General features: G+C 41.5%; 9 protein-coding genes across 20 annotated transcripts in view; 6 read left to right on the forward strand and 3 right to left on the reverse strand.

Annotated features, from left to right (window-relative positions):
* mtif3 (mitochondrial translational initiation factor 3) overlaps positions 1-3,773 on the reverse strand; it is a 6,942-nt gene extending 3,169 nt beyond the window's left edge. The window contains exons 1-3 of the mRNA XM_035781064.2: positions 3,584-3,773; positions 2,874-3,334; positions 2,567-2,718 (exon numbers count right to left, since the gene is read on the reverse strand). Of these exons, the coding sequence (XP_035636957.1) occupies positions 2,567-2,718; positions 2,874-3,333 (612 nt within the window). The 5' untranslated portion in view covers position 3,334; positions 3,584-3,773. The remainder of the gene's footprint in view (positions 1-2,566; positions 2,719-2,873; positions 3,335-3,583) is intronic.
* Positions 3,774-20,315: 16,542 nt separating this feature from the next.
* On the forward strand, positions 20,316-22,062 carry gsx1 (GS homeobox 1). Its single transcript, XM_035781480.2, has 2 exons — positions 20,316-21,069; positions 21,181-22,062. The coding sequence occupies exons 1-2, from the start codon at positions 20,694-20,696 to the stop codon at positions 21,531-21,533; spliced, it is 729 nt and encodes a 242-aa protein (XP_035637373.1). The 5' UTR covers positions 20,316-20,693; the 3' UTR covers positions 21,534-22,062.
* Positions 22,063-39,171: 17,109 nt separating this feature from the next.
* LOC118390468 (palmitoyl-protein thioesterase ABHD10, mitochondrial-like) lies at positions 39,172-51,569 on the forward strand. The gene is made up of 5 exons (XM_035781066.2): positions 39,172-39,403; positions 48,733-48,919; positions 49,117-49,228; positions 49,560-49,697; positions 50,009-51,569. Exons 1-5 carry the CDS (start codon positions 39,322-39,324, stop codon positions 50,348-50,350), a joined length of 861 nt encoding a protein of 286 aa, XP_035636959.1. The 5' UTR covers positions 39,172-39,321; the 3' UTR covers positions 50,351-51,569.
* Positions 51,570-59,206: 7,637 nt separating this feature from the next.
* LOC118390774 (transgelin-3-like) lies at positions 59,207-63,900 on the forward strand. Its single transcript, XM_035781481.2, has 5 exons — positions 59,207-59,374; positions 60,108-60,321; positions 60,579-60,753; positions 62,639-62,741; positions 63,002-63,900. The coding sequence occupies exons 1-5, from the start codon at positions 59,259-59,261 to the stop codon at positions 63,141-63,143; spliced, it is 750 nt and encodes a 249-aa protein (XP_035637374.1). The 5' UTR covers positions 59,207-59,258; the 3' UTR covers positions 63,144-63,900.
* A 6,645-nt stretch (positions 63,901-70,545) lies between these two features.
* LOC118390469 (matrin-3-like) lies at positions 70,546-109,662 on the reverse strand. Of its 9 annotated transcripts, none has more exons than XM_052457390.1 (21): positions 109,495-109,662; positions 107,889-108,457; positions 107,708-107,769; positions 107,545-107,583; positions 107,340-107,440; positions 107,187-107,230; positions 106,942-107,058; positions 106,374-106,499; positions 106,126-106,290; positions 105,801-105,919; positions 105,179-105,689; positions 73,511-73,604; positions 73,345-73,364; positions 72,930-73,058; positions 72,585-72,707; positions 72,311-72,439; positions 72,101-72,228; positions 71,723-71,837; positions 71,321-71,459; positions 71,067-71,188; positions 70,546-70,798 (listed from the first exon to the last, which is right to left on the reverse strand). In XM_052457390.1, exons 2-21 carry the CDS (start codon positions 108,423-108,425, stop codon positions 70,772-70,774), a joined length of 2,847 nt encoding a protein of 948 aa, XP_052313350.1. In that variant the 5' UTR covers positions 108,426-108,457; positions 109,495-109,662; the 3' UTR covers positions 70,546-70,771. The 9 variants fall into 9 exon arrangements, with proteins under 9 accessions (XP_052313350.1, XP_052313352.1, XP_052313351.1 ...); XM_052457392.1 differs by lacking the exon at positions 73,511-73,604 and adding an exon at positions 100,933-101,026; XM_052457391.1 differs by lacking the exons at positions 73,345-73,364; positions 73,511-73,604 and adding exons at positions 100,782-100,801; positions 100,933-101,026.
* Positions 109,663-131,893: 22,231 nt separating this feature from the next.
* On the reverse strand, positions 131,894-146,136 carry LOC118390471 (matrin-3-like). The gene is made up of 21 exons (XM_035781071.2): positions 145,991-146,136; positions 144,234-144,790; positions 144,049-144,110; positions 143,882-143,920; positions 143,696-143,774; positions 143,468-143,584; positions 140,102-140,227; positions 139,854-140,018; positions 139,571-139,689; positions 138,950-139,460; positions 136,436-136,529; positions 136,285-136,304; positions 136,065-136,193; positions 135,691-135,813; positions 133,945-134,073; positions 133,741-133,868; positions 133,361-133,475; positions 132,909-133,139; positions 132,713-132,857; positions 132,459-132,580; positions 131,894-132,142 (listed from the first exon to the last, which is right to left on the reverse strand). The coding sequence occupies exons 2-21, from the start codon at positions 144,756-144,758 to the stop codon at positions 132,110-132,112; spliced, it is 3,012 nt and encodes a 1,003-aa protein (XP_035636964.2). The 5' UTR covers positions 144,759-144,790; positions 145,991-146,136; the 3' UTR covers positions 131,894-132,109.
* Positions 146,137-163,072: 16,936 nt separating this feature from the next.
* Positions 163,073-171,184, forward strand: LOC118390473 (beta-1,4-galactosyltransferase 4-like). Of its 3 annotated transcripts, none has more exons than XM_035781074.2 (7): positions 163,073-163,166; positions 165,384-165,803; positions 166,420-166,652; positions 166,792-166,979; positions 167,207-167,329; positions 169,596-169,700; positions 169,804-171,184. In XM_035781074.2, the coding sequence occupies exons 2-7, from the start codon at positions 165,521-165,523 to the stop codon at positions 169,937-169,939; spliced, it is 1,068 nt and encodes a 355-aa protein (XP_035636967.1). In that variant the 5' UTR covers positions 163,073-163,166; positions 165,384-165,520; the 3' UTR covers positions 169,940-171,184. The 3 variants fall into 3 exon arrangements, with proteins under 3 accessions (XP_035636967.1, XP_052313353.1, XP_035636966.1); XM_052457393.1 differs by lacking the exon at positions 163,073-163,166 and adding an exon at positions 163,623-164,061; XM_035781073.2 differs by lacking the exon at positions 163,073-163,166 and adding an exon at positions 163,624-164,065.
* A 2,142-nt stretch (positions 171,185-173,326) lies between these two features.
* On the forward strand, positions 173,327-190,319 carry LOC118390474 (rho GTPase-activating protein 31-like). Of its 2 annotated transcripts, XM_035781077.2 has the most exons (13): positions 173,327-173,882; positions 174,003-174,102; positions 177,865-177,967; positions 178,247-178,391; positions 180,678-180,760; positions 180,861-180,968; positions 181,179-181,318; positions 181,475-181,682; positions 182,047-182,171; positions 183,874-183,930; positions 184,099-184,809; positions 184,996-185,165; positions 185,279-190,319. In XM_035781077.2, exons 2-13 carry the CDS (start codon positions 174,003-174,005, stop codon positions 187,397-187,399), a joined length of 4,071 nt encoding a protein of 1,356 aa, XP_035636970.1. In that variant the 5' UTR covers positions 173,327-173,882; the 3' UTR covers positions 187,400-190,319. The 2 variants fall into 2 exon arrangements, with proteins under 2 accessions (XP_035636970.1, XP_035636971.1); XM_035781078.2 differs by having other exon boundaries at positions 173,327-174,102; positions 182,050-182,171.
* A 17,997-nt stretch (positions 190,320-208,316) lies between these two features.
* Positions 208,317-254,944, forward strand: LOC118390475 (zinc finger and BTB domain-containing protein 20-like). The gene is made up of 5 exons (XM_035781079.2): positions 208,317-208,627; positions 211,293-211,399; positions 246,959-247,134; positions 249,211-250,755; positions 252,019-254,944. Exons 4-5 carry the CDS (start codon positions 249,231-249,233, stop codon positions 252,546-252,548), a joined length of 2,055 nt encoding a protein of 684 aa, XP_035636972.2. The 5' UTR covers positions 208,317-208,627; positions 211,293-211,399; positions 246,959-247,134; positions 249,211-249,230; the 3' UTR covers positions 252,549-254,944.
* Positions 254,945-283,504: the final 28,560 nt, after the last annotated feature.

Here is a 283,504-nt window from a genome sequence, read left to right on the forward strand (position 1 = left end):
TAACACGCAATGATTACATCAACCTTGTGATTCTACAAACTTGTTGGATGCATTTGCGGTTTGTTTCGGTTGCAATTCAGATTATTTTGTGCCCAATATAAATTAATCGTAAATAATGTACTTTAGCATTTTGGAGTCAGAATATAATGTTTTAAACACTTCTACATGAATGTAGATACTCCTATGATTATGGATAGTCCTGAATTAATTGTGAATAATTATGAGTGAGAAAGTTACAGGCCTCCAAATATCCTTCCCTCTCAAAAACTCTAACCTCCCCTGTTATTCTAATGGTGAGAGGTTAGCTTGTCTTGGGGGTATAGTACTCGTGCATCTGTAACTTTCTCACTCATCATTATTCACCTTTCATTCAGGACTAGCTGTAATGCATCCAACACGTTTGTAGAGTCACAAGCTTGATGTAGTCATTGCGTGCTAGGAATATGGGACCAAATACTAAACGTTTGCATACCTTAATACACAAATAAGTGAATTTGTCCGAATATTTTAGGGGACTATGTAAAAGAAAAAAAGTACTGCAATTTCCGATTCGGATTAAAATACCCTCAAATTTAAGCTGACAGTCTACTACTTAACCTCATAGTCATTGTATCATTTCAAATCCAAAGTGCTGGAGTACAGAACCAAAACAACAAAAAATGTCACTATCCCAATAATTATGGAGGGCACTGTATAATTCACCATGTCTGAGCCCGGTTTATATTTGTTGCTAATGAATCTCTGCTCTGCCAAAGGAAGGTTTTTGTGTACATATACAGAATTGAGTGTATATTTTTGCATAAAAAAATAGAGTTCTTAATTAAAAAACCAACTGTCTACTATTTTCCTGGTTTCAACTACAGAATAGTGAAGAGGTATCTGGTGTGTTCAGGCTGACACATTTAGGTTTAATATAGGTTTACTGTTTGCAATACTAATGGATATACAGTTGAAGTCAGAAGTTTACATACACCTTAGCCAAATACATTTCAAATCAAGTTTTCACAATTCCTGACATTTAATCCTAGTAAACATTTATTTAAATTGCCTTTAAATTGTTTAACTTGTGCCAAACATTTGGAGTAGCCTTCCACAAGCTTCCCACAATAAGTTGGGTGAATTTTGACCCATTCCTCCTGACAGAGCTGGTGTAACTGGTCTCGTTGCTTGCATCTGCTTTTTCAGTTCTGCCCACACATTTTCTATAGGATTGAGGTCAGGGCTTTGTGATGGCCACTCCAATACCTTGACTTTGTTGTTCTTAAGCCATTTTGCCACAACTTTGGAAGTATGCTTGGGGTCATTAACCATTTGGAAGACCTATTTGCGACCAAGCTTTAACTTCCTGACTGATGTCTTGAGATGTTGCTTCAATATATCCACAATTGTCCTGCCTCCATGATGCCATCTAATTTGTGAAGTACACCAGTCCCTCCTGCAGCAAAGCACCCCTGTGCTTCACGGTTGAGATGGTTTTCTTCGGCTTGCAAGCCTCCCCCTTTTTCCTCCAAACATAACGATGGTCATTATGACCAGTTCTATTTTTGTTTCATCAGACCAGGGGACATCTTTGTCCCCATCTGCAGTTGCAAACCGTAGTCTGGCTTTTTTATGGCGGTTTTGGAGCAGTGGCTTCTTCTTTGCCGAGCGGCCTTTCAGGTTATATCGATATAGGACTTGATTTACTGTGGATATAGATACTTTTGTACCTGTTTCCTCCAGCATCTTCACAAGGTCCTTTGCTGTTGTTCTGGGATTGATTTGCACTTTTTTGCACCAAAGTACGTTCATCTCAAGGAGACAGAACGTGTCTCCTTCCTAGGAGGTATTTTATATTTGCGTACTATTGTTTGTACAGATGAACGTGGTACCTTCAGGCATTTGGAAATTTCTCCCAAGGATGAACCAGACTTGTGGAGGTCTACAATTTTTTTCTGAGGTCTTGGCTGATTTCTTTTGATTTTCCCATGATGTCAAGTAAAGAGGCATTGAGTTTGAAGGTAGGCCTTGAAATACATCCACAGGTACACCCCCAATTGACTCAAATGATGTCAATTAGCCTATCAGAAGTTTCTAAAGCCATGACATAATTTTCTGGAATTTTCCAAGCTGTTTAAAGGCACAGTCAACTTAGTGTATGTAAACTTCTGACCTTACTGGAATTGTGATACAGTGAATTTATAAGTGAAATAATATGTCTGTAAACAATTGTTGGAAAAATTATTTGTGTGATGCAAACAGTAGATGTCCTAAACGACTTGCCAAAACTATAGTTTGTTAACAAGAAATTTGTGGAGGGGTTGAAAAACAAGTTTTAATGACTCCAACCTAAGTGTATGTAAACTTCCGACTTCAACTGTTCAGTATCTGTTCTGTCTAGTTCCATGAGCTTGTTAGGGAGATGAAATACAGGAATATGGTAGTAGTCATTATACATACCCAAAAAATCATCTCTAAAGCATCTTAGAAACTACAGAAGTGTGAATAGAACCTGTATAAGGGACGTGGTTTTAGGTGATGTGCATCAGACAGGTCAAAATAAAAAAAAGAGAGAGATATTTCTCACCAGTGGCTGTGTATGTTCCACACGCCCTGTTCTCAGAGTGATTCTGACATGGTGCTTCTTGTCCAGCCAGCTCTGGACCTGCCTCAGCTTGGTTAGAAGATCATGGTTACCAATGTCAGAGGAAACGGTAAGCTCCTTTACCTGCACAGGGCCTGTGGAGAGACCGAAGGTATGGTTTTGGCTTTCAGAGATCAGACAGGAGGGGATTCCTTTTAGAGAATTCTGATATTACCACTGTATGCAATGCAGAGATGTGCATGTGTGTGATGTAAAGGCAGTAGTTGTGTATGTGCTAAATATTACACACCTGTCTTGGCTTTCTGTTTCTCACGCAGTTTGAGCTGCTCCTCGTGGATCTGTTTGCCAGTCATTAGACGGTAGACGGGTGGATCTTTGTTTTCGTTGAGAGGGACCAGTTTAAGCCCATTCTCGTCCATTAGTCTGAGGACATCAGCTCGATGCATGGTGCCCATGTTCTCGTCATTCTCATTGATCACCTGCAGGTGGCGCTGGTGGATCTTCCGGCCAATACTGCCAATGGTGGCACGAGCTCGGGGATCCTGCTTCTTCTTAGGCACCTGCCCCTCTTCAGTTTCATCCACTGTGGTGGACAGTGGACACCATCCCCAAGACAACGATGCACTCACACATCTCCCATTGTATGATAGGAGCCCAGCCCCAGAGGCTGTTCTCCATGAGTTGAGGGTTCCACCACAGACACCTCTAGATGCATGGCTCAGGGCCCACCTCAGACAAGCACTAGACATTCTGAGCAGAACACAGAGAGAGCAGGAGAGAGTGAGAGAGGTAAACAAACGTGAAACTATGTATTATTATTCCCAAAAGTAAGTCACTTTTGTCTAGCAATTACGTTTAAAAGTCAGAAAATGCAAGTGAAAGACCATCAAAAACATACTGTTGACAAGCATGGAAACATGGTTAGCTAAGAAAACAAGAATTGACAGGGAGAAGTAGCCGCCTCTACAGAACGTATTGTACAGGGCTAGGAATACATACAGATCAGGCACGCGACAGTCAGCTTGCAGGCCGAAACACAGGAACAAAGAATAAGTAAGGACGCACGAAGAATTGTAAACTTAGCTTTATATTGTACAATATTTCAACGCATACGTATCGCCCTAAAACGGGAGGTGTTTGTTTCCATACAACATGAAAACGGGGTCCTGTCTCCTTAACAGTTCTTAGCGCAGCATGATGACGTAGTCGCAGAATAATGATCTGAATTTGTAGTTTTAGATGTCGTTCGAACTAGTACCTTTCTTATATATAACGTAGGCTATAATTAATCATGTGTAGGCCCCTACGCTACTAATAGTAAGCTAGGCTACAGGCTGCTGTTGATTATAATAGCCTGATCATGGTCTAGAATAATTGTCATCAAACTATGTTCTTAGCAAACCTTGTGATTAAATATCTAAGTTAGATTTCGAAAAATAGTCAAGAGGCAATTGGTCTTTCAAACGAAAAAAAACAAATCTCATAGACATGGCATACATTTGAAATAATTGTAATTAATTTGGCTGACAATCGGAGATAATGACATAAGGGACGGGGTCTTAGACCAGTGCAGGCGTATTGCGCGCGCGGGTCAGCTTCTGAGCGCTCATCTGAGCGTAACTCGGGTTGACACAGTTTGACTCGTCAATACTCTACTCTGCTCGTCTTTGTTTTGCACCTTCTTCTCTGGGCACTGCATTTAGCTTATATATTAAGCCAATTCGATGTATTTGTTCATATTATCAATACCCTATGTTCCATCTATATTAGGTCACATCCTGCATGTGTTCTTGATTGAAAAATAACAATTATAGTAACTTGCGATATGTTCAAAGGCAGTGCGGCCTTTATTTAGTGTCCCTTTATGTGTTTAGTGTACTTTGAGAGATCTTAGTGAGGGAAAAAATCTGATTGATAGACAAAGGTGCTTTTCTATAGCTCTCAGGGGAGAGCTCTTTCAAAGGAGTAGGCAGGAATGTTTTTTGTTGTTGCTTTGGATGTTTGCAAACATTGTAGGCCTATATGCTCAATTATATTATCTTCATTATTAAAATCCCACTCGGTAGCCCTAATGATCTGGATTGTAATTTCTGACACATAGGCTACTTGAAGAAATCTGCAGTGATAGCCTAATTGTCAATAAAGTTTTAGAGATGTTCAGTGGTCTCTGCGTTGTGGGGTTATCCCCTGCCCAGGCCTTAGTCTATAGAAACAGTAAATAGATAGATTTTATAATCAGATGAACTGCAGTTAATTTAATGAACAGCAAGATAAGTTCCTTGTGTGTGTGTGTGTGTGTGTGTGTGTGTGTGTGTGTGTGTGTGTGTGTGTGTGTGTGTGTGTGTGTGTGTGTGTGTGTGTGTGTGTGTGTGTGTGTGTGTGTGTGTGTGTGTGTGTGTGTGTGTGTGTGTGTGTGTGTGTGTGTGTGTGTGTGTTCACCTCTAATCCAGGACTGATTTAGACATGAGGTGCTATTAGTTATCAGGTAGAACAGAAAACCAGCAGGCTCAGGACCTCGTAGGGTCAGAGTTGAATACCCCTGGCTAGGGTAAGGGGTGTTGAAAATAAGCTGCATTGCACTTTTTGTATAGTTAGGAGTTTTAGTCTTGAAGGCATGTATCTGTATGTGGATAAAAACTCAATTTAAACACAGGATATAGTGAGGATTCTCCGTTTTGAATGATCTGTTTTACAATGACAATTTGAGGCCTCAATTAATCTGAAGTTTTATATCCGTTCAGTTTCTACAAACCAAACCATTCGTTTGTATAGGTTTCATAGGCTGCGTTTACACAGGCATCCCAATTCGGATCATTTGCTGGCAAAAGATCAGGGCCCGGTTTCCCAAAAGCATCTTAAGGCTAAATTAATTTTAGAACCATGGGTTTATAAAATGAATTTGACTTTAATCTGATTGGTCAAAAGACCAACAACTGCCTGTGTTATTGCAGCCTAAGTCTAGTAACAGTGTGGAACTTATTAGTAAGCATTTTATGATGAGGAACATAATAGGAGGCAAATTGCATAGGCTGTTTGCAGTGATGTGGTGTCCGGACACCTAAACGACATAATGATTAAACTCAACCATTCAGCAAGCCGGGCAATTGTCAAAATGTAGAGAGATGTGAGGGTAGGCCTACTAACTGCCAAAGTTAAACAGAAGTATATTTAAATAAGAAAGATGCGCTCGCGGAAAGAGCATTCATGGTGGAGAATGTGAGCTTATTTATTAATTAGCGCAGAAATTCTGCTTCCTCGTGCTGGCAGCCCGCTTTGAAGCGAAACCCCAACAAAAAGGTAAGTTACCACACGAAAACGTTCCTGTAACCTCTCAAACTATAACATAGTTTAAATGTGTCGTTTGGTCTTCATCCCAATGGTGGGACTTCTATGTGTGAGGCTCGTTTTCCCAAGGATAACGAACATGTTTCGGCAAATACACATATGCAGGTTATGTGGCGCTGACTAACACCTGAATGAGCTGATGATTAACTGAAACGTAGCTTAACGCCCTCCTCCCTCTCTCTCTCTACATTGCCAAACCATTTTAGGCCTATAGCTTAGAGCCAATGGTAATAATTGTTATGTCCTTCTTGATTGAAAACGTGAATAAAAAAATGCCAATTTGCTCATTTTCTGTCGCCGTATTAATCCCCCATTCAACTGATTCGTTTAGTAGTCTTAGAATTAGACTATTCTCACTTGCATCTGTCAATCATTTCCATTGTTTTGTAAGTTTGGTGATCTGACGTTGAGAAAGTTTGAAGCCACATGAAACATGTTAACAACGACTTAAACAACATTTTAAAGAATACATTTCAGTATAAAACATATATTAGCCTATTCTTATTAATGTGGAATTATAATTCTTAATAATATAATGATTTAATGATGATAATATAATGATGCTTGATATTATTCTACATGGTCACTCTTGTCCGACAGTGCTGCTCTGCTGTAAACTATATATACTGCTGTATCTACAGGTACATCACACTGAAAGGAAACTCCAAATAACATTTACAGTTTACAATGTTGTTATTAGGCTACTCCTGTAAGTACATTGTAACAATTATTGTCATTATATGCGTAGTTACATTGTACTTAACCAACATTACATTGTACTTAACCAACATTACATTGTACTTAACCCTCATTAGACAATGCACTTGTAGGCTACTTGGTTGGGTTAAATGCGGAAGACACATTACAGTTGAATACATTCAGTTGGACAACTGACTAGGTATCCCCCTTTCCCTTTCCCTTTCAAAAATAATAATTACAGTAACACTTTAAGTGTGTTCTAAATGTTGTCCAAATTCTGTATCTACTGTGTATTTATACAGGTAGTTTAGTTACGCAAGAAACTTACATTCCAACTATGATGCATCCTATGTTCAGAAATGATTTGTAATTATTTTCATGTTCACAGTTGGTACAAATGTTTTAATCCACTAGCCTGTCCTATGTATTAATGTAAAACAGTCAACTCTGACAAAGTGTCATGGAAAATGTCCTCATATACCACTTGATTTAATGTGTATGATGATTTACAGCATATCTCAACATATTCAGATGATTGCGTAGTGTGACTTACCTGAACTATCAATTACAAATTAAAGTGACAGTCACTTCGTAACCAAATATACATAAGCTAGAAACTATTTTTGTTGAGACAAATTGTCATGAAAAATGTTTAAAATCATCAAATACCCCTCTCTCTTGAAATAGTACAAATTAATTGAGCACCTCAATGTGTTGTAGAGAACTGGCAAAACAATTTGTCCAGATGAAATTTTAAAAGCCATAAAATGAACCAATTTTAGAATCTATCATTTTTTATAATCAAATGATCAATTATGTGTTTGCCTTTAAGGTGACTGAAATAGTCATTTTAAAATAGCACGACGGCAAAATAGCAAGATATCTGAATTTGTATTTACAGTTTATCACCTGCTCATCTTAATAAAGATGAGCAAAAAAGATAGTATAAAATAAATAGTACAAATACTGAACTAAATTGTATGCCCAAAAAAATCTGACCCTATATAGCACCGCCTGGAGTTTGGTAAAAAGGCATTGGCACTTGGATTGGAACTGGTGCTATAGTCAGAGGACATGAAAATAGAGTTGTTTGGCCACACACACCAGTGGTGGATTTGGTGTTGAAAAACAGAAGCATATGTAGAAAAGTACCTCATAAAATATAGGGGTGTATCTTTGATGTTATGGGGCTATTTTGCTTCCACTGGTCCTGGAGCCCTTGTTAAGCATTTTCTCCAATCTCATAAAACATTTTAGAAAAAGGCTAATTGTCGTTATCCTCACAAGGGGGGTGCTGGAGTATTGAAAACAGGAGTGTTAATCATTTAGACCCCTATCTTCGTTTATTTTTACTTTTGAAACAAAATTTTAAAAAATTCTAAGCAATTGTATTAAGAAATATATACATTTTCGTTGTTGTTATTGCATGCATTATAGCTTAGTATTTTTAGTATTTATTTTATAGTATGGTTTGCTCATCTTTAGCAAGGGTGCCAATAATTATGGACCTCGCTGTATATATCGGTTACCACTAGTTTAAGAGGATGACATTTGTCTCAGCAAAACTCCTGGACTGTTTAAAACCCCTAGTTGTTGTTTTTTTTTTTTTTACTTTATTCTCCTGACATTGTCTCTGCGCACTCTCACTTCTCTGTGTTTCTAGCGATTTTTAATCCAGATAAAATCAAGGCTAATGCTTCATTAGCAGGTATTTTTACATAATGATCCTCATGATGCGCTGTTAATTTTTTTTGTTAACGCAATTACCAGGCTCTCAGTGGACGGGGTCTGAAAGGTCTAATTACCCTGTGGCATGCTGGGAAATAGTTGTTGGTGTCTTTGGGCAGGTGGCCCGGGAGGTGGGAGTCAGGAACAGGGCATGCCGAGGCGGGCAATTACTGGATGAATTTCACTTTAATAAATGTTGAGCTACATTTGGAAATGCAGATAACAGAGCTTTCTGCCTAATGGGTGCCGCACTGAAGCCACTTGAGCAAGGGAATGATCTGAAAGAGGGTTTAATTAACACAAGCTACATGATCCAGAGAGAGACAGACTGAATGTTAGAGTGAGGGGGAGAACGCTACAGGGATAATGTGGAAATTAGAGGAGGAGAGGAAGGGAGCTAGCGATATGGAGGGGGTGCCACCTGTGTTTTCACTCGTTTATAATCTCAGACACTCATATATTGACATAGACTGACACATCAATGACACACACACGCACACACACACACACACACACACACACACACACACACACACACACACACACACACACACACACACACACACACACACACACACACACACACACACACACACACACACACACACACACACACACACACACACACACACACATACATATACACACACACACACATTTCTATGTACTAGCTAATATGTGTCTAGAGGGATGTATGTATGACCTCTGAATATACAATCATATTATATAGTCTTCTCATACAAAGTTGTGTGTAGACAAGTTGTATTTATTTTCCGTAGTGTACCATGTGTCTTTGTGTGTATACCATGTGTTCTTGCATGTGGGTACTGTAGAGCCTACAATGTATTGTGTGTGTTGATGGTGCGTGTGATTGTGTCAGTAGTGTAAATGTGTGGTTTTGTGTGTGTAGGGTGCTCCTGGCTGTGAGCGGCCTGGTCTCCCTCCACTCTGCTGGAGCTAAAAGCCCTGAAACGGGACGGTAATTGCCCAATTAGGCCCCTCGCTCTGTGGGCCGCAGAGCACTACGCGCCTCCACACGCTCACAGAGTCACATAATTGAGCTGAAAGCAAACGAACGGACGGCAGACAAACAAGCTACTAGAAAATAATTACTTGGAGTGTTTCTTTTCAGTACCTGTACAGCGGATTTCATTATCGTCAATAGCCTCTAAAGCTGCTCGAAACGCTGGTAGTTGTCATTTTCATAGAGACTTGATAATGACATTAATTTGTCTTAATGGGTAGTTCTATTGTTATAAATAGTGAAATGAGCTGAAATTGTCTTGCCATGGCAGGCAGAGAGGACTTCATCGCGCTCCCGGCAGACATGAGGAGATAATTTAGTGTGCTTGTCAAATTTCCAATAATTTGTTATATGGAACATGAGTAATGCTAGTGCCATTAATGTTCATTTTCCTGTAAATTCATTACTACCCTTTTCCCTTTTATGTTTTTAATTCCTCTGCCCATTTTTCTCTGCCTCAAGTGGTTACACAAGGACTTACTAAAAACACGGACCCAGACCCCTACCACACACACACACACACACACACACACACACACACACACACACACACACACACACACACACACACACACACACACACACACACACACACACACACACACACACACACACACACGCACACACGCACGCACACTGAAGACGTGTATACACAAACACGTAAATACTTCTGCACAGTGAACTCAAACACATATATGTAAACACAGAATACTCACACTTGTCTACATGCAAACTTTATAGATTCATTTAAATGACAAAAATACACGTTTGTTAGATATTTTCAGACCTTAAAGGACGACTGGACATCCTGATTTCCTGATTTGTCCTTGTTTTTCATTCTGGCTCATCAAGAAATGCTTGCTGCCATGACTGAAGGAAAACGACAGTTGTCTTGGGGATGTGGTTTGATGTGGGTGTTTCTTAGCCATTCAATCACAACAAACAAGGGCAGTAGTGAGTACAGTTAGGTCAGTTAGGTCAGCTAGCTAGCTTTGCTATGGAGAGAACAACGCCATCTCAAGATGGTGATAGGATAGCCAGCTGCAGCAATCTAGCTGATGTTTCTCTGTCAAATCCGTTTTGGACTAGACTGACTTTATGACCAAAAGTATTCTATTTACACTTTGTAGTCCATTTGTACTCTAGATGTAATGTTTTTGACTCATATCGATGCGACATAGGCCATTTAAAACCAGAGAAGTTAGTTCTAAGGAGAAGTTGACCTTTAAAAGTTGTCTATTGGGAGAGACCAGTTTATTTTCCATCTACCATCATCAATTTTAACCATGAAGCTGTGTAAGCACCATAGCGGGAACAAACCTTGAAGAATGGAAAGCCAGGAAGATAAGATACCATTAATGTCCTTCTGACTAAGTTTGCATACTCATTGACATTTAAAAAAAGAGAAATGGATAGAGCTACTTTCAATTTCATGTTCACATTTTCATTGTGTCACAACATATAGTGTAGTGTCCTTCTGGACTGACAGGTACAGGGTCGTAAGTTCAGGTCAACATCAGGCTAACTCCTGAATTTCCTACATTGGTGTCAGAAATGAAATGGGACTACTAAGGCACCAGCAGTGTTGTATAAAGATGCAGGTTTGTGTCCCGGCAGATTACCCCCCAAATTTGCCACAATCACACTGCTACTTATAGTAACATCATATCACTGAATCTACCTTTAAGGTAGTATTTTATACCTTTAATTTAACTAGGCAAGTCAGTTAAGAACACCTTCTTATTTTCAATGACGTCCTAGGAACAGTGGGTTAACTGCCTTGCTCAGGGGCAGAACGACAGATCTTTACCTTGTCAACTCGGGGATTCAATTTTGCAACCTTTCGGTTACTAGTCCAACGCTCTAACCACAACGCTACCTTCGTCCCCACTGGCTGTATAATGTACAACATATCTAATATCTAAGCGTTAAAACGTACCAACCGTCCATTGTATTACATTGTGTTTTTGACACTGTCTTGTGTCTTTTTTTAAGTAATGAGGGAATCTTTGTAGAGTTGATGATTGGTCTCATTCCACCGAGATGAACAGTATCTAACAGACATCTTCAAGTTCCCAATGAGCAATGAGCTTTGGGATGCTTTTTCCTCCATTGCTGCTGTTGACAAACCCTAATATCAACTTCATTATTTGAAATACCAACATGATTTATCGTTAAATATTGTCATTCATTTGGCTTTAACTTTGTGCTTCCTTACATTGATTGATAGATGCATTTTCTATTATCTAGGTGTGCCTGTGTGGGTGTGTGGTTACATGTATTTACCTGTGTCTCACTGCAAATGTCTGTATGTGTGGGTGTGTCTGAGTCCTTTGAGAGTGCGTGTAATATAATTTAGAAGTGAGATGAGAGGGTCCATAGAGGAAGGGCGCAGTGACTCAGGAGCCGATTGGTGACTCAGGAGCTGATTGATGACTCGGGGATGAAGCCGCACTCCTGATGGTGACTTCTTGTGTAATGCTATCTAATAATAGTTTTTAAACAGCCCTGTTTTACCTTTTCATCAAGCCAGTGGGAAATACAGTATCAAAGAGTAATTCTTTAAATAATATCTCATTAGTATTAGTAGCTCATAGGCCTGTGCCTCACTCCCTCACCACAGAAATAGCACAACACCACATAATGGAGCTGGAAACGGCGCAAAACTGGAGGTGCAACGTGGGGATAGAGCAAGACAGGAACTTCTACTATCGATACATTTAGTGTTTTGTGTGTGTTTTTGTTGTGTTTTGTCTTTGTTTATTTGAGCGAATGTGTTGCTTCTATACATTACTTGTGCTTGCGTTTTATATGCAGTTGTGTGTATTCGTTTGCATGTAGGTTACTTTGTGTGATGATGTGTGACACACTCCAGATTAAAAGTCTCAGAGCCTCTCAGATCCACACAACAGCCAATGAAGAATCGGTGACTTTTATTGGGGTAGAATAAAAGGATGTGATGAAAGAGTCAATGCCTAAAAGAGAGAAAAAGGGATTCAGAGGGAGGGGCGAAAGAGTGCAGAACAAGGCCCCATCCATCACGGGTGTGGAGGAGAGGAGACGCATTCCAACGCTCAGAGCAGGAGGATACACTCACTCAACGCTACAATGGAGGGGGAGGCAGGGAGGGGAGTCCATCAATACACATCCTCTCCCATGGACTTTCTGTCCACACAGTCTTCATTTGGCTCCCAGTCCAATGCCCTCTGTGGACATGACAATTATACATTTTTCTGATGCCAAAAGCATTCATACCCACCACAATGTACCAAAAACAAAATCCCACACATCTCTACTGCACAGATAGCTGATAGTTTAGACCTTAGGTTGTTGGTTTCAGTGTCACTTATGTCTTCTCCGGGTTTTGCATTTTGTTGTCTCTGCTACTCAGTCTGTTCCTGTGTTGGTTTCATTATTTTGAAGGACTCTCTCTCTCTCGCTCTGTCTCTTTCTCTCTCATACACACTCTCTCTTTCTCCCCACCCCAGTCTGTCAAAGTAGGCAGTGAGGAGCAGGGGGTGGTAGGAGGGTTCGGGGTGGGAGGGTTAGTGGGGATTGGAGGGCGGAGGGAGCAGGTGATGGCTTTCTGGAGTGCACCCTTTCACACCCCTCTCTTTCTCTGTCTGCGCAGCGTGAAGAGGTGGGAGAGATGAGGGGCCTCCGCCTCACACCCCCAGGGGCTGCACCTGCCATGGGTGAGGGCGGCGGGTGTGAACTCTGACCTTGTACCGTCCGGGCCTGCTCACTTGACGGCCATTTTCGGCTAATGTACATATACAAATGCACAGTTACACACACACACACACACACACACACACACACACACACACACACACACACACACACACACACACACACACACACACACACACACACACACACACACACACACACACACACACACACATGTTGAGACCCTATCATTCAAACATATTTTGTATTCACAAGCACACACACTTCACACACAGCTCAGCATGCTTATTGATTGACTCCCATTTGAAATATTTGAAAATTGAATTTCTTTCAGCATTGTATTTGGTGTTAAGGAATTAGGACTTGTTCGGCTTTAGTTTGTTTTCAAGCACTGTCGATTACTTTTAGTTCTGTGTTGTGACGTTTGGATATTTTCTGTAGAAATGACCTGTCTCGTGGGTATGTATAGTTCTGAATGTAGTGCTGAGAAGTCCTGCACCAGAGGGTTCTGCTCCATGATGTGGGGTTTGGGTCTGTACTGGTCTGTGTCATCTTGGAGTGGTTTTGTTTGGATCTTTTCCAATTCATCTTATTCGCCTGTGGTCCATCGTGGGAGTGGCAGCCCAAAGAGTAGGTCTCATTTATAAAAGTAATCTGTGCAGACAGGCCGTCATAGCGAAGCTGGCAGCTCTTGTTATGTTTGACAAACTGGCTACAAATGGGTATTATTCAGTTTGCGGAGGTCCATTTGGGTTCTGTCAGGACTCAGAACAGTGCGAGGGCCGGTGTCAGTGGACCCCTGGCCCGGGCCAGCTGAAAGTCAGTATATTGGTTTCTATGGTAATGGGGAGTAGTAACCCCCACCCAGGAGCGTCCTGCCGCGTGTCGCCTCCTCAATAGAGCGCATCTGCAGAAAACTGGGGACCCTCTGAAATGGGCAGTGACCCGTCCCCAGCAGCCACAAAAAAAAACACAAATGTTATACCCCAGAACTGGCTTTTTCTCAGCGCTTACGTCATAACTCAGAGACAAAAAGCTGGGACAGAGCCCTGCACTGTCAAATGCAGAGAGAGGGAGAGAGAGGAGTGGTCGCCCCGGTCATTAGGGTGGGGGTAAAAGTCAGAGGCAGGAATGAATGAGAGAGAAAAAAAATCTAACAAAATCTTGAACAAAAGCAGACTCCAAAACACAATGCCTGCCATAGAGATTTGGGAAGAAAGGGGGATATTGGGTTATGAAAATGATTCAGGGGCCTATTCTTACTCATGCAAATGTCCCCAAATTTCTCATTCATTACCCTGAAAGTGTCGCTCTCGCCTTGGCAACGGCTCACTCATTTTCAGGACTGGGTACAGTTTTACATTTCCATCAGAATTTATACACTGAATTGAGCGAGTCGACCTTCACAACAGCATTTCCACACCATGTCTTTCCTGCTGTAGCACCACTTCAGAAATAAAATTGCCTACAAAAAATAGGCTACTGCCTTAATATAATACTGTTTTACCAATTATACTGCAAAGTAACCAATGCCGGAATTCACGAAACATAGCGTCTCTTCTATTCTAAAGCACTGCTTCAAAATACTTCAAATACTGAATAGAAAACAATGCTTACATTAATATGACATTTTCTTCACCACAATAAACAAATAGAAAATTATACTGACTCTTATAATGAGACTTATGGGAGAGAGATGGGAAGGAAATAGTGAAAACAACAGGAGTTCGGAAATGAAAAGGATATAAGCCACGCCTACTGAAGCCCGATCCTGAGAGCTTAATTATACCATCCCATTATTTTAATTAAAATACTGTAGTTGGAGTCAGAAATGGAAATAAACAAGTAATTACAAACACAATAGTTGATAGTAATGTTGACATAAAGTGTTTGTAGGCAGCCCCCCTCTATTCTCCCCCTCCCTCCCATGGCTCAGCTGTCATTCCCAGGGGGGGATCCAATTAATTCAATTAACTGAATACACAAGTACTGTGGGACTCTATCAAAAAGCCTTTGGTTTACTCATTCAAGTAAATCTGAAACGAGTTAGTTTGTTCACTAAGAACACTTTTTTTTATATATATATATATATGTGTATTTAGTGAATTTCAACACGTATTCCTCAACTTCCAACTTTAATCACAGGACAATACTCTATATTTGGTCAAAATAAAAATATATATTAGTATAATTGGAAATTGATTTAAGTATAGCATGGCAATTTTAGAAAAGTCCTTCAAAATCTGCACTTTCTCTCCATGAGCCAATGTAGCCAGTTCATAGAGAGACATAAGATAAACAAAGGGAGGGAATGACGGAGGAACAGAGAAGTAAAACGGTGAAAAGGAGGGAGGAGTAGAAGAGAGACCGGCAGCACTCGTTTGGGTCATAACTCTGTGCACATGACTAGTTTCTGTGGGTTTCTTCTGACTTTTTCGAAGGAGCGGGAATGACAGTGGTGGAGAAAGTGCTTTTCATTCTTTCACATATTGTTGTTAGGGAGTGATTGGGTGTGAAAGAAAGGAAGAAACCTCAACACTTTGAACAACTTGTCAATGGAGATGCTGAAGTGGCCACATTCTAAGCATTCTGTCACATGTGTGTACAATCCCCTTGAAAAAGCTCACTGACCTGCCAATCGCCCTTTATTGCCGTTCAAATGGCAAGACGCTCGCATTGTGTCTGGGAGAGTTCATTAAATTCATTGGTTTGACCTGTTATTTTTTTAAAGCCAAAAAGTCGACTGAATTGGACAAATCTGAGTCAGCCATATAAAATGACCCAATGACCTCCATAGAGAAACAAATCCCTTTGAGCAGCATGTCAAGGCTTTCAAATGAGAATGAAAGCCAAAGGGGACATTTTAAACATATCTATACCATAACAAATGGATTCACATCAAAAGTTTTTTTTTGTTTTTTTTAAATCAACCCATAATATTATGTATGCAACGTGTCGTTATCAAATGTCCATTAGCTCTATACTTCAGTATAGTTTGATGGACATTTCGTCAAAATGCCTTAGGTGAACGTGAGTTTTCAGTGTAGGCTACACAGGTGGTAGGTCTAGTTGTTGCAGCAAAGCATCATGACTGCACATATAATCTCACTGACTGTAGAAAAAAGGGTCTGACTTCGGCAGCAAGGGCGAGACGCTGAATCAACACTTGAGTTCAATCGAACACGCCGCGGCAATTTTTACACAGTGTCTTTCAACTACTGCCCTCAAATACAACTTAAGCATCTACTTGTGAGGGGATTCGGTACTGTTCGACCATGGGAAAAACAGCAACTCCATAGATACTAAAATTCGGGTTCGATTGAATTCAACATGGTTGATTATTATCGAATACTGTTACTCTGTTAATGCATTCCTTCATTGGGCATTAGGAACTGGTATAATGTTGTAATGATTAGTCATAATAATATCACATGATTTTAGAAGTATTCAGGTGACTCATTAGGACAGTAGAGCTGCATCCCCTCAACACTATGGTCCTTCTGTGGCTCAGTTGGTAGAGCATGGCGCTTGTAACGCCAGTGTAGTGGGTTCGATTCCCGGGACCACCCATACGTAGAATGTATGCACACATGACTGTAAGTCGCTTTGGATAAAAGCGTCAGCTAAATGGCATATTTTATTATAACAGATAACTTGTAAATCGCTCTGGATGAGAGCGGCCGCTAAATGCAATCAAATTTGTCTTGATGTTCAAGTTCATCTTGATTGCTACCAAATGAATCGGGACACACACACACACACACACACACACACACACACTCTCTCTCTCTCTCTCTCTCTTAAGGATTCATTAGTCCCCATAGTGTGCTGCACATATTGCACTACTCAGCTGGTAGTTGGGTTAGCAGTGTCATCTGTTGGACTGGTGGCTCTGTTGAGCATATGAATGATAATCAGGCCTTTGTGTGCCTACCCATAGTGGTGCAGCAGGACCTGCAGTCTGTGCAGTCGCCTCGGGGGAAGATTAGGAGGGGGCAGGCAGCCCTCTGTGTCACATCGACAGTCACAGCGCCCGTCCAGCTCGGCCAAACCCCACTGGGACCCTAAATCCTGTTACACTGTCAGCTAAGACCATCCCTCCTATTAGAGATGTGTGGGTGTAAAATGTGTGTACATATTAAGTACGGGGGCGGAGTGTCTCAAAACGATGAATAATTCATACTAGAAGAAAAGGAGATATTGACTACATCCCCATGAACAGAGTGCCCTCTTTATTTTATCAAATGGGAGCTCTTAAGACTCAAACACAAACCCATGAAAATACCCTTTTATGGTGGCACAGCGGGTGCTGGCCAATATCATCATCATCATCATTATCATGCATAAAATATATTTGACTGGAAACATGACTATTATTTATTTGAATATTTTATTAATGGTTTGCTGTATTTCAGTTGTGTTTTTCCCCCAGTTGTATAGTTTGTGTCATAACACTATTGGATACTTATTAGTGGGTTAGATTAAATGTTTATCGTATTGTTATTGTGTTTGTGGTTGGACTTGACTGAGGATTGTATTGGTTTTTGTTCTAATTGTAGCAGTTCACGCTGTTTGATTGGTTTCCGTGACAAAGTCCTTATGTTGAAGGGGATTCCTTGCACTTCTGGCCTGCGCCTCCAGAGGGACATGTTTTCGGAGGTCAAAGCTATTCTGTCGGTCTACAGTTGATTCAATAGATACAAATGAGGATGAGCCTCCCTAAATAGCCCCTATATTCATACCCACGGGGTGACAGCTATGATCGTAATTGTTCAAACGATTATCTTTGATAATATCTTGAAGCAATGGAGTATAGCCTACTCTAAACACCAACCAGCCAAGCATATGTCACTGGTATAATATTAACCAAACAATTAAATTCAACCCTCCTCTCCATGTTGAAACAGCACCAATTCCAGACCAATTGTAGCCTATTGTGCCACTGCCTTGTGAGATCATACCCCAACATACCCTGAGCCTCTAATTATTCAAAATGTTGATGTGAAAAGAAGGAAATGCATTCAATGGATTATGTGTTGCATTAACACAACATTATTAGACAATTTTGTAATTAAGGTTTAGAATAGCCTACAGCATGGAATTGAGAGGGGATGTGGCGGGTCAGGGAACTGGAGCAAGATTGGCCCATTAGTTAATGGAGGACGCCTGGCATGCAGAGTCCAAGAGAATGAAAGGCCTAATCCCACTCTGTCGCAGATAACAGGCTCTTGTCCGCATGACTCTGTACCTATAGCTTGTTTAAGGGTTTAATTGCTCCTAATTTGTGCGTTAAAGACCTGCTATTATGTCGCTGCAAAGTTGCGACCAAATTATACCCTTTATGCGAGTCGAGTGGTATTTTTCACAGAGCAGAGTCCATGGTCATTTTACAGGAGTTAAAACAAATAGGTTTTTGGCCCATTATATGGGCAGGCTCGGTTCTAGACTGAAAAGCATGAGCGGTGGAGCAGACAGGTAATTGTCACGCTTGTCAAGGACCACCAGTGACTCCAACGTCGCAGCCAGTAGGCCTAAGAAGTGTCCAGTCTCCTATGTGGTCATGTTCATGTATTTTTGTACATTTCCAAAATGAACACACTAATAATACGATTTCATATGCAGCCCATTGCATCATATTCCATTAGCCTACAAGTTGGTATTGTCATTCGTGGGAAAGCAATGCCATGCCATGGGTATTACAGAGTTCTGGACGTCCCTCCATATAGCGCAGCAAGCAGACTGTCTACAGCAGCCTGTGAAAAACGCGTGTAGAAAGTACACGGTCTACAGTAGCCTGTGAAATCGGTATGGAGAAAGCACACTGTCTACAGCAGCCTGTGTAAGAGGCATGCATGTAAAATATAACATTTAACATATGGAAAAAGGAAGAAGCCCTAGTCATGTATCCCAAACGGGTGACAAAGGCTTATAAGACTAGTTCATATTATGATTTTATCAAGTGGCTATCTGATATATATGTAAAAGCATTATAACCACCCACTGGGCATACACTGGTTGAATCAATTTTGTTTCCATGTCATTTCAATGAAATTAGGTTGAACCAACATGGAATAGATGTTGAATGTATGTCTGTGCCCAGTGGGCAATTATCCATCTGATTTGCTCTCTCTTCCTCTGAGAAAGCACAGTTTTTAAAAAAAAGTTTTCAGTTTTCATCTCAGTTTTCTGAGAAAGAAAAACGAAGATAGTTTAATGTGGAGAAAAAAAATAGGGAAGCTTTTTAGGGACCATTCAAAAACCAAAAAATAAAATAAACAATACGGTTGGAAGGAATATCAACCACATTCCACTGTTTACTCAAACATGATTGGTTCCCATCCCTTTGAAGGTCTTGTTTAGAAGACCTAAAGTGAAAGAAAATGTTTTCCTATTGCTTAATTCAATCAGAGCGAGGCGGGGGCTTTCACTCGCCACGCATTCGGCCTCTCAGTGACAGAGTCGCTTTTGTGTGAGTCTATCCGCCGCTGTCACACACTTTAATTCGAGTCTCTTTCTCTTGCATTGAAAACTCTCCACAATGACATTCAATAAGAGCCGGCGAGTGAAAACCTGGTTATTTTTATATATTCTTTCCCGGACTCGGTGGGGGCCGCGCACAGGAATTAATCACTGTTTTTGAACCGCATTGCCTTCAGGTTGTGACTTGGCCTGTGGCTATACATTGGCCTCAAAATGAACAATAACATTCACACGTTTTAAATTAAACACTTTGTGTTCTTGCATATAGGCTAGTCCTAACTGCATAGACCTGACTTTAGAAGCACTCATTATACATATATAGGCTATGTTTACTATGCCTTTGACCTAAAAAAATGATATGTCCTTTAGGCCTATATAAATCATGCGTTGACAAACATTACGACATACTTGCAAATTCAACATTGAAGTCTTATCGATCCAAATTATGCGGATATGCATATGCTTGCATTCCAAGAAATATCAACATGTATAGCCTATTCAAAGTTAACATTACAGAGCAAATACCACTCCACTCCCCAACTTTCACTCATGGATTGATCGAGTCAAACATTCTTAGCTGTTAAATTACGAGGATATTGTAGGATAAGTTCTGACGTTCCATAAATACAGGTCTCTTCTAAAAAAAAGAGACCTTGGTCTCCATGTTAAAATAAAGGGTAAACATTTGAAGATTTTCGGAAAACAGAAAAAAACAATAGAATGGACTACCCCAGTATATTGCCAAAATGTTTATTTCTTAAATTATAACGGCCTATATTAAAACGTCCTATAATACATGAGAGCGAAGCTAAGGGGAGAAGGGGTTCTGCCGCCTCTTGCGGCGTGGGTGGGGCTGACAAGAATAGATTACATTATGCAGTTCATTTAGTTAACAAGTGAAATAATGAGGAAGCGTGCAGTGTGAATGCCAAGAGAAAAGGCACAAACCCCTATTGAGAGCTCTTCGACGTTCGCGTCGTAACCGTCACATGGCCCATACCGGGACTACAACTATTTAAAGAGCAACAGTGTCCTTTCAGCACCACTCCGCTGTCCATCCGCCAAGCAACCAGTTCAGAACGAGACTCCGCGCTGACTGAAAAAGTTTACCAAGAAGTACTGAGCAGCACGTTTGCAAAGATGCCGAGGTCCTTTCTTGTGGATTCCTTGATTTTGAGGGAGGCAAATGATAAAGGGAGTGAAAACAATCCACCTTTATTTCCCTACGCTATGCATCCGTCCCACCCACTCCATGGGTTGTCCTCGGGTTCTTGCCACTCACGGAAGGCTGGCTTGCTGTGCTTCTGTCCGCTATGCGTATCCCAGCTACACCCGTCACCACCAACCTTGCCACTCCTCAAGGCATCCTTCCCTACCTTCGGCTCCCAGTACTGCCATTCCGCACTTTCGAGGCAACACACGTCCTCCACTGGAGTCAACCTCAACCATGGTCCGGGGATATATCAAGCAACCTATTCGGTTCCAGACCCACGCCAGTTCCACTGCATCTCCATCGGTGAGTAAAAATTATTGAATGCGCTACGGATACCTTTGCACATAATGAGCTGGTGTGTTATTTAGCATTTTGGATAACTTACCTAAATTGTTATTTTTTGTGTTTTTACAGAAAACAACAACAGCCAACTTCAGAGCAGCAAGCGCATGCGCACAGCTTTCACCAGCACACAACTTTTGGAGTTGGAGAGAGAGTTCACTTCCAACATGTACCTCTCCAGACTTCGGCGCATTGAGATCGCCACATATCTAAACCTGTCAGAGAAGCAGGTCAAGATCTGGTTCCAGAACCGCAGAGTCAAACACAAGAAGGAGGGGAAGAGCGGCGTGCACAGAACCGGCTCCCACAGTTGCAAGTGCTCATCCATGTCATCTGCACGGTGCTCGGAGGAGGAAGACGATATGCCTATGTCTCCCTCCTCATCGGGGAAAGAGGATGATGGAGAGCTGTCGGTCTCCCCCTGAACTTCCTCTGATCCTCAACAGAGACAATTGGTCCTCATTGCACCTGTGGAATTCTGAATGCAACCAAAAAGTCGACTGTTCTTATCGTGTTCAGTCACCTGTATATAGGAAGAGAACAAAATATATAAAAAGGGAATTCCCCTGGAATGTTGTATAATTGTATACATGTTGTACGTTTGGTATGTATTTTTTTTTCTAAAAACGGTCTATTTGCTGTTGCCTATCCAAATGGATGCTATTACAACCAGACATGTATCATGATATAGACCTACCCAAATAAATAGCAACATTTGTTAGTATTATTTTTGGGAAACAATAGCTGTATTTTGTATAATAGTGAACACTGGCTTAAGCACATCTATTTGGATGGAAATGTGACGGAGATATGGAATGTGTGCGGGACGGAATTTGTTTTCCCTCACAATGTCACATCACTGAGATCAAGTTGTTATTATACCTTCAGTGTATTTGAAAATATGTATTTATTTAAAAATGTTCATATTTAAATAAAGAATATTTCTTAGTGTTATACTCATGGCTTTGTGTCAAATGTTTTACACTGGCGCACCACTGGGAGCGCACAGTGAGTTCATGCGTATTATCAACCAACTAGTCCACAACACGGTCGGGAAACTTTATCAGAAAATTTGCTTTAGACATAATGAGTAGTACAAACAAAAAAACGACGATATGTTTTGGTCAAAATATGTTACCAACAGAGTGTTGGATATGGCATTTGGGTCAAAAAATTGTGCCATCCTCAGAAGGCATGTTTTGTTTGTTGCAACATTATCAATTTCACATTTATTTGTGTCTGCATGTTCACATACCATATACATCAAGTATATACATTATTCTATAGATTAATTCATGAATCCAAAGTAGGTGTTGGTTTATATCAGATAGCACATGTGCATAATGTACGCGCACGGTCTGTTTACTTTAAAGTGTGGATAAAAGAGAAAGAGCTCACTGCTAAAGACGTTTTTCTGTCCAGGGAAAAAGTCGATGTACTTTTTAGAGCCATTTTCGTAGGCAATGCTGAGTTTTACGCACAAATACACTTGGTAATGTATGCCTCCCCCTTGCTACATTCAAAATGGTGCAGCTTTACATTTAAGATGCCCGTTTGAATCCAGCTACAGTGCAGAAGAAGCACGCGCGCAAGGAGTGAAAGTGTTCCAAAATATTTCCTTGTTTCCCTCTCAAAACAAGTGCTATGGTTATGATAATCTCCGTCAAGAAGTCCCAAGAAGACATTCATGTGGGTCCTCTCATGCTTTCCCTGGGGAGTGCTCTCAAAGCCCGCGTGAACATGCAAGTGCCATTGGATCTCCACACATCGGCTCTCACTCTTGTCATATCAGAAATCCGCTTCATCTCAATGTCCTGGTCCGTCTCGTGCGAGGGAGTTAATAACCACTACGGGGTGTATTAACGAGTGAATGAAAGTGAGCAAGTGAATACATTCATCACTGTGTAGGCGACATTTAAATAAATATGGTAAGATAAAGGCTCATATGCTATCCATATAATTCCTTTTGATCGGTAATTATGTTGGTAAGCTCGTTGATCTCCAAGGTTGTTTTTATTCCTGGTAATTGAATTTTCAAGACAACTAGGCTATAACTATGCCTATGTGTTAGGCTCCATGTCATTCCTGAAATGCATTCAAATATATCTACTTCACGTTGCTGCTTACATTTAGGGACAGTTCTGCTAAAAAGCAATGATGAAAAAAATACTTAATATAGAGAGAATGCACATCAAGTGACTAGATGTAAAAAATATATATATTTAAAAACGCGTGGTTTTGGAGACCATGGAGTGACAATGGGGCCAAGACTGTGAATACGCCTGCTATACTCGCGCCACATGTTTTCCTTGTTCATTACTGGCTTCTCAAAACTACATTACATTTATTGAAATAGGATTTAAATGCTATTTACTTCTCCGAAAACTTATCATCAGCCCTCGGTGACAACAAAGACTCATCTAGGACTGCACATTCACTAAATTATTCACGTTATTGTGCCTTTGGGCGAGAAGTTGCACTTGTAAACTTTCCTTTAATTGTTCACTTAAACATTTTAACAAAACTCCAATATTAGCATTTGTTAAGATAGGGGATTAGGCCATTTTGTTAATTGCACCATAGAGCCCAATTTTGCGTCCAAAGCGCCCTTTATCCATTCAATAGCCCGGGGGTATGCGCCCTGGAGGAGCTTATAAACCCGGTGCTCCAAATGCTCAATTTATTTATTCTTAATTTTGAGCCGATCAATTCATTGAAGCAAAAAAGGCTACAGTGTCTTTTTAAGAGAAGAAAAGCGAATTGTTGACGTGACCTTGACGGGGCTGCTGAGAGGGCTACCCGACGCTCGAGGACCGCTTGAGTCAACAGGCGCCCATCTAGCAGACTCGCCCTTGTCTTTATTCCAACTAATTTTTCATTTACGGCTTTTCTTAGACATGTCTCTTATCTATCAGATTAAAAGAGCAGCTTGTAACAAATCAGTCTGTCCGATTTACAAGAGCATTATGCGCGGACAAAGGGAGCAGGCCGTCAGTACCTGAGTCTGGTAGACGGTGCCGCGCTGCAGCTGATTCGATGGTTTGAAAATGCGCACGAAACAAAATACTTGAATCCTGAAAAAAAGAGCCTTTGTACGTTTCTTTAGAAATCAAGAAATTCTGCATGACAAAGGACAATTAATAAGCCGTCTTTTCACGACCAGCAGCTGGTTTCCCCGTCAAGGAAAGTTGGAAAAAATTCAGACTGAATGCGCGCAAAAGCCCTTTGCGCGCAGACAGCTACCCAAGGTGACCCATTTGGCACAGTTAAAATAACCAAGCCGAAGCAAAAGCGAGGGAACTGTCAAAAACATTTAAGCTGGAATATCTTGAAATTGCAAATCCCTTTATGTGGAGGGACGCTGCCGATGTGGGTTACTCTTACAATGAAGGTGGTTAAGTTGGAGAGGCTTTGGAAACGGACACGTGGCTTCTCAATGAGAGCTCCTTTGGACTCGCGTGGCTCGCTGCGGCACTACACATTCAAATCAAGTTTAAACACTATATTTAATCAAATAAATACACAAATACTATGCAACATCATTTTGCTAACACATCGTAATAGATTATACATTCTTAATTTAAAAAAATACATGTTATTTACATAAAATTGTAAAGAAAAACCATAGAGCACACGGTGTATTTTTTCTATCCTCAGCTTTGTACATCAAGAATGATTATGAATCACTGGGCAGGGTATATGCTACATCTTTACCACTTTATTTCTGAAAAGGGAGTTAAATGTTTTCTTGCCTTGTACCAACAACATATTTAGTGAATCATTTGTTGTTCTCTGCCAGAACAATGGATCCATTATCTGAACAATGTTACAGTTGGATATGGGAAAGCATCCACGTGAGAAAAAAACTTATACTTCCATCTTACTTTGACCTTATACAGGCTATTCAAAACAAATGAGGCTACCTTTAAATATAATCGTGTTGGCTAATATATATGTTTTAAGCCTGCTCTAGCTAAAACAGCCAGTGAACTTCATGGGAGCGAAGATAAATAGTTTTTCACGACGGCTTTCATATGGGCTGTTTTTGTTTGTTTTTAAGCGATTTGCTCCGGGCTGTTGTAATGATGGTTTCCGAGCCAGTCCGTTAGAGTCCAGATTGCAACTGTGTAATGAGATCTTTTTCCATTTCACTAAGTTTGGTTTAAAATGTCTAGACTTGCATGGAGATCGAGGCCCTCAGAGGTCCTGGCTCGTGGGTATACGGGGCCGTTGGTTGGGGCCATCCAGGGAGACAGGGTCAACGGCTATGGTTCTGATTGTGGCGACGCACCCAGTCAGGTAATCGATCACGATAGGGCAGTAGTCATCGATCATGACCTTGGTAAACTCAATCCCATTTGGCCGTCAGCCTGTCACTCGTCGTTTCACTTTTCTTTGAAGATATAGCCATAAGCCCAACAGCCTTTAATTTAGGATCGACAACCTAATTCCACAAACATAGAACATAGAGCATTGTGTGTGTATATATGTATGTGTGTGTGTGTGTGTGTGTGTGTGTGTGTGTGTGTGTGTGTGTGTGTGTGTGTGTGTGTGTGTGTGTGTGTGTGTGTGTGTGTGTGTGTGTGTGTGTGTGTGTGTGTGTGTGTGTGTGTGTGTGAGACAGAGAGTGCGCGCGACACTTAAGAAATGACGCAACACTTTTCCTATTATATAATATCCTAGTTGGCCTTGCCTTAAATAGTGAAACCAGTTAATGAAGTCTATTGTTGTGTTAACGGTAGCCCAACCCTTCTAAATCTGCAACATGTAGTTCTACTGTTGTTCAGTATATAGGGAACTAGAATTTGCAGCTATTGGTGTCTGCACCTGCAATGTCAAGGCTTCGCAAAATAATGAACTGCGCTGAATTGGAACTGAGCTTTCAGTTAACCTTTGTAAGCGATATAGAGACATGAGAACAATACCATAGGGTGCAAAAATAATGTGACACTCACGTTTCCGCCCGCATGTACCTCAAGTGTATACCGAACTGTTACAATCTCTAAATGTATCCTGTTGGTAGAATTTTGCACAGCTGAACAATTCTCACTACCTCATATGCTATTGAAATCTTTCTAACCTGACAAAGCGCGCTTGGCTGCGGTCAAATGGGCATGTTTCGCCCGATCACATTTAAATATGCGAATTAGTCATGAGTCTTGACGCAAACTGCCGAAGTTGCTCAGTTGTTTTCATTATGGAGAAGGAGGGGGGTTACTACTAAGCAGTCTTTTACCGGAATGTCATAACAAGAAAATTATCTGGAAACGAGAATTCGCACATGCCGCCCAGGGAATGACAGCTGTCACAATAGATTATCTTGTTGCATTTGCTCAATTATCAGCCTCTTGTGGTGTACCTAACAGTGTATGATACCCTTCCTGACACTAACAGAATACGTAAAACAAATCTGAGAGGGAGACTGAAGGGAAATGGGGAGATTTTATGACAGGCAGCAATATAGGCCTTTATTTAATCCCAATATATGACGTTTGATAACCACATTCACAATGGCCTAGACTCATCATTGGATGTAGCTACCTAGGACAAATACTTATGGCAAAACACAGAAATTGTACGTGAAATATGTTGTCAGTCTCTGCTCATCGTCAGGGAAGGAAACAAATCGGGCTGGCCACAGACTGGAGAAGGAGCGTCATCTAGTGACGATATTATTCAACACTTCTTTATTTGGAATGCTTCTCTTCCTTACATCGGCGGCCTGTTCCAAATTATAGATATGTTAGGCCTATGATAGGCCGAATGAGTTAGGAGTTTACAGATGAATATTTCTGTGGGGATATGGAGGTAGACTTGATTTCAAACAATACATGTTAAGGCTGAAACAGGGAGTAAAATTGTTATAATTTTTAAAAGTTTGACAAAACTGTGTTTTGGATAGGCCAACTTCAAAATTACAGTAGACATTTAGGCCTGTTGCAGTAGAAATTGTGCTGTATCTAGGCCTATGACAATTTATATATATTGTTGTCCTGTCATAGTGGCCGTGGTACTGTGAAAATGTAGTCAAGATCACTAACATCCACATTTTCAGTTGCCTGTTCTGCTGAGATACAATTAAAAAACATAGTCTATACTAGATGTTTTTGGATTCACTTCTGAAGACTAATAAGATTGAGTGTGGTGGGCTACAACCAACCGACTCAATGCACCAAGTACACATGTCGATCAGGAGCTCTACCGGGGCAGTCCCATTAGTTCTCTTATATACAGACAAGTTATATTTGCATAATTTAGCTTATTCATCACTCATCAGTAATGCACATTAAAGCTTGCTTCATGCATGTGACAGACCAATACCTCACAAGGCTTCTTCTCTCTAAGCTGAGACCTTGAAACTCAGATATCCCTTTCTCAAAACAAGGGTCTGGGCATACTGCCAAATTGCAGATACTGATAGTGAGGATTTGTTTAATCAGTCACTTGCATGAACACAGAAATGGGTTATTAGAAAAGCACAGAAATACTACACAGAAATGAATTATTAGAAAAGCACAAACATAAAATGTCCTGCATCTGCAGGAACCCCCTCTTTATACTTCTATTCGTCAATCTTTATTCTATGACTCCATTACATAGGCGGGAGGTGCTCCAGTACAGTAGATGGCGGGAATGCACCATAACGTTGGATGCCAACCGCCGATTAACCTCACAGAAGAAGAAGAGGCGGGCACTGTTTTCCCGCGGTTTTGTTAACGATGGCGAGGGCAGGTGTTTCCGCAGGCGGGAGCGAAGGACACTGTGTGCTTACTTAGCCAGCTAATATTGTAATGTGCATGTCTAAATATATTATCTTTAATAACCTCTTTTGGAAAGGACCCTACATCTCAATTTCCGCCTAAAATGACATACCCAAATCTAACTGCCTGTAGCTCAGGGCCTGAAGCAAGGATATGCATATTCTTGATACTATTTGAAAGGAAACACTTTGAAGTTTGTAGAGATGTGAAATTAATGTACAGTGGGGCAGAAAAGTATTTAGTCAGCCACCAATTGTGCAAGTTCTCCCACTTAAAAAGATGAGAGAGGCCTGTAATTGTTATCATGGGTACACTTCAAATATGACAGAAAAATCCAGAAAATCACATTGTAGGATTTTTAATTAATTAATTAGCAAATTATGGTGGAAAATAAGTATTTGGTCACCTACAAACAAGCAAGATTTCTGTCTCTCACAGACCTGTGACTTATTCTTTAAGAGCCTCCTCTGTCCTCCACTTGTTACCTGTATTAATGGCACCTGTTTGAACTTGTTTTCAGCATAAAATACACCTGTCCACAACCTCAAACAGTCACACTCTAAACTCCACTATGGCCAAGACCAAAGAGCTGTCAAAGGACACCAGAAACAAAATTGTAGACCTGCACCAGGTTGGGAAGACTGAATCTGCAATAGGTAAGCAGCTTGGTTTGAAGAAATCAACTGTGGGAGCACTTATTAGGAAATGGAAGACATAAAAGACCACTGATAATCTCCCTCGGTCTGGTGCTCCACGCAAGATCTCACCCCTTGGGGTCAAAATGATCACAAGAACGGTGAGCAAAAATCCCAGAACCACACGGGGGGACCTAGTGAATGACCTGCAGAGAGCTGGGACCAAAGTACCAAAGCCTACCATCAGCAAGGGCATTGAAGATGAAACGTGGCTGGGTCTTTCAGCATGACAATGATCCAAAACACACTGCCCGGGCAACGAAGGAGTTGCTTCGTAAGAAGCATTTCAAGGTCCTGGAGTGGCCTAGCCAGTCTCCAGATCTCAACCCCATAGAAAATCTTTGGAGGGAGTTGAAAGTCCATGTTGCCCAGCAACAGCCCCAAAAGATCACTGCTCTAGAGGAGATCTGCGCATGGAGGAATGGGCCAAAATACCAGCAACAGTTTGTGAAAACCTTGTGAAGGCTTACAGAAAACATTTGACCTCTGTCACTGCCAACAAAGGGTATATAACAAAGTATTGAAATGAACTTTTGTTATTGACCAAATACTTATTTTCCACCATAATTTGCAAATAAATTAATAAAAAATCCTACAATGTGATTTTCTGGATTTTTTTTCTCATTTTGTCTGTCATAGTTGAAGTGTCCCTATAATGAAAATTACAGGCCTCTCATCTTTTTAAGTGGGAGAATTTGCACAATTGGTGGCTGACTAAATACTTTTCTTTGCCCCACTGTGGGTGAATATAACACAATAGATCTGGTAAAAGATAAAACAAACAAAAAAACATGCGTTTTCTATTTTTATTTGATCATCTTTGAAATGCAAAAGAAAGGCCATACATTTACATTTACATTACATTTAAGTCATTTAGCAGACGCTCTTATCCAGAGCGACTTACAAATTGGTGCATTCACCTTATGATATCCAGTGGAACAGCCACTTTACAATAGTGCATCTAAATCTTTTAAGGGGGGGGGGGGGGGTGAGAAGGATTACTTTATCCTATCCTAGGTATTCCTTAAAGAGGTGGGGTTTCAGGTGTCTCCGGAAGGTGGTGATTGACTCCGCTGTCCTGGCGTCGTGAGGGAGTTTGTTCCACCATTGGGGGGCCAGAGCAGCGAACAGTTTTGACTGGGCTGAGCGGGAACTGTACTTCCTCAGTGCTAGGGAGGCGAGCAGGCCAGAGGTGGATGAACGCAGTGCCCTTGATTGGGTGTAGGGCCTGATCAGAGCCTGGAGGTACTGAGGTGCCGTTCCCCTCACAGCTCCGTAGGCAAGCACCATGGTCTTGTAGCGGATGCGAGCTTCAACTGGAAGCCAGTGGAGAGAGTGGAGGAGCGGGGTGACGTGAGAGAACTTGGGAAGGTTGAACACCAGACGGGCTGCGGCGTTCTGGATGAGTTGTAGGGGTTTAATGGCACAGGCAGGGAGCCCAGCCAACAGCGAGTTGCAGTAATCCAGACGGGAGATGACAAGTGCCTGGATTAGGACCTGCGCCGCTTCCTTTGTGAGGCAGGGTCGTACTCTGCGGATGTTGTAGAGCATGAACCTACAGGAACGGGCCACCGCCTTGATGTTGGTTGAGAACGACAGGGTGTTGTCCAGGATCACGCCAAGGTTCTTAGCGCTCTGGGAGGAGGACACAATGGAGTTGTCAACCGTGATGGCGAGATCATGGAACGGGCAGTCCTTCCCCGGGAGGAAGAGCAGCTCCGTCTTGCCGAGGTTCAGCTTGAGGTGGTGATCCGTCATCCACACTGATATGTCTGCCAGACATGCAGAGATGCGATTCGCCACCTGGTCATCAGAAGGGGGAAAGGAGAAGATTAATTGTGTGTCGTCTGCATAGCAATGATAGGAGAGACCATGTGAGGTTATGACAGAGCCAAGTGACTTGGTGTATAGCGAGAATAGGAGAGGGCCTAGAACAGAGCCCTGGGGGACACCAGTGCAGAGAGTGCGTGGTGAGGAGACAGATTCTCGCCACGCCACCTGGTAGGAGCGACCTGTCAGGTAGGACGCAATCCAAGCGTGGGCCGCGCCGGAGATGCCCAACTCGGAGAGGGTGGAGAGGAGGATCTGATGGTTCACAGTATCGAAGGCAGCCGATAGGTCTAGAAGGATGAGAGCAGAGGAGAGAGAGTTAGCTTTAGCAGTGCGGAGCGCCTCCGTGATACAGAGAAGAGCAGTCTCAGTTGAATGACTAGTCTTGAAACCTGACTGATTTGGATCAAGAAGGTAATTCTGAGAGAGATAGCGGGAGAGCTGGCCAAGGACGGCACGTTCAAGAGTTTTGGAGAGAAAAGAAAGAAGGGATACTGGTCTGTAGTTGTTGACATCGGAGGGATCGAGTGTAGGTTTTTTCAGAAGGGGTGCAACTCTCGCTCTCTTGAAGACGGAAGGACGTAGCCAGCGGTCAGGGATGAGTTGATGAGCGAGGTGAGGTAAGGAGAAGGTCTCCGGAAATGGTCTGGAGAAGAGAGGAGGGGATAGGGTCAAGCGGGCAGGTTGTTGGGCGGCCGGCCGTCACAAGACGCGAGATTTCATCTGGAGAGAGAGGGAGAAAGAGGTCAGAGCACAGGGTAGGGCAGTGTGAGCAGAACCAGCGGTGTCGTTTGACTTAGCAAACGAGGATCGGATGTCGTCGACCTTCTTTTCAAAATGGTTGACGAAGTCATCTGCAGAGAGGGAGGAGGGGGGGGAGGGGGAGGAGGATTCAGGAGGGAGGAGAAGGTGGCAAAGAGCTTCCTAGGGTTAGAGGCAGATGCTTGGAATTTAGAGTGGTAGAAAGTGGCTTTAGCAGCAGAGACAGAGGAGGAAAATGTAGAGAGGAGGGAGTGAAAGGATGCCAGGTCCGCAGGGAGGCGAGTTTTCCTCCATTTCCGCTCGGCTGCCCGGAGCCCTGTTCTACATTGAGATAGGAAGCTGTCCACAACAGGGCAACAGTGTGTGTCTAAAGTTTCAGACTGATACATTCAAGAATGAGAGAGCTACATAATATTTAGTATGAAGTCTCCCAGGTGTCACTCATGAGTTTTCCCAAATGTACCCAAGTGGCCTCCAAGTGGACGAATTGGTCAATTGATACATTTTCAAGTACATACAGTGGGGTAAAAAAGTATTTCGTCAGCCACCAATTGTGCACTGTAATGTACAGGTCTCGATATATTACCTTTAAGACCTGTCACAACTATGCCCCATATCCCTCAGAATAATCTATTAGGAAAATGCATCTGAAGTAATCGAGGCCCAAAGGATCTGCTGATGATTGGTATATATTTTATAGGTAACTGAATTGGATCTACGAGATCAGTCAAGTTGTTTATTGCGGAAGATTTTTCTATGGAATGCAAAACAGATAATGCCGCTCAATACGGCAGCAGAAGCACCATAGTTTGGGGGTAGTTGGGGGAAAACCCACCGATATGTGAACAGATTGAACCTACCTAGAGTAGACTAGCCTATGTATGGAAGGGATAAATAAACCCGCTTCAGCTAAGCTTTAAAACAAAAAGGGACTTGAAACAAAAACTGAGGGACTTGAAACAAAAAAACATAGAACACCTCAACAGGTGACTTACCTGGGAAATAAAGCATTCGATATTTATTGACTGGACATTACGTTTCGGAATAACATGCTGACCACACCGCTCGTGCACGTGCGTCTGCGTGAGCCATCGTGTGCATGTTGATTTTGTCCACCAACACCAGACACGATCAGGACACGCATGTTGAAATATCAAAACAATCTCTGAATCAACTATATTAATTTAGGGACAGGTCATAAACCATTAAACATTTATGGCAATTTAGCTTTCTGTTGCTAGCTAATTTGTCCTGGGATATGAACATTGGGTTGTTATTTTACCTGAAATGCACAAGGTCCTCTACTCCGACAATTACTCCACAGATAAAAGAGTAAATCAAGTTATTTTCTAGTAATCTCTCCTCCTTCAGGCTTCTTCTTCTTCTTTGGACTTTATGTGGCTGTTGGTAACCAACTTTAAGGTGCATTGTTGGCAACCAACTTTAAGGTGCATTACCACCACCAACTGGACTGGAGTGTGGACCTCAGTTCATCTTTCAATCACCCAGGTGGGTATATGCTCCTAAAAACCAATGAGGACATGGTAGAGGCAGGACTTGCAGCGCAAGGCAGTGTGGGTGCAATGATTGAATAACATGTATGTGTAAATGTATTTTGAAACGCTTGCACACACGACGCGGGCGGTGTGGTCAGCATGTAAGGCGGTTCATGCCGAAATGTAGGCCTGTTCATGTCCCGTCAATAAATATATGCCGAAAAAGTGCCCCCTTTTCTTTATTTCCCAGGATAGTCACCTGTTGAAGTGTCCTCTGGTATATATTTTTTGGATACTCTAAGGATTGTGTCTAATAATCCTTTTACTTGACACACCGGTGTGGTGATGTGAGCAAATAGACTACGTTTTTGGTTCAAATAGACAGAATTAAATTGTATTTTCTGAGCCTGGCTGACATGGACTGTTTCCTCACCTTATTCTCCTTGTGGATATCCATGGTTGTTGGTTATTTGCCAGGTAACAATAAGTGAAAACAAAACAAGGACTGAGCAATGGACTCCTTATTTTACTCAACTTATTTTACTCAACTGAAATGAATTGTGTTTCTTTGAAAAGATGGGCTTGGCTGCCAAGACAAATACGTTATGGGGAAAGGATCCACAGACAGAGGCTGATTATCTTTCTGCACATCTCTTTATTTACAATGCTGGCTTTCATTGTTAACAAAAATGCAGTGTGGCTCAGTTGGTAGAGCATGGTGATTGCAACTCCCGGGTTGTGGGTTAGATTCCTATGGGGAACCAGTACAAAAAATGTATCCACTCACTACTGTAAATTGCTCTGTATAAGAGTGTCTGTACCCCCGTTAAGTTACACATGGCCATGGACTGTGGCTATTTGACCATAATATAGGCCAACCAGAGTTTCTTATCATCAGAAAATGGAGCTAATGCATCCCATAACATGTTAACATGGAAATAGCTGTTCAATCAGCCCACTGTAGCAGCCAATGTGTGGTGTTAAATGTAGGCCTACATTCCATGAGACTTTTGAAAAAAAAACATGCAGGGCTTGACATTGACCTGTTTAGCCACTTGTCCTTCAAACAAGGAGGTGATTGGAAATGCTGTTGTGTTGTTTGATGCAAGAAACCACTTTACAAAATAAAATGCATTATTATTCTCATATCATTATTACAGAGAATCAGACAAATTATGCTACCCTCTGCCTATTGGCTACTTGGCTTGTTCAAGCCTATCTCAAAATACAACATTGCCCCTTTAAGACAAAAAAAACCAGCTCTTTACCAGACTCGCTTTTCAAAGATGTCTAGAAATGTACACGTTTTGTGCTCTTATAGGAAGCAATCACTCCCCTATTGCTGACTACAAGTTATCTATAACTGGACTAACAACTCACTAACTAGCAAAGGATATGATCAAAATGAGTACAGGTGGCTGGCTACATGCAGCTCTCCCTTTGATCTCAAAACAAGCGCATATGCTCATAACCGCTCATGATGTAATCACAATCCAGTTCAAAGTAAATGGCACAAATCCGTATATGGTAATGGTCTATTTGCATATAGGCCGACTGCAGCTCTGATTATTTATGCCTCATCGGTCTGTGTAGAGTGCGGGCTGAGGAGTGCATGTCATTTCAATAGAATCCTACTCGGATGCGCTACGCCTACAACAAAATCTCTTGCATAATAAGTTTTGGTTCAGTATGTTGCATTGAAAGCTGCTAATATCGCGTGATTCAATCACAATTGCCATAGTAAAGGCAAACGTTGATAGTGTTGACAGGGAAAAGTGTAGAACAGCGGTGTACCAACCTTTTCTGAGTCAAGATCACTTTCTGAGTCAAAATGCAAGCACATTTTTTAAACACGATTTAAGGAACGTAAGCCTATGCAACATTAACCAATTAAAACAGTATTGTAGCAATGAGGTTTGTGCAGTAAGCTATAGGTCCAATACATTATCACTGCATATTAGCTTCGCTTGAATTGCCTTGCCAATGCATTGTTGTTTGGGACATTTTTTTAAATTCGATTTAAAAAATTGAGGTAGGCTATATGATCACACCGGTAATTGATCCTTTGTTGAGCATTGTAAATAAAGAGATGTGCAGAAAGATCACCAGCCTCTGTGTCTGTAGATACTTTCCCCTTAATGTTTTTTTGTCTTTCATGTCAGCCAGGCCCATCTGAGTAAAATAAGTATATAGTTTTGTACTGGTCACAAAATAATCCAGAAAATTGTGGTAAATAGTGCCACACTCAGGCAGAAAACGGAATGTTCTATTCTCAACTCAGCCCATCTTTTCAAAGAAAACAACATTGAATTATATCTCTATTTGAGCTAAATAAGTAGTTTTGTTGTGCTCACAAGAAAATCCTTACAATTCAGGTAAAGAGCGCCACAGTCAGGCAGAAAAATGTTCTATCATAAAGTGAGAACAATTAGTTTCCCTGGCTGATACTTAGAAATATACTGAACAAAAATATAAACAAAACATGCGAGAATTTCAAAGAATTTGCTGAGTTACAGTTCATATAAGGAAATCAGTCAATTGAAATAAAATGATAAGGCCCTAATTTATGGATTTCACATGACTGGGCAGGGGTGCAGCCATGGATGGGCCTGGGAGGGCACAGGCCCACCCACTTGGGAGCCAGGCCCAGCCAATCAGAACATTTTTTTTTCCCACAAAAGGGCTTTATTACAGACAGAAATACTCTTCCGCACGTCGTCTGCAGTTGTGAGGCCAGTTGGAAGTACTGCCAAATTCTCTAAAATGATGTTGCAGGCGGCTTACGCTAGAGAGACTAATATTACATTCTCTGGCAACAACTCTGTACATGTTTGCAGTCAGCATGCCAATTGCATGCTCCCTCAAAACTTCAGACATCTGTGGTACTGTGTTGTGTGACAAAACTGCACATTTTTAGAGTGGCCTTTTATTGTCCCCGGCATAAGGTGCACCTATGTAATGAGCATGCCGTTTAATCAGCTTCTTGATATGCCACACCTGTCAACTGGTTGGATTATCTTGACAAAGGATAAAATGCTCACTAACAGGGATGTAAACAAACACGCTTTTTGTGTGCACGGAACGTTTCTTTGATGTTTTATTTCAGCTCATGAAACATGGGACCAGCACATTACATGTTGCATTTATATTTTTGTTCTGTGTACTATAACAGTAAATTAATAGATGACATTGACTGCTATAAACCTGTCTCCAATATAATCACAGAGTTTACACAGACCCACCGCAGACCTTTGACAAATAAATCTCTGTGTGAAAAGGTGTCCCAAGGTCTGTTTTGTCAACAAACTCAATGTATTCCAAACACTGGTGGTGACCATGATCCCAATAAGTAGCCTAGTACACGATGCCTCTTCTGGTATGTTCTATTGTAAACTGTCTGGGACTCGTTGTTGTTTCCCTGTTAACTACTCAAATATATTTTACTTATTAAGTCAAAGACAAAATGAACTGCAATACACTAGTCTCAAATATATTAGACTAACTAGGCCACACAGAACCACGGCAGACCCATTGTAAATTCTTGGGATTGGGTTGGGTTGGCTTGGGATTGGGTTGGCAACCTCAACCTGCCTTTCGCTCACCGGGGACCTCCAATCTCTAGCCCCATGGGCACCCCCACAGCTAACACACATAACTTTCTCCTCACACTTCTCACATCTAGGAGTCTCCCTACTACACACTGCTGCAACATGACCATAAGCTTGGCACCTAAAACACTGTAGTATTTTCGGAACCAAAGCTCTCACAGGATAACTGACATCCTAACTTGACCTTGTCAGGCAAAGACACTGCATCAAAACTCAGCAGGACAGACAATGTCTTCTCCGTTTCACCAGGCTTTCCACTGGATCTGCGTCGCACCAAATGGCAGGCATCACAGACACCAGGAATCTTCCATTTCAGCTGATCTTCCTCAACACTTAATGCCACCCTCCTTTCAGCGGCACCCTGGTCCGGAGAGCAAAGCAAGTCACACTTCTTGTCCCGAGTCACTTGGGCGAGGGTGCCCGTTCCCTCTGAACAGAAGAAACAATAAATCATCACAAGTCCACTTCTCTTTACTTTCACCGACTCGACAGTCCTGAACTTCTTCTCCACCAAACCTGACACTACATATGGATCAGCAAGAATACAAGGATCCATTCTCTCAACAAATCTCACTCCCACTGGGCCGGAATCATCTTTGTCATCATCGGGATGAGGCTCGAACTCAGTGGTCCTCACTGCAGGTACTTAATCTTCCCTCACTTCAGGTTCCATCTCTGAACTACTGGAACACGTATCCCTCTTTTTGCACTTGACGCCAACCTTTCTCATCACATCGCTTCCCTCTACACTCAGCTCCTTCTCGGCGATCATCACTGCACCTGCCACCGCATTTAATTCATCCTTACTCTCATCACATTCAATTTCCTTTTCCAGGGCTTCCAAAAGTTCTGTGCAATTTACTCATATGTTACATTTTCCTCAATTTTCCATTTCTGCCATCTTCCAAGAGGACAACCGATTCCCCTCCACTCAGTTCACCCCATTGTAAATTAAGAGGCTTTTTATCATATTAAAACGTGTCCCAGTGCAACATGCCGAGCTCTGCCCACTGGGGCGTGGCTTACGGAACACTGTTTGAAATAAGTGCTCCTAATGCAGTATTCCTACGGATCTCACCACAGCAGTATGGTCAGATATGGAACAGACTCAATTGTATACCACTAATATACAGACTCTCCACATTTCTTTACCCTACTTGAAATTGGTATCACGTCTGTGACAGCATGTGCAGCACCACTGAGGCGATCTCCATTTTAAAGTAGTACATTTTATTTTTCATAATTGGCCAACTACTCCCAACTCAAAGGAATACCAACCCAGTTGACTACTTTAAATTGGTGGAAGCGCTCAATGGCAACGTCCATGTTAAAGCGGGTTATATCCATGATGAGTCCTCTTTCTATCTCTACGACAACAGGCACAACTACATAATGTTGTTTTTTAAAGTTGTCAAAATGCCATGTGCACCCACTTATAGCAGTGGATTCATAACAACCTAACCATTACAAAACTTCTATTAGATAAAATAAGCCTCGCGTAGTCTCAGGATTTGACCTCGTTTTTTCCCCGAAGTTCCCAGTTGTCTTAAAAGCAACATTAGGGCCCAGAGTTTTTTCCTGGTCAGCCCAAGTGGGCAGAATTTTTTTTTTTTTCAGCAGGCTAGCTAACTAGCTAGATTGGTTTGCCATTTTAAAGGCTCTAAGATATAGAGCAGCCCACATTTTGTGAGCATGGAGAGGCCAGGGATAGCCAGACTAGTAAATTGGGCTAAGGAACAGAAATTGGATATTGGAGAAAGGCCCTCAGTGCGTGTTCTGCAAACAATACAGCGGATGAAGACATGCATGCACGTGGTGATTGGATAGATGTGGTTATGGACAGCGAGGAAGAAGAAGAGCCGAGTGCAGCGGGAAGATGTGTGTTCAGGGAGAATTGCACCAAGTACAAACCGTACCCTGCTGTCTTTGATGGCTCAGAAATTGAACCTGACGAGCATGAGGATGAATTACCTGTGGTGGCAGGTGTGGTGAAGACCTCTGAGTAAGAGGCTCACCCCGATGGTCATGCAAAGGATAACCATGGACGACGTGGATCCCTGCCTTTTGGCTGACCCATATGTAGTCTCAGGATGGGTAGAAAATCATTTGGGAACTGTTAAATCGGTGAAGGTAGCTCGATATGGACTTGTTAGGATTTGTCAGTTATCCCATGAGAACTTTTGTGCCGAACCCACTAAGGTGTTTCAGATGCCAAGCTTATGGTCATGTTGCAGCAGTGTGTAGGAGGGAGATTCTGAGATGTGAGAAGTGTGCAGGAGGGCATGGGATAAAGGAATGTGTAGTATCAGAGGAGAAAACTGTATGTGCCAATTCTGGGGGTGCCCATGTTGCTGGAGATCAGAAGTGCTCGTGCAAGAGAGACAGGTTGAGGTTGCCAGGGTCAGAGCAGAACAGGTGTCATATGCTGCGAGGCAGTGAAGAGTAGGGGATAATGGGTCAAGGGTGAGTAGTAGACCTAAGCCAATACAGAGTGATACGAATTTCTGCTTCAGTAAAATTAGCTTCTTAGCATTCATTGCCATGGTTATCAACTGTACCGCAGAAATGGAACGTAAATTACAGAAAATATATGTTGCGGTGGCAGCTGCAGAGAAGTACTTGGGTGGAATGAGGTTTTACTGCAGAAGTTACAAGGTGTGTTGAACTAAAGACTTCTGTCCACCCATGTTGTTTGCCTGGTGTAGGGTCAGTTAGGGTCAAAATAGTGGAATGGGGTGGTATTTATTTTTCTGATTAAAAAAATATTTTTTTAAATAGTGATCTATCGGTGTAGGGTTAGTTGGTGGTGCACATTTTTCCTTTCCCCCTTCCTTTTTATTTTTGTTTCACAAAATATAACGTGCTCGACCACACACTCCTGCACCGTAGATGGCGGTATGCACAAACAAAATGTGCGAACTCCATGATACCAGTGAACAAGAAGAAGCAGCTAGCTAGCAAGATCACACAAACCCACGTTTTCCCTCCAGTGTAGGGTGTGGCAGGAGTCGAACTATTCAGTCGGAGTCTTGTCCTCCTTACCCCTCCGTCGCAGTACAGAATGGCGTCTCCACTAGCAAGGCATTTCAGCAGGATTTTCCAATTAACGTTACATGTCCAAAGAAAACCTGTTACGTTTTCCGGTGAGTAGCTAGCTACTATACACGTTTGATTTATGTCGCAACTATTAAACGTATAATTATTCCAGTCATCCACAAACAACGTATACAGGTGGCATTAACGTTAACTTTACAACCAAAATACAGTGAACAAAGTAACAGCTGATGTAGCTACCTAAAGCAGAGATTCCTTTTCTAATACCTCTGCCCAATGCTAGCTGACGTTAGCGGCTAGCAATCTAGTTAGCTAACTTTTGCTTACTGTAGCTAAATGCATAACGAAAAACATCGAGTTGTTACTGACAAGCTAACTAGACAGATTTTCAAAATTAATCAATGTTTCTACAAAAGCACTGCTTCAAAAACCCAAGTCGGTTAGTTATCTTCCTTCCCTAACTCAATTTTCTAACCTTCCCCATCTTATCTCCTTTCCTAGCTCCCTTCTAGATTCCTTTCCCCAATCCCTTTCCTCATTACCTAGTTTCCTTATCCTGCTCTCTTAGCTTCCTTTCCTTACCTCCTTCCAAATGATTAACAACATCCAGTAGGAAGGGAGCTAGGCAAGGAGTAGTGGAGGAAAAGCGAGGGGAAACTAATCTAGGAAAAGAGGATGAAGGAATAAAAGGGAGCTAGGAAATGTGGAAAGGGAGTGAGGAAAGGAATCTAGGAAAGAAAAGGAGTTCACGCATACAGTACCAGTCAAAAGTTTGGACACCTAGTCATTCAAGGGTTTTACTTAATTTTTTTACTATTTTCTACATTGTAGAATAATAGACATCACAACTATGAACTAACACATGGAATCATGTAGTAACCAAAAAAGTGGTAAACAAATCAAAATATATATTTTTTAGGTTATGCAAAGTAGCAGTTGCCTTGAGAGCTTTGCACACTCGGCATTCTCTCAACCAGCTTCACCTGGAATGCTTTTCCAACATTCTTGAAGGAGTTCCCACATGCTGAGCACTTGTTGGCTCATTTTCTTTCAGTCTGCAGTCCAACTCATCCCAAACCATCTCAATTGGGTTGAGGTTGGTTGATTGTGGAGGCCAGGTCATCTGATGCAGCACTCCATCACTCTCCTTCTGGGTCAAATAGCCCTTACACAGCCTGGAGGTGGGTTGGGTCATTGTCCTGTTGAGAAACAAATGATAGTCCCACTAAGCCCAAACCAGATGGGATGGTGTATCCCTGCAGCCATGCTGGTTAAGTGTACCTTGAATTCTAAATAAATCAGACAGTGTAACCAACAAAGCACCATCACACCACCTCCACCATGCTTCACGGTGGGAACCGCACATGCAGAGAATCTGTTCATGTACTCTGCGTCTCACAAAGACACACCAGTTGGAACCAAAAATCTAATTTGGATACATCAGCCCAAAGGACAGATTTTCCCTGGCTAATGTCTGTTGCTCGTGTTTCTTGGCCCAAGCAAGTCTCCTTCTTATTGGTGTCCTTGAGAAGTGTTTTTTTTTGCAGCAATTCAACCTGATTCATGCAGTCTCCTCTGAATAGTTGATGTGTCTGTTACTTGAACTCTGAAGCATTTATTTGGGTTATCTTCTGTATACCAGCCCTGCCTCGTCACAACAACTGATTGGCTCAAATGCATTGAGAAGGAAATAATTTGTTGAATTGAACTTTTAAGGCACACCTGTTAATTGAAATGCATTCCAGGTGACTGACACCATGAAGTTGTTTGAGAGAATGCCAAGAGTGTGCAAAGCTGTCATCAATGTGAAGGGTGGCTACTTTGAAGAATCTCAAATATAACATTTATTTTGATTTAACACTTTGGTTACTAAATTATTCCATATGTGCTATTTCATAGTTTTGATGTCTTCGCTATTATTCTACAATGTAGAAAATGGTAACAATAATGAAAAACCCTTGCATGAGTAGGTGTTCAAACTTTTGACTGGTACTGTATGTGGTAGGAATTAACCACGGCCAGCAGAGGAAAAGAAAATGAGTGAGGAAAAGTGGAATCTAGTAGGGATGTGCATCGTGCCCTTTCAATAAGATTCGACACATCTAGATGAGATATGATACAGGAACAATACGTTTTAGTTAAACGATTCGGTTTGATTAGAGAACGAATGCTATTTGATGCACTAACATTTTCAGTAACAAGTTAATTGTCCAATCCAAGTTAATATCTGCTTCTGATGGAGCTCATGAGCTGGGCCTTTGAGCTGGATCTGTCTGAGCTGATGTCAAAAATCAAATCAAATTTTATTTGTCACATGCACCGAATACAACCTTACCATGAAATATAATAATAATAATAATAATAATATATGCCATTTAGCTGACGCTTTTATCCAAAGCGACTTACAGTCATGTGTGCATACATTCTACGTATGGGTGGTCCCGGGGATCGAACCCACTACCCTGGCGTTACAAGCGCCATGCTCTACCAACTGAGCCACAGAAGGACCACATACTTACTTACAAGTCCATAACCAACAATGCTGTTTCAAGAAAAATAAGAGTTAAGAAAATATTTACAAAATAAACTGAACCCAATAAAATAACAATAACGAGGCTATATACAAGGGGCACTGGTACTGAGTCGATGTGCAGGGCTACAGGTTAGTCGAGGTAAATTGAGGTAATATGTACATGTAGGTAGGGGTAAAGTGACTGCATAGATAGTGTGTAGCAGCAGCGTCTTTTTTTTTTGTTGTCAATGTATGTAGTCCGGGTTAGCCGTTTGATTAACTGTTCAGCAGTCTTATGGCTTAGAGGTAGAAGCTGTTAACCTCTAGCGTCGAGCAATCCCGTATCCGGGAGCGTAATCATAGCCTCATGCTCATTACCATAACGCAACATTTCCTATTCATGAAAATCACAAATTTAAATTAAATAAAAATATTGAAACACAAGCTTAGCCTTTTGTTAACAACACTGTCATCTCAGATTTTCAAAATATGCTTTTAAACCAAAGCTACACAAGCATTTGTGTAAGAGTGTTGATAGCCTAGCATAGCATTAAGCCTAGCATTCAGCAGGCAACATTTTCACAAAAACAAGAAAAACATTCAAATAAAATCATTTACTTTTGAAGAACTTCGGATGTTTTCAATGACGAGACTCTCAGTTAGATAGCAAATGGTCATTTTTTTCCAAAAAGATTATTTGTGTAGGAGAAATAGCTCTGTTTTGTTCATCACTTTTGGCTAAGAAAAACCCCTGAAAATGCAGTCACTACAACGCCAAACTTTTTTTCCCAAATAGCTCCATAATATCGACAGAAACATGGCAAACGTTGTTTAGAATCAATCCTCAAGGTGTTTTTCACATATCTATTCGATGATAAATCATTTGTGGCAGTTGGTTTCTCATCAGGAGTAAACGGGAAAATACTGCAGCTGGAGATTACGCAATAATTGTGTCTGAGGACACCAACACCTGGTAGATGTAGTCTCTTATGGTCAATCTTCCAATGATGTGCCTACAAATATGTCACAATGCTGCAGACACCTTGGGGAAAACGTGGAAAACGTAAGCTGACTCCTAGCTCCTCCACAGCCATATAAGGAGTCATTGCCAATGAGGCGGTTTTTAAAAATGTGGCACTTCCTGATTGGATTTTTTACCTTTTTTTATTTTCTGTAACATCAGTTCTGTGGCACTCACAGACAATATCTTTGCAGTTTTGGAAACGTCAGTGTTTTCTTTCCAAAGCTGTCAATTATATGCATAGTCAAGCATCTTTTCGTGACAAAATATCTTGTTTAAAACGGGAATGTATTTTCATCCAAAAATTAAAATAGCGCCCCCTATATCCAAGAAGTTAAGGAGCCTTTTGAACCTAGACTTGGCACTCATGTATCGCTTGTCGTGTGGTAGCAGAGAGAACAGTCTGACTAGGGTGGCTGGAGCCTTTAACAATTTTTAGGGCCTTCCTCTGACACCGCCTGGTATAGAGGTCCTGGATAGCAGGAAGCTTGGCCCCAGTGATGTACCCTCCTGAAATGCTTTGCGGTTGGATGCCGAGCAGTTGCCATACCAGGCGATGATGCAACCAGTTGGGATGCTCTCAATGGTGGAGCTGTAGAACTTCTTGAGGATCTGAGGACACATGCCAAATCTTTTCAGTCTCCTGCGGGGGAATAGGTGTTGTCGTGCCCTCTTCATGACTGTCTTGGTGTGTTTGACTCATGATAGTTTGTTGATGTGGACACCAAGGAACTTGAAGCTCTCAACATGCTCCACTACAGCCCCGTCGATGTGAATAGGGGCGTGCTCGGCCATCCTTTTCATGTAGTCCATGATCATCTCCTTTGTCTTGATCACATTGAGGGAGAGGTTGACCACACTGCCAGGTCTGACCTTCTCCCTATAGGCTGTCTCATCGTTGTCGGTGATCAGGCCTACCACTGTTGTGTCGTCTGCAAACTTAATGATGGTGTTGAAGTCGTGTTGGCCACGCAGTGGTGGATAAGCAGGGAGTACAGGAGGGACTAAGCACGCACCCCTAAGGGCCCCCCGTCTTGAGGATCAACGTGGCGGCTGTGTTGTTTCCTAGCCTCACCTCCTTAGGGCGTCCTGTCAGGAAGTCCAGGATCCAGTTTTAAAGAGAAGTGTTCAGTACCAGGATCCTTAGCTTAGTGATGAGTTTGGAGGGCACTATGGTGTTGAATGCTGAGCTCAAGTCACTGAAGAGTATTCTCACTTAAATGTTCCTTTTGTCCATGTGGGAAAGGGCAGTGTGGAGTACAATCGAGATTGTCATCTGTTGGGGTGGTATGCATGTTTGAGTGGGACTAGGGTGTCTGGGATGATTGTGATGTTGTGAGCCATGACCAGCCTTTCAAGGCATTTCATGGCTACAGATGTGAATGCTATGGGGTGATAGTCATTTAGACCGGTTACCTTGGCTTTCTTCGACACAGCGACTATGGTAGTCTGCTTGAAACATATAGGTATTACAGACTGGGTCAGGCAGATGTTGAAGATGTTAGTGAAGACACTTGCCAGCTGGTCAGTGCATGCTCGGAGTATGCATCCTGGTAATCTGGTTTTGTGAATGTTGACCTGTTTAAAGGACTTACTCTCATCGGCTACGGAGAACATGATCACACAGTTGTCCGGGAACGGCTGGTGCTCTCATGCATGGTTCAGTGTTGCTAGCCTCAACGCGAACATAAAGGCATTTAGCTTGTCTGGTAGGCTCGTGTCACTTGGCAGCTCGCGGCTGGGTTTCCCTTTATAATGTGTATTAGTTTGCAAGCCCTGCCACATCCGACGAGTATCAGAGCCGGTGTAGTAGGATTCTATCTTAGTGCCGTAATGATGCTTTGCCTGTTTGATGGTTTGTTGGCGTGTGTAGCTGTATTCTTGTCCGGGTTTGTGACCGGCTTCTTGAACATGACAGCTCCAGCCTTTAGCTCAGTGCGGATGTTGCCTGTAATCCATGGCTTTTGGGTGGGATATGTACGTACGGTCACTTTGGGATGTTGACAAATGCTCTTATTAATGAAGCCAGTGAATGATGTGATATAGTCCTCAATGCCATTGGATGAGTCCTGGAGCAGAGACTGGAATATGGTTGGTTGTCACGATACTGGGATACCTACTTTTCCATGGAAAAAAGGAAAACACGAAGTTGACACTATTCTTTGATCCTTTAAAAACCTATCGTGTGTAAATATATTGTGTTCTTGGAAAATAAATGTGATTCTGGGTGACACAAGGCTGCTTGTTTCCAACATTAGGACTGTTTTCCTCAAATGTTGTCCACTTCATGTTTTGCTTCACGATACCTCGAAGTATCATAATACTGGTATTGTGACAACCCAACTTCTCTGCTAGCGAAACGAGCTTAGCAACAGCTTCATCGGACCACTTCCGTATTGAGCGCTTCAGATTTGCCAAATAGTGGGCGAGGGAGAGCTTTGTGTGTGGGGGAGGGTGTAAAGGTGGTCTAGAGTGTTGATTAAAATATTTTTTTTTACCTCTAGTTGCACAGGTGACATGCTGCCTTAAAATCACCGGCCACTAGGATTGAAGCCTCTGGATGAGCGTTTTCTTGTTCGCTTATAGCCCTATGCAGCTCATTAAGTGTGGTCTTAGTGCCAGCCCCGGTTTGTGGTGATAAATGGACAGCTATGACAAATATAGATAAACTCTCTTGATAAATAGTATGGTTTACAGCTTATCATGAGGTATTCTAGCTCAGGCAAGCAGAACCTCGGGACTTCCTTAATATTAGAGATCGTGCACCAGCTGTTAAGACACACTTCCTCCCTTGAGCTTTCCCAACGCTGCCGTTCTGTCCTGCCGATGCATAGAAACACCAGCTAGAGTATTATCCATGTCCTTGTTTAGCTAAGTTTCAGATTAACATAGAATATTAGTTCTTCAGGTCCCTTTTGATAGGACGGTCTTCATCGGCGATCCACCAGTTTGTTCTCCAGTGATTGTACATTCAGCAATACAACGGATGGTAGAGGTGTTTCTTTTGCTCGCTGCCATAGTTTCATCAGCCAGCTGCATCCCACCCTGCAGCTAGCTAGTTAGTTACAAGTAGCTACCTAGCTATTGCAAGCCTGCAGCTGACTTGGCTAACTCGCCAGCAGATATTCATCAGTTGTTAGTATTATGACACTTTCAAGACAAGTCATTACTCGGAAACTCTTTGTAAGAAAATGAGCTCAGAGTTTCCCACTTAGAAAATATCAGAATTTACCAATAGGAGGTTTTGTGCAACAACAAAAAAATACACATTTTTATTCAGTTTCCGAGTTGTTTTGAAAGCACCATTAGCTAGCTAGTCAGAACAGACCATGATTAGTCAAAGGTGTGACAAGACCAGTGTTGTTCGAGACCGCCCAAGACTGGGGGGAACATGGATTTTTATAGCCATTCAGAATGGTGGAAATATGTATTGAGGGCAAATAGTCACCCTTCAAATTATCACTAACCCATGGTCTGTAAAGGATAGATACAGACCATGATAAACTTACAATTTGCCCTGGACTTCTAGGGGAGCAAGGAAATTCTGAAGAGCGTGACAAGGTTTGAGGATATGTTTCAACAAAAGTAAAGGACAGTAATGTAGAAAGCCCAGGTTTTAATAGGCTATAAGATATACATGTCATGAAATGAGTGTGGATCTCTGGCTTGGCAAATCACTTTTTTTATGCACTGACAGGGGCTGATAATTCAGATTGTTTTACTCCACTGGGGCATCATTTAGAAACCTTGCATAACCACAAAGTATGCCCCAAAACATGCGTGTGCCAGTTATCATGTAGAAGTTGGCATTTATGAAACTCTTGATGTATCTTGACGTAAGAATGTGCTTCTCCTCCCGCAATCTTTAGACCATTCGTACGCACAGTTTCTAGTGGTTTAAGGTATTGCATTTCAAGAATGCAAAAGTAGCCTAGGAGTAGACTTGGGCAAATAGGAATATACAGTATGATGACATGCTTAATCATTAAAAAAATAACAGGCAGCTAAATATAATACGAAGATGCATTCATTTGCCGTTAGTGAGAAGAGCAAAAATCTACACCTATATATTTTCTTTGGATTCTAAAATAATTAGAAGTAGTCACATGTTTAAAAATACATTTCCATGTTCATTGCAGAATAAATTCCTCACCTTTTCTGACTCATGGTGTTATACTTGTGAAATACACTGAACAAGAACATAAATGCAACATATAGTGTTGGTCCCATGTTTCATGAGCTGAAATTATCCCAGAAATGTTCCATACGCACAAAAAGCGTATTTCTCAACAACAACAAAAATCACTGATTTGTTTACATTCCGGTTTGTGAGCTTTTCCTCTTTGTCAAGATAATCCATCCACCCGACAGGTGTGGCATATCAAGAAGCTGATTAAACAGCATGATCATTCCACGGGTGACCCATTGTCCTGGGGACTGTAAAAGGCCACTCTAAAATGTGCAGTTTTGTCACACAACACAATGCCACAGATGTCTCAAGTTGAGGGAACATGGAATTGGCATGTTGACTGCAGGAATGCCTACCAGAGCTGTTGCCAGAGAATGTAGTGTACATTTCTCACCATAAGCCGCATCAAATGTAATTTTAGAGAATTTGGTAGTACGACCATGTGTATGGCGTTGTGTGGGTGAGCGGTTTGCTGATGTCAACGTTGTGAACAGAGTGCCCAATGTTGGCGGTGGGGTTATGCAACAAACACAATTGCATTTTATCGATGGCAATTTGAATGGACAGGAATAGCTTGACAAGATCCTGAGGCCCATTGTGAGTCCCTTTTTCTTTTAAGGTATCTGTCCCCATCGGATGCATATCTGTATTCCTAGTCATGTGAAATCCATAGATTAGGGCCTAATGAATTTATTTCAATTGACTGATTTCCTCATATGGCCATGATGAGTTCATATTCACAAAGTAGCCATACAACGCATCTAATTTAATTGGGCCTATTAGATAAGCTATTATAATTTGTTTTTGTTTTATGCATCCGAAAAGGGGGCACGGTTTATAACACAGGTCAACAGTAGAATTAGACAGGTGAACACATACAGTGGATCTTTTGCATTGAAGTGTGTAGGCTACCGCTGCAGTTAATTTGCTCTGCTGGCTGTGGTCAATGTTTCAGAATTCGAGGGCACAGCAGCGTGTTTAGGTTAGGGAAAAAGTACATGTAAATCATCTGTTTACAGGTCTAAAACAATTAGCAATTGTTTTTGTGTTTCTGAAACAACAGTCAGATACAGCAAAAAAACATTCTGCCAATACCTCACGATATTTGGTCCAGTTCGCATTGCTACTTCCTTTTAGATACAGTCTTGGCCTAATTATAATACTTCCATGGTTTACAGCAAAGAAGGGTGTTCTTGTCACCATAAAAGGTGAATGATGGGTGTTTTTCAGATGGAGTTAGAAGGCTTGTAAAATTGTGCTCGCATGAACATCAGGTCTGATTTTAACGGGAAACATGCATGTGCATATATGGTTTATAAATCTCAATTTGTGTGTGCGCGCAGTCTTTTCAGAAATAGGGCACACAGCTATTTACAACGGATATAAATTAGGCCCCTGGTCTCGGGAAGAAATAGCGAGTCCGCACTGGGTGAGTAAAAATGCATCTGAGAACCTCTGTGATCTCGAGACTGGACTACAACACTTGACCCTCTGTGATCTCGAGACTGGACTACAACACTTGACAAGACTCATACAAATTGGAACCACAAACCAAACCATTGTAAAAGCACCACCATCTCCAAGTCACATGAGCATGGCTAGCTGTGTCATTGAGTGAAATCATGTATTTCAAGATTGACCCAATGGTTTGGGGAAAATGTATGCAAAACGTTGTTGTAATGTTTCTGTTTTCCAGGAGTGAGACACAAGTCGTCTACAGTGCAGTATGCAGCACGCCCTGACCTGCCGAAGCTGGCTTATAGAAAAGTGAAGGGGAAGAGCCCAGGTGTAGTCTTCTTGCCAGGGTTTGCCTCTAACATGGGGGGAAAGAAAGCAGAAGCCCTTGAGGAGTTCTGCCAATCACTAGGCCACTCTTACCTAAGGTAAATTAGCTATAGCGTTTTCAGTCATGAAAAATAGAGCTGTCTGATCTCTCTACACTTATTATGCATGTATGCATGTCATTCTTTGAGTTGGTCAGGACTTGTTGCCATTGTGTTTATTTATTTTTTGTCTGCATTGCTCTCCTTGAGTTCTAAGCTGCTCATATCATGATGATGTAGTCTTTGGTCTTTCCCAGGTTTGACTATACAGGCTGTGGGTCATCTGAAGGTGAGATGGTAGACGGCACTGTCGGCACCTGGAAGAGGGATGTTCTATATGTATTGGACGAGCTTGTGGAGGGGCCACAAGTAAGGCGCTCCCCTCTGTTTCTATGATGAGATGAATTGTGGTCAGCCAGTGTAATACGAAGTATTATTACCTGAAATAGACCTGCACAGACTCATGTATAATAGTGGGATGGTAGTTTATGTAAAACTGTTATAGATTGCAGTGTGAATTGACCACTGAGTTAGTAATAAACCTAGCCCTGATGGCCATGTGGAGGATATTAGGTTATTGTACCTCTACTTGTCCTGCAGAAGCCTTTGGTTCCTCCATGCATGCATTATTTACACTAGGGTTATCCATGCTATCATTAGAGGGTAATTTCTGATCGAGACAATTATTCTGGTGTTGCAGATTCTGGTTGGCTCAAGTATGGGCGGCTGGCTGATGTGCCTGGCAGCCATAGCTCGTCCAGAAAGAACTGCGGCCATGGTTGGCATCTCTACAGCAGCTGACCACTTTGTAACTGTCTTCAATACACTTCCTATAGAGGTGAGTCAGCGTTCAGAGTCAGCCATCTTGAGTTGTCAATAACCTTAAAGCTTTTCCTCTCATGACTGACACTTGATTAAATGGATCATAACAACAAACCGAAGGAGGGTTCAAAAGAAAGGGAACAAAAAATCCTTAATTCTGAAATGCATGCAGTTAGTTTTGAAATTGCAAGAACAATTTCAGATGGCATTATAATTAAAACATCTTTCCTGAGAACTTTTTAAAATGGTTGCCATCTTAGATAATGTCTCTACCTCCAGAATCTAATTCAAGCATTTTGTCTAAATGCCACCTGTCTGTCATTCTAGGTGAGGAAGGAGATTGAAGAGAAGGGGCAGTGGGTGGTTCCTACCAAACACAACGAGGAGGGCTCCATCACGTTCACCACAGAGTTCCTGAAGGAGGCAGAGCAGCACTGTGTTCTGCAGAGCCCCATTCCAGTGACCTGCCCGGTGAGGCTCATCCATGGGATGAAGGACCAGGATGTGCCCTGGCACATCTCCATGCAGCTTGCCGAGCGTGTGCTGAGCAACGACGTTGACGTCATCTTGCGCAAGCATGGCCAGCACCGCATGGCAGAAAAGGAGGACATCAAGCTCATAGTCTACACCATCGATGACCTAATAGACAAGCTGACCACTTTGGTTTGATTGGCCAAAACTGGACCATGCTATGGGTGACACCTCCCACCCCGATCCCAACTTTCCTGCACTAGGACTGCTGTTCCTGATGCGTTACAAAATCGAGGTGCTACTTTACAAAATACATACTGTGAAGAAAAGGAGCTCTAACACTTTCTCCTAGCTCTCTCTATAGCTTTTGTTGGGATTTTTATTTACTGGTGCCATGCCACTTTGTTCACACTTCTCCCGAACTTATTGGGATTTCGGTGTATATATTTCGATTTTATTCTCACAATGTGGTTTGATAGTGATTTCGTTAAACCGTTAATGAGTAGGGCTCACTCCTATTACAATAGCACATCAGGTACAGGTGTGTTACGTCCACCTGTGAGCAAACATTTATTTTCCTCCACTGTCAATTTTACTCCGAACAAATACAAGTGTAATGGGCAGTTTGCCTTTATGTATGCATGTGCACTTAAAGACCAGTAGGAGGCAGCAAATGTCACTAGTATTTTAGGCACTTCGCTATGTAACATGTCTCCAGCAGAATAGATTTCTAGGGGGGGTTGTCTGTGAAGAGATCAGTTGGCAAAATTACTTAACTGTACTGTATGATTCTCATGCTGATTTCCATGCACTGCTCATTTCCCATGGGTTCCATTGCTGAAAGAACTTATCTATTTTTGTATTGATTTGTCTGTGCAATTTGACTTTGCACACAAGGTCAGAACAGCATATTGACTGCATGACAACTCATGTATGAAGAACTTTATGTAGATTCAACTTATGTTACTTTCAATGTTGGCTCAGTTCATATGGGTTTTGTTGCTAGTGGGTCCTATTCCAAAATGACACAGATCTCAAAGAAACGATTGAACAGTAGCATCGTGAGATGTTAGCCTGGTTTGAGTGACTGGCACAAAAGCACGTTTTTGGGGAGTTGTTAGGTGAAAAACATTGCCGTATTAGGGAGCAGCCCATGTTTAGATTTTCCTGTTTTAGTATAGTAAACATAATGTTTTTCTGGTTGGTTTCCAACATCTCACAACCTAGATCCTAAATGTTTAATCTTGTGAACTAAGTTTATTTATGCCATGTTCCATATCACAGTTAGTGATATCACCTGTAAACATTTATGTGGCAGAATTGATGGGCTAGTTCACCGAAACACTGATCATATCTGTTTATTGATGATGACAAGCAATACCATCTGATGCTTATGCCAATAAAGTAACAAAATGAATGAATCTGGCTTTTTCAGATACATCTAACACGTTGGTTTGTTAATCTCATAAGGTTTCGTTTGAGTTGATTTTTTAAATGAGCCATTTCAAGTGAATCTCATTTCTTAACATATACACTGAGTATACCAAACATAAGGAACACCTTCCTAATATTTAGTTGCACCCACCCTCCCCTTTTGCCCTCAGAACAGTTTTAAATTCATCGCGGCATGGACTCTATAAGGTGTGTCAAGTGTTCCGAAGATATGCTGGCCTCCATTGATGACTCCAATGCTTCCCACAGTTGTCAAGTTAGCTGGATGTCCTTTGGGTGGTTGACCGTTCTTGATGCACACAAACGTGAAAAACCGAGCAGCGTTGCAGTTCTTGACACAAACCGGTGCACCTGCTACCGTACCCCTTTCAAAGGCACTTAAATATTTTGTCTTGCCCATTCACACCCTCTGAATGGAACACAGTGTATTTGGAAACTATTCAGACCCCTTGACTTTTTCCACATTTTGTTACGTTACAGCCTTATTCCTAAACTGATTTAAATAGAAACCTCAGCAATCTACACACAATACCCCCATAATGACAAAGTGCTTTTTTTTTGTGTGTGAATGTGTGTGTATAAACTATACCTTAAGTATTTAGACCGTTTCCTTTTGTCCTTGAGGTTTCTAGAACTTGATTGGACATGATTTGGAAAGTACCACACCTGTCTAAGGTCCCACAGTTGGCAGTTCATGTCAGTATAAACCAAGCCATGAGGTCAAAGGAATTGTCCGTAGAGCTCCGAGACAGGGATTGTGTCGAGGCACAGATCTGAGGAAGTGTACCAAAGAAATGTGCAGCATTGAAGGTCCCCAGGAACACAGTGGCCTCCATCATTCTTAAATGGAAGAAGTTTAGAACCACCAAGACGTCCTAGAGCTGGTCGCCCAGCCAAACTAAGCAATCGGGGGAGAAGGGCCTTGGTCAGGGAGGTGACCAAGAACCCGATGGTCACTTTGACAGAGCTCCAGAGTTCCCCTGTGGAGATGGGAGAACCTTCCAGAAGGACAACAACCCTAAGCACACAGCCAAGACAATGCAGGAGTGGCTTCGGGACATGTCTCTGAATGTCTCCCTGAACATCTCTGGAGAGACCTGAAAATGGCTGTGCAGCAATGCTCCCCATCCAACCTGACTGAGTTTGAGAGGATCTGCAGAGAAGAATGGGAGAAACTCCCCAAATACAGGTGTGCTAAACTTAGTCATACTCAAGCAGATTCGAGGCTGTAATTGCTGCCAAAGGTGCCTACACAAAGTACTGACTATTGGGTCTGAATACTTACAGTACCTGTCAAGTTTGTACAAACCTACTCATTCCACTATTTTCTACATTGTAGCATAATAGTGAAGACATATCACATATATAGAATCATGTAACCAACAAAGTGTTAAAATATATTTTGATTTGTTTGAGATTCTTCAAAGTAGCCACCATTTGCCTCTGACAGCTTTGCACACTTGGCATTCTCTTAACCAGTAGTCACCTGCAATGCATTTCAATTACCAGGTGTGCCTTGTTAAGTTAATTTGTAGAATTTATTTCCTCAATGTGTTTGAGTCAATCAGTTGTGTTTTGACACGGTAGGGGTGGTATACAGAAGATAGCCCTATTTGGTAAAATACCAAGTCTATATTATAGCAAGAACAGCTCAAATAAGCAAAGAGAATGGTCAGTCAATCCGGAACATTTAAAGAACTTTGAAAATTTCTTCAAGTGCTATGATGAAACTGGCTCTCATGAGGATCGCCACAGGAAAGGAAGACCCAGAGTTACTTCTGCTGCAGAGGATACGTTCATTAGAGTTACCAGCCTCAGAAATTGCAGCCCAAATAAATGCTTCATAGAGTTCCAAGTAACAGACACATCTCAACATCAACTGTTCAGACTGTGTGAATCAGGCCTTAATGGTCAAATTGCTGCAAAGAAAACCACTACTAAAGGACACCAAGAAACACGAGCAATGGACATTACACCGGTGGAAATCTGTCCTTTGGTCTGATGAGTCCAAATGTAATATTTTTGGTTCCAACCGCTGTGTCTTTGTGAGACGCAGAGTAGGTGAATGGATGATCTAAAAAATGTGTGATTCCCACTGTGAAGCATGGAGGAGGTGTGGGGGTGCTTTGCTGGTGTCACCGTCTGTGATTTCTTTAGAATTCAAGGCACACTTAACCAACATGGCTACCAGCATATGTGGGAACTCCTTCAAGACTTGGAAAGGAAAACCATTCCAGGTGAAGCTGGTTAAGAGAATGCCAAGAGTGTGCAAAGCTGTCGTCAAGGCAAATGGTGGCTATTTTGAAAAATCTAAAATATATATATATATTTTTTAACACGTTTGGTTACTACATGATTCCATGTGTTGATGTCTTCAGTATTATTCTACAATGTAGAAAATAGTACAAATATAGAAAAATCCTTGAATGAGTAGGTGTCAACTCACATTCCCAGTGGGTCAGAAGTTTACATACACTCAATTAGTATTTGGTAGCATTGGCTATAAATTGTTTAACTTGGGTCAAATGTTTCTGGTAGCCTTCCACAAGCTTCCCACAATAAGTTGTGAGAGTTTTGGCCCATTCCTCCTGACAGAGCTGGTGTAACTGAGTCAGGTTTGTAGACCTTGCTCGCACATGCTTTTTCAGGTCTGCCCACACATTTTCTATAGTATTGAGGTCGGGGCATTGTGATGGCCACTCCAATACCTTAACTTTGTTGTCCTTAAGCCATTTGGCCACAACTTTGGAAGTATGCTTGGGGTCATTGTCCATTTGGAAGACCCATTTGCGAACAAACTTTAACTTCCTGACTGATGTCTTGAGATGTTGCTTCAATATATCCACATAATTTCCCCCCCTCATGATGTCATCTATTTTGTGAAGTGCACCAGTCCCTCCTGCAGCAAAGCATCCCCACAACATGATGCTGCCACCCTCGTACTTCACAGTTGGGATGGTGTTCTTCGGCTTGCAAGCCTCCCCCTTTTTCCTCCAAACATAACGATGGTCATTATGGCCATTTTGTTTCATCAGACCAGAGGACATTTCTCCAAAAAGTACAATCTTTGTCCCCATGTGCAGTTGCAAACCGTAGTCTGGCTTTTTTTATGGCGGTTTTGGAGCAGTGGCTTCTTTGCTGAGCTGCCTTTCAGGTTATGTCAATATAGGACTCATTTTACTGCGGATATAGATACTTTCGTACCTGTTTCCTCCAGCATCTTCACAAGGTCATTTGCTGCTGTTCTGGGATTGATTTACACTTTTCGCACCAAAGTACGTTCATCTCTAGGAGACCGATTGCGTCTCCTTTCTTAGCGGTATGACGGCTGCGTGGTCCCATGGTGTTTGTACTTGCGTACTATTGTTTGTACAGAAGATCGTGGTACCTTCAGGTGTTTGGAAATTGTCTACAATTTTTTTCTGAGGTATTGCCTGATTTCTTTTGATTTTCCCATGATGTCAAGCAAAGAGGCAGAGTTTGAAGGTAGGTCTTGAAATACATCCACAGGTACACCTCCAGTTGACTCAAATGATGTCAATTATCCTACCAGAAGCTTCTAAAGCCATGACATCATTTTCTGGAATTCCCCACGCTGTTTAAAGGCACAGTCAACTTTGTGTAAGTAAAATTCTGACCCACTGGAATTGTGATACAGTGAACTATAAGTGAAATAAACTGTTTGTAAATAATTGTTGGAAAAATGAATTGTGTCATGCACAAAGTAGATGTCCTAACCAACTTGCCAAAACTATAGTTCGTTAACGAGAAATGTGTGGAGTGGTTGAAAAACGAGATTTAAGTGTTTGTAAACTTTTGACTTCAACTGTGTATGTGTGGAGGTTTGTTAAGTGTCCAAAGAAGTGCCAGATGTATTCAGAATGGTGTTGTCTGCGTAAAGGTGGATCAAGGAATCACCCGCAGCAAGAGCGACATTGTTGATATATACAGAGAAAAGAGTTGGCGCAAGAATTTAACCCCGTGGCACCACCATAGAGACCACTAGAGGTCTGGACAACAGGCCCTCCGATTTGACACACTGAACTCTATCTGAGAAGTAGTTGGTGAATCAGGCGAGGCAGTCATTTGAGAAACCAAGGCTGTTGAGTCTGCCGATAAGAATACGGTGATTGACAGAGTCGATTCGGAATGGTCAGTGATCTGTTTTGTTAACTTGGCTTTCGAAGACTTTAGAAAGGCAGGGCAAGATGGATATAGTTCTGTAACAGTTTGGGTCTATAGTGTCACCCCCTTTGAAGAGGGGGGTTGCCGCGGCAGCTTTCCAATCTTTAGGAATCTCGGACGATGCGAAAGAGGTTGAACAGACTGGTAATAGGGGTTGCAACAATGGCGGCATATAGTTTTTATTTGTACGGGTCCAGGTTTTGCAGCTCTTTCAGAACAACTGCTATCTGGATTTGGGTGAAGAAGAAGCTGGGGAGGCTTGGGAAAGTAGCTGCAGGGAAAGTAGGTGCAGGGCATGCAGAGCAGTTGGCCGGGGTTGGGGTAGCCAGGAGGAAAGCATGGCCAGCCGTAGAGAAATGCTTATTGAAATTCTTGATAATCGTGGATTTATCGGTGGTGACAGTGTTTCCTAGCCTCAGTGCAGTGTGCAGCTGGGAGGAAGGAGGTGCTCGTATTATTCATGGATTTTACAGTGTCCCAAAACATGTTGGAGTTAGAGCTACAGGATGCAAATTTCTGTTTGAAAAAGCTGGCCTTTGCTTTCCTAACTGACTGTGTGTATTGGTTCCTGACTTCCCTGAAAAGTTGCATGTCGCGGGGACTATTCGATGCTAGTGCAGTCCGCCACAGGATGTTTTTGTGCTGGTCGAGGACAGTCAGGTCTGGAGTGAACCAAGGGCTATATCTGTTCTTAGTTCTACATTTTTTGAAAGGGGCATGCTTATTTAAGATGGTGAGAAAATTACTTTTAAAGACTGACCAGGCATCCTCTACTGACGGGATGAGGTCAATATCCTTCCAGGATACCCAGGCCAGGTCGCGGGCCTCCCGGGTGGCGCAGTGGTCTAAGGCACTGCATCGCCATCTCTGTGCCACCAGAGACTCTGGGTTCGAGCCCAGGCTCTGTCGTAGCCGGCCGTGACTGGGAGGTCCATGGGACGACGCACAATTGGCCTAGCGTCGTCCAGGTTAGGGAGGGTTTGGCAGGTAGGGATATCCTTGTCTCATCGCGCACTAGCGACTCCTCTGGCGGGCCGGGCACAGTGCACGCTAACCATGTCGCTAGGTGCACAGTGTTTCCGCCGACACATTGGTGCGGCTGGCTTCCGGGTTGGATGCGCGCTGTGTTAAGAAGCAGTGCGGCTTGGTTGGGTTGTGTTTCGGAGGACGCATGACCTTCGTCTCTCCCGTGCCCGTACGGGAGTTGTAGCGATGAGACAAGACAAGACTAACAATTGGATACAACGAAATTGGAGAGAAAAAGGGGGTAAAAATATATATTTTTAAATAAATAAATAAAAATTTAAAGGCCTGATCGCAGAAGTGTTTTAGGGAGCGTTTGACAGTGATGAGGGTTGGTCATTTGACCGCGGACCCATAGTGGATGCAGGCAATGATGCAGTGATCGCTGAGATCCTGATTGAAAACAGGTGTTTTTGGAGAGCAAGTTGGTCCTCACCTGTTTTCAATAATATCTATGAGGGTGTCCATGTTTACGGATTTAGGGTTGTACCTGGTGGGTTTATTGATAATTTGATAATTTGTGTGAGATTGTAGGACTGCCGGGGTGTTAAGCATATCCCAGTTTAGGTCAACTAACAGAACGAGATGGTAAGTGATCCATGCAGTTACAGGTGAAAAAGTAGACTCAATACTAATGAGAGTGGCTGTGTTACCTGCAACAAAACACATTTTGTTTTAGTGGTTTACACAACTGTATTAATATCTTATTTCATCAGGTCAGAAACATGAAAATCTGGATTAGTTTTGCCCTCAGTGGTAAGTGTGTGTATATAAAATGTTTTGGTACATTTTAAAATGGCTGGTCTGCAGCAATCTCAAGGATACTGTATTTATTTATTTCCCAGTGCAAAACTAACATTTTGAACAGGAGTTTTCGCTGCTCCATTCATGAAGGAATAGGAAGCAAAGCAATTCATCAGACTGAAGAGACAATCGGGATACTGGGATCCCAACCACTCTAAGAACCAGTGAGTGGGGTTACACTATTGAAAAAAGGTGCCACATCTACCAGTGTATTTTATGTATGGATTTTGAATTTTGTATTGATTTTGACAAGTCCAGGCTTTCTACCTGTGTAAATGTTTGTTTGCATGCACATGATATTATTACTCCCTCTACCCAAGGCCAATGAGTACTGGACAGCTCTCCGAACAGATGCTCAGTATTTCATGGATATGGGACACCTGATGTTCGACCACTCTGTGGCTATGTGAGTCTAATAAGACAACTGTTACCATAGATAGCGGCAATGGCACTAAAAGCATTTAACAAAGAGCACAGCTTACATACCGGTAATGTGTAAACTCAGCTATTGACGTGTTTTTAAATAAGTCCGATTGCATGCATTTCCAGTGAAAACAACAGGCTCTATATGGAGATAATGTGGAATGCCCGTTCTCACCTTGACAGGCAGACGGTGACAGATGGTCAGTAGAGGAACTGTGGAGATGCTCAACAGCCACAGTATCATGGATAAAAAAATCATCAACATCTCAGTGGGGGTGGACGACTACAATCACTTAGCTAAATGTGCTTTCTCTACAGTGCTGTCCTTGATGTAAGAGTGTGATTGCATGATGTATTATCCTTATTCTGTCCAAATAAACATTTAAAAATGGAAAATGCACGTTACGTTTTTGCACGTGCATGATTCGTTTTTTGCATGGACATGTTTCATATAACATGGGCTACTGTAACTTTGTGAAATGCATGTAAGAATATAAACTATTGTATACGAATAATAAACAGAGTTGAGGTGTAAGTCTACTTGCTAGTGCCTTCAGGAAGTCTTCACATCCCTGGACCTTTTCCACGTTTTGTGGTACAAGGTGGGATTAACATTTCTGTAATTGTAAAAAAAAAAAACTGTTTGTCAATGATCGACACAAAAATAATCTGTCAAATTGGAAGAACATTTTTAACATTTGTAAAAACCAGTAAAAACCAGTCAGCAGAAGCTTATGGGATGAATTCCAGGGACCTCACAGGAGGACTATGTAGACCAATTTAAAATTCAGGCTGTAACACAAAATCATGTGGAAAAAGTCTAGGGGTGTGAATACTTTCTGAAGGCACTGTATGCCTTTATTCATATGCCTTGTGAATAAAACAACTGATCAATATTGATGAATATAGAGAAAGCATCACAAATATCAACCATAGGCCCTTCTTTACCCATTCATTTGACTATCTACAAATCATGTAATGCTACATTATATTAATGAAATAATTGGAATGAACTCCCAGTAAACTATTTGAAGGGTAAAGTCCTATAGTAACCATTCCTGGACATTACCACTGGATATTGACGTTTCTCCCATTTGGCCATGAATTCATCCGGATAGTAGGCTCCATCCCCTATTGGAGGCGCGAAGGCGCAGCGGCATCAACTGACTCTCGTGGCACTGAAAGCTGTTGGGAGTCACAGAACGGATGCTGAGTACGGATGTTGAGGTTGGTACTGCACTCCTCAAGATGTCCAGTTTTAACAGCATGTGACTCCAGAGTGGGACTAACGACCAGGAACGGAACGAAGCCTGACCATACATACATTGAAAATTCGTAAGTAAATGACTGAAATGGGAAAATAATGTGCAGAGACGGAACCTGACATAACGAATGGGCCTAGATGTAATTGCGAACGCTATAATAAATGCTGTCATATTGCATGCACTTGCACTAGCAGGATTTTCCCTGGAGGGAGTTAATCCAGGCCGTTTAGCCTACGTTATTTCCCTAACGAGATAGAATGAGAGGGACTTATTTTTGGCTGATCCGTTTGTCTTTTTTCTTTCGCTTATGCAAGCAAGTATATTATGGCGTTTCATAAATCAATCTCTGGATGCCATCCAGTGGAGAGTGACAACGCGCGCATCACAGGAGGACTACGTAGACTATCTGAAATTCGATCATATTTCCCTGGATTTTTTTTCGAGGGAACTATCATCCACACGGTTAAAACAAATGAAATGATGAAGATTGCAATGTGAAACTAGAGGTGTCCGAATATATGAAAAAAATTGCTGAACTTTATGACTGCGTATCCTTGAAGTCAGAGGCCCGTACCTAAATATACATGTGACATCAGAAATGAAAGCCCAGGGCAGACGAATACAAATAATTAACAGACAGCAGTGAAATAGTGCATGTCTCCAGCGACACACATCCTCAAACTACTATAGACTGCAGTTCAAAAGTTATGGATTAATTTACCCAAAATAAGACATTTTGCTTCTAATTTTACAGAAGGGTTGGAGAGATGTTATATTTGTTCAATTGCCCTCTTTCCTTGCAGTCACTCTCTTGGAAGAGCTCGAACTCTGGAAGCCATGGCAAACAGAGGACCCAGTTACGGGCTGAGTAGGGAGGTTCAGGAGAAGATAGACCAGAAGTATACTCTGGACCTGGAGGCCAGACTGGTGGACTGGATCATCTTGCAGGTTGAGGGGGACATAGAACGACCAGAGTCTGGGAGACTAAACTTCCAGAGCTGGCTCAAGGATGGAACAGTGAGTCTCTGACACAAACTCTGGTTGATGTAACCTTATGCATATTTTCATTATTCTAAACCTAACTCTTAAAACACATATACAGATCATCTCAGACTCTAATTCACCATTATCATAATAGATGATATTTGATAGCCTTTGTAATTATGGGGTTTCTTCTCCTGGTACTCAAAGCCACCAACCACTGCCACCTCTAATGCTAGGTGGGTGTAGGCCAGTTCTAATCTGTCACTCCATTATTGCATCTCTCGTTGCAGATTCTTTGCAGGCTCATTAACAGCCTCTATCCCCCTGGTCAAGAACCCATAAAGAAGATCCAAGAGACAAAGATGGTCTTCAAGCAGATGGAGAAGATCTCTCAGTTCCTGCAGTCAGCTGAAGCTTATGGGGTGAATTCCGGGGACCTTTTCCAGACCGTGGACCTATGGGAAGGTACAGCTCTTCCACCTTACACTCACATGCAGCAATTGGTTAGTCCTTATGATAGATAACTTCAGGTATGTGCCATGTATGTGAATATAGCCTTTCAATATAATATACCTTCCTGGAAAGGATTCATTTGTCAAATCATACATTTCTTTTCTACAATTTTTTTTATTTTTATAACCAATGAGGGAACAACATGGACTACTTGAGACTGCAGAGAGAGCACACCCCCATCCACATTGACAGAGCCACAGTGGAGGGGGTCAAAAACGTACATTTCCTCTGCGTGCACATCACTGACGACCTAAAATGGTCCCTTCACATAGACAGCGTGGTGAAGAATGCTCAACAGCACCTCTTCAACCTCAGGAGAATCAATACATTTGTCTTGGCTCCTAAGACCCTCACAAACTTCTACAGATGCATCATTGAGCGCATCCTGTCGGGCTGTATCACCTGCCTGGTATGGCAATTGCACTGTCCGCAAACACAGGGCTCTCCAGACGGTGATGCAGTCAGCCCAACGCATCACCGGGGGCACACTGCCTGCCCTCCAGGACATCACCCGATGTCACAGGTCGGCTATGAAGATCATTAAAGACCTCAGCCACCCTCCCCACTGCCTTTTCACCCCTCTACCATCTATCTAGAAGGCGGAAACAGCACAGGTGTATCAAAGCTGTGATGAAAGACTGAGAAAACAGCTTCTATCTCCAGGCCATCAGACTGTTAAACAGTCACCACTAGTCGGCCTCCATCCAGTACCCTGCCCTGAACCTTAGTCACTCTTAATAGCCGGCTAACACCCGGTACTCTACCCTGCACCTTAGAAACGACTGCCCTATGTCCATAGTCATTGAACACTGGTCACTTTAATAATGTTTACACTACCGTTCAAAAGTTTGGTGTCCTTGTTTTTGAAAGAAAAGCACATTTTTTGTCCATTAAAATAACATCATATTGATCAGAAATACAGTGTAGACATTGTTAATGTTGTAAATGACTATTGTAGCTGGAAACGGCAGATTTTTAATGGAATATCTACATACGCGTACAGAGGCCCATTATCAGCAACCATCACTCCTGTGTTCCAATGGCATGTTGTGTTAGCTAATTTAAGTTTAGCTTTTTGAAAAGGCTAATTGATCTTTATGAAACCCTTTGCAATTATGTTAGCACAGCTGAAAACTTGTCCTGATTAAAGAAGCAATAAAACTGGCCTTCTTTAGACTAGTTGAGTATCTGGAGCATCAGCATTTGTGGGTTCAATTACAGGCTCAAAACGGCCAGAAACAAATAACTTTCTTCTGAAACTCGTCAGTCTATTCTTGTTCTGAGAAATGAAGGCTATTCCATGCGAGCAATAGCCAAGAAACTGAAGATCTGGTACAACGCTGTGTACTACTCCCTTCACAGAACAGCACAAACTGTCCCTAACCAGAATAGAAAGAGGAGTGGGAGGCCCCAGTACACAACTGAGCAAGAGGACAAGTACATTAGAGTGTCTAGTTTGAGAAACAGACGCCTCACAAGTCCTCAACTGGAAGCTTCATTAAATAGTACCCGCAAAACACCAATCTCAATGTTAAGAGGCGACTCCTGGATGCTGGCCTTCTAGGCAGAGTTGCAAAGAAAAATCCATCTCTCAGACTGGCCAATAAAAATAAAAGATCAAAATGGGCAAAAGAACACAGACACTAGACAGAGGAACTCTGCATTGTTTTTTTTATTGCTAGGTATTACTGTACTGTTACAGCTACAAATACAAGCATTTCGCTGGTACCTGTAATAACATCTGCAAATCTGTGTATGCGGCCAATAAACTTTGCTTTGACCTACTAAAGGCCAAATATAGTATTGAAATGTCTGTCTGGTATTTTGTGTACTACAGGGAAAGATATGGCTGCCGTGCAAGGGACCTTGTCAGCACTTGGCAGTATGGCGCTCACAAAGGATGATGGTCAATATCGTGGTGAACCTGATTGGTTTCATAGGTGAGGAACCAATCATGATAGCTGTTTGTAATGAGTTGTACAAAACAGCAATGATGTCCATTTCTTTATTACATACCACTCCAAAATGAACTATTTATAATGAGCCGCCTTAACTTGACCCCTCCTCCCTCTCACCTGTTTGCTTTACGTATCATTACTGTAGGTGTAGACCTTCCTATCTGACTTGTATCAGTTTTAATCTCTGCTGTACAAACATCCATCACAGCAGGTAAATCACGTTTTGTCTCCTGTGCTTTTAGGAAAGCTCAGGGAAACCGGCGGGAGTTTTCTGAGGAGCAGTTGCGTCAAGGCCGAAGTCTGATTGGCATGCAGATGGGCGGAAACACGGGGGCATCTCAGTCTGGCATGAGGGGGTACGGCATGCCACGCCAGATAATGTAAAAATGTGATTTGGCTCCTCTAAATTAATCCAAAGTTGCTCTCTCATTAGCTCAGTGGCAGCGTGAAGTTTCCCTGATGATCTCGCTATAGGGGCCCGAGATGTAACCTTATACTGAAAGTCTCAGAACACTATTACAGGGCATTACAGATGATGTCCTTCAATAAGCCTTTGTATGAGCTCACAGTGGCTCTTCTTCACTCAGTTACACGGTCTGGTGTGTCATTTCTGTCAGAGTGGATGTTTTTTGCATCAGAAAGGGGTTCAAGGTTTCTGTCAACACAATTGCGAAATGACAGCAACTGTGCCATTGTCTGAGAAATGTTATTTTGAAAAGTAATTGTAATGATAGTCACGGTAGTATTAAGGTGCAATATTCTTTATTCAGGTCATTTACAGCACCAGTAGTCTTATTCTTTACTACACTGCGGAATGTGAATGCAATGCACTACGGCCATTTTTCTTTTTATATAACTAACTACCTTCGTTGCATGATTTCTTTATGCACAAAGTTCATGTTCAGTATTGAATGTTAAGTTTAATATTTGTTGAAGTACTTCAATTATATGTCTTTTTTCTTGTTTAATTTATGTTACTTAATGTATCCAGATGTATGAGTACTGTGTGAAATGTCTTGTAAAAAGCATGAGTTGGCGCAAAAAGTTGGTAGAAGCGCTGCCTATTGACGTTCACTCTAGGCTATAAATAAAGTTGCACACTATATACAAGCTCCCAGTAAATTATTGGGTGAAGCACCAATATTTTGTCATCATTGTGCCTTCTTCAGGGTAATGTCATGAATACTTGAACTAGGTTATGTAGACAAAAGTGCAATTAGTGCAAACAATGACAATAGTGAGGGGTGTGTCATCGTTATTAGGGTGATGAGAGGAGGGCTCATAATAATGGCTGGAACGGCGCTGATGGAATGGCATCAAACACATAGAAACCATGTTTGATACCATTCCACTTATTCCGCTCCAGCCATTACCACCAGTCCATCCTCCCCAATTAAGGTATCTGTGCGCTATTGTTATATTGCAACGTAATTAGATAGTGTACATAGTATTAGCATCAACATATATTATTATTTCACAAAATTTCATATACATATTTCATTGTTTACATTTAATTAAATCTTTGTTAAATATAATATTTTGGTTCAACCGCAATGCACAAAAAGCATCATCAACAAAGTGGGTCTCTAACCCAGGCAGCGCCATATGTCCTTCAGAAGCCCGATGGTGCCCGCCACAACAGCGCGTACCTGGCAATGGCGCACATTGTAGTTCCTCTCTGCGGGTTGGCGAAAGGGGTGAGCAGCCACCGCTTGAGAGGATATCCACTGTCGCCTGTAAGGTTAGTGAATGGGTTAGGCACTGCAGCAGAGAAATTGCAATTGATTTAGAATTTCTACATTTACTCATCCGTACCTAGAAGCCAGCCATCACGGACAGCTCCAGCCTCAAGTCTGCGCCCAACGCTGCTGTTTCTCCATATGAATGAGTCATGGGTTGACCCAGGCCACCACCATGTCCGCATCACATATGATTTGGACATTCATGGAATGATAAAGCTTTCGATTAATGAAAGTCAATTCACTCTCACTCGTTGCCCTTAAAGCAACATGAGTGCAGTCAATTACACCGATTATTTAGGAAACCGGACATTGCTGCAAATTGCACTTTGATATTTGCATGGTCACCCACGGTGTAAAGAAACTTTGTAGAGGTGAGTCAATCCAGTTATACCTCCTAACACGTCTGGCATAACGCGGCTAAAGCTTGGCTGAGAGATCCTTGACATGTCAGCCAATTCCCTTTGAAAAGTGCCGGTTGCCAGAAATCCGAGAGTTGTCAGTTGTCAGCACCGCTTGGTTTCTGTGGGTGCTTCTCTGTAAAGCTGGGCCTACTACAGCACAGAGATCCAAGAGAACAGCTCTTGGTAATCGGAACCGGTTTATACGCCACTCATCATCATTGGCCAGTAAATCTTGCTGGTCTTTGAAAATTCGCTCTTTCTGAATTCTTCCATTCGCCAAATCTTCCAACAGTGCCAAAGCAGCCATTGTGCGTCATTACGCATTGTAATTGCATGCCTTTTAATACCCATCCATTTGATTGTCAAAGCCACCCAATTGCTTAACACCTTCATGTGTGGTAATTACGCTGGTTGTAACTGACACTGACAGAGAGAGGGCCATTATCACATTGGCAGTTCTGCACAACGAACATGTGATAACAATATATTAAACTGTGCACTCGAATCTGCCCTACTGAGGCATCGAAAACGGCATCAGTTTAAACGTAATTTGACCTATTGTTCACCTTATTATTCATTAGAATATATTTCATAACATGCAGGTATTGTTTAATAATTACAGTTCCAATTAAATATGACTCTGATTAAACAGTACAATATATTTTAGTGTTTTGGTGCAAAACAGATATCTCCGTTTGTATTTATCCTAAATCATGTTTTTGTGTGCAGTCAAAGGAACTCTTCATATATAATAGGTGAGAGGTAATATTTTGAATTATTTTACACAAAGGTATCAATTTCAAAGCGTTTCTCGAGTTCATCTTTCTGCCATCAGAGTCGCAGTTTCTCATTTCTCCGGTGTCCGTGGAGGACCGCACATTCTCTCATCAAGTTTGTTTTTTATAAATCCAACGTTTGCTTATAAAGTTGCATACGCCTTCTTTTGTGCCTACACAACGTTTATAAATGAGGCTTCTGATCACGACTCCATTTTGCTTCTCCTTTCCTATAGGCAGAAACTCAAACAGGAAGTGCCCGTGCTAAGGACCAGGTAGCCTTCGAGAATAACATTGAGGAATACAGAATACCACTGTGACTATTAAAATCTACCCTAACCAAAAACTGTGGATAGATGGCATTATTCGTGCAAAACTGAAAGCGTGAACCATCGCATTTAACCATGGCAAGGTGACTCTGAACATGGCAGAATACAAACAGCGTAGTTATTCCCTCCGTAAGTCAATCAAACAGGCAAAATGTCACTATAGAGACAAAGTGCAGTCGCAATTCAACGGCTCAGACATGAGACGTGTGTGGTAGAGTCTACAGACAATCATGGACTAGAAAGGGAAAACCAGCCCATCGAGGACACCGACGTGTTGCTTCCAGACAAGCTAAACACCTTTTTTGCCCACTTTGAGGATAACACAGTGCCACCGACATTGCCCGCTACCAAGGACTGTGGGCTCTCCTTCTCAATGGCCGACGTGAGTAAGACATTAAAGCATGTTAACCCTCGCAAGGCTGCCGGCCCAGACTGCATCCCTAGCTGTGTCCTCAGAGCATGCGCAGACCAGCTGGCTGGAGTGTTTATGGACATATTCAATCTCTCCCTATCCCAGTCTGCTGTTCCCACATGCTTCAAGATGTACACCATTGTTCCTGTACCCAAGAAGGCAAAGGTAACTGAACTAAATGACTATCGCCCCATAGCACTCACTTCTGTCATCATGGAGTGCTTTGAGAGACTAGTCAAGGATCATATCGCCTCGACCTTACCTGACACCCTAGACCCACTTCAATTTGCCTACCGCCCCAATAGATCCACAGACGATGCAATCGCTATCACACTGCCCTATCCCATCTGGACAAGAGGTATACCGATACAAGAATGCTGTTCATTGACTACAGCTCATCATTCAACACCATGGTACACTCCAAGCTCATCATTAAGCTCGAGGCCCTGGGTCTGAACCCCGCACTGTGCAATTGGGTCTTGAACTTAAAGACAGGCCGACCCCAGGTGGTGAAGGTAGGAAACAACACCTCACTTTGCTGATCTTCAACACTGGGGCCCCTCAAGGATGCGTTCTCAGCCCCCTCCTGTACTCTCTGTTCACCCATGACTGTGTGGCCACACAAGCCTCCAACTCAATCATCAAGTATGCAGACATCACAACAGTAGTAGGCCTGATTACCAACAATTATGAGACAGCCTACAGGGAGTAGGTGAGGGCCCTGGGAGTGTGGTGCCAGGGAAATAACCTCTCACCCAATGTCAACAAAACAAAAGAGCTGATCCCACTCCCCCCCATCTACATCGACGGGACCGCAGTGGAGAAGCTTCAAGTTCCTCAGCGTACACATCACTGACAAACTGAAATGGTCCACCCACACAGACAGTGTGATAAAGAAGGCACAACAACACCTCTTCAACCTTAGGAGGCTTAAGAAATTTGGTTTGGCACCTAAAACCCTCAAACTTTTACAGATGCACAATTGAGAGCATTCTGTTGTGCTGTATCATCGCCTGGGATGGCAACTGCAGCACCCCAACCGCAGGGCTCTCCAGAGGGTGGTGCGGTCTGCCTAACGCATCACTGGGGGAAAACTACCTGCCTTCCAGGAACCCTACAGCACCCAATGTCACAGGAAGGCTAATAAGATCATCAAGGACAACAACAACCCAAGCCACTGCCTGTTCACCCCGTTATCATCCAGAAGGCGAGGTCAGTACAGGTGCATCAAAACTGGGACAGAGAGACTGAAAAACAGCTTCTATCTCAAGGCCATCAGACTGTTAAATAACCATCACTAGCACATTAGAAGCTGCAACTGCCTAATCGCGGGGGAAGGGCAGAGCACACAAACTCACACGTTAGCTTAAGCTTAGCTTATAGTATGGGTCAACTGTAACTCCTGCCACGTTATAGTTTATTCTACTATACGTGGGAGTGTTGGCAGGATATAAGGAGTGTGCTTAGTCCTACAGTGGTCTGCTCTTGTTAAGCTAGCTACTGCATAGCTTATTCACCGTGGAACACATGAGTCTAGGCAAGATGGCTGCGCCCTGTGAGAGATAAGCATGGTGCGGCTTGTGACACTTGACTCACTCTCTGGGGAAAACTGCAAGTCTGCTGGAGTGAAACATACACAGACTCCTGAGCTTGCAGTGTTAGGCACGGTCCCTGAGACCGAATGCTAACCGGGATTGTTCTGGTGGAGAGAAAATACACAACAACTAGGACAAACCCTCAGCCCCGCAATACTGGTTGACCAATCTGAGTATTGCCCAGGTTGGTACACTGTCACAAGTAATTAAAACATGGTACAGTCCTGAAACCATAGGTCTGATACCATGTGTATGAAATTAATTTGAATCATTAGATTATTATAATACATGTGTGTAAGTGTTACTCATTCGATGATTAGATTATAATACTGTGTGTGGTTTTAGTCAGAATCAACGTTTGGGAACAATGTGTCTAGTGTTTTGAGAACAGACTGTCTGAGCCAGATCCGGGGAGACCTTGGCTGGGACACTTCCCAGTCCCAGGTCTCTCCCTATCTTAGGGGAGGGTAGGAAGACACTATTCTGACGTACTCCCCTAAGCTCTATTGGCGGGCAGATTTGATGGTTGGTGTGTAAGTATGTGTGTCGCTATAAATTGAAGGTCCTGTACTGTACACGTCAGAATGTTCCCGTGAATAAACTTTTAACTTTGGTAGACTGGGCCTCTGTCTGTTTTCGTTTCTATCAGTATCTCACAAATCCTGATATAACAGACTGAGGGTAACAATTTAATTGGTAAATGAACAGGAGTATAGAATTATCCTGACAATGGCACAAGCCAAACCGAGTGGGGAGACAGCAGAGCTCCCAAGTGGAGAGGCTAGCTACTCCAAGCTATTGAATAGCTGTTGGTATACTTCTGAGCTTTTACACTCTAACATAGAGCTCTAAACAGGCAAATCCTCTCTGGAATGAGCTGAGAATAGGAAGAGGTAGAGGTGGGAGTAGCAGCACTACCCAGTACACAGGACTAAATGTATCCTGCCCAGCGGAAGTATACCATATTGGAGTGATCCAATATGGTGCTACATAAAGTCAGAAGCATTAGACTACTATTGTTGGCCCTAGTTTGTCTGTAACATTAAAGAAAAGGGGAAATGGTTGCTGTGAAAAAGGGGTAATACTTTGTGTTGGTAGTAAAAAATAAATGTGCTCATGTTTGGGTTCCCTGTGTTGCCAACCAGAAATGTGGGAGAATGGGAGATATGGTAGCCTAATCTTTTGTAATTTGTAATCATGTATTATCAAGGGGTGTGCTTGTTTCTGCCCGCAGAGGGAGCCTTTCACTCGAGTGGTTGCTTGACGTGCACAGTGGCTATCACGCTAGCCTGCCTGCTTAGTGAAGTTGATTGAGAATCTACTGAAAACTGAAGCACCATATAAACGAATTATGTTTAATCTTATCTTCACGGTAAGGCAGTTAGTTATAAAGCATATGATATAGAACACCAAGTTAAGCGGAGTTTAATGATCTGTTCTTCTGACGTTTTCATAGTTTAATTAATTCATAAAACTCCGTTAGCCTGTCGTAGTCATGGCGACAGATGACTCAACGAACGTTCAGTGTAAATAAAGGGAAACATTGTAACTTGCTGTTAGGGATATGTTGAGAATGACATGATAAATGTTTGTGAGGTGGCAGACCTTTTACAAATAGTTTTTTAGTAACAATTTTGGCTATTTAGAATTGCATAAGAGTAGCCTAGTCAGGCACATGTAGCGCGTCATCTTGATTGACTAGTGTGATTAATTAACAGAATTTCGTCACATTTTATTGTAGCCTGATGCACTACCATTGTCTTTCATTTATTTATCGTTTTCTCCCAAATGCAATGTGTTGCCCAGTTGAAAATTACTATATTTATTATTATTATTACGATATCTAACAATTATGTTTTGTAGAACTTCCATTGCTCCTCAAAGAAGTGCAGGAGCTTAGTGGGGAAAGAAAAAACAATTGGGGTAAGCATCAGTCATCTATCTTACTCAACTTAATTTCCTCATCCTTTTTTTTTTGCATACAGTATTGTGAATGGCATGTATAGTTCTTACATTCACAATGCATGAGACACAGTTGATTTTAGTACATCTGAGCAGATTGAAATGGATGTATTCCTGATCCTTTCAATTTCCATGATTTTGTATTAAACTATCTAACTGTGAATAACAAACATGTTATAAAACATTAACAAGGCTCCATATCTCCTCATTATTGGAGGTGCCCACATGCCTGATCTAATGATGTATGATAGGCTTATGTGTTTTCTATAGGTTGAACTGAAAACCCAGTGGCAAGGCTCAGACAAGAACTTTCCTCAAGCGATGTGCTGCTCCTTGCCACAGACTAGGTGAATCTTCTTAAAGCTCTGCTGTCACAGTCAAGAACCAGATGGTTCTCTGGGTTATGGCAAATTCTGGGATGTAGTTCCAGCCAATCCTGTCCACATGTCCTTGATAAATGACAGTTGACCATTAAAACAACCATAGGCCTCTGTCAAATATGTTAAAGGTCAGTAGGTTCAGAGTAAATGTTTGCCTTAAGGTGAAAAAGGTGCTTTCCACAAGTAAAATAATAAGTCAAACGTTTGTTTATTCAATAAGAGGAAACTAAATCCAGGTACTATTCAGAACCACAGGGACTACATTTCGTAAATAGGCTGCATTAATTAATTTCAAATGGGTAACTGTTGTCAACAGTAACAGAAGAGACTGGAATGTTAAACAAACTGGACAGAAACGTTTATACTAAAACGGCCTTCCCCTGGGAAGACCACAGGTGGACGACAATCCTCTCAATCAGCCGAGATCTATGTCCATCTTTCTCTGAAAGAAAATAAAATCAGTGTACATTTTCAATGCATTATCTAAATTAACCCATAACCAATAACTCCAGTTAAAACCGATCCCCTAAAAAGTCCCATATCTTTCCATTTGGTTGAGATTCAACAAGCATACAAGCATTCAACTAGCTTGAGTAAACAAGGTTTGAGAAATGTTGAATGTATTCTGGCCTCCAAGGTCAAAAACATTTTCTTACAAATACACCACAAAGTATGATTCATAAGACTGACTCGTCATAGTTGAGAATTACCTTAAGGTTCAGATAATGTTCCTCACTGCTACAGTGGACTGATTTGGCTGTTTCCTCATTGGTGTAGAAGATGTTGCACAGCTTGCAGAAGAATCCAGTCCTTGGCACCAGATAATCTAACCCTGCAAGTAAAAGGAGAGCGAAAGGGTTGTTATCACAATATGGCACTAAAAGCTCTTAAGCAGATCCCTGTCACACCTGATAATAAAAATAGGCAGCCACACAAACATAAGTCAGTTTCTCTAGCATCTTACCAACAGGGTTGTCAGGTTGATAAGGACCCAGAGGTTCCTCCTGCTTCTTCTTCTCTGGCATAGATTCCACACCACTGGCTTCCTCACCCTCAGGGTCCCCACAGACCCTCTCACTGTCAGACACAGGGCTCTGGACATCCTGGCCATACAAAAACAATCACGTCTTTCACTCATTCGTTCTACTTAGCCTGAAAGACCAACACCAATAAATATCTTCACTCTTCTCGGTGTTAAGTGGATTGACTGATTACGTCTTGACTGAACTGTAACTGTAAAAGGATTGTTCATGGGCATGCAATTTTTTTTATAAACGATTGCCTTGATAGCTGAATATTTACATATTAACTATCTTTCACCTTGTTCAAATTAAGGAAACAAAAACAGCAAATAACCATCTTTCACCTCTGGATAGGGGCTTTTGGTTGACTGGCCATTAGTATTTTCATCTCCTTGATGATCTCTTGATCTTCTGTTGTTCTGACCAGCCAACCACAGCTCATATTTGACTGGTGGCTTCCTGTATCAGAAGAGCAGAATACAATGTCACGCAGTACTAGATCATGTAAGTGTACTTAGATGCATCACTCATACATTCCAGTTTAACAACATTCTTTCTCAGATTATTTAATTGGATGTATATTCTTCCAATAGATTCCAATCAATTGAACTGGTAGTGAACATGGACTGCATACTAGCATTATTCAAATTCCATTTAGTCTAACTATAATTTCCATCATCTACTCTATTACATATTGTTAGGGGTCATTGAAGAGTATTTACCAGTATATTAGTGAGTCTCCCTTTTTGCACAAACTGACCCTTAACAGGGTCCCGTAGAACTTGTGTGGACGTTGGAAGTACTTCACCATTTTCTGAGCGGCTTCCACGCTCTCCAACTGGATATAACACTGAAAAAAAAAACATCCAAGTGAAAGTCCTTTATTATTAGAACCCCCCCGCCCACTCTAAAAAAAGGGCCGGTGAAACTACCTTTCCATGATGCCAGTTCAAATTATAGCCAGTGATTTTCCCGAAAGGCTGGGCAAGTCGTAAAAGAGAGACGTCAGAGTACTTCTGGAGTGGAAGCATACAAATGTAGATGGATCTCCCACTAGGCCTCTACATTGACAGAAACAAAGTCACATTACACATAATACACATCTTTGTGTTACAAATATTGACTCTATACTAGATGTAGTTTAGTTAATAACTAAATTCTCTCATCAGATGCATAATGTGTACAGCATAGATACACCAAACCCACCTCCAACTTTTTCTGTGAAAAGCACATGCTAACATTAACATGTTTCCTCAACAACTGTCCTTTTCCTTTGTAGAATTTCACCATTTCACGTACTTCCTCGGTAGTTTCAAGCTCTAACCATGCCTGAAAATATAGGAAATTCTCAATGTCATACAAACTAGGACATTAAATGCTTGCACAAATCAGGGGTTGAGTAAATAAATTCCTCTCTGTATGCCAAAATGCATAAATATCAAATTGTTATTCACCACTGTTGCTATGACATCTAGTTTTCTTCATGGGATGGAAATAATGTTAAGTACCATACAAAATAAATACACTGCAGTAACAGAATTATGAACATACCTCCTTTCTGAGGAAGGATATGGCATGGTCGACAACTTTCACGTTTGCTCGCTCTGCCAGTTTCAATAGGGCCACCGCCATGTTTCCATAGCCCGTTCTAATTGGGCTAATATGGACAACTTTTCCATCCTGTAGAAAACAATTTTACTGCGCAACCTACTATCAATAATGTTGGATAAAACAACTTTTCTACACTTGACACATTGCAACTTTTATTTTACTAGGCAAGTCAGTTAAGAACAAATTCTTATTTTCAATGACGGCCTAGGAACAGTGGGGCAGAACGACATTTGTACCTTGTCAGCTCGGGGATTCGAACTTGCAACCTTTCAGTTACTAGTCCAATGCTCTAACCACTAGGCTACCCTGCCGCCCCAACTACACGTTTCTAAAAGATAATTTGAGGAATACCAACCCATGAAGCACCCTTTGACTCTGCAAATAAAAACAAAAAGTAATTATAACTATAAATTATGAGCTGCAGATTATTTTCTTAATGTGTTATCCACACTGGCTAAACAGGTATAATAATTATGTCTATTGCTGCCAAGTAATAACATTTTTCATCATTCATTGCTTACCCAGCGGTGTGTCCCCTCCAGTACTGTCGTCAAGTTCATCCAATGTAACAAAGTCATCCATATTATCAGGGAAATCCATGTCATCCATATTGTCCTGTTGGAAATAAGTCCACAACATCAATAAGTTAAAGAATTTGAGTTTCAAGTTCCACAGTGCTGCACTAGAACCATATCTTATCTCATGACACATACTTGTTGCAATGGGAAACTGTAAAAAGCTGCTCAAACAATGAACATAAAAGTATGTAAAATAGTCTTGAACTATGATATAGATCCATGTCTCAAAGCTAGGAAGTGAACTCTGTGGCTGCACTATTCCAAATTAAATTGACATCTTAAATATGCTCAAACCTCTTGGTCAGTCCAGGTTTTTACCATGTTAGGGCTGAACAAATAGGCATGTCTACTGATCCATACATCTACAATGCTTGGCTGACTTGAGCGATTAAGTGCCTGTTCTGGATTACTACGGTCAGTCTAGGTTTTCTGGAAACAATTGGAGCTTGTACAGAGATGGCTCTAACCTTTGATATTACCATGGAACGTAAGGAGATCCTTCAAAGCTGATCTCAATCTGATTTGTAGGGCACTCATAAAACTGATGGAATTAATAGCCCCTGAGAAAATCACATAGCCTACATACAGTGCCTTTAGAAACTATTCACACCCCTAGACTTTATCCATTGTTGTGTTAGCCTGAATTTAAAATGGATTCCATTTAGATTGTGTGTCACTGGCCTACACACAATACCCCATATCAAAGTGGAATTATACTTTTAAAAGTTTTGACATGAATTAAAAATGAGAAGTTTAAGAGTCTTGAGTCCAATAAGCCTAAATAAGTTCAGGAGTAGAAATGTGCTTAACAAGTCAAAAGTTGCATGGATGCAATAAGTGATTAACATGATTTTTGAATGACTACCCATTCTCTGTACTACACACAGATAATATTAAGGTCCCTCAGTCGAGCAGTGAATTTCAAACAAAGACCATGGAGGTCTTCCAATGCCTCGCAAATAAGGGCTCCAATTGGTAGATGGGAAAAGCCCCCCCAAAGAATACATTGAATATGCCTTTGAGCATGGTGGTTATTAATGACACTTTGGATGGCGTATCAATACAACCAGTTACTACAAAGATAAAGACATCCTTCCAAACTCAGTTGCTGAAGAGGAAGGAAACCACTCAGGGATTTCACCATGAGGCTACTAAAACAGTTTGTGTTTAATTGCTGTGACAGGAGAAAACTGAGGACGGATCAACAACATTGTAGTTACTCCACAATATAAAACTAAATGACAGAGTGACAAGAAAGAAGCCTGCACACAATAAAAATATTCCAAAACATACATCCTGTTTGCAATAAGGCAAAGAAATTAACTTTATGTCCTGAATACAAAGGGTTATGTTTGGGGAAAATTCACACATCACCGAGTACCACATATTTTCAAGCATGGTGATGGATGCATCATGTTATGAGTATGCTTGTCATCGGCAAGGACTTGGGAGTTTAAGGATAAAAATAAACTAAATAGAACTAAGCACAGGCAAAATTCTAGAGAAACCTGGTTTAGTCTACTTTCCAACAGACACTGGGAGACAAAATCATCTTTCAGCAGGCCAATAACCTAAAACACAAGGTCAAATATACACTGGAGTTGCTTCCCAAGACGGCATTGAATGTTCCTGAGTGGCCTAGTTACAATTTTGAAAATCTATGGCAAGACTTGAAAATGTCTGTCTAGCAATGATCAACAACCTACTTGACGGAGATGAAAGAATGTGTAAATATTGTACAATATTGTACAATCCAGGTGTGAAAAGCTCTTAGACTTACCCAGAAAGACTCACAGCTGTAGTCGCTGCCAAATGTGAATCTAATACATATTGACTTAGGTGTGAATACCAATGCAAATTCAATATCTGTACTTACTTTCAGAACATTTGCAAACATTTATAAAACATGTTTTCACTTTGTCATAATGCGCATTGTGTGTAGATGTGTGAGACTAAGTAATACATTTTAAATTCAGGCTGTAACAACAAAATGTGGAATAGTTCAAGGTGCATGAATACTTTCTGAAGGCACTGTAAGTAGCAGGCTATGGTATCAAGCAAACTCAATATTCCAACAAGCCACGAGACAAACCGGGCATTGCTGACATGAGTCACAGAAAACATCTTGACTGTTTGTCTAGATTGACGAGGTTCAATCTGAAGTGTCAGATGCATTTTATTTGCCACTGAAACTTCTGCCAGATTTCAGTGGTTCTAGGCAATAGATGGCAACATCTGTTTCAACTGATCAGTGGAGGATCTCACTCAACCAAACTACATTCTCAGGAAAGCTCCCAGAACTTCAACCAAGTTGAAGAGTTGAAGCACACATGCTTTAAGAAGCCATTGCTAGGAACCCACATCTTGGTTACTTGACAAACTTATTTTCAATTCTGGGAACAATGAGCCTTTTGTTGGTTCCGATCACAAATATAAATGAAAATAATTTCTTACATCTTCTTGAAAGCTCTCCTGTTCCATCTTGTTCTCCATTGAGACGTCAGCATCACACAGAGCTGGATCATCGGCAGCCTTGATGTCACAATCCTCCAAGGTATCGTCTACCAAAAGTTCTGAGATTTCAGGTTCCCCCTTATCTTTAGAATCAGCCACCAGAGAAGCACTTTTGGAAGAAGCAGGGTTTTTAGTTGCAACACCAGCACCAACCTCATCATCTGACAAGCATTGTTCAGGTTCCACCTGGATGCCCTTTCCATCTAGATCTTTGTTTTCCAAATCAAAGTCCTCCTCCTTGATGTCCTGCTTGACCACTTCCTTGACCTCCTCTGAGGTGCTTTGTTGACCTTCTCCTTGTTCCATCACTTTCTCAGCAGGTTGTTTGCCTGTACTGGGTTTCTCTTCGTTCGTGGAGTTTGAGGTCTTGCAAGTCTCCTCGCTCTTGTGTCTGTTGCTGCGGCCTTTACTAGAATCTGCTCTTCTGGATGTGGTGGAGTCAGGACTTTCTCTACAAGGCAAAAACCATTGAGGTAAACTTCCCTGAGACTAACTTCCTAATGAGTCCCATGGAAAAATTGGTCGACATTGCCCCAGTCTTACTTACCTCAGGCGCTTCAGTGACGATGACAAGTATACGTTGACACTCTTTCCATTGATCTTGAGGGGGTTGGAGTGGTAGTACTTCACCATAATGTCAGCATCCTTCCAATCTACCATCTCAATCAGGGCCTGCAGATGAATAAGGGAGGATTCATTAGACAAAGCTAGAGAAGGTACTGCATAATGGGAGGTTTGTGTTGAATTGATCTATTCTAGTCATATTATCCCATGCTATTCTGAATTTAAAATAGATACACTGCATTGTTACTGTTATTTGAGATCATCAGAGCAATTTGCAGAATTTGATTGATCACACTTTAATTCCATATTGCTCAAACCTTACTTGATCACTTGAAAATGTTGAATTCCGCACATTCCCAAACATCTTGACGAGATCAAGAATCTCTGATTCTCTTTCCTTCCCAGGAGGTAGGCGGGAAAAACAAACCACTGTATTGGTAACTTGTTTGGTCTGCCGTTTTTCTGGTGGTTCATTCAACCTTGGCGGCTGAAGGAAAAAACATGCTCATACTGGGATCTCTGTGATTAATACTTCTGTATTAATTATTATCATTATCTCAAACTTTTAACAGACAGATGCACTTACATGAATACTGCACACCATCGGTGATAGGTACAGAGTCAACTTATTTCCCTTCACGAATGCTTGCTTTTCACTGAAGTGATTCACCATATTGACTGCCTCTTTGTGAGAATCAAACTCCAGGAATCCCTGGAACAAAAAGACAACACTGAATCATCCAATAGACATTCAACTACAGATGTAACTTTTTTAGAGAGAGAATGTTAAAGCTGCAACATGTAACCTTTTGGGCGACCCAACCAAATTCATTTAGAAATTAGTCATAGCTGTCATTCTCATTGAAAGATAGTCTAAGAAGCAGTAGATATGTTCTATGTGCCCCATTTCTATGCTTCCCATGCTTAAGTTTCATCTTTCTTTCAGTTTTGTACACAGCTGAAAATACAATATTTTGTAATTGAAAAGATATTTCACTGCAGTTTAGATGGTACAACTATTCTCTACAGTAGAGTTGCTTGTTTTGTCAAAAACTGAAATTAGGCAAACTATTTTAATTTTTGCAACCATGAAATGGTACAGCGATTTCTGAATAGTGGATCTTTAAGGGTTGAGTGCTTATTCCTCTTTTCTTTCTTTTTTTATCAATGTGTAATTTACCTTGCAGGGGAACACCAGATGTTTTACAACCGTGCCGAATGGCTTAGCCAAAGTCATCAAGTCTTCTACACCAACAGAGCCAAGGGGAAATTTTGTAACCACCACCTTTGTGCCAACCTAAAGCAAAATATAAAATCACACATTCAAGCATGTAGCTTTAAGCAAATTAACTCCATCATAAGTTAATGATATATTTAAAATCATATTTACTAGGCACGTCAGAACAGAATTCTTATTTACAATGACAGCCTACTGGGGAACATTGGGTTAACTGCCTTATTCAGGGGCAGAATGACAGATTTTCACCTCGTCAGCTCGGGGATTCGGGGGTTCTTTTAACGCAACGTAACGTAATCAACACTGCTAGCTAGCCAGCTAGCCCCCGAATAGCAGCACTGTAGAAACTATTACACTCAACGGAACGACTTGATTAGTGTAGTGTCAACAACGCAGCCACTGCCAGCTAGTCTACAAAGTCAACAACGCAGCCACTGCCAGCTAGGCTACTTCAGCAGTACTGTATCATTTTAATCATTTTAGTCAATAAGATTCTTGCTACGTAGCTTAACTTTCTGAACATTCGAGACGTGTAGTCCACTTGTCATTCCAATCTCCTTGCATTAGCGTAGCCTCTTCTGTAGCCTGTCAACTATGTGTCTGTCTATCCCTGCTATCTCCTCTCTGCACAGACCATACAAACGCTCCACACGCGGCCACCCTAATCTGGTGGTCCCAGCGCGCACGACCCACGTGGAGTTCCAGGTCTCCGGTAGCCTCTGGAACTGCCGATCTGCGGCCAACAAGGCAGAGTTCATCTCAGCCTATGTCTCCCTCCAGTCCCTCGACTTCTTGGCACTGACGGAAACATGGATCACCACAGATAACACTGCTACTCCTACTGCTCTCTCTTCGTCCGCCCACGTGTTCTCGCACACCCGAGAGCTTCTGGTCAGCGGGGTGGTGGCACCGCGATCCTCATCTCTCCCAAGTGGTCATTCTCTCTTTCTCCCTTACCCATCTGTCTATCGCCTCCTTTGAATTTCATGCTGTCACAGTTACCAGCCCTTTCAAGCTTAACATCCTTATCATTTATCGCCCTCCAGGTCCCCTCGGAGAGTTCATCAATGAGCTTGATGTCTTGATAAGCTCCTTTCCTGAGGACGGCTCACCTCTCACAGTTCTGGGCGACTTTAACCTCCCCACGTCTACCTTTGACTCATTCCTCTCTGCCTCCTTCTTTCCACTCCTTTCCTCTTTTGACCTCACCCTCTCACCTTCCCCCTACTCACAAGGCAGGCAATACGCTCGACCTCATCTTTACTAGATGCTGTTCTTCCACTAACCTCATTGCAACTCCCTCCAAGTCTCCGACCACTATCTTGTATCCTTTTCCCTCTCGCTCTCATCCAACACTTCCCACACTGCCCCTACTCGGATGGTATCGCGCCGTCCCAACCTTCGCTCTCTCTCCCCCGCTACTCTCTCCTCTTCCATCCTATCATCTCTTCCCTCTGCTCAAACCTTCTCCAACCTATCTCCTGATTCTGCCTCCTCAACCCTCCTCTCCTCCCTTTCTGCATCCTTTGACTCTCTATGTCCCCTATCTTCCAGGCCGGCTCGGTCCTCCCCTCCCGCTCCGTGGCTCGACGACTCATTGCGAGCTCACAGAACAGGGCTCCGGGCAGCCGAGCGGAAATGGAGGAAAACTCGCCTCCCTGTGGACCTGGCATCCTTTCGCTCCCTCCTCTCTACATTTTCCTCCTCTGTCTCTGCTGCTAAAGCCACTTTCTACCACTCTAAATTCCAAGCATCTGCCTCTAACCCTAGGAAGCTCTTTGCCACCTTCTCCTCCCTCCTCAATCCTCCTCCCCTCCCCCCTCCCTGCAGATGGTCAACCATTTTGAAAAGAAGGTCGACGACATCCGATCCTCGTTTGCTAAGTCAAACGACACCGCTGGTTCTGCTCACACTGCCCTACCCGGTGCTCTGACCTCTTTCTCCCCTCTCTCTCCAGATGAAATCTCGCGTCTTGTGACGGCCGGCCGCCCAACAACCTGCCCGCTCGACCCTATCCCCTCCTCTCTTCTCCAGACCATTTCCGGAGACCTTCTCCCTTACCTCACCTCGCTCATCAACTCATCCCTGACCGCTGGCTACGTCCCTTCCGTCTTCAAGAGAGCGAGAGTTGCACCCCTTCTGAAAAAACCTACACTCGATCCCTCCGATGTCAACAACTACAGACCAGTATCCCTTCTTTCTTTTCTCTCCAAAACTCTTGAACGTGCCGTCCTTGGCCAGCTCTCCCGCTATCTCTCTCAGAATGACCTTCTTGATCCAAATCAGTCAGGTTTCAAGACTAGTCATTCAACTGAGACTGCTCTTCTCTGTATCACGGAGGCGCTCCGCACCGCTAAAGCTAACTCTCTCTCCTCTGCTCTCATCCTTCTAGACCTATCGGCTGCCTTCGATACTGTGAACCATCAGATCCTCCTCTCCACCCTCTCCGAGTTGGGCATCTCCGGCACGGCCCACGCTTGATTGCGTCCTACCTGACAGGTCGCTCCTACCAGGTGGCGTGGCGAGAATCTGTCTCCTCACCACGCGCTCTCACCACTGGTGTCCCCCAGGGCTCTGTTCTAGGCCCTCTCCTATTCTCGCTATACACCAAGTCACTTGGCTCTGTCATAACCTCACATGGTCTCTCCTATCATTGCTATGCAGACGACACACAATTAATCTTCTCCTTTCCTCCTTCTGATGACCAGGTGGTGAATCGCATCTCTGCATGTCTGGCAGACATATCAGCGTGGATGACGGATCACCACCTCAAGCTGAACCTCGGCAAGACGGAGCTGCTCTTCCTCCCGGGGAAGGACTGCCCGTTCCATGATCTCGCCATCACGGTTGACAACTCCATTGTGTCCTCTTCCCAGAGCGCTAAGAACCTTGGCGTGATCCTGGACAACACCCTGTCGTTCTCAACTAACATCAAGGCGGTGGCCCGTTCCTGTAGGTTCATGCTCTACAACATCCGCAGAGTACGACCCTGCCTCACACAGGAAGCGGCGCAGGTCCTAATCCAGGCACTTGTCATCTCCCGTCTGGATTACTGCAACTCGCTGTTGGCTGGGCTCCCTGCCTGTGCCATTAAACCCCTACAACTCATCCAGAACGCCGCAGCCCGTCTGGTGTTCAACCTTCCCAAGTTCTCTCACGTCACCCCGCTCCTCCGCTCTCTCCACTGGCTTCCAGTTGAAGCTCGCATCCGCTATAAGACCATGGTGCTTGCCTACGGAGCTGTGAGGGGAACGGCACCTCAGTACCTCCAGGCTCTGATCAGGCCCTACACCCAAACAAGGGCACTGCGTTCATCCACCTCTGGCCTGCTCGCCTCCCTACCACTGAGGAAGTACAGTTCCCGCTCAGCCCAGTCAAAACTGTTCGCTGCTTTGGCTCCCCAATGGTGGAACACACTCCCTCACGACGCCAGGACAGCGGAGTCAATCACCACCTTCCGGAGACACCTGAAACCCCACCTCTTTAAGGAATATCTAGGATAGGATAAGTAATCCTTCTCACCCCCCTTAAAAGATTTAGATGCACTATTGTAAAGTGGATGTTCCACTGGATGTCATAAGGTGAATGCACCAATTTGTAAGTCGCTCTGGATAAGAGCGTCTGCTAAATGACTTAAATGTTAAATGTTAAATGTTAGGAAAACATCACCACAAAAGGGGCATCATTACCTTGGGCTTCAAATAGTGTCTTTCTGGAGCAGACCAGACTTCACCTAAAGATGAAAACATGAAAGGAGATAGTATTTATTTTCAAGTGGTTTGCAATTGGGCCTTATTTGGTCTGGATCAAACTTGACTTTGGAACGGGACTGGTGTTATCACCTCCTACGTGGTCTGAGCTATGTTGTCTCTTGTACGGCATAGCAGGACGTGGCGTTCTCCTGGACGGTGAAATAGCATTTCTACTTGGGATGGAGTTGGACCTGGAAGATAACGTAAACAGTGCTAAGTAAGAAGAGGAACAGCTAATGATTTTACATCATGACATGCCTATTTTCAACGTAAAGCTTAATTTAATGCCCCTCACATTTCCTTCCGGGTATCAGGTCTTTTCCAATCTGGATATCTGTAAAAAAAAAAAAACTGAAAATAAACAACTAATTGGAATAAAACCAGGTAATAGGAAATATATCAATTGATTGTGACCTGTATCAGTCCATTCTCTAAATGTTTTACGTTGCATGTTAACACTTACAGACGCAGGAGTTCTCGACAGCCCTCCACGTGGCTTAATCCATTGACATGATCCTTCCATTCCTGTGAAAAAAGCGAACTCATTAAGCTAAATGAATGCCAGCACAGCCAGAAGAGGACTGGCCACCCCTCAGAGCCTGGTTCCTCTGTAGATTTATTCCAAGGTTCCAGCCTTTCTAGGGAGTTTTTTCTAGCCACCGTGCTTCTACATCTGCATTGCTTTCTGTTTGGGGTTTTAGGCTGGGCTTCTGTATAGCACTTTGACATCTGATGTATAAGTATAAGAGTGTTGATTTAAATTACATAGATACACAGTACAAAAGCAAGAGTATTGGAATATAACAAAGCTTACCTTAGTAGAATTCAACATGCATAAGCATAGAGAGCATGTGTGTGGGTAAACCTTGGGCACAACTCCATGAAAATCATCCACTTGATAGGAGAAAGGTAACCTTTGCTGGGTCTCGGATGGTTTTTCCCTTGAGGACCAATTGTGACGGGAATCTCTCGTCTCAGTCCGCCGCTCTGGTCTACTGTGAATCTCCACTCTCCTATAGTCAGTGTCACAATGGCTGCTTGACCGGCGAGGTACTGCAGGCGGAGTGTCCCGTTTGCTAAGGACTCCATCATCTGTATCCTCCTGCCGGCTGTCTCTCTCTGGGGAGGCCTCTCCCTGCTCCTCTTGCTTGGCTCGATTGGCCTTCAGTTGCAATATCAGATAAGGCAACGTCTCCACACTGATCTCGTTCTCTGGAATCTGGGCCAGAGCATCCACATCTTCTGGAGAGAGCCCCAGAGTGGCATATAAATTCATAGCTCCATCACCAGATCCTTGGTGTGCAGAGCTGTTTCCCTCACTGCCCTCCATCCTCAAACATCCAGGGCACAGAGAAGTTTATTCTGAAATTGGGGGGGGGGTTGAAAAAAAGTTGAAAAAAAGTTTCCCAAACTTTTTGCCCTAACACTAGACAGCAGATTCAAATGATCAAAACGTTATGCTTAGTTGATTAATTGAATCATCTGTGTAGGAATACAGCAACAACAAAAAAGCGTGCACCCGAGTTTGGGAAACCCTGAACATGTCTAGCTCCATCAATGTGGTTGGGTAAAACGTGTAGGCCCTACAGATGAGCCTTAGGAAGAAAGTATTCTGAAAAAAAGTAAACTGAAAAGGTATCATCTTCAATGGCTCTCTAGCTGGTCTTCATTTGCTGTGGGTAGCTAGTCATTTGCTACAGTAGCTAGTTAAATTGGAGGGGGCTTCAGCACAACAGCCAGTTGTTGTTAACTAGCTAGCTACACATATTTAGCTCTGGTAAATTAAGCCAAATATCATCTCAACCCGATGAAAAAAATATTAGCAAGCAAGTACCATGTAGCTCTAACGTTACTGCATTATTGTTGGCTAGCCGCACGCACCGTTGGAGAATGCTGCCTTGCTGACCACAGCCAGGAAGCTAGCTAGCAAGAAGCTAACCATAGCTTTCTAGTAAACACAGACAGATAGTTTCGGGTTGAATGTTTACGCATACAGTTCCACTACTACATGGAATGCACATTGTGAATGCTGTAAAACATACCTTTCAAGAAGCTTCCTTTCTGGGTAGTTCGTTAAATTTAGTGGCTACAGTCTGACCAACTATATTTATAATTTATCCATCTACCAGCGACATAAAAACAATAGCGTATTTCCTTAACGGAATTTCAGAATAAAAGTCCCCCACGTAATTACATTACTTCTTTTGTGAGGTTTAACGGCGGTTGGCATCCAATTTGTTGCATTACCGCCACCCACTAGACTGGAGTACAACTCCCTTATACTTTGCTTGAAAAATAAAAATGTACAAAATAAATACCCTACCATCTAACACTACACTCACTAACTTCTAAATTATATACAATAAAATTAACACCACCCTACTAATTAAATGTATTTATTCCTACCTCATGCCTGGAAGGATGGGACACCACTTAACACACCCTGTAACTCTTCTGCTGTCAAGTCTCGCCCACCCAATATCTCTCTGCAGCTGCCACCACAACCTCAATTTTCTGTGAATTCCATTCCATCCCTGCAGTACAGTTGATAACCATTGCTATAAATCCAATCTTACTGAAACATGTAACTTTTTGGCCTATCCCTCTGTACAGGTATATCTCTACTATTCTCACCACTCCTCCACCTTAACCCATCTTCCTCTACTTTCTTCACTGCCTCAGCATATGACAACTTCTACTCAACTCCAACCCTGGAAACCTCAACCTGCCTCTCTCGCACGGGACATTTCTGATCCCCAACTCCATGGGCACCCCTACAATTAACACATTCCAATACTTTCCCCAATACTACACATTCCTTTGTCTCATGCCCTTCTGCACATTTCTCACACCTTGAACCCTCCCTCCTGCCACATGCCCATAAGCTTGACACCTGTAACATTGTAATGTATTCGGCTCATACAGGATAACTTATATATCCCAACTTCAATTTGTCGGGCAAAGACTCAACTTCAAAACTCAAAAGAACAGACAATGACTCTTCTGTTTCCTCACTCTCGCCACCCTGTCTGCGAGCATCACATACACTGGGAATTTTTCCCCTCAGCTGGTCAACTTTTATATTTACTGCTACCCCAGTTATCATTCTTTTCATTGGTGCCCTTTTCTTGAGAGCGAAACAATACACTTTTCTTGCCGCCATTCCTTTTACTCCGAGCGCATTCTCCCTCTGACCAACAGAAACAATTATCACTAGACCACTTCTGGTTACCCTTACCGATTCCACATTACCCAACTATTTTTTTCACCCACCGTGAAACCACAAATGAATCAACCAAAAGGCAAGAGTCCACTTATTCCAAAAACTTCACTCCTACTGTCACAGACTCATCTTTTTCCTGATCCTCAGTGCCTACCTCGGTCTCTGATAACTTCACCACAACTTCACCACACCTATCACCTCCGATACTTCGCCCTTACTCACTTCCATTTCTCCTCCTGTCTTCAGCTCCTTCTACTTACACTTTCTACCATTCTTCTTTAACTTACCATCTCCATTTTTTCCCCACAGTTTTTATCCGACTCAAGCTTACCTTCCACGTAGTTGCATTATTTTCCAGAGAACACAGAGTCCCGAGGTGACTATCCCTTTTTTAATTTAACACATTTCCAGCAAACAAACCTGTTCATTTACAGGTAGAAATGTGTTCAACATCCACTAAAGTAGGTAGCAAGTTTACTACTCGATAGCTACAGTAGTTGCCTTGATAACTAAACAAACAGATTTGCTAGTATAAGAATATTTTGACGATAAATGCAACGCAGAGGACGAGAGAACTAGTTAACGATCAATAAGAGGTGGTTTTCAGTTTAACATCTGTTTAGAATCTGTGAAATGTCTCAAGTAATGAAGTTTAACTTGCAAGGCTTTATTTTGCAGGGATAACTTTGTGTTATTGTTTTATTCATGTTCTACGTTGACAACGAAAGAGACTGAATACTGTATAGATAACAAAGCGCCAACGTTGTGTCCTCTTCTTCTCCTCAGTCTCAGAACTCGGATGACATCTTGGTGGCTTCTGCTGAGTGTCCCAGTGATGACGAGGACCTGGAGGAGTGTGAGCCTGGAACAGGTGAGTCTGTCTGTCAGCCCTGGCCTGGGGTTCAGTGTCATACCAAGGCCCTAGGAGGGAACAGGACCTCCTAGGATCACCTACTGTCTTCCTACACTAGGGACCAATAGGCTAGTTTTAATGAGCTCATGGATAAAACCGAATGTAGCCTTGGTCTAGCCCATGGGTGTCAAACTCTGGCCCGTGGGCCAAATTTGGCCCGCGGGGTAATTATATTTGGCCCGCGAGACAATACCAAATTACTACTAGAGCTGGCCCGCCGGTATTATACAGCGCATTCACCACTAATACTACGAATCCCATAATGCTCTGCTGTTTTCGCGCGCCAATCAGGACAGGAACCAGAAACGCTCTCTCCTCTGTGACAGTAGTCATAGCAACATAAACGCTACAACTGTCAGCGAGCTAACCCTTCCCAAAAATGGCGAAAAGAAAGGCATAAAACAGGAGCTTTCTGGACAAGTGGGAGGCAGAATATCTGTTTACATATGTAAAAGACAAACCTGTTTGTCTTGTTTGTGGAGTCAACGTGGCTGTAAGTAAGGAGTACAACATTAGACGACACTATGAAACGAAACACCATGACAAATACAAGGACCTGGACATGACTCAAAGGAGCCAGAAAGTAGAGGAGATGAAAAGAAGTTTGGTTTCACAACAGAATATGTTTAAAAAAGCCACATCACAAAGCGAGGTTGCTGTAAAGGCTAGTTATATAGTGGCAGCAGAGATCGCAAAATCAGCCCGGCCCTTTAATGAGGGAGAGTTCATGAAAAAGTGCATGATGAAGGTTTGTGACCTCGTATGCCCAGAGAAAAAACAAGCATTTTCAAACGTGAGCCTGAGCAGGAACACAGTAGCTGATCGCACATGTGATCTTGCCACCAATCTGTATGACCAGCTGATGGAAAAGGGAAAAGATTTTGTTGCGTTCTCCCTCGCTGTGGATGAGAGCTGCGACGCATCTGATACTGCTCAGCTGTCAGTCTTCATCCGTGGAGTGGACTCAAATCTGTGTGTTACGGAGGAGCTATTAGGATTCAAATCAATGCATGGCACAACCACAGGAAAGGAAATCTTTGAGGAGGTTTCCAAATGTGTAACTGAAATAAAGCTGCCGTGGGATAAACTTGTTGGATTAACGACAGATGGTGCGCCAGCGATGTGCGGTAAAAAGAGTGGACTGGTGGGCATGGTTCGGGAGAAGATGGGGGAAGAGAACTGTGCAGGTGAGCTAACTGTTTACCACTGCATCATACATCAGGAAGCACTGTGTGCCAAAGCCCTAAAGATGGAACATGTTATGACCACAGTAACACAGGTAGTTAACTTTATAAGAGCCAAAGGTCTAAATCACCGCCAGTTTAAATCTTTTCTGGAGGAGTGTGGTTCGGAATACGCAGACATGCCATATCACACAGAGGTGAGATGGCTAAGCAGAGGAAAAGTACTGAACAGATGTTTCGAGCTGCGTGAGGAAATATGTCAATTCCTGGAAACCAAAGGGAAGGATACTAGGGGAAGGATACAAAAGTTCCTGTGTGAGCTGGCCTTTCTCTGTGACATCTCGAGCCATCTCGATGCGCTGAACCTGCAGCTTCAGGGGCGGGGGCGCATCATCACAGACATGTACGCTGCAGTGAGGGCCTTCAAAACTAAACTGTGCCTGTGGGAGAATCAGATGCTGCAAGGAAACCCTTGCCATTTTCCCTGCTGCCAATCCATAAAAGCGCAGATCTCTACCGCGTGTTCCCATGCGCACAGTTTGCTGAAAAACTCAGTGTTCTCGCCGCTGAGTTTAGCCGGCGATTTGCCGACTTCGATGCCCAGAAATGCAAGTTTGAACTGCTTAGTAATCCCTTCGCAGTTGATGTGGAAAATGCACCAACCAACATCCAAATGGAGCTGATTGAACTCCAGTGCAACGACACGCTGAAGTCAAAGTATGATGCTGTGGGCGCCGCACAGTTTCCACGGTTCATCCCTGACACAATGCCTCAGCTCCGCACCCAAGCTGCTCAGATGCTCTCCATGTTCGGCAGCACTTATCTATGCGAGCAACTTTTCTCCTCGATGAAGATGACCAAAACAACTCACAGGAGACGTCTGACTGATGAACATCTTCGCTCGATACTGAGGATTTCTTCAGCTCAGAGCTTGAGCCCAGACATTGATGAACTAGCATCCAAGAAGAGATGCCAGGTATCTGGCTTGGGCACATCAGATTAGACCAGTGTGCAATAATTAACGTTTTCTTTATGCACTTTTTCTTGCTACAAGGCATGGGCTTGAATGGTTGATTAATTTATTATCATTTTATTTGTAAAATTATTAGCCAGTGGAAAAAGTTGATTTTGGTATTTAAATCAGAAGGCTGCAAATAGAAAAGAGGCATACAATTTTTATTTACATTTTATTTATTTAATAAATGAATGCCATTGATGTGTTTTTTCATTTGAAATTCGATTTTGCATGTCTCCACTATTAAATTATATATTGTATGGTAATAAGCGATGCTTGTTCCATATCCAATGTTAAAGCAAAACTTGTTTGGGTCCATATTAAAAGGTTAATTTGTTCAATGTTGGCCCGTGACTTTGTTCAGGTTTTACATTTTGGCCCACTGGGTATTTGAGTTTGACACCCCTGGTGTAGACAGATTCAATGTAGATTACACCAATAGAAGCCTTTGAGTAACTATTCAAGTAGACTACATCACAGGCAACATGTCAGAGGATAGTAATGAATAGAAATGTACACAAACATATACTTGGAGGTATATTTTATGAATAGCACCAGATAGCACCAATCATTCTCATTTTCAACATGTATTACATTTATTTACAAATCTCAGATAGATAGGCGCTATGCAATTTGCACAACTCAAATATTACCATGGTATTGCATCATTTATTCCATGATATTGATCTGAATCATGGAAATGTACCATGGTTTTAGCTTTGAAGTATGATGGTACTGCCATGCACCTAAATAGTACCCTGGTATTCCATAATTTATACCATGGTAAGGATGTGGATCGTGGAAATAACATGGTTTTAGTCTGCACTATACATTCTACCATGGTAACGCACAATTACGACAAATGGTACTCCAAAATAAAATATGGTACAATTTTTATTAATTAACATGGTACAGCGTCAGTATAATGCATTAAATAAATAGATCCACCAAGGTCAAAATAGGTTTGTTGGTATTAATTTGATGCATTTATTGAGTACCACACTATGAGTCATAATACCCATAAAACCTAGCGGTAAAACCCGGAAATGGTTCCAATCGTTTTTCCACCATTCATTCTTCCATAGGGAATTTTAGAACTACTACATTAGGTCTGTGTTTTGTGATGGCGTGATGTTTTGATAACCGCACAAATCTCTCTCGGACAAGGTAACTTTTATCAATATATTCACCTGTAAATGCTAATTAGACACTAATGTGGCTATCATACAGAACTACACATCCTTTCGCAAGCTTTGACGTAATCACTCAAGTCCCAGGGTTGGACAAAACAAAACATTTCTCCATGCAAACTCTCATCGACAAGTATTAAGTAACCTAGCGAGTAGATATTATAGCCTTTTTAGTTTCTCGTGTAAATGATTGATATTGTGTATTTCTCGTGTGTATTCTTGTTTAGCATTTTCTAATTACCTAGCTAGCTACTTTTTAGCATTTTTTTTATTACTATAATGTTTTGAATTACCCTAGCTAGGTAATTCAAACCTACATCTGTCATGTTCTAATTTGGACTTTAGGGCTGTTTTTAGAGCATGATCTCGTTCTTTCATCGGTTTCCAGATTTCTCCATTTAGCCAAGGAAGAGTACTGTTTTGGCCAAGTTTGGATGTAATTTTTTTTAGGAATCCATTTATTATAGTCTGGATTGTGGATAGAAAAAACTGACTATCAGCTTCCATATCAGTATAGGACAATAGATCATTCCAGTTAATTCCCTTAATTGTGTGTTCGAAATCATTTAATTCACTCGTAGGTATTCTGAGCTGATCAGGCCTTCTAACAGTAGAGGTTAAACCTGTTCTTGGAAAGCTTTCTGGCTGTAAGTGTCAGATTACGATCAGATAGCCCAGTAACCATATTGAATTATTTAGTCACTCTCTCTGGTTTATTACTGAACACCAGATCAAGTCACCCTGGTTGGCCCTTTAACTAGCTGTGTATGGTCAAAGGTATTAGAGATCCGTTTGAGGGTTTTCCTACAAGAGTTGTCTTCATAATTAATGTTTAAATCTCCCATTAAGATGACCTCTTTCCCAAAATCACATTCCCTAAGCATTTTATTAAACTGATCAAAAAACACACTTTTGGTGGAAGGTGGTCTATACATTCCAATAAGGGTCAAATACATTTTGGGAGACAGTGTAACGTTTAGGCCAATACATTCTAATTCATTATCACATGACCACTCAATTTGTTTACATAAGATGTTGTATGTTCTTTAATGTAAATCATCAGACCCCCTCTTCTTCCTTCAATCCTTTCTCTCCTGAAAAAATTGTAGCCAGGCACAATCAAAGTGGCAGATGGAGAGATTTTACGGAGCCATGTCTCTGAAAGGCAGAGGAAGTCAAGGTTGGAGTCTGTGAGAAGATGTTGAATTTGATTACTTTTTGGAATGACACTGCAAATGTTCAAGTAGTCCCCTGGGTTTAGCCCGTGGGTCCCAGATGACTGGAGAGTGATTGACACATTGAAAAAAGTGACATTTTCTGTGTTTTCTGACAGCTCGGTTTAGGCCGTTTTGATTAGGGGGAGTTCGGTAGTGCAATTAACTATCCCTTCCGCTTGCACTGGATGCGGGGGACTAATTAAAACAGCTTGCGTGGCAGAAGCAGAGTCGGGGATCGTGTATAACGACTTGGATATGTTTGGAGAGTCAAATTTCATCTTGGAATCGGGTGACTCGAGAGAAATCATGGGACCATAGCACTCACCCACTTCCATGGCGGCGATGATTATCGGACGGGACCATCCATTGATTTCCACTCCGGTGAGTAGCGCTGGCTCAGTAATGTTTGTAACTTTACATCCAATTGGCGAGAGAATTCCAAGCAAATTGTCATGTTTCCACCTGTCACCAGAGCGCGGCAGATACCGTCCTAGAGACATTGATGACACTCTGGTGTGTCCTAGTACTAATTATGATTTCCCTGTTAAGAGAGGTGTGTTTTCTGTTTGCCTTTGCAGAAAGCTTGATTTGGTTGCCTTGTGTGTTTGTCTCCCGTGTGAGTTTGAGACTTTGTGTTTGTTGTTTTCCCATTGTTACTGTGATCCTTCTGTTACTGTTTCTCAGTAAAGTATTTACGTTTATCCTTAACCATTGATTCCTCGTCTGGTATCTTCTCTGCACCTGGGTCCAACCTCACCCCATCACAGCAAGCTTCTGCCTCCAACATGGACCCAGCAGAGATCACCCAGATCAAGAATGTTATAACCCACCAAGGAGCACCGCTGGGGCGGCAGCAAGAACAACTCTCCCAAATATCAGAGACCCTCCAGACACTTACTGATTCCCTCCAACCACAGTCCAACCCCAACCCAGGAGGAGTCAATGCCCAAGTCTCATCGCCCAGTGCTACAGGCGTTGCCATAGTTCCTCCAGGGAACCTGCACCAGGAACCCAAGATCCCAGCCCCCGAGTGGTATGACAAGCTACAGTCCTCCTCGTTCCACACCGATCGGGCCATGATGGCCTACATCATATCTCTACTCTCAGGCAAGGCCCTGGCGTGGGCAACAGAAGTTCAGGAACAGCAGCCACCATTCTGCAGCTCCATATTAGCCTTCACTGCCTTCACTGAGACGAGTCTTCAACCACCCAGTCGGCGGACGAGAAGTGGCTAGCCGACTGTTCAACATCCGCCAAGGGGCCAGACCAGTGGCTGACTTCGCCATTGAGTTCTGCACCCTCGCCGCAGAGAGTGAGTGGAATACAGAGGCACTGGTTACCGCTTTCCACCAGGGTCGGTCTAACTCAAAGAATAAACTGGCCTCTTGGGAACTGGGAGAGGACCTCGTGTCCCTGATAACACTGGCAATCAGGGTTGACAACCGCCTCCGAGAACATGTGAGACAGCACCTTTTTGACACCACCCCAGTATCCCGGTTTCCTGAGCACCCAAGCCCAGCATTGAGGAGCCCATGCAGCTGAGATGCACACGTCTGCCCACAGGAGCGTGACAGACACATGCGCGAAGGCTGCTGCCTCTACTGCGGAGGTCTCGGCCATCTCTGTGCTACATGCCCAGAGCTGACGGGAAATGCCAGGGCTCGCCAGGACAAGGGGAGACCCTGACGAGCTGTGCAGTTACACCCCGGCTACCCAGTCGCCATCTGTCACTACCCGCAACCGTCCACTGGGACAATCATCAGCACCAGATTCAAGCCTTTGTGGACTCCGGGGTCGCAGATAATTTCATTGATCAAGACTTCGCCAGAGGATAACAAAATCCCCTGCGTGAAATGTCCCATGCCTCTGCAGATTCAAGCACTCGATGGATGCCCCATTGGCTCTAGCCAGGTGGAATATCAGACCAAGCCCATTCTACTGCAGGTTGGGGTGAACCACTTAGAGACTCCAAGTTGTCTTTTGATCACTGCTCCTGAGAACAGAGTACCCCTGGCTAGCTCTACATAACCCACTATTCTCCTGGTCTACGGGACACCTACTCGATGGTTAAGAACTGCCAGACTTAATGTCTAAGACCCCCACCAAAAGCCTCACCGCGCCTTGCCGTGTCCTCCTGCATCCATTGAAGACCAAGACTTCTCCGCTCTCCATTCCTGAATACTTCGACCTCCGGGAGGCCTTCAGTAAGAGGCAAGCCGCCACCCTCCCTCCTCAGTCCATACGACTGCACCATAGAACTCCTACCCGGCTCCACCCCTCCCCGGGGCAGCCTTTACTCCCTCTCGAACCCTGAAGCAGCAGTCATGGACAATTACATCCGGGAGTTGCTGGAGGCAGGTTTCACTCGCTCCTCAACATCCCCAGCTGGTGCAGGCTTCTTCTTTGTGGGAAAGAAGGATGGAGGTCTGCATCCCTCCATCAATTACAGAGGGCTGAACAGGATTATGATCAAGAATTGTTACCCCCTAATGTCCGCCGCCTTGGATCTGGCCCAAGGTGTCCAATTCTTCATCAAACTGGACCTCCGCAACGCTTACAACCTGGTGAGAATCAGGGAGAGAGATGAATGGAAAACTGCCTTTAACACCCGTAGTGGCCACTATGAGTATTTAGTCATGCCATTCAGATTATCAAACTCACCAGCAGTCTTCCAAGCATTGGTCTATGACACTCATAGGGATATGTTGAATCGGTTTGTCTTTGTTTACTTCAACGGCATCCTGCTATTCTCCAAGACCCTTCCGAAACAAATCCTGCACGTCCGCCAAGTTCTGAAATGCCTCCTGCAGAGTCAACTATACGTCAAGATAGAGAAGTGAGTTCCATGTATCCCAAGTCTCTTTCCTGGGCCACATTATCTCTACCGCCAGAATCCAAATGGACCCTGTTAAGGTTAAGGCGGTCACCGACTGGCCCCGTCCCGCCTCACTCAAACAAGTCCAGCGGTTCCTCGGATTTGCCCATTTTTCCATGCATTTTATTAGCAACTGCGGTGTGGTGGAAGCGCCTCTCATGGCCCTAACCCGCAAGTCCCAGACCCGTTTTGGCTGGACCCCCTGAGACTGACAGGGCATTCGTGGAGCTCAAGGGATGTTTCACCTCCCGACCCATCCCTGTTCATTCTGATCCTACTCGTCTCTTCGTCGTAGAGGTGGACGCCTCGGACAATGAAGCAGGGGCGGTCCTTTCACAGCAGAACGAGGGGGACAAGAGACTGTTTCTTTCCAAGCTGTTCTCTCCAGCGGAACGCAACTACGATGTAGGCAACCGGGAGCTCTTGGCAGTCAAGTGGGCCCTTGAGGGTTGGAGACACTGGTTGGAGGGGGTACCTCATCCTTTCGTGATCTGGACGGACCATAAGAACTTGGTTTCCTTTCAAGAAGCCAAGAGGTTGAATGCTTTTTTTAACAGATTCAACTTCACTCTAGCCTATCGCCCGGGATCCAAGAATCAGAAAGGAGAAGCCAACACGAGATCTCTAATGAGATGAGGAACTCCGAGCCCATCATCCCCAGCTCCTGCATTGTGGCTCCCGTGGTCTGGAGTATTGAGACCACAGTACGACAAGCACAGACCCGAGAACCTGACCCAGGCTGGGTCCCACTAACAGAATTTATGTTCCGCGATCAGCCCGTTATTGAGTACTACAATGGCGACACTCATCTAAATGAACTGGGCATCCAGGGGTTAATCGGACACTGGAGTTCCTGAGGCGGAAATTCTAGTGGCCCAACATGATTAAGGATGTGTGCCCAAAGCAATTCCTCAAGACAGCAACCTGCTGGGTTGCTCCAACCTCTGCCCATCCCCAACCGGCCCTGGTCCCACCTGTCTGTAGACTTTATTACACGGTTACCTCCATCCCAAGGGCTTACCACTATCCTGCTGGTCGTTGATCGGTTCTCCAATACAGCCTATTTCATCGCCTTACCCAAGTAGCACTCTTCAAAGGAGACCACGGATCTCATGATTACCAATGTCTTTCGACTACATGGACTTCCCCAGGACATTGTCTTGGACCGTGGGCCCTAGTTCATCACTCGGTATTGGAAAGCCTTCTGCTCCCTGTTGGGGGCATCGTTGAGTCTCTCCTCACAGTTCCACCCACAGTCTAATGGGCAAACTGAGTGGGCCAACCAGGAACTGGAGAAGTTCCTCTGCTGTTTTGTCTCAGGCCATCAACTGGAGCAAGTTCCTCGTCTGGGCTGAATATGCTCATAACACACTGTCGAACTCGTCCACTGGATTGTCGCCGTTTCAGTGTCAATCCGGGTTCATATAACTTTTGTGGTTAAATTTCCATGTACCAAATAAAAAAATATAAGTAAATGGGTTGGAATCACATTTTTAACTCTAGGCTACTGATTGTTTTGTCAACAAAATAAATAGCATTTTAATAGCGAATGTGCCCACTCTGGTCTTTGAACGTGTGCTCTAGCCAACAACTCCGATATCAGGCTTTAATGGCAGGCTGTCTGACAAAATGTGTACGTTTTAATAATTAATAAAACACAATTTCCACCAACATTTCCGTTTTTTCTGACAATTTAGAATTTTTCACATCCTTGACTTAACTCCCTTGTCCAGAAATGGGGTTGCGTTAATGGTGTTATATTAAGAATTCTTCCCCCCGTTTTGTTTTCTGACTGCCCGCCATTAAAGGAGGGAAATTCTGCCTTTGCAGACTGAATGGAAGATGCTTTACGTACGAGCCGGTCCACGGGGGACAGGATGTATTACTGGCTGGACATAACAATCCCAGATTTCTATAGTAATTACTAGAGTATTACTATAATATTCTTTAAATAAATGTGTGTTAGTCTTATAGGACTGAACCAAAATATTACATGTGACAAAGATTAAATCATTTATGTTGATGTTAATACTGTGTACAATATCTAGTTGTTGCAATATGATAGCCTAATGTATTCAACATGCTGTAAACTGTCTTAATTTTATTTTATTATTTTAATCCCTAATAATGACACACCCCTCACTATTGTCATTGCTTACACTAATTCCACTGTCTACATAGCATTCAAGCATTCATGACATTACCCTGAATAAGGCACAGTGGTGCGGAAACGTTGGTTTACCCGATGTGACGGAATAATCAGAATTAGCTCGGTAACATAGATAATTAAATTGTCTTATCTGCTTGAAACTGTTGAACTCTTATGAGAATGTATCCCGTCGGACCCTGGTGATGGCAGATGCACTTCCTCCCTCATATGGGCCTCTGTCACCTGGGGCTCAGAGAGGGGAGAAGTCAGGCTTGTCTATCACCTGTAGAATATGAGAACGAGAAGAGGACAGGAGGGAACGTTGTCTTCATATGTGGATATGTGTCTTCTCCTATTACAAACCGTGTGAAGGAATGGTGTGATTAATGAGGAACCAATTACTTGTCTCCACAATTTCTGTGCCCAGCCACTCCCTCCTTCAGCCTTGGGAGAGGTCGGAGACTGGATGTGTGGGGTAGTGTCTGGAACCATTGTACGTCTTCTCTGATGTTGCACCTATCCTGGGACAGTGCATGACCCAGGGGCTCACTCCCCTCAGTGAGCTCGTCTAGGCGTGTGGTCAAGGACATGGATTTGGTGTTTCCGTATTATGAAGTATCAGGCATGAGTTCAGAGCCTCATTTTAGGGGCCAAACTCTGTACAATAAGAACAAGTCTTCATAGCAAATGCTATCTGGTGGGTAGATACTCCTTTCTCATTTATCAAGTCTCACCTTGTGACCCATTCCACACATGTTGTTTGTCATGTAGACTAAGTGGGTATCTTTGCATCCTTTGTGTTGGGGCCTCAACAAATCATCTAAGGGGGGGTTTGTCGACCAGCAATCAGTATTGCAGAGTTCTCACATTCAATTGTTTGTGTGACCCACTCTCCTTATAAGTGAATAAAGATTTAGTTTAAGTATAACTCTGACATATGTGATAAGTTGTCTCTACTCATTTGATAATACAGAAATTAACCACCACAGCAATAAATTACTGGGAGCTTGTATATAAAGTGTGCAACTTTTATAGCCTTGCGTTTACTATGTAAAATGTTACAGAAAACATTTGCTGAACTCTCCCCCTATTGGTTTATCATTCAAAAGCATGTAGGTCTATATGGCTTAAATCATTCAGGTTTTAAACCAAACAATCTCCCCCATTTGTCCTTTCCTCAAGTGATGTGCTGCTCCTTGCCACAGACTGGGTGAATCTTCTTAGCCAGCTCTGCTCTCTGTCAAGCATTAAATGGTTCTCTGGGTTATGGCAAATTCTGGGATGTAGTTCCAGCTGATCCTGTCCACATGTCCTTGTCATTGATAAATGACAGTTGACCATTATAACAACCATATGCCTCTGTCAAATATGTTAAAGGTCTGAAGGAGTAAATGTTTGCCATAAGGTGTCAAAAGTATTTCCAGAAGTCAAAGAATAAGTCAAACGTTTGTTTATTCAATAAGAGGAAACTAAATCCAGGTACTATTCATAACCACAGAAGGGGACTACATTTCGTAAATAGGCTGTATTAATTTATTTTAAATGGGTAACTGTTGTCAACAGTAACAGAAAAGCCTGGAATGTTAAACAAACTGGACAGAAACATTTATACTAAAACGGCCTTCCCCTGGGAAGAACACAGGTGGACGACAATCCTCTCAATCAGCCGAGGTCTGTTTCTTTATCCATCTTTCTCTGAAAAAAAATCAAGAAAATCAGTGTACATTGTCAATCCATTATCTATGTTAAACCGTAACTCCAGCTGAAAACGGATCCCCTAAAAAGTCCCATATCGTTCTATTTGGTTGAGATTCCAAAGGCATAGGTGATACAGTGATGAGTTATTTACAATTAACAGTTGAATGTATTCTGATCTCCAAGGTCAAAAACATTCTTACAAATACACCAAAGAATGATTAATAAGACTGACTCTTGTCATAGTTGAGAATTACCTTAAGGTTCAGATAATGTTCCTCACTGCTACAGTGGACTGATTTGGCTGTTTTCTCATTGGTGTAGAAGACGTTGCACAGCTTGCAGAAGAATCCAGTCCTTGGCACCAGATAGTCTAACCCTGCAAGTAAAATGAGAGAGAAAAAAACATGTTTGTGTTCTCACTGATATGGCACTAAGTTATTTACCAGATCCCCGTCACCCACTAATAAAAAAAACAAGTCAGTTTTTTTTCCTCTAGCCTCTTACCAACAGGGTTGTCAGGTTGATAAGGACCCAGAGGTTCCTCCTGCTTATTCTCTCCTCCCTCTGGGATAGATCCCACACCACTGACTTGTTCACCTTTAGGGTCCCCACAGACCCTCTCACTGTCAGACACAGGGCTCTGGACATCCTGGCCATACAAAAACAATCACGTCTTTCACTCATTCGTTCTACTTAGCCTGAGAGACCAACACCAATAAATATCCCTCTTCTCTGTGTGAAGTGCATTAACTGATTACTTATTGAATAACCAGTAACTGTAAAAGGATTGTTCACGGACATGCAAAAATTAAATACATAAATATTCAGCAAACATTTAACTAACAAGGCAATATTTCACCTTTTTAAATTAAGGAAACAAAAACATAGCAATAACCATCTTTCACCTCTGGATAGGGGCTTTTGGTTGACTGGCCATTAGTCTTTTCATCTCCATGATGATCTCTTGATCTTCTGTCTTTCTGACTGGACAACCACAGCTCATATTTGACTGGAGGCTTCCTGTAATCAGGAGGGCAGAATATGTCATTGAGTACTATATCATGAAAGTGTACTTAGACACAGCCCTCATACAGTCCAGTTGAACCATAGATCACACCATTCTTTATCAGATTATTTCATTAGCTGTATATTCTTCCAATAGATTCCAATCAATTGAACTGGTGTTGACAGACTGGATACTAGCATTCTTCAAATTCCATTTAGTCTAACTATCATTAGCATCTACTGCATATTCTTAGGGGTCATTGAAAAGTATTTACCAGTATATTAGGGAGTCTCCCTTTTTGCACAAACTGACCCTTAACAGGGTCCCGTAGAACTTGTGTGGACGTTGGAAGTACTTCACCATTTTCTGAGCGGCTTCCACGCTCTCCAACTGGATATAACACTGAAAGGAGAAAGAAAAACATGCATGGGTGAGTCCTATATCAACAGAAAAACAAACGACATTCACCTTTAAAAAAAATGGGCCGGTGATACTTTACCTTTCCATGAGGCCAGTTCAAATTATAGCCAGTGATTTTCCCGAAAGGCTGGGCAAGTCGTAAAAGAGAGACGTCAGAGTACTTCTGGAGTGGAAGCATACAAATGTAGATGGATCTCCCACTAGGACTCTGCATTAACAGAAACAAAGTCAAATTACACAGTCAATATTTGTCACAATAAGGTGTGTATTATGTGAGGTGTGTAGTTATGTTTATAATACAGTGCATTCGGAAAGTATTCAGATCCCTTGACTTTTTCCACATTTTGTTACGTTACAGCCTTATTCTAAAATGGATTAAATTATTTTTCCTCAATCTACACACAATACCCCATAATGACAAAGCAAAAACAGGTTTAGAAATGTTTGCAATTTTACTAAATATAAAAAACACTCAGGTGCATTCTGTTTCCATTCATCATCCTTGAGATGTAGAAACATGATTGGACATGATTTGGAAAGGCACACACCTGTCTATGTAAGGTCCCAGAGTTGACAGTGCACGTCAGAGCAAAAACCAAGCAACGAGGTCGAAGGAATTGTCTCTAGAGCTCAGAAAGGATTGTGTCGACGCACAGATCTGGACAAGTGTACCAAAACATTTCTAAAGCATTGAATGTCCCCAAGGACACAGTGGCCTCTATCATTCTTAAATGGAATAAGTTTGGAACCACCAAGACTCTTCCTAGAGCTGGCAGCATAGCCAAACTGAGCAATGGGGGAGAAAGGCCTTGCAAGAACCCAATGGCCAGACAGAGCTCAAGAGTTCCTCTGTGGAGATGGGAGAACCTCCCAGAAGGACAACCATCTATGCAGCACTCGACCAATCAGGCCTTTATGGTAGAGTGGCCAGACAGAAGCCACTTCTCGGCAAGGCACTTGACAGCCCACTTGGTTTGCAAAAAGCACCTAAATGATTCTCAGACCATGAGAAACAAGATTCTCTGGTCTGATGAAACCAAGATGGAACTCTTTGGCCTGAATGCCAAGCCTCACCTCTAAAGCAAACCTGGCATAATCCCTACGGTGAAGCATGGCGGTGGCAGCATCATGCTGTGGGGATGTCCTTCAGCGGCAGGCACTGGGTTACTAGTCAGGGTCAAGGCAAAGATGAACAGAGCAAAGTACAGAGATCTTTGATGAAAACCTGCTCCAAAGAGCTCAGGACCTCAGACTGGGGTGAAGGTTCAACTTCCAACAGGACAACGACCCTAAGCACACAGCCAAGACAATGCAGGAGTGGCTTCGGGACAAGTCTCTGAATATTTTTGAGTGGCCCAGCCAAAATATGGACTTCAGCATGGACTAACATCTCTGGAGACCTGAAATAGCTGTGCAGTGACGCTCCCCATCCAACATGGCAAAGCTTGAGAGGATCTGCAGAGAAGAATGGGAGAAACTCCCCAAAAACTCGTAGCTGAAATAGCAGCCAAAAGTGCTTCAACAAAGTACTGAGTAAGGGGTCTGAATACTTACGTAAAATGTGATATTTCAGTGTTTTATTTTTAATGAATTAGCAAAACTATTAATAAAAGAAAAACATTTTTTTCTTTGTCATTTTGGGGTATTGTGTGTAGATTGATGAGGGAAAACAAACCATTTAAAGCATAGATACTACACCATTTAAGACACCAAACCCACCTCCAACTTTTTCTGTGAAAAGCACATGCTAACATTAACATGTTTCCTCAACAACTGTCCTTTTCCTTTGTAGAATTTCACCATTTCACGTACTTCCTCGGTAGTATCAAGCTCTAACCATGCCTGAAAATATAGGAAATTCTCAATGTCATACAAACTACGACAGCAAATGCTTGCACAAATCAGGGATGAGTAAATAAACTCCTTCCTGTATGCCGAACTACATGAATGTCAAATTATTCACCACTGTCGCCATACAAAATAAAATACACTTGATCCCCAAATAACATATCTGCAGTAACATAATTATTAACTTACCTCCTGTGTGAGGAAGGATATGGCATGGTTGACAACATTCACGTTTGCTCGCTCTGCCAGTTTCAATAGGGCCACCGCCATGTTTCCATAGCCCTTTCTAATTGGGCTAATATGGACAACTTTTCCATCCTGTAGAAAACAATTTTAACCGACTGTCAATAAAAACAACTTTTCTACACGTTTGACACATTCCAACTACTCGATATGGAGGAATACCAACCCATGAAGCATCCTTTGACTCTGCAAATAAAAACAAAAAGTAATTATTACTATAAATTATCTGGAGATTATCCACACAGGCTCGACAACTGTAATAATTGCTTTTGTCCATTGCTGCCAAGTAATAACATTTTTCATCATTCATTGCTTACCCAGCGGTGTGTCCCCTCCAGTACTGTCGTCAAGTTCATCCAATGTAACGAAGTCATCCATATTCTCAGGGAAATCCATGTCATCCATATTGTCCTGTTGGAAATAAGTCCACAACATCAAATTTTAGTTAAGGTCCACAGTGCTGCACCAAAACCATTACGAATCTCACAAATATGTGAGGTTGCAATGGGAAACTGTCAAAAGCATTTCAAACACTGCACATAAAAGTATGCAAAACTGTATTCTGAAGTATGAAGGGAGACTGATTAGAGCTAAGCACAGGCAAAATCCTAGAGGAAAACCTGGTTCAGTCTGCTTTACAAGACACTGGGAGAAATTCACCTTTCAGCAGGACAATAGCCTATAACACAAGGCCGACTTGACAACAACCGACTTGACAGAGTTTAAAGAATTGTGCGCAAATATTGTACAATCCAGTTGTGAAAATCTCTTAGACTTACCCAGAAAGACTCACTGCTATAATCACTGCCAAATGTGATTCTAACATGTATTGACCTCAGGGGTGTGAATACTTACGTAAATTAGATATCTGTATTACATTTTTCAATACATTTGCAAACATTTCTAAAAACATGCTTTCACTTTGTCATAATGCATATTGTGTGTAGATGGGTGAGGAAATCAATGCAATTCATTTTTTATTCAGGCTCTAAAAACAAAATGTGGAATAAGACATGGGGTGTGAATATTTTTAGAAGGCCCTGTACATAGCGTGCTATGGTACAAGGAAAACTCAATATTCCAACAATCCATGACTCAACCAAACTACATTCTCAAGAATGCTCTCAGAACTTCAACCAAATTGTAGAGTTGAAGCACACATGCTTTAAGATCCCATTGCTAGGAACTAGAGGTCGGAATGGCCGATTAATTAGGGCCGATTTCAAGTTTATAACAATTGTAAATCTGTATTTTTGGACACCGATATATATATATATATATTTTTACACCTTTATTTATCCTTTATTGAACTAGGCAAGTCAGTTAAGAACACATTCATATTTTCAATGACGGCCTAGGAATGGTGGGTTAACTGCCTTGTTCAGGGGCAGAACGACAGATTTTTTTTACCTCGTCAGCTCGGGGATTCAATCTTGCAACCTTACAGTTAACTAGTCCAACCCTCTAACCACCTGCTTTACATTGCACTCCACGAGGAGCCTGCCTGTTACGCGAATGCAGTAAGAAGCCAAGGTAAGTTGCTAGCTAGCATTAAACTTATCTTATAAAAAACAATCAATCATAATCACTAGTTAACTTCACATGGTTGATGATATTACTAGTTTTATCTAGCGTGTCCTGTGTTGCATATAATCGATGCGGTGCGTATTCGCAAAAAAAGGACTGTCTTGCTCCAATGTGTAACCATAAACATCAATGCCTTTTTAAAAAGCAATACACAAGTATATATTTTTAAACCTGCATATTTAGTTAATATTGCCTGCTAACCTGGCTCGTTGCGAACTCTGTGAAGACTATTTCTTCCCTAACAAAGGCAGCCAACTTCGCCAAACGGGGGATGATTTAACAAAAGCGCATTTGCGAAAAAAGCACAATCGTTGCACGACTGTACCTAACCATAAACATCAATGCCTTTCTTAAAATCAATACACAGAAGTATATATTTTTAAACCTGCATATTTTGCTAAAAGAAATCCAGGTTAGCAGGCAATATTAACCAGGTGAAATTGTGTCACTTCTCTTGCGTTCATTGCACGCAGAGTCAGGGTATATGAAACAGTTTGAGCTGCCTAATTTGACTGGAATTTACATAATTATGACATAACATTGAAGGTTGTGCAATGTAACAGGAATATTTAGACTTATGGATGCCACCCGTTAGATAAAATACGGAACGGTTCCGTATTTCACTGAAAGAATAAACGTCTTGTTTTCGAGATGATAGTTTCCGGATTTGACCATATTAATGACCTAAGGCTCGTATTTCTGTGTGTTATGATGTTATAATTAATTCTATGATTTGCTAGAGCAGTCTGACTGACCGATGGTTGGCACCAGCAGGCTCGTAAGCATTGAGCTGTTTATGACTTCAAGCCTATCATCTCCCAAGACAAGGCTGGTGTAACCGATGTGAAATGGTTAGCTAGTTAGCGGGCTGCGCACTAATAGCGTTTCAAACGTCACTCGCTCTGAGACTTGGAGTGGTTGTTCCCCTTGCTCTACAGTTGCCGCGGATTTTGTGGAGCGATGGCTAACGCTGCTTCGAGGGTTGCTGTTGTCGATGTGTTCCTGGTTCGAGCCCAGGTAGGGGCGAGGAGAGGGACGGAAGCTATACTGTTACACTGGCAATACTAAAGTGCCTATAAGAACATCCAATAGTCAAAGGTATATGAAATACAAATCATATAGAGAAATTGTCCTATAATAACTACAGCCTAAAACTTCTTACCTGGGAATATTGAAGACTCCTGTTAAAAGGAACCACAAGCTTTCATATGTTCTCATGTTCTGAGCAAGGAACTTATATGTTATCTTTTTTACATGGCACATATTGCACTTTTACTTTCTTCTCCAACACTTTGTTTTTGCATTATTTAAACCAAATTGAACATGTTTCATTTTGTTTGAGGCTAAATTGATTTTTATTGATGTATTATATTAGGTTAAAATAAGTGTTAATTCAGTATTGTTGTAATTGTCATTATTACAAATAACATTTTATTTTAAAATCGTCCGATTAATCGGTATCCGTTTTTTTTTTTGGGGTCCTTCAATAATCGGTATCGGCGTTGAAAAATCATAATCGGTCGACCTCTACTAGGAACCCACATCTTGGTTACTTAACATAAATGTATTTTCAATTCTGGGAACAATAATTAGGGATGCACGATATATCGGTAAGCATATCGGAATCGGCCGATATTAACTAAAAACAAACGTTGGCCCAATGTCTAGTTAAACGCCAATGTGCAAAACCGATGTAAAAGCTGACATGCATACCTATATAACATAGGTAGATGAGGTAATGACACCACAACAAATATCCCGCTACATGTGCAACACAGCATTCCTAATCTAGTCTACAATGTCTGCTGTGTGGATCAAGCAGTCAACAAGTCCAGCAGTCATTTGAAAGAGTAAGAACATTTCAGCGAGACAACTCAAAGGCGAAATCTATTAATACCAAGATCATGGAATTCATTGCCCTTGACAATCAACTGTTCACTGTCCTGGATGTTGGCTTTCGCCGCCTGGTCGAGCACCAGTACGCACTTCCAAGTAGGCGCTATTTTTCCAGATGTTGTCCTACCGGAGTTACACAGTATTCCCGAAACTCAGTCATGAGCTACTTGCTACGGGTGTCACTGGTATTAGCTTCACGACTGACATTTGGACCAGCGATGTCAGCCCCATGAGCATTAGGAGTCTGACAGCACAGTGGGTCGATGAGGATTTCCTATTGAGGAAAGCCGTATTGCATGCTCAAGAATGTGCTGGTTCTGATACCATCACTGCTGCCATTTCAATGGCATTTGAGAACATGTTTGAAACATTAACACTCCTAGCTCCATTTGAACAACTGACTCGAGAAATAAGCTCAACTGCATCTACAGCAGACGTGAAACCTTGTCACGGCATTGAAACGCCTGCTCAACAAAAATGCCAACACAGACTGTCGGGTTAACTTGGAAAAGTATTCTACTAGAGGCTGTGAACAAGCGATTCGGTGGCATTCTCTATGAGCCTCTACTGTGTCGCCACCATGCTTGATGCTAAGTACAAGGACTGCTACTTCGATGCAGACAAGCAACAGGGTTTACATGAAATCTTATAGACACAGCTGGACAAGATGGAAACGGACACAGTGACAGTGCGCACCGAGGAAGAGAGGCCACGGACAGACAGAGCTGAAACTTCACTGCTTGACATGTATGATGAGATCCTGGTTGAGACTGAACAAATGAACAACGAAACAGCAAAGTAAGTGAAATAAATAGATTTTGATTATGTTTTGCTGGTAATGGGGACATATGTAAATGCCCCCCCAAAACTTTTTGGCCAGTGTGTGTGTGTTTAAACTACTTAACTGTACTAGAATGCTTAAAAGGCCGCTATTTTTGTTTTTTATACCAGTCTAGTTTTCTTTGCCAAGGAAAATATCCGATATTGGTATCGGCCAAAAATGTCATATCGGTGCATCCCTTACAATAAACCATTCTTTGTTGGTTCCAGTCACAAATATGAATGACAATAATTTCTTACATCTTCTTGAAAGCTCTCCTGTTCCATCTTGTTCTCCATTGAGACGTCAGCATCACACAGAGCTGGATCATCGGCAGCCTTTACGTCAGAATCCTCCAAGGTATCGTCTGCCAAAGGTTCTGAGATTTCGGGTTCCCCCTTATCTTTAGAATCAGCCACCATAGAGGCACTTTTGGAAGGAGCAGGGTCTTTAGTATCAACACCAGCACCAACCTCATCATCTAACAAGCTTTGTTTAGCTTCCACCTGGATAATCTCTTCGTCTAGATCTTTGTTTTCCAAATCAACGTCCTCCTCCTTGATGTCCTGCTTGACCACTTCCTTGACCTCTTCTGAGATGCTTTGTTGACCTTCTCCTTGTTCCAACACTTTCTCAGCAGGTTGTTTGCCTGTACTGGGTTTCTCTTTGTTCGTGGCGTTTGAGGTCTTGCTAGTCTCCTCACTCTTGTGTCTGCTGCTGCGGCCTTTACTAGAATCTGCTCTTCTGGATGTGGTGGAGTCAGGACTATCTCTACAAGGCAAAAAACATTGAGGTAAACTTCCCTGACACAAACGTCCTGATGAGTCCTACAGGAAAATTGGGTATGGCTGCCATGGCCCCAGGTGAAGAACTCTTACTTACCTCAGGCGTTTCAGTGACAAGTATACTTTGACACTCTTTCCACTGATCTTTAGGGGGTTGGAGTGGTAGTACTTCACCATAATGTCAGCATCCTTCCAATCTACCATCTCAATCAGGGCCTGCAGATGAATAAGGGAGAATTCTTTAGACAAAGCCAGAGAAGGTGCTGCATAATGGAGGTTTTGGTGATGAATTTACCTAGCCATACAAAATAAATAGATACTGCATCGTTAAATTGTTTTAATAATTGTTGTCTATTTGAAATCACCAGAGATTTGCAGAATTTGATTGATCACACATCAATTCCATAGTGCTCAAACCTTACCTGGTCACTTGAAAATGTTGAATGCCGCACATCCCCAAACATCTTGGCGAGATCAAGAATCTCTGATTCTCTTTCCTTCCCAAGAGGTAGGTGGGAAAAACAAACCACTGTATTGGTAACTTGTTTGGTCTGCCGTTTTTCTGGTGGTTCATCCAACCTTGGCGGCTGAAGGAAAAAACAAGCTCATACTGGTATTTCTGTGACTAAGAACACAGAATCTCACATTTTTAAGAGGCAGATGCACTTACATGAATACTGCACACCATAGGTGACAAGTACAGATTCAACTTAATTTCCTTCACGAAAGCTTGGTTTACACTGAAGTGATTCACCATATTGACAGCCTCTTTGTGAGAATCAAACTCCAGGAAGCCCTGTAACAAAAATACAACACCGAATCATCCAATAGACATTCAACTACAGATGTAACTTTTTTAGAGAGTGAATGTTAAAGCTGCAACATGTAACCTTTTGGGCGACCCAACCAAATTCACATAGAAATGAGATATAGCTCTGTCATTCTCATTGAAAGCAAGTCTAAGAAGTGATAGATCTGTTCTGTGTGTGCTATTTCTATGCTTCTATGCTTCCTGTCTTCTACTTTTGTACTCCAGCTTCAAACAACTAAAAATACTATTTTTGGTTATTGAAAATATGTTTCACAGAGGTTTAGATGGCACAATGATTCTCTACACTATACTTACTTGTTCAGTGGCATACACTGAAATTAGGTGTACTATTACAAATTTATGCAACCAGGAAATGGCAGAGCGAACTTTAAAAGTTTAGAGTGTTTATTACCAATGTGTAACTTACCTTGCAGGGGAACACCAGATGTTTTACAACCGTGCCGAATGGCTTGGCCAAAGTCATCAAGTCTTCAACACCAACAGAGCCAAGGGGAAATTTTGTGACCACCACCTTTGTGCCAACCTGAAGCAAAATATATATCACACATTCAAGCATGCAGCTTTAAGCAAATAAACAACATCATAACAAGTGAATTAAATCTATCTAGCTCTATTTATAAGAAAACAATGCCACAAAAGGGGCATCGTTACCTTGGGCTTCAAATGGTGTCTTTCTGGTGCAGACCAGACTTCACCTAAAGATGAAAACATGAAAGGAGATAGTATTTATTTTCAAGTGGTTTGCAATTGGGCCTTATTTGGTCTGGATCAAACTTGACTTTGGAACAGGACTGGGGTTATTACCTCCTACGCGGTCTGAGCTATGTTGTCTCTTGTAAGGCATAGCAGGACGTGGCGTTCTCCTGGGCGGTGAAATAGCATCTCTACTTGGGATGGAGTTGGACCTGGAAGATAACGTAAACAGTGCTAAGTAAGAAGAGGAACAGCTAATGATTTTACATCATGACATGCCTATTTTCAACATAAAGCTTAATTTCATGCCCCTCACATTTCCTTCCGGGTATCATGTTTATTCCAATCTGGATATCTGTAGAAAACAGAAAATAAAAAACAAATGTGAATAAAACCTTGTTATAGAAAATATCTCAATTGATTTTGTGAACTGTATCAGTCCAGTTTCTAAATGTTTTACTTTGCATGAAAACACTTACAGATGCGAGAGTTCTAGACAGCCATCCGCATGGCGTAATCCATTGAGATGTTCCTTCCATGTCTGTGAAAAAAGCAAATTCATATTAAGCTAAATTAATGCCATCATGGAAGGTTGAGTGTTCTGATTAAAATTATATAAACAGTCCAAGAGCAAGAGTTTTGAAATATAACAAAGCTTACCTTATTAGAATTCAACATGCATAAGCATAGAGAGCATGTGTGTGGGTAAACCTTGGGCACAACTCCATGAAAATCATCCACTTGATAGGAGAAAGGAATCTTTTGCTGGCTGTCGGATGGTTTTTCAATTGGGGGCCTATTGTGGCGGGAACCTCTCCTTGCTTCAGTCCGCTGTGGTTGCCGCCCCGGTCGACTGTAATCAGTGTCTCTCCTATAGTCAGTGTCAATATGGCTGTTTGACCGACGAGGGACTGCAGGGGGACTGTCCCGTTTGCTAAGGTCTCCATCATCTGTATCCTCCTGACAGCTGTCTCCCTTTGGGGAGGCCTGTCCCTGCTCCTCTTGCTTGGCTCGACTGGCCTTCAGTTTCATTATCAGATAAGGCAACGTCTCTACACTGATCTCATTCTCTGGAATCTGGGCCAGAGCATCCACGTCTTCTGGAGAGAGCCCCAGAGTGGCATATAAGTTCATAGTGCTCATCGCGCCATCACCTGATCCTTGGTGTGCAGAGCTGTGACCCTCACTGTCCTCCATCCTCAAACCGTCCGGGCACAGAGAAGTTTATTCTGAAATTGGGGTAAAATGGTGTTCAGTAATTTCAACTGATTATGTAACCTATGAATATGTCTAAGGCAACCTATATACTAGGCAGTGTCAGGGGAAGGGCCCCAAAAAAGTGTCAAAGACTCCAGTCACCCAAGTCATAGACTGTTCTCTCTGCTACCGCAAGGCAAGAAGGTACAGGCGCACCAAGTCTAGGTCCAAAAGGCTCCTTATCAGCTTCTACCCCGAAGCTATAGGACTACAGAACAATTAATCATATGGCCACCCGGACTATTTACATTGACCCCGCCACCATTTGTTTTTACACTGTTGCTACTCGCTTTTTATTATCTATGCATAGTCACTTTACCCCAACCTACCTGTAACCCCGGTATATAACCTCTATTGTCGTCATTTTATTATGTTATACATTTTTTACTTTAGTTTATTTAGTAAATATTTTCTTAACTATTTCTTGAACGGCATTGTTGGTTAAGGGCTTGTAAGTAAGCATTTCACGGTGGTATTCGGCATAAAGTGTAGGCCCTAATGAAGGGGCTTGGGAAGAAAGTATCCTTCGCATTTGTATCTGAAATTCTACCATCTTTAATCATTCAATAGTTAACCAGATGTCAATTGAGGTCCCTCACAGAAATAATAATATGTTTACCAGCCCAGAACAATGTAGATGCAAGCTAACGTTAGCTACTGTAGCTAGTTACATCGAATGGGCCGAAGGCCTCGGCACAATAACAGCCAGTTGTTATTAACTAGCTACCTTCGCATCTTTTTTAAAAATAACGAAGCCCGATATCTCCTCACCCTTGATGAATAAAGATTAGCTATCAAGTATGCCCCATGTAGCTTATAAAGTAAGTGCAGTATTGTTAGCTAGCAGCACGCAACGCTGGAGAATGCTGCCTAGCCGCCCACAGCCAGGAAACTAGCTCGCAAGAAGAAGCTAACCATAGCTTTCTAGCAAGATAGTTTCGGGGTGAAAGTTTATGCATCCAGTTCAACTACCACATGAAATACAAATGGGGAATGCTGCAAAACATACCTTTTAAGTACCCTTTCGGGTATTTCGTAAAATTAGGTGGCTAACGTTACAGTCTGGACAAAGATATGTGTAACTAATCCTTCTACCAGCGTCTCGTCAGTGACATAATAAAACTACTTCCCATCGCGGAATTTACAAAATGTTCATAATAAAAGTCCCCCGCGTAATTACATTAATGTATTTATTCATGATATTTGAAAAATAATTGTCTAAACTTGAACTATGATTCATATTTAAGTGAAATTAGCATTACATGTATTTTTTTCTTCTTTTTAATTTCCAAAGTTAAATAAAATGCCCCCATTGCAATACACTGGCTTATAGAGAAAAAAGTATACTATGTGTCAATGTAAAGTGGGGTTGGGAATACTCAGTAGAATCTACATATGGTGTAATTTCACGGAGGACTCGTCTAAATACATAGCAACACTCTACTTCACCCACTCCATAGCCCTGAAAGCAATAAACTGTGGGCCTATAAATTACATTTTGGCTTATAGAGAAACATTTGTGATGTAAACGCAAGGCACTTAAGCCTAATTCCTCCTGTAAATCGCTCTGGATAAGAGTGTCTGCTAAATGACTAAAATGTTGTTTTTTAAAAAATCAAACAGACTTCCAAGTTTAGCAAACCGTCAGTCCTGTCTTGCTATTATGAAAATCTAATTGAACAATGCAAATAATGTTTTCAATTTGACTTTTGCCTTCAAAATCGTCTCAAACATAGAACATGAAATAATGAACTATAGCCATTGAATTCTACCATGCTGATATACCATGCGTTCTAAAATGCCCTTCAAGCCAAGCAGAAACAACTATTCAACACATGCCATACCTGGTATTCTAAACTGGGTGGTTTGAGCCCTGAATGCTGATTGGCTGAAAGCAGTAAAAATAAATGACATAACATACATTTTTACTGCTGTAATTATTTTGGTAACCAGTTTATAATAGCAATAAGGCACCTCCGGTGGTTTGTGGTATATTGCCAATATACCACGGATAAGGGCTGTACCCAGAAACTCTGTGTTACGTCGCACGACAGCCTTTAGCCACGGTATACTGGCCATATACCACACCCTCTCAGGCCTTATTGGTTCATTGTAAACCGGGTGGTTTGAGCCATGAATGCTGATTGACTGAAAGCCGTGGTATATCAGACGGTATACCATGGGTGTGAAAAACAAAACAATTTGCTGGTCTAATTACCTTGGTAACCAGTTTATAATAGCAATAAGGCACCTCTGGGGTTTGTGGCATATGCCCAATATACCACGGCTAAGGGCTGTATCCAGGCACTCCGCATTGTGTCGTCCCCAGCTGTGGACCGGAGCTGTGGACCAACAGGCTCCAAAACAGCTTCTTTCCCCAAGCACATCCTCACCCACAGTGTATCTGCACTGATTATCTGCACTGACTAAATGCCACTCACAGGTCTCTACAGAAACTCACACACACCTATACTGACAGTCCTGCACACACACGCATACATGTACACACACATGCACATACTATCAGGTGTGAAGGTAAGACCCAGATGCAGACAACGTCGAATTAACAATGGTTTAATAATCCAACAGGGGAAGGCAATAGACAGGTCAAGGCAGGCAGGGGTCAGTAAACCAGAGGTGGGGCAAACTTACCGGACGGCAGGCAGGCTCAGGGTAGGCAGAGATCAATAATCCAGAGTTGGGGCAAAGGTACAAGTCGGCAGGCAGGCTTAGGGTCAGAGTGTCAGGGGCAAGCAGAGTGATCAGGCAGACGGGCTCGGAGTCAGGACAGGCAAGGGTCAAAACCAGGAGGGTGAGAAAAAGAGACCCTGGGAAAAGCAGGAGCTGAGATACAAAAACGCTGGTTGACTTGACAAACAAGACAAACTGGCAACAGACAAACAGAGAACACAGGTATAAACACACAGGGGATAATGGGGAAGATGGGCGACACCTGGAGGGGGGTGGAGACAATCACAAAAACAAGTTAAACAGATCAGGGTGTGACAGTATCCTCCCCTTTAGGGTCACCACCTGGCCTCCTATCTGAGCGCATACCTGGTTAACCGGGGTGCCAGTGGAAGTCGGCGATGAGGCCTGGGTCTAGGATGTCTCTAGCGGGGACCCAGCACATCTCCTCCGGGCCATAACCCTCCCAGTCAACCAGGTACTGGAAACCCCTGCCCCGTGGTCGAACACTCAGGAGGCGTCTCTTATTAATAAAATATATTATAAACATATCTTGTGTAATTTCCGTTGTTGTATGTTGTTGTTGTATGTTATTAATAAAATATATTATAAACATATCTTGTGTAATTTCCGTTGTTGTATGTTGTTGAATCAAACAGCTGGCCATTATTAATAAAATATATTATAAACATATCTTGTGTAATTTCCGTTGTTGTATGTTGTTGAATCAAACAGCTGGCCATCACGGTCTAGCTGGTGTTGGTGAGGGAAAGTGTCTGGCAGAGAGATTCACAGATTCACAGATGGCCATCCGTCGTACACGGGTACGACGGATGGCCATCGATGACACAGAGAGGAGGGGTGGGCCTGGAAACAGAATACAAAGGGCTGTGAGACATGGGATTAATCCTAAACACATGGAAAGTAGGGTGAATACAGAGGTTACGGGGTAACAAAAAATGAACAGCTATGGGGCTAAGGACTCTAGAGATGGAGAATGGGCCGATAAAACGGGGGGAAAGTTTACGGGACTCCACCCGGAGGGGCAGGTCCCGGGTGATGAGCCATACCCTTTGCCCGAGCCGATAGCATTGAGCAGGGGTCAGGTGGCGATCTGCTTGTCGCCTATACCTGGAAGTGGTCTTCAACAGAGCGGCCTGGGCTCTCTTCCAGGTACGGCAACAGAGGCGGATGAACATCTGGGCAGAGGGATTGCTGACTTCCTGCTCTTGCTTGGGGAAGAGCAGAGGCTGATTTCCCAAGGAACACTCAAAGGGCGAGAAACCCGTGGCAGGGCAAGGAAGTGATTTTGCGAGCGTACTCAACCCATACAAGTTGCTGACTTCAGGTGGTAGGGTTGGAGACCATGTCCACTGGGAGTCTGTGGATCCGGAAGATGTGCTGCACCATAAGCTGGGCCGTCTCCTTGGCTGAGGATAGTTTGGGGAGAGCAATGACATGGGCGGCTTTGGAAAACTGGTCGACCACAGTCAGGATGGCATTGTTGCCCTCAGACGGGGGGACCCGTGACGAAATACAGGGAGGTATGGGACCAGGGATGGTGAGGGACAGGCAGTGGTTGGAGAAGACCAGCCGGAGCTTGCCGAGGAGTTTTGTTCTGTGCACAGACCGTGCTGGCGGTGACAAACGCAGCAACATCCGGAACCATTGTCGGCCACCAAAAGCATTGTCACACGAAGGCCAGGGTGCGACGAGAGCCCGGGTGACAGGCAAGCCTAGAGGAATGGGCCCACTCCAGGAACGCGGAGTGGACAGCGTCAGGCACAAACATCCGGTTATCTGCCACCCCCCTCCCTCCGGGGGCATCCGTCTTGACGTTCTTGGACCCCGGTTGGTAGGAGAGGGAAAAGTTGAACCAGGTAAACAGCAGAGCCCATCTCGCTTGCCTGGAATTTAGATGCCTGGTGGTGGAGAGATACTCCAGGTTTTTGTGGTCGGTCCACACAATGAACGGATGTTCCGCCCCTTCTAGCCAGGGCATCCATTCCTCCAACACCCCACATCGTAGTTCCTCTCCGTGGCATTGAGGCGGTGGGAAGGCGCAGGGATGCAGCTTAAGGTCCAGAGCAGAAAGTTGGGACAGAACAGCCCCCATTCCGACATCCGAAGCATCGGCCTCCACCACGAGCTGACGGGAAGGGTCCGGGTGAACCAGGATAGGAGCAGTGGTGAAGTGGTGTTTAAGGTCCCAGAACGCCCGGTCAGCAGCAGAGGACCACGTGAACGGAACCTTGGTAGAGGTAATTGCAGACAGGGGGGAGGCCAGGGTGGTGTAACCCAAGATATGCAGCAATAAAAGTTGGCGAAACCCAGGAAGCGTTGCAGCTGCACCCTGGACGTAGGCTGAGGCCAATCCTCCACTCCTCTCACCTTCTCGGGATCCATCTGGACACTCTTAGCAGAGATGGTGTAGCCTGAAAGGGAATGGTGGAGCGATGGAACTCACACTTTTCCACTTTAACAAACAACTGGTTCTCCAGAAGGCGCTGGAGAACCTGTCGGACATGGAGCACGTGTTCTTGGGAGGAGCGGAAGAAGACAAGGATGTCATCAATGTAGACGAAGACGAACCGGTTAAGCATCACACGGAGAGCATCATTCATCAGAGCCTGGAAAATGGCTGGGGTGTTGGTTAGGCCAAAGGGCATGACCATATTCGTAGTGGCCACTGGCCATGTTGAAGGCGGTCTTCCACTCGTCCCCCTCTCGTATCTGCACCAGGTAGTAGGCGTTTCATAGATCCAGCTTGGAGAAAACAGTGGCCCCCTGGAGCGGCTCGAAGGCAGAGGAATTGACTGGTAGCGGATAACGGTAACAGTAATGTCATTGAGTCCCCAGTAGTCAATGCACAGGCGCAGGGACTTGTCCTCTCCCAGCGGGAGAGGAAGAGAGACAGATAAACCCTGTAGCTAGAGAGTCCCCAATGTAGGTCTCCATAGCCTTGGTCTCTGGTTCCAACAGAGAGTACAGATGCTAGGGAAAAGGTCAATCCCGCAGTCATATCCCGTCGCTTCCGCAATCGGGCGGTGCGGCAGAAGGTAAGTGGCCCGGGACTTGCTGAACACCTCCTAGAGGGTCCTAGTACTCCGCGGGAATGGCGGAGAGGTCTGGAGCAACTTCCGAGCCCCCCAGGAAGATGTCCCGGGGCAGGTTGCACCGACTTCAGACAATGGCCGTGCCAAAATGGACTCCAGCCCATGATAGACTAGTTGATGAGGGGATTGTGTCGCTGGAGCCAGGAGAATCCCAAAACCATGGGAATCTGGGGGGACTTGATGAGCAGGAATTGAATGGTCTCGCTGTGATTCCCTAACATACTGTACGTAGGTTGATGGGAGTGGTGTTATGGGTGACCCGACCTATAGAGCACCCATCCAGTGCTCTAACATCTATGGGAATGGAGAGGGGCTGAGTGGGGATGTTCAGCTCGGAAGCCAGTGTGGCGTCCCAAAAGCACTCATCGGACCCAGAGTCAATGAGGACCCAGAGACATTTGGACTGGTTTCCCCACAGCAGAATGACAAAAAAGGGGTCTGAGTAAGGGAAGCAGAAAAGTTCTCCATATGGCCCACCAGAGTACTTGCTCCTACCGGTGAGCCTGGTCTTTTATCGGGCAAGAGGACACAAAATGACCAAAAGTCCTGCAATACAGACAGCTCCTTGTCTTGATCCTGTGTTGCCGTTCTGCTGGCGACAGCCCAGCTCTGCCTAGTTGCATAGGCTCGGGAAACAGTGCCTTGGCCGTCTTTGGTGACTCTCGAGGAAGGTCGGGAAGTGTTGGGTGCTCTCGGCAACAGGACTGTTGGGGACCTCCGGGTTGACTCGGAGGTGAGGTTGAATCCCTGGATATGCGAGCGAAATCGAATTTCCTCTCCATCCGTCGTTTCCGCAATCGGCCATTGATGTAGATGGTCAAGGCGAGGAGGGAGTCAAGATCCGTGGGTCACTTCCAAGCAGGAAGCTCGTCCTTAACCTCCTCAGAGACACCATGCAGGAACATGTCGAACAGTGCTTCCTGGTTCCATGCACTCTCAGTGTAAACTGCACATAGAGTTGAAGTCAGAAGTTTACATACAAACACAGCCAAATACATTTAAACTCAGTTTTAAACAATTCCTGACATTTAATCAGAGTAAAAAAATCATGTTTTAGGTCAGTTAGGATCACCACTTTATTTTAAGAATGTGAAATGTCAGAATAATTGTAGAGAGAAGGATATATTTCAGATTTGATTTCTTTCATCACATTCCCAGTGGGTCAGAAGTTTACATAAACTCAATTAGTATCACTTCCTATGACTTAGCTTTTCCACCGCACTTTAGCTGAGACAGGTAGCAGACAGTCCAATAGAGTGTATTGCATATGGGACTGTGGAGGGGAAGGAGTAAAAAGCCAGCGACAATCCTTACAACACAGTCCCCCTCCAAAACTAAACATGTTTGGTTAGTAGACACCCTAGGTAGTAGCCTAAAAATGTTCATTGACAGTTCAATATTTATTCCATATACAGTGAATTGCATTGGCATTTGCAATATTCTGTTGCGTGGGTAAATAGTCACAAATTCTGAATGATCTTGCTGGATCGAATCCCCGAGCTGACAAGTTAAAAATCTGTCATTCTGCCCCTGAGCAAGGCAGTTAACCCACTGGGCACTGAAGACGTGGATGTTGATTAAGGCAGCCCCCTGCACCGCTCTGATTCAGAGGGGTTGGGTTAAATGCAGAAGACACATTTCAGTTGAAGGCATTCAGTTGTACAACTGACTAGGTTGCTTAATTTGTAAATTATGTCTGAGTGTTGGAGTGGCTATCCATACATTTAAAAAAATACAATAAAATGGTGCCGTCTGGTTTGCTTAATATAAAGGAATTTGAAATTATTCATACTTTCACTTTTACTTTAGTAATTATTTATAAAGGTATCTTTACTTTACTGACAATTTGGTACTTTTTCCACAACTGAATGATAGTGAGACAACTGCTGGGCACAGCACATAGCATTATGGTTTCACAGAACTAGAACAAGACACATGAGGCTTTCAGCCACTAGAGGGTGCTACTAGGACAAGACGTACACTGAATGCACAAAACATTAGGAACACTTGGTCTTCCATGACATAGACTGACCAGGTGAAAGCTACAATCCCTTATTGATATCACTTGTTAAATCCACTGCAATTCCTGGAGATAAAGGGGAGGGGACAGGTTAAATAAGGATTTTAAGCCTTGAGACAATTGAGATATGGATTGTGTATGTGTGCGATTTAAAGCATGAAGAGGCAAAACTAAGTGCATTTGAAAGGGTAGTAGTACGGGTATGGTAGTAGGTGCCAGGACCACCAGTTTGTGTCAAGAACTGCAACGTGCTGGGGTTTTCACACTCAACAGTTTCCCATGTGTATCAAGAATGGTCCACCACCCAAAGGACATCCAGCCAACTTGACACAACCGTGGGAAGCATTGGAGTCAACTTAGGCCAGCATCCCTTTGGAACGCTTTCAACACCTTGTAGAAAGAGGGGTTGCAACTCCATATTAGGAAGGTGTCCTAAATGTTTTGTATACTCAGTGTATAAGGCACTAGTCCATATAATCATCTAGGAATACATCTCAACCAAACTTGAAATAAATTAAAACGTGATAGAATTTAATAACCTGCCCAGGGACTGCGGTTGAGAATTAGCCGGCTGGCTAAAACCGGCACTTTTACTGAAACGTTGATTAATGTGCACTGTCCCTGTAAAAATAAAATAAACTAAAAAAACTAATCTGTAAGAACCAAGAAACACCTTTTTAGCATAGCACCAGTCATAACATACAATGACAACATTAAAAACAGACATTTCGCAATGTGCTCCACCTTATAATATTATTTTTCTTATATAAAGTAGTCATTCTCTTTAGTTTAGATTTTTCCCTGATGTAGCTATAATCTTGTAACATCATTTTTTTTTGTAACAGTATTTTTATTGGAATTTCACAATTTTCACCCATATTAAGAGATACAACAACAGAGACAAAGCACCCCGAACAAAAACAAGAAAAACAGCCCCCACTTACACATATCTAAGCGCATATATATATATACACATACTGTACATACATACACATACATACACACACATAAATATACCGATGAATATACACACACATACGCATACATACGCGCACGCACGCACACACACACATACATACACACCCATACATACGTACACCATTTTCCTCTTCCCGCTCGGTGCTTCCCTCGCCCCATCACCATCATTGCGTCTCTCAATACATACATTTTAAACAAACTTACAAACAGAAATTAAACAAAAAAGCTCAGTTTAAACCAAGAGGTTAGGTTCCACACATGGAACGTACAGTGTAGTTCTGAAATACATAGATCCCTGCCATTCTAAGAGAATCCTTGCAGCATAATAGCTGATACCTCAGGTTCTAGGTAATTTAGATAAGGTTCCCATACTTTGTAGAACTGGTCTGTTTTAGAATGCAATGTACATGTCAGATATTCCAGAGGCACCCATTCAAATAGTATCTTATGCCAATCTTTAATAGAAGGAACCTTTTCACGAATCCACTGTAAAAGGTTGTTTTTCCTCGCTGCGAAGGTAAGGATGTTGTAAAGCCTCCTTTTACCCACAGAAGTAACCTGCCTACTAGGGAGACCTAACAGTAAATAAACTGGGTCCAATTCTAGATCAACCCCTATGATCTTTTCAATTTCTTGCAGAACACCAGACCAGTATCTTTGTATTTTGGTACATGACCATAAACAATGTGTTAGGGTGCCTGTATCAGTTTTGCATTTAAGACACTGAGGGGAAGAGGAAGTGGGGCTAAAAGCATGTCTGCGATTTGGGGATATATGCCATCTGTGTATTATTCTTAATTGGATTGTTCTAGTACGGTTGCATATAGATATTGTTTTTGCATATCTCCAAATGTCCTCCCACATCTCTTCGTCAATAGTAACAGACAATTCTTTCTCCCACACTTGTTTCACCCTCTGTGTGTTGACAGCAGAAAAGGACCTTAAAGTATCATAAAACAGGCTTACAGACATTTTCCTTTGTGGGAAAAAAAAGCATTCTTTCAATGACAGACACATCAGGGTTACCAATTAAGCTGGTGCTCTTCAGAATATAATGTCTTACTTGTAGGAAGCGGAAAAAGTCCTGCTTTGGGAGTCGATATTTCTCGACCATCTGCTCAAATGACAACACAATCTTATCAGCAAATAAGTCATTTAGCCTGCGTATGCCCTTATTAAGCCATACGTTAAAGCCAGCATCCAGCAATCCTGGACTGAAATCTGGGTTGTTAAGAATTGGGGTAAGAGCAGAGGTTAGTTTGGACCTTCCCAGGAAGCGTTGAACTGACCTCCATACTTTGAGTGTGTTAAGTGTAACGGGATTATTGCAGTGATCTTCTACAGACTTGAAACTTCTGAAAAATAAAAGATCCTGTAAGGGGTATTTTGAAAGAGAAGTCTCAATGTCTAACCAAATAGAGGAGTCATCATTTGTGATCCAGTCAGAAATATAACAAAGGTGGTGATAGAACCTGATATTGGGCAGGTCCAAGCTGCCCATAGAACTTGGCAGCTGCAATATTGCCATCTTAAGTCTTGGCTTGCGTTTACTCCATATAAAGGAACTTAGCCATCCATTTACATCCTTTATTACCTTATTGGAGAGTAATACTGGGATCATTTGGATTGGGTAAAGTAGTCTAGGTAAAATGTTCATTTTCAAGAGGGATATTCAAGAAATCGGGAGAGAGTTCCAGCGCTCCAGATCCTGTCTTATTGTATCAAACAAGGGAACAAAATTGGCTTTGTACATTAGCTGGAATTTAGGAGTTACAAATATACCCAGATACATGAAACCTGAGGGAGACCATTTAAAAGGGAAGGGGGAGAAGTATTAGGTACAGAGTGTAGGCTACCAAGTGGCATAGCCTCTGACTTAGTAAGGTTAATCTTGTAGCCTGAGAATTCGCTGAATAATTCAATAATATTAATAAGAGATGTAATTGAAGTCTCGGGACTAGAGATGAATATCAGGACATCATCAGCATACAAGCTTATTTTATGGTGAACATCACCAATGAGCAGCCCCTGTATAGCAGGCGTTACCCTGATGGCCTCGGCCAGTGGTTTCATAACGAGTGCAAAGAGGAGGGGGGATAAAGGACAGCCCTGTCTGGTACCTCTGTGTATAGAGAAGCTATTTGACCTTAGCCCATTAGTAAGGACAGCAGCCTGAGGATCATCATATAAAACTTTCACCCATTTTATAAAGTTGTCCCCCAGACCAAATTTATTTAGAGCAAATAATAGGTAAGACCACTCCACACGATCAAATGCTTTCTCAGCATCTAGGGAGAGCACAAGACCATCCACAGCACTTTGTTGGTAGGCTTGAATTACATTAAGAAGCCGCCTGACATTGTTGCATGACTTACGGCCCCAAATGAAGCCAGTTTGGTCTCCTTTCACAATTAGTGGCAGTGAGTCCTCTAATCTTGTGGCTAGAATTTTAGAAAGCAATTTTCTATCCACATTCAGAAGGGAAATTGGTCTGTACGAGGAACAAGACTCTGGACATTTTCCCTTTTTGAGAATAAGTGAAATGTTGGCTTCTCAGCATTTGAGGGAGTTGGTCATTTGAAAATGAGTGGTTAATCATATCACGCAATGGCTCTAGGATCAGGCCATGGAACTCTTTATAGAACTCACTACAAAACCCGTCTGGTCCTGGGGCCTTACCATTTTGCAGATTCTTAATTGCGAACGTTATCTCTTCCTTGGTAATAGGGGCATTAAGGAGGGACTTCTGCTCTTCGGAGATAGTAGGGAGCTCAATCTTACAAAATAAGTTTTCCATTAATTTGGGTGCATCCTTTGGCAGTTCTGAGGCATAAAGGTTTGTATAAATTTTTTTAAATGAGTCACTTATCAATTTATTTTCATATAAATGATTACCATCATAATCAGTAATAGTAGCAATTGACTGAGAGTCAGCCTTCTTTTTAACTAGGTATGCCAAGTACTTTCCTGGCTTATCGCCATGTTCATATAGCTTTTGCCTGACAAATCTCCTTTTATTTTCAGCGTCCTGTGTTAGGAGAGAGTCTAACGTTGATCTAATGACTGAAATGTCCTTTAATAGGGCAGGAGTGGGCATTTTAATGTAGTCATTCTATTTAGTTCCTAATTCAACCTCTAACATTTTTTGCTTTTCACGCTTTTTCTGTCTCTTAGTAGCTGTGTATGACATAATCAGACCCCTGGCATACGCTTTACAGGTTTCTCAAAGGAGTGAAGGGTTATCTGTTGATTGAGAGTTAATAGAGAAAAATGCTTTAAACTCTGTAATAAAATATGATGTGAATGTATGGTCTTTAAGAATGGTTGTGTTCAACCTACAATGTTTTGACCGATTGAATGCCCCGTTGAGTTTTATGTCCAGGATCACCTCAGCATGGTCAGATATGACTATGCTTCCTATCCTAGCGGATAAAACAGACTGCAAAGACGTCCTGGGCATAAAAAAATTATCTATTCTAGTCTGACATCCATGAGGTGCAGAGAAAAAAGTGAACTCTCTGTTGGAGGGATGAAAAGCTCTCCAGACATCCGCATACCCCAGATCATCACAAATAGCTTTAAGTGACTTAGCTTGAGGAGAGAGTGAAGCTATATCGCTGGGGAACTTATCAATAAGGGGGTTCAACAAGCAGTTAAAATCTCCTCCAACCACTGCAGTGTCCGAGTTTAATTCTGAAAAGTCTAGAAATACCTTAGTGAGGAAATCAGGGGGGTGAGCAGGGGGGAAGTAAATATTCATTATGGAAATGTTCTGCCCTTTTAAAGTACCATTAATTATAACAAAGCGACAAAATGTATCTTTCACACAATTCAAGACCTTAAGTGGTAAGTTCTTTTTCACCAGAATTGCTACACCTCTACTTCTGGATGTAAATGATGAGAAAAACACTTGACCAAACCCCCCCTGTTGTAGTTTCAGGTGCTCCTTATCATCCAAATGAGTTTCTTGCAACAGGGCAATATCAATATTTTCTTTTTTCAAAAAAGACAATACCTTCTTCCTTTTAATGGGGTTATGGCTTCCTCTAATGTTCCATGTACATACACGCAGTCTGTTACCTGCCATTGTATCTTGACCATTCAATATCCAGACTGGATCCTACCGTAAAAGTGGGGTGGTACCTTTTTCCATGTGTTGAACTCTCCTCTATCTCACTGAGCATAAACAAACGATATGAACCCTGAACTCGAACGATACTAAACCCAACAATTAAACATGTAAAGATCCAAAAGGGGGTTTTCCCACTAGCTAACATGCAGGGGATTTCAACTCTCCAATGTAGACTCTTAAGTCCGCATTGGCGCTCAATAGCCTCATCCTTTATATGTATGGATAAGAAAATCAATAGAAGAAGATTGAGGCTCTTCCACCTAAAACCAAGCCTGGGCACCAATATGGATTCACACATATCTCAGCCTGAGCTATAGCGGCTATTACTTTAGCAAGAAAAATAATAAAGATACGAATATTACTGAGCCGGAGTACGTGAGGACTCACACCACTGTTTCATGATCAGATTCAACCAAAAATAAACAAAGTTATCCAATCAAATCAAATCAAATTTATATAGCCCTTCGTACATCAGCTGATATCTCAAAGTGCTGTACAGAAACCCAGCCTAAAACCCCAAACAGCAAGCAATGCAGGTGCAGCCAATGCTGTGGAGGTGCAGCTTAAAGTTATTTACCCGAGAGAGTCAATAAACACAGCAGCCTCTTCAGGTGTGTAGAGCTTTTTAGGTGATCCGTTGACCATAATCTTCAATGTGGCCGGGTACAACAGTGCGTAGTCCATCTTCATTCTCCTGAGTTGAGCCTTCCCCTCATCAACCGCTTTGCGTCTTCGTACAACCGCTGTGGAATAATCATTGAAGAATGAGACCTTTGGACCTTTATGTTGACTACCATCAGAGCCAATGTTTCTAGCCGCATCCATGACGTGCTGCTTGTCGGTGAAGTTGTGGAACTTTATAACCACCGGCCGTGGGCGCTGATTGGGACCGGGTATCGGTGCTTGAGAGCGATGGGCTCTGTCCAGCTTCACACGACCAGCCTTAGTGTCCATTTGTAGGCAGCCAGGGATCCATTCCTCAAAGAATTTTACTGAACGTGTCCCTTCAGAATTTTCCGGGAGTCCCACAACACGAATATTGCATCTGCGTCCTCGATTATCCAAGTCGTCAATGTGCTCCGCCATTTCGCGCACCTGTTTCTCAAGTGCTTTTATCTTAGCGTCCATAGATGTAGTTGAAGTTTCCACTGCAGCAATTCTTCCTTCCGCCTCAACAATACGTTTCACAACCCTCTGTATTTCAGCCGAATGGCCTGCTATTGCTTCCAAGACCGTTCTTATCTTAGCATCGATCACTTTAGTAATGTTATCAGTCATCTTTTGAATCATCAGGTCCATTGTGCCTGGGTCCGCAATGGTGTTAGCTTCGCTAGCTCCTCATGCACATCCACAGGGGTGGTGGTTTTGATCGACTTCTTTGTAGTTCTATTGGGCATATTGTCGGAGATTTTTGCGAAATAGTCGTCAAGACTCATTATATGGTAACTTATTTAGCCAATTCTACCACTTTTTCAAGCTAGGAGATTAATGTAAGAATATACATTTACGAATGCCACGAGAGCTCGCTGAAACACCGTGTTCTCTCTACGGCGCCATTTTGTCCCCCCTTGTAACATCATTTTAACATTGGCCCTATCCAAAGCTGGGGGGGAAAAAAAAATATTTTGAAGGCAAAATCGGAAGTCTTAATATTGCTGGCGGGTTGCTAATGCTGCTGCTGTGATACTAATGCCTTGTTCTGTCTGCGTCTGGCTCATGGGGTTTTCCGCGTTCCCTGGAGGTGCTGGAGGTACTGCAAGGGGTCGCATATTTTTTGGGGAGTGTGGAATATTTTGGGGGATTTTCTAATATGACATAAAAATATATGAATATCGCTAGCTACAAGAGAATACCATTGTGAATACCATTTATATGTCTCTGTGTCCAGTATGAAGGAAGATAGAGGTAGTTAACGAGCCAATGCTAACTAACACAAGCACAATGACTGGAAGTCTACAGGAACATTTAGCATGCTAGTTGTTCCAGTTAAATAATTATTAAGCAAGTCAATTTAGACAAGGATTGTGTATGTGTATGATAGTAGGGGTATGGTAGTAGGTGCCAGACACATAGGTTTATAAATGTCGTTCCACTTCATGATTGTGTCCCACTTGTTGTTGATTCTTCAAAAAAAAATACAGTTTTATATCTTTATGTTTGAAGCCTGAAATGTGGCAAAAGGTCGCAAAGTTCAAGGGGGCCGAATACTTTCGCAAGGCACTGTATAAGTACCTAGGTGTCTGGCTAGACTGTAAACTCTCCTTCCAGACTCATATCAAACATCTCCAATCTAAAATCCAATCTAGAATCGGCTTTCCATTCCGCAACAAAGCCTCCTTCACTCACGCCGCCAAACTTACCCTAGTAAAACTGACTATCCTACCGATCCTCGACTTCGGCGATGTCATCTACAAAATAGCTTCCAATATTCTACTCAGGAAACTGGATGCAGTTTATCACAGTGCCATCCGTTTTGTTACCAAAACACCTTATACCACCCACCACTGCGACCTGTATGCTCTAGTCGGCTGGCCCTCACTACATATTCGTCGCCAGACCCACTGGCTCCAGGTCATCTACAAGTCCATGCCAGGTAAAGCTCCGCGTTATCTCAGTTCACTGGTCATGATGGCAACACCCACCCGTAGCACGCGCTCCAGCAGGTGTATCTCACTGATCATCCATAAAGCCAACACCTCATTTGGCCGCCTTTCGTTCCAGTTCTCTGCTGCCTGTGACTGGAACGAATTGCAAAAATCGCTGAAGTTGGAGACTTTTATCTCCCACACCAACTTCAAACATCTGCTATCTGAGCAGCTAACCGATCGCTGCAGCTGTACATAGTCTATCGGTAAATAGCCCACCCAATTTTACCTACCTCATCCCCATACTGTTTTTATTTATTTACTTTTCTGCTCTTTTGCACACCAATATCTCTACCTGTACATGACCATCTGATCATTTATCACTCCAGTGTTAATCTGCAAATTTGTAATTATTCGTCTACCTCCTCATGCCTTTTGCACACAATGTATATAGACTTTTTTTCTACTGTGTTATTGACTTGTTAATTGTTTACTCCATGTGTAACTTTGTGTTGTCTGTTCACACTGCTATGCTTTATCTTGGCTAGGTCGCAGTTGCAAATGAGAACTTGTTCTTAACTAGCCTACCTGGTTAAATAAAGGTGAAAAAAAGAGTATTTAACAAAACATTTAAATTTGCTCATCAACTCTCCCCTGTTTTTCAGTTGACACAAAGGTCTTGATGTGTATAAGCCTAGCACCCATTGAGTGAGTTTTCAAGAAATTTCAAAGGGCGGAATTTCCCCCTTTTTTCTTCAGATACTTGTCTGCTCATATGAAAATAGACACATGATGAAACCAGGAGTTTCTGAGGGTTTTTTATGCCCTGTTTTGGAAGACTTCCAAATGTAATCTAAGTAAGGTATTCATCCATTTGTAGTCTTTCAAACTATTAAGGGGATTTCTCTGGGGGTCATAGCTTTAGCTTTAACGTGTTTATGTTGATGAGGGGATATGCATATGTGAGTCTCAAGTCAATCTGACCATGTATATAAGAAGGCTTGCCCCTAGACACTTGTAATTTCAGTGGGTGGCTCAACGAGGCACTCCAGACATCATACTTGAGTATTGAGCCAATATTAGCATATATATTAGAGTTGGGCTTAGGCACTTCGAAAGTCCATCATTGTATAGTACATGCCCCCCCCCCCCCACACACACACACACACAACATGCCCCATGACTCCTCGCCAAATCAGAGCAATCAAAGAATATATTTGGCTCTAGGCCCTTACTATGTCCAGAACAGATTAGACTTGTCACTGGACACTTACTATATCCATCTATACACCTACTAGATTAGATTTCGCACTAGACACTTACCGTGTCCATCCATATGCCTACTATAGGCTGGAAGACTGAATTTAGTCCCCTCTGGTGGCCAAAACACCATGCCATTTTTGAAATTGGATTTCCATATTCGTGATCCAATAGATGATTCATGATAAGCACAGGCCTGGATGTGACATCCAAAAGCCCCGTTCGCCCTCCATTTTCACATCTATTTCAATGTTAACTGAGGCCAAAATGGAATCCTGGCCACCTCTCCTGAAATCATATACATGCCAGCCCCAGTGTGCTGCCAACTCTTAGAGCCACCAGGTCAAGGGTCGTCAGACGTCGTTTGAAACTGGACACCTTCCTCTCTGGCTCCAGGGGCTTCCTAAGAGATAAGGGCTGTATGAACAGTAACAGTATGGCACCAGACATTCTGTAAGAGCAGAAGATCTGTCCATCAACATATCATTTATCACGTCATTTGGACAATCAACTTATTTAGAATGCTGCAGGTAATGGTAGGCCTATTTTTAATCAAAATAGAACAACAATTATTGGACCCACTCTATTTATTAACCGATGACAAGCAGTCTTGGTTTTAATTAGATAACCTGAACACTGCTGTCTATACTTCTGATAAGACACTACAGACAAAACTACTATGACTGTTAACTTTCGCAAGCAGTTAATTTAGTCACTAGAATTTAGGATCATGCTCTATATTGGATTACAAATTTGATCACCAGATCAGTGTCAAATATAATATTTAATGTCAAAATCAAACAGACCTATGACCAGCCACAACCAATATTGAACTTAATCAAGCACTCAATTAGCAGTTTCCTTTTCATATTATATTTGTGTAAGACTAGGAGTGGATTGTCTTCTCTCTGTCTGAATGTTGATATTAGATGCAGTTCTTACATCGAAGAGATACTGCCTGTAAGAGCAGTAGATGAAACCAGTCAGATCCATCCCGTTGGGACAAAGGCTGCAGTACATAAGGCTAGTTTCAGTTCATATAACGAAAGTTATAGTTCATATAACGAAAAAACGATTCGATTTTTCACACAAAAGTGCTTTATTACAGACAGAATCACTCCTCTGTTTCATCTGCTATCCGGTCTGCTGGTCTAAAACGATCCCGAGGTGAAGAAGACGGATGTGGAGGTCCTGGGCTGGGTTGAATGATTATGCATACAGTTCAACTGCTACATGCAAAACAAATTGTTAATGCTGTAAAATATACCTTTCAAGAAGTCCCTTTTCAGGTATTTCGTATAGTTTGGCGGCTACAGTCTGGCCAACGATATTTATAACTAATCAATCTACCAGCGTCTCGTCAGCGACATTAAAACAGTAGCTTCTTCCCTTAACAGAATTTCAAAATAAAAGTACCCCATGTAAACACATTAACATGAAACATAATTGTCTAAACATGAACTATGATTCATATTTAAGTGACATTTGTATTAAATGTGGATTTAATTTTTTTTTACAATGTTAAATAAATGGCCCCAATGTAATACACTACATGAAATACATATGGGCATACAGAGAATTCTGTGTGGATGTAAAAGTGGGGTTGGGAATACTCAGTGGCGTCTGTAGAATGTACATATGGTGTTAGAGGGGCGGCAGGTAGCGTAGTGGTTAGCGCGTTGGCCCAGTAACTGAAAGGCAACATTGAATCCCCGAGCTGACAAGGTACAGATCTGTCGTTCTGCCCCTGAAAAAGGCGGTTAAACACACTGTTGTTCCTAGGCCGTCATCGTAAATAATAATTTGTTCTTAACTGACTTGTCTAGTTAAATAAATAATAAAATAGAGAGCGCGCGTCTGGTCCAAGTACAGAGCAACACTTCCTACTCCACCCATTCCATAGCTGCCAATGCAGGCCTATAAATTACATTTTGGTTTATAGAGAAAAATGTGCCGATGTAAAAGTGGGATTGGAAATACTCAGTAGTGTCTGTAGACTCTATATGGAAGGGATAATCAACGTTTTTAGTTTGTGAGACTTATTTTTCCAGATGAAGTCAATAAAGGTCTTATTGATCTCTTTACAAGTAGCTGGATTTACACATAACGATAATGAGGGGGTACACAAAACGAGACAGTCCCTCTGCCTTGGACAGAAGTACTCTCCCAAGTATAGAAAGATCTCTTTGTAGCCAATTATTAAATATATTTTTAGTTCACTTAACTTTAGGTGATAAAATCAAATGTTGTATGGCTAAGTGTTTTTTTGACAGATGTATTTAACACAGTCCTTTACAGGAATATTTTATATTTATTTATCAGAGTCAAATAAACACAAGATTTCACATTTAGAAACATTCAGCATTAATCATGATGCAATAGAAAATGCAGTTACAGCATTAAGGGCATGGGCGACCTGGTCTTTGTCTCTTAAGAAAAGAGTAGGCCTATATACCTTTTTCTAGTACAGGACACATTGACGTCAGGCACAGATGCGCAATAAGAAAGCCATCTCCATCTACGACCATTCAACATAGCTTAGATTTATGTTTTCTAAACAAAATCACTTTTTTGAGTTCTCATATGCTTACAATGATGTTTTGATTCTTGCTTGAACAGTCGCTAAGGTTATATTTGGTTGTGATCTTTGCAAAATAACACTTTTGGAAACAACAGTTGTTAGCTATAATGCTAACTCTAATTGATATAAAGGCTTTAGCAAAAGCTAGCCAAAGAGCCATTTTATTGGTTGAAGTTCAAGTGTTTTTTAACTGTAATGCAGTTGATTTGTGATGACACAACCATTAAAGAAGTTTTTTTTTTGCCTACGTTCTATAAGAACTCCCCGCCACCAACTTGTGCATATTACCCTAGTGCAGCAATGTTCGCAAACACAGATAGGGGTCTATTGTTATAATTCATATGTGCCCCACTAGAAATCCCTGCATTAGCATGTTTTTGTTAGCTGATACATCATGACAAAATTCACCACATTACTGTCCTGCTAACGTGCTTGGACCTCTTGTATGTAAACTTTTGACCCACTGGGAATGTGATGAAAGAATAAATAAATAATTATAGAATAAATAATTCTCTGTTATGACATTTCACATTCTTAAAATAAAGTGGTGATCCTAACTGACCTCAGACAGGGAAGTTTTACTAGGATTAAGTGTCAGGAATTGTGAAAAACTGAGTTTAAATGTATTTGGCTAAGGTGTATTTAAACTTCCGACTTCAACTGTAGATGGATGTCATGTTCCCATCAAGTGTCTATCAACTCCTGATGCTGAGGAGTACAGGAACAGTAAGAACTGGTTTTCCATCAATGTTCAGGGTGTATGCACTCCTAATTTAGAGTTTTCAAACATTGTTGCCTTTTGTAAAAGTGTTGTGGAAATTCAGTACTGAGAGAGACTTGGTCATTTCTCTCTTCAAACAATCATCTTTATTTCCAATGGATTAATTCATGCAATAATGAAGCGGTCAGCCCAGCAGTCTTGACTGTCGGACCGAGTGCTTGAAACATACAGAAAATACAGTGTATTTATATACCATACCTAAAAATGCTTCCAACCATGGCTGGCTCCACCGTTCCCATATGGATTGGGGGGCACCATGAGCCACATCCTGTCTTTATCTGCCCCCGGCGTTATCTTACCCCTGACCCTGGCCTAATTTCCCAGATGCCAGGATGTCTAAGAACCAGAGAGGCCTTTGTTCTACTCCTCTCTATCCCAGTTACAACCACCCCACATCCTGTCATGAACGCCAGCTGTAGGTTTTAAATCACCAGGTCAATCAAGTGTCAGTTCCAGCTCTCTCTAGTAAAACCCATGCCCACAACACCCAGACTAGCTGCAGGAAGCTAGAGTGGACTCCATAAAACTCAGCAATTGCAGGAGAGAAATATTTAAATAAATTGTTCCATATCCAACAAATAAGATGAATACATCATTTTTCCCCTCACAAAAGGTGCAACTCACAAATCAAGGATTTTTCCTCAACTCTTCATTGTGTGCTTAGTTTCAAAGAGGACAACATAGTGGACTACTACTTGGTGACAGTGGATATGGTCAGTAACTTTTTATTCACTCCATACATAAATCCCACAACGTCTGAGCCGCAAAGATAGAACTGAGCTCATATGCGGGATGGGATGGGACAAGAGGGATGGTCGAGCATGTTTGGAGTATGGAAAAATCGATTCCAGTGTTTACACAATACACTTTGTTTCAAGACAAGATGCTGCAAAGTGATCGTTGCTACGGCTGTGCTGCACAACTACCTGAAGCAACATTGCTGTCCTGATCCTCCAATGGAAGATCAGGATCAAGCAGATGTGCCCACGGATGAGGCAGGCAAGGACCAACGAGGACTTGCACACAGTTGCTTTCAAATTGCAACACCTCAACTAGATGAGATGCATCTAAATATGGAATGATTCATTATGGCTTATCTTTGCTTTGATAAATGTATGTTCTGTACAAAATGAAAATAGTGTGCAGCAAAACGAAATGAGTGACTAAACCAAGACTAGTTTAAAATGTAGTTTGTGGTGATTAAAATACTCATGAATATCCAAATGACAAAACATTTTTTACATATATTGTTCACCATGGCTGGTAATCACAATTGTCTCATTACTGAATATATTTTGCATCATACCGCTCTCTTCCAGCTTCATTTCCAGGCCAACCTATAGAATTCTCATTCTCATTTCATGTTCTTCAGATATTTCATTTGATGGCGGTGAAATTCTCTGGCCAACTTCTCATGCACAGTCATCTTTTTTTGTTCTCTGCTGAAAGGTGGTGGCAGAATCTTTTCTCAGGGATGCTATAGCAGATGTGGCGGGTACACACTCACTGCACTGGCTCTTCCAACCTGTTCACATTACACACTCACTGTGCACTGGCTCATCCAACCTGTTCACATTCCTTTCCTCTGGAAAAAGAACAGTTAGAAGCACAAATAAACTCATATGGTCTTTAGATTGATGGAAGAATAAAGATTGACAGACAGTGGAATATATATTTACCAAAGGAAGTGACCAATTTACTTTCTTTCGTATATGTACTATTTGTGCTCAGCGCTTCTTCTGAACTGTCCAAATGGTCATCGTCTGGTATACCATCCAGAGGTTGCTGGTGCTCTATTATTCCAGACAGGAAGTCACTCAATTCATCAGTCTTGTCTTTTTTTGGTGGTCCACCAACAGTAGTAAAATCGCTCTCTTCTGAACTCTGCATTCTCTCTTTTTAAAGTCAGTTTAAAAGGTTCTTTCAGAGTCTATAAAAAGGCAGATATCATTCAATATAAGTGATGTCACAAAAATATGAATATGATGAATGTGAAATACTGAAAATAATGGATTACAACTTCAGGTGAGTTCTCTTCTTGTGGTTACATTTTCATTTGCATTGAATTCACAAAAAATTGCAGCCCAACCACTTGTTATTTTGCTCAGTAGCAGTAGAATGGTTTTTACGTTCAATAACTGGATGGTTTGAGAAATTCTGTTTTAGTAGCATTTTTTCATGCTCAAGTTTAGAATTTTAGCCTCTGCCATTGTTTTGTCTCAAGATTCACACCAGTGATGGCGTTTTCTATTCCATTTCCAGGTTTACATGAGCACCATTAGACCAACAGCATGTGCTCATTCTTAACCTAATCAGGCTTAACCCAGGTGTTCTCATTTAGGTTAACTTACCTTACTCAAGGACTCTGTAGTCTGACTAACTAACCCAAATTTAAGCCACGTTCATGAATGCTATTTAAATGTCCTAGTTTAAATAGCACACATTAAGGCCTACTCCTGGCATAATCTAAGCCCCGCCTTGACACCTGCCCTAAAAGTCTGAACATGTGGAGAAGTGCAGGAGTATTACCCGCTGGACATAACAATCCTAAATGATAGTACAGATTTCTATAGTAATTACTAGAATATGTATAGGATTACTTAATTTTTTTTCTGCATATCGTGCATTCCAGTTGAACCAAAAGATGAAATGGAAATAAAGTGTATATGAAATTAAATCATGTTCATACTAATACTATGTCAAATATCTACTTATGTTGCAATATGATAGCCTAATATATTCAACATCTAAACTTATTTTTCATTCTCCATCACTCTAATAACATGACACACCCCTTCACTATTGTCAGTGGTTGAACTAATTACACTGTCTACATAACCGGAGTCAAGCTTTCATGACATTTCCCTGAAGGCAGTGTTCCAAAACAGTGGTAGCTTGAATATAAAATGCACAACATTTGTAGCCTCGCGTTTGTGTTATGTTATGGAATACATTCACTGAACTCTCCCCTATCAGAAGCGTCTAGGCCTGTTTGTTCGATCTCCCTCATTTGTCTTTTTCCTCAAGCGATGTGCTGCTCCTTGCCACAGACTGGGTGAATCTTCTTAGCCAGCTCTGCTGTCAGTCAAGCACCAGATGGTTCTCTGGGTTACGGAAAATTATGGGATGGAGTTCAAGCCAAACCTGTCCACATGTCCTTGATAAATGACAGTTGACCATAAACAACCATAGGCCTCTGTCAAGTGCAGTAGGTTCAGCGTAAATGTTAGCCATAAGAGGTGACAAAAGTAACGGCAGAAGTCAAAGAACAAGTCCAACATTTATTTATTCAATAAGAGGAAACTAAATCCAGGTACTATTCCTAACCACAGAATGGGACTACATTTCGTAATAGGCTGCATTAATTAATTTCAAATGGGTAACAATGTTAACAGTAACAAAAAAGACTGGAATGTTAAAAACAAACTGGACAGAAATGTTTATACTAAAACGGCCCTCCTCTGGGAAGACTACAATCCTCAATCAGATACGGTCTGTTTCTTTATCCATCTTTCTCTGAAAGAGAACAAAATCAGTGTACATTTTCAATGCATTATCTATGTTAACCCATTACCAAGAATAGCTAAAACAGATCCAAGTCTAATTTTTCCAAATGGTTGAGATACTACAAGCACAGGTGATACTAGCTTTAAATAAACAAGGTTTCCCTTGAAATTGATGAATATTTGACAATTAACATTTAACAGTGAAGCCTGGGGAATGTTGAGAATGTGTTCTTACCTCCAAGGTGAACAATTGTTTTAATTCTTTTTACAAAAACACCACACCAAAGTATGATTCATAAGACTGACTTGTCATAGTTGAGAATTACCTTAAGGTTCAGATAATGTTCCTCACTGCTACAGTGGACTGATTTGGCTGTTTCCTCATTGTTGTAGAAGATGTTGCACAGCTTGCAGAAGAATCCAGTCCTTGGCACCAGATAATCTAACCCTGCAAGTAAAAGGAGAGCGAAAGGGTTGTTATCCCAATATGGCACTAAAAGCTCTTAAGCAGATCCCTGTCACACCTGATAATAAAAATAGGCAGCCACACAAACATAAGTCAGTTTCTCTAGCATCTTACCAACAGGGTTGTCAGGTTGATAAGGACCCAGAGGTCCCTCCTGCTTCTTCTTCTTCTCCTCCTGCTGCTGCTTCTCCTCCTCCTGCTGCTGCTTCTCCTCCTCCTGCTGCTGCTTCTCCTCCTCCTGCTGCTGCTTCTCCTCCTCCTGCTGCTGCTTCTCCTCCTCCTGCTGCTGCTTCTCCTCCTCCTCCTGCTTCTCCTCCTCCTCCTGCTTCTCCTCCTCCTCCTGCTCCTCCTCCTCCTCCTGCTCCTCCTCCTGCTTCTCCTCCTCCTGCTGCTTCTCCTCCTCCTGCTGCTTCTCCTCCTCCTCCTGCTTCTCCTCCTCCTGCTTCTCCTTTCCCTCTGAGAGAGCTTCCACACCACTGGTTTCCTCACCCTCAGGGTCCCCACAGACCCCCTCACTGTCAGACACAGGGCTCTGGACATCCTGGCCATACAAACACAATCATGTATTTTACTAATTTCTTCTACTTAGCCTGAGAGACCAACACCAACTGATTACTTATTGAATAACCAGTAACTGTAAAAGGATTGTTCACGGACATGCCAAAATTAAATACATAAATATTCAGCAAACATTTAACTAACAAGGCAATATTTCACCTTGTTTAAATTAAGGAAACAAAAACATAGCAATAACCATCTCACCTCTGGATAGGGGCTTTTGGTTGACTGGCCATTAGTCTTTTCATCTCCATGATGATCTCTTGATCTTCTATCTTTCTGACTGGACAACCACAGCTCATATTTGACTGGAGGCTTCCTGTAATCAGGAGGGCAGAATATGTAATGGAGTACTATATCATGAAAGTGTACTTAGACAGACCTCATACAGTCCAGTTGAACCATAGATCACAACATTCCTTATCAGATTATTCTTTGGCTGTATATTCTTCCAATAAATTCCAATCAATTGAACTGGCAGTGGACATAGAATGCAGTATCCAGTCTTCAAATTCCATTTTGTCTAACTATCATTTCTATCATCTACTCTACTGCATATACTTAGGGTCATTAAAATTATTTACCAGTATATTAGGGAGTCTCCCTTTTTGCACAAACTGACCCTTAACAGGGTCCCGTAGAACTTGTGTGGACGTTGGAAGTACTTCACCATTTTCTGAGCGGCTTCCACGCTCTCCAACTGGATATAACACTGAAAGAAAATAAAAAAACATCCATGTGAAAGTCCTTCGTTAATAGAAAAACAAAATGGGCAGGTGAAACTTTACCTTTCCATGACGCCAGTTCAAATTATAGCCAGTGATTTTCCCGAAAGGCTGGGCAAGTCGTAAAAGAGAGACGTCAGAGTACTTCTGGAGTGGAAGCATACAAATGTAGATGGATCTCCCACTAGGACTCTGCATTAACAGAAACAAAGTCACATTACACAAACATTGACTAGGTCTGTAGTTTAGTTTATAATACAGTGCATTTGGCAAGTATTCAGACCCCTTTACTTTCCACATTTTGTTATGTTACAGCCTTACTCTAAAACACCCCCCTCAATCTATACACAATACCCCATAATGACAAAGCAAAAACAGGTTTAGATATGTTTGCAATTTTATTAAATATAAACTGAAATACATTTTTTACTTAAGTATTCAGACCCTTTGCTATGAGACTCAAATTTGATCTCAGGTGCATCCTGTTTCCATTGATCATTCTTGAGATTTTTTATTCAACTTGATTTGAATTTACCACAGGTGGACTCCATTGATTTGGAAAGGCACTCACCGGTCTAGATAAGGTCCCACTGTTGACTGTGCATATCAGAGCAAAAACCAAGCTGAGGTTGAAGGAATTGTCGGGCGAACTCCGAGACAGGATTGTGTCGACACACAGATCTGGACAAGTGTAACAAAACATTTCTGAAGCATCCCAAGAAGGTCCCCAAGAACACAGTGGCCTTAATCATTCTTCAATGGAAGAAGTTTGGAACCACCAAGACTCTTCCTAGAGCTGGCCGCCCAGCCAAACTGAGCAATTCAGGGAGAAGGGTCTTGGTCAGGGAGGTGACCAAGACCTCTGTGGAGATGGGAAAACCTTCCAGAAAGACAACCATCTCTGCAGCACTCCACCAATCATGCCTTTATGGTAGAGTGGCCAGATTGAAGCCACTCCTCAGAAAGAGGCACATGAGAGATGGCATGGTTTGCAAAAAAAAACCTAAATGATTCTCAGTCCAGATTAAATCAAGATTGAACTCTTTGGCCTGAATTCCAAGTGTCACATCTGGAGGAACACCTACAGTGAAGCATGGTGGTGGCAGATTCATGCTAGTGGGATGTTTTTCAGCGACAGGGACTAGGAGACTAGTCACAATCGAGGGAAAGATGAATGGAGCAAAGTACAGAGAGAGACTTGATGAAAATCTGCTCCAGAGCGCTCAGGACCTCAGACTGGTGTGAAGGTTCACCTTCCAACAGGACAACGACCCTAAGCACACACACACAGCCAAGACAAAGCAGGAGTGGTTTCAGGCCAAGTCTCTGAATGTCCTTGAGTGGCCCAGCCAGAGCACGGACTTGAACCCGATCGAACAGCTCTGTGCAGCGACGCTCCACATCCAACCTGACAGAGCTTGAGAGGATCTGATGAGGAGAATGGGAGAAACTCCCCAAATACAGGTGTGCCTAGCTTGTAGCGTCACACCCAAGAAGACTTGAGGCTGTAATCACTGCCAAGGGTGCTTCAACAAAGTACTCAGTAAAGGGTCTGAATACATAAGTAAATGTGACCTCTCTTTTTTTGTTTAAATTAGTTTTAAAAAAATCTAAAAAACAATATTTGCTTTGTCATTGTGTGTTGTACTTGAGGGGGAAAAAAACAATTGAATCAATTTTAGTAAAAGGCTGCAACGTAGCAAAATGTCGAAAAAGTCAATGGGTCTGAATACTTTGACTGCACTGCAACTCAATTATTTCATCAGATGCATAACGCATACTACACCATTTAGCAGACACCAAACCCACCTCCAACTCTTTCCGTGAAAAGCACATGCTAATATTAACATGTTTCCTCAACAACTGTCCGTTTCCTTTGTAGAATTTCACCATTTCACGTACTTCCTCGGTAGTTTCAAGCTCTAACCATGCCTGAAAATATAGAAAAAGCTATATCATAAAAACAAAGACAACAAACATTTGCACAAATCAGGGGTTGGGTAAATAAACTCCTTCCTGTATGCCGAACTACATGAATGTGAAATTATTCACCACTGTTGCTTTGACAACATTTCCATCCCATGAAGAAAACTAGATAGGTACCAAACTAGATAGGTACCATACAAAATAAAACACTGATCCCCAAAATAACATATCTGCAAGTAACATAATTATGAACATACCTCCTGTCTGAGGAAGGATATGGAATGGTTTACAACTTTCACGTTTGCCCGCTCTGCCAGTTTCAATAGGGCCACCTCCACATTTCCATAGCCCTTTCTAATTGGGCTAATTTGGACAACTTTTCCATCCTGTAGAAAACAATTTTAACCGACTGTCAAGAAAAACAACTTTTCTACACGTTTGACACATTCCAACTACTCGATATGGAGGAATACCAACCCATGAAGCATCCTTTGACTCTGCAAATAAAAACAAAAAGTAATTATTACTATACATTATCTGGAGATTATCCACACAGGCTCGACAACTGTAATAATTGTTTTTGTCCATTGCTGCCAAGTAAGAATGTTTTGCATCATTCATTGCTTACCCAGCGGTGTGTCCCCTCCAGTACTGTCGTCAAGTTCATCCAATGTAACAAAGTCATCCATATTATCAGGGAAATCCATGTCATCCATATTGTCCTGTTGGAAATAAGTCCACAACATCAATAAGTTAAAGAATTTGAGTTAAGGTCCACAGTGCTGCACCAAAACCATTACGAATCTCACAAATATGTGAGGTTGCAATGGGAAACTGTCAAAAGCATTTCAAACACTGAACATAAAAGTATGCAAAACTGTATTCAATAGTACTGAAGTATGATAAAGATCCAGGTCACAAAGCTAGGAAGTGAACTCTGTGGCTGCACTTTTACAAATGACATTGACAGCTTAAATATCCACAGTTATTCAAACCTCTTGGTCAGGCCAGGTTTTAACCATGCTAAGGCTGAACAAATAAGCATGTCTAATTGATCAAATCGAATTGTATTTGTCACATGTGCCGAATACAGGTGTAGACCTAACCTTGAAATGCTTACTTACAATCCCTTAACCAACAATGCAGTTCAACAATGTTTGGCTGACTTTTGAGCGATTAAGCGCCTGTTCTGGATTACTACGGTCAGTCTAGGTTTTCTGGAAACAATTGGAGCTTGTACAGAGATGGCTCTATAACCTTTGATATTAAACCATGGAACGTAAGGAGATCCTTCAAAGCTTATCTCCATCTGATTTGTAGGGCACTCATAAAACTGATGGAATTAATAGCCCCTGAGCAAATCACATTGCCTCCATACAGTGCCTTCAGAAAGTATTCACACCCCTAGACTTTATCCATTGTTGTGTTAGCCTGAATTTAAAACGGATTACATTTAGAGTGTGTCACTGGCCTACACAAAATACCCCATTTCAAAGTGAAATTATGGTTTTAGACATTATTACAAATAAAACATTTTAAAAGCTGAAATGTCTTGTGTCCAATAAGTGTAACATTTTTTGTTAATGGCAAGCCTAAAGTTCAGGAGTAGAATTGTGCCTAACATGTCAAATAACTTGCATGGACTTTTTTTAAATGACTACCCAATCTCTGTACGCCACACATGAAGATAATTGTAAGGTCCCCCAGTCGAGCAGTGAATTACAAACCAAGACCAGGGATGTCATCCAATGCCTCGCAAATAAGGGCACCAATTGGTAGGTGGGTAAAAAAAAAAAAAAAATCAGACATCGAATATCCCTTTGAACATGGTGAAGTTATTAATTACGCTTGCGTATCAATACACCCAGTCTAACTCAGTGGAAGGAAATAGCTCAGGGATTTCACTATGGAATATTGGTGACAAAAATCATTAGTGTTTAATTGCTGTGATTGGAGACAACTGAGGATGGAACAACAACATTGTAGTTACTCCACAATACTAACCTAAATGACAGTGAAAATAAGGAAGCCTGTACAGAATAGAAATATTCTAAAACATTAATCCTGTTTGAAACAGGGGAAAGAAATTAACTGAGGACCACGTCATATTTTCAAGCATGGTGGTGGAGGCATCATGTTACGAGTATCCTTGTCAAGGTCTAGGGAGTTAAGGATAAAAAGGCACTGCTTAGAGCTAAGCACAGGCAAAATCCAAGAGGAAAACCTGGTTCAGTCTGCTTTCCAACAGACATGGGGAGAAATGCACCTTTCAGCAGGACAATACCCTAAAACACAAGGCCAAATATACACTGGAGTTGCTTACCAAGACAAAATGGAATGTTCCCGAGTGGTTCCCTAGTTACAGTTTGTACTTAAATCTGCTTGAAAATCTATGGCAAGTCTTGAAAATGTCTGTCTAGCCATGATCAACAACCAACTTGCCAGAGCTTAAATAATTATGTGCCAATATTGTACAATCCAGGGGTGAAAATCTGACTTATCCAGAAAGGTGATTCTAACAGACTCAGGGGTGTGAATACTTATGTAAATTAGATATGCATTTAATTTTTAAACAAATTTGCAAACATTTATAAAAACATGTTTTCACTTTGTCATAATGCGTATTATGTGTAGATGTGAGACTAAGTAATACATTTTAAATTCAGACTAACAACAAAATGTGGAATAGTTAAAGGTGCATGAATACTTTCTGAAGGCACTGTAAGTAGCAGGCTATGGTATCAAGCAAACTCAATATTCCAACAAGCCATGAGTCAAACCGGGCATTGCTGACATGAGTCACAGAAAACATCTTGACTGTTTGTCTAGATTGACGAGGTTCAATCTGAAGTGTCAGATGCATTTTATTTGCCACTGAAACTTCTGCCAGATTTCAGTGGTTCTAGGCAATAGATGGCAACATCTGTTTCAACTGATCAGTGGAGGATCTCACTCAACCAAACTACATTCTCAGGAAAGCTCCCAGAACTTCAACCAAGTTGAAGAGTTGAAGCACACATGCTTTAAGAAGCCATTGCTAGGAACCCACATCTTGGTTACTTGACAAACTTATTTTCAATTCTGGGAACAATATGCCTTTTGTTGGTTCCGGTCACAAATATGAATGACAAGAATTTCTTACATCTTCTTGAAAGCTCTCCTGTTCCACCATGTTCTCCATTGAGACGTCAGCATCACACAGAGCTGGATCGTCGGCGGCCTTGATGTCACAATCCTCCAAGGTATCGTCTGTCAAAAGTTCTGAGATTTCGGGTTCCCCCTTATCTTTAGAATCAGCCACCAGAGAGGCACTTTTAGAAGGAGCAGGGTCTTTAGTATCAACACCAGCTCCATTCTCGTCATCTAACAAGCTTTGTTTAGCTTCCACCTGGATAATCTCTTCGTCCAGATCTTTGTTTTCCAAATCAACGTCCTCCTCCTTGATGTCCTGCTTGACCACTTCCTTGACCTCCTCTGAGGTGCTTTGTTGACCTTCTCCTTGTTCCATCACTTTCTCAGCAGGTTGTTTGCCTGTACTGGGTTTCTCTTTGTTCGTGGCGTTTGAGGTCTTGCTAGTCTCCTCACTCTTGTGTCTGCTGCTGCGGCCTTTACTGGAATCTGCTCTTCTGGATGTGGTGGAGTCAGGACTTTCTCTACAAGGCAAAAACCATTGAGGTAAACTTCCCTGAGACATACTTCCTGATGAGTCCCACAGGAAAATCGGTCTGGCCGCAATAGCCCCAGTTGAAGGACTCTTACTTACCTCAGGCGTTTCAGTGACAAGTATACTTTGACACTCTTTCCACTGATCTTTAGGGGGTTGGAGTGGTAGTACTTCACCATAATGTCAGCATCCTTCCAATCTACCATCTCAATCAGGGCCTGCAGATGAATAAGGGAGAATTCATTAGACGAAGCTAAATATGGTGCTGCATAATGAAGGTTTTGGAGTAAATTGTTTTAATAATTGTTGTCTATTTGAAATCACCAGAGATTTGCAGAATATGATTGACCACACTTTAATTCCATATTGCCCGAACCTTTACCTGATCACTTGAAAATGTTGAATGCCGCACATCCCCAAACATCTTGGCGAGATCAAGAATCTCAGATTCTCTTTCCTTCCCAGGAGGTAGGCGGGAAAAACAAACCACTGTATTGGTAGCTTGTTTGGTCGGCCGTTTTTCTGTTGGTTCATCCAACCTTGGCGGCTGAAGGAAAAAACAAGCTCATACTGGGATCTCTGTGATTAAGAACACAGAATCTCAAACTTTTAAGAGGCAGGTGCACTTACATGAATACTGCACACCATAGGTGACAAGTACAGATTCAACTTATATCCCTTCACGAAAGCTTGCTTTTCACTGAAGTGATTCACCATATTGACTGCCTCTTTGTGAGAATCAAACTCCAGGAATCCCTGTAACAAACCAATACAACAGTGAATCATCCAAAACATTCAACTACAGATTTTGAGAGAGAATGTTAAAAGCTGCAAAATTTTACTTTTTGGGCAACCCAACCAAATTCACATAGAAATTAGATATATCTGTGTCATTCTCATTGAAAGCAAGTCTAAGAAGCAGTAGATATAGGGCACATAGAACATTTCTATGCTTCCTTGGTTTAAGTTTCCTCTTTTACCTTCGGTTTTGTACACCAGCTTCAAATAGCTGAAAAGACAATAGCTGTGTTTTGAATACTCATACGAACTGCACTATTTGTGACGTGAATTGAGAATATAGTATGCTTATTGGTCATAGCATGGATATAGTTAGTACACCAAAAGTTCCCGGATGTCGTACTAACTTCGCCAAAATACAAAGTATACAAGCAGTGTACACTATCTCTGTGCTTTTAGGGCTGTTAATGCAAATACGCAGCCAAAGGCGAAGCTAGAGTGACTGAGGATGGAAGATGGCGGAAACTGAGTAGTGAAGCTAATAGTACAGAAAGTAAGAATGAGTGGGTTAGTGGCGAAGAAAAAGGGAAACAAGAGTAGCAAAGCTATGTTGGAAAACAGGAACCACTAGACTCGTTTTTGGTCCGAGTCAGGGTTTTGGATCAATGCTACTTGGGAAATCCGTTTACGTCTCCAGGAAAATCTGGAATGTGTTGGAGGAAAGTCTGGAGTCTGAGTCGCAAGAAGAAGCGTGTTTTAAGATATCGGAGTAGAATATTTCCTGCATGGATTTTTGCAGCAGGGCGCCTAGCAAGGTGATTATTTCTGGGGTGGCGCAAAACATAAAGGCAGAGGACATAACTGAAGACGTCGATGGAATAGTTGGTCCACGTCGCCTGACCTGTATGGTGGACGGAGAAAAGAAACAGACTTCATCCATGCTACTGTTCTTTGATGAAGAGTCTCTCCTATCTCAAATAAAGTTAGGATTCATGAGATGCCCTTAAGAGATTTTGTGCACAAGACCCTTCAGTTTCACAAATGTAAAATATTTGGTCATGTGTCAAGCGTGTGCAGAAGGGAATAATATTGTATGCCATTTGGCACGTGACAAAAAAAATTGATCCGACTCTCGTCTGCGTGTGCCAGAGCGCAGAATAACTGATGAACGCTCAACACCCATCAGTAAACGTCAGCAAAAAAACTGTGTCATTCAATTGTTGCCAGCAGCAGTTACAGTCACCAACAGTCTGGGTAACATAAAAGCAGCCTAACCCAGCTCTGCTAGGGTCAGTGAACAGGTCAGACTGAGGTTCTCGCTCATTATGTGTCTGGAAGTAGCTAGCCAACGTTAACCAGTTAGCTTGGGTGCTTGACTGCCGTTGAACGCACGGATCAACCCTACTCCTCGGCCAGAGCGTCCAGTGTGCGTTCTAAACCCTCAGAGCAAAACGCTCTGAATTTACAAAGGACAATCTGACAATGCTCTGGATTTACAAACACCCAGAGCGCACGCTGGCACTCCAGATTGAATTTACTAACACACCGGGAATCGTAAAATGTCTAGCTAGTCAACAACCCACTGTTCCTAGGCAGTCATTGAAAATAAGAGTTTGTTCTTAACCTGTTAAGTCGACCCTCTACTTTTTCGAACATTCTGTTAAAAATCGCGCAACATTTCAGCGCCCTGCTACTCAGGCCAGGAATATAGTATATGCATATGATTAGTATGTGTGGATAGAAAACACTCAGACGTTTATAAAACTGGTTAAATCACGGCTGTGACTATAACAGAACGTGCGTTTTATCGAAAAGTGCAGGAAAATCTGATCACTGAAAATGGAAATAAATATCCTTGCGCTACTTCCAGGAATTGTTCAAAGTGAACCGAATTAAATGAGGCCGAGGTTGCAGTGCCTACAGCTTCCACACGATGCCTAGAGTCTTGTCATTTGATTCGGCTTTGATTCTTGGTCAAACCGAATCAAGGGAACCGATTCCCTCCGGTCTCCGACCGGATGTTTTGGTCGAGCTCTCTCCAGACATTTTGGTCGAGCATCTCTCCAGACCTATAGAATTTACATCGCCTCCTGATGAATTTTATCGCTTATTAACGTGTACTAATACCTAAAGTTGCATTATAAAAGTATTTCGAAGTGTTTTGTGAAAGTTTATCGTCGACTTTTTGAATTTTAAAAAATGACGTTACGTTATGAAACGCTATTTTTTTTCCCGTTTATCACACAGTCTTCATAGATCGATATCTAGGCTATATATGGACCGATTTAAATCGGGGAAAAAAAGACCCAATAGTGATTATGGGACATCTAGGAGTGCCAACAAAGAAGATGGTCAAAGGTAATGAATGTTTTATATTTTATTGTGCGGTTTGTGTAGCACCAAATATGCTAATTATTTTGTTTACGTCCCCTGCGGGTCTTTTGGGGTGTTACATGCTATCAGATAATAGCTTCTCATGCTTTCGCCGAAAAGCATTTTAAAAATCTGACTTGTTGCCTGGATTCACAACGAGTGTAGCTTTAATTCAATACCCTGCATGTGTATTTTAATGAACGTTTGAGTTTTAACTAATACTATTAGCATTTAGCGTAGCGCATTTGCATTTCCAGAGCTCTAGATGGGACGCCTGCGTGCCAGGTAGGAGCAAGAGGTTAACTGACTTGCCTAGTTAAATAAAGGTAAAATAAATCATTTAAAAAATATACAATTAGTTAATTTTAGTATACTGTAAACGAATGCTATCGTTTCAGTTGTGCGTACTAGCGCTTCGCCTGTCTACCGGAAGTTGATGCTATTGCTATGCAACCTCTTGCTAGCTTGTTAGCATAACAAATGACTAGCTAGACATTTTACTGCCTTGTTCAGGGGCAGAACGACAGATTTGTACCATGTCAGCTCGGGGATTCGAAATTGCAACCTTTCGGTTACTAGCCCAACGCTCTAACCACTAGGCTACCCTGCCGCCCTGTCCTATGCACTCATTAAGTATGTAGCATACAGTAGGTATTGGTATTAGAACTGCAAATATTTTTGGTTATTGAAAATAAATGTTTCACAGAGGTTTAGATGGTACAATGATTCTCTACACTATACTTAATTGTTTTGTCACATACACTGAAATTAGGTGAACTATTAATTTTAGCAACCAGGAAATGGCAGAACAATTTCTGCATAGTGCATGTTTAAGAGTTTAGAGTGTTTATTACTTGGTTTTTATCATCAATTTGTGTAACTTACCTTGCAGGGGAACACCAGATGTTTTACAACCGTGCCGAATGGCTTGGCCAAAGTCATCAAGTCTTCAACACAAACAGAGCCATGGGGAAATTTTGTGACCACCACCTTCGTGCCAGCCTGAAGTAAAATGGAAATACATTCAAGCATGCAGCTTTAAGCAAATAAACATATGTGAATTAAAAATGCTCTATTTATAAGAGAATATTGTCACAAAAGGGGCATCATTACCCTGGGTTTCAAATAGTGTCTTTCTGATGCAGACTTCTGGGTGGTTGAAATAGCATCTCTACTTGGAATGGAGTTGGACCTGGAAGATAACGTAAACAGTGCTAAGTAAGAAGAGGAACAGCTAATGGTTTTACATCATGACATGCCTATTTTCAACGTAAAGCTTAATTTCATGTTTTCCCTAACATTTCCTTCCGAGCATCATGTTTTTTCCAATCTGGATATCTGTAAAGAAACAAAAACAAAGAAAAAACGAATTGAAATAAAACCATATTATAGAAAATATCTTAATTGATTTTGTGACCTTTTATAGTACATTTTCCAAATGTTTTACTTTGCATGAAAACACTTACAGACGCGAGAGTTCTTGACAGCCCTCCGCATGTCGTAATCCATTGAGATGTTCCTTCCATGTCTGTGAAAAAAAAAATAATAATATTAAGCTAAATTTACTGCCATTGTGAAAGGTTGAGTGTTCTGATTAAAAATATATATAAACAGTCCAACGGCAAGAGTTTTGAAATATAACAAAGCTTACCTTATTAGAATTCAACATGCATAAGCATAGAGAGCATGTGTGTGGGTAAACCTTGGGCACAACTCCATGAAAATCATCCACTTGATAGGAGAAAGGAATCTTTTGCTGGCTGTCGGATGGTTTTTCCATTGAGGGCCTAGTGTGACGGGAACCTCTCCTTGCCTCAGTCCGCTCTGGTCGACTGTGAATCTCCTCTCTCCTATAATCAGTGTCACAGTGGCTGTTTGACCTGCGAGAGACAGCAGGGGGACTGTCCTGTTTGCTAAGGTCTCCATCATCTGTATCCTCCTGACAGCTGTCTCCCTTTGGGGAGGCCTGTCCCTGCTCCTCTTGCTTGGCTCGACTGGCCTTCAGTTTCATTATCAGATAAGGCAACGTCTCCACACTGATCTCATTTTCTGGAATCTGGGCCAGAGCATCCACGTCTTCTGGAGAGAGCCCCAGAGTGGCATATAAGTTCATAGTGCTCGTTGCACCATCACCAGATCCTTGGTGTGCAGAGCTGTGACCCTCACTGTCCTCCATCCTCAAACTGTCAGGGCACAGAGAAGTTTATTCTGAAATTGGGGGAAAATGGTGTTCAGTCATTTCAACTGATGTAGTAACATAAACATGTCTAAGGCAACCTATATAGTAGGCAGTGTCAGAGGAAGGGCCCAAAAAAAGTGTCAAAGACTCCAGTCACCCAAGTCATAGACTTCTCTTTGCTACCGCGGGGTAATGGAGCACTAAGTCTATGTTCAAAAGGCTTCTACCCCAAGCTATAAGACTACTGAACAATTAATCAAATGGCCACCCTGTTTTTACACTGTTGTTACTCGCTTTTTAATATCTATGCATAGTCACGTACCCCAACCTACATGTACAAACTTAACTCGACCAAACTGTAACCCCGCACATTGACTCAGTTACGGTAGCCCCGGTATAATAACCTCGTTATTGTTATGTAATTTTATTGTGTTACTTTAGTAAATATTTTAACTATTTCTTGAACTGCAAGGTTAGTTAACGGCTTGTAAAGTAAGCGTTTCACGGTAAGGTCTACACACCTGTTGTATTCGGCGCACGTGACAAGTATCATTTGACGTCTAAATCAATGTTTTTTTATTTTTTATTATTATATATTTTTTGTATAATTTTTATTTAACCGTTATTTTACTAGCCAAGTCTGATAAGAACAAATTATTATTTACAATGACGGCCTACCCCGGCCAAACAGTGATACAGCCTGGTATAAGGTGTAGGCCCTAAAGAAGAGCCTTGGGAAGGATGTCTCCTTCGACGACTGTGTATCTGAAAAACTACCATCTTTAATCATTCAATAGCTAACTAGATGTCAATTGAGGTCCCTCACAGAAAGAATAATGTCTACCAGCCCAGAACAACGTAGATGCAAGCTAACGTTAGCTACTGTAGCTAGTTACATCGAATAGGCCTTTGCCGAAGGCCTCGACAGCCAGTTGCTATTAACTAGCTACCTACGCTTTAGCTCTGAAAAACGAAGCTCAATATCTACTCACACGGGATGAATAAAGATTATCTATCAAGTATGCCCCATGTAGCTATAAAGTAAGTGCATTATTGTTAACTACCAGCACGCAACGCTGGAGAATGCTGCCTAGCCGCCCACAGCCAGGAAACTAGCTCGCAAGAAGAAGCTAACCATAGCTTTCTAGCAAGATAGTTTCGGGGCGAAAATGTATGCATCCAGTTCAACTACCACATGAAATACAAATGGTGAATGCTGCAAAACATACCTTTTAAGAAGTCCCCTTTCAGGTATTTCGTAAAATTTGGTGGCTAACGTTACAGTCTGGACAAAGATATGTGTAACTAATCCTTCTACCAGCGACTCGTCAGTGACATAAAAAAAAAGTACTTCCCTATCATGGCATTTAGAAAATGTTCATAATAAAAGTCCCCCCATGTATTTATTCAAGATATTTGAAAAAGAATTGTCTAAACATGAACTATGATTAATATTTAAGTGACATTGCATTAAATGTTTTTTTTATTGTTGTTTTTTTTCAAAGTGAAACACATGTCCCCATTGCAATACACTGTATATGAAATACCTATTGGCTTATAGAGAAAAAAGTATACTTATGTGCCAATGTAAAAGTGGGGTTGGGAATACTCAGTGGCGTCAGTAGAATCTACATATGGTGTAATTTCTAAATACATAGCAACACTATACTTCACCCACTCCATAGCCCTGAATGCAATAAACTGTAGGCCTATAAATGACACATTGGCTCATTTAAATAAAATGTAATTAACCTTATTTAACTAGGCAAGTCAGTTAAGAACAAATTATTATTTACATTGACGGCCTACCCATAATATTTCTTATAGAGAGAAATGGCGATGTAAAAGCAAGGTACCTATGAAGCCTAATTCCTCCTGTAAGTCGCTCTTGATTAGAGTGTCTGCTAAATGACAATTTTTTAATTTTTTTAATATATATATGCCATTTAGCAGACGCTTTTATCCAAAGCGACTTACAGTCATGTGTGCATACATTCTACGTATGGGTGGTCCCGGGAATCGAACCCACTACCCTGGCGTTACAAGCGCCATGCTCTACCAACTGAGCTACAGACTTGCTAGTTTAGCAAACCATCAGTCCTTTGGAATGCCAAAAAGATAATCAAGGACAACAACCACCCGAGCCACTGCCTGTTCACCCCGCTACTATCCAAAAAGGGGAGGTGCATCAAAGCTGGGGCCGAGAGACTGAAAAATAGCTTATATCTCCAGGTCATCAGACTTTTTAACAGCCATCACTAACACAGAAAGGCTGCTGCCTACATACAGACTTGAAATCATTAGTCACTCTAACAAATGGATCACTAGTCACTTTATTAATGCCACTTTACCAATGATGTTTACATATCTTGCGTTACTCATCCCATATGTATATACTGTATTTTATACCATCTATTGCATCTTGCCTATTCTGCTCGGCCATTGCTCATCCATATATTTACAGTGGGGCAGAAAAGTATTTAGTCAGCCACCAATTGTGCAAGTTCTCCACTTAAAAAGATGAGAGAGGCCTGTAATTTTCATCATAGGTACACTTCAACCATGACAGACAAAATGAGGGAAAAAAATCCAGAAAATCACATTGTAGGATTTTTATGAATTTATTTGCAAATTATGGTGGAAAATAAGTATTTGGTCAATAACAAAAGTTTATCTCAATACTTTGTTAAATACCCTTTGTTGGCAATGACAGAGGTCAAATGTTTTCTGTAAGTCTTCACAAGGTTTTCACACACTGTTGCTGGAATTTTGGCCCATTCCTCCATGCAGATCTCCTCTAGAGCAGTGATGTTTTGGAGCTGTTGCTGGGCAACATGGACTTTCAACTCCCTCCAAAGATTTTCTATGGGGTTGAGATCTGGAGACTGGCTAGGCCACTCCAGGACCTTGAAATGCTTCTATACGAAGTCACTCCTTCGTTGCCCGGGCAGTGTGTTTGGGATCATTGTCATGCTGAAAGACCCAGCCACGTTTCATCTTCAATGCCCTTGCTGATGGAAGGAGGTTTTCACTAAAAATCTCACTATACATGGCCCTATTCATTCTTTCCTTTACACGGATCAGTCGTCCTGTTCCCTTTGCAGAAAAACAGCCCCAAAGCATGATGTTTCCACCCCCATGCTTCACAGTAGGTATGGTGTTCTTTGGATGCAACTCAGCATTCTTTGTCCTCCAAACACGACGAGTTGAGTTTTTACCAAAAAGTTATATTTTGGTTTCCTCTGACCATATGACATTCTCCCAATCTTCTTCTGGATCATCCAAATGCTCTCTAAAAAACTTCAGATGGGCCTGGACATGTACTGGCTTAAACAGGGGGACACGTCTGGCATTGCAGGATTTGAGTCCCTGGCGGCGTAGTGTGTTACTGATGGTAGGCTTTGTTACTTTGGTCCCAGCTCTCTGCAGGTCATTCAGTAGGTCCCCCCGTGTGGTTCTGGGATTTTTGCTCACCGTTCTTGTGATCATTTTGACCCCACGGGGTGAGATCTTACGTGGAGCGCCAGATCGAGGGAGATTATCAGTGGTCTTGTATGTCTTCCATTTCCTAATAATTGCTCCCACAGTTGATTTCTTCAAACCAAGCTGCTTACCTATTGCAGATGCAGTCTTCCCAGCCTGGTGCAGGTCTACAATTTTGTTTCTGGTGTTCTTTGACAGCTCTTTGGTCTTGGCCATAGTGGAGTTTGGAGTGTGACTGTTTGAGGTTGTGGACAGGTGTCTTTTATACTGATAACAAGTTCAAACAGGTGCCATTAATACAGGTAATGAGTGGAGGACAGAGGAGCCTCTTAAAGAAGAAGTTACAGGTCTGTGAGAGCCAGACATCTTGCTTGTTTGTAGGTGACCAAATACTTATTTTCCACCATAATTTGCAAGTAAATTCATTAAAAATCCTACAATGTGATTTCCTGGATTTCTTTTCTAATTTTGTCTGTCATAGTTGAAGTGTACCTATGATGAAAACAAACTACAGGCCTCTTTCATCTTTTTAAGTGGGAGAACTTGCACAATTGATGGCTGACTAAATACTTTTTTGCCCCACTGTATATGCACCAATTCTTATTCCATCCCTTTACTTAGAATTGTGTGCATTAGGTATTTGTTGTGGAATTGTTAGATTACTTGCTAGATATTTCTGCACTTTCGGAACTAGAAGCACAAGCATTTCGCTACACTCGCAATAACATCTGCTAACCCCGTGTGTATGTGACCAATAAAATGTGATTTGATTCCTAGCTTGCTATTATGCTAACCAACAGGCTCCGAAACAGCTTCTATCCTCAAGCACTGAGACATTTCAACAGCTAGGTGTTTGCTGGCCACACTCACCCACAGTGTATCTGCACTGATTATCTGCACTGACTAAATGCCACTCACAGGTCTCTAGACAGACACTCACACACACCTACACTGACAGTCCTGCACACACACACACGCATGTAAAAACACATGCAAGTACACACACACGGACGAACACACACACTGACACCCACACACATACATACATACATACACACACACCCACACACCACTTATACTGCTGCTATATTAATTATTATAATGATGATTTATCCTGCTACCAGTCACTTTCTCCTTACCCCTGCCTACATCTAAATCTACCTTAACAACTCCAGTATCCCGACCCTGTACATTATACATTTGGTACTGGTACTTACCCTGTATATACCCTATATATGTAAAAGTATGTGGACACCGCTTCAATTTAGTGGATTCGGCTATTTCATCCATACCCGTTGCTGACAGGTGTATAAAATCGAGCAAACAGCCATGCAATCTCCATAGACAAACATTGGCAGTAGAATGGCCTTACTGAAGTGCTCAGTGACTTTCAAAGTGGCACCGTCATAGGATGCCCCCTTTCCAACACGTCAGTGAATCAAATTCTTGCCCTGCTAGAGCTTCCCCCGGTGAACTGTAAATGCTGTTATTGTGAATTGGAAACGTCTAAGAGCAACAGAGGCTCAGGCGCGAAGTGGTAGGCCACACAAGCTCACAGAACGGGACCGCCAAGTGCTGAAGCAAGGAAGCAACTTCAGCACAATAACTGTTTGTCGGGGATCTTTCATGAAATGGGTTTCCAAGGCAGAGCAGCTACACTCAAGCCCAAGATCACCATGCGCAATGCCAAGCACCAGCTGGAGTGGTATAAAGCTTGCCGCTGTTGGACTCTGGAGCAGTGGAAACGCATTCTCTGGAGTGATAAATTATGCTTCACCATCTGTCAGTCAGACTGACGAATCTGTGTTTGACGGATGCTAGGAGAACGCTACCTGCCCAAATGTATAGTGCCATCTGTAAAGTTTGGTGTTAGGCTCCTTAGTTCCAGTAAATGGAAATCTTAATGATACAGCATACAATGACATTCTAGATGATTCTGTGCTTCCAACTTTGTGTCAAGTAGTATTTTACTGGGTGACTTTCACACTTACTTGAGTCATTTTCTATTAACGTATATTTACTTTTACTCAAGTATTTTTTTTTTCCAGCACTGAAAGATAGTAAGACAACTGCTGGGTACAGCACATAGCTTTATGGTTTCACACAACTCTGACTAGGCACATGAGGCTTTCAGCCACTAGAGGGTGCTACTAGGACAAGACGTACACTGAGTGTACACAACATTAGTAGAACTCGGCTCTTTCCATGATATACACTGACCAGGTGAATCCAGGTGAAAGCTAGGCGCACCGGTTTGTGTCAACAACTGCAATGCCGCTGGGTTTTTCACACTCAACAGTTTCCCTTGTGTATCAAGAATGGTTCACCACTCAAAGGACATCCAGCCAACTTGACACAACCGTGGGGAGCATTGGAGTCAACATGGGCCAGCATCCCTGTGGAATGCTTTAGACACCTTGTAGAGTCCATGCCCCAACTAATTGAGGCTGTTCTGAGGGCAAAAGGGGCACAGCAACTGAATATTAGGATGGTGTCCTAAATGTTTTGCATACTCAGTGTATAAGCCACTAGTCCATATAATCATCTAGGAATACATCTCAACAAAACTGGACATAAATTATAACGTGATAGGATCTGTGAGAACCAAGAAACACTTTTAATCATAGCACCAGTCATATAACATAAAATGACAATAGTAAAATGACAATAGCAGCCATTTCCCAATGTGCTCCACCTTATAATATTAATTATCTATATAAAGTAGTCATTCTCTTTCGTTTAGATTTTTCCCTGATGTAGCTATAATTTTGTTAAATAATTTGAATATTTGAACTATCCAAATCTGAAAAAAAAGATTTCGTATCATAATTAGCGTTTCACCGTGACTTTTATTTTGAAGGCAAAATCGGAAAAACGGAAGTCTTAATATTGCTTGCCGGATGCCAATCCCTTGTTCTCTCTGGCTCGAGGGTTTTCCCGCGCCTCGCGGGTGGTCTATATGGATGTAGTGCAGAGGGTCTGCTTATTTTTGGGTGTGAAATATTTGTGGGGATGTTTTAATATGACAAAACCATTTTGATGAATATCGTTAGATACAAGAGAATACTATCGTGAATACCAATTTATGTCTCTGTGTCTAGTATGAAGAACAGGAGGTAGTTTCACGAGCAAATGCTAACTAGTGTTAGCACAATGACTGGAAGTCTACAAGAACAGTTGGCATGCTAGCTGTTCCAGTTTATCCGACTCTGGGGAAGTAGATAAATGGTCTCACTGCAAAAATCTCAAACAATCCCCTTAATATGGAGGACATTACTAATTACAGGGGGTTTTCTCTATAGAATATTCTTAGGTGGGCCTTCTAAGTGGTAATGTTCGGGATGGAAAAACAGTTTCAGTGTCAACTTAAACGACCAAAAACAGATAGAAATCATACATAAATTATATTTTTATACCATCTTTGAGAACTACAAAACAATTCAAATCAATACAGTCTGGGATCGAAAATAAAAAGTCAGGCCCATGCCCATTGATTTTGTTATGTTTGAGCAGCCATGGCAAAATGCATAGAATTACAGGAAATTTGCTTTGAAACTGCAAAGTTCTTTCTCAGCTCTGGAATTGTTGGAAATTAGCTTAAAATCTGCAATATTTTCTTTCAGCTCAATGGAAAAATGTACAAAAGCAACATTTTCTCTCCGCCGCCAAGATAGCTTTACCTTTCTAGCAAATAGGTTATGATAGAGTTTACATTTCCTCTTCCAATGAACTGTAAGGAGGCCAAAATAATATTAATAATAATAATATTAATTGATTAAACTTCTGTAGAGATCATACATGTTTTAATTTTTTATTTCACCTTTATTTAACCAGGTAGGCCAGTTCTCATTTACAACTGTGAATTATGAAGCATGTGAATAGTTTTGTATCTAAAATCTATGTGTTGCAACATTTGAGTGCCACAGGGTATCTGAACATAATTGCCAGTCAGGTGCATCCCTTCATGGTAGCAGTATATCCATCTGCAAATATATATATTTTTCAGCAGGATAATGCCACAAAGCTAAGCCATTTGTGGTTTAATTTAGTGCAGATGTGAAGTTTCTGAAGGGATATATCTCTTCATGTTGTTTGAATATCAGTTTACTGTACTTCATTAGAACACATCGTATTTCATAATAGTGCTGAGGTTAACATTTAAAAAATGTATAAAGTTCCTACTCATTTGTTGTTCCATTCAGGATAGTTTCCTCACTAATGTACCAGTTGTCAATGTCACCTTTGATGAAGCCAGCGATGATAACAAAAACAAACACTACTGTATTTACTGTAAAAAATCTTATTCACAATAGCAGACTCGTTAAATGCCAAATCCCTATGGAAGAAACAAGTGATAAATTATTAGAATCAAGAGTAAGCTCATTGTTCACTATACAACATATATAGTTAGAGAGTTCTTTACTGTGACCATTTACCAGTTATTTTGCCCCATAAAACCTTTTTGATAATATAACTTGCCTGCCAACAGCATTCTGAGAGCGGCAGCAAAGAAGTCTAGGTAGGAAGCGAGTCCTGGCAAATCCATTGCTGCATGTTAACCCAAAGAGTTGGCAATGGCATTTCCAATGAGGTCATCAAAGGTCCCACTCCATGCCCTGGCTACACTTGATGTTCCTGATCAGATAATTAAAAATACTGTATCAAGAAACCACAGGTGGTTACGTTTGCTTTGTATAAAAAAATATATAGTATATCAATGAGACACTTTCAATGCAGCAGTGAGCTCTGATTGGTATTGTTTGAGCTCTGACGGAGCATGCAATAAAACAGCTTATATCTAATATGTCATATTGATTATTAGATTTGACATGCCTATGACATAACAGCAGCAAGTTCCAGCTAGTGATCTTCCCCACTGTCACATAGCTGTAGAGATAGGCAGAGCTAGTCTTGGGCACCCAAGCTCTAAATTCAGCATAGCACAGCCCTGCAAAGATGGAGGCTATTGCTACCGCAAGGAAATATAGAATTATACGGGGCCCAACCACAACCCTGGCCATATCTCCTGACAGCACATACACGCCAGCCTCCAGTGTGCTGCTATCCCCCAAAGCCACCAGGTCAAGGATCATCAGACATTGTTTGAAATTGGACACCTATCCCTCTGGCTCCATGGGCTTCCTAAGAGACAGGCTCTAGATGAACAGTAACAGCCTGGCACCAGACATTCTGCAAGAGCAGAGGATTTGTTCAAATATATTTGATGATATCATTTGGACAATCAACACATTTAGAACGCTGTAAGTAATGGTAGGCCTATATTAAATCAGAATAGAACACAAATGATTAAACCCACTTTATTGATCAAGCAATGACAGGCAGTCTTGGTTTTAATTATAGATATACTGAACACTGCTGTCTATATTGCTGATAAGACACTACAGACGAAACTAATATGACTGTTAACATTTGCATGCAGATCATTTAGTCTATAGAATTTCATAAGTAGGATCATATTCTACATGGGACAACAAATTTGATCCCCAGATCAGATTGACAAATATCATATTTAATGTCAAAATCAAACAAGAGCTATGACCAGCCATAAGCAAGAGTAGATTGTCTTCTCCTTGTCTGAATGTTGATATTAGATGCAGTTCTTGCATTGAAGAGATATTGCCTGTAGAACATCAGATGAGACCAGTCAGATCCATCCCGTTGGGACCAAGGCTGCAGTACATATGGCTATAGTGCATGTCACTATAAGTAATTATACTGAGCTAACATATAAACACAACATGCAAAAATGTCTACGATTTTACAGAGTTACAGTTCATATATTAAAGTCCCAATGGGAAGCCAGGCCCAGCCAATCAGAATTCGTTTTTTCATACAAAAGAGCTTTATTAAAGACAAACACTCCTCAGTTTCATCAGATGTCCGGTCGACTGGTCTAAGACGATCCCGCAGGTGAAGAAACCGGATGTAGAGGTCTTGGGCTGGTGTGGTTACACGTGGTCTGCGGTTGTGATACCGGTTGGATGTACTGCCAAAGTCGCTAAAAGCAATGTTGGAGGCGGCTAATGGTAGAGAAATTAACATTAAATTCTCTGGCAACAGCTCTGGTGGACATTCCTGCAGTCAGCATGCCAATTGAACGCTCCTAAAAACTTGAGACATCTGTGGCATTGTGTTGTGTCACAAAACAGCACATTGTAGAGTGTCCTTTTATTGTCCTAAGCACATGTTACACCTGTGTAATGATCCTGCTGTTTAATCAGTTTCTTGATATAACACACCTGTCAGGTGAATGGATCGTCTTGGCAAATGAGAAATGCTCGCTTAACAGGGATGTTAACAAGTTTGTGCACAACGTTTGATAGAAATAAGCTTTTTGTGCATCTGGAAAATTTCTGGGATCTTTTATTTCAGCTCATGAAACATGTCCCTCTGGGTTGTTCTGGATTCTGTCCTCAGTATTCGTAGGCACAAACCTATCTTGTGGCTTCTCTCCTGTTAACTTTCACTTCTCTGAAGTACAAGCATTTTTGACAGATTTATGTTACATTTTAGATGTATTTGTCATTTCAGGAACAAAATAGGATCAGAATGATTTGTTCTAGAATTTGGACATGGTATGCAAACTGTCCAAAATTGGTGATCTCAAGGGGATGTTTTAGAGAATATGTCCAATAGATGGGGTTTTTAATGAATTGTCCATTTTTGTTTTATTTAATTATTGTATTTTTTTACTCAGTGTTGTGGCATGTAGTATCTTGAATAGACCAACATATAATTGGAGGATACAGGATGTAATCTTACTTTGGGTCCATACCCAAAGTTCTTGGTATACACTGAGTCTCCGACTACAAAACTGCGAGATTGTGCATGTTTCTCAAGGTAAGTTTTAGGTCCTGCTTGCTTAGCCTGCACCTTACTCTTTAGGTCTGGGTGTATCAAGTCTAACGTGCACCTCAACTTCCTCCCCATCATCATCTCAGCCGGTGAAAGTCCGGTGGTTGACTGGACTGACACGATAGCTAAACAACGCTCTACTCAGTTGTCTCCAACGAGTCGCCTGCTCTCTTTTTCATTAGCTCTTTGTACGCCAGAACGTCTCTCTACCAAACCAATCGGCGCAGGGTGGTGTGGTTCCGATGTGTGATTCCACTCTTTGTCATGAACTCCTTAATGCTAAACGCTGAGCATTGTCTGAAACAATCATCTCTGGAATGCGATGAATACTGAAACTGTTCCTGAAGCACTACACGGTAGCAGCAGATGTAGCTGAGCTCACTGGATATACATCCAGCCATTTTGAGTGAGCTTCAACTATCACCAAAAACATCTTCCCCATGAAAGGACCTGCATAGTCTATGTGTAGCCTTCTCCAGGGTTTAATGGGCCACTCCCATGCATGGAGTTGTGCACTAGCAGGTGCTTTCCTTTTCTCTTGACATGTGGTGCATGACTTTACCTTCTTTTCAATGTCAGAGTCCATATTAGGCCTCCACATGTAGCTCCTGGCCAAGCCTTTCATTCTGGTCATGCCGGGATGACTCTGATGTAGCTGTTTCACCATCGCTGTGTGTCCTCTCTCTGGAACAATGATACAGGCTCCCCACAGCACACAGCCGTCCTGGGCACCTAGCTCATGCTGTCTCTGTTTGTATGGAGCAAACTCGGGTCCCACATTGTGATCTGGCCACCTCCTCAGTGTGTACTCACTGACCCTCGACAGGACTGGATCTTTCGCTGTCCAGCTCTGGATTTGCTGGGAGGTCATCAGTGGGCTGTTCTCCTGGTCCAACATCAGCACTCGTTCCTCCGGAGGCGACTGCTTGGACACTTTGGGAGAGGGAGTCGGCTGAGAGCATCTGCATTACCATTGTCCTTGCCATATGCTCATATGCTTGTAGTGTTACTGCCCATCTGGTCTGTGGACTTTTCCATGTGAATATTAAAGTCACCAAAAATTAGAATATTATCTGCTATGACTACAAGGTCCGATTGTCACGTTCTGACCTTAGTTCCTTTGTTTTGTCTTTTGTTTTAGTATGATCAAGGCGTGAGTTGGGTGGGTTGTCTATGTTAGTTTGTCTATGATTTTCTATTTCTGTGTTTGGCCTGGTATGGTTCTCAATCAGACGCAGCTGTCAATCGTTGTCCCTGATTGAGAACCATATTTAGGGAGCCTGTTTTCCATTGTGTTTTGTGGGTGGTTGTTTCCTGTTTAGTATTTTTGTTTCACCTTTCAGGACTGTTTGTTTGTTGTTTTGTCTAGTGTTGCATATTTCATTAACTAATATGTACACTTACCACGCTGCACCTTGGTCCTCCTCCAGACGACAAGCGTTACACCGATAGGAATTCAGGGAACTCAATGAGGAACGCTGTACATGTCCCAGGCGGCCTGTAAACAGTAGCTATAAAAAGGGATTGAGTAGGCTGCATAGATTTCATGACTAGAAGCTCAAAAGACAAACTTCTTTTTTTTTCTATCTAATGTCTTGCTTGTTTCTTTGCCCAAAAAAGTATCTTATTATTGGTGTCCTTTAGTAGTGGTTTCTTTGCAGCAATTACACCGTCTCCTCTAAACAGTTGATGTTGAGATGTGTCTGTTACTTGAACTCTGTGAAGCTTTTATTTGGGCTGTAATTTCTGAGGCTGGTAACTCTAATTAACGTATTCTCTGCAGCAGAGGTAACTCTGGGTCTTCCATTCCCGTGGAGGTCCTCATGAGAGCCAGTTTCATCATTCATCACCCTTTAATAATTGTTGTTACTGTACTTGAATAAACTTTAAAAGTTCTTAAATGTCCGTATTGACTGACCTTCATGTCTTAAAGTAATGATGGACTGTTGTTTCTCTTTGCTTATTTGAGATGTTCTTGCCATAATATGGACTTGGTATTTGACCACATAGGGGTATCTTCTGTATACCAACCCTACCTTGTCACAACACAACTGATTGGCTAAACGCATTAAGTAGGAAAGAAATTCCACAAATTAACTATTTAAGAATGCACACTTGTTAATTGAAGTGCATTCCGGGCGACTACCTCAAGAAGTTGGTTGCGAGAATGCCAAGTGTGTGCTAAGCTGTCATCAAGGCAAAGGATGGCTATTTAAAGAATCTCAGTGTTTAACACTGTTTTGGTTACTACATGATTCCATATGTGTTATTTTGTAGTTTTGAGTTATTCACTATTTTTCTGCAATGTAGAAAATAGTAAAAATAAGGAAAAACCCTTGAGAGTAGGTGTTCTAAAACTTTTGGCCGGTAATGTATATATTTATAATTTGTTTTATCATTATTACTATTATTGTATATCATTATTATTGTAAGCCTATTTATTAATCGGAACCAGTTCTTTTAAATATGCAAAACCTGTTTTGTTTAATTTGGCTGAGACATTTTCTTTGGCTAAATTAAATGTGATTTGAATTGTGTGCTCCATTTTTTTTGTTTAAGATAGGTTATAAGTAGGTCTGTTGTAAAATAAATAACATTAGCCTATTTCTATAATTGGTTGGGTATGGTAGGCACTTGTCTTTGTTGGTAATTGCTGCAATATAGCCTGTTCAAAACTTTTGTAAAGGTTTAAACCAGTTCGCAAGTGTTTTGTTTCATTCTATTGAGTCATTTTGTTTGGCCAAATTAAGTTCCAACTGTATTGCTGTGTTTGCCGCAATATAATAGCCTGCTCCTATTTTTCTTGTAAACAATGGCTTAGAAACTTAAACTTTGACGGTGTGCCTTTTATTAAGCTTTTTCTACTGCAAACCTATGATATAAAGGCAGTGTGCACTTGTGCTCCAACTGAATCTGACATTTGAACTTGTTGGGAGAAATAAGGTTTTAGGCCTAGCAGACTTACTCCTATAATCTAACAGTATAATGCTTATCTTTAACAAATCAGCCTCCTCACGTACATCTATATATGTATAGCAGACACAGTAGCTATCTGGCATTAAGAAATGCATGGACACCCTATAGACTCTGGCAAATGCGCTAGTCCAGTGTTACTTTGATTATGCCTGCATTTCATGGTTCACCAGCAGCCCCAAACATCTAAAGAATGATCTACACTAGGGTTGAATATTTTCCAACTATTTTACAAATGTTCCACCCTGAGAATAATAACTTTTCTCCAGGGCAACCCCGTGTTTCCTACCCAGACCGGAAGTGTCATTCTAAAGCATATAAAGCATATGTCTGGGTTTGATTAGAGCTTTGTTCGGCATGAACATTAAAGTCTGATGCCTGATGAGCTATATATTAAAGACATTTTATGAGCCCTGCATTAAAGACATTTTATGAGCCCAAGCCCAAAAAAAGCCCAAATGATTGTCTTCTTATCCAATACATAGCCTATGTTATAGGCTACCGCACATTTCGCACGACAGAAAAACATAAAAGCTGATGTAGCTATGTTCAAAAACAAGGCGACCCCCAAAAGCCAGATGGAGATATGTAAGTAAGACATGCATTCAGTCCTTATATTACCGTAGCATATGCTGCAGCAAATGTACGGACCACAATGAAAATAAGTACCCAACTTTTTTTGTGCAATCCCTTTTACAATTATTTGTCTATAGGCCTAAAAAGTTTCATGACATTCAGATTGTCAAGCCAAGTCTTCGATACTGGGTAAGCTTACAAGGTAGGGAGTGATGTGTTTTCTGTTTGTCGAGATTGACATATTCTATTTATTGTGTCGTTGAAAACACAAACCATGTCGGTATGTTTTGTTTAGACATATTGGTTGTGTGGTGCATTTGCACAGTAACCTGTTGGTGGAAAATTCGTTGTATACATTTGATATAGTTATAAATATGGCATCAAAATTGAGAAAATCTGATTTCTCCCTTGCTGATCATTGTCTGCAACTGGCTCGGAAGTAATGAAACATGTAGGGAGAGTGCAATTTGGATCTGGCAAAAAATACTTGAATCAGTTATAGAACCCATTGCCCTTCATGGTTAGTGACCCATGGATATCTACTTTGTTTTTGTGACACAGTCAATGCCACCCAGGGGCTACAGGACAGAAGGTTGAGGGTTCGCCGACCACAACACAGGCGCTGCACTCAATTAAATGTCAATTTAAGGGGCTTTATTGGAATGAGAAACATATGTTTATATTGCCAAAGCAAGTGAAATAGATAATAAACCAAAGTGAAATAAACAATCAAAATGTACAGTAAACATTACACTAACAAAAGTTGCAAAAGAGTAAAGAGATTTCAAATGCCATATTATGTCTATATATATAGTGTTGTAATGATGTGCAAATAGTTCAAGTACACAAGGGAAAATAAATAAACATAAATATAGGTTGTACAGTTGAAGTCAGAAGCTTACATATACCTTAGCCAAATACATTTAAACTCCGTTTTTCACAATTTCTGACATTTAATCCAATTAAAAATTCCCTGTCTTAGGTCAGTTAGGATCACCACTTTATTTTAAGAATGTGAAATGTCAGAATAATAGTTGAGAGAATATTTTATTTCAGCTTTTATTTCTTTCATCACATACCCAGTTGGTCAGAAGTTTACATACACTCAATTAGTATTTGGTAACATTGCCTATAAATTGTTTAACTTGGGTCAAACATTTTGTGTAGCCTTCCACAAGCTTCCCACAATAAGTTGGGTGAATTTTGGCCCATTCCTCCTGACAGAGCTGGTGTAACTGAGTCAGGTTTGTGGGCCTCCTTGCTCACACAAACTTCTTCAGTTCTGCTCACACATTTAACAGGATTGAGGTCAGGGCTTTGTGATGGCCACTCCAACACCTTGACTTTGTTGTCCTTTAGCCATTTTGCCACAACTTTGGCAGTATGCTTGGGGTCATTGTCCATTTGGAAGACCCATTTGCGACCAAGCTTTAACTTCCTGACTGATGTCTTGAGATGTTGCTTCAATATATCCACATAATTTTCCTCCCTCGTGATGCCATCTATTTTGTGAAGTGCACCAGTCCCTTCTGCAGTACAGCACCCCCACAACATGATGCTGCCACCCCCGTGCATCATGGTTGGGATGGTGTTCTTCGGCTTGCAAGCCTCCCCCTTTTTCCTGGTCATTATGGCCAAACAGTTCTATTTTTGTTTCATCAGACCAGAGGACATTTCTCCAAAAAGTATGATCTTTCTTCCCATGTGCAGTTGCAAACCGTAGTCTGGCTTTTTATGGAGGTTTTGGAGCAGTGGATTCTTCCTTGCTGAGCAGCCTTTCAGATTATATCAATATAGGACTCGTTTTACTGTGGATATAAATACTTTTGTACCTGCTTCCTCCAGCATCTTCACAAGGTCCTTTGCTGTTGTTCTGGGATTGATTTGCACTTTTCGAACCAAAAAACATTAATCTCTAGGAGACAAAATGCATCTTCTTCCTGGGTGGTATGATGTCTGAGTGGCCCCATGGTGTTTATACTTGTGTACTATTGTTTGTACAGGTGAACGTGGTACCTTAAGGCGTTTGGAAATTGTTCCCAAGGATGGACCAGAATTGTGGAGGACTACACATTTTCTTCCAAGGTCTTGGCTGATTTCTTTGGATTTTCCCATGATGTCAAGCAAAGAGGCACTGAATTTGAAGGTAGGACTTGAAATACATCCACAGGTACACCTCCAATTGACTCAAATTATGTCAATTAGCCTATCAGAAGCTTCTAAAGCCATGACATAATTTTATGGAATTTCTGGAATTTAGTGTATGTAAGCTTTTGACCCACTGGAATTGTGATACAGTGAATTATAAATTAAATAATATGTCTGTAAACAATTGTTGGAAAAATTATTTGTGTCATGCTCAAAGTAGATGTCCTAACCGACTTGCCAAAACTATAGTTAACAATACATTTGTTGTGGTTGAAAAACAAGTTTGAATGACTCCAACCTAAGTGTATGTAAACTTCCGACTTCAACTCTATTTACAATGGTGTTTGTTCTTCACTGGTTGAGTTTTTCTTGTGGCAACAGGTCACAAATCTTGCTGCTGTGATTGCACACGGTGGTATTTCACCCAATAGATATGGGAGTTTATCAAATTGGATTTGTTTTCAAATTCTTTGTGGGTCTGTGTAATCTGAGGGAAATGTGTGTCTCTAATATGGTCTAATATGGTTACAGACCTATATCCATCCTGCCCTGCCTATCTAAGGTCTTAAAAGCCAAGTCAACAAACAGATCACTGACCATCTCGAAACCCACCGTACCTTCTCCGCTGTGCAATCTGGTTTCCGAGCCGGTCACGGGTGCACCTCAGCCACGCTAAAGGTACTAAACGATATCATAACCGCCATCGATAAAAGACAGTACTGTGCAGCCGTCTTCATCGACCTGGTCAAGGCTATAGACTCTGTCAATCACCATATTCTTATCAGCAGACTCAGTAGCCTCGGTTTTTCTAATTACTTCCTTGCCTGGTTCTCCAACTACTTTGCAGACAGAGTTCAGTGTGTCAATTCGGAGGGCATGTTGTCCGGTCCTCTGGCAGTCTCTATGGGGGTGCCACAGGGTTCAATTCTCGGGCCGACTCTTTTCTCTGTATATATCTATCGTGTTGCTCTTGCTGCGGGCGATTCCCTGATCCACCTCTATGCAGACGACACCATTTTGTATACTTCTGGCCCTTCCTTGGACACTGTGCTATCTAACCTCCAAACGAGCTTCAATGCCATACAACACTCCTTCAGTGGCCTCCAACTGCTCTTAAACACTAGTAAAACCAAATGCATGCTTTTCAACCATTCGCTGCCTGCACCCGCATGCCCGACTAGCATCACCACCCTGGATGGTTCCGACCTAGAATATGTGGACATCTATAAGTACCTAGGTGTCTGGCTAGACTGTAAACTCTCCTTCCAGACTCATATCAAATATCTCCAATCCAAAATCAAATCTAGAGTCGGCTTTCTATTTCGCAAACAAAGCCTCCTTCACTCACGCCGCCAAACTTACCCTAGTAAAACTGACTATCCTACCGATCCTCGACTTCGGCGATGTCATCTACAAAATGGCTTCCAATACTCTACTCAGCAAACTGGATGCAGTTTATCACAGTGCCCTCCGCTTTGTTACTAAAGTGCCTTATACCACCCACCACTGCGACCTGTATGCTCTAGTCGGCTGGCCCTCGCTACATATTCGTCGCCAGACCCACTGGCTCCAGGTCATCTACAAGTCCATGCTAGGTAAAGCTCCACCTTATCTCAGTTCACTGGTCACGATGGCAACACCCACCCGTAGAACGCACTCCAGCAGGTGTATCTCACTGATCATCCCTAAAGCCAACACCTCATTTGGCCGCCTTTCCTTCCAGTTCTCTGCTGCCTGTGACTGGAACGAATTGCAAAAATCATTGAAGTTGGAGACTTTTATCTCTCTCACCAACTTTAAACATCTGCTATCTGAGCAGCTAACCGATCGCTGCAGCTGTACATAGTCCATCGGTAAATAGCCCACCCAATTTACCTACCTCATCCCCATACTGTTTTTATTTATTTACTTTTCTGCTCTTTTGCACACCAGTGTCTCTACCTGCACATGACCATCTGATCATTTATCACTCCAGTGTTAATCTGCTAAATTGTAATTATTCGCCTACCTCCTCGTGCCTTTTGCACACAATGTATATAGACACTTTTTAAAATTTTAAAATTAAAAAATTTCTACTGTGTTATTGAATTGTTTATTGTAACTCTGTGTTGCTGTCTGTTCACACTGCTATGCTTTATCTTGGCCAGGTCGCAGTTGTAAACGAGAACTTGTTCTCAACTAGCCTACCTGGTTAAATAAAGGTTAAATAAAAAAAATAAAAATAAAATAGATTTGGCAGGAGGTTAGGAATTGCAGCTCAGTTTCCACTTCATGTTGTGGACAGTGTACACACAGTCTTCTCTTGAGAGCCAAGTCTGCCATCGGCATAAATTCTTTCCAATGTGTCAGGTAATTATATTTTTGTTTTCTCGTGATTTGTTTGGGTCTAATTCTGTTGCTGTCCTGGGGGCTCTGTGGGTCTGTTTGTGAACAGAGCCCCATGACCAGTTTGCTTAGGGGGTTTATTTCTCTGTAGGTGATAGCTTTGCTATGGAAGGTTTGGGAATCGCTTTTCTCTTTTCTGGATTTTGATAATTAGCGGGTATCTGGCTCATTCTGCTCTGCATGCATTATTTTGTGTTTTACGTTTAACACGGAGGATATTTGAGCAGAATTCTGCATGCATAGTCAATTTGGTGTTTGTCCCTTTTTGTGAATTCTTGGTAGGCGAGCAGACCCCAGACCTCACAAATCTTATTATTATTTTGAATGAATTCTATGAGGGGGGAGGTTGTTCGATTTAGGCCTAACTGTCTCCAAATTGAGCTGGAATTTAGTGCAAAGGGATTTGATAAACGTGAATAGTTGACGATAGTCCTATGCCATTGGCCTTCTGTCTCGTTTTGCGCCGCACAAAATATCAGAGCTCAACAACGACTGGATGCTGTTTAACATCACCAGTACCACATCTTTATATTTTCATACGCGCAAACGTGATCATAATAGACAGGTTGGAACGTCTGACTGAAATACAGGGCAACTTATTTTTCTAAACGAGTGGCGTTTGAATTTGTTGATAAAAATGCCGGACATGATTGTTTGGTTGAGGGACAATGGGCCAAAATTCGGGACTGTCCCAAAGAATCCGGGACATGTGGTCACCCTACCCCTTCTTTTTCTATTTGACGTGCATGTGTGAGTCTTGAACGCGTATATCATTTTAGAACGGAGCTTACAGGAGTAGTACCAACGGGGAGTGGCCAGCCAGCTGCCCAAAACAACAGAAGAACTCTTAAGGCAACTGGCAAGTAAGACATCTGCTCATCATTCTCTAAGAACATGTATGTCTCGTTAAACGTGGGAAATGCTGTGTACATTTAAACCCGTATTCCCTGGGACTTCATTCATACCGAAATAGCTAACCCAATGTGATGACAGTAATAGCTGTTGGTTAGTTTCAGCAAGCTAAAAAGCTGTTCTCTACATTGGACTTCCCGAGCTACTTGCTAGCTACAACGTTACTTAGCTAGTTAACACGCTAGCTTTTGGTTGCACGAATCCACGAGCCATTTCTTGAGTTCTAAAGTAAAATGTGTCACTGTTCAGAGGGCAATACGTTTGTAAATCTGGTTCACGTTATCTGTATGCGTGAAGCTAGTAAATCAATTCATTTGACCACCCAAAAGATGTCAGCATCGAGCTAAGTTAGCTAACTACAGCCAGTTGAATGTATAACAGGCAACATTCAAACAACAACTTACATTAATTCCCTGACTGTACAATTGTGCAGAAGGCTACTTACTGCTTTCTGCACAACATATCGTCGTTTAAATTCCACTGCTCATGCCAGGATATGTAACTAGCTAGTAGTGCATGGACTTTACAGCAATTTGTCTTTTTACAGTAAATTTTACAGTCAATTTAAATTTGTCCTGGGCCTGTTCTTTATTCATTTTAGCTAATGACCGTTTTGGTTAGGATAGGTATCCCATTTTGGTTATGTGAATAGAGGAGAAATAAGAACAACGTGGCAACATGTGATGTGTCTAAGCTAAGCACACACTAAAGCAGGTTACAGTTAAACCTAAGATTACTATCCAGGACATCCCTGAATAGTGTGCATTGAAAGACAATGGATTGTAATTGTCAACATGAAACCAAAGTGCAAACAGGTGGAAGTAGAAAATAGAACCGTTCCACTTCAGTTACCGTTTCTTTTGGGTGGAGTTTAGCTGGGAGTACATAGAGCCGGGTGTGTATAGATTAAACACCTCAGTGCACAGCCAATGTTAAGTGCTGTGTATTCTGTTGTCGCATAGGCCTAGCCTCTTTCACAGGCTTTCACCAAAGCCTGGGTGCCTAAGGCTACTTTTTGCATAATGCACTAGTCAAATGCTATAAATTCAAGTAGGAAGTGTCAATGGAACTGAAATATTTGATTCTACATATACAGGTACAGCACTCAGGAACTCAATTCCTCTAAGTGGGACACCTTCTTTCACATGCAACTATATTTTCTGGAAAATCAACTAAATAATGTAAAGTAACCTAATGCTTTTTTACATGACAAAAAAAATGAAACTGACAAAAATGATGAAACTCATCCAGAACGTTGTGTCATCATAGGTTGAATGTCAGGGGGCCTGGTGCTCTCTACTCAGTAATTTCTCCTGTGGCTGCTGCAAAGGAGAACCAGATGTCATAAACCAAGAGTGAAGCCTCCCAAATTTTGGGGGATTTAATACCTGTACAACCGATCAGCCATGGGAGTCTGTCCTGCTGTGTCCAGGTACTTCCGGAGGTGGAAGTATATGATACTGTTGTTGCTCTCTGTCTCCGTTTTGGCTTGGATCGCCACTTTTGCCGGCGAAACAGTGAAAGCAATTCAGGATACCCATAGGTCAGCACAGACACTTGAGGATAACGCTGAGGTCCTGAGGGGGGGCATGCAATACTCATGGAAAACAGTGATGCAAGTCTTCTCCAATCCTCTCCCTGACACCCCACCACCAAAAGAAAGCTGTCCTGAGAAATCACCACTGCTTCGTAAGTAGGGCTACACAGTATCCACAGATGTTATTGTAAGCTTAATACAGGCTTTGCTATAGCTTACTTACTGATGGTAATGCCATGTTACTGTGTACTTCCTTGTAAAGAACATTATGTGCAGTGTGTCTTAATGTGGAGAGAAGAACATTGGTAATCAAGTGAATACTCTAATGTGCAATGTAGGGATTGTGTAACCGCCTGATTTATTACTCATAACCATTGCTAGGCTGAGGCTCATTTGGATTATTTTCACATACTGTAGCCTATGTGGTAACAGTTTGCATGTAGCCTACATACAATGGCTCCTTGTTGACAGGAAGTGATCAACTGTTGTAATAAGGCTTACACCATGTGGGAGGCAGATGGCACAGCGTTAGTGGGTTTTCCATCAACATAAATTCCTGTTTGAAGACGGCTTGTGTTTGTCTGTGGCCCAAACAGAATGCACACACACGTTTGTAATTATCTGTCCAGACCATGCCGTTTTTCAGTTCATGATATTGTATTTTAAACTAGTGCCATGTAAATATATTGCAATGGAGTTTCTCCGTAAGACTTTATTTACAATTTAGTTGTCTAGATTTTCATCATGCCTATTATTTTCTGCCTGCAGATGGAGCCCTGAAGCTGACGTTCAAGGACTCTTTAACGCTGAAGGAGGTGGAGAGTGAGAACAGTGGAGTGGCTGAGGGCCAATACCAGCCTCCAGACTGCCTCGCCCAGCAGAGTGTGGCCATCCTCATCCCTCACCGTAACCGGGAGAAACACCTCCTCTACCTCCTGCATCACCTGCACCCCTTTCTTCAGAGGCAGCAGCTGCACTACGGCATCTACGTCATCCACCAGGTATTACTCTCCTATGAAGTTACACTACATTATGTCATTTCCTCAATTATATTTCTATCCGATTTCTGAGCCGATAAGGGTTACAAACTTTGAAATTGAAAGAGGTTGATGTTTGTGGTTGATTTGTGTGTTATGACAGGCTGGAGAGGTGACATTTAATCGTGCCAAGCTACTTAATGTGGGGTACTTGGAGGCACTCAAGGACTACGATTGGGATTGCTTTGTTTTTCATGACGTGGATCTGGTTCCAGAGAACGACTACAACCTATACAAGTGTGACCAACAGCCCAAACACTTAGTGGTCGGCAGGAACGCCACAGGATACAAGTAAATATCTTAGCTCTCAACTCACCTTTATGCAAAAGCAGGTAAATGTCTATATGCTCTCTCAACAGCATGTCCGAAGTGATGTGGCAGCTATCACTATAAATGGACTATTCATACCAAATTCACTGTTTAACATTTCAATTTGTACCAAAGTTCAATCAAAGTCCTGGGAACAGGTCTGTAATGTCTTGCTTTTCTTTTTTTTTCTTCTTTTTTTGCTCTCGTAGATTGCGATACAAAGGGTACTTTGGAGGGGTGACGGCCATGACGAAGGACCAGTTTCACAAAGTGAACGGATTTTCAAACACTTACTGGGGATGGGGTGGGGAGGATGATGACCTTCGCATCAGGTGAGACCCCTATTACTTTTCACCATGGTTAGGGCTGTGGTGGTCGTGAAATTTTGTCCACCGATTATTGTCATGCAAAAGAGTGCCGGTCTCACGGTAATTGACCGTTAATTAGCTGAAACACATTTAGCATATCCAGGCCTCGACTCATACAAGTCGCTGATACACACCTTTGGAACATCTACATAAAAACATTTTTTAAAGTCTAATCAATTTCATATACCATCACAATAAATCCATTATTTATTTTAGTCAGGTCTAAAGAAACTTTATGATATGAAGAAAAATGTATTTCAGAAGAACAGAATATGAGTTGGCCCACTGTAGGCCTATGTTATCTGGCTATGCTCCATGACATGTGCTGTAGGCTTGTTCATTTAGCTGACAAGATATGCTTAAGTCCCGTGCCATTTTATTTTCTATGATTTTATGGTTAGAATAATATAATTCAACTTAGCTGAATAAAAGGAGGATCTTTTTTGCATTCCGTAGCAAGTGCTCATATGAAGTGGCTATGTTCAGTGTAAAAGTGATCATTTGAAACAGATTCTATATGCTTGTTTTTTTTTGGCAACTTTAGTTGTGAATGATACAAACCTTAAAATGTCTTAGTCAAAACGTATATGGACTGCATGGTGCGACTTCAGGCTTTTTAATGATTTGGGAAGCAGCAAAATAAAGCTTGTGCTCTGTCCCTTGCCTCAGGCTGCACAGCTGTTCTTTCATCAAGTGATCATATTTTCACAGACTATTCTCAATTTAATCTGCTCTTTACTAATATGTCAAATTAGTTTTGATTTAGATTGGACCATTATCAAATGGGCAGTGGGAAAAAATACATCTGTATGTACTCGAATAGCGAATGGAGGCCAAGCGCTTTCCCGTCGGTCCGTTTCGTAGGCTACTTCAGTTTTATAGCAGAGTATGTGCTTAATATGAGCAGCTGAGAAATAAATATAAGGACACTTATTTCACTCCAGGCGTCAACCACTGTTTGAGGTGCATGTTCTCGCTGCGCGACAGGATATATTTCGCCCAAACTCTGTATGCCATGGGCTATCCAATCTTGTTCCTGCAGCTACCCAATGATTAATTTGTGAAACCAAGTGAAATCTGTTCGGGAATGTCGATAGTAACTTTTTTTTTTTCATAACACATTTTACTAAACTATTGTTGGGCTGTCTGCGCGTTCGATAAAGGAGAGAGGAGGAGCTGGAAACACATTGCGGTGAGATGTTCTGTACAGCTAAAGGTATTGTTCCACTGCATTTAATTATGAAAATAAAATAAAAATCCCAATTCCAATCCTCCGAAATACTAATTCACTAATTGTAGGCTAACGGTAAGCCGCCCTGCACAATAAATGAACCAACAGCATTGCTATATGTTCTCTCCCAGACTCATTCATTGATATTTTGGAGTCTAGCGTAAGGTAACCAGTCCATCCAGTATGCATAGTAATACAGTCCACACTCAAAGGCGATTACTCGATTTTTGTTTAATTTTGGAGTATAGGCTAGACCGTTTATGTACAAAAGACATCTTAAATCGTTTTTGGTTTATGTTTTTCAGCCTACCGCATATTACGCATGGCATTCTATAAGGGTACAATAATTTTATTCAGTTTTTTTTTGGCCTTGGGCTCATAAGCCTATCCTTCCTTTGGCCACCTTTCCTTCCAGTTCTCTGCTGCCAATGACTGGAACAAATTGCAAAAATCACTGAAGCTGGAGACTTATATGTCCCTCTCTAACTTTAAGCATCAGCTGTCAGAGCAACTTACCAATCACTGTACCTGCACACAGCCCATCTGTAAATTGCACACCCAACTACCTCATCCCCATATTGCTATTTATCTTCTTGCTCTTTTGCACCCCAGTATCTCTACTTGCACATCATCATCTGCACATCTGTCACTCCAGTGTTAATGCTAAATTGTCATTATTTTGCCTCTAGGACCTATTTATTGCCTTACCTCCCTAATCTTATTTCCATTGATGTTAGAGGGATAATAGAGCCCTCAGTACCAGGTCATTAGCCACCTGATAGTAGTTAGCAGTGCATAAAAGGAGATTAGCATGACCCAACAGTCACGTGGAATTTTACTATGGTCATGACTTATGACTGCCGGTGTGGCGGTAATACGGTCACCGCAACAGTCCTAACCATGTTGGCTTAATGTACAATTTGTGGACTTTACTTTATTTGTGTCCTACATCTTAGTCAATGTGGTATGTTATCGATTGACTTAATTTGTCTCTGATAGGGTGGAACTCCAGAAAATGAAGATTATACGGCCACCCCCTCTTATAGCACGCTATACCATGATATTTCATAAAAGAGATAGCGGCAACGAAATTAATAAAGACCGGTGAGTCACTGTGGACACATCAATTTATAAATTGCTTGCTGTAATTATAAGATATTGCTCGTCATTTTAATTAATTTTATTCTGAAATTGTCCTACTTCACAGGATGCTCTTGTTAGGACGGACACCTCAAGTCTGGAGAACGGATGGCCTTAACACCTGCTCCTACAGTACTCTCTCAGTTGAGAGGCCACCTCTGTACATTAATGTCACAGTGGACATTGGCAAACCACTGCACTGAGGCTTCAGAGCATCTGTCTTGATGTGCTGCATTGAATGCAGTAATGGTGCTCTGGTATGTCCATGCCTACATGTTATGTACCTGCCCTAACAAACAGAGTGGCAGTAGCTGGTAAGCAAAAGTTTTTACGGTAAACCATTCCAAGCAGGGCACGTAATATCGCCAGGTCCTAATAACGTAAAGTCTGGAGGCCTTTTAGTCAAAACTGGTGAGTAGTTTCTAGGGGTGAGAATAAAACTACAATTAAATGTTGCTCTGCGTTAGAGGTTTGCTGTGACTTGATTGTTTCAACAAGTATTTGCATTCTAATAGAGCATGTTATTATTTTTATTCTAAAGAATCATGGATTTTTTTCATTTAATCTCTGGTTGTCAAATAAAAATGGGAACCAAGAATTGGTGAATGTAGAAGGTAAAATGGAGGAACAAGGGACAACATAGGACACAAGGAACACGTTTTCATATATGAATCATTCTCACATTTGTGAAAGTATGCTACATGGAAATTAACTGTAGTTTTTATGCAATCTTGTTACAACAGCCAGCAGTGATATCACAGTGTAGATGGCTTCATTTTCTAGACGTCACAAGTTTTATATTTTGAATATGCTGCTACAAGATTTGTGAAGTAACTCCAACACTAATTTAGTCAAATGTCTAATATTGTAAAATACTTTGCTTCTGTTGCCTTAATTCATCCAGTTGTAAAAGTACCAGAGGTCCATTCCTGTTTTTTTTTTTATTGCTGAGCTATACAGTTCCGGTCAAATATATTGCCACCCTTACATGATTCCCTACATTTTTTTGCTCAAATGTATTCTTCATCAATGCAATGTTATTTATCATATCAAATATGACTATTGTGTTTAAATGTTTAATATATTTTAATATGGTTTTGGTATGGCCTGCTCTTTCACATGTATCCTTCTGTAAGTTATGCATCATTCATATTTTCATGGTGTGCGGTTACAGCTATATGAGTAGTACTGTAGTGTTCAACATTTGTTTGTTTCTGTGGTCCTACTTTATCTGATTTATAAATTATTGATGTTTTAGAATATGTTTTGGGATGCCATAATGACTGATCAATTAAGAGTGCCTTGTTCGGTGAGACCTTTCTCTCTTGAATCCTTTCCTTTCAAAATAACATTTTTAATCTTGTAGATTGTTTTTATAGGTGGGAAGAGACATGAATCAGATGGGACTTGTGAATTGAAGAGAAATAAATGATCTATTTCTATAAACAGTCATTTTCAAGTGTGTTTTAGTTGGGGATAGTCTTCGATTTGCAATGTAGGGTTGTGTAATGTGATTGTTTACACAGTGGGTTGATGCTACTGATTTGTAAAGTAGGGTCCTTAGCTGAACTTAAACAGAAAGTCCCTGTTCTTCACCCTCTACCTCTACTGCTCTACAAATGATGGACAAGATGGAATGTAAAATGTTTTTATCTATACTAAATATAAATTCAACAATTTTACTGAGTTATAGTCCAAAATAAGGAAATTAGTCAATTGTAATAAATTCATAAATGCCTAATCTATGGATTTCACATGACTGGGCAGGGGCGCAGCCATGGGTGGGCTTGGGAGGGCATAGGCCCACTCACTTCTGAGCTAGGCCCAGCCAACTAGAATTCTCTAAAATTATGTTGGAGGCTTATGGTAGAGAAATGAACATTTAAATTCTCTGGCAACAGCTCTGATGGACATTCCTGCAGTCAGCATGCCAATTGCACGCTCCCTCAATTTGAGACATGTTTGGCATTGTGTTGTTAGTGGCCTTTTGTCCCCAACACAAGGTGCACCTGTGTAACGATCATGATGTTTAATCCGCTTTTTGATATGCCACACCTGTCAGGTGGATGGATTATGTTGGCAAAGGAGAGATGCTCACTAACAGGGATGTAAACAAATTTGTGCTCAAAATTTGAGCGAAATAAGCTTTCTGTGCATATGTAACATTTTTGGTCTCTTTTATTTCAGCTCATTAAACATGGGACCAACAATTTACATGTTACGTTTTATATTTTTGTTCAGAATAGTAGTTTGATTACAATTTTGAAGGCTGTGCTCTGAAGGGAGCACTTGTTTCACCAGTCCAGTCTTGTGGAGGGAACCAAAGAGGGGAAGGAGTGTGATGTCCGAGCCTTTGTATGGGCAAAATGATGTCATCTCGTTTTCCTGTGGTGCAGAAAGAAAGCTTTGTTCAGTGGAGGCCAGGATGGCCAGGGCACCAAAGGCTAACTTTTGACATTTGAAACATTAAGCTTTGAGCCCAGCAAACAAGATATCACATGATATCATAGAATGTAGAGTTTGAAATGTACTTTGCACTACAGCAGACACATAAAGAGCTTAAAATTATAATAAAACCACAAAGATTCCTACTGTACTATTAGCCAGCTGTCCTCGGGGGGGACTAAGGATATGTCGAAACTATTGACTCCCTACGTGGGTTGTTTTCTCAATGGCTCAGCAAGCCTGGTCACTTGACTGGAAACTTCATTTTAAGCCAAAAACAACTGTTCAATTAAATGACCCTTAATGGCTAAAGACCTAGTGCTAAAGTTAGGGACCTGACAACATAACCTGACCTGGAAAAGCTATGGGCCCAAATTATAGCTTACAACTATAAACACCCTTGTTTGACTCTACTTGACACTACCTAAGGAACAGCAAGGGCATGTGAATTCTCTTGGTATTTGGTAGTGTATGTATTTCTTGTTTGAACAGCGAGGGCTACAAGACCATGTTCTTTCAACAGTTCTACAGATTGCCAAGAAACAATTTAAACCAAATCAAAGAAAGGCCAACTACAGCTATACATATGTTCATTAAAGTTAGTTTTATTCACTCCAAAAATTGTCTGATGTTTTCAGACCTCAAAAGTGTTAAGTTTATTCCACATCCGACGTCCATCAGTTGTGTCGATCCAGGTATATGCTTTAAAATGAAATGGAAAACCCTGAATGTCTTTCAACCAACCCAGTAGCTATGTATTTAGGCCTACTGAGTTTTAGTAAGGTTGTTTTAAAGTATTGATTCATTCTGATCCGTTAAACATTAATTTGATATGAGGAAGTGTACTTCAAACATGTGGTTGGAGCTTCAGTCCGCTTTAGAGGGAAAAGGATTAAACTGCTAAGCAGTCAGTAACAAGAACCATGTGTCCCTTTTCCCAGTTTTCCCATCTGTGCCCTTAAAGCCCTCATTTCACTCTCCCCCCACTTCCCTCTTCCTTAAGAACCAGTCTGTTTTTGTTTTCCAAACAAGGCTCTCTGTACAGGAAATTGTGTACTTTGGGAGCATTCAGGAAGGCAAAGAGCAGATTTCCTGTTAGGACCATGGCAACAAAAAAAAGTGTGGATAAAAGGGGTCAGTAATCTCTAAACCAGAGGAGAAAGAGCAGTCCGCGATTCCCCTCCCATGACTTCACTTCCCTCCCCTTCTCACAGACTTGACATTTCAAATCTCCATACCACGCCAGTGCCACAACTACCATGACCTTCGAAACATGGAAAACTGGAAGCAGAAGGATAAAGAAACAATATTCCTGCGCCTCACTGGGTACATTTCCTCATATACAGAGGAGCCAAAGAACAGGGAGATTGTGTGGACGAGAGGAAAAGAGGAGGAGAGAAAAAAGGCAGAGGGACACTGAGTAAAAAAACGACAGGAAACCAAATAATTCTGGTGCTGTTTTCTGCAAATCCTCCTGAGATAAATCACTTCAGAGGACTGCCATTCCCAATCCACATTTTACAATTATAACTGACAAGGGGTTTTCCCATACATTTTTGTAAGATTGATTGGAAATGTATAAAGCACTAAAACTCTGACAGAAAAGTGACGTCTGCTTCATTCTTCTCTCAAGGACTTTTCAGTCTCCCACACATTTAGTGTGGTTGGTCAAGATGTGAGCGGCTGAATCCTTTTTGGGAGGTTTGTATGGTTTTTACTTCTGGGCTACATCTCACCCCTTTCCCAGGGTCTGTTGGATCAATGGTTGTGTATTTGAGGATTTGTTTGTTCTGAACTCCTGGACTACTAAACTGGATCCAGATGAAGAATAAAGGAACCAAGCAGAGGTCCAAAAAGAAAGGATGTGAGAATGCATTCGGCTGTGACTTGACAGAACATCTACACAATTCAGGACAAGACGGTAAACTTGTTTCTTTCAATGTTTATTATGTTGCTTCCCTTTCCCGCTGCTTCCCTTTTCCAGCAGATTTCAGAAAATGTCATCATGTCCCCATAATAGTGACCTTGTGAATTCTGACTTACACAGGAACGGAGCTTAATCATTGGCCCATTATTTAACATGTACTAGAGTTGTTGAGGCCATTGTCATATTTCACGTTTACAGATTTATTAGACATGTAGTATTAACCATATAAACAACACATTTTGTTTTTTAATTTAAAAAACAAACAACCGATTTTGTTTTTAATTTAGCTATTACAATGTGATGACTGTTTGCGACAGGATGTGTCATGGTACAGTTGAATTGTCTATACATGTATGGAACACCTCTAAGGCTTTAGGAGAATTCCGAATGAGATTGAGACTTATTTAATCCCATAATTTTGGGGGAAAACAATGTTAAACCTCTTTGCCTTGGATGATTTTGTAAACTTAATGTGAAATTGGTTAGGAAAGATCCATGCTGTTTTTAACAGTTGTATAGAAGATGATGTTGTTTATTCAGGTATGTGACACAGATGTATATTGCAATATGGATATCGATGTACATATGTTTTACATTCCATTAAGTCCTTTAGGCTCCCACAGAGTTTTAAATAGGGGATTTGTGAGTTAGGGTGTGGCTCATAGTCTTTTTGTCAACTTCCCCTGCCCACCAAGAGGCCTGTGTCTGGCTCGCTGTCTGAGGATTCTGGGTGGGCAACACTGCTCATTGGGGGGAGTGTCAGCCAACAGATCATATTTTAGACAACAATTGAGGATGGGTGTGTTTACCCAGATAGTATTTGAATGGAGGTAAAATTGTAATATGAAGTGAGGTGATGTGACTTGAAAACCTTTATTTTGAACAGATTTAACAGATGTAACAGATTTGATACAGTAGATCTTTGTTACACAATAGACACTTTTCTCTGCTACAGGGGAGAAGGTATAAATGACTATATGGTTAATATGATGATACTTTTAGTTTTTATTTGTCAAATGGCATATATAATTACCAGTGGCTTATAATAATATCTGCTTTTGTTGACATGGCACTTTGAGATATCAACTCCAGCCACTTTAATACTTTAATAATGGGATTGATGGGAAATGATGTAAATATATCACTAGCCACTTTAAACAATGCTACCTTATATAATGTTACTTACCCTACATTATTCATCTCATATGCATGCGTATATACTGTACTCTACATCATCGACTGCATCCTTATGTAATACATGTATCACTAGCCACTTTAACTATGCCACTTTGTTTACTTTGTCTACATACTCATCTCATATGTATATACTGTACTCGATACCATCTACTGTATGCTGCCCTGTACCATCACTCATTCATATATCCTTATGTACATATTCTTTATCCCCTTACACTGTGTATAAGACAGTAGTTTTGGAATTGTTAGTTAGATTACTTGTTGGTTATCACTGCATTGTCGGAACTAGAAGCACAAGCATTTCGCTACACTCGCATTAACATCTGCTAACCATGTGTATGTGACAAATACAATTTGATTTGATTTGATTTATCAGCTGTTGTTGAGTTGGTATTGAGGTTGCTGAAATGTTACTAACTCTGTTTGACCCCAGACAGGGAAGAGAAAGGATGTGTGTAATTACTTCATTTACACAGACAATTTACCTACGAGGATGTTATTTGATTTAACGGTTGTCGTCTTAAATAACAGCATCTCGTTCAATAAGTCTTAGATTCCTTTTGTATCGGCAAGAAGATTTTCAGGCAAGCAGGAGTTTTCGTCCTGAGAAAATACTCTAAACTCATGGTGACTCAAATCCCATTCAGACCAGCCACCATTTTGACCACAGGCATGTCACTGAGAGTGTCTGTTCAGATGTGTAGTCCCTAAGCAAGCCTCATGTGGGAGAACAGACTTTCATTCATACTGCCCAGGGGAACCTCTGGCTAGTACGTTCCAAAGCTTCAAAGATGTAATAAATTATTTTAGTTTTTCTTAGCTAATGTTCAGCTGCATATGAGTAATATCAAATCAAATCAAATTGTATTAGTCAACAGGTTCACCTTACAGTGAAATGCTTACTTACGAGCCCCTAACCAACAATGCAGTTTTAAGAAATCATCATGTCTATGTGCTTACTGATTTATTGTTCAAGTTTAGTTGTGTTGTTCATGAGATATGTTAAGAGTCTGCAAATGAGGGAAACAATCTGTAAACTGTCATGGATCTATGCCACTGTTCCACTGTAAGTTGTTGAGTAGACCGACACTATATCACTCTGCATTCTCTGGGGACACGAGAGATTGACCTCCATGCTTGTCATTGTGCGGCTAAAAATGCGAAACGGTCCACCGTCACTGGGGCACTGGCGAGATGGTTCCTTATCCCCTTGTAAAGAGTTCTGGGAAGGGCCTCATCTAGTGTATCTGTGAAGTGGGGAATGCCTGGTTGCCAAGTGGGAAGGTCTATTTAGCTTAAATTAGTTGAGCTTTGAGTCTCAAGTGCTTCCTTGAGGGATAGAGGAGTTAACAGGAACATTGTCCACGGGGTATTTCTTGTCTAAGGTTGTTGCATACATTGGTTTGCTGATTTCAGTCCAGAGTGGAACAACTTTGGCAAAAAGAAGTGAGCTATATCATATGGTTTTTCGATTAGCGTAGTAAGGAGGGACACTAACTGCTGTAGTCTACGCCATACCGTGCCAAAGCGGAGCTATACATGTTTCATTTACAGTTTAAATGTATTATGAAGATGTTCTTTGATTTACAAGTATTCATTGGTGTGGAAAGCAACCCTACATTCCTCTCGAATACAGCATCGTAGATAACATATTTTAAGAATAGAGACATCCCAGTTGGGAATAGAGTTTGGAAAGCGATAGAGAATTGGGTGGTAACATTTGAAAGGCTATTTCTATTAGAGGAAGTGTCACAAGTAATACCAGCTGCAAGGATTGGGTGTGTCAACCTTCCTCTGAAACAAACAAACCATTTTTCACTTCCTGTGAAATTCCACTTTCTTCACAATCAGCAACCCTATGGAATACAAAGCCAAGCTACAGCGTAAAGTGTGTTTAGTATGATTTCAAATACTAAATAAGTACTAATACAATTTATACTAATGGCAATTGGTTTCTCCCAAACTATCCTCCTCACGCTTCTCTGTCCTTTTCTGCCATGGAAAAAAGGGTTGTCTCAAAGAATGAGCCAAAGATCCAGATTCTGACTCTGTTTATAGTAAATACAGCATTAAACTGACCCTGTCCAGTTCATAGAGGCCCTCTCTGTCCCTCCTCTTTCTGCCTTATGTCAGCAGTTGAAATGCCAGCATTTTCCCAACTGCTAAAACCCAACTTGCCACGTTTTCCCATCCACTGCCCTAGACTGAAGACATGGCATGACATTTTAAATAATATAATGAAAGATATTCAGTTGAACGGCATTTCTGCTAAAGAGAGAATGCCGCCTCTTGCAGAACACCAAAAGATACGTTACGTCGCATGTTATGATGTCTGGCATAAATAACAGCTTGTTCACGTACCTTCTTCACAACACCCATTAGAGTTTAATATGACCCCACCCTATAATATGTTGACCTTCACGCCTCAAAGTCTGTCTGTTGCCAGACTGAACCCTCAAAAAAAAAAAAATGTTGGGTTTGCCGCGTGTGTGTGTGTCTTTTCATGTCGAAAGGATGGTTGAAATAATATTTGTTTATCGTTGTTATTTTTTTTCCCAGTTCCCCAAGTTTTAAAGACGTGTGCAGAGTTCATTGAGAAACATGGCGTTGTGGATGGGATATACAGACTCTCAGGGGTCACCTCCAATATCCAGCGACTCAGGTAACTATTTTAACCACATACTGTGCCTCCCAAAAGAATTTGGACAGGGAAGTCAACATTTCAGTTTGGGCTCTATACTATGCATGTTTGTGTAGTACGTTTAATCGATTTAGGCCATAATGAACGTACCATGCTGTACAACTTGAGTTTATTCAATATAAACCCTTAGCAGCCTACATTTCAATCTTACAAAACAACCTGCACATACTAGAGGGATTGTGGAAGCATCCTTCGTCTCCAGCTGTATCGATACCCATGTGTTTGTGTGCTTACTTACAGACAGGAATTTTGCACTGAGTTGTGCCCTGACCTCACAAAGGACATGTACCTCCAGGACATCCACTGTGTGGGCTCCTTATGCAAGCTGTACTTCAGGGAGCTACCCAATCCTCTACTCACTTATGAGCTTTACAAGAAATTCACTGTGAGTACTGTTCAAAGAGGCAGTGTTTCTAGCCTGGCGGGTAGGAGCGTGGGGCCAGTAACCGAAAGGTTGTGGATCGAATCCCCTAGCTGACAATGTAAAAATTCTGTCGTTCTGCCACTGAGCAAGCAGTTAACCCACTGATCCAGTGGACTTTACAGTGAAATGTTTCATTAAGAGCCCATTCCCAACAGTGCAGAGTTAAAAAGTAAGACAAATATTTGCTAAAGGAAATAGTAACACAATAACAAGAACGAGGCTATGTACAAGGAGTACCAGTACCGAGTCAATGTGCAGTGGTACGAGGTAGTTGAGGTAATAGAGTATGTACATAAGGATAAAAGTGGCTAGGCAATCAGGATATACAGTGCTGTGAAAAGGTATTTGCCCCCTTCCTGATATCTTGTTTTTTTTGCACATTTGTCACACTTAAATGTTTCAGATCATCAAAGAAATGTAAATATTACACAAAGATAACCCAAGTAAACACAAAATGCAGTTAAGTGATGATTTGATTTATTAAGGGAAAAAAAGCTATCCGAACCGTCATGGCCCTATGTGGGAAAAGTAATTTCCCCCTAAACCTAATAACTGGTTGTAACACCCTCAGCAGCAACAACTGCAATCAAGTGTTTGCGATAACTGGCAACGAGTCTTTCACATCGCTGTGGAGGAATTTTGGCCCACTCTTCTTTGCAGAATTGTTTTAATTCAGCCACATTGGAGGGTTTTCGAGCATGAACCGCCTTTTTAAGGTCACGCCACGGCATCTCAATCGGACTCAAGTCCGGACTTTGACTAGGACACTCCAAAACCTTCATTGTCCTGCTGCAGAACCCAAGTGCGCTTCAGCTTGAGGTCACAAACTGATGGCCAGACATTCTCCTTCAGGATTTTTTTGTAGAGAGCAGAATTCATGGTTCCGTCAATCACAGCAAGTCGTCCAGGTCCTGAAGCAGCAAAGCAGCCCCAGACCATCACACTACCAACACCATATTTGATTGTTGGTATGATGTTCTTTTTCTGAAATGCTGTGATACTTTTACCCCAGATGTAATGGGACGCACACCTTCCAAAAAGTTAAGCTTTTGTCTCGTCGGTCCACAGAATATTTTCCCAAAAGTCTTGGGGATCATCAAGATGTTTTTTTGCCAATAGGGAGATGTGCTTTTATGTTATTTTTGGTCAGCAGTGGTATTCGCCTTGGAACTCTGCCATGGATTCCATTTTTGCCCAGTCTCTTTCTTATGGTTGAGTCATGAACACTGACCTTAACTGAGGCAAGTGAGGCCTGCAGTTCTTTAGACGTTGTTGTGGGTTCTTTTGTGACCTCTTGGATGAGTCGTCGCTGCGCTCTTGGGGTAATTTTGGTAGGCCGGCCACTCCTGGGAAGGTTCACCACGGTTCCAAATTTTCTCCATTTGTGGATAATGGCTCTCACCGTGGTTCGCCGGAGTCCCAAAAGCTTTAGAAATGGCTTTGTAATCCTTTCCAGACTGATAGATGTCAATTACATTGTTTGTCATCTGTTCCTGAATTTCTTTAGATCGCGGCATGATGTCTTGCTTTTTGAGATCTTTTGGCCTACTTCACTTTGTCAGACAGGTTCAATTTAAGTGATTTCTTGATTCAACCGGTCTGGGTGTGGCTAGTGAAATTGAACTCAGCTTTCAAAAAATGTGATTAACCACAGTAAATTCATGATTTAATAAGGGGGGGGGCAATTACTTTGTCACATAGGGCAATGAAGGTTTGGATAGTTTTTTTCCCTTAATAAATAAAATGATCCCTTAACTGCATTTTGTGTTTACTTGGGTTATCTTTGTGTAATATTTACATTTGTTTGATGATTTGAGACATTATAAGTGTGACAAATGTGCAAAAAAAATAAGAAATGAGGAAGTGGGCAAATACTTTTTCACAGCACCGTATAATGTACAGAGTAGCAGCAGCGTATGTGAACGTGTGTCTATGTGTGAGTGTGTGTGTGTGGCGTCAATATGCATGTGTGTGTGTGTGTGTGTGTGTGTGTGGGCATATGTAGTGTGCGTATCTGTGTGTGTTGGAGTGTCAGTGTAGTATGTGTGAGTGTGTGGGTAGAGTCTAGTGAGTGTGCATAGAGCCAGTGCAAGGGATTCAGTACAATACATCTGTAATGTGTCCACTTTGGTCACAAGAATCCCTGTTTGATTTACATGAGAGATTAGTCATTTAATACTGTGGCACATTCAAAGAGAGAATAATGTGCAACGTGGATAATACTTGTCTTCGTCTTTTACTGTTTAGGAAGCCGTCTCAGTCCAGGAGGATCATGAACGATTACAGCATATTCAAGATGTCATTAAAGAGCTACCACTCCCCCACTTCAGGTAAAACTCACTTCAGACTTTTGTTTCCCTTGTAAAGGACCTTTCCAACATTTATATGTGGTTTATAAGCTAAAATAAAGTGTGTGTCCTCTCTCTTCAGGACTCTGGAATATCTTACCAAACATTTGGCCCACCTGGCCACCTTAAGCCCCCAGACTAACATGCACAGCCGCAACCTGGCCTTGGTGTGGGCTCCAAATCTGTTGCGGTGAGCTCTACACATATTGTACACAAAACAATATCACCTTATCCAAGAACATACTAAAACAGTTCTGCGATAACTACCTTTGGTTTGAGTGATACCCTATCGGATGCATTATTCCATATGGTAACTCTCAATGAGCAACGGTATTTAAAAAAACTCCTTGGTTGTGAATGAAAGCATTTCTACTTTCTCTCTTGGCTTTGTGTTTTGTAGCTCTAAAGATATTGAAGTTGCATCCTGCAATGGGGACATGGCTTTCCTGGAGGTGCGGGTACAGCAGTCCGTGGTTGAGTTCATTTTAAATCACACTGAGCAGATCTTCAACCATGCAGCTGCACCAATAAAACCGAAAGGTATGCATGTCACAATGTTTGATCGTGTCCAATGTTTGCATTTAGACATTTCATGAATGTTGCCCTCTTGCTTGTGTCATTTATATGGCCATTGGACAATGGATTGTATTTATTGTCATGCCAACAGTAAAAAAGCTACACAATGGTGTATTACAGGACCCGGTTTGATGTGCGGGGAGAAGTATGCCACTTTGCCTATCAGTGGCCAGGGTGGGCCAATGAAGCTGATGAGCCTGGAGGAGGCCCAGGCCCGCTCCCTGAGCCCGAACCACCCCGCACGGAAAGAACGACAACGGGAGAGCAGTCTACCAGATACCAGCACTGCCACCCTGTACCATACCGTCATAGACATATCGGATAGCAAGTGAGATGGATGAGGATTCAGCTGACTGATTTATTTAGTATACTCAACAAACATGCTTAATACACAAATCCGCTGGGCAGGCAGGCACCTGGATACATTTGGCAGTGAAAACATAAATAAATAAAAATACCCCGATCAAACATAATGTGGTATACAATAACTCATACACTGTATCGTTGTATGCAGTACAGTGCCTGGCAAATCAGTCTAGGTTGATCGTATGGTTTTAGCTACTGTACCCTTATTGTTACTGCATTGTTTTGCTGTACATACTGCTTTTACTCTTCAGTAAACACACTGACTATCAACAAATACAAAACCAAACAGGCCATATTGTTCACAAATGTTTCTCCTTTTCTGTCAGAAGAAAGCTTTCTGGGAAATCCAAAACGTGGAAGTCCATCTTCAACTTGGGCAAGTCTGTGACAGACTCTAAGGGGAAACTGAGCCGGAATGGGAGTGTGTTCTTGAGAGCACAGAACATCACAGGTAAAAGCACTTTAACATTTTACTGCAGTAGGCTAAATCAGGGTCAGGGTGATTCTTGGTGGTCTTGAACAAGTCTACTTGCCTCCTAAAGGCATGGCTGACATCGGGAAAAGAGGGTGTGCTATCAGTTGATCATTGTTGATTGATGTAAATCTGCTTGTTAGCTAGCTCCATATTAAATGGTTTACTGATTTTGATTTAACTTCAATGCTCTTAAATAATAACTTCATAATGTAATATTCAGAATATTTTAACCCATGATATACAGTTCAGGCTGGCTAGTGTGGATATTTGAGTATATGGTGGTAAGGAAAAGTCCAAACTACCTGTGTTGCTGCTGCCCTGACACACACGTGTAACTCCCGACTGAGGAAGGGATGGAGTTGGGTCGGAGGGTCGTAGATGCAGCCGCTCCTCTCTACTGTGTCTTTCTGATGCGCATAGGCTTTCAGCCAACCAGACCGAATGCTGATGACGATGTAAATCAAGTGTTACGCTGCAGCCCCTGTGGCAGGACTGTTGACGGCTCATAATAATAGCTGTAACGTAACAACATGTGGAAAAGGTCAAGAGGTCTGAATACTTTCCGAAGACACTGCATCACTAGATTTGATTTACTACAAGATTAAGGGTATACTGTTCAACTTTCATAAGGTCTGGGGGCCTTATATGGAATACTGTACGACAAAAAGGAGTCTATATTGAAAACATGCCCATGTCAGGGGAGATACCCATTTAGGAAATCCCTAGTTGCTGGGCTGCTCAGTCCTGGCCCTGGGGATCTGCTGTACTGTTGGTTGTCACTGTTGGTTGCCTTGGCCTGACATACCTGAAACCAATAATGAATGTTTCAGTAAGATCCTAAAGCTGAGTGGGGTGTGTTGGCTTGTGGCGCTGTAGGGCCGTGGGCCCCTAGGTGCAGGACAGGGTGACTCCGTCATATTGTGTGTAAGTAGAAATAGCCTGACATTACTTTTAGGCCTATGATATGAATTTTATGGAGGGTGTATTTTTTTCTCTGTGTTAATGTGTAGGTGTATGTGTGTTTTGTTTTCCCTTGAGACATAAAACAATGATGGGAAAGAAGCTGTGTTGGGGAGAGAGTTAAGTTATTGACTAGACTTGTGGGGGGGTCTGGTGTGCAGGCGGCTTGGGGCAGCTGGGCGGTCTGGCTGAAATTTGATAGAGAATGTCTTCATAAAGAGAATCAAAGGTATTTGTACTTTATTTGTAAGAGTTGTTCATTTGTTAGGCTGTTGGTCAAAGGAGCAACACAATATTGATTATGGAATTATCATTGATCTAGTTCAGTCTTAACAATCACTTAAACATATTTAATAAGGATCTTTTACTTAGCTTGATGACTGTGGGCATTTTTGCTTACTTTTTGTTGTTCTAAATAGATGGCTAGAAGGTCCATGGGTCATGTTATACTTTGTAGAAATGCAGGAAATGAGCTTCAGATGCCCAAAATACTGGGAGGACCCCCAGATCCCCCGTGAGGTGGGGTATGCAAAATGGGTCAACTTTGAGCACCTCTATCTCCTAAATGCTTTGGCATTCAGGTCCAAAAAGTGACTCTCTGACCACTTCTTCCATGGGCAGACATGTATGGAAAGTTTTGTTTCCATCAAAAGAGATGCTATCAAAAATGTATTGAATTCAAATGGATTTACCCCATGACTGCATTCTTGATTCACAGAAAAGGCAGCTATCCGACCAGCTAGAAGCATGGACTCTTTGTGCTCTCTGCCAACAGGTGGGGCTGAATGCACTACATTGCATACAAAAGACTTTTGTCATCGTGAAATCTACTCACAGCAGTTCTCTCCAATAAACAAATCCTCATTGTAGCATTTGCTTTGTAAATAAGGCTGAGAAGATGTATATCTAACTATTTGTTTCACATTTGATTTCCAACACACAGATGATGACAAGCCAGGGAATTTCAACTCGGCAGGCGAGGCCAACGGTTTCTTTGCACCAGGCATAAAATCCAGAACACTTGGATCTGACTCGCTCTATGACCTCAGTGAACACCAAAGGTGGGAGTTTGAGATTAAGAAATCGAGCGAGGCCACAGGTGGCAGCAGCCCTAACATGAAGAGAAGGGGCTCTCCAAGTGTCTCACCACCCCAAAATAAGTCTCTACCTGAACAACTGAAGGTTTTCAAAGGCGATGACCTCAGCAGCTGCCAGCCCACCTCTCCTAAAAACAGGAGGATGCTGTATTCTGGCTCCACCCACAGCAGCACATCCAGGCCCTCCTTCCCAGGAAGCCTCTTCCCTGAGTCCTCCCCTAGGCATCAGCGCAAGGCTCTCAACATATCAGAGCCCTTTGCTGTGTCCGTGCCCCTGAGGGTGTCTGCAGTCATCAGCTCCAACAGCACCCCCTGCAGGGCAACAGGGAAAGAGAGGCCTGCTGCAGCTGCCCTGAAACCCAGCAGAGAAACCTCCCAGTCAGACCAGAGTGATAGCAGCGGCAGCTCAAGTTTCAGAGAGCACCCCCTAGTAGAGAGCAGTGTGGGGAGTGAGAGCAGTATTTACAGTAACAGCAGCTCAACCCCTCTGGAAAAGGAGGCGAGACCAGCAGAGGAGAGGAGCAGAGAGGAGGCAGCTTCCAAAAGTGTGCCAGAAGGTAGGACATTTTCACCTAGTAACATGGAGAAAAGCGTGTGTGTGTGTGTGTGTGTGTGTGTGTGTGTGTGTGTGTGTGTGTGTGTGCGTGTGCGTGTGCACTGAGATTAAAAACCTTCCTCATTATCCATGGTAACCGCGTCTATTAATAAAATAATGACACATCTATTTATGTTATTATTTTCAGGAAGTGAAGGAGGGGTGAAAGAGGTTCAAGGGAAGGTGGAAGTATCTGACCCGAGACAGTCTTCCACTCCCAACACAAGAGAGGAAGATAAAGAGAAACAGCAATCTCCTGGGAATCAACTGGACAGCCCGCCAGCACCGCAGCTTGAGACAAAAGAACTGACACAACTGGTATGTTTAATCTCCAGTTTAGCTCTGTGCTTCATCACATACAACATACAAAGGATTTTACAATGACAATGGCAGTCGCTTTATTAGGGGCGTTTGTGATTTATGTTTTGCAGGATATGGGATCTCTACCTATCAAGGAAGAACTGTGGTGTGAACTCCATCTTGAGCTGAAAATCACTGAGCCTGAGCTTGACATTATGGAAGAAGAGTTTATGCCTGTCGTTTGTTCCACCAAGAACACTCGTGAGGATGTTAAGGCAAAAAGAAGAACCAGTCTTCCAACTCACTCGTTATTATACAAGGGACAGCCTTTGATGCCCACCAGGCCTGCATTGACTGATCAAAGTGCTTCTACAGTAGCACATTCAGCAAGAAAGAACTCCTCAGACACGCTATTTCCGTTTGACAAAACATCACATTTCATGGTTGGCACAGATATGAAAAATACACCTCTACATGCTGCTGATTCAACAGATAAAACAAAAAACAAACCCCACATCTCCCCAAAATCTAAGCACACAGAAACAGACAAACCCATCAGCATCAAGCCACGACTTGTGGTTCCTCACCTCGCAGAGCCAAGTTTACATTCTACTCAACAAAGCCAGGTCATAAACCATTTGCAGCCAGGGAATGACATAACATACATAGGCATGTCTGTAGTAGAGAAAGGAAAAGAGCCATCATGGAAAAGTAAAAATCAAGATTGGGTCAAAGGGCTTTTCCATGATGATGGAAAGAATGCTTTGTCAGTTGTCATGGGAGGCATTGAGAGGCTTTCAATATGTTTGGAGGAAAGATCCCACACCATGGGGCTAGCACACCAAAATGATGAGGATGGATGTGGAGGACACTCCGAATTGGAGGACTTGGAGGAGGAACCTTGGGAGGAGGTCTTCAGCTCCACCAAACAGTGGGTAACCAGTCCTCTTCATTCACCCACATTTAAGGATTTTTTTGGAAAACTAGATGTGTCATCGTCTTGTTCTGCGGAAGAAGGTTTGAGCTCCAAAGATCTAAACGTTCCTCCTCAATCTAGAGAAGACAAACCAACAAATGGATCATGTCCCGTGAGGAGCATAGAAGTGTTCCCAGGAAATAGCTCTCTAGCGTGCAGCGGCAAAACAGAGACTAAAATCACACATCCACTTCCGTTACCCGCCAAAACCACCATGCTCGGTGATGAAGCAACGAGACCACACAGAGAGAACAGCTGCATAGCCAAGCAGAAAAACACCACCTCCTCCCAGAGATTCCACAGACAGACGTCTTATGAAGCATGTTATTCAGAAAAAACTGTGCAAGACAGTTTTTCCAAACACAGACCCTATTCACTCAATTTGGATTTAGGACTTCGATGCATCAGAGACATTTCCAATCAGCAAAACCTGGAGTCAGCTGAGTTGTCCTCCATTCAGAGAGGGGCAGTGACCCCGTCTGGGACCAAATCCAACGGCCTGTCCCAGGAACTGGAGCTGTTCCTGAGCGATCGTCAGGCCCCTGTGCGCCGGAACTCCGCCCCCGTCAGTGTGTCGTCTGTCAGGACGGCCTTCATGATAAAGACTTGCCAGGCCAAAGCCGTGCCTGTCATCCCCCCAAAGGTGCAGTACAGCCACACACCTCATCCCACGAACAATGATGCAGGAAATGAAGCAGAGAAAGAACTCACAAAAACCAGGGGAGAGAAACTAGATACTGTACCTCTTCTTCCATCTATCAGGGATCTAAAGGAGGAGTTGGAGAATAAGGAGCCAGCCCCCAAATCCCAAATAAGGCAGTCTATTGCAGAGAAATCTACAGAGACTAATAAAACCACACCTACTTCAGACCCACCTGTGCTGAGGAGGAAACGCTCCTCCCATGCAGAGGCCTTTGCTGACTGTCCAAGACCTGAACGGTCTACTGTTCTACAAAGGCCGTCCTTTAGGAACCGCCAGAGACCACAGAGCCTCATCTTGTTCAGTCCACCCTTCCCCATCATGGATTACCCACCGCTAGGGGATGATGGTAAGCTCCTCCTCTCGGCCATCAGAAGTCCAACTGAAACATCAGCACTCGATGTCTTTTCTAAAGAGATGGATGAGAATCTCAGGACCCCAGAGGGGGTGACCCTGCGGAACAAAATGACAATACCCAAGAGTGGACAGAGGCTGGAGACCTCAACCAGCTGCTTTTATCAGCCACAGAGGAGGTCCATGATATTTGACAACAGGAGCCACAGGCAGATTGAATGAGACACTGGACAGTAACCAGTTTCCTAACACTACTCTGGCTATCCTTCTGCTCATCCTCCCTTTTCTTGGACTTATGTAAATGATTTTAGCAATATTGGGCCTATAATTCTACCTTTGGGAAATGAACCATTTATTTGTTTCCAATGCTCCTACAATCACCTCTCTGTCCTGCACTAAAATAAGTATTCTCGACTAGTGGTGAAGATTTTAGTCCAAATCATATGCAGTAATGATCAATTAATATTCAAATGATATATTTTTTAAATTCAAATGTTAGACATGTTTGTAATATGCATATGAAGGATAGACAGCCAAAGAAAGGAGAATGTTACATCGACCCATATTGCCATTGGTATTTGAGAAAATGTCTTTTACTAGTTTGCATGTCATCATTGGTAATCACAAGATTGCCTTTTTGCCAAAGAGAGTTGTACCTTCAGTGATCGCTGCTTTGTTTTTATATCGACCTTTTTTCTTACCTATTTTGTGAACGGAATAATGACTCCATACAGTATGGACCCACTGACGCCCAGCTATTGTCGCTGTGATCAGCTTTTATCCTGACAATAGTATCAGGACAGTGTTTTTCCAACGTTCTAAGTAAAGAGAACAGGAGAAAGCAGCTACTTTAGTTGTATTTGTATTATAGACACTAAATGGTATTTATTTATCCAATTATCAATCTATAGATAGTCATTAACACACTTGACCAATTCTTTGTCGTTGTTATTTGTCTTCAATTCTAGTAGCCAGACATTACTTCACCAATTCTATATTGTGTAATGTTACCAATAGTTATACTGGTATGTGTTACCAGTGCTACCAGTGATTTATCAGAACTGACATAGTTGGTGTTCTCTTAATTGGACTGTAAAAGTAATGTTTTGGTAACGTTTTTGGATGGGGACAGATGACAAAAGTACCTAATGTAAAAGTGTCTGTTGTGATGAAAACAGGCTTTGAAGAGAAATGTTTGCGTTTTAAAGAAAAGGCTAGTGAGAGAAATGGATGTGCTGACACTCGTATTTGTGTATGATACAAGTGCAGATTGCAAAAGAGAGGATTCAAACACTATTCTTTAAATGTTTGCGAAGAGTTAAAACGAATATCAGAACAGGGATGCTGGTTGTTTGCAGCTGTATTGACATCATACTACATTTGTGACCTGTGCAATTCTGTATGGACCAAAATTGGATGTATTGTGTATAGCCATGGAAAGATATGAAAATTAAAAATACACGTATAGGCCTAACATATTTTCGAGGGATTTGTTCATAGAATGATTTGTCGTAATGATTTATTTGGGGGAAAAAAGCATGAACTGGCGTACACCCAGAGAAAATGATTTAGTTTAGAGGTGCTGACTAACTGCAAATAATTGGTAAAATATAGAAATAAAGAGTCGCACACTGATATATAAACTCCCAGTAATTTATTGGGTGAAACACCAATGTTTCGGCATCACTGTGACTTCTTTATTTTTATATGTTACAGTTTATAATGATTTATTTTGACAACATAGTCAAAAGTTTGGACACAGCTACTCATTCAAGGGTTTTTCTTTATTTGACTATTTTCTACATTGTAGAATAATAGTGAAAACATCAAAAATATAAAATAACACATATGGAATCATGTAGTAATAAAAAAAAGTGTTAAACAAATCAAAATCATTTTTTTTGTATTCATTGGTTCTCTTAATTTTGATAACAGAGATGGAAATGTATTGAATTTAAGGTTATTTGTTGAACAAAAAAGGTCAATATTTGTATTACTTCTTTACTGGTAGCTCTGCACTGAAGTTTATTTGAAGCATTCTTTGTCATCCTCAAATCCGACTGAGTGTAGTGGAAAATTACTCCCAATATCACTAAGAACTGCAGGAAAACAAAGATCTAATTCTCCATGTTGCTATTTTCAGCTTTTCCTCAGCACATTTAAGTGGCATTTTAAGTAACAACATTTTACAATATTTGGGCCTATTTGCTGAAATTAAACTGATTTTGATTCATGCGTACATTGTCTCAATTGCAAGAGCAACTACAGTAACACTTGGATTTTGTGTTACATCCTGAATTAAATATGGATGAAAAATATTATTTCTCACACATCTACACACAATACCCCATAATGACAACGTGAAAACATGTTTTTAGAAATGTTTGAAAATGTATTGAAAATGAAATACAGAAATATCTAATTTACACAAGTATTCACACCCCCGAATCAAAACTTTGTAGAAGCATCTTTGGTGGCAATTACAGCTGTGAGTCTTTTTGGGTGTCTCTAAGAGCTTTGCACACCAGGATTGTACAACATTTGTCCATGACTATTTTCAAAATTATTCAAGCTTTGTGAAATTAATGGTTGATCATTGCTAGACAACCATTTCCAGGTCTTGCCATAGATTATCAAGTCGATTTAAGTCAAAACTGTAACTAGGCCACTCAGGAACATTGTGTCGCCCTTGGTAAACAACTCCAGTGTAGATTTGGCCTTGCGTTTTAGGTTATTGTCCTGCTGAAAGGTGAATTTGTTTCCCAGTAGACTGAACCAGGTTTAACCTCTAGGATTTTCTTGTGCTTATAGCTGTATTTTGTTTATTTTTATCCCTAGTCCTTGTCGATGACAAGCATACCCATAACATGTTGCAGCCACCACCATGCTTGAAAATATGAAGAGTGGTACTCAGTGATGTGTTGGATTTGCCCAAAACAACACTTTGTATTCAGGAATAAAAAAATGTTTCAGTGCTTTGTTGCAAACAGAATGCATGTTTTGGAATATTTTTATTCTGTACCGGCTTCCTTATTTTCACTCTGTCATTTAGGTTAGTATTGTGGAGTAACTACAATGTTGTTGATCTATCCTCAATTTTCTCCTATCACAGCCAATAAACTCTGTAACTGTTTTGAAGTCACCTTTGGCCTCATTGTGAAATTCCATAGTGGTTTCCTTCCTCTCCGGCAACTGAGTTAGGAAGGACACTTTTATTTTTGTAGTGACTGGGTGTATTGATACACCATCCAAAGCCTAATTAATAACTTCACCATGCTCAAAGGGATATTCATTGTCTGCTTTTTATTTTGTTTTTTACACATCTGCCTATTGGTGCCCTTCTTTGCAAGACATTGAATAACCTCCCTGGTCTTTGTGGTTGAAATTCACTACTTGATTGAGGGACCTTACAGATCATTTGTATGGGGTAGTTGTTAAAAAATCATGTTAATTAACCACTATTATTGAACACGGGATGAGTCCATGCAACTTATTATTTGATTTGTTAAGCACATTTTTACTCCTGAACTTATTTATGCTTGCCATAACAAAGGGTTGAATACTTATTGACTCAAGATGTTTCAGTTGTACATTTTATTAATTTAAAAAACATTCTACAAAGAAAATTCCACTTTGACATTATGTGGTATTGTGTGTAGATCAGTGGCACAACATCTCAATTTAGTCAATGTTAAATTCAGGCTGTAACACAATAAAATGTGGAAAAAGTAAAGGGGTGTGAATACCGTCTGAAAGCACTGTATATTTCTTCTGCAGTGAAGATTTGTTTGAATACTATTGCATGCAAAAATATATTTTTTTATGCCTATGGAAATTGATGCAATGCATTCTGTACTCACTGTCCAACACAATATGGCAATTCCAAACCAAGTGACTCCAGAGCAGTGTCGGATCAAAGGACCAGCAATGTAATCATAACAACCTGTTACCCTGTGTGTGTGTGTGTGTGTGTGGGGGGGGATCAGATAGAAAATCAATCGACAGGTGCGACCAAGGCCTCTGTGGAACGGGTAAGGGGTGTAGCTTCCCTCTGGGCAGGTGCCTAGGAGCCTTACACGGGGTGCACACTGAGCAGGAGGAAACATGAACCCTCATGTCCTTAGCCAAGGTGGACCACCAGTACTTCCCACTCAAACAGTGCACTGTCCTAACGATCTCTGGATGACCAGAGGAGGGGGACTTGTGAGCCCAATAGATCAGCCCGGTCACGGACGGCAGACGGAACGTACAGACACCCAGCGGGACACTGGAGGGGAGCGGCCTCTGCACGTAACGCCTGCTCAATGTCCACGTCCATCTCCCATACTACCAGCGCCGGGAGTATGGGGGTAGGATCCATGGGCCGCTCCTCTGTGTCATATACTGCCGGGACAGTGCGCCTGCCTTCACATTCTGGGAACCTGGTGTGTAAGAAAGGGTGAAAACAAAACGGGTGAAAAACATGGCCCACCTTGCCTGACGAGGATTCAGTCTCCTCGCTGCCCGAATGTACTCCAGGTTGCGTTGGTCAGTCCAGATGAGGAAAGGGTGTTTAGTCCCCTCAAGCCAATATCTCCACGTCTTCAACGTCTTGACGACAGCCAACAGCTCCTGGTCCCCCACATCATGGTTTCGCTCCGCCGGGCTGAGCTTCTTCGAGAAGAATGCACAAGAGCGAAGCTTCGGTGGCGTGCCCGAGCGCTGAGAGAGCATGGCTCCTATCCCAGCCTCGGTCGCGTCCACCTCCACCATGAACCCCAAAGAGGGATCCGGATAGGCCAGCACGGGCGCCGAGGTAAACAGAGCCCTTAGATGACCAAAAGCCCTATCCTCCTCAGCCGACCACTGCAACCCGAACCGGACCCCCCTTTAGCAGTGAGGTAATGGGAGTTGCTACCTGACCAAAACCCCGGATAAACCTCCGGTAGTAATTGGCAAACCCTAGAAACCGCTGCACCTTCTTTACCGTGGTGGGAGTCGGCCAATTACTCACGGCTAAAATCATTGTCTATCTCCATCCCTGAGATGGAAATGCGGTATCCTAGGAATGAGACGGACTGCTGGAAGAACAAACATTTCTCAGCCTTGACATACAGGTCATGCTCCAACAGTCGACCAAGCACCTTGTGCACCAAGGACACATGCTCAGAATGTCATCGATATACACCACTACACTTTCTCCTATAGAGCTCCATTTTTATGGAATGGTCTGCCTACCCATGTGAGAGACGCAAACTCGGTCTCAACCTTTAAGTCTTTACTGAAGACTCATCTCTTCAGTGGGTCATATGATTGAATGTAGTCTGGCCTAGGAGTGTGAAGGTGAACGGAAAGGCTCTGGAGCAACGAACCGCCCTTGCTGTCTCTGCCTGGCCGGTTCCCCTCTTTCAACTGGGATTCTCTGCCTCTAACCCTATTACAGGGGCTGAGTCACTGGCTCTCTCATACCGTCCCTAGGAGGGGTGCATCACTTGAGTGGGTTGAGTCACTGATGTGATCTTCCTGTCTGGGTTGACGCCCCCCCTTGGGTTGTGCCGTGGCGGAGATCTTTGTGGGCTATACTCGGCCTTGTCTCAGGATGGTAAGTTGGTGGTTGAAGATATCCCTTTAGTGGTGTGGGGGCTGTGCTTTGACAAAGTGGGTGGGGTTATATCCTTCCCGTTTGGCCCTGTCCGGGGGTGTCATCGGATGGGGCCACAGTGTCTCCTGTCCCCTCCTGTCTCAGTCTCCAGTATTTATGCTGCAGTAGTTTATGTGTCGGGGGCTAGGGTCAGTTAGTTATATCTGGAGTACTTCTCCTGTCCTATCCGGTGTCCTGTCTGAATTTAAGTATGCTCTCTCTAATTCTCTATTTCTCTCTTTCTTTCTCTCTCTCGGAGGACCTGAGCCCTAGGACCATGCCTCAGGACTACCTGACATGAGGACTCCTTGCTATCCTCAGTCCACCTGGCCGTGCTGCTGCTCCAGTTTCAACTGTTCTGCCTGTGATTATTATTATTTGACCATGCTGGTCATTTATGAACATTTGAACATCTTGGCCATGTTCTGTTATAATCTCCACCTGGCACAGCCAGAAGAGGACTGGCCACCCCACATAGCCTGGTTCCTCTCTAGGTTTCTTCCTAGGTTTTGGCCTTTCTAGGGAGTTTTTCCTAGCCACCGTGCTTCTACACCTGCATTGCTTGTTGTTTGGGGTTTTAGGCTGGGTTTCTGTACAGCACTTTGAGATATCAGCTGATGTACGAAGGGCTATATAAATACATTTGATTTGATTTGATTTACACACTGCCCGTGCAGGTCCCTGAAAATCTTGTCCACAAAGGCTTGGAAGACCCGTATGGCAGGACGTGTTACTCATACATGGGCGCAGACCTCCCTAGCCACTGGAACAATGGGGATCCCTAAACTATGGGCGAATGATCTGTCTACACAATTCCCAGCCGCGCCTGAATCGACGAGCGCCTTATGCTGGGAAAGCGGGGAAAACTCAGGAAAAGTAACATGCAAAAACAGGTGTGCAAACAGAGGGCTCTGGGTGAGAATGGTGCCGGCTCACCTGGGGTGACGCCGGAGGGCCCTGTCTGTTTCCCTCGAACCCCAGAGGAAGCAACCCGACACCGACCAGCACTATGACCTCTGAGGCCACAGATGGTGCATGTGAAGGAACCTCCTCCGGTCTCCCTGAGCGCAGCACCTCCCAGCTCCATGGGTATCGGAGCGGTGGTGCTGGGGGATAGAACCGACAGATCCCGATCTGGATGTCCGAGGGTAGCCGGCAGGTTATCTAGCCGAATTGACAGGTCCACCAGCTGGTCAAAGGGGAGGGTGATGTCCCTGCAGGCCAACTCCCGGCAGATGTCCTCGTGCAAACCGCAGAAATAGTGGTCAATCAGGGCCCTGTCGTTCCATCCCGCGCCGGCGACCAGAGTCCGAAAGTCCATCGCGAACTCCTACACGCTTCTCGTCCCCTCCCTCAGGTGGAAGAGACGTTCACCCGCCTCTCTACCCTCGGGCGGGTGGTAGAAGACGGCCTGGAAGCGGGCGAAATCCTCGAAGTGGTCCAGCGCCGCATCTCCTTCTCCCCACACGGCGTTGGCCCACTCCAGAGCTTTCCCCGAGAGGCACGAGACGAGGACGGACACCCTCTCACGGCCCGAGGGAGCCGGGTGAACGTTCGCCAGGTATAAATCCAGCTGCAGCAGGAAACACTGGCAGCGTGCGGCCGTCCCATCGTACTCCCTGGGAGGTGCGAGACGAATCCCACTGGAACCGGGTGCGGAGGGGGTGAGTAGTGGAGACCCCTGTTGTGCTGGTGGGGGCGCTGGAGGGACTCCCTGTCTCTACCAGCGGTCCATCGTCTGGACGACACGGTCCATGGCGGCGCCGAGATGGTGAAGCATTGCCGCGTACTCCTGGACGCGCTCCTCGACTCCGCTACCAGGGGTACCTGCTCCTGCTGACTCTATAATTCAGGTGTGGAATTCTGTAATGGAGTGCGTAACTGGCTGCAGGGAAGTCAGGGGCAGGAGAGCAGAAATGCGTATTAAAGAGAGCCCTTTATTGAGGCGAACAAAACACGGCACTCAGAAAACTAAACACACACGGGTTACAATAACCCGGCGCAAACCAGCCTGGAGTACACATACATTTACACAGAACAATTCCACATAAAGACATGGGGGGAACAGAGGGTTATATGCAAGACCAGTAATGAGGGAATGCAAACCAGGTGTGGGGGAAAACAAGATAAAACAAATGGAAAATGAAAGGTGGATTGGCGATGGCTAGAAGACCGGTGACGTCGACCGCCGAACGCCGCCTGAACAAGGAGAGGGACCGACCTCGGCGGAAGTCGTGACATATACAGCTTCCAGAGAGGAAGGAAACCACTCAGGGATTTCACCATGAGGCCAACGGTGACTTTAAAACAGTTTCAGACATTGTAGTTACGCAGTGGAGATTTTAGCATGTAAATCTTGGTGTGGCAAACTAAAACACCTTTTTTTACGCCAGCAAACCCACTACACAGCACAACACTAAACAGTACATGAATTGCCCTATAACAGTGACAAATGGTTTCCACACACTGTTAGAGCCTACAGTACATAAAGCTGTCCCAAAAGCAGAGTCCCAACACCTTACCACTGCTACACCTGGCTATCAGCAGAGACTTGTCTGGCAGTGAAACAGTTCATTCAGCCTCATTTACTGCCTTTAAAAATAACATAGCTGATATGGCTGACTTGCTTAAACAAATGTGGTTTCTACTGACAATTGAGATGTACAAACTATGGCATAAGGGGATGATGAGCAGATCAGAGGCAATCCGTAATTTCAATCAAGACATTAATGAGCGTGCTAGGACAGACGTAGTGAATTTAACTATTAGTTTATTTGTGCACTTTTGAAATGTACAGTGACAGAATTCAGAACCAGAACATGGGCCATTCTTACAGTGTTCTCGCTGTACACCAAGTCAGAACCGTAGGATAAATAAATGGGGCATATAAGCAAAGAAAGCTCTTACAATATTCAATGATTACATTTCTCTAAAACAGGTTAAAGGCTACATGTGCACCACCAAGTCAGAACAGTAGGCAAAATTAGGATGGGAAAATAGACCAAATTACTATCTTGAACTCACGGAAATCACATTTCCCAGTTCTGAGTTTCCAGTTGTTTTGTGCGTGGCAGAAGTCATGCTGGATTGACAAGATGGCCAATGCTGAATGTTCACATGGAACCCAAACTGGCTGCGCGAGTGCGCCATCGTGCGCCATCATGCGCCATCATGTATACATTTATTTTGTCCCCCCACACCAAATGCGATCACGACACGCAGGTTAATATATCAAAACAAACTCTGAACCAATTACATTAATTTGGGGACAGGTCGAAAAGCATTAAACATTCATGGCAATGTAGCTAGCTAGCTTGCACTTGCTAACTAATTTGTCCTATTTAGATTGCTTGCTGTTGCTATCTAATTTATCCTGGGATATAAACATTGAGTTGTTATTTTACCTGAAATGCACAAGGTCCTCTACTCTGACAATGAATCCACACATAAAACGGTCAACCGAATAGTTTTTAGTCATCTCTCCTGCTTCCAGGCCTTTTCTTCTATGGACTTTATATTGCGATTGGCAATTCATAAATTAGGGCTATTACAGCCACTGACCTCGTTCGTCTTTCAGTCACCCACGTGGGTATAACCAATGAGGAGATGGCATGTGGGTGCCTGCTTCTTTAAACCAATGAGGAGATGGGGAGACAGGACTTGCAGCGAGATCTGCGTCACGAATAGAACTGACTTCTTCTATTTTAGCCCTTGGCAATGCAGACGCTCATTGGCGCATGCGGTGTAGTCATCCTGTCAGAGTGGTTCACCCCAACCTGCAGTAGAATGATCTTGGTCTGATATTCCACCTGACCGGAGGGTTTGAATCTGCAGAGGGATGGTACATTTCATGCAGGGGATCTGTAACTCTGGCGAAGTCTTAATCAATGAAATTATCAGAGTCCACAAAGGCTTGAATATGGTGCTGACGGATGTCACAGTGGAGGGTTGAGGCGGTGACTGGGTCGCCGGGAGGTAACTGCACAGCTCATCAGGGTCTCCACCTGTCCTGGCGAGCCCTGGAATTGTCCGTAGGTAGCATGGAGATGGCCAAGACCTCCGCCGTAGCCTTCGTGCATGCGCATGTCACTCTTCTGTGGACTCAGATGTGTGCAACCCACCTGCATGGGATCCTACATGCTGGGCCCAGTGGGCTTGGGGTGCTCAGGAAACCGTAATGCTGGAGTGGTGTCTCACCCGTTCCTGGATGTGGTTGTCGGTCCTGATTTCCAGCATTATCAGGGACTCAAGGTCCTCTCCCAGTTCCTAACCGGCCAGTTCATCTTTCATGGAGTTAGACAGACCCTGGTGGAAAGCGGTCATCAGTGCCTCTGTATTCCACTCACTTTCGGGGGCGAGGGTGCAGAACTCAATGGTCAGCCACTGGTCTGGCCCCTTGGCGAAGGTTGAACAGTCGGCTGACCACTTCTTGTCCGCCTACTGGGTGGTCGAAGACTCGTCGCAGCTCGTTGCAGACTTGTCACAGCAGTAATATGGAGCTACAGGACGGTGGCTGCTGTTCCCACACCGCATTTTCCCACGTCAAGGCCTTGCCCGAGAGTAGAGAGATGATGTAGGCAATTATGACCTGATCGGTGTGGAACGAAGAACTCCTTGCATCCTCCCGGGTAGCCGTCATGCCGTCATACCGCTCGGGGGCTGGGATCTTGGGTTCCCGGTTCAGGTTCCCGGGAGGAACCACTATGATGTCTGTAGCTCTGGACGATGAGACCTGGGCATTGGCTCCTCCTGGGTTGGGGGCGTGCCATGGTTGGAGGGACTCGGCAAGCACCAGAAGGGTCCCGGAGATTTGAGAGAGCTGTCCTTGCTGCCGTCCTAAGAGTGCTCTTTGATGGGCTACCACATTCCGGATCTGGGTGATATCTGCTGGGTTCATGTTGTGGCAGAAGCTTGCTGTAACGTGGTAAGGTTGGACCCAGGTGCAGAGAAGAGACCAGATGAAGAATCAGTGGTTAAGGATAAACATAATACTTTACTGAGAAACAGTAGTCATAGGATCACAGTACACTTAAAAAAACAACAAACACCAAGTCTCGAAAACTCACTCAGGAAACGCACATGGTATACAATTCAAGCTTCTGCAAAGGACCACAGAAAACACACCTCAAAACACAACAGGGACACAATCATGAAATAATAAGATACACCTGAGGCCTATAAAAGTCTCTATGGCGGTCTCTGCCGCCCTCTGGTGTCACGAGGAACCATGACAGTCCCTATGAGTGACAGAACACGGAGCCAATCACAACGCAACTAGAGAACATTACCAACCCCTATGCTCTATTTTCCAATGGCTTCCTCACCACCACAGAAAGCACTGAGCTCGGCTGAAACACCTGCCTTTTGAAGCTACCTTACTCAATTAAGCAAAACAGAGACCATGTTTGTATGCAGCTTTATTAACTCAATGATTTGTATTTATATATACATTGTTTGCAAACTGATTGTGACATGCAAAACAGGCATCCCCCCTCAAAAACAATAAAAATATATGTATGTACACTACCGTTCAAATGTTTGGGGTCACTTAGAAATGTCCTTGTTTTTGAAAGAAAAGCACATTTTTGGTCCATTAAAATAACATCAAATTGATCAGAAATACAGTGTAGACATTTATTGTTGTAAATGACTATTGTAGCTGGAAATGGCTGATTTTGAATGGAATATCTACATAGGCATACAAAGGCCCATTATCAGCAACCTGATATCCAATGGCATGTTGTGTTAGCTAATCCAAATTTATAATTTTAAAAGGCTAATTGATCAATAGAAAACCCTTTTGCAATTATGTTAGCACAGCTGAAAACTGTTGTCCTGTTTAAAAAAGAAATAAAACTGGCCTTCTTTAGACTAGTTGAGTATCTGGAGCATCAGCATTTGGGGGTTCGATTACAGAATCAAAAGGCCCAGAAACAAAGTACTTTCTTCTGAAACTCGTCAGTCTATTCTTGTTCTGAGAAATGTGATAATTGCCAAGAAATTGAAGATCTCGTACGCTGTGTACTACTCCCTTCACAGAACGGCACAAACTGGCTCTAACCAGAATAGAAAGAGGAGTGGGAGGCCCCGGTGCACAACTGAGCAAGAGGACAAGTACATTAGAGTGTCAGGTTTGAGAAACAGACGCCTCACAAGTCCTCAACTGGCAGCTTCATTAAATAGTACCTGCAAACACCAGTCTCAACGTCAACAGTGAAGAGGCGACTCCGGGATGCTGGCCTTCTAGGCAGAGTTGCAAAGAAAAAGCCATATCTCAGACTGGCCAATAAAAAGCGAAGATTAAGATGGGCAAAAGAACACAGACACTGGACAGAGAAAGATTGGAATAAAGTGTTATGGACAGACGAATCTTTGAGTTTGAGGTGTTCGGATCACAAAGAAGAACATTCGTGAGACGCTGAAAAGATGATGGAAGAGTGCTTGACGCCATCTGTCAAGCATGGTGGAGGCAATGTAATGGTCTGGGGGTGCTTTGGTGGTGGTAAAGTGGGAGATTTGTACAGGGTAAAAGGGATCTTGAAGAAGGAAGGCTATCACCCCATTTTGCAACGCCATGCCATACCCCGTGGAAGGCGTTAAATTGGAGCCAATTTCCTCCTACGAGAGGACAATGACCCAAAGTACAGCTCCAAGCGATGCAAGAACTATTTAGGGAACAAGCAGTCAGCTGGTATTGTGTCTATAATGGAGTGGCAAGCACAGTCATCAGATTTCAAATCTATTGAGCTGTTGTGGGAGCAGCTTTACCATATGCTATGTAAGAAGGGCCCATCAAGCCAATCCAATTTGTGGGAGGTGCTTCAGGAAGCATGGGGTGACATCTCTTCAGATTACCTCAGCAAATTGACAACTACAATGCCAAAGGTCTGCAAGGCTATAATTGCTGCAAATGGAGGATTCATTGACGAATGCAAAACAATCATTATTATTAACCTTCTCAAGGTCTTGACTATATTTCCTATTCATCTTGCAACTCATTTCATGTATGTTTTCATGGAAAACAAGGACGTTTCTAAGTGACCCCAAACTTTTGAACCGTAGTGTATATATTTATTTATTTTGCTCGAAAGGTTCTGCCCCACCTGCCCTGAATGACGGGTCACCACTGTAGTTACACCACAATACTAACCTAATTGACAGAGTCATAATAAAATATTTCAAAATATGCATCCTGTTTGCAACAAGGCCCTAAATACTGCAAAAAAAATGTGGCTAAGCAATTCACTTTTTGTCCTGAATACAAAGAGTTATGTTTAGGGCAAATTCAATACAACACATTACTGAGTCATGTTATGGGTATGCTTGTAATCGTTAAGGACTGAGGAGTTTTTCAGTATAAAAAAGAAACAGATTGGAGCTAACCGCAGGCAAAATCCTAGAGGAAAACCTGGTTCAGTCTGCTTTCCATCAAACACTGGGAGATGAAATCACCTTTCAGCAGGGCAATAACCTAAAACACAAGGCCAAATCTACACTGGAATTGGTTACCAAGAAGACAGTGAATGTTCCTGAGTGGCAGAGTTACAGTTTTGACTTAAATCTGCTTCAAAATCTATGCAAACTTAAAAATGGTTGTCTAGCAATAATCAACAACCAATTTTATAGAGCTTGAAGACTTTTCAAAAGAATAATGGGAAAATATTGTACCATCCAGTTCTTAGAGACTTACCAAGAAAGACTCACTGCTGTAATTGCTGCCAAATGTGACTCTAACATGTATTGACTCAGGGGCGTGAATACTTATATTTAAATAAGATATTTCGGTATTTAATTTTCAATAAAAATGTCAATAAACAGGTTTTCACTTAGTCATTAAGGTGTATTGTGTGAGAGATATGTTTTTTATCCGTTTTGATTTCAGGCTGTGGAACTGTCGGTTACACCTTTGGGTCATAATAGGGGCTATATCAAATGTTTGATGTATTATAATAATCGACTATGCTTATGTTGTATTAATATAAGGGGAGGGGTTATAAGACCCCTCCCTCCTTACATTTATAGGGTCCTAGACTACAGATTAACAATATATATATTCATTACAAAGGTTTAGTATTGTTCCACAGTTTTTTCTAGTCTCTGCCTCTTATAAAGAAACGGTCTGAGAAATGTGTGACTGTGAGACAGAATTCTGCAGGGGATTGTGATAAGAGACTAGTCAGACATTCCACTATAAATCAACTTGGGGAGTGGACATTTACTGCTGAGCTTTTAAATAACACTGAAACTCTTGTTTCTATAGCTGTGTAGGCATGGGTTTGTTCTCATGAGTAGAAGGTAATGACGTAGGCAGTGACATCACTAAGATATATGACTGTAGGCATAATAAAACACCTTGGACCCTTTTCTATTTTGCAGAACTCACTCGGAAACATGCGTGCTATGTTCCTGTTGTCAACTTCTGTCTGCAATTGCATTAATAAAGGTGTTTGAATGATTTAATTAAAGATATTGTCTGAATGGTAATTTCACCAATAAGCCAATGATTGACAAGGAACAAGGAACGAACCCCAACATAACGAAAATGCAGGGAGTCAGGAAGCAGGTGCAGATGGTGAGTTTAATAATAATGAACATGGAGCGTTACAAAACGAGAGAAGTGTCTGGACATGAAAACAGAACCAATACTGCCTGACGACTGTCTTTTTCTTCTTCGATGAGATTTAATGGTGGTTGGCATCCAATAAATGTTGTATTACCGCCACCTACTAGACTGGAGTACAACTCCATTATATTTTGCTTGGAAAAAATCATTAATAAACAAATACCCTACCATCTAACACAACACAACACACACACACACACACAAAAACTTCTAATAATAAAAAAGAACACCACCCTCTCTCACACAGGACATTTTTGATCACCAGCCCCATGGGCAGCCCTACAATTAACACATACCACTACTTTCGCCAATGGTACACATTCCTTTGTCTCATGCCCTTCTGCACACATCTCACACCTAGGAACCTTCCCCCAACACACTGCTGCCACATGCCCATAAGCTTGACACCTGTAAAAATGTAATGTATTCGGGTCAAAGGCTCATACAGGATAACTTATATATCCTAACATCACTTTGTCGGGCAAAGAATCAACATTAAAACTCAAAAGAACAATGACTTTTCCTTTTCACCACTAACGCCGCCCTGTCTGCGTCACACCAAACGACGAGCATCACAAACACCAGGAATCTTCCCTTCAGTTGGCCAACTTTTACTGGTATCCCAGTAATCACTCCTTTCAATGGCACCCTTTTCTTGAGAACAAAACAATTCACATGTCTTGTCCCCATTTGTTTAACGCAGAGTGTGTCGTGGAGAATCATTTCAAAATATAACACTTACAAGAACTTGTGAATTCAATATAGGCTTTTAATACAAACATATCAGAAGCCTAGACGGTCCGCGGAACACACACTTTCCCAGAGCACTGGCTCTGTATTTATACACACACAGTATATGAGTCCATTCCATATGTTAATGGAGTTACTTCCCTCAGGTCATCGGCCACCATTATCTTTCAGTCCAGGCTTCCTCCATGTTCATGCCTAATAACGCCTGTGTCCGCTCTTGATTAGATTACAATGGTGGCAGGACCCTCTCGTGTCCTAAAATGAATGTATATCTATTTTACCCTAAGCACTTATGGCCTTTAATCTAAGCACTTATGTCCTTTACCCTCTCTATCTAATCTTTATAATGATGTCCTGCTCCTTCCATAATAGATAATGTATTTAAGGGTCACCTCCTCCTCTTTGCCCTAAGCCCTTATGCACAGTAAAGCACGTATGGCTTCGGCCATTACACTTATGTCTGTTTAATCTTTGGTTTCCTGTCCGCTTTCTTTTTGTGGTCTAATGTATACCTATCTTTGCTCAATAGTGTCATATCTGTCTCTATATGTAACAATAACTACAACAAGTGCCTTCTCCCTCTGTCCAGCAGAGAAACAAACAATTATCACAAGACCACTTCTGGTTACCCTCACCGATTCCACAGCACCCAACTCTGTTTTCACCCACCCCGAATCCACAAATGGATCAGACAATAGGCAAGGGTCCACTTTTTCCAAAAACTTCACTCCTACTGTCACAGACTCCTGGCCGTCAGTGCAAGCCTTAGACTCCGAGAACTTCACCACACCTACCACCACCGATGGCTTTTCTTAAAAAAATTGAATATTAGGCATATACAGTGCATTCAGAAAGTATTCAGATCCCTCACTTTTTCCACATTTTGTTACGTTACAGCCTTATTTTAAAATGTATTAAATAATTTTTATTCCTCATCAATCCACATACAATACCCCATAACAACAAAGTGAAAACAGTTTTTCACTAACGTAACAAAATGTGGAATAGGTCAAGGGGTCTGAATACTTTCCGAATGCACTGCATGTGTTAATACACACAGGGTAAAAAAGAGTGATGAAAGGACTCAAGAAGGTTCAGATTACTGTGACAGTATTGTGGCCTTGATGCCCAGAAGCTAGGCGAAACATGCAATAGGCCTAGTTATTCTACCTGTATGGTCTCTAGGCCTATATCTAAAAACATAAAGGAGTCTAACCTGTTCTAACATGAACTGAAGTGGCTCCTCTGGCCTGTCAAAAAACAGGTTTTTAATCATCTCCTGTAGAGAGCTCACAAAAAAAGACTGCAAACACTGCATGCCTATGTTTCATGATCACCAACTTTTGTTTCACCTCAGAAGGTGCTCATTTTTCTCACCTGAAAGATCTGAAGAAAGTTATGGCTTTCCATGTATTTTACAGAGCACTCAGATGGGTTCATGTAGGATGGCACAGAACGAAAAGACAGATCAGCAGTATCGATTATAAGCACTTTGTTGTTCCTGGATCTGCCATCTGAGCAGAGAAGTTATTACATTTCCATTTTGCAATACTGCATATGACACTCCAAAAAGTGTATAGGTGACAGTGATGCAATTGGCACGAACAATGACCTCTGTGGAATGAAAGAGTAAAATGGTCTGGCAAATTGTCCATAACCTATTTTTCCACTAGTGGTCGATATGCATTTGAAAGTGACAGGTTAATTTTGTCTTCTCTCATTAGCCTACCTGCCGAACACCTGCCCTCACCTTCGTTAACAGAACTGCAGGAAAACAGTGCCCGACAGGCGAAGGACACTGTCTACTGGTCACCCCCGCCTCCCACTAGTACAGTAGGTGGAAGGTTGGGGTGACACCATGTGCTAGCTAACTAGCTTGTTTGCGACACCGTGTCATGTTCTAGCTTGCTAGTTAACCTATACTACCGCTAGCACAGCAGGTGGAAGGAGGGGGGAGCATGTGCTAGCTTGCTATTGTGCATTAACCCCACCTACTGTACTGGTGCGCCACCGCCTCCCGCCTGTCCTAACTTAAAAAGTTACAAATAGAAGTATGAAGAGGGCTTCCCAAATTCAGGAATGTCCACATGCAGGATCTCCCCGAATTGCACTCTTCGCGACACCTAGCAAGTGTGGGTAGCTGCAGCCCAACAAGGCGACCAGAGTAAGAGTGAGTGGGTGTATCGAAAGGAGTGGGTTTATGGAAAGCGAATCAGCTAATTGGGCAAATTTGTTGGCACTCCAGACTATTTTGCGTGGCGGATTGGACTGCACAAGTCGACATGAAGTGCTTCCTACTCTCTATCACGGTCCTGTCATCGGCGGTAACTTAACGTGGCATTTTTTTCTCTCACATGATTTTATTTTGAGTAGGACAGCAGCCTACACAAGAAATAACTAATATTGATAACCATCTAGATGTCACCTTGATGCATACAGTACCAGTCAAATGTTTGGACACACCTACACATTCCTGGGTTTTTCTGCATAATAATAGTGAAGACATCAACACTACCAAAGGTGTTAAACAAATCAAAATACAGTATATTTAATATTTTAGATTCTTCAAAGTAGCCACCCTTTGCCTTGATGACAGCTTTGCACACTCTTGGCATTCTCTCAACACGCTTCATGAGGAATGCTTTCCGGCATATGCTGAGCACTTGTTGGCTGCTTTTCCATCACTCTGCAGTCCAACGCATCCAAACCATCTCAATTGCGTTGAGGTCGGGTGATTGTGGAGGCCAGGTCATCTGATGCAGCACTCCATCACTCCTTGGTCAAATATCTCTTACACAGCCTAGAGGTGGGTTTTGGGTCTTTGTCCTGTTGAAAAACATATGATAGTCCCACTAAGCAAAAACCAGATGAGATGGCGTATCGCTGCTGAATGCTGTGGTAACCATATGCTGGTTAAGTGTGCCTTGAGTTCTAAATAAATCACAGACAGTGTCACCAGCAAAGCACCATCACACCTCCTCCTCCATGCTTCATGGTGGGAACCATGCATGCAAAGATAATCCGTTCACCTACTCTCACAAAGACACGGAGGTTGGAACCAAAAATTTCACATTTGGACTCCACCGGTCTAATGTCCATTGTTTGTGTGTTTTGGCCCAGGCAAGTCTCTTCTTCTTATTGGTGTCCTTTATTAGTGGTTTCTTTGCGGCAATTAGACCATGAAGGCCTGATTCACACAGTCTCCTCTGAACAGTTGATGTTGAGATGTGTCTGTTACTTGAACTCTGTGAAGCATTTAATTGCGCTTCAATCTGAGGTGCAGTTAACTCTAATGAACTTATCCTCTGCAGCAGAGGTAACTCTGGGTCTTCCTTTCCTGTGGCGGTCCTCCTGAGAACCAGTTTCATCATAGCGCTTGATGGTTTTTGCGACTGCACTTGAAGAAACTTTCAAAGTTGTTACCGAGTGACTGACCTTCATGTCTTAAAATAATGTTGAATTGTCATTTCTCTTTGCTTATTTGACCTGTTATTTTTTAACAAGGCACACCTGTTAATTGAAATGCATTCCAGGTGAATACCTCATGAAGCTGGTTGAGAGAATGACAAGAGTGTGCACAACTGTCATCAAGGCAAAGGGTGGCTACTTTGAAGAATCTAAAATGTAAAATATATTATGATTTGTTTAACACTTTTCTGGTTACTACATGATTCCATATGTGTTATTTAATAGTTTTGATGTCCTCCCTATTATTCTACAATGTAAAAATAAATAAAAACCCTTGAATGAGTAGGTGTGTCTAAACTTTTGACTGGTACTGTATATTTCGTCTACTACGCAATTGGGAGGGCATGAACAGCAACAAGAATGGGACACAGTGCCCTTAGCTCTGCTTGACAAGCACTACTGTTCGGCCCTTGGGAAGTAGCTACCTAGTATCCAATATCAGGGTGACAGCTGCACACGCATAGAACGCATTAAGTACACCCGCCATCAATACTTTTAATCAAAAATAAACAATTGCCAGTTTTATAACTTAAAATGAACAATTATTTGTGTAAACCAAACAGTGAAATACGACTCAGACTCATCCTCTGGCTTAAAAAAAGAAGTCCAAACTCTCACGGTAAGGTAGGTCAATGTATGGTAGTTGCATGGTAAGAAACTGAAGAAAAAAAACACTGATCAATGAAAACCATCAAACCTATAGCAGAGCACTTTTGACTCACACACTTTTTTCCACACGCCCACTAATTTCCTTTCGACACACCCACTCGCCCATAATCCAGTTGCCATATTGGGATGCAGCATCCAAAGATTTTTATAACTAACCCAAGATACACCACAGCCTGTCGTTTCCTACGGGAACAAATGAGTCATAGTGGGCAGAACAAGCAAGAATAGAGGGAGGGGGGCAAGCACGAGCTAGCGAGATCCTATTGGCTAGTTATAATCATTGATATGCGTATTTCCGTTAGGGAACATCTACTCTGTGAGGTGCGCGTGTGCATGAACCCAATTCACAATTGCACTCCTGAACGCAATTTCTTAAAACTTTGGCAAAGGGTAAAATCTACAAAACCTAGTCCACTCGTGTTCGTATAAGAATGTAGTTTTGGGAACATTGTATTGAGATTAAACTTTTACTCGATTAGAAAATGTGCATTATTTCGGCCAAAATCCATTTCGCTCTATCTTCTCCCACTGCCGGCCACTAAGCTTCCTCTCATCACCATATTTGTCGGTGAGCGGAAAAGCCCAACCCGATGCTTCACACTTATACATCTGGTGAAATGTTTGGCTCATTGTTCTATCTGTGGCTACCCCTTCTCACGCCGCGGGTGTCCTCCCCTTAACCCGCAATGAAATTACATTAAAAAAAATATATCCGCCAGATGGCGCTCATAATCAACCAAATGCACATGTCTCACAAAATCCGGAAATCTACAATTCGGGATGAAAGTTTACCATGAGAAATGGCAATTGTTTGAGTACATTGTAGTTATGAGATGTGTCTTGCGGGACTAAGCAAAATAGGAAATACGCGTATTTTATGAACTACGTTTGCTCAATGGTTCCCGTCATGTTGTCTTTCTTAGTCTAATTTCATAGTAGGCCGATTTAGGCTACGAGTCACACCTAATTATCCTACAACAGAGCATTATGCATGAAACAGAACCCTGATAAGCATCATTCCAAGAGAGAACGTGATAGCCTACTTCGGGTTCTGCAGATATGTTCAACATCTCATGGTGTTGCCGGTAACGAAAAGCCCATGATGTTTAGAATATACAATAAACATTAACTTCAGCTTTAATTAAGGCTGATTATTCAAGTCTAGACATCAGACAAGCGCGCTCGCACACACACACACACACACCTGTCATTGTCTAGACAGGGAGGGGGCATGAAGGCCGGAGGGGGGTGTGGGGACTTGAAAGATCCACACTATTGCTATATTTTATGCCAGTCAGAACATATCTGTGAACGCATTGGAGAACAAAACAATTTAATATTGCATTACTCAATCTGATTGGCCAGCTAAACCGTCAGCATTTTTTTTTTTTTTAAATCTTGGCTCGAGGTCAGCTAGGGACGTTAAAAAATAAATAAATGAGAAAATAGAAATGCGTAGAAAGTAAAAGACACGGCAGCCAATCTAGCTTGTTGGTACTAAAAATGATAGGCAGCAACGTCATCCAATATGAAGCTGCAAACCAATCGGTAGCAGTTACTGACAACGACTTTGTCCAATGCAAAGTACAGACACATGATAGACATAGTTCTTCAAATGACTGCCCTTTTGATCAATGGAATATTGAAACTAGAGTTATTCTCTTTACATTATAAACCAAGCGTCATGATTCCAATATAGGCCTATATAATTATATATATAGTATTATTTTTTATAAAAGCGTGTAAGAGGAAATGAACCCTTGATGACTTGAATGAAAATTATTTCGTTAAATAACATTCTGCGAAGACGTACATTCTGCATGGATGAACATTTCAAGACACAGAGAGTGGAATTTCATTAAAACTACGGTCTTCGGTTGTTCATATTGGTTCAAACAACCCTGTCTGCGTAAGAGGACATGTACTATTTCGGAGCCACAATGCCATGGAGACAGTTTCACCGGCCCACTGCACTCCGTAGAGAGGGTGTACGGCTCAATGATTGGGGCAAAACCACGTTGACCGATTTATGTTCCAACCTACATCGCTCAAGAGAGGCTCTGTTCCAATCGTAAGTGAAAAGGCGTGCCTGTCCAAAATATTCAACGTATAGTTAAAAAATGGGAGGGCGCACTTGAACTCGTTGAAGTCCTTTATGAAGGTAGGCTGCAGCGTGTGTTTATTGATGAGATGAAAGAAGATGGAAGTGAGAAATGAAATAAAGTAAGGGAAAATATTAAACAATTCGAAGCCTTGCCGGGGAAAAACCGGGGAAGCTGTGAATCGCTGTCGCCATTGGAAAAAAAGCTTAGGACAGCAGGTAAGAAATAGGAAAAGTGAGGGAAGGGGCTGGTGTTAAAACGGTCTATGTTAGGCTATTTATAAGAATATATTACAGTTATTCCCTATATATGATATATACTAAACTTAAGTAAGTGAAGTAAGTGAATCTTAAAACATACAGACAATTTTACGCTTAGTTCCATTGCCTCCATTTCTGGATTTCCCAACCAGATTTACAGCAGAATCAGTAAAACTTTATTTCCTTCCAGCATTCCAGAGCCTCATTGAATTAGACCGTAAATGCAGAATGATATATGATATTGTGGGGTCTATTGATTACAGATAGTATGGATTTACAATAGTCAGTTTACGTTACACCCGACAAAAAAGACGCTCTGCTCACTTTCATGACGTCCTAGGTTGCCCATCTGTCATTATTCTCAACATCAATGCTTATTTCCTTAGTTTTACGCCTTCCTATTCTGGACAGAGCTATGAATTGTGTTGACTGTTCTACTTCGGACCGTCACGTTATTATGAATGGGGCTCCATGGTTAAGACTGTATAACACAAATTAGACAACATAAGGTTCATTTACAATGAACATCTGGAGTTTAGTGCATGCGGTGTGGTGCGTAAAGCGGAATAAACTGATATATAAGGGTCAATCATTTGGGAATGAGAAGGAGCAGGCATACAATTTAAAACCACTATGTTGTATCTCCGTCTGTTGGCTGTTTTCTCGGACTATGTCCAAATGTGTCCAGCCCCCTACCAAGTCAACACTTGTTGGACCGAACAATGGGCGAAATAGAACTAAAATTGCAATAAAGCCCTCAAATATTTTAGTTTGGCACATGCTGTACCTAAATTAAAATTAGGATGCAAGGTGTCAGACGTTTGTCAAATTAAATTATACATTAACATCTGCCTGACACAGAGAGGTAGCCTACATATTCAGCCAATATCCTAGGCAAAAAACTATGAAAGACACTGCGGATTTAGTTTCACCGATAGAATAAAAACTGTCCATCTGCTCTGGATTTTGGTGCCATGTTTTACAAAATGAATGCCCTCTTATTGTCACGATCCTTGTTGCGCAATTCCAGCTATATTGACGTACATGACCGTATAGGAAATTAGAAGGATATCATATAGAAGAATATCATATAGAAATATGATATCATTAGGCATAGGTCTATAGTCCTATGGGAGACAGTCCGGTTAGTTTGATAAATGACGGCACAGGGGTGCTTGAAGCAGTGAATTGGCTCATCAAGATGTTAGTTTCTCCAACTTCAAACAGTTTCATTAGTTTTAACAATTTTATTGACGGTTGATTTTACAGTTGATCAGTGGGGCAAAACGTCCTATCCATCTCTCAAAGTTGTTGAGACTATTGCCTCTGCACCGCATGTTGGATGTCAGCACCAGACTTGGTCAACAAGGTTAGGAGTAGCCACAGCCTATATAGTCTATTAGAATGAAACATTGTACAAATGTTGCAGGTTGAAGAGATTTATGGGTGAATAACAAACTTTATTGAATCAGTCAGAGATGGTTCACAATGTCCTTTTCGGATAATTACATTTTTAAATATAACTGTTTCGGTTTGGCATGTTTCCCATTCACCCCCCTATAACAGTCTTCTAATGGTCATAGACTACTGTGGAGGCATGTCTGCCCTATATAGAATAGGCTTACTATATATAGCTGGAATATACCGGTAACTCCACAACAGAAACCTTGCTTGGCACTGTGAGTTGTAATGGATAACCAGCCGCACGTTTTTAAGCACATGTGCACTGGCTGCTGCAGGCATGAGTGTGTTGAGTTTCGCATCTTATCCTAAATGATCTCGTGAATCATAGGCTGTAGACATAATGAAGAATAGTGTTGAACTGTAGGATAGCGAACACGCATCGAAGAATCCATTTTTCCCCCCCCAAATGCCTGTTGACAAGTAGCCTATGTTTACTGTTCAATACACATCTTGAGCTAAGATAAAACTCATAACTGAAATGCACATTATAAAGTTTATAGCCTACAAGTATGTTCCCTCCCATTTTTGATATCCATTTCCCTTTTGATGATGAGATTGAGATATGCAGTTTTATGTTAAGTACACTGGTTTGATATGGAAAGTTTTCATTTAACAGATCCACCATTGTAGTGATTGAGGCTGTATGGGGAGTGGGCCTATGCTATGATGGATGAAATGATAATTATTGTAATGAGTGCAGTATCACACATGAAGTATTGCAATTCAAGCCTGTTGGTTGGACATTTAGGCCTACTCTTTAGAGCGATTTTGGCATCCAACAGCCTTTTCTGCTCTTCGGTTTCAAGTTAAATCCAATTTTCTTACAGAGTTCATTAATTCAACCACAACACGTAGTAAACAGGCCCAGTTGTCCATAATTGTCACATTTTCATTGTAATCCCAATAATAGTGTAACTACATACACATCGTTACATAGTACTTACAACTATTACAACACATTTTCAGGTTGTGAAGAAAAACCTCACTGGTTATTCAGGCTACAATTCAGCAGAGTTGAAGGGGTTTGCAAGCAGAGTTGAAGGGGTTTGTTTGTTAACTATGTCTTAAAAGAACTCTTCATATGAGCAATCACAAAACAAATATTTTAAATGCAAAAATGTTTCGATTCATGATAATTGATTCAGTACTTTGTCCATAGCGATACGTCTGGATTGGCTCACGAAGACACTGCCAGGACATCAAATGTGATCTGTGATGTCATTGCAAGGTGGGGAGGTTTTGGAGGTGTCCACTTTAAATTGAAAGGTAAGCCATGTGCCTATTTGTGCTCACAGAACAAAAGTTTGATGAAAATGTAATGGCATACCCTTCGGCTCTCAAGGGAACCACCTGATTGCTTTGTGTGGCTAATTCCATAATCATGCAATGGGTACCACATCTTGATTAGATATATATTTTTGAAAGAATTGTAACTATCACAAAGCCAGAGGAAGACATTGCATTTGCCGTTTTAATATTGCTTCCTGTCCTCTTTTGCTCAAAAGCACATAGTAGAATGGTTTCAGCCTCTCAGTTTTTGTAGTTCCAGCTTCCAACCAACTTAGGCCTGCTGTTCAATCAAAGCTGCCCCCTATGCAAATACTGTAGTATGTTCTACAGTGTTAGCAAGCCCAGCTGTCAGCTCTCTGGCAAATGGTCACTAAAATATTGACATATTGAGACATTTGTAAATGCATCCTCTCCACAGAATGCATCCACAGAAGGCCTCCCTTTCTCTTCAACACAGCAAGCTTTTAAACTGAAGACGTAGAAAACTGTAAATTAGCTAAGCAACAGCTGTGTTGTTCTCATTTGCTGAATAAATCAGTAAGTGGCAAACTAATGCTCCCCGACACATTATGTAATGATATTTTAGCATTGGGCTATACTCAGAAACATATATTGGTGTGGTATCTAGGGCACAGATTACAATATTGTGCATTTTTTGAAAGCCCATTAAAGGCTTTTCAGGAGCACGCTGTAAGATGTCCTGCTGCTAATAGCTCCTTTTAGCCCTGAAATATATCCTGAAAATGTGATGAAGAGTTCACATTACTATGTCATGTCCTCTAGTCTACATGGGGGGGGCAAGCATAAGATATTCAGTAGTAATTGTCTGAGCATATATGTAATATGATTTAAGCTTAATAGTGCTATTGTGCCCAAATTGTGTAACAGATTTCTCTTACAGCTTTGAAAGGGATACTTCGATATTTTGTTAATGAGGCTCTTTATCTACTTCCCCAGAGTCAGATGAACTCATTGATGCAATTTGTATGGCTCTGTGTACAGTATGAAGGAAGTTAGAGCTAGCAGATACCCATAGACGTCCAGTCATTGTGCTAATGCTCGTTAGCATTGGTTCGTAAAAACAACTCTAACTTCCTTCATACTGGACACAGAGACATACAAATGGTATCCACAAGTTCATCATTGACAACATCTCAAAGTATCCATTTAAGGCTGAGCCTACATGCAGAAATGTGGCCACACTGTTACATATGAGTTTGTGGATTGTATATATGAGTTGTAATTATTTGGAAATTCATATTTGAGTATTTGCTGTTTAATATACTTCAACCTTACTTTGCGTATTGTAGCTACCTAGGCATTAGAAACCATTCATCGACTACTGCCAAGGACATATGCCTAGTAGACCAAGGAAGTATTGAGGCCATGGAAAGAAAGTTGAGGAGGGGTAGAGTGCAGTGCGCCTTCCATTGCTAAGTGTACCACAATCACTGCTAAGAGGTGGGTTCTCTTTCAATTATTCGTTTTGACATCCCATTCACCAGAATTTCCTAAGTAACTCGAAGAACCAATCATACATGTCTGTCGGAGACAGACAGGTCGAGTGGCGAATGAAGGAGCCCCTCCCCTGATATTAAAGAGCCACTCGCCTGACCTCTGATCATTCTCACTTCTTTTCCTCACAGAAGACTTCTATTTAGTTTTCTTCAGCACAACTTGATCTGTTTTCCTGCTTAACTGTTCACCGGTGTGCAGTCAAGGTTGCACCATCCAGCACGGGGTTATCAGATCTCATCTTTTGTCCTGGGTGACTTTCCTTAAAGGATACTTTCTACATCGGGTAAGAATTAGCTTCACCGCTTTTCGTCCTTCAAATCAAATCAAATGTATTTATATAGCCCTTCGTACATCAGCTGATATCTCAAAGTGCTGTACAGAAACCCAGCCTAAAACCCCAAACAGCAAGCAATGCAGGTGTAGAAGCACGGTGGCTAGGAAAAACTCCCTAGAAAGGCCAAAATCTAGGAAGAAACCTAGAGAGGAACCAGGCTATGTGGGGTGGCCAGTCCTCTTCTGGCTGTGCCGGGTGGAGATTATAACCGAACATGGCCAAGATGTTCAAATGTTCATAAATGACCAGCATGGTCGAATAATAATAAGGCAGAACAGTTGAAACTGGAGCAGCAGCACGGTCAGGTGGACTGGGGACAGCAAGGAGTCATCATGTCAGGTAGTGCTGGGGCATGGTCCTAGGGCTTAGGTCCTCCGAGAGAGAGAAAGAAAGAGAGAATTAGAGAGAGCATATGTGGGGTGGCCAGTCCTCTTCTGGCTGTGCCGGGTGGAGATTATAAAAGAACATGGCCAAGATGTTCAAATGTTCATAAATGACCAGCATGGTCGAATAATAATAAGGCAGAACAGTTGAAACTGGAGCAGCAGCACAGCCAGGTGGACTGGGGACAACAAGGAGTCATCATGTCAGGTAGTCCTGGGGCATGGTCCTAGGGCTCAGGTCCTCCGAGAGAGAGAAAGAAAGAGAGAAGGAGAGAATTAGAGAACGCACACTCAGATTCACACAGGACACTGAATAGGACAGGAGAAGTACTCCAGATATAACAAACTGACCCTAGCCCCCCGACACATAAACTACTGCAGCATAAATACTGGAGGCTGAGACAGGAGGGGTCAGGAGACACTGTGGCCCCACCCGAGGACACCCCCGGACAGGGCCAAACATCTCCTGTTCTAGCTTGTGTCACACGGCTAGCTACGGAGACTTGGCTAGCTTAGCTGCAAGGCTTAGCTAACCTGGCTTTCTCACCGCAAGGCTAGCTATCCTACCGACTAGGTTTTATACCTGCAATGATAGAATTACTAGTTTGCTCTCTTGTTTAGTTTAACCCACTACCAGCTGTGACTAGATCGACCGTCCTGCTTATCAGTCGAGAAGCCATGCTTTTCTCTGTCGCAAGACGAACATAGAGCTAGCTTCATTTGGCTAACTTTGTGCTAATTAGTTAGGCTACTTGCCCACTTGGTGAACACTAGCTACGTTCACATTGTTATATGATTAGCTTCTCCGACCAGCACTTTGTTAACTAGGTAGGCTACTAGACCACACCTGTATTTGGGGAGTTTCTCCCATTCTTTTCTGCTGATCCTCACAAGCTCTGTCAGGTTGGATGAGGAGCATCGCTGCACAGCTATTTTAAGGTCTCTCCAGAGATGTTGGATCGGGTTCAAGTCGGGCTCTGGCTGGGCCACTCAAGGACTAGTCAGAGACATGTCACAAACACCACTCCTGCGTTGTCTTGGCTGTGTGCTTAGGGTCGTTGTCCGGTTGGAAGGTGAACCTTCGTCCCAGTCTAAGGTCCTGAGCACTCTGGAGCAGGTTTTCATCAAGGACCTCTCTCTACTTTGTACTTTTCTGTACCATCGGGTTCTTGTTCACCTCCTTGACCAAGGCTCTTCTCCCCCGATTGCGCAGTTTGGCCAGGCGGCCAGCTATAGGAAGAGGCTTGGTGGTTCCAAACTTATTCCACTTATTCCATTTTGGTACCCTTCCCCAGGTCTGTGCCTTGACACAATCCCGTCTCTGAGCTCTACGGTTAATTCCTTTGACCTCATGGCTTGATTTCTGCTCTGACATGCACTGTCAACTGTGGGACCTTATAGATAGGTTTGTGCCTTTCTAAATCATGTCCAATCAATTGAATTTACCACAGGTAGACTCCAATCAAGTTGTAAAAACATCTCAAGGATGATCAATGGAAACAGGATGCACCTGAGCTCAATTTCGAGTTTTAAAGCAAAGGGTCTGAATACTTATGTAGATTTTTTTACTTCTTTTATTTTACCTTTATTTAACTAGGCAAGTCAGTTAAGAACACATTCTTATTTTCAATGAAGGCCTACCAGAAGGCATAAGGCCTCCTGTGGGGACAGAACAGTGGGTTAACTGCCTTGTTCAGGGGCAGAACAACAGATTTTTACCTTGTCAGCTCGGGGATTCGATCTTGCAATCTTTCAGTTACTAGCCCAACGCTCTAATTACTAGGCTACCCGCAGGGATTGCTTTTTTTTAATACATTTGCAAAAATGTCTAAAAACCCGTTTTCACTTTGTCATTATGGTGGAATTGTGTATACATTAATGAGAACATTTTTTAAATATTTATTTTAAAGAAGACTGTAACGTAACAAAATGCACCGTATTCCCGGTTCTTTGATATTATCTCACCTAGGGTTGCACATTTTGGGGAATATTCAGAGGTGGAGTCTTTCCGTGGGAATTAACGGGAATACATGGGAATTAACGGGAATATATGGGAATTAATGGTAATATATGCAAATTAATACAATTTAAATGTAGATGTTTTTTGCATTGGATATGTTTACCATATCATATGGAGACAGAAATATAAACCTTTTACCTTATCATAAGTAGACATAATTGCAAATGGTTAAATCCTTCCAATAGAAAAAAAACAAAACAATTTAGTTACGAATTGAACTTTAATTAAATTAGTTGACTCTTCACATGGGATGATTTCACTGAACAACAGAAGAAAGGGAATATTGAATTATCCCCAATGATCCATCGCATTTCCCAAAAACATTTTCAACATACATCTGTAAAAAGATAGTCTAGATACTAAAGCTTTGGCTGTCTCCCTCTCAGGCTTCCATGTCTTCTCCCTGGACCTCCTCAATGTCCACCTCTTGAACATCAGACTCTGAGGCCTCATCTTCACTGTCACTTTCCAACCTTGTTGAGGATGGCTCATTGTCAGGCTCAAAAAGCCTCAAATTTGCCCAGATGGCCACCATCTGCAAGCAGAGTCTGAATATCAGACAGGATGGCATTGTCTCCCTCAATACATGCAATGGATACTGCTATAGGTTTCAGAAGTTTCAGGCTGCTTACCACTCTCTCCCAAAATATATCATCCAGGAGGATCCTCTTGATGGGGCTGTCCATATCGGCAGACTGTGAAATGGCCATTTCTTGGGAGAGACTCCTTCCCCTCCAGGAGACAGTCACACATGATGACAACATCACCCCCAATGGGTGTTGCTGGCAGCTTCAATGTGGTGCTCTTATTCTTCTCACTTTGCTTGGTGAGGTAGATTTATGCTATAACTTGATGACCCTTCACATACCTAACCATTTCTTGGCTCTCTTGTAGAGTGTATCCATTGTTTTCAGTGCCATGATGTCCTTGAGGAGCAGATTCAATGCATGAGCAGCACAACCAAATGGGTGTGATGTGAGGGTAGGACTCCTCCACTTTAGACCTTCATGTTTGCAGCATTGTCTGTCACCAGTGCAAATACCTTCTGTGGTCCAAGGTCATTGATGACTGCCTTCAGCTCATCTGCAATGTAGAGACCGGTGTCTCTGTTGTCCCTTGTGTCTGTGCTTGTAGAATACTGGTTGAGAGGTGGAGATGATTTAGTTAATTATTCTTGCCCACAAACATTCGACCACCCATCAGAGATGATTGCAATATGGTCTGCTTTCTCTATGATTTGCTTGACCTTCACTTGAACTCTGCATCTTGCAAATGAGTAGATAAAGCATGTCTGGTTGGAGGGATGTATGCTGGGTGAAGAACATTCAGAAATCTCTTCCAATACACATTGCATTTGAGCATCAGAGGTGAACCAGTTGCATACACAGCTCGAGCAAGACATTCCTCAGCATTTCTATGACTACGTTCCTCCATTGAATCAACAAAAACATATGATTCCTGAAGGACCATGAGCTGTTGCTATTGATAAGGTGTCTGATTCATCATTTTCCCCTCGAATAGAAGTAGAGGGACTTTTATCAGAGGTTGCTTGTTGTGAGTGCTGAGGGAACTTTATGCACTTGGCCAGATGATTCCGCATCTTTGTTGCATTCTTCACATTTGGCACAGTATTTGCAAACGTACACAGCTTTTCCATCTACAGTGCCTTACGAAAGTATTCGGCCCCCTTGAACTTTGCGACCTTTTGCCACATTTCAGGTTTCAAACATAAAGATATAAAACTGCATTTTTTTGTGAAGAATCAACAACAAGTGGGACACAATCATGAAGTGGAACGACATTTATTGGATATTTCAACCTTTTTTAACAAATCAAAAACTGAAAAATTGGGCGTGCAAAATTATTCAGCCCCCTTAAGTTAATACTTTGTAGCACCACCTTTTGCTGCGATTACAGCTGTAAGTCGCTTGGGGTATGTCTCTATCAGTTTTGCACATCGAGAGACTGAAATTATTTCCCATTCCTCCTTGCAAAACAGCTCGAGCTCAGTGAGGTTGGATGGAGAGCAGTTTTCAGTTCTTTCCACAGATTCTCGATTTGATTCAGGTCTGGACTTTGACTTGGCCATTCTAACACCTGGATATGTTTATTTTTGAACCATTCCATTGTAGATTTTGCTTTGTGTTTTTGATCATTGTCTTGTTGGAAGACAAATCTCCGTCCCAGTCTCAGGTCTTTTGCAGACTCCATCAGGTTTTCTTCCAGAATGGTCCTGTATTTGGCTCCATCCATCTTCCCATCAATTTTAACCATCTTCCCTGTCCCTGCTGAAGAAAAGCAGGCCCAAACCATGATGCTGCCACCACCATGTTTGACAGTGGGGATGGTGGGTTCAGGGTGATGTGCTGTGTTTCTTTTACGCCAAACATAACGTTTTGCATTGTTGCCAAAAAGTTCAATTTTGGTTTCATCTGACCAGAGCACCTTCTTCCACATGTTTGGTGTGTCTCCCAGGTGGCTTGTGGCAAACTTTAAACAACACTTTTTATGGATATCTTTAAGAAATGGCTTTCTTCTTGCCACGCTTCCATAAAGGCCAGATTTGTGCAATGTACGACTGATTGTTGTCCTATGGACAGAGTCTCCCACCTCAGCTGTAGATCTCTGCAGTTCATCCAGAGTGATCATGGGCCTCTTGGCTGCATCTCTGATCAGTCTTCTCCTTGTATGAGCTGAAAGTTTAGAGGGACGGCCAGGTCTTGGTAGATTTGCAGTGGTCTGATACTCCTTCCATTTCAATATTATCGGTTGCACAGTGCTCCTTGGGATGTTTAAAGCTTGGGAAATCTTTTTGTATCCAAATCCGGCTTTACACTTCTTCACAAAAGTATCTCGGACCTGCCTGGTGTGTTCCTTGTTCTTCATGATGCTCTCTGAGCTTTTATCGGACCTCTGAGACTATCACAGTGCAGGTGCATTTATACGGAGACTTGATTACACACAGGTGGATTGTATTTATCATCATTAGTCATTTAGGTCAACATTGGATCATTCAGAGATCCTCACTGAACTTCTGGAGAGACTTTGTTGCACTGAAAGTAAAGGGGCTGAATAATTTTGCACGCCCAATGTTTCAGTTTTTGATTTGTTAAAAAAGTTTGAAATATCCAATAAATGTCGTTCCACTTCATGATTGTGTCCCACTTGTTGTTGATTCTTCACAAAAAATACAGTTTTATATCTTTATGTTGGAAGCCTGAAATGTGGCAAAAGGTCGCAAAGTTCAAGGGGGCCGAATACTTTCGCAAGGCACTGTACATTAGCTGCAGTGAAATGTCTCCACACAATTCAGATAGTGCCCGTGGCATTTTCCTGTAAAGAGTAAGAAGCACCCAAGTACAATTCCATGTATGTACAGATAAATAGTTAAGCAGTTAGATTAAACAACTCCTTTGTAAGATACATGTTTTAAAATGAAACATGTATGGAAACAGGTGAGTTAACACTCCTCAGTTAGCAGGCTCAAGCAAGCTAAAACCCACATGGTAGCCAAAACTAACTAGCAGAAATGGCTAACAAGTTAGAAATTATTTTAACACACTTTGCTGTAGGCTACTATTGTCTAGTTAACAAAAAATCAGGTATGTCATATAAAATATATTCACCCCACCCAGTATTGTAATCAAAACTTACCATAAAGCATGTGGTCCTTGGCTCAGACAGTGTAGTAGTGTGGGCTCAATAGCATCTCATTAGTGTGCAATATCTTGAGAATCAGCTGTACATGTGATGGAAGAATGCACTGTACATGCAGAGGGTTGCAATTCCATTGAATTGGGGAAAGTTTAACCAAAATATGCCACAAGATCTAGAATTGCCTTATGTGTACCCCCCCCCCAAAAAAAATCACTGTTATAAGCAAACTTTTTTTAAATGAATTTAAGAAAAATTCCCGGGCTTACCTTCCCATGGAAATGTTTTCCGGAAAGTTTCCGACCCTTTGCAATCCTAATCTTACCACATTCCCATACTCGCAAGAATGTGAGGAAGTTTGGCATGCTTGAGAATGATCAGAGGGCAGGATCTTTAGTATGAGGGGAGGGTCTCACTCATTCGCCAGTCTCTCACAGACAAACAGTGCATTCGGAAAGTATTCAGACCCCTTGACTTTTTCCACAATTTGTTACATTACAGCCTAATTATAAAATGGATACACGTTTTCTCCCCCTCATCAATCTGCACACAATACCCCATAATTACAAAGTGAAAACAGGCTTTTAGAAATGTTTGTAAATATTTAAAAAATTTAAAAAACAGAAATACCTTATTTACATATGTATTCAGACTCTTTGCTATGACACTCAAAATTGATGTCGGCTGCATCCTGTTTCCATTGATCATCCTTGAGATGTTTCTGCAAGTTGACTGGAGTCCACCTGTGGTAAATTCAATTGATTGGATATGATTTGGAAAGGCACACACTTGGAAAGGCACACACATTCACAGTTGACAGTGAATGTTAGAGCAAAAACGAAGCCATGAAGTGGAGGGAATTTACCGTAGAGCTCCGAGACAGGATTCTGTCGAGGCACAGATCTGGGGAAGAGTACCAAAACAGTTCTACAGCGTTGAAGGTCCCCAAGAACACAGTGGTCTCTATCATTCTTAAATGGAAGCAGTTTGGAACCACTAAGACTCTTCCTAGAGCTGGCTGCCGGTCCAAACTGAGCAATCGGTAGAGAAGGGCTTTGGTCAGGGAGGTGACCAAGAACCATATGGTCACTCTGACAGAGCTCAAGAGTTCCCCTGTGGAGATGGGAGAACCTTCCAGAAGGACAACCATTTCTGCAGCACTCCACCAATCAGGCCTTTATGGTAGAGTGGCCAGACAGAAGCCACTCCTCAGTAAAAGGCACATGACAGCCTGCACCTAAAAGACTCTCAGACTATGATAAACAAAATTCTCTGCTCTGATGAAACCAAGATTGAACTCTTTGGCCTGAATGCCAAGCATATCGTCTGTAGGAAACCTGGCACAATCACTATGGTGAAGCATAGTGGTGGCAGCATTATGCTGTGGGGATGTTTTTCAGCAGCAGAGACTGGGAGACTAGTCAGGATCGAGGGAAAGATGAACGGAGCAAAGTACAGCGAGATCCTTGATGAAAACCTGCTCCAGCGTGCTCAGGACCTCAGACTGGGGGAGAATGTTAACCTTCCAACATGACAATGACCGCAAGCACACAGCCAAGACAACGCACTAGTGCCTTCGGGACAAATCAAATCAAATCAAATTTGATTTGTCACATACACATGGTTAGCAGATGTTAATGCGAGTGTAGCGAAATGCTTGTGCCTTCGGGACAAGTCTCTGAATATCCTTGAGTGGCCCAGCCAGAGCCCGGACTTGAACCCAATCGAACATCTCTGGAGAGACCTGAAAATAGCTGTGCATCGACTCTACTCATCCAACCTGACAGAGCTTGGGAGGATCACAGAGAAGAATGGGAGAAACTCCACAAATACAGTTGTGCCAAGCTTGTAGCGTCATACCCAAGAAGACTTGAGGCTGTTATCGCTGCCTAAGGTGCTTCAACTTATTAAAGGGTATGAATACTTTTCTAAATGTGATATTTCTGTTTATAATTGTTTATACATTTGTAAAAATGTATAAAAAACGTTTTTTACTTTGTCATTACAGGGCAGTGTGTGTAGATTGACAAGGGGGGAAAACAATTTCATCCATTTTAGAATAAGGCTGTAACATAACAAAATGTGGAAAAAGTCAAGGGGTCTGAATATTTTCCCAATACACTGTGTTGCATTGGTTCTTCAAGCTACTTAGGAGAATCTCACAAATGAGATGTCAAGAAAACAAATAATTAAGAGAACCCACTTAACAGTGATTGTACTACAGAGAACTGGGGTTACGCAAGTAACCTTAAGTTACCCTATTATCAGATGAAGAAGAGTTCTTAACACATTTTACTACCAAAATAATTTACAGTGTCAAACCACAATGATATTGATCACTAGGCTATATTGTTTATTTGATAAACTATCAAACTTCACAATAGTGATACGCTTGAAAACGACCAAACTCTGGCAGCTGACTCGCAAGTTGGAGAGCACGCTATCTGAGCAGATCACTGGATAGTGTTAACATTCTTGCCCAGTGACAGTCACTTCTGACTTGTGAAATATGCATATAACTCAAGTAATGCTTGAGATGGCAAACCCGACTGGTTCACCAGGGCTATGTTTTAGCACAAAGGTACACAGTGTATGCTTATAGGCCTACCTCTAATAGTCATGAACCGTGTGAATAGATTGCCACTCCCTTTCCAATGTTTAGATTGCAGTTATTAAAAATAAAAAAAGAACCAAAAGTCCAACAGGAGACTTTGTTGAAAGGCTTTTCTATATGGTGTCAAGCAGTAGGCCCATATTATCTCTCGTGTCTAGGCTTATTTCGTTGACAGTACAATGTAAGTCAGTTTTCTGTGCCAGATCTAACATGACTACTTCTTACAATGTAGAGTGAATCGGCTTGATTGTCAGATATTAAGGCTGAATTTACAATCAAACCCACACCGCAGCCAAGGGGCACAATGGAAAATAATATTGTTACCATGTTTATGTATTTGGGATTTATTAGACAATGTTTGAGTTAAATAAAGTGAAACAAAGCCATTATTATTCAAACCATGCATTTTTCTCAGCACACTCAAAAGAAAATACCTCCGTGGGGGTATGATGGAGTAGAACAAGTAAGCACTAACACATATTTAGTGATCTTTATGGTAGATTGCCATCGATCTAAGGACTTTGTAACCTACAGTAGTTGATTGTTTTAGAATCTCTTTTAGCCTTTACGGTAGTGTCTGTATGTTCTTGCTGTGCTGTTCTTGAGTTCCTTAAAAACTGATTTGATTTAGGCAAAAGACATGGTCATGTAATGACTTTTTTCTCCGTCTTACTCTTTAAACACATCCACGAGGACTCGGGCATTTCACTGATGTGAGAAATGTATCTTGGATTCTAATAGGGAAGTTGTATGTTTGCCAAGGTGCATGTGTGTCCTCAGCTAACCCCGCCAACCATATGGTTTTCTACAAGTCATGGTGAGATCACTGTGTATTCAAAAGGGAAAGTTTCTGAAGATGGTTTTTAGAAAATAAATCAAATGGTTTCTTCAGGAAAACGTGTGGATTATCCCATCGTAAGTTTAGACCTATATTCTACTTGTTTACACGTAGACCTCCTGAAAAGCCTTTTAGACCCCATGCTAGTGAACAACCCTTGTAACCAAAGCTGTAAGACAGACTATATCCCATTAAAAAACACACAGTGACATTGGTGTGCAATGGAAAAAAACGAAGAAGTATAATCTGCACAACAGCATTTGTGTTATAAAACCAGAGTTGACCCACAAAGTAAATGCTATTTGGACTTTCTACACCTTGTTACTTTTTTATTAATAGGGTAACAATTATTTTTCAGGAAATAGTTGGCAGTCATATCTTTAGATGTTCTGCTTTGCCTATGAAAAGAGTTAGGCCCTATTTCTTTTATTAAATAATTTTGGTTTATGCACAAACAAATCTATTTTTGCTTTATGAACATCCACTGAAGAAACAGACACTCCGCTTTTGCATTCTTTCTCCAGCCGAACACTTGCATGAAATGGATCAGGATTGTCAAATGATACTACTCATAATATACTCTTTACATAAGCTAGCTTCTCAGTATTATTTTTAGAAAGTGTGCTGACTGATTCAGAGTATTTAACAGCTAGGTAGCGAACCTTTTTTTTTTTTTTTTGAGAGAAAGTGTGCTTTCTTGTAGGGGTAAGAGAAAACAGGTCACAATGGGGATATGACCTAGTGATCCAGACACATTGTTATTCTTCTTTCAGGAATTTCTAATCATTTCTGCTCTCTACTTGCTTCTTCTACATGTTGCATCAGCTTGCATGTCAAACATAGTAAAACTAGCTTGTCTCACGTGTTGTTTATTCTCTGTTCAATTGTTATACTGTGTGAAATAATACATGACTGTAACCTATGTTCGTGCAAAAGCTTTGGTGGTCTCTACTGCAGGCCATTTTACATTCTAAAGGACAATTATCGAGGTATCACCATTACATTTTGACAAATTAAATATTTGCTAGAATGACTTGTACACTCTTAGCAACATTGCTGGTCAAGGTTTTTATTTGATTTGTCCTCGTACCATCTGTGTCTGCAACAGCCTTACACATTAGCCAGTCGTTGTGCAAATGATTGTTTTGTCCAAAGCCTAAATTGTGCCGTCAAAGAGGATATAGATCACTCAAACGTATTGCCATGGAATGTATTGATTTAAGAAATAGATTTTATGTAACCTTGTGAAGACGATAGCAGGCGTTTTACCTATTTCATGATTTGGTTGTTGCACTTTCCTTGACAACGTTTCTGTTGAGCAACAACAAAATATTTGTTATCACGATTAGCTGACATAGCTCTTATTTCATTTTTTTAAGAGTCCCACTGTCATTACAAATTGAAATATTGAGACAATGCCAAATGGTTTATGGTTTTAATGGATTACTAAACTTTTAATACAACACCGTAGTCGTCACAGTTCACTCCAGCCTAAATCACATTGCTATTATTTTCTGAAACAGGAAAAACAACAGCAAGCTTCTGGCCCGTTGCTTCATTCTTGTGAAATGGCTGGCTTTCTTAACTAGTTCTCCTTGCAACACCATTATTAATCTATGGGTCAAGTTTATAAAGACCTTATATTTTCAGGTTGGCAGTTTGCGTCTACCCCTTCTGGATTAACAACAAACAATACTTTGTGTAAGTGTGTGTGTGTGTGTGTGTGTGTGTGTGTGTGTGTGTGTGTGTGTGTGTGTGTGTGTGTGTGAGAGAGAGTGTCTTTGAAATGTTCTCTATCTCTGATGCAATGTGTAAGTTTTTGTAGCTAGTTACAGTAGCTGGATGAGAAGCTGGCCAGCAGGCCATTGGCACCGAAGTAAGATGAGTCTGCCAGCATAACTATTATAGAGAGGTCAAAGGTTATAAGAGCTAACAAGACACAATATGACTGTATCTTTTATACAACATACCCTTATTCAGAAGTATGTGTTGAGTTTGGCTTTGGAGTGTGGTATGGTATAAAGCAATGACAGAACGCTTTGTTTGTAAAATCCATGACTGTTTTTTTCAGAGATTCCTTATTACATCCTATAGGTCAAGTGTTTATACCGTTTCTCTTGAATTAAATATTTTTCTTCCTTTTGTTCTTCTTCCAAATGTGGCAGTTGCCATGGACACCTGCTGTGCCAAAATAATGAGACTGCAATTGTGCAAATATCTGCTTCAGGGTTAAAGCATTTTAAAGACGGTCACATGAGTGGTCAAATGGTTTGTTTTCTGAATGGCTTTGTGAAACACGAAACCCACTAAAATGCATATCAAAAGGCAACCAAGCCCGAGATTCAAACAGCATCCTGATATTGACTGCTTTTACAAGTACTGTTTGTAGTCTACTGCAAGATGAACTTGATCAATGGTTTGAGAATAATTTATGGTTGAGCCTCAACTTTGTTTTGAGTTCCTGTCTTGATTAATGTTAATATATTCAAGATACTTTAGCCATTTGTACAGATGTAGGATTTTGAGCCAGTTTGAAATAATCCTGCAGCAACAGAAAATGTGAATGATTATTATTATGTTATAATTAATGGGCATTTTTGTAGGCGTTGATAGATTTTTCATGAGGGAAAATCCAGTCTGAAATTTCTTTAGAAGCCATTTTAAACCTCACATCCAAGTTTGAAATTGTTCTCCTGCAACAGGGTCCTGCAACAGGATCCAATTTAAATCCTACATCTGTAAGTATTTATGATAAACATCATGAATGCAAAGTAAATCATGCTAGGAATTAAGTAGAAGGGGTGTTGGCTGGGAGTTCTTGACATGCAATGAATCAAGTGAACAAGTTGTTCAGCCAATTTTTGTTGTTGTTGCTATCGTTAGTTAGTGCTATAGTTAGTGTTAGTGCTATAGTTAGTTAGTGCTATAGTTAGTTAGTGCTATAGTTAGTGTTAGTGCTATAGTTAGTGTTAGTGCTATAGTTAGTGTTAGTGCTATAGTTAGTGTTAGTGCTATAGTTAGTGTTAGTGCTATAGTTAGTGTTAGTGCTATAGTTAGTGTTAGTGCTATAGTTAGTTAGTGCTATAGTTAGTTAGTGCTATAGTTAGTGTTAGTGCTATAGTTAGTTAGTGCTATAGTTAGTGTTAGTGCTATAGTTAGTTAGTGCTATAGTTAGTGTTAGTGCTATAGTTAGTGTTAGTGCTATAGTTAGTTAGTGCTATAGTTAGTGTTAGTGCTATAGTTAGTTAGTGCTATAGTTAGTTAGTGCTATAGTTAGTGTTAGTGCTATAGTTAGTTAGTGCTATAGTTAGTGTTAGTGCTATAGTTAGTTAGTGCTATAGTTAGTGTTAGTGCTATAGTTAGTGTTAGTGCTATAGTTAGTGTTAGTGCTATAGTTAGTTAGTGCTATAGTTAGTGTTAGTGCTATAGTTAGTTAGTGCTATAGTTAGTGTTAGTGCTATAGTTAGTTAGTGCTATAGTTAGTGTTAGTGCTATAGTTAGTTAGTGCTATAGTTAGTGTTAGTGCTATAGTTAGTTAGTGCTATAGTTAGTGTTAGTGCTATAGTTAGTGTTAGTGCTATAGTTAGTGTTAGTGCTATAGTTAGTTAGTGCTATAGTTAGTTAGTGCTATAGTTAGTGTCAGTGCTATAGTTAGTGTCAGTGCTATAGTTAGTGTTAGTGCTATAGTTAGTGCTATAGTTAGTTAGTGCTATAGTTAGTTAGTGCTATAGTTAGTGTTAGTGCTATAGTTAGTGTTAGTGCTATAGTTAGTGTTAGTGCTATAGTTAGTTAGTGCTATAGTTAGTGTTAGTGCTATAGTTAGTTAGTGCTATAGTTAGTGTTAGTGCTATAGTTAGTTAGTGCTATAGTTAGTGTTAGTGCTATAGTTAGTTAGTGCTATAGTTAGTGTTAGTGCTATAGTTAGTGTTAGTGCTATAGTTAGTGTTAGTGCTATAGTTAGTGTTAGTGCTATAGTTAGTGTTAGTGCTATAGTTAGTGTTAGTGCTATAGTTAGTGTTAGTGCTATAGTTAGTGCTATAGTTAGTGTTAGTGCTATAGTTAGTGTTAGTGCTCTAGTTAGTTAGTGCTATAGTTAGTGTTAGTGCTATAGTTAGTGTTAGTGCTCTAGTTAGTTAGTGCTATAGTTAGTGTTAGTGCTCTAGTTAGTTAGTGCTATAGTTAGTGTTAGTGCTATAGTTAGTGCTATAGTTAGTTAGTGCTATAGTTAGTTAGTGCTATAGTTAGTGTTAGTGCTATAGTTAGTGCTATAGTTAGTTAGTGCTATAGTTAGTTAGTGCTATAGTTAGTGTTAGTGCTATAGTTAGTGTTAGTGCTCTAGTTAGTTAGTGCTATAGTTAGTGTTAGTGCTATAGTTAGTTAGTGCTATAGTTAGTGTTAGTGCTATAGTTAGTGCTATAGTTAGTTAGTGCTATAGTTAGTGTTAGTGCTATAGTTAGTGCTATAGTTAGTTAGTGCTATAGTTAGTGTTAGTGCTCTAGTTAGTTAGTGCTATAGTTAATGTTAGTGCTATAGTTAGTTAGTGCTATAGTTAGTGTTAGTGCTATAGTTAGTTAGTGCTATAGTTAGTGTTAGTGCTATAGTTAGTTAGTGCTATAGTTAGTGTTAGTGCTATAGTTAGTTAGTGCTATAGTTAGTGTTAGTGCTATAGTTAGTGTTAGTGCTATAGTTAGTGTTAGTGCTATAGTTAGTTAGTGCTATAGTTAGTGTTAGTGCTTTAGTTAGTGTTAGTGCTATAGTTAGTGTTAGTGCTATAGTTAGTGCTATAGTTAGTGTTAGTGCTATAGTTAGTGTTAGTGCTATAGTTAGTGTTAGTGCTATAGTTAGTGTTAGTGCTATAGTTAGTGTTAGTGCTATAGTTAGTGTTAGTGCTATAGTTAGTGTTAGTGCTTTAGTTAGTGTTAGTGCTATAGTTAGTGTTAGTGCTATAGTTAGTGCTATAGTTAGTGTTAGTGCTATAGTTAGTGTTAGTGCTATAGTTAGTGTTAGTGCTATAGTTAGTTAGTGCTATAGTTAGTGTTAGTGCTATAGTTAGTGTTAGTGCTATAGTTAGTTAGTGCTATAGTTAGTTAGTGCTATAGTTAGTGTTAGTGCTATAGTTAGTGTTAGTGCTATAGTTAGTGTTAGTGCTATAGTTAGTTAGTGCTATAGTTAGTGTTAGTGCTATAGTTAGTTAGTGCTATAGTTAGTGCTATAGTTAGTGTTAGTGCTATAGTTAGTTAGTGCTATAGTTAGTTAGTGCTATAGTTAGTGTTAGTGCTATAGTTAGTGTTAGTGCTATAGTTAGTTAGTGCTATAGTTAGTGTTAGTGCTATAGTTAGTGCTATAGTTAGTTAGTGCTATAGTTAGTGTTAGTGCTATAGTTAGTTCGTGCTATAGTTAGTGTTAGTGCTATAGTTAGTTAGTGCTATAGTTAGTTAGTGCTATAGTTAGTGGTAGTGCTATAGTTAGTGCTATAGTTAGTGCTATAGTTAGTGTTAGTGCTCTAGTTAGTGTTAGTGCTCTAGTTAGTTAGTGCTATAGTTAGTGTTAGTGCTATAGTTAGTGTTAGTGCTATAGTTAGTGTTAGTGCTATAGTTAGTTAGTGCTATAGTTAGTTAGTGCTATAGTTAGTGTTAGTGCTATAGTTAGTGCTATAGTTAGTTAGTGCTATAGTTAGTTAGTGCTATAGTTAGTGTTAGTGCTATAGTTAGTGCTATAGTTAGTGTTAGTGCTATAGTTAGTGTTAGTGCTATAGTTAGTGTTAGTGCTAGAGTTAGTTAGTGCTATAGTTAGTGTTAGTGCTATAGTTAGTGTTAGTGCTATAGTTAGTGTTAGTGCTATAGTTAGTTAGTGCTATAGTTAGTGTTAGTGCTATAGTTAGTGTTAGTGCTATAGTTAGTTAATGCTATAGTTAGTGTTAGTGCTATAGTTAGTGTTAGTGCTATAGTTAGTTAGTGCTATAGTTAGTGTTAGTGCTATAGTTAGTGTTAGTGCTATAGTTAGTGCTATAGTTAGTGTTAGTGCTATAGTTAGTGTTAGTGCCATAGTTAGTTAGTGCTATAGTTAGTGTTAGTGCTATAGTTAGTGCTATAGTTAGTGTTAGTGCTATAGTTAGTTAGTGCTATAGTTAGTTAGTGCTATAGTTAGTGCTATAGTTAGTGTTAGTGCTATAGTTAGTGTTAGTGCTATAGTTAGTTAGTGCTATAGTTAGTGTTAGTGCTATAGTTAGTTAGTGCTATAGTTAGTTAGTGCTATAGTTAGTGTTAGTGCTATAGTTAGTTAGTGCTATAGTTAGTGTTAGTGCTATAGTTAGTTAGTGCTATAGTTAGTGTTAGTGCTATAGTTAGTTAGTGCTATAGTTAGTGTTAGTGCTATAGTTAGTGCTATAGTTAGTTAGTGCTATAGTTAGTTAGTGCTATAGTTAGTGTTAGTGCTATAGTTAGTGCTATAGTTAGTGTTAGTGCTATAGTTAGTTAGTGCTATAGTTAGTTAGTGCTATAGTTAGTTAGTGCTATAGTTAGTGTTAGTGCTATAGTTAGTTAGTGCTATAGTTAGTGTTAGTGCTATAGTTAGTTAGTGCTATAGTTAGTGTTAGTGCTATAGTTAGTGTTAGTGCTATAGTTAGTTAGTGCTATAGTTAGTGTTAGTGCTATAGTTAGTGTTAGTGCTATAGTTAGTGTTAGTGCTATAGTTAGTGCTATAGTTAGTGTTAGTGCTATAGTTAGTGTTAGTGCTATAGTTAGTTAGTGCTATAGTTAGTGTTAGTGCTATAGTTAGTGTTAGTGCTATAGTTAGTGCTATAGTTAGTTAGTGCTATAGTTAGTGTTAGTGCTATAGTTAGTGTTAGTGCTATAGTTAGTTAGTGCTATAGTTAGTGTTAGTGCTATAGTTAGTGCTATAGTTAGTTAGTGCTATAGTTAGTGTTAGTGCTATAGTTAGTTAGTGCTATAGTTAGTTAGTGCTATAGTTAGTGTTAGTGCTATAGTTAGTGTTAGTGCTATAGTTAGTTAGTGCTATAGTTAGTTAGTGCTATAGTTAGTGTTAGTGCTATAGTTAGTTAGTGCTATAGTTAGTGTTAGTGCTCTAGTTAGTTAGTGCTATAGTTAGTGTTAGTGCTACAGTTAGTTAGTGCTATAGTTAGTGCTAGTGCTATAGTTATAGTTAGTGTTAGTGCTATAGTTAGTGTTAGTGCTATAGTTAGTTAGTGCTATAGTTAGTGCTATAGTTAGTTAGTGCTATAGTTAGTGTTAGTGCTCTAGTTAGTTAGTGCTGTAGTTAGTGTTAGTGCTATAGTTAGTGTTAGTGCTCTAGTTAGTTAGTGCTATAGTTAGTGTTAGTGCTCTAGTTAGTTAGTGCTATAGTTAGTGTTAGTGCTCTAGTTAGTTAGTGCTATAGTTAGTTAGTGCTATAGTTAGTGTTAGTGCTATAGTTAGTGCTATAGTTAGTTAGTGCTATAGTTAGTTAGTGCTATAGTTAGTGTTAGTGCTATAGTTAGTGTTAGTGCTATAGTTAGTGTTAGTGCTATAGTTAGTGTTAGTGCTATAGTTAGTTAGTGCTATAGTTAGTGTTAGTGCTATAGTTAGTTAGTGCTATAGTTAGTTAGTGCTATAGTTAGTGTTAGTGCTATAGTTAGTTAGTGCTATAGTTAGTGTTAGTGCTATAGTTAGTTAGTGCTATAGTTTGTGCTATAGTTAGTTAGTGCTATAGTTAGTGTTAGTGCTCTAGTTAGTTAGTGCTATAGTTAGTGTTAGTGCTATAGTTAGTGTTAGTGCTCTAGTTAGTGCTATAGTTAGTTAGTGCTATAGTTAGTTAGTGTTAGTGCTATAGTTAGTTTGTGCTATAGTTAGTGTTAGTGCTATAGTTAGTTAGTGCTATAGTTAGTTAGTGCTATAGTTAGTGTTAGTGCTATAGTTAGTTAGTGCTATAGTTAGTGTTAGTGCTATAGTTAGTGTTAGTGCTCTAGTTAGTTAGTGCTATAGTTAGTGTTAGTGCTCTAGTTAGTTAGTGCTATAGTTAGTTAGTGCTATAGTTAGTGTTAGTGCTATAGTTAGTGCTATAGTTAGTTAGTGCTATAGTTAGTTAGTGCTATAGTTAGTGTTAGTGCTATAGTTAGTGCTATAGTTAGTGTTAGTGCTATAGTTAGTGTTAGTGCTATAGTTAGTGTTAGTGCTATAGTTAGTTAGTGCTATAGTTAGTTAGTGCTATAGTTAGTTAGTGCTATAGTTAGTGTTAGTGCTATAGTTAGTTAGTTGCTATAGTTAGTGTTAGTGCTATAGTTAGTTAGTGCTATAGTTAGTGTTAGTGCCATAGTTAGTTAGTGCTATAGTTAGTGTTAGTGCTATAGTTAGTGTTAGTGCTATAGTTAGTGCTATAGTTAGTTAGTGCTATAGTTAGTTAGTGCTATAGTTAGTTAGTGCTATAGTTAGTGTTAGTGCTATAGTTAGTGCTATAGTTAGTGTTAGTGCTATAGTTAGTGTTAGTGCTATAGTTAGTTAGTGCTATAGTTAGTGCTATAGTTAGTGTTAGTGCTATAGTTAGTTAGTGCTATAGTTAGTGTTAGTGCTATAGTTAGTGCTATAGTTAGTTAGTGCTATAGTTAGTTAGTGCTATAGTTAGTGTTAGTGCTATAGTTAGTGCTATAGTTAGTGTTAGTGCTATAGTTAGTGTTAGTGCTATAGTTAGTGTTAGTGCTATAGTTAGTTAGTGCTATAGTTAGTTAGTGCTATAGTTAGTTAGTGCTATAGTTAGTGTTAGTGCTATAGTTAGTTAGTGCTATAGTTAGTGTTAGTGCTATAGTTAGTTAGTGCTATAGTTAGTGTTAGTGCCATAGTTAGTTAGTGCTATAGTTAGTGTTAGTGCTATAGTTAGTGTTAGTGCTATAGTTAGTGCTATAGTTAGTTAGTGCTATAGTTAGTGTTAGTGCTATAGTTAGTGCTATAGTTAGTGTTAGTGCTATAGTTAGTGTTAGTGCTATAGTTAGTTAGTGCTATAGTTAGTTAGTGCTATAGTTAGTGCTATAGTTAGTGTTAGTGCTATAGTTAGTGTTAGTGCTATAGTTAGTTAGTGCTATAGTTAGTGTTAGTGCTACAGTTAGTTAGTGCTACAGTTAGTTCGTGCTACAGTTAGTTAGTGCTATAGTTAGTTAGTGCTATAGTTAGTGTTAGTGCTATAGTTAGTGTTAGTGCTATAGTTAGTTAGTGCTATAGTTAGTTAGTGCTATAGTTAGTTTAGTGCTATAGTTAGTGTTAGTGCTATAGTTAGTGTTAGTGCTATAGTTAGTGCTATAGTTAGTTAGTGCTATAGTTAGTTAGTGCTATAGTTAGTGTTAGTGCTATAGTTAGTGTTAGTGCTATAGTTAGTTAGTGCTATAGTTAGTTAGTGCTATAGTTAGTGTTAGTGCTATAGTTAGTTAGTGCTATAGTTAGTGTTAGTGCTATAGTTAGTTAGTGCTATAGTTAGTGTTAGTGCTATAGTTAGTGTTAGTGCTATAGTTAGTGTTAGTGCTTTAGTTAGTGTTAGTGCTATAGTTAGTGTTAGTGCTATAGTTAGTGCTATAGTTAGTGTTAGTGCTATAGTTAGTGTTAGTGCTATAGTTAGTGTTAGTGCTATAGTCAGTTAGTGCTATAGTTAGTGTTAGTGCTATAGTTAGTGTTAGTGCTATAGTTAGTTAGTGCTATAGTTAGTTAGTGCTATAGTTAGTGCTATAGTTAGTGTTAGTGCTATAGTTAGTGTTAGTGCTATAGTTAGTTAGTGCTATAGTTAGTGTTAGTGCTATAGTTAGTGCTATAGTTAGTTAGTGCTATAGTTAGTGTTAGTGCTATAGTTAGTTAGTGCTATAGTTAGTGTTAGTGCTATAGTTAGTTAGTGCTATAGTTAGTGTTAGTGCTATAGTTAGTTAGTGCTATAGTTAGTGCTATAGTTAGTTAGTGCTCTAGTTAGTGTTAGTGCTCTAGTTAGTTAGTGCTATAGTTAGTGTTAGTGCTATAGTTAGTGTTAGTGCTCTAGTTAGTTAGTGCTATAGTTAGTGTTAGTGCTATAGTTAGTTAGTGCTATAGTTAGTGTTAGTGCTATAGTTAGTTAGTGCTATAGTTAGTGTTAGTGCTATAGTTAGTTAGTGCTATAGTTAGTTAGTGCTATAGTTAGTGGTAGTGCTATAGTTAGTGCTATAGTTAGTGCTATAGTTAGTGTTAGTGCTCTAGTTAGTGTTAGTGCTCTAGTTAGTTAGTGCTATAGTTAGTGTTAGTGCTATAGTTAGTGTTAGTGCTCTAGTTAGTTAGTGCTATAGTTAGTGTTAGTGCTCTAGTTAGTTAGTGCTATAGTTAGTTAGTGCTATAGTTAGTGTTAGTGCTATAGTTAGTGCTATAGTTAGTTAGTGCTATAGTTAGTTAGTGCTATAGTTAGTGTTAGTGCTATAGTTAGTGTTAGTGCTATAGTTAGTGTTAGTGCTATAGTTACTGCTATAGTTAGTTAGTGCTATAGTTAGTGTTAGTGCTATAGTTAGTTAGTGCTATAGTTAGTTAGTGCTATAGTTAGTGTTAGTGCTATAGTTAGTGTTAGTGCTATAGTTAGTGTTAGTGCTATAGTTAGTTAGTGCTATAGTTTGTGCTATAGTTAGTTAGTGCTATAGTTAGTGTTAGTGCTCTAGTTAGTTAGTGCTATAGTTAGTGTTAGTGCTATAGTTAGTGTTAGTGCTCTAGTTAGTTAGTGCTATAGTTAGTGCTCTAGTTAGTTAGTGCTATAGTTAGTGTTAGTGCTACAGTTAGTTAGTGCTATAGTTAGTTAGTGCTATAGTTAGTGTTAGTGCTATAGTTAGTGCTATAGTTAGTTAGTGCTATAGTTAGTTAGTGCTATAGTTAGTGTTAGTGCTATAGTTAGTGCTATAGTTAGTGTTAGTGCTATAGTTAGTTAGTGATATAGTTAGTTAGTGCTATAGTTAGTGTTAGTGCTATAGTTAGTTTGTGCTATAGTTAGTGTTAGTGCTAAAGTTAGTGTTAGTGCCATATTTAGTTAGTGCTATAGTTAGTGTTAGTGCTATAGTTAGTGTTAATGCAATAGTTAGTGCTATAGTTAGTTAGTGCTATAGTTAGTGTTAGTGCTATAGTTAGTGCTATAGTTAGTGTTAGTGATATAGTTAGTGTTAGTGCTATAGTTAGTTCGTGCTATAGTTAGTTAGTGCTATAGTTAGTTAGTGCTATAGTTAGTGTTAGTGCTCTAGTTAGTTAGTGCTATAGTTAGTTAGTGCTATAGTTAGTTAGTGCTATAGTTAGTTAGTGCTCTAGTTAGTTAGTGCTATAGTTAGTGTTAGTGCTACAGTTAGTTAGTGCTACAGTTAGTTCGTGCTATAGTTAGTTAGTGCTATAGTTAGTGTTAGTGATATAGTTAGTTAGTGCTATAGTTAGTGTTAGTGCTATAGTTAGTGTTAGTGCTATAGTTAGTTAGTGCTCTAGTTAGTGTTAGTGCTATAGTTAGTTAGTGCTATAGTTAGTTGGTGCTATAGTTAGTGTTAGTGCTATAGTTAGTGTTAGTGCTATAGTTAGTGTTAGTGCTATAGTTAGTTAGTGCTATAGTTAGTTAGTACTATAGTTAGTGTTAGTGCTTTACTTAGTGATGGCATAATTGCCTCAAACTTTGATGAATTGTTACCTCATTGCATGTTTTCAAGTAGCTCTAGTCTTTAATTTTGTTATCTCAAGATCACGGGAAACTGTGTCATGTTCTGGTCACGTAATACATTTCTCGTAATCTCAAGAAACGTCTTGTGTGCCTACGCCAACGTCACACTCATTACCAAGACGCTGGACTGTTAGCATTTCCCATAGGAAAACGTGTCCTAATAGATTCAGTAGTGCCATCGAAAGAAAAAGAACGAGGAAAAACTGCCCTTAACAAAGCATCTGGGCGCTCAGGGGTTTTCCCCCCGCTCTGAAAACGTTACTTTCCTCACAATGATGCTATTCAAATGTTAGATCAAAGGACTAGCTCTATGAGCTCACCCACAAACCCCGGCCCAGCTACTGATCTCCTGGTATACCACAACGCAACAGTTTTTCCCATTACGGCTAATGCTAACGAGTCGATTCTATTGGTTTTACACCCTATTTGGCTACCTTGCATAACTCAGCAAGTCTCAGAAGAAGGTTCACAAAATGTTTACAGAAGAATGCAAATATACAGACCCTTATTTTGTCATGTTTCAAATAAAAATAAAAACTGAAGTACAATGGTTGAACAGACCATAATGTTCCCATTACACTGTGTGTAGGCTACTTGCAAATAAGCACTTGTCAGTTAAGAACAATTTCTTATTTTCAATGACGGCCTAGGAACAGTGGCTTAACTGCTTTGTTGAGGGGCAGACCGACAGATTTGTACCTTGTCAGCTCGAGGGATTCGATCTAGCAACCTTTGCAATTACTGGCCCGATGCTCTAACCACTAGGCTACCTGCCGCCCCGATCGTTCTACCTAATCATAAAATGTTCCCATTATATTTCCAGCTCATTCTGGAGATTACATTTTTAAAATGTATTTTTAAAGCAATGCAGGCTACAGTTATGTCACAACCGACAACAACAAGCTTTTCACGCAACATCCCCTCTAATGTATTTGATATAGATTGTTGCATAACGTTCAGTAGTGCTTTCATAACAATTCTGAGATGGTATGACAACAGTGCTCTTACAGTCCTTAACCTAACATTTTGCTCTCATTTTACTGGAACCACAATGAGTCATTTCAACAGCCTGAGCCTGAAATGTAACCACTGTCAAATTCATCGATATGGATACAAGGACTGATCCGTTTGATCATTTAAATTTAAAATTTTTTTTTTTAAGCTTATACATAGTTGGCAAAAACTCAAATGACCCCCAAAACATTAAGAGTGGAGAGAACTTCGATTTAGAACAGGGCAATGTTTATCATCTTATTTATCATTCATGAACTCATTCGGATGTGTTGAGTGGCGGTATTGCTCTGACTTCAATGGCCTGTAGTATTGGCACGTACCAATTACTGTACCTTTTTTAGAAACATGCCCACAGCGCATGTTTCAGCTTCGTTAAGTCCGACACATGTTTTGAAAATTAGAAAAAAGCTAGTAAGGGAGGTGTAGACAACTCAGCACATCACGTCATGACAACGTGACCTTTTTTTGTTTTTTGTTGGGGCGATTTTTAGATATTTGTAGCAGTGTGTATGTAGGTGTTTTGTTCATGTTGATTTTCAAACGTGATGGATTTTCTGCCAACAAAGTTCATTAGCAGAACAAACAAATCTATTAAAACCTGAGATTGAGCTTCCAGTCATTCTACTAAAGAGTGTTTGTGCATTTTGGGTGCATTAAGCATGTTATCAGGTCATTTGTATGTCTATACTTAATAGCACAAGGGTTTGATTTTAAACCACTCAACTGTAATAAGAGATGTAGTCCTGTATATCGCTCATGAATTGAATTACCCAACAGAATGTTGATGGGAGAGAACTGAACAATCAATTGGCCAATAATGTATTCAGATCAGAGTGTCATTTGCAGTATTGTTCCATTTGCCTTCTGTTTATTTATGCCGTATCCAGATTTAGTATATACTTTTTGGTGAATTTATGTGCAATGTAGCTCCTTACTGTGAATGAATAGATGTGACCTATGTGTATTTGGTTATTCATGTTAGTCAAACAATTTAGAAAATTGCGTGAAATTATAGACATGCCTCGATGAAACCGTAGGGCAGCTGCTAATGGGTTTGATGTCTGTCTGACCAATACCTTAGTTTAACAACAATACCGTGACAGGAAACAAATTAGGTTTGAATGACGTTTTCCACTCATGACATTTGTGTTTATAATTATTTTGTCTGGTGTATAAATGTTTTTTTGTCGTTTTTTTCAATATCGTCAGTGTGCAAATACCATAAAATTGTTGAACGCGGGACCCATTGTCTTCGGCTTTATTTTCGGCACGGCAGTATGAATTACATGGCGATGAAATGGTTGAACCAGATTGATAGTACTCAGGTGCAACAACAAAAAAGAAGCAGAACACTATGTGCTGGCATTAATGGATAATAGCTATTAGCAGTAAATAAAATCAGAATAGGTCAGAATATTCTTGTGAATGGCACAGTATGCACAACACAATACACATCCCAGAGTATTCATCGCCCAAGGAAGCAAATGGGTGGGTTCATTTCCATGAAAACCCCTCGCCCCCCCCATGTAGGCTCACATGTATCAAGGAGAAAATATACGCTTGTTGTGTGTATTGAAGTCACATTTGCATATTCAAGATGTATATTATTCACATGGCTGACATCGTCTCCTTTCACAAACCCGCCTCTCATCTCTGTCCTCAACCCCATCCCCCACCTTTTCATTCCCCCCCACCCCCCCTCCCTAGATGAAACTGATTTCCAAATTCAGCACAGTATTTGTCACGAGGTTGCCAACTAGTTAAAGCAGCTCTGATTAACCTGAAGTCAGACTGGTGATGCTGCTCTCTTCCCTCCTTTTTTTTCATTCCCCGTGGTCTTTGTTGTGGCAGCAGGGCATGGCACTGGCTGTCTGGAGCATTGTGTCTGATTTCTAGCAGACGAACTGACCTCTGGGGACTTATTGACAGCTAACTACAGAGGGAAACACAGTGCAGGGAGAGATAGAGAGAGAAAGGGAGAGCTGTGGGGAAGATCGATATCAGACAAAATAAATGCATTTCTGTTTTTAAGAACATATTTCGCAAGTATAGTTGGATTCCCCCTGAACGGGGATGAAAAGAAAAAGCTACAGATTTTGGCAGAGGCATAATGAGTGAAAGAAAATGGCTGCCTCCAAAAAGGATCTAATTAATTTTGAAGGATCATCAGCCCCTTTCGTCCAAGGCAGGGGAGGGAGGAGGGAAGGAGGCAGTGATACAGACCCCTGGACTGATTAGCATTCACTGCAGGTAGGAGCTGGCTGCTGCTCACCCACTGTGTCACAGCTAAAATGGAATCACTGTTGTGAGTGACAGTCTGAGCAGCTGAAGCCTTTGTTGCCCGTATTCACCTCACTTCACCCCTCAGGCAGGTGGCTTTACATGTCTAGATTGCAACTGAAGCCAGGGAGGAAATGTATATGCTCGTCTTGTCTAAATCTAGCCATGCAGAGGCCTTTGTCATCAGGTCATCATAGAATGTCCCTGACCGCACTATTACACCTGCATTGGCTGGCTTATTGTAAACTAGTGTAATTTCCCTCATGATTTCAGCACTTTGTCACTTTTCCAAAGCACTATGGTGAGAATAGAAAAAGGCCGCTTTATGTGCTTTCAAATGTGAGTGAGTGAGAGAGTGAGTGCATACCGTGTGTGCGCTTGCATGCGTGCATGATGATATGTACATTTTATGACTCTCCTTAATATAGAATGTACCATTGTACTTGAATTCAAATTCATACTGAGATATTTACCACAAATGATCTGATAGTAGGAATAGGAAGGTCTGACGTTTAGTCAGTGTTGGGCAATGGGCATACTGGATAGGCAATAGAGAAGTCAAAGAGTGACTACTGTCCTGGCAAGTGTGCTTCCACATTCAACTTCATCAGGGGTCCGTCCACAAGTGTAGCTGCTGGGACCTTATTGTGATTGTATGGATTATTAGGGGTCACTAGACAATTACGGATGTCCTATTGGTATTGGTGTGTTTCAGCTGTTGCCATGTATCACTCAACATCTTTTCAGCTGCATAGCAATGGCTTGAGACTTGGTTCATGGCTTGAGACTTGGTTCATGGCTTCAGACTTGGTTCATGGCTTCAGGCTTGGTTCATGGCTTCAGGCTTGGTTCATGGCTTCAGGCTTGGTTCATGGCTTCAGACTTGGTTCATGGCTTCAGACTTGGTTCATGGCTTCAGACTTGGTTCATGGCTTCAGACTTGGTTCATGGCTTCAGGCTTGGTTCATGGCTTCAGGCTTGGTTCATGGCTTCAGGCTTGGTTCATGGCTTCAGACTTGGTTCAGGGCTTCAGACTTGGTTCATGGCTTCAGACTTGGTTCATGGCTTCAGACTTGGTTCATGGCTTCAGGCTTGGTTCATGGCTTCAGGCTTGGTTCATGGCTTCAGGCTTGGTTCATGGCTTCAGGCTTGGTTCATGGCTTCAGGCTTGGTTCATGGCTTCAGGCTTGGTTCATGGCTTCAGACTTGGTTCAGGGCTTCAGACTTGGTTCATGGCTTCAGACTTGGTTCATGGCATCATTGGAAGGTCTTTTGCAAAGTCCCTGTATCAAAATAATATGGCTGCCATGAGAGAATCATCAACATCTTAGCTGTGATTTTAACACAAAAAATGGCCATAATGTGTCTGAGCAATTGAATTATGATGTAATTTCTTGGATGGCTTAGTTGGCGAGGCTATCCAAGCTCGTTTCCTTTGAGCTGTTTGACCTAAAACCCTGTGATTTAGTACAAAGCCATGGCTTGTTATGGAACCATGGTGCCATTTTGTCCAACATAGAAAACAAACAACACAAGCTCACAGCTTTATTTACTGTGCCGCAAACTATAATTCAGTAAGACAATGGAGGTAAACATTATTAATGTTGTGGCACACAGCTATCGACTTAGAGGTGATGTTGCATGTCAATCTGCTGTATTGTAACCACCACAGGCATTTGGTTGTTAGGAAACAGGTTAATGAGGTCCACGTGTATTCAGTAAAGTAATATTTTCAAGGAAATTAAAGCTTAATTCAGCCTACTATCTCTCTATTTCGTTCAAACATCACACTAACATTCCTACTCCAAACCATGCCTAAAATAAAAAAGGATAAACAATGACTCTTCTGTAAAAAAAAGTGTTATCTAGGATCTAAACAGGTTCTTCAGCTGTCCCCTTTGGAGAACAGGATAACCCTTTGAAGAACCCTATTTGGTTCCAGGTGCAACCCTTTTGGTTTCAGGAAGAACCCTCTTGGTTTCCTTGTAGAACCCTTTACCCGGAAGGTTCCACAAGGAACGCAAAAGAGTTCTACCTGGAACGAAATGGGTTCTCTTATGGGGACACCCGAAGAACCCTTTTTGTACCCCTTTTTTGTGTTTTAACTAGTCGGGCATCACATTGTGTTCTCTTGGTTTATGATATTTTACTGTATGTCAATTTCATTGTTTTTCCCAAAGGTTGTCTTTGACTGCTGCTGTGCATCTACAAATCAGTGTTTAATCCTGTTCATCTGGCTGGTCTGCCAGGGGCATAGGCCTACTAATACAATGGAAAGTATGCAAGGATAAATAAAAAAAAAACGTTTTTTTAAATAAATAAATATCTCAGCTCAGAGCAGACTGGGTAAGATAACCAAAAGCAGGAAATAAAATCGGATGAAAAGATAAATTACATAAAGTATTTATAGAGACAATTCCGTATTCATTGCCGTCACATGTTATGTCTTCTTTGTCTGTTGCAGTCAGGAACGGAAGTTAATACAAGTTGTGTAACTTGATGCGAGTACATTTTCCCAGTCAAATAAATGTAAGGATTGTTGGCGCCTTAGAATATTAAAACTGTTGTTGGTTACCCACATACACATCTACTGAAATGTAAGGGTTTTAATCAAGCTCAGTGCTTAACATAATACTCCTACTGTATACTGTATGATCCTATTCATGAAGACCAGAAATATTATTACATTTTTTGAATGGGAAGACATTGACACATTTGGCTGAGTTGACGAGAATACATTTGCTTGTGTTGTACTATAAGCATATCAGTCGCAGCATCTAAACAAGAAGACCACAACAGAACGGTTCAAATTAAGTATGAGTATTTATTTATCCTTCAGCGAACTTCATGATCTGAATAGGTTTATTTTGAGTTTGACATATGGACATTTCCTCCATTCTGTGAACAGTAAAAACCCGAGGAGGCATAAACTGGCCGTAGTTTGTGGTCGTGCACATAGAGTATGATCCAAAATGATTGACACCCTTGATAAAAGATGAGCAGAAATGACTATAAAATAAATAATTGAAACACTGAGCTATATTGTATGGTCAAATGTGTTTCTACTAGTACAATTGCTCAGATAAATATTTTGTTTAACAAGTAACAATGTCTCTAAACGCTAGGGGTCATGTTATTTCTTCTTCGTGTCACCCAACAAATGTACATCCCTCGAGTTGGCACTTGCATTGGAACCAGTGCTTTGGTCAGATGACATGAAAATAAAGGGCTTTGGCCACTAACACCACTGGTGGGTTTGGCGTCCAAATGAGAATTTATGAGCAGAAAAGAACCCCCATACCTACTGTAAAATATGGGTGTGGATCCTTGATGTTACGGTCAACGGCATCATGAACTTTACCCAGTACGTGGACATTTTAGCCCAAAAAACCTGGTCGCCTCCGCTAGGAGGCTGAAACGTGGCCACAAGTGGATCCACAAAGAAATGCTTAATTTGGCCACAAAATCGGCATTTTGCAATTGCCATTTTAGTCTCCAGACTTGAAACCCATTAAAAAACTGTGGTTTGATATGAAGAGGGCAGTCCCTAAGCGCAGACGAAGGAGATCAAGGATCTAGAAAAATTCTGTATGGAACAATTGTCTACGATCCCACTCAATGTGACCAATGCATTCTCTTTTAGAAAAAGGCTCAGTGTCGTTATCCTCGCAAGGTGAGCTATTGAAAGGTATGGAAAACAGCAGTGTCAATCATTTTGACACGTACCTTATTTTCATTGAAAAAAGGTGTAATTTCTTGTTAACTCGTGGGAATTGGCCTATATGGATAGGGCTAAATTGAAATGTTTCTTACAGAATAAATATAAAAGGTATAGCCATGGTAGCAATTGAAAGGGAACCGTTTGGAGATTATGGGAATTATTAGACCAAAGGTGAGGACACAACAGTTCACCTGACACAAGACTGAACCCAAACATTGATTTTATGTGCATTTGACATTTACTGTACTTTTTGCCACATTTGTTGACAACGAAATGTGAAAATACTCTGGGATACATTCAGTAACATGATAAGAACATTCCTGAAACACGTGTTGTAGGTGCAACATAAGACAAAATAATTACAAGAGCTTGAGTGAGAGGCCTAACTGGTGTCACCAAGTGGCCACACACCTCTCCAAAGTGTGCACATTTCCCAAGTAATCTCAGAAAATGAGATCTTCACATGTAAGGTGTTTTTTTTGTTTGTTGAGCTCTCCTAGCTGTGCCGTTGAGGAACTCGAGCAAGAACACTTGCAGTCGTTTTGTTTGGAACACAACCCTGCATCTCCGCCGTCACACAATTACCGTTGTTGTTTACACAACCCCCCAAAAAAAAAAACGGTCCACTATAAAACACAACATTGCGGTCTTAAGCTTTCACAATGCAATTGAGGGGAACAGATATAGGTGCTCATAGAAATGAGTTATGGAGGCGTTCAAGTGCGTGTGTCGCTGCAAATGTTCATCACAGTAGACAAACATAGGCTAATTCTGTTCAGCATAACCCCGGGTATGATAATATGTCATCGAACGTAGTGATCATGAACGTGGACACTGTATATGACATGAGTTTTATGACATGGAAATGTGAAGTGCACATTTGGACTTCCTTGTATGACATCAAAGCAGTATTTCCTTTTTAATCCTCAACGTCTAATCTTTCAAACATACACCGAGTCCTCTTAATTTACAGAGTTTCCCTCACTCGGTCAGTCCAATTTTTTTTTTGCGACAGTTGCCCAATTAGCGGGAGGGATAGGGGGCAGTTTCTTGTCGTGCGCAATGCTCACATTTTAGAGCGTCTTGTCAGTCAAAACCCATACAGAGGCCGAGCTCGGACGTTATGTAGAGCATGTTACTGTACCAATTTAGGCATTTATCAGTGCCCATGCCATTTTCAACTCCTATACAGAGACGAGTGTAAAGGGTTAAACAAAATATATTTCTGAGCAATTGTATTAGTATAAAATAATATAATTTCCAAAAATGTTTTGCGTGCAATATAGCTCAGAATTTCAATTATCTATTTTATTTTATACATTTTTGCTCATCATTTTCAAGGGTGTCAATAATTTCGTACCCCACTGTAAACTTGTATAGCTTAGAGTCTCTGTAAACCTGAGAATCACATGCTGGGTGTAGCTGAATTCCTTTTTGTGTTTCTCCATGAATGCCTTATGTGTTATGGTATATATGATTTGACTGTTTATTTTTTATTGAACCTTTATTTAACTAGTCAAGTCAGTTGAGAACAAATTATTATTGACAATGACGGCCTACCAGAAGGCAAAAGGCCTCTTGTGGGGACGGGGGCTGGGATTAAAAATAAACTAACAATAAAATAAAATATAGAACTAAACACACATCACGACAAGAGAGACAACACAACACTACATATAAAGAGAGACCTAAGACAACATCATAGCATGGCAGCAACACATGACAACACAGCATGGTAGCAACACAACGTGACAACAACATGGTAGCAGCACAAAACATAGTACAAACATTATTGGGCACAGACAACAGCACAGAGGGCAAGAAGGTAGAGACATCACGCAAAGCAGCCACAACTGTCAGTAAGAGTGTCCATGATTGAGTCTTTGAATGATTGAGTCTTTGAATGAAGAGATAGAACTGAGATAGAACTGTTTGAGTGTTTGTTGCAGCTTGTTCCAGTCGCTAGCTACAGCGAACTGAAAAGACGAGCGACCCAGGGATGTGTGCGCTTTGGGGACCTTTAACAGAATGTGACTGGCAGAACAGGTGTTGTATGTGGAGGATGAGGGCTGCAGTAGATATCTCAGATAGGGGGGAGTGAGGCCTAAGAGGGTTTTATAAATAAGCATCAACCAGTGAGTCTTGCGACGGGTATACAGAGATGACCAGTTTACAGAGGAGTATAGAGTGCAGTGATGTGTCCTATAAGGAGCATTGGTGGCAAATCTGATGGCGGAATGGTGAAGAACATCTAGCCGCTCGTGATCACCCTTACCTTCCGAAAGTTTTGTCAAGTGCTACTGATCATAAGCTCCTAATATGGTACGCCATAGTAACACCACTTTTGATATTTACAGTTGAAGTCGGAAGTTTACATACACCTTAGCCAAACATTCAAACTCAGCTTTTCATAATTCCTGACATTTAATCCTAGTAGAAAATTCACCGTTTAAGGTCAGTTAGGATCACCACTTTATTTTAAGAATGTGAAATGTCAGAAAAATAGTTGAGAGAATGATTTATTTCAGCTTTCATTTCTTTCATCACATTCCCAGTGGGTCAGAGGTTTACATACATTAGTATTTGGTAGCATTGCCTTTAAATTGTTTAACTTGGGTCAAACGTTTCGGATAGCCTTCCACAAGCTTCCCACAATAAGTTGGGTGAATTTTGGCCTGTTCCTCCTGACAGAGCTGATGTAACTGAGTCAGGTTTGTAGGCCTCCTTGCAGTTCTGCCCACATATTTTCTATAGGATTGAGGTCAGGGCTTTGTGATGGCCACTCCAGTACTTTGACTTTGTTGTCCTTAAGCCATTTTGCCACAACTTTGGAAGTATGCTTGGGGTCATTGTCCATTTGGAAGACCCATATGCGACCAAGCTTTAACTTCCTGACTGATGTATTGAGATGTTGCTTCAATATATCCACGTAATTTTCCTTCCTCGTGATGCCATATATTTTGTGAAGTGCACCAGTCCCTCCTGCAGCAAAACACCCCCACAACATGATGCTGCCACCCCGTGCTTCACGGTTGGGATGGTGTTCTTTGGCTTGCAAGCCTCCATCTTTTTCCACCTCGCACAACGATGGTCACAGTTCTATTTTTGTTTCATCAGACCAGGGCACATTTCTCCAAAAAGTACGATCTTTGTCCCCATGTGCAGTTGCAAACCGTAGTCAGTTTTTTTTATGGTGGTTTTGGAGCAGTGGCTTCTTCCTTGCTGAGCGGCCTTTCAGGTTATGTCGATATAGGACTCGTTTTACTGTGGCTATAGATACTTTTGTACCGGTTTCCTCCAGCATCTTCACAAGGTCGTTTGCTGTTGTTCTGGGATTGATTTGCACTTTTCGCACCAAAGTACGTGCATCTCTATGAGACATAGCGTGTCTCCTTCCTGAGCGGTAGGGCAGCTGCGTGCTCCCATGGTGTTTATACTTGCATACTATTATTTGTACAGATGAACGTGGTACCGACAGGCATTTGGAAATTGCTCCCAAGGGCGAACCAGACTTGTGGAGGTCTACAATTTGTTTTCTGAGGTCTTGGCTGATTTCTTTTAATTTTCCCATGATGTCAAGCAAAGAAGCACTGAGTTCGAAGGTAGGCCTTGAAATACATCCATAGGTACACCTCCTATTGACTCAAATTATGTAAATTAGCCATCAGAAGCTTCTAAAGCGATGACATAATTTTATGGAATTTTCCAAGCTGTTTAAAGGCACAACTTAGTGTGAGTAAACTTCTGGCCCATTGGAATTGTGATACAGTGAATTACAAGTTAAATAATCTGTCTGTAAACAATTGTTGGAAAAATGACTTGTGTCATGCACAAAGTAGATGTCCTAACCGACTTGCCAAAACTACAGTTTGTTATAACAAGAAATTTGTGAGTGGTTGAGTGTCTGTAAATTTCCCGACTTCAACTATATATATATATATATATATATATATATATATATATATACTGCATCACCAAAAGTATTTAGACACCTTCTTGTCGAACATCTCATTCCAAAATCATGGGCATTAATATGGATTTGGTTCCCCCCTTTGCTGCTATAACAGCCTCCACTTTTCTGGGAAGGCTTTCCCCTAGATGTTGGAACTTTGCTACGGTGACGAGCATTAGTGATGTTGGGTGATTAGGCCTGGCTCGCAGTCAGTGTTCCAATTCATCCTAAAGGTGTTCAATGAGGTTGAGGTCAGGGCTCTGTGCAGGCCAGTCAAGTTCTTCCACACCGACCTCAACAAACCATTTCTGTATGGACCTTGCTTTGTGCCACAGGGGACATTGTCATGCTGAAACAGGAAAGGGCCTTCCCCAAACTGTTTCCACAAAGTTGGAAGCACAGAATCATCTAGAATGTCATTGTATGCTGTAGCATTAAGATTTCCCTTTACTAGCCCAAATGATTCCTCTTTACAGTTGGCACTATGCATTGGGGCAGGTAGCTTTCTCCTGGCAACCGCCAAACCCAGATTAATCCGTCGGACTGCCAGATGGTGAAGCATGATTCATCACTCCAGAGAACGCGTTTCCACTGAGTCCAATGGCGGCGAGCTTTACACCACTTCAGCCGACGCTTGGCATTGCGCATGGAAACCCATTTCATGAAGCTCCCAATGAACAGTTCTTGTTCTGACATTGCTTCCAGAGGCAGTTTGGAACTTGGTAATGAGTGTTGCAACCTAGACAGACGCAAGACATAGGGACTGGGAAAACCAGGGATTTGAAATCACGTTCAGTACGGCCTTGGTATACACACACACACACACACACACACACACACACACACACACACACACACACACACACACACACACACACACACACACACACACACACACACACACACACACACACACACACACACACACACACACACACACAATCCAGTTGGAGACTTTTATATTGGAGAGCAATCCTTTAGCGATTGTTGCAACCTTTTATTAAATTGATTCAAGCTCCTGTGTCCCCTGTAGGTCCGCTCGAGGCAGGTTGTAGACATTTCTGGTCTCTAAATGCTTTTCTGATAACGATCGGACGGTGAGCATAACAGTATGTCTATAGCCTTTGACATTTTATTCAGAACTGACAAATACGATATGAGGAGATATAATATAATTGTGGGTACGTCAGACCGAAAGGTGGATGGATCTCCTTTGGCTGTGTGTGGTTCACTGACCAGTGGTTTAGATAACGGCTGAAAAGAGACTTGGCCACGTGATTTCCAACCTTGACGTATAGTTGGCGGTTTACATGTCCACTAGAGTATTAGTCTAGAAGGTCCACTCACTCTTTACGTTGGAAATTTGAACACATCCATTGCATTGCAGCCAACGTCGCCACTTCAAAGTTTCCCCAGTCGTCTTTTGTAAGTTACGAATACATTCGCTGGAGTCGGTCTCTACGTATCAAGGTCAGACACTTCTGCCTCAGAATGAGCATGTTGATTTCTGAATTGATTCTTGTTCCCTCTATAGGGCGGTATTGAAGAGACCACTGTGGCAGAGCGACCTGTGATAGAGGCAAGCAGAGAGGACGAAAGGTATTGCACTGGTCTTCTCTCAGCCACCTCCACCAGGAACCTGTAGCAGTGTGTCCTGTGCCTCATCACCAGCCTCACACACATCTTCCCAACCAAGCGTCATCTGACTGTGTGAGTATATTTCTGTGGTCAGTCGGGGAGAGTGCCCCTCATAGTTAGGCTACACTAGCAGCATGGCTGTGTTTCGCATGTATTGAAACAGACATTGAATATGGTTTTATTCATATATGCCAAATCTGTCCTGCATGTTGCAATCATTAACATTTTCTGTTTCTGGTTTGTTCTTTTGAATTCGTTATTTTCTGTTTCATTTATTTATATAGATTTACGATCATATGTGGTTTCCCAGGAACTAATAATAATAACTAGTATTCATTAGTCCTTCCCTTGGTTTTTGATAGAATGTTTTCGACAATACCTTCTATAGTAAATAGTCACCTAGATACAAGGCTTTCACCTTCACTGACAGGTGGTCAAAGGTAATCACTTGAGAGCTTTCCTTTTGTTGACCTAAAAGCAAGGCGTGGCCATGAATATACATTATCTAGATAGATCTTGATGATCGTGTTTAACATCAAGGGGAGGTGTTTTTTTGTTTTTTTTGTTCCGTCACCATGGTTGCATGGTAAAGTAGCCTAATTTCATTGTGGTTTTACTGCTAAGCATAAGATAATTACAAGGGTGATAGTAGTGAAGAGGGGTCAGGTGCTATATGAATAAACGTGTGTGTGTGTGTGTGTGATGTACAGTACGTACCCAGTGAGTAAAGGGAGAGGCGTTGTATTATAGCAGTGGTTTTAAGAACCCTTGTGCTCCGGGTGTGGGTTATGTGGATGAATGAAAATATGTAAAACGTATACAGATTGTAGGGACAGGTGTTCAGTCTCACAGAGGAGCCATTCGTTTGTGTTGTTGTTGAGGAGAGTAATAATGAGGCTGTTTGCTGGAGGACTAATGCAAAATCATATTTCGTGGTTTGATACAGATGCGGTTAAGAAAAATCGATGATGTTACGTTGAGATGAGATGTAATGGTAAAATAGTAGAACACCCCATTTACACCACTCAATGAATCTAGCTTCCACGTGTGGAGGGACAAAGCGATTGGATGCCATTGATTGTCATTGTCATATCCAGTCTTGTTGAACTGATCTACAAATGTCCGTAAAACATTCAACAAGTAAGTCGTGTGTTGTTTATATCTAATATAATAATATAATAATATATGCCATTTAGCTGACGCTTTTATCCAAAGCGACTTACAGTCATGTGTGCATACATTCTACGTATGGGTGGTCCCGGGAATCGAACCCACTACCCTGGCGTTACAAGCGCCATGCTCTACCAACTGAGCCACAGAAGGGCCACATATCTAAGAAGAGCTTTAACAATGTGTGAATTGAGAGCAATACTGTAACGCGGGGAATATCATGAAGCCTATAGCTGAGCCATTTCTTTTTTTTAGGTTTTGTAGTTTATTATGTACAATTTGTGTTTAGGGCAGTCACCACTCCATTCGTGAGTTTGGCTTCTACATTTTAGCAAAGGAGACGGGCGCAAATACAACCTTAAACAGGGCTTAAGCCTAGCTGTGTAACGTCCTGACATCCGGAGAGTAGGGTAGTTAGGAACCACGTCACAGTGCACGCTGACGGCTGATGAACGAGGCTTTTATAGTCTAAACCCACACCACCACCTACTGGGGGTTTGGAGTCTCATAGAAAATATATCACCAGACTTGTAAAGATAGGAACAAAACTAATTGGATGGGAACCATCTTGGTTGTGTCCTTCCCGCTATTGCCCCACAGATCCTTTGTCGTGCTGTTTAGTGCAGACATTCATCCAACGACGAACCAGCCAGTTGACCTCGACTGATAGGATTGTTTCGATATCAAATGCCAACATAAGATGAAAGAACATCAAATAAGATGACCACCGAAATGTGAGGAAATCACATGGGGTGGATGGGAAAGGTCATATGTTGAAGTGGATTAAATTAGGCATATCTGTGCTAAATATCGTGATTATGTCCCTACAACAGTGCAGCTGTGTTGCTTCTCAAAATGTATTTGATAATCAATTTCACATTTTTTTTTTATTAGATTGTTGCTCATCATGTGGCCCACATTTCTAAAGATTGAGTGTATCATTTAAAACGTTTGGTGTTTTCTTCTTCTTTTTTCCAGGTGACATCAGTTGCAAGGGGATGACCGAGCGCATTCATAACATCAATCTCCACAACTTCAGCAATTCTGTACTTGAGACCCTCAATGAGCAGCGCAACCGCGGGCACTTCTGTGACGTGACTGTTCGGATCCATGGAAGCATGCTGCGAGCCCACCGCTGCGTGCTGGCCGCTGGGAGCCCCTTCTTTCAGGACAAGCTGCTCCTGGGCTACAGTGACATTGAGGTCCCCTCTGTGGTCTCGGTGCAGTCCATCCAGAAGCTGATAGACTTCATGTACAGTGGGGTCCTGCGGGTTTCCCAATCGGAAGCTCTCCAGATCCTCACTGCTGCCAGCATACTGCAGATCAAAACGGTCATCGATGAGTGCACCCGCATCGTGTCCCAGAATGTGGGCCTGGCCGGGCCAGTGGGGTTCCCTGTCAACCCAGGAGACTCTGGGCAGGAGACGCCCCGGGGCACACCTGAGTCAGGCACCTCTGGGCCCAGCAGCGATGCAGAGTCAGTGTACATGCAGGCCACATCTCAGCAGAACCTAGAGCGTGCGTACACATCGCATTACTCCTACTCCGGCCTTTCACTGCAGAATGGAACCCGTGAGCGCTCCCACTACGTAACCAGTATGACAACAAGCTACGACCCAGCCCTCGGCACGCAGAAGGACCAGCATGACCAGGACCCGCCGTGGATCACCCGCATCCATGAGAGGTCACAGCAGATGGAACGCTTCCTCTCCACCCCTGAGACCACCCACTGCCGCAAGCAGCCCCGACCGGTACGCATACAGACAGGAGGCGTTCACATAAAGCAGGAGGCAGAGGACGAGTACAGCAGCTATGGTATGGATGAGTGCACAGAAGACACAGAACACGTTGAGGGTGTGGAGAGTGAGCCGAAGGGTGAAAGCTTTGACTCAGGGGTAAGCTCCTCCATCGGTACTGAGCCAGACTCCGTGGATCAGCAGCAGTACCTGCTTGGCTTTGGGAGGGAAGGGGTTGGAGAGGGGCAACAGTGCGAGGGGACCCCAGTGCAGATCGATGTCAATGACTCCTCCCCAGAGCAGATGCATGAGACGGAGGACAGGGGCACATCCCACGGCACTAGCGACAGTAACATGTTGCAGCCCCTGCCCAACCCAATCATGGCCCAGTCCCTGCCAAGTGCCCCACTCTATATGCGCCAGGCCGAATCTCACACCAGCAACCTGAGGATGCCGCTCACCATGACCAGCAACACCCAGGTAATGGGCACGGCCAGCAACTCCTACCTGCCCAACCTCTTTGCCACACAGTCGGCCAGCAACAACAAGCCCTTCCTCTTCAGCCTGCCACAGTCCATGGGAGGCCAACAGACCCAGTTTGTGGCCGTTCCGCCCCCTTGTATGCCCCCATTCTCTCAGCAGTTGATGGTACAGCAGCAGGCAGTGCGGGAACAGCAACAGGCGGCCCAGATGGGACAGGGGGAGAAGAAGCCCTATGAGTGCACTCTGTGCACTAAAACCTTTACTGCTAAACAGAACTATGTCAAACACATGTTTGTGCACACTGGTGAGTACACTAGCTCCTCTTACCATTTTGCATGTAACACTAGTATATTGCCATGAGTGGTTTGTGGTTCAAATAATTTCCCTGTACATTTGCAAACATAAAATACACAAACGCAATGAATGGTTCTTTAAGTTAACATGTAGCAATGGATAAATATTTATTGTGTTTAATGGCTTGAAGTATGTAGGATATTTCTTGATGGATGACTAAGAGCAAACAAATATTTTACTAGCATAAGGGAAATTACATAGGTTTTCTGTGCATGAAAGAACTATTCATTTTAGGGATTGACATCAAGGGTTCCCCTACTGGCCGGGCAAGTGAACTTTCTGGTTTCTCCCCTTATTGAATTCATGGCAGTCGGGCAAGTTGAGCCTGCTCTGTGGTTTCCCCATTGGTCAGGTAGTTTAAAAAAAAACTGAAAACAACCAAACTGCAAATAATTCCAGTAGCTTAAATATGATCTTTTTTGATTCCTCCCCATGTTTTAAGTGAAAGACAGAACATTTCTGGCATTTTATGGCCCTAGTTTTTTTTTACACAAAGAAATGCCATCAATTGTCTTCACTTAAACAATGGGGAGGAACCAGAAATATCAGTTTTAGGCTACCTTAATGTCAATCCCTGATTTTGATTCAGCTGAGCGGTACAAATGAGTTCTAAGGCTCTGTCACATTGAAAAATGAACTTTGGCAGCCTGCATCATAGCTGATATTTCTGTATTTGATTAATACAGTGAGCGATACTTAAGGTCCTGTATGGTTGCCAATGAAGCTCGTCCTGTAAAATATGACACATTGATTACTATTTGTAATTTAGAGTTTTATCAGTGGGTGGTGATTGGTGCATAAATATGAAAAATGTTTAAAAAAGAGGGATGGCAACTACCACTGAGCAGGAAGGGGTTCTAATTCTACCAGAATTCATAAACGGGCTCTTTATATTCCAGTTAAGAGCAGAATTATGCTATTTTAAATATTTTCTAAAATATATTCAAGCCGAGATACTTATTCGTAAACAGATGGAGGACGAGTGTGCAGATCAACAATGGTTGCTTGGCAGTGAGGTCAAACTTTGTTAGGGCATTGGTTTGAACTTTTTTTGTGACGGGCACAGTCCTCATTTATTTTCAAAATGACATTTTCAAGGCTACATTGGAAGAATCGAGTTGCGCTGTCGGTGTCCTTCGTTGTTTAGCACGGTTTTGTGTTTTCCTGTCTCCCATTTTTCCTCCTAATGACTGTGACTTCTGTGTATATCCAGGTGAGAAACCACACCAGTGCAGCATCTGCTGGCGCTCGTTCTCCCTGAAGGATTACCTAATCAAACACATGGTCACACACACAGGGGTGCGTGCCTACCAGTGCAGCATCTGCAACAAACGCTTCACCCAAAAGAGCTCCCTCAACGTCCACATGCGGCTGCACCGTGGAGAGAAGTCCTACGAGTGCTACATCTGCAAGAAGAAGTTCTCGCACAAGACCCTGCTGGAGAGACACATGGCTCTGCACAGCACAGCGGGCGCCGTCACAGGTCTGTCGGGGGCAGCAGGCGCCGGTGGTCCCGTCTCCATCCCCATGGCCGTGCCCGAACCCGGCGCCGGAGTGGTGGCCCTCGCCATGCCCGTCAGCGGAGGTGCCGGAATAGGGGGTGGGGTCGGAACAGGAGTGGGTGTGGCTGCGGAGGCAAGCTGCCAAGAAGGGACCACCTACGTGTGCTCCGTCTGTCCTGCCAAGTTCGACCAAATTGAGCACTTCAATGACCACATGCGAATGCATGTCTCCGATGGATAAGTACAAATAGATGCACTTCTTTTAAAAAAAGAATGAAAAAGAAAAATGGCACTAGATTTTTTTATTTTGGGGCATGAAGAGTAATGAGTATAGACACTGGCACATTAAGTTTCCCAGAAAGGAGTTTTTTTGTTGTTATTCTAAAAGAAAAACAAGATGGTGGCCTTAAGGCTTTGTAGTTTGATATTGATCCACTGGATGGATCCTTACTACAGGCCTCTAAATGTATGCTTTCCTAAAATTACTGATTTATGTGTTGAACACTACCGAAAGGCCTACGAAAGAAACACACACATACACAAATTCAAACTTACACACCTATATACAGTATAGATATATGTTTGTATGAGTGTATGTGTTCATGTGTGTATGTGTGTGCTTGTGTATTTGTATGTGTGCGTGACTGCTTGTGTGTGTGTGTGTGTGTGTGTGTGCGCGTGTGCAAACATTGCCATGAAATTTCTAACATGGTAAATGTGATCCCATATTGACCGTTTTGGGCACTATAGGCGTCCAAGCTTACTGTGGTATGATTTTCAAATAAACAACAAAAAAAAAAATCTGGCTTGGGCTAAAGATTCCCTCTTAAAAAATATTGTTGGTCACAAGTTTGCCTTCTTATGTCGGATAAGAAAAGGAGAGTAATTCATTTGACACTGGGTTTTTATTTATTATTATGGTATCGAGGGATTAAAATGCAGCTGTTGTGGAGGTACAAGATGATTTGACTAATTGTACTGAAATGTAACTTCCTGTGAGTGGGTATAGGAATGGTTATTTGGTTAATGTTTTACTGTCCATGCAGTTTGATGGTTCAGGTTAAGTTGACGAAATTAGGGTTGTTGATAAGACAGTATCTGAGCAACAAACAAACAAAAAGTAATATTGTTAGGAGTTTATTTCGTTTGCATACACTGCCACTAATATCTTAGAAGACTGTTCAGGCTACAACTTATTAACAGAAGACAGAAGAAAGTTCTTCTTGACTTAATCTGTTTCTAAATTATGGTTTAGTTCTATGAAGAGGATTTGACATGTGCAGTTGTGGCAGGCTTGAGTATGTCACCAGACTTATCATGATTGCTGTTCCCACAACGTGTACCAGACTGTTATCAGCTGTAGATTACGACGCGATTCGTCATTATTACTATTATCGTTCAAATTATTTAAACAAATATATATATATATATATTATTTGATAATGGAATGATTTACCAAGGAAGTTTAAGACAGCCGTCAAATGGATTACCGGTGAATTGAGAATGATTCTGTGAACTTGCATTGGACATAAATATCATCCTATGACCTAAAACTCTTGTCTACCCTGTTCCTAAGGATATGACCCAGCTATTTGAGCAGGTGGAGAAAATGAAATGCACTACTCCTGAAATCTTAGCTCCACCTGGTGGCCCAAATGACATGCCATGTCCGGACATGACATGCAGACAAGAGAGACACGAGGCAAAATAAAGCATGATAACATATACCCGGGTCAATAATTAGCCTACTTCATAATATACCACAATTTGCAGATGGACTTTCCAGACAATAAGATACATTCCTGTTTTCACCGGATACCTAGACACAAGTGTGTACAGAATAGATTTGGGAGTAGGGAGTGGGGAGACCGTTCGAGTGTCACGTCACTCAGAGGCTCTGCTCTGATATTTGTCTTGTTGTTCTTTGCATTTTATCCAAAATAAGACAGACACGTCTGCCTGCAACTGCAATCTGACGTTTTTGCTCATTTCATTTGAGTAGACACCTTTTTTTTTTTTAGTTACAACGATGAGATCGTAACTAACCACAATTACAGTACAGTCTGAAAACAATATGTTGTAGATAGAAACAAAGTGCTGCATTGCAAATTTTCTTCAAATGCCTGTGCTTAATATTGAATTGTTTTACTTAAGAAATTAAATTCTATGATTTTCGTTTTTTTTTTATTTTCTAAAGGAAAAAAAAAATATTTCTTAAAAGCTTGATAAGAGGACTGCATTATTTTCTTGCATATGTGTTGCACTGCTTAAACCGATAAGTGCACTACTGTTACCAGAGATATTTTAGTTTTAGAGAATAATAATCATTTTTTATCGAATGTTTGGTTGTAGAATTCACGTATTAGAGTAGCTTTTGTTCTATTTTTCGATAAGGTAATTCAACGTTTCTTGGCTTTTGTTATTGCTTGCTACTATATGTATTGACTTGTGCCGTGTTTGTGCAAGCATTTATTTTTTATTCAAATCCGAACCATCGTGTGAGCTTCTCTCTGTTCTTACCCTTTTTAAATGCATTCTTTACAGGAGTTAATCCCTTCTAACAGCAGTTATCACACTGCATACATTAGAACAGATGCTGAATTTTCATACAAAAAGCATTCATGCCAAATGATACACCCCCCCAAAAAAAACCTAACTTTTTTTTATATATAGTGTGCGTGGACATAAATGATACACATAAATCATAGGCGTGTTTTAGACATTTCTTTGGGAATAAGAGGGTGGGTGGGAGATTGTACGAAGCTTATTTGCTATTTGTAAATTGTTTCACAAGTGTGTGTCTCTCGTGTTTTGTATGTCTGTGTGAGTGTTTGTGTGTGTTGTATAATCAAACTGTTGGTGTCCCAAGTGGATGTGTAATACCTGAACTGTAGGGCTTCCTTTGCAATATGCAGTGCAGGTACTATGAGAAGCAGCTTTTGCTAACCCTCATGGGCTAATAAACACATTTGTGATGCACATTTACGAAGACATCTATTGATCAAACATTGATACTGGTAAATAACACTGCCCCTATTGGAAGAAGTATATGGCATTTTGTGCCTAGTGCTTTAGTTACCTTCATTCAGCTGGTTGCTATTTGGAAAGGCAAGGTGTACCTGAGAAAAGTCTCCCGCCAAGCTTCACTGTGTTCTATCTTTGTCTCTTTCAAATGGGATAAACAAGGACGTGATGAGGGACTGTAATTAAACATAGATCACAAAGTTCGGATATCCTCATATCAGAAACAACGGACCTACTGCATGCATCAGAGCGGTGTCTTCATATTATGTCATAGTCTCCATCTGGTCACTGAATAGCATGTGGTTGTCAAAGCGAAGGAAACGATGTACACTCCCCTACGTGTTTTGTGGAACAGTGAATCTACATGTTTAATTTGTCTCTATACACCAGCATATTTTCATACATATCTGTTTTTACCGTTTAGAAATGAAAGCACGTTATGTATGTAGTCCCCCCAGTTGAACGTATTAGAAGTATTTGGACGAATTCACTTATAGTGTATTATATTTAGTCAAAAGTTTATTACTTGGTCCCATATTCCTAACACGCAATGAGTACATCAAGCTTGTGACTACAAACCTGTTGGATGCATTTGCAGATCATATTGGTTGTGCTGTTGTGCTGTTGTGCTGTGCCCACTAGAAATGAATGGTACATAATGTGTAGTGTATTTTGGAGTCACTTTCATTGTAAATTAGAATATCATATTTCTGAACGATTATAAATTAAGGTGGATGCTACCATGATTATGGATAATTATGAATGAATCGTCAATAATGATGTGTGATAAAGTTACAGAGACATAAATATCATGCCCCCCCCCCCAAAAAAAATGGTAACCTCCCTGTTATTGGTAATGACGAGAGGATAGCATGTTTTGAGGGATCTTTGTGCAACTGTAACTTGGTACATTAATGTAAAAGTGTCCAGAAACATATTCTTTTCTTATTTACAATAAAAGCGACACCAAAATGGCACAATAAGTATTCACTATAAGTGAATTTGTCCAATATTTAAAATGGGGAGGACGAGATACATAAAGTGCTTTCATTTCTAAGCGGTAAATATTCTGTACTGGCGCTTCATAAGACAATATTAAACGTTTTAGCTTCGCTGTCCAAATAAATACGTAGGTGAGTGTATGTGACTTGTGATTGGCCAGCAGTGTGTTATCCTCTGCTGCAGAGATCTCTAGGGGGAACATAAGCCTATACCTGCTTCTACTCTATAGCTTCAATTGCCACACTAAGTCAAGGAACACTGAATGGCTGCATGCAATGTTAATTTGTCTCTATTCTTGGAGGACTCTCTGTAGGCGTAGGTTTGCTGAGGCAATGTCCTTAACAGATGGCTACAGTATGTAAGGGACTGCTGTGATCTATTTTGATCACATGTTATTGCTCTGGCATACAGTTGTTGTTGTTGGTGTTGGTGTTGGTGGTAGTGTTCAGGGCCGTAAACCAGGGTCTTAGTCCGGACTGTTTTAAGAAAGCTGAAGCTCATTTACTGCATTTCGATACAGTTTTTAAAATATTTTTTGAAATGCTATTTGGAGAACAGCAAACGTGACCCCAGCCATTATCACACTGGTCGCTGTAGCTTCATTCACCTCAGTCCATCTCCAAACACACAGCCTACTGGCTATACAATTAGCCGCTACACATGAACTCAGAACTGGGATTAAAAACTATGATTGAACACGTACAGAGAGATATGTTGGCAGAAAAAAAGTATTTCATTAACGAAAAAGTAAACGACTGAGCTTGTTTTACAGAACAATTGTTTTTGCAGTTTTACAGCTAATTTCCTGCCGTTGCCATGACTTATTCCATGTGAATGATATCTGAGTGAGAGGGACTAACTAAATCAATTGGAATCCCCTGGGGTGCCCTGCTTGCCCAGTCGGTAATTCAGCCACGATTACTACAAGTTTAGATAGCTGGCTAGACTAACTAGACTCATTTACCAATCTAAAAATGTGTTACTGACATGGGCTAATTAATTGAGTGACTGTCAGTGAGTGACATATCACAACAGGAAAACTACTGATGCACAACTACGCTTTGAAATTGCACCTTGTGTATTCTACTATTCTAACTCTCAACAGTAAGTTGAGGCCCTGACGGAGTTCCATCTTTTGAATTGTTTTGTCCTACTATGTGGTTTACAGCCCTGGTGGTTGTCTGCCTTATGGAATAATATAGAAATGGTCAACCGTCTAGGCAGAGCAGTACAGTCACCAAATGAGTCCCAGGAAACACAGTGTGTGCCATGCACCGTGAAAGCAAGTCCAACCTTCAGTTTCACAAAACCAGAATAATGAATGCACTCTATGATAGCCATGGAGCCATCACTTATTTATAATGAAACCAAGACCAGACAATAGTTGCTTCCAAGTGTATTTACCAGTGAGATAATCTAGCATTATTTTGTGATTATCAAGATTATCAAGTGATATGAAGTGATTGTTTGGACCACTTGGCAGTCTCATTACAGTCAGCCCAAATGATATTTATGTAACACATGAATCAAATGCACTATTGACTGTAGATGTCTTTCTTAAAGTGCGTCATTTTCTCGTTGTCACAGGTTGTTTAAAAAGACAATAGCGATGTAGATGTTGGTTTTTAATAGGCAGCGTTTTCGAGAGCGGATTTGGGCTATAAATCATCCGTATTATCCCACGGCAGATGAGAGGTTCAATGGATATATGACATGACATTGACAGTACTGAGGTAGAGGCCTGTTGGTTACCCATAGACGGTTGACCTCACTCATACGTGTGTTTTAAGGCAAACTTGACTTACAAGCAGAAGCTTAGCATTAGTATCATCTTATGATACTATACATTGACATGGCTGATGAACTACCTAGGATTTGTTTTCCAACGGCGCCATTTTCCCCTCTCCCTGGCCTTACTTATAACAGCTCTCTTTTTGTTTCATTCACTTATTGTACCAGTGGCTAATGTCCCATTATTGTGTTCAATGAATAGTCAGAAAGTAGTGAAAACATGCAATGCAACCCTGAAATACACCCCTCTCGTAATTGTCCCATTTATGTTTGTAAGATTGCTATAACGTAATGTGTTTTTCCAACTATACAATATACTCACAGGTATAGAGTTACGCAGAATTAAGCCCATAGCTCTTCGTTCGGTGTTTTATAACGGTCACTTTCTTATATTTCACATTTTTACTTAAGGGTAGAGACACAGGATCAGTTTTTCAGTGTTTGAATCATCTGTGTGCTTTACTTTGACCTTTTATCTGGCAACCATTGTCTACCGGTGTGTTTGTAATTCATTTTTAGTTAGTGGGCAAACAGGATAGACAGCCATTGAAGGCATCACAGCTTGCCAGAAGCACATGTCTTCTGGGTGGACACAAACCTCTTTTCAAATGAGAGAGAGTGGGGGGGGAATATAAGAACTACAGTAGTGATATGCTTGAATGCCACAGCACATGTGATATACACTCCTAGAAAAAAAGGTGCTATGTAGACCCCCCAAAAAAGAGGTTGTCAGCTGTCCACATAGAATAACCGTTTGAAGAACCCTTTTTGGTTCCAGGTAGAGCCCTTTCTTCAGAGGGTTCTATATGGAACCCAAAAGTGTTCTGCCCGGAACTAAAAAGGTTTCTACCTGAAGCGAGAAAAAAAGCGTTCTCCTATGAGGACAGCCGAAGAAACCTTTGGAACCCCCCGAGTGTACTTCTAGTTCTAGAAGGCTTAGAAATACTCATGCTATTTGTCTAACAGCTTACATCAGTGTCCTCACATTCATTTCATGTGCTTCCACAGTATCTTGCATAGTAACAAACAGTTACCCTGACAGTAAACCTGCTGGCATACATTATATAGATCAATTCCAACTCCATGGTATCAGTTGAATCTAATGGATATACAGTACATGCACCTCTTCATTAACAACACGTATAATATAGACTTTTTGAGATACAGACAGAACTGCAGCTAAATGAATGTGCTTTGAGGGATATAAGGAGTGTGCCTATCTATCAAGTGCCTATTTGTACAGTACTATACGAAATCTTCATAAAGTAGTTTTGCTCTCCTACAGTACATTTTCCAAATATATACAGTATATACACATGATAATCTATACACAAATGATAACAATATTTATACTACTACAACAACAATGTTGGTCATAGTCATAACACAGTGCATCCTAAGAAAGCCTTTTAAAATATCTTTATCCGCCTCAAATCTTCTATTTATATACAGATAGATTTGTGTTTTTATTTCCTGCTGTCATACATAGCTTTGTAACTAATACATAAAGAGAAAACCGCTATGATAAACAACCGGAGTTAATTTACTGTAAAACAGTAAGGGTCATAGCCCACCCAACTCTTCTTCACTCTTCTTCATGAGTAAGCATGTTCAATAATATGATATAGTAGCTGGTCCCTATCTTCATATTTGCCATTACACACACACACACACACAATTGTTTTGTTTGTCTAAAACGATGTAATCTCAAAGAGTTTGCCCAGGTTTGTAAGCACACCTAAATTGTCATGACTTTTGGCTTATCAGCTTTAGCTATCATTCTTCTGCCATTCTGAACGTCCATAATTACATTTTTTTGGGAGGGGGGGGGGTTGCTCTTAGTAGTAGCTCTACAGTGGTCACTAAAACCCTTTTCACATTTTCTTTTGATGCAAAATTCCTACCGCAATCAAATGTTGTCCTTAGACATAGCCTAGCTGTTCTCTCAGAATTCAATGATCACGATCTCACTTCAGACCTCCCAGTCAGTTGAGCACATACCGTGCGTTTGTTCCCTGCTTGTAGTTCATATCGATGGATTGCGTGTATACTTGTGTCTTTGTGCTGGTTCGGGCGATGATAGGCAGTCGAAATCCGTTTCTGACCTAGCAATCAACTATGCTTCTCTGTCCCTGCACATAGCTACACGTGCACCTGCATTTCTGTGCATGATCAGTCACACAGATGCAGTACTATATTTGATTCAGCTACTCCAGTCCACAACACCACAGCAATACCAGTTAGAAGTGCAAACACGTTTTACGCGCCTTTGTCCGAGTGTCGACTGTAATAAGTGTCCTTACGAACCAGAATCGGACCGCTGTCCCATATATCAGCCTCTCCTCAGCATTCTTCTCTTTACTATCGTTGTATAAGAGTGTTACTCTCTAGAATACGATTTGGAGATCAATCGTCATCTTTTCTTGTTTGCGTATCTCTAACTTGAATTGATAGGGAAAAGTTCATGCTGTACATTATCCGAGCCCAATTCCCCCCGCATATTTGAAATATTGACATTCCTGTATTGTCCAGAACATTCCTAACTAGTCTGGCATCACTTTACGTGACTATGTTGTCACAGACAACGTGACCCCCAACAGCCTTACTAGGTCACCAGATCATTTACTTTCTTTTCACTATTCGCTGGTCTGCTGGTTATTCTGTCCTGGGACATTTTGCCCTCTAAGTTGGTTTATGTTTAGCTGAATATCCGCAATAAATCCCACTCGTATTGATGTTTCATTTAAATGTCACTGGCTAGCTCAAATTTAGATGATTTACAGGTCAAGTCTCAGAAAAGCACTTGCTTAGCATCTCTTGCATTGATGATTCCATCATTGTATTTGCTATAGCTTCTAAACCCAGGGCAGAATATGCCCCCTGCGTACACGACAATGGTTTGCTTGCTACCATGGCGTTCTCTTCTGGACCATGGCGTGCTCTGGTGCCTGTCTGATTGGGTTTCATATGCAATATCTCAACCGGTAAATGTTGTCTTTTAGTTATAGAGAACACTGACTCATCCAGAAGCTGTGGCGTTTGAAAGGTGCTGAATAAAAGAGCCTCAACAGTAGCTTGCTTAGCACCTTTGGATGTCTTGGGGCTTTCGGCAGGTCTCTTGAACTTCTAACATGTCCAGAGGATAGTTTATGTCTATGGTAAGATTAAGAAACATGCACTGCACTGTGTTACCCATATGTTTTTCTAAGTTGGTTCCTCTTTCACCTAATGGGTTTCGGTTAACACTTTCTGTCCACTTTCGGCTGTGTGTTCCCCCCCCTCCCCCCCCATACTTGTGGTCTCAAGTCAGCATGCAATCATATATAATTAGTTTGAACTTCCATGACAATACGTTGCTTTGTGTTGTTGTTGAACCATGAGGGGTTTTATTGAACATGTTGGATGACGTGTTTTTTTGTTTGTTCTTGCCGTAAACACCAAAGAATCAGAAGAATATCACAGTGTCTTGAGTTTCAAGCAGAACGAACATAATCTGTTGTGTAAGCGATAACAAAGACTACCAAGATGTACGTTCCTGTACGTTTGTACGCGTTCAAATCTGGCTAGATGGCTACTGTTCTATTTTATTTTGATACTAAAGACAGGGTGCTCGTGAAAATGCGTTACTGCGTTTTATACTCTGATCACGATCGGTAGACTGTAGTTGAATAGTTGTGTTGATGTGCCTACTGTAGACCAAAAATAGCTTTTCTAAAGAAATTCAGCAAAACAGAAAAAATAAATCTGACACGTGGTAGCTGGGATGTAAAACTATAGCATGTTATTACATGAATAAGATTTTAAATGTTGCATTGTTCCTCTGCTTAAAAGTAATACCCAATATCTATTAGTTATTTTTCTCTACATACTCTCAGCTAATTGATTTAGGCATTTGATTTGGTTTGATTCGTCTGTTTGTCTTTGTTTGATCCGTTCGTCTGCTATTCCAGTTTTCAGTAGTTGATTTCTTCCTGCCATATTGTTCATTTCAAAAGCTTTTATTCTCTAATAAACAAAATGCACTGGATTGGTGGAAAACTGATACTCAACTGAAGTGCCATGCACAATTGATCAATTGGCCTGACTAATATTCAAAAGACAAATGTCTCAAAAAGTTTTTCAAACATATAGTGGAAGATCCATAGCGAATTTATAGCGTTTTTTTTTTTTTTTTCATACTTTGAGATGGACCAAGATGCTAGTTGCTTTTGCACATATTTGTTTATTGGTTTTGCAATGTGTTGATGCCATTGAGTAAAAGATTAGGAAGATTAAATTTACCGCTGCCCATAACAACCAATCCAAGTAACGCAAAGAGGCCTAAATCTGATTTAAAGGCCTTACAAAAAATAATAATGTCCCACAATACGATATTAGTACATTTTGATGGCTACCCTAGAGCCTGCTACAGAGACATTCTTCCCAGAGAGCATGAAGCCCAATAGCTAGCAGACATTTGATGAATAATCACTGCAAAAACAACAATACAGTGTAATAATATTCACATGAATTGAGTTGTATTAACATCTTAAAGATGTGGACCACATTTCTTATCAGTTGGTGGCATACGTGATATCGATTACTGCATAATATATTTTCTGTCATATTAATTGTTCATATCAAAGAAGAATGTAACCCCTTGGTATTTTTTTTGTGGCTGTTAATATTTCACGTATTGTGATGAGGTATGGCCTTTTGAAGCTTCTTTTCAAGCTGGATGTTCGAAATAGGATCCGTAACTCGTGTCATGCTTCTTTAGTGTAGTAGTGTCATACCGTCAGCGTCTCCCATAGGACATTGTAAGATCCCCCTCAGTGATAAATCGAGACATTCAGTGTGCACTCGAAGTGTAGTTTTTTTTAAAAATCAGACAGTCAAGCTTTTTTTGGAAAAAAATGCACCTGCAGTCAAATGTGAGGGGCATTTTATATATACACATGTATTTAGTTAAGAATATTTTGTTTTTAGGTTTTGTTGCCTGCTTTGGCTTGCGATTTCTTTATCTTCCTGATCAAATACTCCTTATATATTAAAATAATGAACTTGGCAGAAGTGGAGCTGTTGTAGTACAGGTAGTTAACATCACAATTAAGGAACCCTGACTTATATGCTGCAGTAATGTTGTTTTGTCAGTTTTGTTTTCTTTTATGTGTGCTCCTAGTTGGTTTTTATTTTTATTACTGTTATGAAACAACCTTGTTTGAATTGTATGACTGCTGTTTTGAAATAGGTGATACGTTTTTTTTAAAAAAAAACAATGATGTATGTACAAGGAAGTTTTATAATTTGACTTGTCAAACACTGGACTGAGTTTTCCAACATTTCCAAGTTGAGAGCTATTATATGAGAGACATTAACCGACTGCACAGAATAAAGCCTTATCACACCCATTAACTGACAGACGAAGCATGTCCACACTGCTGGAGAAGGAATAGTGACACCATTTTTTTTTTAATGGAAATTGCTAATTATATTTGCACCATTTTAATTAAGTTCAATAAGGTGCTGAATATATCTGCTAAATTGTTGCATTTTGTCAGGCTTATTAAAATTTGTCCGTCATTATTATACAATAACAATTTCAAAATTCTCTGTTCTAACGAAAGACTGTTCTAATAAGTATATGCTGAAATATCAAAAGGGATACCACTTAATAGCAATTCAATAATCAAACTAAACCACTCAGTCAGTATATGTCGTCTTAATGTTAAAGTCTTTTGCAGAGTCAACTACCACTTATCAAACCAGAAAAGAGATTTGCACTAATCATATTTTGGTCTTTGTTGATGGAAAGCAATACAACACAGAACATTTGACACATTCTTCAAGCCACAGTATTTGAAATAAAAGCGCTGTCTGTGTACAGGTGTAATGCTGTGTAAAAGGTTATGTTTTAAAAGTTTTTTTTTTTTTATAAAAAAAAAAAAAGATTTTTGTTTAAAGGTACAGAATGGAAACCTGTTGTCTTTGAGACACATTATGAACTTGGACACGCACATTTTGTTGTTTAGAGTTGACATGTTTGACCAATCAGACGTTCTGTTTCCTCTTGTGATTGTTTTGGACTAAATGAAATTGCTCTTACAAGCCCTAAGTGAGGGACAGGAAGGAGTTGAGAGTCACAAGATGTCCCATAAACATGCACTCATTGTGAAATGTCCTCATCAGAAAAAGATGGTGGTAACGGAACCAAAGGTAATAAAAGTTTATGTTATGTAGACAATATTTTATTTCAAATGATGCCAACATAACACATTAAACTTCCTCCATGTTAAAACATTCAATTTCTTCACTGATTTACTTATTTTTTTCTGTTTTAAAACACTCATATGTAAAAGATCTGAGGTCAGGTCGGAGTACATCTTTCTGGGACATTATTGATAACATTTTTGAAAATGGGAGGGGGAAAAAAACACGACAACATTTCTGTAGAAAAACACTGATGGATGGGAAATACCTCTTTCTTTCCTTGTCAATTTTAACATCAGTTTTAGTCATCCAACGAATCAAAGTCCACCCAAACATATTAGAATTCATAATTATCCGTAAGGAAATAGACATCAAGAGTAGTGGGGTGAAATATTGTTGAAGTCGAAATGTTCTTCTATTGATAATTATAAACCATCAATCATTTATGATAGCAATCATGATAATTATAATTTTTGGTATCTGGGAATAGTAGCTTTCCTGTTATAACCGCTTTGTGGTGTTATTGAAAGGTGTTGCAGTTTGTCTAAATATGAAGCATAAGTATGTGCCTTCTTGTAATCTCCTTGGTGAGCTTGTTATTATTGAGAAGCTGAAGCCAGCCAATAGTGTTTGCACTAAAGCCAAATTGCTTTTGTGATGTAGGCTATTTAAGCAAGCTTGTTGCATCACTTTAACCGTACAGTATGCATGAGGGTGAAATTGGTAAGTTCTACGGCTAGCGCTCCCATCTGTTGATCTGTTAACTAGTGCAGCTTAGTGAATACCCCGACTATATATCAGCTTTGTACTGCGTTCCGTTTTTGATTCCATCTCATTCATTACTCTTCTAATTTCTCAAGACGCATGTTCCACATGAAATAACCTCTGTGGAATATCCATACTCTAAAAGACAAAAGCAAATGACATAACAAATCAAACACGGCTCTCCTTTTTCTTTTCATATGCCACAGCTGAAGAGCTGCATTACTAGTAGTAAGAGATATTCAACCATTCTCTCAACCCACGGGGATGCATGAGTACAAGAGGCTACTTCGAGACTTGGTCAACTTTATTTTGATTGTTTAAAAAAAAAAAAACTTTGTGTTTCTAAGTTATTTTAGTCAGTTTGAAATCATAAGAGAAATAAATAGCTATATGCTTTGAGTCTTACAAATGCACCTTTATTCATGTCAGTCTGAGTGGAAAAGGCTGGTTATGTAATATGTCTGATTTAGCACCTTACTACACAGCATGTTTTCACTATATGCCAGTTTTGCTACTCTTCCGTGCATATGATTTCCAAAACAAACCTTATATATTTTGTGAAAATGTTTAAAGGGATGTGCCAAAGTTAGGAGGCGATCTCCCGAGTGTTTAAAGCTTATAATCTTTTTCTTTCTTCCTCCTTCAGTTATCACAATGGTATGTCAGACCTTTCCTATCAATGTGTGAAAGCAAGTTATTTCAGCAAACAGTATCATTACCTGCCATTTTACAGTAAGCCCTGTATGTCACGTATATTTACCAGTGATGTGTATTTGTTATTATAAAGAAAAATAGCCGTAAAGCTTCATTATGTTACATAATATTGTGACTTTTTTCGAAAAACTGTGAAGACTTATCTTGCATATACTTTATACAGAAGTATTAAGCCTTAATACAAAATACTAAAAAAAAGTGTGGAAGAATAAACTGATTGTTGCTAAGTAAGGATGATTTTTTGTAAATGTTACCAGCACTTTTTTTGTAATTTTCACTCTCTGAGGTATTGTACAAGTTCACGCTGTTTGTGAAGTTTGATTATGAAGGAATAAAAAACTAGTACTTTCCTGTACTTCACAGAAAGTAATGTTTTGTGTTTTTATTTCATTAAAGGATTTGACTAGTAGATCAGACATACGGTGCGTTCGGAAACTATTCAGACCCCTTGACTTTTTCCACATTTTGTTACGTTACAGCCTTATTCTAAAACGGATTAAATTGTTTTTTCCCCCTCAATCTACACACACTACCCCATAATGACAAAGCAAAAACAGGTTGAGAAATGTTTGCAAATGTTACGACTTCTAGGAGTAGTGGGTGCGGAGTCAGGCGCAGAGAGACTTCTAAGAGTAGTGGGTGCGGAGTCAGGCGCAGAGAGACTTCTAGGAGTAGTGGGTGCGGAGTCAGGCGCAGAGAGCAGAGGGTAAAGGACCACTGTATTTATTCCGGAGAAAAGTAGGTCACACCAAAACACCAGGCGCATACAATGACCGGCCCAAAAACAGGACACAAACAGTCTGGAGAAATACAGAAAATATCACATCCACAAAACGAACAGAGAAACAAGTCTGCGCAAAATCCGGCGGGCTTACTGGGTTTAAATAGCCCACAATCACAACCTAAACACAAAACAGGTGCAACTAATCAGACACAACTAAATGAAACAGAAAAGGGGATCGGTGGCAGCTAGGAGGCCGGCGACGACGACCGCCGAGCGCCGCCCGAACAGGAAGAGGCACCATCTTCGGCGGGATTCGTGACAGCAAATCTATTTTTTTTTAAATGAAATAAAATGTCACTTTTATATAAGTATTCAGACCCTTTACTAAGTACTTTGTTAAGGCACCTTTGTATAACCTTTATTTAAAAGTAACCAAATTTAACTAGGCGAGTCAGTTAAGAACAAATTCTTATTTACAATGACGGCCTACACCGGCCAAAGCCGGACGACGCTGGGCCAATTGTGCGCCGCCCTATGGGACTCCCAATCACGTCCGGTTGTGATACAGCCTGGAATCGAACCAGGGGATCTGTAGTGACGCTTCTAGCACTGAGATGCAGTGCCATAGACTGCTGCGCAACTCGGGAGCGATTACAACCTCGAGTCTTCTTGGGTATGACACTACAAGCTTGGCACACCTGTATTTGGGAAGGTTCCCCCATTCTACATTTACATTTACATTTAAGTCATTTAGCAGACGCTCTTATCCAGAGCGACTTACAAATTGGTGCATTCACCTTATGACATCCAGTGGAACAGTCACTTTACAATAGTGCATCTAAATCTTAAAGGGGGGTGAGAAGGATTACTTATCCTATCCTAGGTATTCCTTAAAGAGGTGGGGTTTCAGGTGTCTCCGGAAGGTGGTGATTGACTCCGCTGTCCTGGCGTCGTGAGGGAGTTTGTTCCACCATTGGGGGCCAGAGCAGCGAACAGTTTTGACTGGGCTGAGCGGGAACTGTACTTCCTCAGTGGTAGGGAGGCGAGCAGGCCAGAGGTGGATGAACGCAGTGCCCTTGTTTGGGTGTAGGGCCTGATCAGAGCCTGGATGTACTGAGGTGCCGTTCCCCTCACAGCTCCGTAGGCAAGCACCATGGTCTTGTAGCGGATGCGAGCTTCAACTGGAAGCCAGTGGAGAGAGCGGAGGAGCGGGGTGACGTGAGAGAACTTGGGAAGGTTGAACACCAGACGGGCTGCGGCGTTCTGGATGAGTTGTAGGGGTTTAATGGCACAGGCAGGGAGCCCAGCCAACAGCGAGTTGCAGTAATCCAGACGGGAGATGACAAGTGCCTGGATTAGGACTTGCGCCATTTCCTGTGTGAGGCAGGGTCGTACTCTGCGGATGTTGTAGAGCATGAACCTACAGGAACGGGCCACCGCCTTGATGTTAGTTGAGAACGACAGGGTGTTGTCCAGGATCACGCCAAGGTTCTTAGCGCTCTGGGAGGAGGACACAATGGAGTTGTCAACCGTGATGGCGAGATCATGGAACGGGCAGTCCTTCCCCGGGAGGAAGAGCAGCTCCGTCTTGCCGAGGTTCAGCTTGAGGTGGTGATCCGTCATCCACACTGATATGTCTGCCAGACATGCAGAGATGTGATTCGCCACCTGGTCATCAGAAGGGGGAAAGGAGAAGATTAATTGTGTGTCGTCTGCATAGCAATGATAGGAGAGACCATGTGAGGTTATGACAGAGCCAAGTGACTTGGTGTATAGCGAGAATAGGAGAGGGCCTAGAACAGAGCCCTGGGGGACACCAGTGGTGAGAGCGCGTGGTGAGGAGACAGATTCTCGCCACGCCACCTGGTAGGAGCGACCTGTCAGGTAGGACGCAATCCAAGCGTGGGCCGCGCCGGAGATGCCCAACTCGGAGAGGGTGGAGATGAGGATTCTCCCAAGCAGATCCTCTCAAGCTTCGTCAGGTTGGATGGGGAGTGTCACTGGACAGCTATTTTTAGGTCTCTGCAGAGATCTTAGATTGGGTTCAAGTCCGGGCTCTGGCTGGGCCACTCATCGACATTTAGAGACTTGTCCGTTCATCTTTCCCTCGATCCTGACTAGTCTCCAAGTCTGAAAAACATCCCCACAGCATGATGCTGCCACCACCATTCTTCACCGTAGGGATGGTGCCAGGTTTCCTCCAGATGTGACGCTTGGCATGCAGGCCAACGTGTTAAATTTTGGTTTCATCAGACCAGAGAATCTTGTTCCTCATGGTCGGAGTCCTTTAGGTGCCTTTTGCCAAACTCCAAGCAGGCTATCTGGCTGCTCTACAATAAAGGACTGATTGGTGGAGTGCTGCAGAGATGGTTGTCCTTCTGGAAGGTTCTTCCATCTCCACAGAGGAACTCTGGAGCTCTGTCAGATTGACCATCGGGTTCTTGGTAACCACCTTGACCAAGGCCCTTCTACCCTGATTGCTCAATTTGGCCGGGCGACCAGCTCTAGGAAGAGTCTTGGTGGTTCCAAACTTCTTCCATTTAAGAATTATGGAGGCCGCTGTGTTCTTGGGGAACTTCAATGCTGTAGCAATTTTTTTGGAACCCTTCCCGAGATCTGTGCCTCGACTCAACCATGTCTCGGAGCTCTATGGACTATTCCTTTGACCTCATGGTTTGGTTTTTGCTCTGACATGCACTGTCAACTGTGGGATTTTATACAGACAGGTGGATGTCTTTCCAAATCATGTCAAATCAATTGAATTTACCACAGGTAGACTGAAAAACATCTCAAGGATGGAAATAGGATGCACCAGAGCTCAATTTGGAGTCTCATAGCAAAAGGTCTGAATACTTACAGTTGAAGTCGGAAATTTACATACATTTAGGTTGGAGTCATTAAAACTCGTTTTTCAACCACTCCACACATTTCTTGTTGACAAACTATAGTTTGGGCAAGTCGGTTAGTGAGAACATCTAATTTGTGCATGACACGAGTAATTTTCCCAACAATTGTTTACAGACAGATTATTTCACTTATAATTCACTGTATCACAATTCCAGTGGGTCAAAAGTTTACATACACTAAGTTGGCTGCCTTTAAACAGCTTGGAAAATTCCAGAAAATGATGACATGGCTTTAGAAGCTTCTGATAGGCTAAATTACATAATTTGAGTCAATTGGAGGTGTACCTGTGGATGTATTTCAAGGCCTACCTTCAAACTCAGTGTCTCTTTGCTTGACATCATGGGAAAATCAAAAGAAATCAGCCAAGACCTCTGTCACGCCCTGACCATAGAGAGCCTTTTTATTCTCTATGTTGGTTAGGTTGGGGTGTGACTAGGGTGGGTAATCTAGGTTATTTTATTTCTATGTTGGCCTGGTATGGTTTCCAATCAGAGGCAGCTGTTTATCGTTGTCTCTGATTGGGGATCATATTTAGGCAGCCATTTCCCCACTGTGGTTTGTGGGATCTTGTTTTTGTGTTGTTGCCTGTGAGCACTCCAGAACGTCACGTTTCATGTATTCTTTATTGTTTTTTTGTGTGGTTCACTTTAAATAAAATGTCGAACCGATTTCACGCTGCGCTTTGGTCTGAATGTTATTACGACGATCGTGACAACATCAGAAAAAAACATGTAGAACTCCACAAGTCTGGTTCATCCTTGGGAGCAATTTCCAAACGGCTGAACGTACCACGTTCATCTGAACAAACAAAAGTACACAAGCATGAACACTATGGGACCACGCAGACGTCATACCACTCAGGAAGGAGACGCGTTCTGTCTCCTAGAGATGAAAGTAATTTGGTGTGAAAAATGCAAATCAATCCCAGAACAACAGCAAAGGACCTTGTGAAGATGCTGGAGGAAACAGGTACAAAATAATCTATATCCACAGTAAAAACGAGTCCTATATTGACATAACCTGGAAGGCCGCTCAGCAAGGAAGAAGCCACTGCTCCAAAACTGCCATATAAAAGCCAGACTACGGTTTGCAACTGCACATGGGGAGAAAGATCGATCCTCTGGTCTGATGAAACAAAAATAGAACTGTTTGGCCATAATCACAATCGTTATGTTTGGAGGAAAAAGGGGGAGGCTTGCAAGCCGAAGAACACCATCCCAACCGTGAAGCACGGCGGTGGCAGCATCATGTTGTCACTTCACAAAATAGATGGCATCATGAGGAGGACAATTATGTGGATATATTGAAACAACATCTCAATACAACAGTCAGGAAGTTAAAGCTTGGTCGCAAATGGGTCTTCCAAATGGACAATGCATACTTCCTAAGTTGTGGCAAAATGGCTTAAGGACAACAAAGTCAAGGTATTGGAGTGGCCATCACAACGCCCTGACCTCAATACCATAGAAATTGTGTGGGCAGAACTGAAATGGCGTGTGTGAGCAAGGAGGCCTGCAAACCTGACTCAGTTACACCAGCTCTGTCAGGACGAATGGGCCAAAATTCACCCAACTAATTGTGGGAAGCTTGTGGAAGGCTACACGAAACGTTTGACCCAAGTTAAACATTTTAAAGTCAATGCTCCCAAATACTAATTGAGTGTATGTAAACTTCTGACCCACTGGGAATGTGATGAAAGAAATAAAAGCTGAAATAAATCACTCTCTACTATTATTCTGACTTTTCACATTCTTAAAATAAAGTGGTGATCCTAACGGACCTAAGACAGGCCATTTTTACTAGGATTAAATGTCAGGAATGATGAAAAACTGACTTTAAATGTATTTGGCTACGGTGTATGTACACTTCGACTTCAACTGTAGATAGATAGATAGATAGATAGATAGATAGATAGATAGATAGATAGATAGATATCAGAGGAAGATAAGACTCACTCATTCATTATGGACTGGGTGGTCATGATTCGAGAGCCAGGAGGTTTTCTAACGTGAATGTTAGAGCCGGGCAATGGGTCAATTTCATCAGATCTGGGCAGAGAGGAAGAGAAAAAGCGAAAGGGTCTACTCTGGAAAAATATGTCCGTGCAGATTAAAACTTCTTCGGGCTTGGGTCTAGTTTCCTGAATTTCCGCCTGACTGACGTGCCCAAAGTCAACTGCCTGTTACTCAGGCCTAGAAGCCAGGATATGCAAATAATTGGTAGCATTAGATAGAAAACACTTTGAGTTTCTAAAACTTAAAATAATGTCTGAGACTATAAGAGAATTTATATGGCAGGCGAAAATCTGAAGAAAATCCCACCAGAAATATTTTTGAGCTCCCAGGCTCTTATTATGGAAACCTATTGTTTCTTTGTAACTGCATCGCCCAGATTGCAATTCATATGGCTTCCACTAGATGTCAACAGTCTTTTGTCAAGGTTTCAGGGTTCTTTTTGAAAAACGAAGTATTTGGAGCTTTTGTTAAGGGACCACCTGAAGCAAATCAGTCTTTCGGCGTGCGCTTACAAATTTTTGTTTCCTATTGAACATACTACTTTCCGTGTAAAATATTATAGTTCATTTACATTTTAGAGTACCTGAGGATTTAATAGAAACGTTGTTTGACTTGTTTGGACGAAGTTTAGCGGTTGCTTTTTTTTTTTTCTTTGTCTGTGGATTACTGAACTCAATGGCGCCAACTAAAGAGACTTTTTGGGATATAAAAGAAGGATTTTATCGAACAAAACGACCATTCATGTTGTAGCTGGGACCCTTGGGATTGCAGAGGAAGATCTTTGAATGTAAGTGATTTATTTCATTGCTATTTGGGATTTTGTGAAGCCTGTGCTGGTTGAAAAATATGCTGATGTAGGGCGCTGTCCTCAGAAAATCGCATGGTATGCTTCCGCCGTAAAGCCATTTTGAAATCTGATAACCCAGTTAGATTAACAAGAAGTTAAGCTTTTAATTTATATAAGACACTTGTATGTTCATGAATGTTTATTATTATTCATATTTATTTTAATTGCGCGCCCTCCAATTTCACTGGATGTTGTCAGCAGGTGTCCCGCTCACGGAACATCTAGCCCTAAGAAGTTTGAACTTCTTTGGGATAGGGGGCAGCATTTTCACTTTTTGATGAATAGCATGCCCAGAGTAAACTGCCTCCTTCTCAGTCCCAGATGCTAATATATGCATATTATTATTAGCATTGGATAGAAAACACTGAAGTTTCTAAAACTGTTTGAATGATGTCTGTGAGTATAACAGAACTCATATGGCAGGAAAAAAACTGAGGAAAAATCCAAACAGGATGTGGGAAATCTAAGGTTTGTAGTTTTTCAACTCAGCCCCTATCGAATTCACAGTGGGATATGGGTTATTTTGCACTTCCTACGGCTTCCACTAGATGTCAACCGTCTTTGGAACGTTGTTTCAGGCTTCTACTGTGAAGTGGGAACTAATGAGAGCTGTTTGACTAAGGGGTCTGGCAGCAGCTTCGTTTTCAGTCATGCGTGTTCACATGAGAGGTATCTCTCGTTCCATTGCTTTTCTACAGACAATGGAATTCTCCGGTTGGAACATTATTGAACATTTATGATAAAAACATCCTAAAGATTGATTCTATACTTAGTTTGACAAGTTTCTTCGAACTGTAATATAACTTTTTGAACTTTTAGTCCGACTGGACATGAACGCGCGTTTGGATTTGTTTACCTAAAGCCCTAACAAAAGAAGCTATTTGGACATAAATGATGGACATTATCGAACAAATCAAACATTTATTGTGGAACTGGGATTCCTGGGAGTGCATTCTGATGAAGATCATCAAAGGTAAGTGAATATATATAATGCTATTTATGACTCATGTTGACTGCGCAACTTGGCAGATATTTATTTTGGCTGGTTTGGGCTCTGAGCGCCGTACGCTGATTATTCTTTTTCCGTAAAGTTGTTTTGAAATCTGACACAGCGGTTGCATTAAGGAGAAGTTTATCTATATTTCCATGTATAACTCATGTATTTTCATCAACATTTATAATGAGTATTTCTGTAAATTCATGTGGCTCTCTGCAAAAACACTGCATGTTTTGGAACTACTGAACATAACACGCCAATGTAAAATAAGATTTTTAGATATAAATATGCTAGTGGAACGCTATTCGGAACCCCAGTCCTAGACAGGTTAAGACTCCGTTGTATTTATGTAAATTGTGCATGGGGTCATTGCATATACTCAAATGTAACACAGAAGATAGTGTGTGTGTGTGAGTGAGTTAATCATAATAATACATTTGCTATTCCCTTGTTTACAGAGTGGGCGTGCAGCAGGCAAACCCAGTGATGCTACTGGTCCCTCATCTACAGTTGGGAAACAGACACTCCAGCAAGCATTTAAAAGGCAGGCTGCTTATGCACCAACTTTTTAAAAATGCTCAAGACCTCACTGCAGGCCTTTCATATTACATTGCAAAGGACATGATGCCATTTCAAATTGTTGAGAGGCCTGGCATTCGGAGGCAGATGAAGGTTGCCGTGCCTCACTACAAAGTGCCATCACGAACATCCTTTTCCAAGACTGAAATCCCAAACCTGTACAACCAGGGTAAAGCTGATGTTGGAAAAAGTTTGGCTCAAGGCACATGGTTTGCTGCAACTACTGACCTCTTGACCAGTAAAAGCAGGGTGGTCAACCCTACATCAGCTTTACTATCCATTCACCCCAGACTGGCAACTGGAATCAAACTGCCTGGAAATACATTTACATTTACATTTAAGTCATTTAGCAGACCCTCTTATCCAGAGCGACTTACAAATTGGTGCATTCACCTTATGACATCCAGTGGAACAGCCACTTTACAATAGTGCATCTAAATCTTTTAAGGGGGTGAGAAGGATTACTTTATCCTATCCTAGGTATTCCTTAAAGAGTTGGGGTTTCAGGTGTCTCCGGAAGGTGGTTCTTAGCGCTCTGGGAGGAGGACACAATGGAGTTGTCAACCGTGATGGCGAGATCATGGAACGGGCAGTCCTTCCCCGGGAGGAAGAGCAGCTCCGTCTTGCCGAGGTTCAGCTTGAGGTGGTGATCCGTCATCCACACTGATATGTCTACATAAATACAGTTCTTCCCAGAAGATCACTCGGCTCACATCATCAGAGTGTTTTTTGAGAAGATGCGGGAAGAGTGGGGCATCAACCAGAAAGACCTGGTCTGCATAACCACAGAATGCATCAAACATGATCAAGGCTTTTGAAGAGTTCCCAGATCTGTTGCTTTGGTGCTTTGGCCATAATTTAAACCTGGCCATCTCAAAGGCTCTGAAAATTCAGAGCTGACACAGCAGTCAAGGCCTGCCGCCATCTGGTCCAAGGCTTCTCACGGAGCTGGAAGAGGAGAGAACTTGAGAGAAAAGCAAGCTGCCCTCAACATGCCACTGAAGGCTTTGATACATGATGTGGTGACCCGATGGGGATCTACGCACAAGATGCTTGAGCGTTTCGAGTGACACTGTCAGCCATCAAGCCTGTCCTGGACCACATCACCTGGAGGAAAAGGTCTACGGAGCCATCCCTGAACAAGGAGATGAAAAGGGTAATGAGTGAAGACATTAACAACAGATACACAGAGAAGGCAAAGAGAGTCATGCACATGGCTTGTTTCATTGACCCCCGCTTCAAAAGGAGCCTTTTAGATGCGCCTGAGGCTGCACAAGTTGACACTGACAGCTGTGTCCAGAGGCCTTGAAGCTGGCAGCTGCACAAGTCAGGGAAGAACCACAAAGCACCAGCACCTCCACCACCAACACCCCCACAGCGGCATCAGAGGGGAAAGTCCTGGCTGGGTTACTGAGAAAGAGGCAGCAGAGAGGCGAAGAGGGTCAGATTCCGACCACCCCAGAAGACAGAGTGAAAGAAGAGATCCGGGTCTACCTGTCTCTGCCATCCATTCCAGCAGAAGAGGATCCACTGGTGTGATGGAGGGGCCATGCATCAGAGCTGCCTCGACCTTGCCAGGGTTGCCAAGAAGCTTTTGTGCATCCCAGCAACCAGCGTGCCATCAGAGTGTTCAGTCCCAGCGGGCACATTACCTCCCCTCGCAGATCACTACTTAAACCGGACAAAGTAAATATGCTGACATTTTTTCATTTCAATATCAAGTGAACAAAGGTGCATATATACAGGATGTTAGACCAGCAGCCCCTCGTTTTTTTATGAAGGAGAGAACGGACATACAATCAGTGCTGACCATTTGATTTAAACATATTTTGTGTTATTTTAATGTCAACACCTGCACATTGGATGTGTTTACATATGGTTGTATTGTTCTTACATGCACATTGGATGTGTTTACATATGGTTGTATTGTTCTTACATGCACATTGGATGTGTTTACATATGGTTGTATTGTTCTTACATGCACATTGGATGTGTTTACATATGGTTGTATTGTTCTTACATGCACATTGGATGTGTTTACATATGGTTGTATTGTTCTTACATGCACATTGGATGTGTTTACATATGGTTGTATTGTTCTTACATGCACATTGGATGTGTTTACATATGGTTGTATTGTTCTTACATGCACATTGGATGTGTTTACATATGGTTGTATTGCTCTTACATGCACATTGGATGTGTTTACATATGGTTGTATTGTTCTTACATGCACATTGCTTTTCTTGTGTTGCTTTTATATGCACATTTGATTTGCTTACTTGAGGTTGTGTTCATTTAAACCTGCACTGGGGAAACTTTTACCTCTCATGGCCACATGGTGCCATCTTTAATGTTCATGTTTAATGTTATGATTTGAATGTTTATGCACACAAAGTGGTTTTCAATATAAAACTTGGTGAAATGATTTCAGTGTGTGTATCAGTACTTTTTGAACATTGAGCAATAATTGAGCTATAATTGTGATATGAAATGTTCATACCATTTCATCTCTAGTTCTGAGCATGTCAAATTGGGTGTGAAATGAAAGCTAAGAGTCTATATTAAAAATATATACATGTACATTTATCAAAGTTTCAAACCTTAAAATTAGGAATAAGCAAAGGCTTTTATTTTTGGGCAAACAGATGGATTAGAAATGCATCACTCTGCTCAGAGTGGGTGAATATGCGCTTTGGTGATGAATTTCACCCTCCTATGTTATAAAATATATATATATATATTTGTTTTTAAATACGTTTGACCAAGACACATTTGATTCTTCTGAATCGTTCACTGGGTTTTGTCTCAAAATATTTCATTAACATTATATCCCAAAAGTCAGAATTCGTAATCTAATAAATCCGATAATAAGCAGCGAGCTCTGTCGACTGAGGGGTGCAGCTTTCTCGTAAGCAACTCGATTTTACATGTGGTGGTGGTCATTTCCGCAGGTTGCAAAAGGAAACAGTTTCATGATGAGCGGAATGAAGTGTGAAAGGCTTTTAAAAATAAATGTAAAAACTTGTGGTACACACAGTGCCCTGACGCTGTTGACATTTCAGAGATACACTTGTTTTTGTGAGAAATAGATATTAAAAGTGTATGCTAAATATGAAAATACTACATGTCATGTCTCAAAATCGATATCTATCTTACCTCTATTGTTTTATGTCCTGTGGCTCCCAAGTGGCGCAGCGGTCTAAGGCACTGCATCTCAGTGCAAGAGGTGTCCCGATAGTCCCTGGTTTGAATCCAGGCTGAATCACATCTGGCCATGATTGGAAGTCCCATAGGGTGGCGCACAATTGGCCCAGCGTCGTCTGGGGTAGGCTGTCATTGTAAATAAGAATTTGTTCTTAACTGACTTTCCTAGTTAAATACAAATAAATTAGAGAAGAAATATGATGAGATCAACGGGAAAGGGAATCCTGTTAGCTAGCCTTCATTCTTGCACAGCATCCAGCCAAGCTATTTCGATGCTGTGCAAATCTCCTTATTTTTGACCACTTTTTTTTGTGGCCTCCATTGATTTAGTCACCCTAATTTTGACCATCCAACAAGGGTAAACGGATTATGATAGACAGTACTTTAGGGGATTATCTACACAATTAACATATTATTTGACCCATTTGTCAAAATAGGCGTTTTTGCTTGGACACCATAAATAATGTTGAAGTAAGAACTCCTGCCAACTAATAGCAACACTTATATTTAGTTTTGGAGAAATTATTTGCCTTCTGTAAGTTTAAGAAACATTGCTTTGTGCTTTGTAATTCCATTACCAAAAAATCTAAAGATCTTTAACATATTCTAATTTCTGTCCCTCATGTGGAGGGAGGATAATGAAAGCTCCCAGATGTAACAATTAAGGTAGACCTACCAATTAGTTCGTGTTTTTACTGATATCAAGGTTGTTTATGAATTATTACGTGATTAAAACTCATTCTGTTACCAAATTGTTAATTACTGCAATTGAATTGGCTACAATGGGAAATCATTGTAGTCACAAACCACAGTTGGGTCACCTGCTACTGTCCTACCTTCCACTGACTGTTAAGTTCAGCTCATGACAGTTTTTCTTCTCTTTCTGTCATTTGGTGGACAAAACAAGACTATGAAAAGTCTGGACGACCCCTCATTCTCCCTCTCGCTGCCGCTCTTCTCACTCGCCCAGTTAATGTCACATCTCATGGCTCTTACTGACACCTACCATGACACCTACCACCTACCCTCCGTTTACTGTAACAAGCATCCTCCCCCCCTGAGCGACCGGCCAACAAGGGGCGTCCATGGACGTTGAAAAGTAGTTGAAGGAAAAAAGGAAACTGCACACTGCTCTTGATAGGATCGCAAGTTTGGACAGCACAGTACAGTAGAGAACAGCACAGTAAAGTAGAGATCAGTACAGTAGAGCACACTAGAATACAGTGTGATGTACCATACTGCAGTGTGGGGTCATTTTCTCAGTGGGGTCATTTTATTTATGAATATTTCTAACAGACTAAAATAATTCTGTCCAAGGAATTTGGGAATAACTTTAGAGGGGGTAATACATTACAATGTCATTGGATGTCATAAGGTGAATGCACCAATTTGTAAGTCGCTCTGGATAAGAGCGTCTGCTAAATGACTTAAATGTAAATGTAACATTATTCATTTATGTTCTTAATCCTGGGCAACATGGGCTGGGGAGGCTCACAGGGATATTGGTATCCGCAGTGCTCCACCAATTAAAAATCTTTAAACTCAAAAGTTTTTTTTTCTTCTCATAAATGCACTGTAAATTTAAAGCTAGAATCCTTAGTTGCTATATACATTTTAGGTATGGAATACCATTATATACCCATTGATTCTTGTAGAATATAACTTATAAATGCTTCATGAGCTTAGTTCAGCTTTCGTACCCCATCAGAACCCAAAATATAAGCTTGTCTTACTCCAATGTTTACAAACATTGTAAATGTAAACAAACAATGTATAGCCTCAAAACATTGTTAAAACTATAAGGTTGATATCATGGATGGTCAGTCCTTGCATCCATAGCTCCAGTCTTTCTGTTGTACTCATTTAACTGTGGTGTTGCGCCATGGCAAAATGATTGTCGCCAAGCCTAAAAAATATGAAACATGAACAAATGTTTCTGTCGAGGCCCACTTTGAAGATTCTAGAACTGTCCACATTTACTTTTCCTCTGCAAATAAAGTAACAAGTAATGATTTGAAAAATTGGACAACCCCATAGTAGAATAGTTTAGCAATTTACATTGTCTGCTTGTTGTGCGTTCTATATGAGATAAATATTCATCTCGAGTCGCATTCAAGTTACGAGTCAGAGGAAAACCTGCATTCTGACAAGCAGTCAATGCCCAACAATTCTTCCAATTGAGCAGGAAACAACAGTTTAAAAGAGGAAGTTCCTAGCTTTCCGTTCCTACTTTATTTATTTCTCAACTCCTAAATATGCACAAACTGTACCATTTTAAACCCAGAGTTTTTTAGCAGCGTCATAGTTAAGCACGTAACCCGTCCGCAATTCGCTGTGAGTGCATAGGGGAGAGTGGGCAAAATGCCACCCTACCTCAATCTGACCATGACTACTCTCCTGCTCAAACAGGAAGTACCAGTGATAGGAACGTATCCAAACCAAAAAAAACATGGATTACAGGCAACATCCGTGCTGGACTAAAGGCTAGAGCTACCCCTTACAAGGAACAGGATATGGACATGGGCGCATACAAGAAATCCCGCTACGACATCAGATGAGACAACAAACATGCAAAAGGCCAGTATAGGACTAAGGTGGAATCCTATTACATAGGCTCCGACACTCGTCGAATGTGGCAGGGCTTGCAGACGTTAACAGATTACAAAAGGGAAACCCAACCATGAGTTGCCCAGTGATGCAGAACTCCCAAACGAGCTAAATGGCTTTTATGCTTGCTTCGAGGAATATAACACTGTGCCTTGCGTGAAAGCCCCTGTTTTTCAGAATGACTGTGTAATCTCGCTCTCCGTGGCCGATATGAGCAAAACGTTTAAAAAAGCTTAACAGTCACAAGGCCGCCGTCATTCTCAAAGCATGCGAAGACCAGTTAGCAAGTGTCTTCAAACATGTTCAATCTCTCCTCGTCTCAGTCTGTAATCCCAACATGTTTCAAGATGACCATCATTTTGTCCCTGTTCCCAAGAGCCCCAAGGTAACTTGCCTAAATGACATCTGTAATTATGAAGTGCTTTGACAGGCTGGTCATGACACACATCACCACCATCATCCCAGACACCCTAGAGCCGGGGGTATCCAACCTTTTCTAGCATTAAACATTTTGCAATCTTTTTTTAGCTTTCAAATGGTCACATTCTTCTCTTCTCTCCCCAGCAAATATTCCCCAGGTCTCAATATACACTATATATACAAAATAATGGCCTTACTGAATGGCCTTACTCAAGTGCTCAGTGGTTTTCAACGTGGCACCGTCATAGGATGCCACCTTTCCAACAAGTCAGTTTGTCAAATATCTGCCCCGGTCAATTGTATGTGCCGTTATCATGAAGTGGAAATGTCTAGGAGCAACAACGGCTCAGCTGCAAAGTGGTAGGCCACACAAGCTCACTGCTTGTTGAACATCTCATTCCAAAATCATGAGCATTATTATGGAGTTGGTCCCCCCTTTGCTGCTATAACAGCCTACACTCTTCTGGGAAGGCTTTGCACTAGATGCTAGAACATAGCTGTGGGGACTTGCTTCTATTCATCCATGAGCATTAGTTAGGTTGGGCGATTAGGCCTTGCTTGCAGTCGGCCTTCCAATTCATCCCAAAGGTGTTTGATGGAGTTGAGGTTAGGGCTCTGTGCAGGCCAGTCAAGTTCTTCCACGCCGATCTCAACAAACCATTTCTGTATCGACTTCGCTTTGTGCACAGGAGCATTGTCATGCAGGAAAGGGCCTTCCCCAAAGTTGGAAGCACAGAATCGTCTAGAATGTCATTGTATGCTGCAGCATTAAGATTTCCCTTCACTGGTACTAAGGGGCCTAGCCCGAACCATGAAAAACAGACCCAGACCATTAATTCCTCCTCCACCACCAAACTGTACAGTTGGCACTATGCATTGGGGCAGGTAGTGTTCTCCTGGCATCCACCAAACCCAGATCAGTCCGTCAGACTGCCAGATGGTGAAGCGTGATTCATCACTCCAGAAAACATGTTTCCACTGCTCCAGAGTCCAATGGCGGCGGGCTTTACACCACTCCAGCCGACGCTTGGCATAGCACATGGTGATCTTAGGCTTGAGTGCGGCTGTTCTGCTATGGAAACCCATTTCATGAAGCTCCCGACGAACAGTTCTTATGCTGACAATGCTTTAAGAGGTAGTTTGGAACTCGGTAGTGAGTGTTGCAATCTAGGACAGATGATTTTTACACGCTTCAGCACTCTTCGGCCCTGTTCTGTGAGCTTGTGTGGCCTACCACTTCGTGGCTGAGCCATTGTTTCTCCTAGATGTTTCCACTTTACAATAACAGCACTTACAGTTGACCGGGGAAGATCTAGCAGGACAGAAATTTGACGAACTGACTTGTTGTGAAGGTGGCATCCTATGACGGTGCCACGTTGAAAGTCACTGAGCTCTTCAGGAAGGTCATTCTACTGCCAATGTTTGTCTATGGAGATTGCATGGCTGTGTGCTCGATTTATACACCTGTCAGCAACAGGTGTGGCTGAAATAGCCAAATCTACTAATTTGAAGGGGTGTCCACATACACTATCTATACAAAAGTATCTCTCAGATATAGGAGAGGCACTTCAGAACAAACTTCCCCCGGCTTAGACTCTGATGGGTTAATTGAGAAGGCTTTAGGGAAAGTACCTCTAATCAACACACAAGACGGTTATCACATCAACTGACCACACAGAGTGATAGACATACACGCGCACCCCACAGACAGACAGGGACAATATTGCTGGAAATTAATTGCCAGATATTGTTAGATTTGGATTTTTAAGCCAATAGTGGATAACCAGGGGTGTGATAATGTCAATGTTGCATTGATTAGATTGTAGCTGGGAGTTTGCGCTGTCTGATGTGTGAGATTTGTTTGAACGTTTTCGGTGGAACACTTGAAAATTGCATGCACTTTCAGAATTGTTTGGCAAGCAACTTAAAATCGTTGGGCTGCGAGCTACTCACAATCGACCTGTTGGAGACCCCTGCCCTAGATTCACTCCAATTCACATATCACCCCAATAGATCCACAGATGACGCAATCTCAATTGCACTTCATACTGCACTCTCCCACCTGGACAAGAGGGGAATTACAGTGCATTCAGAAAGTATTCAGACCCCTTTTTCCACATTTTGTTACTTTACAGCCTGATTAAATTGTTTTCCTCCCCTCATCAATCTACACATAATACCCCATAATGACAAAGCAAATACAGGTTTTTAGAAATGTTAGCAAATGTATTTAAAAAATATCACATTTACATAAGTATTCAGACCCTTTACTCTGTACTTTGTTGAAGCACCTTCGGCAGCGATTACAGCCTCGATTCTTCATGGATATGACGCTACAAGCTTGGCACACCTGTACTTGGGGAGTTTTTCCCATTCTTCTCTGCAGATCATCTCAAGCTCTGTCAGGTTAGATAATAAGATGGGGAGCGTCTCTGCACAGCTATTTTCAGGTCTCTCTAGAGATGTTAAATCAGGTTCAAGTCCGGGCTCTGGCTGGGCCACTCAAGGACATTCAGAGACTTGTCCCGAAGCCACTCCTGCGTTGTCTTGGCTGTGTGCTTAGGGTCATTGTCCTGTTGGAAGGTGAACCTTCGTCCCAGTCTGAGGTCCTGAGTGCTCTGGAGCAGGTTTTATTCAAGGATCTCTCTATACTTTTCTCAGTTCATATTTCCCTCAATCCTGACCAGTCTCCCAGTCCCTGCCTCTGAAAAACATCCCCAGAGCATGATGCTGCCACCAACATGCTTCACTGTAGGGATGTTGCCAGGTTTCCTCCAGACGTGATGCTTGGCATTCAGACCAAAGGGTTCAATCTTGGTTTCATCAGACCAGAAAATCTTGTTTCTCGTGGTCTGAAAGTACACTAGGAGCATTTTGGCAAACTCCAAGCGGGCTGTCGTGCCTTTTACTGAGAAGTGCTTCCGTCTGGCCACTCTACCATAAAGGTCTGATTGGTGGTGTGCTGCAGAGATGGTTGTTCTTCTGGAAGGTTCTCCCATCTCCACAGAGGAACTCTGGAGCTCTGTCAGAGTGACCATCGGGTTCTTGGTCACCTCCCTTACATTTACATTTACATTTAAGTAATTTAGCAGACGCTCTTATCCAGAGCGACTTACAAATTGGTGCATTCACCTTATGACATCCAGTGGAACAGCCACTTTACAATAGTGCATCTAAATCTTTTAGGGGGGTGAGAAGGATTACTTATCCTATCCTAGGTATTCCTTAAAGAGGTGGGGTTTCAGGTGTCTCCGGAAGGTGGTGATTGACTCCGCTGTCCTGGCGTCGTGAGGGAGTTTGTTCCACCATTGGGGGCCAGAGCAGCGAACAGTTTTGACTGGGCTGAGCGGGAACTGTACTTCCTCAGTGGTAGGGAGGCGAGCAGGCCAGAGGTGGATGAACGCAGTGC

Source organism: Oncorhynchus keta, chromosome 11 (assembly GCF_023373465.1).
Source record: "Oncorhynchus keta strain PuntledgeMale-10-30-2019 chromosome 11, Oket_V2, whole genome shotgun sequence".
Taxonomy (NCBI): domain Eukaryota; kingdom Metazoa; phylum Chordata; class Actinopteri; order Salmoniformes; family Salmonidae; genus Oncorhynchus; species Oncorhynchus keta.

Bases quoted from the DNA above. Each gene is read 5' to 3' on its own strand.
- gsx1 (XM_035781480.2), top strand. From the start codon at position 20,694: ATGCCGAGGTCCTTTCTTGTGGATTCCTTGATTTTGAGGGAGGCAAAT. The intron at 21,070-21,180 runs GTGAGTAAAAAT...GTGTTTTTACAG, and splicing joins GTTCCACTGCATCTCCATCG to AAAACAACAACAGCCAACTT.
- LOC118390468 (XM_035781066.2), top strand. From the start codon at position 39,322: ATGGCGTCTCCACTAGCAAGGCATTTCAGCAGGATTTTCCAATTAACG. The intron at 49,229-49,559 runs GTAAGGCGCTCC...CTGGTGTTGCAG, and splicing joins AGCTTGTGGAGGGGCCACAA to ATTCTGGTTGGCTCAAGTAT. The intron at 49,698-50,008 runs GTGAGTCAGCGT...CTGTCATTCTAG, and splicing joins TCAATACACTTCCTATAGAG to GTGAGGAAGGAGATTGAAGA.
- LOC118390774 (XM_035781481.2), top strand. From the start codon at position 59,259: ATGTTGAGGTTGGTACTGCACTCCTCAAGATGTCCAGTTTTAACAGCA. The intron at 60,322-60,578 runs GTGAGTCTCTGA...CTCTCGTTGCAG, and splicing joins GCTGGCTCAAGGATGGAACA to ATTCTTTGCAGGCTCATTAA. The intron at 62,742-63,001 runs GTGAGGAACCAA...CTGTGCTTTTAG, and splicing joins GAACCTGATTGGTTTCATAG to GAAAGCTCAGGGAAACCGGC.
- LOC118390469 (XM_035781067.2), bottom strand. From the start codon at position 108,425: ATGGAGGACAGTGAGGGTCACAGCTCTGCACACCAAGGATCAGGTGAT. The intron at 100,802-100,932 runs GTAAGCAATGAA...TTTTATTTGCAG, and splicing joins TGGAGGGGACACACCGCTGG to AGTCAAAGGATGCTTCATGG. The intron at 98,119-98,378 runs GTAAATACTTTT...TCCTGATTACAG, and splicing joins GGAGACTCCCTAATATACTG to GAAGCCTCCAGTCAAATATG.
- LOC118390471 (XM_035781071.2), bottom strand. From the start codon at position 144,758: ATGGAGGACAGTGAGGGTCACAGCTCTGCACACCAAGGATCTGGTGAT. The intron at 143,775-143,881 runs GTTAGGGAAAAC...GTTATCTTCCAG, and splicing joins CATGATGCTCGGAAGGAAAT to GTCCAACTCCATTCCAAGTA. The intron at 139,690-139,853 runs GTAAAGGTTCGG...ATTCATCTGCAG, and splicing joins CAACATTTTCAAGTGATCAG to GCCCTGATTGAGATGGTAGA.
- LOC118390473 (XM_035781074.2), top strand. From the start codon at position 165,521: ATGGGAGTCTGTCCTGCTGTGTCCAGGTACTTCCGGAGGTGGAAGTAT. The intron at 165,804-166,419 runs GTAAGTAGGGCT...TTCTGCCTGCAG, and splicing joins TGAGAAATCACCACTGCTTC to ATGGAGCCCTGAAGCTGACG. The intron at 169,701-169,803 runs GTGAGTCACTGT...CCTACTTCACAG, and splicing joins AACGAAATTAATAAAGACCG to GATGCTCTTGTTAGGACGGA.
- LOC118390474 (XM_035781077.2), top strand. From the start codon at position 174,003: ATGAAGAATAAAGGAACCAAGCAGAGGTCCAAAAAGAAAGGATGTGAG. The intron at 181,683-182,046 runs GTGAGATGGATG...CTTTTCTGTCAG, and splicing joins ATAGACATATCGGATAGCAA to AAGAAAGCTTTCTGGGAAAT. The intron at 183,931-184,098 runs GTGGGGCTGAAT...TCCAACACACAG, and splicing joins TTTGTGCTCTCTGCCAACAG to ATGATGACAAGCCAGGGAAT.
- LOC118390475 (XM_035781079.2), top strand. From the start codon at position 249,231: ATGACCGAGCGCATTCATAACATCAATCTCCACAACTTCAGCAATTCT. The intron at 250,756-252,018 runs GTGAGTACACTA...GTGTATATCCAG, and splicing joins ACACATGTTTGTGCACACTG to GTGAGAAACCACACCAGTGC.